General features: G+C 45.8%; 4 protein-coding genes and 1 long non-coding RNA gene across 16 annotated transcripts; 2 read left to right on the top strand and 3 right to left on the bottom strand.

Annotated features, from left to right (window-relative positions):
* Window positions 1-29,917: 29,917 nt before the first annotated feature.
* On the bottom strand, window positions 29,918-40,197 carry LOC117017299 (uncharacterized). Of its 3 annotated transcripts, none has more exons than XR_004422063.1 (3): window positions 37,721-40,197; window positions 35,827-36,575; window positions 29,918-34,165 (listed from the first exon to the last, which is right to left on the bottom strand). It is a non-coding gene; the product is annotated as an uncharacterized LOC117017299 (long non-coding RNA). The 3 variants fall into 3 exon arrangements; XR_004422061.1 differs by having other exon boundaries at window positions 29,919-34,165; window positions 35,841-36,575; window positions 37,721-40,196; XR_004422062.1 differs by having other exon boundaries at window positions 29,919-34,165; window positions 35,930-36,575; window positions 37,721-40,195.
* Window positions 40,198-40,386: 189 nt separating this feature from the next.
* On the top strand, window positions 40,387-81,027 carry MORC2 (MORC family CW-type zinc finger 2). 4 transcript variants are annotated; one of them, XM_033098107.1, is made up of 27 exons: window positions 40,387-41,612; window positions 47,709-47,762; window positions 49,785-49,819; window positions 55,041-55,109; window positions 55,633-55,723; window positions 60,076-60,184; window positions 63,809-63,968; window positions 64,078-64,189; window positions 64,716-64,841; window positions 65,459-65,538; window positions 66,277-66,359; window positions 66,912-66,997; window positions 68,614-68,754; window positions 68,850-69,004; window positions 69,118-69,246; window positions 69,768-69,873; window positions 70,192-70,324; window positions 71,556-71,630; window positions 71,716-72,096; window positions 72,647-72,778; window positions 73,252-73,306; window positions 73,695-73,836; window positions 73,941-74,171; window positions 74,262-74,355; window positions 77,801-77,989; window positions 78,083-78,175; window positions 79,252-81,027. In XM_033098107.1, exons 1-27 carry the CDS (start codon window positions 41,545-41,547, stop codon window positions 79,318-79,320), a joined length of 3,198 nt encoding a protein of 1,065 aa, XP_032953998.1. In that variant the 5' UTR covers window positions 40,387-41,544; the 3' UTR covers window positions 79,321-81,027. The 4 variants fall into 4 exon arrangements, with proteins under 4 accessions (XP_032953998.1, XP_032954000.1, XP_032953999.1 ...); XM_033098109.1 differs by lacking the exon at window positions 78,083-78,175 and having other exon boundaries at window positions 77,801-77,980; XM_033098108.1 differs by lacking the exon at window positions 78,083-78,175 and having other exon boundaries at window positions 40,388-41,612.
* A 20,285-nt stretch (window positions 81,028-101,312) lies between these two features.
* OSBP2 (oxysterol binding protein 2) lies at window positions 101,313-260,504 on the bottom strand. Of its 6 annotated transcripts, none has more exons than XM_033098269.1 (15): window positions 259,793-260,504; window positions 235,825-236,082; window positions 230,251-230,459; window positions 132,766-133,022; window positions 118,790-118,985; window positions 118,060-118,177; window positions 115,783-115,834; window positions 115,322-115,468; window positions 114,002-114,247; window positions 111,403-111,523; window positions 111,025-111,128; window positions 110,856-110,951; window positions 110,590-110,774; window positions 102,963-103,189; window positions 101,313-102,852 (listed from the first exon to the last, which is right to left on the bottom strand). In XM_033098269.1, exons 1-15 carry the CDS (start codon window positions 260,449-260,451, stop codon window positions 102,707-102,709), a joined length of 3,021 nt encoding a protein of 1,006 aa, XP_032954160.1. In that variant the 5' UTR covers window positions 260,452-260,504; the 3' UTR covers window positions 101,313-102,706. The 6 variants fall into 6 exon arrangements, with proteins under 6 accessions (XP_032954160.1, XP_032954161.1, XP_032954162.1 ...); XM_033098270.1 differs by having other exon boundaries at window positions 101,313-102,849; window positions 259,793-260,503; XM_033098271.1 differs by lacking the exon at window positions 235,825-236,082 and having other exon boundaries at window positions 259,793-260,502.
* Window positions 260,505-272,644: 12,140 nt separating this feature from the next.
* Window positions 272,645-278,448, bottom strand: C25H5orf52 (chromosome 25 C5orf52 homolog). Its single transcript, XM_033098422.1, has 3 exons — window positions 278,158-278,448; window positions 275,951-276,059; window positions 272,645-272,854 (listed from the first exon to the last, which is right to left on the bottom strand). Exons 1-3 carry the CDS (start codon window positions 278,421-278,423, stop codon window positions 272,645-272,647), a joined length of 585 nt encoding a protein of 194 aa, XP_032954313.1. The 5' UTR covers window positions 278,424-278,448.
* A 115-nt stretch (window positions 278,449-278,563) lies between these two features.
* DUSP18 (dual specificity phosphatase 18) lies at window positions 278,564-282,502 on the top strand. 2 transcript variants are annotated; one of them, XM_033098560.1, is made up of 3 exons: window positions 278,564-278,711; window positions 278,881-278,948; window positions 281,819-282,502. In XM_033098560.1, the coding sequence occupies exon 3, from the start codon at window positions 281,889-281,891 to the stop codon at window positions 282,453-282,455; it is 567 nt and encodes a 188-aa protein (XP_032954451.1). In that variant the 5' UTR covers window positions 278,564-278,711; window positions 278,881-278,948; window positions 281,819-281,888; the 3' UTR covers window positions 282,456-282,502. The 2 variants fall into 2 exon arrangements, with proteins under 2 accessions (XP_032954451.1, XP_032954453.1); XM_033098562.1 differs by lacking the exon at window positions 278,881-278,948 and having other exon boundaries at window positions 278,571-278,711.
* The last annotated feature ends 5,856 nt before the right edge of the window (window positions 282,503-288,358 follow it).

Here is a 288,358-nt window from a genome sequence, read left to right as displayed (position 1 = left end):
TGCAACTAACAACAGCAACTGGACCTGGAGCTGAGCTGCGCCCTCCACAACTACATTTGAAAGTTCAACAACTTGACTTGGAAAACCTGGAAGCACACACTGTTCCCCAATAAAGTCCTGTTCCCTTTCCCCGATAAAATCTTTAAAACAAACAAACAAACAAAACAACAAAAAAATACTCTGAAAACTACAAAACATGTGAAAGAAATGAAGGAAGACCTAAATATATGGGAAAAGATGTTCCCATATATTTCCAGTTCATGGACTGGAAGACTTAATATTATTAAATAACGATACTCTCCAAATTGATCTACAGATTCAACATAATCTCTATCAGAATCCCAGCTGGCTTCTTTGTAGAAATTGACAAGCTGATTCTAGATTTCACATGGAATTGGAAAGAACTGAGAATAACCAAAGAATCTTGAAAAAGAACAAAATTAGAGGACTCACACTTGCCAATTTCAAAACTTACTACAAAGCAACAATAATCAAGACTATGTTATTAATGGCATAAGGAAGAACATATAGCTCAATGAAATAGAATTTAGAGTCCAGAAGTAAACATACGTGTCTATGGTCAACTGAGTTTTGACAAGGGTGCCAGGTTATTCCATGGGAAAATAACAGTCTTCAATAAATAGTTCTGGGAGAACTGGATAGCCACAGGCAAGATAACAAATTTGGACCCTTACCTCATACCATATATAAAAATTAGTGAAAAATATATCAAAGGCCTAAATGTAAGAGTTAAAAGTATAACACTTTAGAAGAAAAATGTAGGGTTAAATCTTCATGATCTCAGATTTGGCAATGGTTCCTTAGATATGACATCAAAAGAATGAGGAACAAAAAGAATTAGATAAATAAGACTTCATTAAAATGAAAAACTTTTGTGTTTCAAAGGACACTGTCAAGAAAATAAAATGACAACCCAGAAAATGGGAGAAAATATCAGCAAATCTCATATCTGATAAGGGACTGGTATCTAGAATTATATAGAACTTTTATAACTCAGTAATAAAAACCAAAAACCCAATTAAAAATTGAGCAAAGGACTTGAATAGGCATTTCTTCAAAGAAGATATACAAATAGTCAATAAATTGCTCTAATGTATTAGTCATTAGGAAAATGCAAATCAAAACAATGAGCTACAACATTACACCCACTAGAGTGGCTATAATCAAAAAGTCAAATAATAACAAGTGATGGTGAATATGTGAAGAAATCAGAACCTTCATACACTGCTGACAGGAGTGTAAAAGAAAGAGTCCGTTTGGAAAACAGTAAGCACAAAATATAAAATGACCACATGACTCAGCAATTACCCTCCTAGTTATAGACCCAACATACGAGGTCTGACAATTAGGTTCGTGAACTCATCCTAGAAAAAGGGCTACATACCTCATTGCTGAATATCATTGCAGTCACCTTTGAAGTACTCCCCTTGGGAAGCTATGCACCGATGCCAGCGCCTAGTTCACCCTTCAAAGCAATTTTGGAACTCTTTTTCTGGAATGGCCATCAGAGCTGTCATTGTATTACCCTTGATGTCCTGAATGTCATCAAAATGTCTTTCTTTCAATATTTCCTTTACCTTTAGGTAAAGAAAGAAGTCATTGGGGGCCAGATCAGGTGAGTATGGAGGGTGTTCCAATACAGTTATTTGTTTACTGGCTAAAAACTCCCTCACAGACAGTGCCGTGTGAGCTGGTGCATTGTTGTGATGCAAGAGCCATGAATGGTTGGCAAAAAGTTCAGGTCGTCTAACTTTCTCACGCAGCCTTTTCAACACTTCCAAATAGTAAACTTGGTTAACTGCTTGTCCAGTTGATACAAATTCACAATGAATAATCCCTCTGGTATCAGAAAAGGTTAGCATCGTGGTTGCAACAAATTTGCGAACTTAATTGTCAGACCCTGTAAATGAAAACATGTTCACACAAAAATTTGTATGTAAATGTTCATAGCAGCATTATACATAATAGCTCCAAACTGGAAACAATCCAAATGGATAAACAAATATGGGAACAATGGAATATTATTCATCATGAAATATTATTTATCGATAAAAAATAATGAAGTCCTGATATAAGCTACAACATGGATGAACCTTGAAAATGTTATAAGTGAAAGTAGCCAGATAAAAATGGTTACACACGAAATGTCCAGAAAAGACATTTTTATAGAGATAGAAAACAGGTCAGTGTTTTCCTGGGGCTGAGGTTGGGAGTGGTGATGACTGCAAATGGTCACAGGGAAACTTGTTAGGATATGGAAATATTCTAAAATAATTGTGGTGACGGTTGTATAACTCTATAAAGTGACTAAAGATCACTGAATTGTATGCTTATCATTGGTGAATTTTATGGTATAAATATCTCAATAAAGCTGAGAAAAAAAACAATAACTGGCAAATGGTAGTGGGTGTAAGGCACAGATGAAATAAGTTTGGCAATATATAAATAATTATTGAAGCTAAGTGATGGATACTGGGGATTTGTAGTGTGTTGAATTGTGTCCCCTAAAAAGGTATGTTAAAGTCCTAACCTCTAATACCAATCATTGTGACCTTATTTGGAAATACGGTCTTTGCAGATGTAACCAAGTTAAAGTGAAGTCATAAAAGGAGAGGGAGATTTGGAGACACAGAGACACAAAAGAAGAAAACATCTGGTGAAGACAGAGGCAGAGATTGGAGTTAAACTGACACAAGCCAAGAACACCAAGGATTGCTGGGATTCACCCGATCCTAGGAAGGAGCAAGGAAAGATACTTCCCTAGAATCTTCGGAGGGAGCATGGCCTTGCTGACATCTTGACTTTGGACTTCTAGCCTCCAGAACTGTGAAGAATAAATTTTTGTTGTTTTAAGCAATCCAATCTGTGGTAATTTGTCATGGCAACCCTAAGAAATGAATACAGGGTTTATTATACTTTTCTGTATGTTTAAAATTTTTCATAGTAAAATGTTTTTGTTTTTGTTTTTTTAAAAAACCATTACAAGCCAACTCTGTGGCCTTTTTGTTAGAGAACACTGGGGAGTGGTGGAGACTGTGGCAGGTGCCTACAGAGGGACACATGCTCTGTATAAAGGGGCTCTCTCAGCTCCAGTGATTGTGGCACTGTGGAATATGCACCCATTGGCCAGTGACGCCAAGGTTTCCAATTTGTCAAAAGAAACTGGGAGAACGTATTTTTCTGTGCAACCTCCTGAATTTGAAATGTTTGAAAGTGTTAAAAGCTTGTGAGGGTCTCTCTCTCTCTCTCTCTCTCTCTCTCTCTCTCTGTGTGTGTGTGTGTGTGTGTATTTTAATTCTTTAAATCCCTTCATAAAAATAAAATAGAGTAGGATAACAAAATAACACCCGCCCCCCGCCCCTCCCCCACAGTCCGTGTTTGAGCCAACTATTTCTGTTGGTTGGATCTGATCCTCACTTAACACTGCGAATACAGGTTTCTTAAGTGCCTATTATGTATCAAACGCTAAGAAGGCATTTTATAGGCTGTATTTCACATAGTCATCATGAGGTAGGTATTATTCATGAGGAATTTTTTTTTACATGTAAGAAAAATGAGGCAAAAGAGTTTGCATGTGCTCTCTCTATTCCACCATAAGCCATGAATTGTTTTGAAAGGTCTGTATCAACTGGTCAGAAGAATGAACCCTGGAATCACATAGACCTGGACTCAAGACTCAGCTCTTAAGTTAAACACTGTATGACTGTGGGCAAGATATTTAAACTCTTCGAGTCTTAGTCTCCTCATGTGTAAAACGGGGATGATATCAATGCTTAATTTGGGGCTATTGAAGGATTAAATGAGACAGTGTATGTAAAGTGTTTATCCTGGGTCCTGAAAATACAACTAGAAACTAGTAGATGCAAGCTATCATTAGTATTTTTAAATACTATTGCTAGGTGCAATGATTTGTTTCCTTAATATAACTTCCCCCTAGCACATTCAAAATTACTGATTATAAAAATCCAACCAAAAAATGCTCAACCTCACTAATCATTAGAGAAATGCAAATAAAAACCACTATGAGATACCACATCACTCCAGTCAGAACGGCTATCATCGATAAATCAACAAACAACAAGTGCTGGTGAGGATGTGGAGAAAAGGGAACCCTCGTGTACTGCTGATGGAATTGCAGATTGGTGCAGCCACTATGGAAGTCAGTATGGAAGCATCTCAAAAAACTGGAAATGGAACTACCTTATGACCCAGCAATTCCACTCTTAGGTATCTATCCAGAGAAATCCAAAACACTAATTCGAAAAAATTTATGAACCCCTATGTTTATTGCAGTGCTATTCATAATAGCCAAGACATGGAAACAACCGAAATGCCCATCGGTAGATGACTGGATTCAGAAACTGGTACATTTATGCAACGGAGTATTACTCAGCTACAAAGAAAAATGAAATCTTACCATTTGCGACAATATGGATGGACATAGAGAACATTATGCTATGTGAAATAAGTCAGATGGAGAAAAACAAATACCATATGATCTCACTTATATGTGGAATCTAAAGAACAGAATAAATGAACAAACTAATCAGAAACAGTCTCAGATATAGAGAAAAAACTGAGGGTTGCTAGATGGGAGAGGGGGTGGGGATAAGAGGGGAAGGTGAGGGGATTAGAAAGCACAAATTGGTAACTGCAATATTGCCATAGGGATATGAAAGACAGTTTGGGGAATATAATCAATAATGTTGTAAAAATTTTGTAGGGTGTCAGATGGGCACATGTCTTAGTAGGGAGACCACTTCACGGACGATGTAGATGCCTGACTGCTGCACTGTACACCTGAAGCTGAAGCTGAATAATAATGACTGTCAACTATAATTATATGTATGGAAGTATCTATGGTCACAGGATGTGGAGCACAGCATAGGGAATAGAATCAGTGGAATTTTAACAGCTATATATGAGTCAGAAGGGTAGTAGATGGGGGAGAAGGTTTATCACTTTGTGAGGGGTATAAATATGTAACTATTACATTGTTTTGTACAGCTGGAACTAAAAATATTTTAAAAATGCAACCAATACCTAACTTTGTAGAAAATCCCTGTGAAGGAATCATTTGGTTTTCTTTAAAAGCAAATGGGTTCTAAACGTTGTTTGGCATGTATACAAATGGCACATGTATTTTATACAATGCCATGTTGTCTTTACTAGGGAGCATTTGTTGCCAGTCTCAGTGTTCCCTCCCTTCCACCCTATGCTGGAGCAGGCACCGTCTGTCCAAAGACTCCTATTCTTGTGATTTTCTTCCTGCCTGCCCAGCACGTGGCAGCAGATGCCCACTGGGGTTTTAGTTTTCCTTGCAGTTCAACGAAGCAGGGCTGACTGTTGAAGGAATAAACAAACCCTAGGACAGACTCTGATTGGCTCAGCTGGAACTTGATGTCCACCCCTGGGCCAATCAACTGTTGTCTGGGAGGGTCATCTCAGGAGGGGGCTCTTGAGCACTGACTGAGAACCAGGGGACATGGGTCCCAAGTGGCTGACAGGGCCATCCTGTTCGTTAAGCCAGACAAGAGTTGCTGGGATGTACCTGGCATTTCAGGTTGATGCCTGAGATAACAACCATGGCCCCCTGGGGGCACATCACTGGGAGATGTTGTTAATGATTTTCTTTAATTTTATTAATGGTTACCTCTGGGGAGTAGGACTTTAGGACAGAAGAGAAGGAGCTTTACTTTCTCTATTCTTGTTTACATTTTTTCTTTTATTTTGTTAGAAACTTTTAGATTTATAGAAAAATTGAGATGTAGTATAAAGAGTTCCTCTATATCTGACATCCAATTTCCCTATTCACATATTAGTATGTGTTAAAATAAAAAGCAAATGGAAGACCAGCCTTGAAGGTTCCCTGAGAGGACAAACTAGTTTAGTCATTAACTTAATTACCAATCGCTGTGAAAACACTGCTTTCTCACTACCTAAGCTGCTTTGTAATAGTACACTCCTGAGCCTCATTCCATGTTTTGGTTCCAGTGGCTCCAGGTTTACAAAACTGTCCTTTTGGTATGTGCACAATAAATTTTTATTAATTACTACTTTAGTCATTCATTGGTTTTACTTTGGCTATTTCTGAACTTTGGACATTTTATGGTGCCCAACATGGAGCCCAAAGAAGACAACCCCCTGCAACCCCTGGGCTGGTGAGCAAACCAGGTGCCAGCATCCACAGAACCTTTTGTACTCACTGCTTTTGTGCTGACCTTGGAATTCTGGGCAGTCTCTCTTGATTCTGAGTTCTACTCTCTTTGCATTCTGAGCTCTCCAGCTTTATTGTGCACACTTGCTTTCTGGTTCTGTTTTGTGTTTCTGGTATGAATTTCTGTTTGTTGCAGCTTCTTGGTGAGTTACCCATTCTATTCAAAAGAGGGGAAAAACACATGATTCCCAGTGTTTTGAACAGCTGTTAGAAAACAGGGCCCCTAATAGTTAAGACATTCTGGAAATCCAAAGGCAAGATAAGATACACCTGGTCTTTGGACCAGGAACTTTTGGATAATTTAGAATTGCAATGGCCATTCTGGGGAAACTTTCTTTTAGATAAGTCCTCCTTAAGGGGCATCCTTGAAAAGAGGATCTCAAACCTCTTGGAGACAGTGGAAAGCATTCTTTGATTGGTACGCAAAAGCTTCTTAAAGAAAAAAAAAAAAAGACTGCTAAACAGTCTGGTTTTTTATTTTTTTAACTATGTAACTTTCTGTATTTGCCTGTGAAGTCTTTTCATCATAAGCCGTGCTGGGCAGGCACGCCTGTGAAGTCTTTGATTGTCACTTTGGTTAAATAGATAACTGAGTATTGTTTCACAGTGACCTATGATCCTATTTGACCAAGTGTCCAAATCTTTTGCTCTTTTTGACAAACTTTCCCAAATCGAATTCAAATGACATGGAAAGCATTGTCAAATAAGAAGCAGTGCTAAAATAAGCTTTATTTGTGTTATGTCTGTAATAGATATATGTTATATGTGTTCCAGAAATTATGTACAATTCCTGGAAATCTGATATGTCCTAATACAATGTTAATTTTGACAAGTAGAGTTTTCTGATAACTTTAAGATCATGAAACTGAACTGGGTCAGAACTAATGGAAAAACTGGATTCCAACAGAATAAGAATAACATGGGACTGAATGAACTGATGAAGATGATTATAATTTTTATGAATTTTGTTTAAAACATTGTTGGTTCTTTAATCGTTTGTGTTCCAGATGTAAGGAAACCTTTCCTCCTAAGCTAACTATGATTTAGCAATCTGGTAATTTATACCTTTGTAAGTAGACTTCAAAGAATTACTTTTTCTCCCTACCTGATCCCTCCAGAATTTGGAAACTTGGTGAATATTCTTTGTGGCAATATAGTTATTTGCATATATAGTTAATGCATATATAGTTAATGCAATATAGTTATGGCAATATTGAACTTATTTGCAGTTCAATAAGAATCTGTTCTTGTAATAGGACACAATTGGAAACATCGGTTATATTACCAGGACTGACTGGAATATCACATACCTGCAGGGCCTGGCTGAAACCTCTCCCCATTCTAACTCTGTCTCTGAGAACAGGGAGACCCATGGTCAGTAGATAAGAACTTGTCAAGGCTAGCTGAAACCAGTTGAATCCAAGATGAATCCAAGATGACTGTCCAAATGACCTCCAAAAGATTTTGAAGCTCATGATAATTTAACCTCCATGCTAAATAACACACCTACCAGCGCCATGACAGTTGACAATCACCATGACAACAGCCTGAAGAGAATGTAAATGAGCACAAAGGGTGACCCCTGATCCTGAGGAAGCCCACCACCCTTTTTGCCAGAAAACTGATGACTATTCCTCCTACATATTTACCTAAACCTCCCCTTCATTCCTACTATCCTATTTAGGCCCCCTCTCAACTGCTAAGGGACAAAAAATTGATTTGAGAGCTGCGCTCCTGCTTCTCCATTTCTCTGGCCATAGAATAAAAGCTTGCACTGTTAATGCTCATTTTCTGTCTCATAATTGACTTCGTGACACTGAGCAGGAAAAGAACTCCACTTGGGGTCCTCAAAAAGAGGACTTTTGCCCCTTGGTAGCAATATTTGAGAGATATGTACATAGACTCAGATATGAACAGACAATTTTAAGAAACAAAGGTTGAATTTATGAAGCCAATAAAGCCCCTTGGAAATACTGGCCTGGTGTCTTGCTTACAGGGTTACCGGGTGAGTAAAGAAGGTGACTTCTTGGTAGGCTCAGGTATGTCTGGACCTATTTTGGGGACCTTGAGAAGAATTCACCCAAGTGTATATATATTGCAGGCAAAGTCTGATGGCAAGTCCTTGGCTTGGCTTTCTTGCCTCCAGAGGCTTTTGAAAGTTCAAGCTGAGGTCAAGGTGTCAGCATGGCCACGTACCCTATGAAAGGTTTGAGGAGAATCCTTTCTTGCCTCTTCTAGCTTCTGGTGCCCCAGGCATTACTTGGCTTATGACAGCATTATTCCAATCTCTGCCTCAATCTTCACATGACCTTCTTTTCTGTGTATATGTATATTTTACTAACCATGTATATATTTAAACATATCTATAAATTTTCTATATGTAATCATCTATATCTATGTTAAGCTGAACATGAGCTCAAACTGATGTATCCAACTCTAACTCATGACCACTTGGATCATTCCAGCCTCCTCCCCTTGCTTATCTGTAAACTCTCATTCTAACAGTGAAAAACCTGGCTCCCACTATCTGGCCTCCATTTACTCAATTGTTCCATTACAATATACATATATAGCTGTATCAGAATTGTTTACCCACATAGGAAACAACGTTATCAACTACAGTACAGTGCTTCTGCGCAGTTCCTTTTGCCTTTAGTCTTATAGACCCCACTTATTCCAAAGATTTACTTAGATTAGCACCTCCATCTCCTTCAGTGAAGTTGTTTCATACATTCACACATTCATATAACTAAATTCTCTTGTCACAGTCTGCATTCCTTTCTAGGATCTCCCAATCTCCTAAATGGTTTTTAAAATTTTGCATACCTTAAGGTTCACTCTTTGTGCTGTACAGTTCTATGAGTTTTGAGAAATGCTGACATCACATATCCATCTCCAGGTGGGAGAGAAATTTTTGCCTTTGTGGACACCCTCTCCAAAAGTGCATGGCGTGAAGCTGCTGGTTTTCTGCAGCTCATCTTACTCAGCAAACCAGGAATGAGCGAGTGCTAGGGAAGCATTTTCTACTTACTTTTCACGTCCTGTCATTTGCTATCACCTCAGCGGTAGAGTACACAGCATTTGTCAAAGCAGCAGAGACAACCTGTCTGGGGAACTTTTATTCAGGTTGTTTTCTAATTTGGGATGGCAACAAGCTGTAGGAATAGCTCTGTCAAGGGTGGAGGAAAAGAAAACCAGGTACTGCTCTACTTTTATAGCCATATTATTTCTGATAATGCTGAATAATATTAAGAGAATTATTACTTTGAAGTCAAACTATACCTATACCACTATTACAATATCATATAGAACTTTATTGCCTGAAAATCCTTTGTGCTTCACTATTCATCCCTCTCCCTGAACCCCTAGTCTAATGTGCTTTTTCCAACACCACTGAGCAATGAACTAAATTCTGACACTATTTACATGGAGATAGCATCAGATCCCACAAGGTAAGAGATCTTAATCAGTCCTACAAGACTGCCCCCTGAAGATGCCAGTCACAAGTTTAGGTTGTCATCTGTGCTAAACAAGCGGCTACAGATCAGAGGTTCCCATGACCCCATTCTTAGGTTCATTTGATTTGCTAGAACATCTCACAGAACTCAGAGAAATATTTTACCTACTAGTTCACTGGTTTATTATAAAAGGATATAACTAAGGAACAGTCAAATGGGAGAGATGCGTAGGGCAAGATATATGGGAAAGTGCCCAGAGCTTCTATGTCCCCTGGGTGCTCCAATCTTCCTCCATTTCTACGTGTTCACCAACCTGGAAAGCTATCCAAACCCTGTCCTTTTGGGGTTTTCTGGAAAATTCATTGCATAGGTATGACTGATTAAATCATTGGCCATTGGTGATTGAACTCATTTTCCAGCCCCTCTCACTGCCCCAGAGGTAGGGGTGGGATGGGCTGAAAGTTTCAACGCTCTAATCACATCGTTGGTTCCCTTGACAACCAGTCCTCCATTCTTAGGTTACTGAAGGGCTTTCCAAAAATCACTTATTAACGTAAGACACGGTTTATCCTCTCCTCACTTGGGAAATTCCAAGGGTTTTAGTTCTGAGCCAGAACAGAGATGAAGACCAAATATATAATTCTTATTATAAATCACAATATCACACCTGGCATCCACTGATTATTTTACTGTCTGTATGGTTTTGTGTTTTCCAGTTGGAATTGTGGGGAAGGAAGGAACGTTCCTCTATCATTCTAGTTTCTTTCGGCTGAACTAATACTTAAATATACATGAGACAGATTAGATTAATAAGAGAAAATAACCAAATTTAATTACATACATACATATGGGAACCCCACATACCTGGGAGGTTCAGAGATAGAACGTTAAAATGAGTTATACTCGTATAATGCATTCTGAGCTAAGGATGAGCTAAGCCATCTTGGGGCTTCAGTGGGGAGGTCATTCACAGGATGATAAAAAGAACAGAGGCTCAGTAATTATTATAGATATTTTCCCTGCCCTGTAGGACATAAAAAGTTATCTCTGGTAATAATTCTTATTATGGACAAGGCCCCAAGTTTAAATTCCTTAAGGGAGAGAGAACAATTTCTCATGAGCCCGAAGGGTTTCCATTGTCTTCAGTTCAAAATAATTCACACGCCAGTGTGATATATCTTGGCACGGCCTGTTCTGAACCCCTTCAGAATTATATGACATATAACCTTTTCAAACTGGCTTCTTTCACTTTGCAATATGCATTTAAGAGTCTTCATGTCCTTTCATGGCTTGATAGCTCATTTCTTTATATTGCTGAACAATAGTCCATTGTATGAATGTATCATATTTTATTTCTTCATTTATCTACTGAAAGACATTTGGTTGCTTTCAGTTTGGGGAAATAGTGAATAAAGTTGCTATAAACATTTCCATGCAGGTTTTTGTGTGAGATGTTGTTGATAATTTGGGGAGCCTTGGAATACTGCTTTTGGTTCCTGACGATCCACCTTCTCGAGTGTAGTATGAAAAACATCATTCACCAGTTTGTGGCTTTATAGTGGTGGTTCTGAGGTTTGAAGAGAGACTATCCCTCTGGCTTGGCTGTGACCGCCCAACACTAATGCCTTACTGCTCCCTACTCCACCTCCAATGTGAATCTCAAACTGAACGCATTACCTTCTCCTCAAACCTGCACTAGGTTCTTTATTCACTCATTTGGTGGGGACATCCCTCCAGTTCCACTTCCCCCCACATCCAGTCAGTTATTCAGCCTGTGGATTCACCCTGAGGTCTCTTCCTCTTCTGCTCCATCACCATCATTCCTCCTGAGGGGAGATCTTTCTAGTCTTCCCCCAACCTCCGAACTTGGTGCTTCAGACAAACCAGGCCATTTCATGACTCTGCACCTTTCATGAGCTGTTCCCTCTGCTGTGTATCTTGCTCCTTATGAACTGTCAGGAGAATTCATATTCATCTTTCAAAACTCTGCTCAGGCATCTGGAAAGCTTTGTTTATCTTCTATTTATACTCTTGCTACTTAAAGTGTGGTTTACAAATGACCACGCTTTTGGCATCCCCTGGGAACTGGTAGAAATGCAGAATTCCAGGTTCTATCCCAGATCTATTGAATCAAGATCTGCATTTCAAAAGATCCCTAGATGATTTGTGTGCACATTATAGTTTAACAAGTGTTCCATTCCACTTCTGACACTGCACTTCCATTGTGACATGAGTTGCACTGCTTTATAATTATTCATGTCTGTTTGCCCTCAAAAGCGTGAGTTCCATGAGATCAGGGTCAGGGTCCACGCCCCATTTTTGGTCCACGCCCCAGCCAGCATCGGCTGTGACAACTGAAATGGAGCCCAGATGTTTGTTTAATCATCAGGGTTCTTCAGACTCAGGTCTGAGCCCAGTGCCAAGAAGAGACATTATAGAAGTGAGTTTCTTTTCAAACATAATTTTACTTTACCCTTACAAAGATATTGTTAAATGATGCATAACCCCCTTTTTTCCCCTTAGGGTAAATTCATAGAATAATCAAATGGAAAAATGAACAAGGGTTTATGTACAAGAATATTTATAATTATAAAAATTTAGAAAAGACTTAACTGTCCAACTTCATACAGTCGTTAAAAATACTGTTATATGAATAGATAAATACAGAAAGATAATAGGCATCATATAAAGACTTCTGAATTTTAATAATTTTTTAAAATTATAAATTATGTATAAATTTAACAAATACAAACAATATAGGACTGTATGTGGGTAAGCTTTAAAAGTAACAGTCTGCCCCCCAAGCATCTGTTAACTGATGGACTTTCATCCTCCTAGAATTTCTGGACCATGTATAAAGAGTGAAGTAATGTCTTATGTGGTGTGAGGTGATGGCTTCTAAAGTCAGCTCATAATGTAAAATTTTATTATTGTCGAAATTACCCTTAAAATATTTCACGTTTCATACAGTTCAATATATATGGTCTTAATATATACTATACTTTTTTAAAAAATTTAATTTAATTTAATTTTAATATATACTATGCTTTCTTTAATAAGTTCACCCAGTTTTCCTACATCAGGAAACAGACCACCTTTGTTCAGTAAAGTATCAATTTGTATTTAGGGGTCAAGTTGAAATATATATACACATATATATACACACAAACCTCTCTCTCTTTCTCTGTTTCTCTCTTTTTCTATCTCTTATCCTCAATCCCTGTGAGTTATATTTGGGTAATTTAAAAAAAAATTATTTATTTTTAAGGAGGGCGCAGCTCATAGTGGCCCAGGCGGGGATCGAACAGGCAACACTGGTGGCATCAGCACCATGCTCTAACCAACTAAGCTAACCAACCACCCCTATGTTTGGGCAATTTAAATTGAACTCTACTCATCCCTCCCCGCAAATGAGAACATATTTTTCTGCAATTTTCTTTCCTTCATATTTTTCCACGTCCCTTCATATAAGACTACCTTAATCTTTTCCAAAGTTCGTTGTTTTGGGGGTACTATAACTAAACTACTTAATTTCCTTGTTGGCAGACATTTCAATTTTTGCCATTTTTTGTTATTATAAACAGTGTTGTCATAAGTATCCTTTTACATACATTTTTGGCTTTTTCATAAAACAACTTTTTATGGTTTAAAAATAATGCATATTTGTGGTTAAATTTTTAAAGAAAATTACAGAAAAGCATAATGCATAATGATGAAAGTTAAAAATCATTCTTAATTATATCACTATGACCTACTACTGAGTCTCAGTTTTTCAAAGTATTTAATTTATTTTATTGTAATTTAAAAGAAAAAGAACTGACGTGAAACAAAAGTCTTCCTTTACCTCAAAAAAGTCTTCTGTATTTAAAAAGAGATTTTGAAATAGTAAGAGAGTGGAAATATTGTGTTTTTGGTTAAACTTTGTTTTTCTTAATAGTATTCCTATTTTAAATTTCCATGTAATAAAACCTGCCAAATGAACATCAGAAGACAACAATGATAGCTAAATAGACAATAAATACACACACACAGATTTTTAAAATTCATTGAAAGGAACAAGGTTTAAAACCTGAATCCACTAGAAAAAAGTAATTGAGAGAGGCTGATCTCCAAGAAAATATCCAATGAAAGTGACAAATTGCTGGTAGGGGAGGAGAAAAAGACATCCAGGGAAAACACACCTGCTATTCATTACAAACCCTAAAAAATTAATTACTCCTCCCTCAATTTTTTTTGTCCAATAGGGGTTGGGCATTGTTTCATACTTATTTAAACAAAAATGCCTTGCTGAGCTTTGAACATGTATATTCAAGCACCTCTGCTGAATGACCTGGCCTAATGGAATCTTTCATAATGTCTTGGACTTGTTTGAAATCAGGTTTGTGTCAGTGACGTAGAACTTAAAGGTGACCACTGGCAAAGATGACTTAGCAATCTGCTTTGTGAGCCAACTAAAGACATTCAGAATTTTGTCTTTTTTGGTACACTGCCCGCTCTCCCCCACCCCACATTTATCTATTTACTTTAAGTTTTGCTCTGAGTGACATGGCTCTCCCTTGTCACTAAATAGGCAATAAATTCAACTTTGTTTCAGACTGCTATTTGGTGGTGTTTCTTACTGTTTAAATCACTATCAGTTGTCCCAAATGATGTGAATTTTAGCTTGACCATGATTTTCCAGCACAGCTTATCTGCCCCTAGAGTTTCTAACCGCACTCTTTCCATTTGGTAGTCAAAGAGTCTTTTGTCTTCACTTTATTTTTAAGAACTTCCAGATTTTCATTTAGTCAATTTGTGCAATGACATCTATTTTATTCTTGACGTTTTTGTCCCAGAGACCTCTAACTTCCAATTCTAGTTTTAACAGATTGTATTTTAGGTCTGTTGCATAGCTATGAGGTTAGGAGTTTTTGAAATCTTCTCTTTAGTTCCAGTTTCTTGTTTCTCAAGTGTTTTCCCTAGACTCCTTCATCAGTTTGTTGGAGTACATCCTCAGGTAATTTTTTTTCAGAGAAGGTACACAAGAGAAAGTTTCAGGGTCCCTGTGTGTCATCAGTATTTTCTTTTGCTCTCATATTTGCTTGACAGTTTGGCTGGATATGGATCCAGTTTGGCTGGATATGGATATGGACAGAATAATTTTCTCTATACAAATCTGTATGTAAAAAATAGAGAAATTTCATTATTTAACAACTGGCACCAGAATTCATTTAAGGGATGGGACTATAAGGGATGTGAAAAATATATTGGTAAGCTCTTACGGGTAGAAGATAAGGGTAGGAGTGTTTGGGAGAGACCAGGAGAAAAGGGAACCAGCTATATTGCTCACTGAAATAAGGGCATAGAACTTATACTGGTTCCGAGAGCAGAGAACTGGAGAGGTGTCTAATGCCCTATGTGAGGTCAAATATGTTGCTGTTATGGTGCTTTGGAAAAAATATGTCCACAAATTCTTTGATACTCCTCTCTTCAAGAGGTAGAGCTTAATTCCCCGTCTCCTGAGTGTTGGCTAGACATAGTGAGCTGCTTCTAATGACTAGTATAAAGCAGAAGTAACGGTGTATGACTTCGGAGACTAGCTCATAAAAAGGCACTGTGGCTTCTGTCTTGTCTTTAAGAGAATTGGCAGTTTTCACTTCCTCTTTTTTGGAATGCTTGCTCTGGGGGAAGCCAGCTGATGTGTAGAAGCCTGACTTTCCTGAGACTGCCATACTGAGAGGAAGCCCAAGCTGGCCATGTGAAAAAACAGCATCACAGAAAGATGCCCAGCCTACCTCCTGCTCTCCAACTCTTCCCATCCTAGGTACCAAACATGGAAGTGAAGGAGCCGTCTTGGACATAACATAATGAAGATCTTCTCAGAAGACACATCATGGAGGAAAACAAGTCCTGGACACTATGGCCCGGGTTGAGCCGTCTGAGACATCTTCAGCCATCCTAGGCACTCCAGCTGGGGTCCCAGACACCTGAGCACGGGGATGAGCCGTCCATACTGAGCACTGCCCAATTCCAACCCACAGAATCATGAGTATATAAAATGATTGTTGTTTTATGCTACAAAGTTTTGGGGTAGTTTGTTATGTAACAATAAACAACTGGAATAATCACACAGTCTATAAACGTTAAACTAATTCAGGCATTCTTTTAAAATATCTTTACTAAACATTATTTTTTCATTGTAAAAGTAACACCCGATCGTTGTATCACATTCGAATATGTAAGTGTTGTTTACCAATGTGACCTTGTTGTACTTATCTCCATAGCTCCAGTACCTAGCATAGGGCCTGGACTTCTAGAAGCTTGATAACGCTTACTGAATGAATGATTTCTGTCTTAGTTTTCCCATCTCCTTCTTTTCTACCGTGTTTCCCCGAAAATAAGACCTAACCGGAAAATAAGCCCTGGCATGATTTTTCAGGATGATATCCCCTGAACATAAGCCCCAATGCGTCTTTTGGAGCAAAAATTAATATAAGACTTGGTCTTATTTTCGGGGAAACACGGTACCTTCCCACCCACATTAAAAGGAGGTCAAACCCTACAAGTTCTGGAATGGTGCTCAGGAGTTGAATTTCAGCTGCTCTAGGGGCCAGGGGAGAATCAGGCCTCATGGTTGGTGGTGGGTTGGTCAGGTCTCAGGCAGACGGGTACTGGCTTCCTCCTATTTCAAGACCCTCTGAACACCCCTCTTCATTAGCAGGGAGGCTGTAGTTTTCAGGAACTGAACTCTGACAATAATTCCAAGGGTAACAGCTTTGGGGATATAGCAGCTCAACTATAATGTTTTGAGGAGTTTGGAGGGGGAGAAATTTCTGGGTGACGACAAACTATCTGGCTTTGGGTATGTCTTCCCCTCTCTGGCCTTAGTTTCCTCGTTATGAGTCTCCTTTGCCATAGACCATCCTGGGAAAAATCTGAAGTCATTAAAAATGGGGTCTGGCAACATCCCCAAATGCCAGGAACAAATTCACCACTCTGATGCTTCAAATACTTTAGAAAATATGGGCTGACATGTGGAGAGGGCAAGTTACAAAACAGTCCGTACAGAGCGTTCTCTGTTTGTAATTTTATCTAGCCTCTCTGCACAGAACCAAGTTGGGGAAGGCTGTTTGCCAATGTGTTATCTGTGGTTATTTGAGGGGGTGGGAGGAGAGTATTCCTGGTAACTTTAATTTTCTTTTTGGTGTGCCTCCAAATTTTCTACAATGACCATCTATTACTTTTCATAATTAAGAAATTAAAAAAAATTTAAAGCAGGCAGTTTGGCACAGGCCCTTTATCATGCTTGGTTTAGTACACAACTTGCTTCCAGATAGAAATAAAAAAGAGGGGAATCATCCTTGCAGCCTTGTAAGTGGAGCTTGTGGGGTTTTCTAATGTATTAGTTTTCCATTGTTGTGTAACAAACGACCACTGACTTGTTGGCTTAGAGCAGCACGTATTTATTATCTCAGCTTCTGTGGGTTGAGAGTCCAGGTATGGCTTAGCTGAGTCCTCTTTGCAGAGACTCACAAGACTACAATCAAGGTGCTGGCCAGGCTACATTCTCACCTGGAGTCACGAATGGGGAGAAACCTGTTTTTAAGGTCATTTGGGTTGTTGGCAGAATTCAGTTCCCTGTGGCTATAGGACTGGAGACCCCAGCTTCTTGCTGACCTTTGGTTGGGAGCCACTCTCAGCTCCTAGAGGCTGCACACCATTTCTTGCCATGTGGACTTTCCCAACATGGCCACTTATTTCAGCAAACCAGCAAGGAGAACCTCTAGAGCAAGTTTTGAGAGGAAGATGGAGTTTTAAGTAATGTGACAGAGTGACATCCCATCACCTTTGCTGGATGCTATTGGTTAAAAGCAAATCACATGTACCACTCAGGAGGAAGTCCAACTCAAGGAGAAAGGATTATGGATCAATGTTTTTGTCTACCCCACCCTGCCCCCCCGAATTCATGTTGAAGCCCTGACCTCTAATGTGGCTGTAGTTGAAGATGGGACCTCTAAGGAAGTAATTACCGTTAAACGAGGTCATGAAGGTGGGGCCCTGATCTGATAGGATTTTGTGTCCTTATAAGAAGAGACACCGGAGAGCTCTCTCTCCCCTCATACATGCACTGAGGAATGGCCATGTGAGGACAGAGTAAGAAAGTAGCCATCTGCAAGCCAGGAAAAGAGCCATTATTAGAAACCAATCAACTGGTCACCCTGATCTTGGATTTCCAGTTCTAGAACTGTGAGAGAATAAATTGCTGTTGTTTGAGCCATCCAGTCTGTGGTATTCTGTTATGGCAGGCCGAGCTAAGACAGGTGTGAATGCCAGGAGGCACTGACCATGGTGGGGGCCCCTGAGAGTCTATCTGCCACTCTTAATATTGTGAGGTTGGCTGGAATTCCAAATAGAAATTCCACATAGAAATTCCAGAAGCTTCTAGGTAACGTAGAATATTAACAAATACAGATTCTCTCTAGCGATTTTCATTCTATCAGACAGGGTGGGACCTGGGAAGTTTCAATGAGCTCTCCCGAGGCGATTCTGTTACCAAGGAGAAAATATCCTCTTTTCGAGGACCCCAAGTGGGGTTCTTTTCCTGTTTGGTGTCACGAAGCCAATTATGAGACAGAAAATGAGCACTAACAGTGCAAACTTTTATTCTATGGTCAGATAATGGAGAAGCAGGAGAGCAGCTCTCAAATCAACTTCTCGTCCCTTAGCAGTTGAGAGGGGGCCTAAATAGGATAGTAGGAATGAAGGGGAGGTTTAGGTAAATAGGTAGGAGGAATACTCATGAGTTTTCTGGCAACAGGGGTGGTGGACTTTCTCGGGATCAGGATTCTGCCCTCTGTTTGCTCATTTATGTTCTCTTCAGGCCATTGTTATAGCGATTGTCAACTGTCATGGCGCTAGTAGGTGTGTTACTTAGCATGGAGGTTATAATAAGCTTTAAAATCTTTTGGAGGTCATTTAGAAAGTCATCTTAGTTTTGAGTGGCTTAGTTTTGAGGTTTTAAAGTCTGACAACTTCAAATTCCAGCCACTTCCTGGCTACAGGATCTTAGATCAGTGACTCCTCCTTCCAGCCAAAGTTTCTTCATCTGATGTAGCCTGGCAAGTTATTAAAAAATTAAAATAAAAAAATAAAAAAACACCCTCTGGTGTCAGTAGCTCCTCTCTCCAGCCAAGTTGCAGCAAAAGGAGGCTGGAACACCTGCCTCATATTCCTACCTCCATGCCCTTACCGTTTGGTGTTTCAAGGTCATGGAAAAGCTTGAAATCAGAAAGGTGTTTGGGGGATGTTTAAACATGGAGGTGACCTGGGTTTTGCTGAAATATACCACTGAGGGCTGGAGAAAGTGAGGGTCCAGGTGTAGATCTGAGATCAGGTCAGATTTGAAGAAAGAGCCAGTGTCCCTGGACACCAGAAGGTCCTGAACACCAGAAGTCCTCGGCCATAGTGTCCACGGCTGGGTCAGCCTCTCCATGTGGTGATGGCCGTGGAGGAGCCTCAGTTTTCTGGCATCACAAAGAGCGCATGGCTGGGTAGGCGGGAGGCTGTGTTTGAGCAAGTTGACTCAAGGCAGTGTTAAATAACCTATAAAGTATGGGATACTTCTTGCGTTAAGGCTATGGAATAAAATTCACACCTGAAACGTGTCAAATGATGCATATAAATCGCAGAGCACAGTGTTTGGCACATAGTGTTTGCTATACCAAAGTTATTTTTCTATTATATCAAAATCTCCTAGTTTGAGTGCCTGTAATGCCTTTGTTCTTATTTACCCACCATCATGAATCCCATTGTTTTTCAGGCTGAAAGAGATCCATGGTTTGGATATGGGGTTTTGGTGAGAAACCTGGGTAGACCACCACCTACAAGCTGAGGCACCCTGGTTTTCCTCCTCTATAATAACTGGAGTGTTAACTGACTTAATAAAGGCAGAGAGCTTAGCTCCATTCCTAGCCCTAGTAAGTGATAGTTATTACGTGTTATAGTGATGCTGAATGCTGGCCAGGACTGGGAGACTGGGTGGCATGGACGTTTTAGATCGTTAATTAAAGGGCATTTGAGTGAAATACACCAGCAGGGCCAGATTCTTGGGTATGAGACCTGTTCAGTCACAAAGAGCCCCATACTTAGAAGGGCCATGTGATCAGAAGATGTGTTGTCGCCATCTTGAAATTCTCAATTTTTGAACAAGGTCCCCTGAATTTTCATTTTGCAATGGACTCCACAAATTATGTAGCTGGCCCTGTACGATATTTCCTCGAAAATAAGACCGGGTCTTATATTAATTTTTGCTCCAAAAGACGCATTAGGGCGTATTTTCAGGGAATCTTATTTTTTCATGTACAACAATCTACATTTATTCAAATACAGTCATGTCATCTTCTTCTGGAACATCATCATAACGTACTAAACGTGTCCATCTGGCTGATGATCTTAACTGGGGCTTATTTTAGGGGTATGTCTTATTTTCGGGGAAACACGGTAATACCACATCTTGACTGTTCTCAGTAGCAATCTACATTCAAGTATCCAAATTTCTTTTAGCCCTTTATCTTGTATGAGTCTTGATATATCTTGAGTGCCTTCCTCCATGTGAAATGTCACAAGGCAGGGGTAGGAGGTGAATACTATAGGATTAGAAAAAGGAAGACCCATAGTTGGAGAGACTATATGAGGATCCCCTCCATATAGACCTAGTACCCACAGGTGTGTAAAAGGAAGTGGATTCCGTTAAGGCCTATGTGTGAGGCACATGAAAGCTTGACTCAAGATTTCCTAGTAGAGAAAGGCCAGGGAATGAGAAATAAGGAAGGAGGAGAACAAGCAGGTTCTGCCTCTTGGGCTGTTAGGTCCAAGGACAAGTACAGAAAGTGAAGCCAAGAATATCCAATTATCATAAAACAGGTCCACAAAGGCAAGGTCAGGCTCTGGGAGACAGAAAGCTATTAAAGCAGGGCTCATTGCCTTAAAAAAGGAAAGCTGCGAGAGGTATCCAGGCAAAGAGCCATAAACACAGCCTGAGCCCTTGTTCCCTTTTTGGGTGCCCCAGGCATGGGGAAACAGCAATCCAATTGGCGAGGTGCTAAGAACAACTTTGTATCAATTTGCTTTTCCACCAATGCCAAGAAAGCCTGCTATTATAGGTTTGAAGTTTCTTGAAACTTCCACATTCACTTTTGATTGCTGCAAGTTTTCCATCCTTTAAGATTGAAACATCTCAAAGTGATGGTGGTCGTGGGCAGGGGGTGGAGGGAGCGCTTGCTTTGGGCCAGGAAGTGATGGCAAGAACTCAGTTCCTCTGTAGGACCCTGGAGGAGGTCTGATTCTTCTCCTGCCACAGGCTGCCTTTCATGGAGATCTCAGCTAGGCCCTGCCTCATGGAGATCTCAGCTAGGGCCAGCTTCCTGGACTGTCCCAGCTCAGCGGTGGTGGCAACAGGTGTGTGTGTGTGTGTGTGTGTGTGTGTGTGTGTGTGTGTGGCCCTGGACTCTTGATTTCATGCTCGCTTTATCATATACTCTCCAAAATTCGTGGTGTAACTTCAATTACACTGGGAAACGAATATTGTAAATTATACACAGAATATACTACAGTATAATTGTGCTGGCCTCAAGAGAACCAAAGGATTTATTTAAAAATGTTATAGTAATTCATAGTGCACTACAAGCCGTATGTTCTGAAGATGGGACGTAAGTTGAATGCCATTTTGAGGACTGTTGCTATTGTCTTTTAAGCATGTCAGCCAATCTCCAGATTGAAGCCTAGGCTCACTGGTCCTCCTTGTTCTCCCCACTCCCTGCCCCACATCCTATTCCCATCTCAACTCTGAAGGCTTTGAAACCTTGATCTGTGTATGTCTTCTTGAGTCCTGAACCACCTAAAACAGCGTCTGTACTTGAATGCTTTCTCTGGGCAAACTATCTTCTTCTCAACCCCAAATAGTCCCAGGCATCTTCTGAACTTGAGAAATCAGAGGTCCTATCCACAGAGACCAGTTATTGAGTCTTTCAAGTGTGACTGGTATGTTTGTGTTCCATTGCTTTTGCCTCTGGAGAATGACAAGGATGAGCCCAGGGGTCCACAAGGCCCTCGGTGCTTGCCATCTGATGAAATCTTATCTTCAGCCAATTTCCCTGACCTAAGGACTGGGTCTGATTTCACTACTTTCCATATGTCTCGAAGGCTAGACAGTTCCAGGATGGCAACCTGGTATAAAGTCATAAGGTCTTCTGGGATGTTCAAAATTATATGAACAAAAAATATATATATTTTGTTCTTGTTGATATGAAGGACCAGGATTCTTAGCTCTGACTTGAACCTGTGGTTTTTAAAACAAGAAGCATTTGGGCATGCTGGGCCTCGATCCGAAGCAGTGATGAGGTGAGCCGTACACCTGTCTAGAGCGTGCCCACTCCTAGACTGGCTGCCTGCTCTGATCCAGATGAGGAAGGACATATCTCTATCAACAGGAATTGGATCTCCTTAACCCAGGCCTCTGACCACATTTGCTAATAGGCCAACTGGCACAGGTGGTGCCTAAGGACCTCAGCCCACAAGAGAAATAGAATGTGACATTTTGCTGCCACCAGCACTTCTGATGGTGATGGGGCAAATAAAGAATTAGTATTCCTTATAAAAGAGATAGTGTGTGTCATTGACACTGGCAAGTTGAGGTTAAAAAGATGGCTGGCTGGTTGGCTGAGCTGAGCAGCTTCCAGGGTATTGTCACTGCAATAACATTATTACTAACAACTGCCATTTACTGATGGCTTTACTAGGTGCCATGCGGTGTTCAGCACTGCGTGTTCATCATCTCTTCTAATTCTCACAATCTTTGAGGCAGGGACTTGCTACTTCTCTTTTTAGGAATAAAGAAACAGGCTCAGATGGGTTAAGTGCTTGCCAGCGTCCCACGGTTGCCAGCGCAGAAACTTCTGTGGCTCAGTCTATTGGAGTTAACAGGATCTAAGTTTTTATCTCTTACAAAATAACCTCATAGTATTTCCTAAACACTAATGATGTATCAGGTGCTGGTAACAAATTGAAATGGGATGGTTTACTCGGGACACTGTCCATTTCATGGAAAGAGAAGACAACTTGAGATGAATAGGTAAAAATTGGATATACTGGCTTGCAAAAAATGTACAGGTTTAGTTTAACTTCAGGCACGCCTGGATCCAGGGGACATCTTTAGGATTCTCTTTCTAAGTCCCCTGTGTAGGTTCCATTCTCAGAGAGGCAATTTTGTGGTGGTGAGATGGTTGCCAGCAGTGCCAGACTTGCTACCTTACAGTTTTAAATTAAGTAGATTAAAAGGAAATGTCTTTCTCAGTTGTTAAAACACTCCCAGCCCTCCAAACCTCCCAGAATTAGCTGGCCGTGTAAGGTTGGTTTGGTTTTATCATATATTCATCATTCCTTATCCAACTACCCTGACCAAGGGGCCGCAAGGCTCTGGTAGGTCAGTCTGGGCTATCTGTTCACCCTGGAGACAGGGGTAGCTATCATATGGACAAAAAGTGGAACCCCAAAGGGCAACTGATGTGCAGTTATCAAAAGAAGTGGGGATGGATATTGGGAGGACAAAAGCAACAGATGTCTATAGCAGTGGGGGTTCTAGGAGCAGCTAGCTAATAAAGCAAAATGCCAATTTATTAATTTATGATAGGAGATATACGCCTGGCTCATGACCCAACCAGTCATCCACCTAGGGCACTGCCCTCTTGTCAGTGAGTCCAGCTAGGAGCAGGCTGCTTCAGTAGTATAAAATTAGAACAAGAGGAATTAGATGTTTCTCAGAAATATTTCCATCAAACTATTTGCGGACAATTTAGGTTCATTTGTGAGGGAGAGAAAACTTCATATGCCAATTATTTAAAGAGGATAGACATTTATCTTGTAAATGAAGTCCAGAGGTAAATGCTTCAGGCACGGTGTGGTGATTCCACATGCATCATCACCCTCGGCTGCTTCTCATTGTTGCTCCATCACCATTCACACACAGCTCCTTTTCCTTCATGGTCCAAGTGATATGCTCAAGTTCCAGCTATCAAGCCCACGTTCTAGCCAGCAGAATGGAAGGAGATGGGGACACATTTTTTTTAAGGACAAGTCCCAGAAGTTGCTCATGCCCCACTGGCTAAAATTTAGTCACTGGGTTATACCTAACCTGTAAGGGAGGCTGGGAAATGTGGCATTTATTCTGGGAAAAACATACAGAGAGACCACCAGTCCTGTCAGAATGTGGCACCCTAATAGACAGCCCTTGCTCTGCTGTAGAGTGGCCTTTCTAAAGTTTGAGGACCAGTCATCGGGAAACCAAGCACCTTCAAATGGCAACCCTAAATATATAACTAACTGTTAGTCTTTGTTAACTTCTTTTTTGATCATCGCTCTTCTATTAGCACATTCTAATTTGAAAATGTCCAGTTACAATTTATTTTAAGATTGTATTGGGGAAGGGGAACAGGACTTTATTGGGGAACAGTGTGTACTTCCAGGACTTTTTCCAAGTCAAGTTGTTGTCGTTTCAATCTTAGTTGTGAAGGGTGCAGCTCAGCTCCAGGTCCAGTTGCCATTGTTAGTTGCAAGGGGCGCAGCCCACCATTCCTTGCAGCTCCCGGCAACCTTGTGGTTGAGAGGACGCACTCCAACCAACTGAGCCATCCAGGAGCTCAGCGGCAGCTCAGCTCAAGGTTCAATCTTAGTTGCAGGGGGTGGAGCCCACCATCCCTTGCTGGAGTCGAGGAGTTGAACTGGCAACCTTGTGGTTGAGAGCCCACTGGCCCGTGTAGGAATCGAACCGGCAGCCTTTGGAGTTAGGAGCATGGAGCTCTAACCGCCTGAGCCACCGGGCCGGCCCCCTGTCCAGTTACAATTTAATAGCTTCTTTAAAAAATATTTTTCTTAGAAATGAGTAAGCTTTCTCTTTAAAAAAAGAAATATGCTTCCCATAAGTAGTCAGACAATGCCCATATGCATAAAGCACTAAGTTTCTCCAAACTCCTCAATTGAAACTGTAATAGCCTGCTGTGAATCCTACATTTCAACACATTTGTAGGTTTTGTTTGTTTTTACACAAATGTGTTCTCAAGAAGAACATTACTTTGTACTTTCTCTTTTTGCTTAAATACATCATGGATGTGCTATAAGTTAAAAGCTAGAGCTCTGACTCATTCTTTTAAACAGTTGTATAAGACTCCAGCTGTTCTGTAACTGATTCAACCATTCTCCTTTGATGGACTCAAGTCATTTCCATTTTTCTGCTACCACAGGCCATGCTGCAGTAAATTTCTCGTACTGAGGTCCTTATATCTCAGTATTTTTAGTTCTTTGAGAGAGTCTTTGATGTAGGACTACTGGGTTAAAAGGTGCATTTAAAATTTTTAACTGATAGTGCCAGATTACTTTAGAAAAAGACTGGAACAATCCACATTCCTACCAACAATATACAAAAGTTTTCATTTACCCTAAAACTTGCCAGCACTGGAGGTCACTGCTTTTAAATTTAGTCATCTGATTGATAGATGACCAATGGTACTTTGTTGCTTTGATTTACATATTACTTGACCCTCTTTCATATGCTTATTGAAATGCAGAACATAACGGGTCTTTGGACTCTAGAGTCAGACGACCTGAGTTTGATTCATAGCACAAAGTGTGTGACCACCTATTGTATGACTTGGGCAAGTTACTTTATTTCTCTGAGCCTGTTTTCTTGGATGTAATAGGGATATTACTTTTCTCATAGGGTAAATTGTGAGGATTAAATGAAATAAAGTTCCTGAGACAACAATAAATAAATGGTTAGTTATGTTTTAGATTTAGTTACTGTTATCTTTTAGATTTCTTCTGAGTTACCTACTGGGTTTTCTCTACTGAGGTGATTGTTTTGTAGTGATCAATTTGTAGGAACTCGATGTATATTAGGGATATTAATCCTCAATCTGTCATTTATGTTAGAAATAATTTCTCTAGTCTATCACATATCATCTCTGTTTTTCCCCAAATTTCTGTTTATATAGTCAAATATGTTTATAATTTCCTTTAGGGCTTGTAGGTTGCCTGTTTTGCTTATGATCTCCAATCATACAATTATAAAAAGTCTCCTAAAAATTCTTCCAATATTTAATTTTAACATTTAAATTTGCTGCAGTCCTTCTGGTTATTTTTTTGTGTATGTTGTGAGGTAGGGATTTGGTGGCTCTCTAGGCACCTTACTGTAGCTTTATTTATGTAACAGTTACACATATCAGACTTAATTTAGAAACTTAATGGAAAGAGAAATTTGTAATACAATAAGTTATAGTGTTAACTGGGTAGTTCTGAACATCAATAGGTTTTGATTTTTTTTTAGTGGAAACTTTCCCTTCTTTTAAAAAATGGGGAATCTTTTCTCCAAATGAAATGTTATAGTAAACTTCAATATGCAAAACTGAGCTGTTATGTTTGAAGTGGTGAAAGATGAAGCTTGAGGAGTAAGAAATGAAGAACCTTGCAAACAAGGATAAAGTTCCAGAATAAAAGTTTAGATTTCATTCTGAAACAACGGGGGAACTATTAAAGGGTTTTAGGCATGAGAGTGACACAATTAGATCTGTGTATTAAAGATTACTTTAGCTGCTCTGCAAATAACAGTTGTAGTAGGAGTAGAGGCAGTGGCACCACTAGATGGAATTACAATAGTCCTAGCAGGGTAACAGAAGTGAAGATGGTTTTGAGGTATATTTACCAAGAGAATTTAATGATTAATAGGGATGTCTGGGGTAAGAGAGAAGGTAGGGAAGCATCCAGAATAATGACTTATGGGAATAAAGAATTATGGGGATGGTAAGTACAGCATAGGGAATATAGTCAATAATATTGTAATAACTATGTATAGTGCCAGGTGGGTACTAGACTAATTGGGAGGATCGCTTCATAAGTTATATGTTTAACCATTATGGTGTACACCTGAAACTAATAATAACAATGTCAACTGTAATTGAAGTGCAAAATTTTACCTGTGATTAAATAATTATTCCCTTTTTTGTCTTCTACAGGCTTACCCTTTAATTTCTCAAATTGCATAGAAAATTTCTTATAATTACTAGTAGACCAAACAAAAACTGCCATGCTACATGTCAATGGTCTATTTAGGAATATAAAGATAGGATAAAAGTAGCAGCAAAGGAGAAAATATTTTGTACGTATTTTAAGAATCAGCCTTGTATTTCCCTCTTATGGATAGCATCCCAAAGACGTACAAAAAAACAAAAGAAACCACCATGTTCTGGTTTGAGAAACAGGATGAAGGTTGGCACCATGTATCAAGGGAACACTGAAGAACAGATTTTGAGGGAAAAGTCATGGGGTCAGTGTGAGATATCTACCGTGTTTCCCCCAAAATAAGACCTAACCAGAAAATAAGCCCTAGTATGATTTTTCAGGATGAAAACATAAAGCCCTAATCCCCTGAACATAAGCTCTAATGCGTCTTTTGGAGCAAAATTTAATATAAGACCCGGTCTTATTTTCAGGGAAACATGGTGTCCACTAATCAAGCAGGGGGATATCTAGATGACAGGTGGACATTAAGATCTGGAACTCAGGAAATATATCTGGGCTGAAGATAGGAATCTAGAAGTTATTAATATATAGTTGGATACCAAAGCCATGGGAATGGATGAGATTTTTCAGAGTCCCTGGGACAAGACCTATGACATTGGAGGGACACTGATTCTGACTGTTAAGCAACAAAAATCAACCCCGGCTACAGGGCCTCTGCATATAGTTGTACAGGGGATAACTTGTGCAGCCATATGTAGCAGCCTGCCCAGCCAATGTTATTTATTGGAAGGATATGAGGCAGGTCACAAAAATTAGAGAAGCTTAACATTCAAGAAAATCAGGAATCTGGGCAACGAAGGTAATCTCAGCAATAGGAACTCATAAGCCTCTTACATATTATTTTCTGGTAGCATGGGAGAGGGGTAGCTTCCCAAAGGAAAGATGAGTTGTGACTCTCAGAGGAGGGGGGAAAAAGACCTGGGTAGGCAAATGCAGTTGTCCACTACATTCTATCCCTTGGCTCTCCAGTACATGCGTTCTTCGACATGAACAATTTTATAAATGCCATTCAACGTACTGTAGAAAATGGATTCATCTTCTTCCCAAGGGAGATAACCTAATTTCCAGTTATCACATCCAGTGTCAAGTCTAAGATTTCTGGGTGATATTCATTCTCCTCTGGTTCTTAATGTCATTTGGGTAATCTACAATTTATGGATTTATTAATATATTTAACCATCATCAACACACCACATACATTAAGGAAGGGACATTGCCAGCAGAATGGCTCAGTTCGAGTGGAGGGGAAATCTGAATGGATTAAGCTGGGTCATATTCAAACTTCAGCCGGGAGGTGTGAGGGGCAAAGTACTGAAACGGAGAAAGAGGGGATAAAAAGACAAGGCGAGCTGGGAGATATGGGTAAAAGCTATAGATCTTATTTCTGCAATAAGTCACAGGACGGTAGTTGGTACTTATCTCTTCCCCCTTCACTATACACCATTTTTTCTTCAGCCAAGGGTTTTTGACTAATAGGAAGACCCAAACTTTTATTCCTGAGATACATGGTGGTTGGGATTTTCCAAGTGTTTTGAATCCTCCCAGATAAGTCCATCTCTTTTCCAATTAATGCCTTAACTCTCAAAAGAGATCTCAGTAAAGCTGCAAATTCAATCAGCGTTGTAATTTCACAATTTGTGGAATCAATCTCCAAGTTGTGGTTTTGGAATTATTCACAAAGAGATTCATTCATCCTGGACACAGAAAGACTCTGGATTTTATTCTATGCCTGCAGACATGTTTCTGGGTTTGAGCTTGTTCTCTCACTTTAAATTATCCAATGTAATCCGAGTAACCTTAACTCAATGGTCTTGGCCTTTCTTATCCACCTCCAATTGTCCTATTATCAGTAGCTAGCTGGTTATCCAAATTTTGCCTGCAATAGAACAATTCCAAATGACAAGGGAAGTATCTTTGCTTGCTGTTTGCCACTATAAATTGCTCATCCCCCTGGGGGACATAGAACCTTCCTGCCTTTCAGTCTCAGTGCAATAATCAATTCGTTTTCCACGTTCCTTGGTGTCTACTACGATTTAACTGTTACCAATTTCTGTAACCAGTCATTTGGTTGCAACAAAAACCCACTTTAGCTTACAAATAAAAAGGGAACATATCATAAGGATGATAAATGATAGTCTAGATAATAAAAGAAAACCTGGATAACCAGGCCTTGAAAACAGAACTAGGATACTTTTGGGAATGCCCTTGCACCAACTTTTATATGCTTTCCTTGGGACACTACCATCAGAAAAACTCAGCTCCTATAATTTTGCTTGTGTCCCCTCTCGTAAGACTCAAAGTCCTGGTAGGAGGGGAATTTTGATTGGACAAGCTTGAAGCACACTATCAAATTTCAGCCAGGGGGTAACAAGGCCAGAATACTGTAATTTACAGTTTCACTAACATCACAGAATGGGAGGAAATAACATCCCAAAGGAAAAGTAGGGATCTATCACTAAAGGAAAGGGGAAATAATTCAGGGGAGGCGAAATCAAGGGATGTCCACTATACCAGTATTTAAATGACAGGGGAGAACAGAAGAACCTACAATGGAGCAATAGCCAGGAAGGTAGGAAGAAAATGTGAAGTGTCTCTGCAACAAAGGGAAGTATGTCAAGATGCTAGGTGAGGGTTATCCACGCTGCTGCAAGTTCAGATAATATGTATATGTAACGGACTTAACAATAAAAAGGTCACTATTGACCTTGATTGCAGTGAGATCAGACTACTCAGATTTGAAAGAAAATAGGACTTTTTCCTCCTCTCCATCTAGTGCGAAACTGTAATTAATAGAGGTGTGATTAACATCAGTTGAGAACTGAAACAATCATTTGATGAATGAAACTATGAAGTTCTGACATTCCAAATACACTCAGATATTTAAAGAGATATGCTTGAAAAATTAAGGAACAATTACTGAGCTCAGAATTTCTCAAACAAGGTGCAGCAATATGTCAGTTGGAGTAATGGATGATGAATATGTTTATAGGAAATATTCACTAAGATAAAGGTGGGTACATTTGATGAAACAGGCTCAAGTGTTAAGTAACTTGCCAAGGTCAAACACTAAACACTAAACTTAATTTTAAAAATTCTTTATTTTTAAATAAAGTTTAAAAGTAATGTGAGTAGTGTAAAATATTCAAATACAGAAATGTATCAAGTTGAAAGCCTCATGAAATCTACACTGTTCAAAGAAAGCCATTAATAGACTTTTCTATGCATTATAAACATAAACACACACAAATATTAAAATGCATTCATACTATACATTTTTCTATCAATAGTTTCACTTAATATATCATGTCCATTTTTCCACGTCCATACACAATAAATGTACCTTATTCATTTTAACAGACATGTAGATTTTCTTACATGGCTAAACCATGTGTTATTTAACCAATCTTTTACTGATAAACATTTAGGTTTTCTTCTGTATTTTTCTATCATGTAATTAATTTTTAAGCTTCTGTCTTAAACATTGTCAGTTCCTGTTTCACTTTGTCTTCCAGTTTCTAAAGTTTAATTTCAGTGTGGTCATGACCGCTAGTTTAATAAATACTTGGATCTGTCAAGTTTCAAAGTTGGTAGATAGTATATTAGAGCTCAATTTCAAGCAATAGAAACCCAACTCAAAGTAACTTAAACAAAAAAGGGTATTTATTGGTTCACATAACTGAAAAGTCCAGAGGGTATGCTAGCTTCAGGCACAGGTGGATCCAGGGGCACAAACATTTTCATCAGAACTAAAGTCTCTCCATCATTTGGCTCCGTTTTCCTCTGCACTAACTTCATTCTCTGACCGGCTCATTTGATATAATGGACTCTGCTGGTTTGAGCTTTTTCATCCTACAAACCTAATCAACCTCAGTAAATAGTTTCTCAGCTTCTCCTCTTCCACAGCTCAGTAAAACTCCCAGAGTTGAATATCACTGGACCAACTTGAATCACATGACCATTCCTGAACAAATCATTATGGTCAAGATGAACTGTGCTAACACATCCACACATGAAACCCAAGGTTAGGTCAGACTGAACCATGTGGACTGAAAACAGGGAGATGTGGCTCGAAGAAATATCACGGAGTTGTTACAAAGAGATGGAATGAATGCTGGTCAGTCAAAAACACCTGATGTCAACAATAAGGTCAGACATTGAAAAAGTTTAGTCTCTGCTCATAAAGTTGAATGGTAACAGCTGGCGTTTTTGTTAACTTTCTTGATAATAAAAGTATTCTGAAAAAACATCATTAGGAGTATGTCCTGTACTCAGAAAGCTCACAATCCATTTGAATGGAATAATCATGTCCAACAGCATACTTTGGATGATACAATAGTTTCAATATAAGTAAACTCAGTGGTCACGAATCTGAGAGCCCAATCGTCCAGCTGACATGAAGCAAGACAACTAGCCTCCACTGGCAAAAAGTTCTGTGAGGTGATTCAAGTCAGTGGTGAATTTTAAGTTCAGTATGGAAAACTTTTCTTGTGTTTAAGTCTTTTGCTAAGTTGGACTGGTAGATTTTTCATTTCTATACTGGTGAATCAGACTCACCTCTGTATTAGTGTAGAAGAGTAGACAGTGCTTTTGTTCTGCTGTACTCCTTCAGACCTGGCATATGGGGTCCCAGGTGCTGAAAATGATCAAATATACATAGGCATAGAGGCTTACCCTGCACTTAAAAAAATAAAAGGCTGCCGCTGGTCAGAGAATACAGCATGGTCCTTCCTCCCTGTTGAGAACATAAGTCTTGGTGGGGTGATGGGTAGGTTGCTTCTGTTTGAAACTCCTTGGTGGAATTAAGTATTAGATAGGCTGAGATCAGCTGTAGTCTTCTTAAGGGTAGCAAGTCTGGTTGCAGCAACACATCAAAAAGGGCAGGCAAGGGCTGAGTCAGATAAATAGGCAAGTAGGTGTACCTTCAGCAGGGCCAGCCATATCAATAGCCAGGACATGATATGGAAGAACAAGTAGTTTAATATCGAAGATCTGTAAATTAGTTTTTACTCCGAGTACTCCAGGGTTAATCCACAGTGTTTACTCTGGATACACTTTTCTGATCTTAAATAGCCAGTTATGTACAGCAGCTTTCATTTTCCTGCTCATCTGCCAAATAACTTTCAGCTCAGGAGAAGGCTATATCCTCAATCCAGACTTGAGGTTGTGTTTAGGAGTCTATGCTACATCTGGAAGTGATAGGGTTGGGAGAGCCAGGTTCATCAAAGTTGGCCCTACTTTCTTTGGTAATCAAGTCTCCATCTTCTAACTCAGCCCATCTCTGAGAATCATAAACAAGGCCTCAAATTGGTGGAATGGTACTGTTGGAAAGATTTAGATGAGATCTGAGGCATGGAGGTAAGTAGGTAAGACCCTACGTTTGAATTTTAGGCTTTCTGCTTTTTCAACCATCAATTCTTATACAAAGTGTTCATTAGACTCTTGAAAAGATGATCATCCTCACCTTAAGCCCCTCATTTTGACTGAGTTTGACAGGATTAAAGGGAATGACTGGCAGTGTAAATCAGTATCTTTTTCTGTATGGAAAGAAAATTGAGCTGATATTCTGAAGGTAGTATAAAAATTGAGTTTGTAGATAATTTCTCCTTTACAAATAATAGTTGTATATACAAGCAGAGTAGTAAGCAGATTTTATTTTTATTTTTTGAGGGTAAGCAATTGAGAGTAACCAGGCATAGGCCTTGTTTGATGATTTGCAGACCAAGTCATGTAATCACATTTAGTATAGAGGATAAGAGACAAAGATATAAAGAAACCATTCTCAAAATTTAACCAGTGCATTCATTAAAGTAGTTGAGGTCAGCTGCACCTTAAGTCAACTGTGAAGTAAATGAGATTTTCTTGTGACATAAATTAAAGTTTACTTATTCAACATGATCTGGTCTGGAAGTTTACGAATCGAATCCTTCCTGCAGAAACAGTAAGTTGTCTTAATGCCTGAGAGTATCTCATGGCAAGGAATGAAGTCAGCCGCTCTGAATCAGTGTAAAACAACAGTATTGAGACAGATGAAATTCCATTAACATTCACAAGGATAAGGGACTGTGGTCTTGTGACATTAGGAAGAAGCAGTAGGAAGCTCTTCAGTCTGATACAATCCATAGTTGCAGGCTTTGTAGATTTTTTTTTCAAGTCAGTTTACATTTCTAGCAAAAAGGTAGATGATATACAATTTGAGATTCCCACTAAGTAAGCTCTCATGGCTTCGTCAGAGGGCCTACCTCCAAATATCCCTAACACCTACAGTTGATGGTACCAGACGTCAAAAGACCATTAAAAAAATCCTCATTGGCTAGAAGAAAAATTTTCAAATAGCCACATTTTAAATCACATAAATGAGAAAAGATATCCAAAGATTGTCTCTTGTGGATCAGGTGTCACATGTAGTTAGAGCTGAGTATTCATAATTTTAGAGCAGAATATGCCAGGCAGATATGCCAGTGATGGAGGTATTGTTCTAGCTTTTTAAAGGATATTAGCTCCTTTATCCTGGAAATATCAGTTAGTGAATAAAAACCAAGCAGCAGTATAACTTTACTGGTTGAGTCATAGTGACTTGTAGTTTGAGAATAAGATGAGTGATAACCAGGTATCCTTTTTAGGTAATGTTGCATTTGAATTCTGCTTTCATAGTTCATGGTTATCCCTTGCACATCAAGTAGAGTACCATGGCTGATGATGGGAGGTCCAATATTCCAGTCGGTCTACTATGGCCTCAATGAGGCAACAGCTTCAATACCTGGCGATTCCAAGGAGGATCAAGATTTCAAAATCATGTATTTCAAGTACCACTAGAGCATCTGGTGTCTGTAAAAGAACTTGGGTAATGGGGTTTGTCAGTGTAGAGTATATATTAATTACTGTCTATATCCAATTCCAGGAATCACTGGAAGTTCACCTGGGGGCTGTGGGCTGTTAATTGTTAATCTAGGTCCATTTGATACCACTTTGGGCCCATATGACTACTCTGGGGGGCAAAGATGTGCCCGTCTTCTTGCACTTTTCTGAGTTTGCCCACAGTAAGTATTCATAAGAATATTCAGCACCAACTGAACATAGACTGTTGGGTAGAGGTACAGATCAGAATGCTATTCAAGTTCAACATACTGTTGTCTATGGCAGTGGTTTCAAACTGTTCTGAAGAACTCTAGGTGTTGTAAAGAAGTCTTCTTAGGTGTCACGACGGTGGTAAAGATGCTTGTGGCAGATGTCACGACCCCCAGTCCTGCTTCATCCAGAGCAGCTTCATTTTTATTTTGGGCTTCCATAGTTTTCATTCAAGGGGCTTCATGGCCACAAAGCCTTTCGAAAACCAATGATCTAAGAATAAGTTGTTCACAAAATGCTGAAATACAAAAAATAGGTCACAGAAACCAGAAACTGTGTGAGCAACGCCTTTGGTAAACCAAGGTGTTTTCCTATTCATTCTTCCCCTTATGGTGGGCCACATTATAAAATTATGAAAATAACATTCCGGTCTGCTATAAATTCTGATTGCCTGAAATTTGGCTTGTAAATGACTATCAGAGAACAAAGCTATTTGTTTTAAGTGACAATAGCACGGGAGTTTTTGCAGTCAGCATACAGCTGCAAACTGTATTAATTTCTTAATACTTTCTAAATATTATTCAAAGAAGTCCATGGCTGGATGACTTCTCAAGCATTAGTAAGATCTCAATGGGCAATAACTCAAATTTTAAATTATCTATGTCTCACCCCTCCTCCCCACTTTCTCCATCCTCTTCCTTTCTTCCTTTCCCAATCTTCTCACCCACCTAAGGAATAGGTTTATAGCACAATTCTAGGGACAGAGAAGCGTGTTGCTAAATGTCATGGAATTCATCCAATGATCGGGGCAGAATTAACTTTTCCCCATTCCCCTCCCATGTATCCCCACAAATCTTACAGAGGTTCCTTTGACAGAAAACAAAGGTAATGATCAAGATAAATGACTCTCATGATACATACTAATTCAAAGCAGTTATTGACAAGAAAAAGGGGGTTTTAAAGATGCAGTTTATTCCTGGGTCTCTAGGGCAATCTGTTGGCATTCAGGAAGCACTGGCTATACTGTTCTAAAGCAGTTTCCCCATTCCATTAAAAGGAATGCTGCAAAAATAACATTCTGTGCTTTATGAAACTTAGAACATACTGGGCTAAACAGCTAAACAATAGTTTTTTTTGCTGCAAGCCTTCTGAGGTGCTATTTATTACATTGCATTATGAATCAGGGAGGGGACGTTTTTTACAGTATTTTTACCTTACTGTGCTAAGGAAACTCTCTATATGATATATATGCATACATCATGTATATAAACACACACATATATGAACAGTACTACTCTAAAAAAATGGATGGCTCATTTTGTATAAATATTACTTTGGGGATAAAGGATCATAGATAAGACCTTGGGTGCTCTAGAGTATTAATAAGACTTTAAAAACAACAACAAAAAAATCCCCCAAGGACATGACATGAACAGGGATTCCCCAATCAATTAGGGCCACCTTTGGGAAGACCACGAAGATGGACAGAGGATCTAAAAGGAGCTTTGTGTTTCATGTTGGGTAGTCTTGTTGTCAGATGAACATGTGCCTTGTTGACTGGATAATCTACCACCATGACAGTCTGCTCCTAAATGTCAGGGGTGTTACCAAGGAATTCTGGTCTAGGTGCAGCTATCAAAATACTACATTTATGACGTCTGACTGCCTGAGGGCACCAGATTAGGAAGTTGGAAACCGTTTCTGGGGTTCTCAATCTCTAGTCATTTTAACACTGTGGGTAAAGTAGAGGCTAAATTAATTCCAAGGAGAGGACTGGACTGGGAGTCAGAAGGCCTGGCTTCTTCTACTTTGTAGCTGTGTCACCTTGCATAACCTTTCCAATTTCATTTTCTCGTTTGCAAAAAAGGGACTATATCTTATTGTTATTTTGATAATTGAGATTAATGCATGTAAAAGTGCTTTGAAACTGTAAAGTGCAATATAAACATAAGGGATTACCATATAGGTTCTACCTGGATGTCTCAAGAGGCCTTTTCTGGAATCTGATTGGAGCTTTGTATGATGCTGTAAGGTAAAGGGATTCCTTGGTAAAATTTCTTACATTTGTGTGAAAAGTTCTGGTTCCTGAGTAATCCCAAAGAAGATGCTATGAGGACTTCACTGTGCCTTTGTTTTAATCCCAATGGGTCAGAATATCGGCTTTCTCATTCAGTAGGCTACTACACACAGATTTGAAGTGGAAAAATAGGGTCCAGTGACCTGGATGGGATCCTAGACATTCCATGAACTTCAAACATTTGAGATCGTGAGGTGTGGTCCAACGTCGTTCTCAAAAGGATGCTGCCATTCTTCAGACAACGTTGATTATTAAAAATCCCCTGGTCCAAATTTATTATCTCTCTTTGAAGGCTTTAACTGAAGAAATAAAATGCACACTCATGGAACAAACTGGTCTTTTGTTGTGATAAAACAGCTTCAGCTATTTGGCTTGAGGAGTTTGACTTTACTACAAGGATGGTGCTCAATCTGGGTAGAGCAGGACAGGAGTGGAGGTGAAGGCCACATCATGATGGCTGAAGGCCTCTTAGGTCACAGTGGTCCACTGGAATAGTGTCTTCTTCAGTAGTAAGGTGATAGGAATCACCATGAGCAAAAATCCAGGTACCAGATCTGTAGGCTGGTGGTACAGTACAAGGAAGGTGGTCGGAAGGTCCAGGCAAACATTCAGCCATCAGGAGGCAACGGGACTGGAAGGGACAGGGACAAAACAGGTAAGATAACAAATACATGGAATTACAAACACAGGACTCTTAACATTGAGGTGGGTCTGCTGTCAGCACATCAGCTGCCTGATGGGCACTAATTCTTGACAAGCCTGGCTGCAAAGGTGACAAATAAAGAAAAAAACAAAAACAAAACAAAACAAAAAAACACCTTGTGATTCACAGTCAGTGATGAGAAGAACAGAAAACGTTCTCTGGCAAAGACTGTTTCCAGACTCTTGAGAACAAACTGTCTCAGAGAATCAGCATACAGGAACCGCCCTAAGTCTCATACTTTGGGGGAGCAATGTGATTGCTTTCAGGCTGCTGGGCAAGAAAGAAGTGGCTCTGCAGGAGGCACAAGAACTGAATTTAAGTTTACATACCAACACCAAGCAAAGGAGATATTGCCCTTCTTCCTTTTCTAATGCCTTCCTCAAATAGTCTTACACTTTGTACATTTATAAGCTGTCCTTAACTTTCATTTTAACAAGATTCCATCTTGAATGGGAGAGAATAAGGTACCTAGGGAATAAGGCCCTGGTCCTTGCATCCTTGAGTAATACCCGATGCAACATATCAGTTTCTCTTTATGCTTGAGGGCTCCCTAAATCTTTTTGAATTTACAATTAAAAAAATAATAAAAACATAAAGAATCATTGCCCATAACTAATGATTTTTTTCCCTAACCAAGAGTAGCTAGTAATCATACAGTGATTAAACAAACACTTACTGAATGCTTATTCTGAGATAACCTACTCTCTAAATTCCTCCTTTCTACTAAATGAATCATATGTGGTAGAATGTGTGGGCAAAAATTCCTAAGACAAGGCCCTTGCTTTCAAGAGGCTTGTTATCTGCAAGAGAGCAAATTAAAAAAGCATGCAAATAACTACTTTATAAGGTATCATATGCAAAAAGAGACAAAAAATATATAACAAAGTTTTTAAAAGATTATTTCTGGTTAAAGTTAAGAGACTCATGGAGAAGAGAGCATCTGAGTTGGATATGAGGAAATGGCACTTTTAACAGGTGAAGAACCAGAAGAAGGCATTCTAGAGTAGAGAAGTGAACATGAACAGAAATGCAGAGATGGTAAAGAATAAGGCATTTCGGAAAATGGCAAGTACCGTAGTTCACTTTGGATGGAGTGTTGCCAGAGTTTGCACTGAGGGTCTGGAAGAAACTCAGGTCTTAGAATTCCCAGTAACAGTGCTGGTGGCAGTGCTTGATTAGTTGTCGAGTTTGCTTTGAGAAAAGACACAACAGTCCCAAAATTCAAAAATAAAAATATCCAGCTCCAGAGTTCCTGTCACACCCTGATAAGCTCTTCCATGTCCCAGGTCCAGGTCTTGGAAATCTGGAGTCCACACTGTGGCTACACTGAACGGCATCTGCTCCAGCTGGTGCAGAAGATTGTAGTGAAACCCTTTCAACCTCCTATCCTGGACATCTCATGTTCTGTCACAGAATTTCAAGCTTTGAGTTCCAGTTGTTTTTTTCCCCCTCCTCTCTGCCGAGGAAAGCATCTTATCACCAGTCTTAAGAGTCTTTTGAGGTACATCCAGATTTAACTATAAAAGACCTAAAAGACCAACACATTTTTCTCTGAAACAGTCATGTCTACGGAAATGAGATCATTTGTCGCTGCCCTTTAGGTTAAGGGAACAGGTAACTGATTTTTCCAGATAACTGTATGAAATAGCAGAACCCGGTAACACCTAACCAGACAAAATACACTTAAATGTGTGTGTTCGCTTGCTTAGAGCTGTACCACTGGTAAGCAATACTCCACAAAACGAAAATGTTTGAAATCCAAATGTTCAAACATTTCTATAGTGTTTGCTGGACAATGGCCTGGAATTTGATAACAGCAGCTGACAACAAAGAAGCAAAAACTGGCATTTTGGCCATCTTAGTAACACATTTGCAAGCAAATAGAAAACAAAGCAGTCCAGGAAAAAGTTAAGCTTTGAAACACTTCCAAATCTAGTGATTCTGAGATACAGGAGAAGTTCTAAAAAACTTTTCAGAGAATGTTAACCTTTAATTAATAAAGACAAACCCTCAACATCTTCAGGAATTCCATGGCTAGTTTAGTCTGTGCCAGTGAGCCAGCTTGCTAAAAATCCACCTGCAACACTAATTAGCTAGACTTGGCAGCACCATTTAAAAATAAGCCCGCTCACTACCAACCACACAGACTAGGGATATAAAATAGGACCAAGTAAAGAGTGGCAAACATGGTTGTGGAAAATGGTCAATTAAGAGTCAGAAAGGCAGTCAGGCACCAGTATACGCAGCAGAAAACAAAGTTATTGGGCCAATGATTACAAAGGCTTCTCGATGCTAGCGAACACACATACTCCTAGTTTTAGCTGCTTTATATTGGGTGCCATTGTACCATATGCATCAGCCACCCTTCAGACACCCCATAGGGAAACGAAAGAACTAAGAATAGAAGCCAAGCAGTGGAGCGTTGTTATGCCAAATATCCATTATGCACAGGAACAGCTCACATATCCCAGGGATTCAATCAGGAGCTTCAAACTGGTCGTGAAGAGTCCCAAATGACATCTAGGCCTCAGTTTCCTCCCTGTGGCATAAAGAAATTGTGGTTCTTAACTCTTGGGGGAGGGGTGACATCTCCCTTTGAAATCTTGCTGGTGATGGATTCTCATCCCCCTAAAATGTACATTTCTGCGTACTGTTTCAGGGAGTCTGTGTGGATCGCCAACTCCAATCCAAGGTTGAAAATCCAAGGATTGGGCAATTGCTAAGTTTTCTTACAACTCAAGAAAAAATTACAAACAAAAATCATCCCTTACGTACACTGACGCTTTACAGTTTACAAAGCGCTTCTAATCCCACAAACACCAATAGGCAGAGGAGGAAACTGAGGCGCAAATTACAGAGTGACTTGCCTAAGGTCACTCGGCCAGCTGGTGGCTAGGCCCGGAAGCAAACCCAGCTCTTCCGACTCCGGGGCTTGTCTTCCCACCCCGGAGCTGCCTTCAGAGCCCCAACCCCTAAGGCGGCATAAGGAGGAAAAGGCAAAGCAGAAAGCCCACGACCAACCATCCCCCAGCCTCCTCCTGTCCCTCCAACTGGGTCCTTGCAGGCCCCGAAGGGTGGCGCCAGGCCTCCAGGCCGGCCCCGGCCACCCCCGCCTCCCCGGCCGCGCCAAATCCCGCCGCCGCCTCCCCGGGAGCGGGACGGAGCAGCTGTCCGCCTCCACCGACCACCCGAACGACTCCTCGTCGAATCGCAAACGCATAGGCCGCGGCCCGAGTTCTGCGTACGAGAAGAAAGACGCGGCGCGAGCGCCAACGGCCACCGGGCGCGCGCCGCGGCGGCCGGGCCTGCGCCCCAAGAGCTGGATGCCAGAGCAGGAGAAAGAGCCGCCAACCGATTGCTCGATCGACCGCGCGCCCGCTCCTTCGCCCTACCAGACCGGGGAGGGGGGGAGGGCGCGCCAGGGCTTCTTCGAATTAGGGGCCTGACTCCCCGGCGACGAGACAAGATGGCTCCTCCGGTCCGCACCGCAGCTACCGTCCCGGCTGCGTCTCTCGGCCCGCCCCCGGTACTGTTTCTTTAAATGGCGGAAAGGGTCAGGAAAGCAGGAAGAGAGGCGCGCTCTCTCACGTGACAGGGGCGGGCCCGGCTAACAAGATCCGGTCACGTGGGGACACGCTGTCCACCTATCAGGAGGCGTCGCACTAGGGTGGGGGCAGGGGGAACTGCGGCTCTGTGATTGGCTGAAGGCGCTGCCGAGGCCTCGGGGGCTTGGGGCGTCGGGGAGTGAGCGAGGCGAGCGGGGTCGTGTGCACTAGCAGAGACAAAGCAGTGGCTGAGGTGGCTGTAGCGGCTGCGGGAGTGGCAGCGAAGTAGCCCTAAACGCTGAATTTTGTGGTGCTGAGTTCTGTCATCTAATTCAGTGCGACGCACGGGCGGCTGGTGTCGCGGGGGCGGCGGCGGCGGCGGTAGCGGCGGCGGCGGAGGCGGCGGCAGCACATGGTTCCAAGAGCGCGCTGCGGTTGTTTGGTTCCAATTCCGTGGGGAGGGACAAAGGCAGCTGCGCTCGCTGGGCAACGCCCGGTTGGGTGGTGCGTTCGCTACTGCCCTCGATCCCGGGACTTGAAAGCTGGGACTAACCCCTCACCGTGAGGAGGAGGCCACAGGACTGAGTCCCGGAAAGGGCCTGAGGCTGCTGAGGGAAGTGGGGGGAGGGGCGCGGCCCGTCTGAGGTGATTTGGACGGGTTAAATCTGACGCATTTTTGTGGGTCAGTGAGAGGTAATTTGACCCACTACCCTGGGGAAATTGGGGCAGGGCAGCAAGCTAGGTTTGGTCTGGATTCTGAAAACAGAAATCCGCCATCGCCGTCGGCATCGGCACTTAAAAGATCTTTAAGTTGGGAGGTGGTGAGGCCGGAACTAACGCCATATACACTCCATCGACATCATGGTCGCCAGTCGGGGGTGTATTTGAGGATCCTGGGATCATTGGTGGTGAAGACATGGGTGATTGTCCATTTTTATGACAGAAGTTGATAAATTTTCGGGTTGGTAAGTTTCTGGATTGGTAAATTTCCTGGAAGAACAGAAAAGGGCTCGAAGAAAATGAAGACAGAGCAATAATAAAACCGCCAACTCCGGTACCATCTACTTCAAAATCATCCTCATTCGACTCATTGAACTATCGCAACTTACACTGACGCTCCTTAAGACTACAGATTCATGACGTAGTTCTTTTCAAAATATTACATCATAGTCTCTGAGAAGATAAATACTTAAAGGAGAAATCAATTATAGTTTTAGGTATTTCTGAATATATTTTGGATAATACGCAGTAACTTTAAGGAGCACACTTACCAAACTTTTGCTGGAAAGAATCCTGGAAAAATCTGTTCCTTTTCCCAGTTACTGGTTAAAGGGCTGAAGCTTACTGCACTCATGGCTTTCACAAATTACAGCAGTCTGAATCGAGCTCAGCTAACCTTTGAATATCTACACACAAATTCGTAAGTATCCTATAGGTGCCGCTGTGGTCACTGATAACTCGTTCCTTGATGTTAGTTTGGAAACCCTTTTCCCAGCAAATCCTGCTTTTTCACTTTCTGGGATGTATCACTGGATGAGTCTTGAGCTCTGTATGGAAGAACTGAGATCAGTGAAATATTTGTTGCTAATACAGAAGAATACGACCTTCATTTATTACATCAAAATTTATTTGACCAAATGCAAACTAGTTATTTGAGGTCAATGTGTGAGTTGTTTCAATCCAACAAGTACTGTTCTTTGGATCGCCAAAAGTTGGACTATTCTAGTAAATTCTTCTCTTTGGTGACAGCAGACAAAACAGTTGTGTTATAACAAGAGTTTTTAACAAGGAAAAAGAAGGACGACATTTAAATGACAACTTGTGAGAAGAATTTTTTTTCTTTTTTTTAAGCAAACAGTTGGCTTTATCTCCTCGGGGAATTCATCCCCCATCAATATAGTTTTCATATACTAAGCAGGAAATGGCAACTTGTTTAAACCCATGATTTAGATGGCCTTTTCCCAAAGTGTGTGCAAATCTCAGAACACAGACGGTATTCATGGTTCTTGAGTCCATGAAGAGATTACCATCACTCCACGTTGGTCTGGAATGTTTTAGGGTTGTTCCGTACGCTCACTCTTTTGGAAGTAATCCATTGGGTTCATAACTGCTTAGTGTTTTAACATTCATTTGTCAGTTTTGAGATGATGGTAAGTATTCTAACATTTTAATATATGGAGAGGTGATGAGCAGCTAAATGAATGGCCCAGAGACCTGAAGAACCACCTTCAGGGCTGAGAATATCGATTTCTTTATCCAATAATAGTATAATTTTTAGCCTTTTATGGGAAAGGACTTAGAAATCAAGCCAGAACCCAAACCCTAAATTGCCCGAGATTCTTCTTTGTGATAATGTCTGTAATTTTTTGTGTGTGTTATATTTCCTATCAAGTAAATACATTTTTTTCTACGTGAAATGAAGTGCGAAACTATGAGAGCCTGGTTTTGTTTTTAGGAAGCCTATTACTGAACTAGTGTGTTTTAGATAGGTACTTTAGTGGTTACCTAGGTGAATTCTTATGCTATGGATTATGAACCTGAAATCCAGTTAGGTAAGGTCGCTGACGAAAGGCTAGTCAGCTAGTTTATAACATAGCCTTGGGCAAAACCTTCAGTATCCCTCTTTATATTTGAACTGCCACATTTAGAACAAGCAGTTGAAAGGCCACTTAGGTGTTCACAGATGGTTGTGCTTTCTTGTCTCAGTTCTGCATTTTGGAATGGGGCTAAATTTTTAGTGGTAGGACTATTTGATAATACTGGAAGACCGTGAATGGGACTTCAGAAACTGGGTCCTTGTTCCAGCTTCCCCAAAGACTTTGATTATAAAATAATAACAATCGTTAATTGCTTTATGCCAATTAAAGTTGTAAACATGGTTGAAAGTATCTTTATAACAATACTACTGGAGCAAGGATTATTCCTATTTTGCACTCGAGGAAACTGAGGCTCAGCGAGATGTTCTATGCCAAAGGTTACACAGCTGCTAGAAGATTTATCTGGCCACAGTGGTTAGTGCTTTTAACCATTAGGCAGTACTGACTCTAGTCAGTTTTACCTTTAAAGGCTTCTTGTCTATACAGCAAAGGTTTACTTCTCAGTTTAAAATCTTCAGTTTTATTTCAATGAGCATCTAATTTGAAGATCCTGGGTTATTTCTCTACTTGTTTGCTTTGCTATTTTATAGCTTATTAACAGGTGGACAGAGCCACGGCAAAGAATTGAACCTTAGTTAAATCACTTGTTTATAATAATATTGGAGTATTTTATGTGAATTGGATGTACCAATGTTGAACCGGAACCACCTGCTTGCATGGACATTGAAAGGCTGCATGTATCATTTTGGAAGCTCTGGAATTTCTTATCTGGATCACACTTTTGAATTTGTCTACTTTTGAATTTGTCCAGTTGTGCCAGATGAAAATATGAATCCTATAACACCAAGATAAGTTTCTGGTTTGTAACCAATTTCAAGAGGTTTCTTTAATGTGATGATGACCTGGCTGGAAATTCTAGAGGAAACAAAATTTTCAATTTTCTTAAGATGTGGTTTGTTACCCTTAATGAAAGTAGATGTCTCCTCTGTGTTAAGTGGTGCAGTGTCACCTTCAGAGAAGTGAAAATTTTTCTTACAGCGCCTTCTCCTTTGATTTAATTTTTAAAACAAGATCATTTTATGGTGTCTGACATCTACAATATGGCCTTATTCTGAACTTATGAAAGAAGGGTCCCTTTCCTTACTTTCTGTTATATGTAGATTTGAAAACAGAGCCCAGGCTAGAAAGGTGGAAATCAGTGTGATGCAGTGGAAAGAGCATGGGCTTGGGAACCTGCCAAACTTGGAGTTGATTGCTTCCTGTCTGTGTCTTTGTGCACGTTGATGTCTTTGAGTCTCAGTTTCTTCATCTATAAAATGGGGCTGATTTGTTTCTAAGTATTCTTTAAAATAAATACATGGTACAAACGAATAGATGGTGATTAAAATAAATACATGGTACAGACGTTGAATAGATGGTGAATAAATATAGTATTCTATTTATAATACTAGCTTATATAAACCAAAAGTTGGTCAGTTTGGTAGCAATTTGCTGTTTGGTGCTGGTCATTAGGCAGATAAATTCTTAGTAAATTCTAGATCATCTGTTAGAGATAGTAAACATCTGTCTTGAATTAAAAAACTTTTTTTTGGTTGTATTAGGTCAGTGGTAACTACTGATGGAGCTTTAAGATTTAAAGCAGGCCTAGGAAATTCCCACGATAACATGAAAGTCTGGATGTTGCTAATATAAGATGGTGAAAGTTGGGGTTTTTAAATAAAAAGAGTTTTATGCTGTTACTGCTCTTCTGTGCCAGGTTTTGTGACTGATAGTAAAAAGTTCATGAGCAATCTAGGTGTGGTGGTAGTGATATTCCTTTGACATAAGATCATATCTTAAGTCACTGTTTGCAGTACTGCTAAGTGGTCTGATAGAGCAGGGTGCTTAAATGTATGATGCCTGCTTTCTATGTCTGTTCCTGTTGGTACATTTAATAACTTCTTATCTTGGCCATATGATATTTTTGGGTTGTTTTATCATTTGAAATGAATAGAGAAGAACCTGTCAACTCTAGCGACAATATTTCTTAGGACATAATTCTGTTGAAATGTAGGTTCACACTCTAAATATATTAAAGCCATTCGAATGTAAAATGGTTGCTCTAGAATTTCTCAGCTTTATATTTTCTGGCAATTAGGGAAATTAATTATTGTCAGTATATCCAAGAACTCAGCCGGTTTAAATTCAGGCTGAATATGAATAGGGAGACCATTTTCCTTACTTAGTGAGTAGATTTACACGTGAATTTGTTACTAGAAATGCTGAGCTGCAAAACTATTTTGATTGTGGAACAAATGGTATAAAAGTCTCAATCAGTAGAAAGGGAGAGTTTGTTAAAAAATCTTTGTCTTTTTCCAGATGGTTGGTCTTTCTTGGATCACATGCAAGGAATCTTTAGGTCTGTGAAGAGAAGAATTTCCTTTGATAGTTATCAAATATCTCTGTCTTCAAATACTAGTAGCTAGAAATGAGTACCTCTTTGAATATTATATTTGAAAAAAAGACAGGACTTACGCAGTTGGTATGTTTTTGGTTCTTATCATTTTAAGGGATACTTGGAACTCTGGTTTTAACATTTGTTAGTAGGATCCATCATTAATCAGTTGGAGGTCTGGAGAAGATTCCAAATGTCTCTGAACTCATCAACAGTTGTAACAAAAGGCTCCTTTTATGATGTGTCAGTACAATTCTTCCTCCATTTACTAAGGAAATACCTTAGTTACATTTTAAAATACCTGTTAACTTATCTGAAATACGTATGTGTGGAACAGCATTGATACTGTGTGGAACAAGGAAGACCATTCGGAATGTTTTCTTCAAAATGTGCAAAGCACATTTCTAAACCTTGTTTAGAAAGTAGTGAAAACTTAGCCAGAGGTGCTTTGTGCTTGCCCTTTTGTGCTCTTCCTATTGAATTCTAAATGTCTCATATTTTTATACGAAGTGATCAGAAATATGTATTGCTGAGAAGGAATTGCTATTTCTATTTTTTCATTTCTTTGCCCTGATGGCAAAGGGTATCAGAATTAGTTGTCCAGATTATTCATATTCACCATTCTCACCACCAAAGGCCAGATACTTCATTGTTTAATTTATTCCAAAGATTTCTGCTTACAAGTTGTAATCTCATTCTTATTATGGTTGTGTTCTTGTTTTTTCCTAGGAGCTATATTTCTGAGATTCTTTGACTTCTGAGATTCCTTGACTTAAAGTACAAATTCTTGCAACAGAATTTATTTTATATTTTTATATAACAATTTTAGAGTAGAAAACTGATTCACTGCAAGTTTCTAAGTCACTTGTAAGTCTGGAAAATGACTGGTTGAAAGCTTGAGAACAAATGCTAAATTTATTTTTAATATATTAGCTTCAGCAAATCACCTTAATTTTCTAGCTTATTTCTGCCCCCCCCCCCCTTTTTTACTGGAGTAATCTACAGAATACTTTTGTGTTTCAGTTGATAATTTGAAGAATTTAATATGATACTATAGGCAAATATTTTTTAATAATTAAACTTATGGATGTTTTATGCAGATTTTTCTCTTTGAAATTATTTTTTCCCCATGTAAAATAATTAAGAGTTGGATTTTGGTCAGAAGAATTTGAGCTCTGTTTTCTCATTGAATTGAAGATAAATTTTGTTAACTTTTTTTAACTTTTTGTTAAAACTTATTTATTGATGCCACCTTTGGATTAGCAACATATATTCACTGATCTCATGGAAAAAAGTTCTTCTTAAATTTCCAAGAACTGATAGTTTTCATTCAAAATTTGCATATTTATTTGAGGAAAACCCATGTTCCTGGACAGTTCAGTTTTGGGTATTTATTTCACAAACATTTTACAGTTTGTTTTAAACAATATAGTAAGTGATCAGAGATCCTAGACACTGGTTATTTAATATTGGTACATTTCATTCTAAATTTTTAGGAATTTTCAGTTTACTGGCTGAATCAGCTGGAATAATTTGATTATTTTTGAAAACTTGATGGTAATGCATTATGTGGGTTAATGATTTTATGTTCTCCTTAATCAAAAGTCAAGGTTTCTAGGTGGTTCTAGGTGGACACCTCTTATTTCTATATCTATTGAGGACAGTTATGGGATATAGCAAAAATTAAAGAGCGTGTGAATGGAAAAAGAATTGTAAGGATAAATCTTATGCATAAATATCACCTTATTGAGTTCTACATAACATGGTAATTGTGTGCTTACCCAACCCAAATTTTGAGCATCCTCTCAGAGGAGGAGATTACCATTGGGTTAACTTTCACAGGGGCTTAGGAGACCACACATGGCTCTTGTCCTCCTAGAAGGAATTGTTCAAGAGGGTCTTGGATTCCTTTCTTCCATGTAGAGGAAGTTCTGTTTTTAGCCAGAATCAGAGAAAGTCAAGAAATGAATTATTCTCTCCTCCCCACTTTCAAGTGGAATATTTTTGCTTATAAATTGACAAAATGAATGGGTTTTCTTCTTTCACCAATAGATGATACACAGATATTGGAAAGCAAAATGCTAACAAGCTGTCCATTGAACATGCTTAGAGATATGCAGAAACTGACAGCTAGTTAAGACAATGAAAAATAAAATACAGGCATTTAGGCGCAATATGAGGAGTGAAAAACACTGCTTTAGCAATAGTACACATAGGAATCTTAATGCTTTGGAGTGGATTTCTCTACTCAACGTAGTAAAGATAAACATTTCTGCATAGATAGCAGGACTTGATAGATTAATACTTGAGGGGGATTAGTGAGCTAATGGTGAAGTTTCAATTTCAATAGTGTAAATCGACAATGCAAGTGGCAATTTTTAAATTTTTTTCTAAAAACTTAATATTTTATAACCTTGACTTTTTATTAGGAGTCATAGTTTAATTCTATAATTCTTTTGCTGACTCTTAGTATTTATCATTTCAGAACTACACATGAATTTTTGTTTGGTGCTCTTGCAGAACTGGTTGATAATGCAAGGTAGGTAGTCTTTAGGTATACAGTCTGTGTTTGAAAACTTTTTGGGTTGTTGCAACCTTTGCTCTCTGAAGACTTGGGAGGAAGGCAATTCTGCAACAGCTACAACTCACTCCTAAAAGACCTCTTACCAAAAAAGTATTTTTAATAGCACATTAGTTGGTATTTCCGCTTGGTTAACTTTAATTCATTCATTGCTCTGTGTTCCAGCCTTAAAATAATGAACTTATAACCTCCAAAGCTACCTTCACTTGTGTATTAGAGCAAGATAATTGTAGTGAAATGCAGGGAATTAAGATAGAAACTTAGGAATCAAATTAATGGGACAATCTCTGATTTAATTTGTGTTACCAGGAGAGTACACCATCTAATGTCTTTAAAATTATGCCAGAGTTCTGTGTCAGATGACTGTAGTTGATCAAAGCATCTTCCATTGTTAGCAGCTGTGCTTGTAAGAAATCATTCTTTAGCACTATTATTATACTGAGTTCTTAGTGATGGAAACCTATAAATGTTACTGTGCAAGACTGAAAAGAAGATTAGGTTGATTCAGATATAAACAAATAGCAAAGTCCAAATCAAGATTCTGTTTATAATTATACTATGAAAATATTGTCTTAGTCTTTTTTCTGAATGCAAACATAAAATCCTGACATTGTTTATTGACCAGGTATTGATGACTAATGAAGAGGCTAAGAGTTGACAGTAGAAATACTTTCTAAACAGATCACCAGCTAATGAGCTTGCTGATAATTTTCTATGTCTACCTATGTCTATACTATAAACCTATACTGTTATTATTTTTATTATTATTCACAGGACTATTCATGGAAGTATGCTAGTTTACAAGTTATTTAACCAGAAAACTCCCAGTTTTGTTTCAATCCTGGTTGACTCATAATTTTTATATTTTAAGATGTTGTAGCTTAATGGAACTATGCTTGGATTTGCCACTTAATAGCTTAGTAAGACCATGGTGTGCTGTGGCAGACTGCTTTTTCTGTATCATATGGTGAGCTGGAGGTTCCTGGGAGTGTGTGTTCCTCCTTCCATGCACATTTTGCCAACCTCTCATATTTGAAATTTTTAAAAAATATTTTTGGGAATAGGTACATGTACAGCTATATGGATTTGCGTGGATTTTTTGCATTTAAAACCAATGAAATATTCTGTGCCTCATTTTCCTTGCCTTCAGTTGGCAAAATTGGACTAGATTACTTCCAGGCCTTTACGGAAGCCTTTATTGATAACTGAACTTGTATTTTAGCTGGTGGCTAGAGTCTAATGGGGTGCTTCAACTTCCTTTCAAGGTCAGGGAGGATAAGGTTAGGGGCTTGTGAATTGGTCTGCTAATTATAGTATGTATACCATACCATAGGACCTGATTTTTTCATTGGCTCTGTGGCAGGTTATTGTTTTCCTTTTTTCTCAATATCTTGGTGAGATGGAAAAATGGACAAGTTATTGGAACATTTTTTGTGATTGTGATCAATTGAGAAAAACACAGATTTGAGTCATTTCTTAGTATCTAAAGGGGAACATTTTTACTTATCTTTTAGATGTTTTTACTATGAAATTTGTATTTAAGAATATATATTTGGGGTGGCCGGTTAGCTCAGGTGGTTAGAGCATGGTGCTGGTAGCTTGGGGTGGCCGGTTAGCTCAGGTGGTTAGAGCATGGTGCTGGTAGCACCAAGGTTGCCGGTTCGATCCCCCCATGGGCCACTATGAGCTGTGCTCTCCTTAAAAAAACAAACTATATATATATACACATATATATGTTCAGTTCCTATGTCTTATGTGATTATTTTGAATAATTTGGAGCTCCAGAGGAGCTTCACAGACATACAAGGGAAATTGTGTTGCCAAGTGTAAAATACAGCTTTAATGTATACAGAATTTCTGTATGACTTCCTGAAAATAGACTCAAAATAGTATCCATTCCATTCAAAATACTATGCATTTTCATAGTTGACATTTCATGTTCTCAATTGGTTCTTGATTTTGTTTCTTTTACTTTTGCAGAGATGCTGATGCCACCAGAATAGATATCTATGCAGGTAAGATAGACATCAGTTCTTTCTTCTATGCCCAGTTCCTTTTCATGTATTTTATTGCTATGCCTAAGAAGAAATGAGTGGGAAATAACTGGTTCCTGGAGCCTGGGGAGATGGCATAATTACTCTCAGTCTTAGGTAGAAACAGGGCAGACCTGGGTAGGCATTAATAGAAACCGAGAATATTGGTGTAAAGAAACTAACGTGGGGTGCCCAGATTTATAGATCTATTAAAATAGCCACCAGGAGATTTATGGAGATATGAAATAGAGTAGTAGGGAGTGTGATGATTAGCTATTGGTGATTTTACTGGTTAGAGTTAGCAGGTGACCAGGTTTGTGGTACCTGCAGCCGAAGAGAGATCTGGTTGGAGGCCAGTTTCTCCTTCTGCAGCCTTGGTGAGGACCAGTCCCAACTTGGAGAGATGGTGGTGTCAGTTGCATAAAACAGCTGAGTTAACTGGGTTGCCCCTGAGGCATGCAGAGAAGATATTCTCAGACAGAGGTGTCAGGTAGGAAGAAGGGCTGCTTTGCTTATTTAATTGGCTCTGTTGTTTAGGAGTAAGAGCCTTTTTTTGTTTGTTTGTTCCCCCTATAGTGGGTGCAACAGTGGAAGAATTCTTAGTCGTTATCATTGGTCTTTTTTTTTTTAAAATAGTTTGCTTTCTGCCTATTCAATATTTGTACCAGCTCTTTTTTTCTTTTTTGGTCATTTGAATGCTAAAAATCTGGAAGCAGAATAGAAGAAGATAGCTTTTAAATTTAATTTGGATGCGTGATCTGTTTTTTTGAGAAACTTTTCTGAAGTATTCTGAAAGGCTTGAGGTAATATTTTGAATAACATTGACTAGCTTCTGAGAAGACTTGAATATTTTTGTGGGAATATACAGTTATCAAATAACCCCTCTTCTTCATAGACCTATTTGATAAATGGAAACAAGCACACAACCCAGAAGTAATTCTCAGAACCTCCAATATCATATAATTATGAAGAATCTCCCCAGGTATGATAGAATTTCTCCAGAGTTTCTGATATACTTTGGAACAAAGTATATACTGAGAACAGCTAAAAGTCAACTGTATTGCTTAAATTCTGAAAGTCTTCTGTCCAAACGGCTCTGTCAAAGTGGTGAAAATGACTCCTTTTAATTTTAGAAGAAACAGGAAAAAGAGGCATAGCAGAAGATGGTTACTAAACCCTCATACCAGATGGAGGTGCCAATGTGTATCTTACATCTCATTGTGCTCTAGTGAGGAGTAATTATAGCTACCTCTGAAAAAAATGGCGGCTATTTTAATCATTGCATGATGGCAAAGCAGAGAATGAGCCTCTCTATTTCAAGTGACATCAAAAGGACAAATCATCATAGCCAAGTCTATTTGGAAGAAACTTTTAAAAAAAGATCATCTCTGACCCCTCCTTCCACCTTTAGTGGGTGAATTTCAGCAAGGAAATGTAGTCCTTCACACTCAAAATGCGGCAGAACACTTGGATTTCAGTTTAAATGAAAAAAGACCCAGTGTGCATTTATTCAGTGCTCAGTGCTACTCCTGTTGTGCTTTAGGAGTAAGAGTCCCGAGAGGATGAAATTGGGGCTTTGCTAAATTCTCATTAGCAAACTTAGTGGCTAATTGGAGAGACAATTAGAACTCTACAGATGATTAGAGAACAATAACTCAATCTTGAGGGAACTGTCAAAGCAGTTAAGGATTAAATGGTGTGATAGAATCACTAAGCCCTATAGCATTTTGGGAAAAGACTTAATTTACTCTAAGACTAGGAATCTTGCCTGAGGTGTAACACTTTGTTACCTCAGTGCCTCATTTAACACATTCAACAGGAGGAATAAAAGCAACCTCATTTTACAAGTAAATTAATAGAATTAGTAATATCGAATACCGGAATATATCTTGATTTATTGCGCTTCACTTGTTGCACTTCACAGATGTTGCGTTTTTTACAAATTGAAGGCAAGATCCTTCAAAAAGATTATGACTTGCTTTATTGCGCCGGTATGGAAGTGAACTTGCAGTATTTCTGAGATACACCTGTAATATAAGTTCTTGTTAACACATGGGGGAAAGTATTTTTCTATCTCCCATTCTGAAACGAGGTTGATACTGAATTGAGAAATCTTCCCAAGCATCAGATGTAGTTCAAATTCACCACAAAGTCACATTTTAGAAGATTGTATTTAAACCTAAGAAGGGCGAGGAAAAAACCAGACTGTCAAATTGTAGAAGTAGGTGTTCACTTACCCAAAGTATTGCTATTAGATGGGGCCGGACCAAAATGTGCCTGTCAGCAGTAGACTGGAAAATTAGTTGGAGCAAATGTAACTGAAACAAATACTGTTCAGACAGATTGTAAAGTATGATGATGAACTTGGATGTCATTTTATTACAACCTCTGCATTAAGACAATAGTATTTTATCATCTTTGACTTTTTGACTTATAGCTCTATTTTACATCTCTTCTGCTTCTTTCTTTTTTATGTGTTCTCCCCAGTGAAGAGACAACTAGAACTCTAATGGAGGGATGTCAGGCTGATTTGGAGAGGCCAGACTTACTGGGGGAAGCTTAGGTACACAGCCTTCCAAACTGGCTCTGATAATCTTACATAGCTGCTGCCAGGAGCTGAAGCACAACTCAGAGAAGGCAGTTTGGCTTTGCACTCCCTGTCTTGTTTCCACCATGTATGATGGGAGGGGGAGCATACAACCCCCAGCTGCTTAGACTCTCTTCTATTCAGAGCCCCCCTTCCTTCACAAAAATCCTTTCCTGAGACACTTCAGATATCACTCTGTTGGCTGATTAAAGTAAATATCAGGTATTAGGAATGCATTTCTAACTGATGGATTGTCTGGGGAGATAGTTTTGAGCAGGAGAGTCTTGTACTTGTTCTAGCTCAATGCTTGTCAAAGACTGGCCGACTGATGGGACAGTATTGGGATCACCTGGGAGTATGTTAGAAATGCAAATTCTCTGGTACCATCTCAGACCCATACAATCACTCTCCAGGGTGGGGCTTATTGAGATAAGCATTGTAGTAGGTAAGGGTGTCACACTGCCTGTTTATAAAGATGAAGTTATTGCTCTGGCTAGTGTCCGTTGGCCCTGAGGCAGTGTTGCACATGACATGATCTGGATACTACTACTGTGTTTCCCCGAAAATAAGACCAGGTCTTATACCGTATTTCCCTGAAAATAAGACTGGGTCTTATATTAATTTTTGCTCCAAAAGATGCATTAGGGCGTATTTTCAGGGGATGTCTTATTTTTTAACATACAACAATGTACATTTATTCAAATAAAGTCATGTCATCTTCTTCTGGAACATCATCATAATGTACTAAATGCGTCTGTCTGGCTGACGATCTATAGGGGCGCTTATTTTCGGGGTAGGGCTCATTTTGGGGGAAACACGGTAGCTGCTTACAGTCTGTTGGTCACTGTGTGGCCCGGAGGATCTTCTACAGGTGAAATCTTTGAAATGAAGTTGTTGAGCGAGAACGGGATCTCAGATCCACTGTTAAGTGATGATTTTGTGCTAAAACAGCCTGCAAATCCTGTTCTAAGAGACACAATGGCCTACCAGTAACTTCCTAGGTAGTGTTCAAGAAATGCCAGTGACTGTTGGGGACTTTTCAGCTGCACTTGGCTCAAACCAGTTTCTAGGTCCCAAAGCAGAGTCTTCATGTACAATTTTATGGCTGAAGTAGATAGCAAATGGCTCTTAGCTAGATATAGAACACTTTTCCATGATCTGTACTGACCCAATTTGAGTCTCCATATGATACTTTGCTTCCTGCAGAGAAACTGGGAAGCCTTTTTGTACTTTTCTTGCACTTACTCCGGCTTGCTAGATCTCACTTGGGTTCTCCAGACTCTGTTAAGAGCCTCTGCCAAAAGGAGAAATTTTCTTATGTACCAATAGTACTTCCAGGAAGGTCCTTGCCCTTGAACTTTCAAGAAGCACTTGTTATTATTTCACCAAGTTCAGCTTCCTGAACACTGAGTGATACTCAAAAATCTCTGTGGTTTATAGTACTTCTGAAATAGCATTTTAAATTATATTAACTAGTGCATTTAACAGAACATTGTCATGACTCACTTGAATCTTTAGCCTGAGGGGAGGACAAAGCATTTTAAATAGATTCCTTAGCTTAGATAGATGTATAAAGTTGGTAAACCGCAGCTTGGGGAAGACAAAAAAAGTCTTTAATAAGGAAGTAAGATCCCAGGCAGCCTTGGGTTTGTTACTGTAGTACCTTACAAAGACCTTCCTTTTAGTAGAAGTGCTCTCCTGATTACAAGGCCTATGCTGTTCCTCCTTTGCCCACCTAGTCCTCATCATTGGGTCAAAAGACACCTCGGAAACTGTGACCCAGACTACTTTGAGTAACCACTTGTCACTGCAGAAGACAGCTGCAGAAAGAAGAGTCTCCCACCCCCTGGAATGGCACTCACAGTTTGTTGTGTTCCTTCCCTGTTGGCCAAGAAGCCCTGCCGTAGCTGCTCTGTAACTTAGTGCCAAAGGACTGTTTCTCCTTGCAGTCAAGCCTGTCCAGCTGGGAACCAGGCAGCTTTCACTGCACCGTCTCACTCCTGGGCTGGGGAGCCATTTCAGGGACCCACAGCATGCAGGGGATGTGATGAAGAAGACAGATAGCTCAGAAACGCAGTTAGCCTGAGGATAGTGACACAGAGACTCAGTAATTCATCTTCTAGATCTCAACTGCTGCCACTGTGCCCATAGCATGCCTGGCTTGATCACTTTGTACTTAACCCACAAAAGGACAAACCTTGTTAGATTTGAGCAGTGTTGATAAGATATAGCATGTAGTAGTTGAAGAATTTTAGTGGCTTGGGTTTCACAGCAGAGGGCAGAGGTATAAGTAATCCAGGTGGAGGGATGATTGAGGTATGTATGAAATACATGTCTACTCAGTGGTCCTGGGTGTGGTTAGATGCTAGGCCAAGTATTAGCTGCCCTCCTTATAGTCTCAAGCTTTGTCATGAACTAGAAAGCATTGGAGAAGTTTTGGGAATTCCTCCCCTCGAGGGACCTGCCATTTAACTAGCTAGGTCTGTTACACAGAGAGGTCAGATTTGACCTGACCTTTTTGGACTGACCTTCGCGTTGATCTACCTTCTGATCATACTCTTGTTGGGTGTGATCTGGTGGTTAATCACCCAGTAATGGAAGCTGCTTTGTTTACAGAAAGGCGAGAGGATCTTCGAGGAGGATTTATGCTTTGCTTTTTGGATGATGGAGCAGGAATGGATCCAAGTAAGTGATGAGATGATTGCTTCTTTTGGGGAGGTCATAACCATTTGTATAAAACACTTACCGTGTTAACTTATTTCTCTGTTGCTGCACTATTATAACTAGAAGATCCACCTGGGGGGAGAGGAGTCTGTTGCAACATCTCAGGCTTAATTCCACTAATGTATTTGCCGGGTCTTGTCCCAGCGTGGGAGATAGGATCTAAATGGCAAACTGAAGTCAGTGAGATTACCCATCTCTTGACATTACATTTATCAGCTTGCACAACATTCTGGAGTCGAATCTACTGCCCCCGCCCCAAGCCTTATTACTATCTTTGGGTAACAGAACAAGATCATAGTGATGACATCACTGACAGCCAGTCAGGGATTACCTCCATTTGCTTCATAGTTGTGAATTTCCTTGGACAGAAATTTTCAGGAGACACACAGCCCTGCTTGGGGTTAACAAGGCTCAAACCTTTGATTTTGAGGAGCTGGGGAAAGAAATGCAAACTTTTCACTTTCTCTTCTGTCTGCCACTTCAGGCGATGCTGCCAGTGTAATCCAGTTTGGGAAGTCAGCCAAGCGAACACCTGAGTCTACCCAGATCGGGCAGTATGGGAATGGGTTAAAATCGTAAGTATACTAGAAGCCTGTCACAGGACTGAAAACAGTCAAGCGCGGCTCTCCTGCTTCTAGCCCGTGAAAACTTTCCTCCTCCTCGTCCCTCCATCGCTGTAATTACGGAACAGAAGGAAAATCAGAAAGGAGTGGTTTGGGGACTTACCAGCTGTTGTCCAGCCTAGTTTATTTCAGAGATGGAAAAGTCTGAACATCCAAAACTGGTTGGGGTGGGAGAAGCTATAGGTTTCCCTTGGTACTGTTCTCTGGACTGCACCTCTCCTGTTGAAAATTCTTATTTTACCCTGTGGTTGAGGTCTTGGGTGGTAGTTCTGTGGGGTTGGGGTATGCGAGGTCAGATAATTAAATTCATGAACTCATCCTAGAAAAAGTGCTGCATATCTCATTGCTGAATATCACTATGGTCACCTGTGAAGTGCTCCCTTTGGGAAGTTATGCACCAACACCAGTATGCTGTCCTTCCTTCAAAGCAGTTTTGGAACTCTTTTTCTGGAATGGCCATCAGAGCTGTTATCGTATTTACCCTTGATGTCCTGAATGTCATCAAAATGTTTTCTTTTCCATATTTCCTTTATCTGAGTAAAGAAAGAAGTCATTGGGGGCCAGATCACGTGAGTAGGGAGGGTGTTCCAATACAGTTATTTGTTTACTGGCTAAGAACTCCCTCACAGACAGTGCCGTGTGAGCTGGTGCATTGTCGTGATGCAAGAGCCCTGAATCGTTGGTGAAAAGTTCAGGTCATCTAACTTTTCTATGCAGCCCTTTCAGCACTTCCAAATAGTAAACTTGGTTAACTGTTTGTCTAGTTGGTACAAATTCATAATGAGTAATTCCTCTGATATCAAAAAACGGTAGCGGGCCGGCCCGGTGGCTCAGGCGGTTGGAGCTCCGTGCTCCTAACGCCGAAGGCTGCCGGTTCGATTCCCACATGGGCCAGCGGGCTCTCAACCACAAGGTTTCCGGTTCAACTCCTCGAGTCCCGCAAGGGATGGTGGGCAGCGCCCCCTGCAACTAAGCTTGAACACGGCACCTTGAGCTGAGCTGCCACCTTGAGCTGAGCAGCCGCTGAGCTCCCAGATGGCTCAGTTGTTTGGAGCACATCCTCTCAACCACATGGTTGCTGGTTCGACTCCTGCAAAGGATGGTGGGCTGCGCCCCCTGCAACTAGCAATGGCAACTGGACCTGGAGCTGAGCTGCGCCCTCCACAACTAAGATTGAAACGACAACAACTTGACTTGGGAAAAAGTCCTGGAAGTACACACTGTTCCCCAATAAAGTCCTGTTCCCCTTCCCCAATAAAATCTTTAAAAAAAAACAAAAACAAACAAACAAACAAAAAAACGGTAGCAACATTGTTGCAACAAGTCCGTGAACTTAATTATCAGACCTCCTATCTGAGTGAGGGGGTCGCTTTATGGCGTGGCAGTATTTTCTGAGCACCTGCCACATGTCGCACTTCGTGCTAGACACTGGGGATACAGGGTAAGTAAGAGAGACCCAAACCCTCCCTCTCAGTGGACGAGGTCTCCACTCGCATGTCCTGCTAGGTCCTGTAGTAGGAACCTACCTAATGTCTTCAAATCCCCTGGGACTTCTTTCTCAGCCCTTGGTTCCCACTTGTTTGGTATTTGGAATGTGTTGTTCTGGTTTTGAGTGAAGCCCCAGGAGAAAGATTTCTATTTCTGAAATGCTCACTTCCAGCTGCACATACCTTTGGATGGAATAAGATTTAGTGGAATGGAGTTTGTACAAATGGAATTCTGAGTCATGTTTCCAGTCTTGCTGTGGAAACGTGTTTTGTTTGAGAGAGAGGGTGATGGTTTGGTCCGTCAACAGCATTGGTTGTCCTCATAAGCAGTGTGCTTTGGGTGTGTAAAGAAGAGAGTGTTCCCAAAGACATCAGGGACCCAGTCCCCGGACTTTTTGATTTGTCTCTCAGGACAGGAACCAAATGGTAATAACAGGCACTTGCTCATTTTCCAGACACTGCGCTAAAAACTTTACGTAAATGATCCTCACTATAGTCCTCTGAGGTGTAGGTACTATTCTTATTTTCAGATTAGGAAATTGAGGTTTATAGGGGTGAAGACATTTTCCCAAAGGTATAAAAGAGCCCAAGTGTGGAGCAGAGATATGAAAAAAGAGATTCATAAAAGAGATTTCCTTTCTGACTGGAAAGCTGGAGCTGTGTCCATCTCACTTAAGTCATATCTCACCTCATCCACTTAATTATTCTCTGAGCCTCAGCTTTTCTCCTTTGTAAATTGGGATTATAATACCTACTGAGTTGGTTAAGGATTAAAAGTTAACATTGCTACGAGAGCCCTAGCCTGGTTTCTAGCTTTTAAAAAATTTCTCCTCTTTTTGATCTTTCCATGTCAGATTCCTGACCTGATTGAGTGAGTCTGGGGTAGGCCCTAAAAATCTGCATTTTTCATAGGTTCCCTAGGTGATTCTGGTGTGGCGATCTAACTCCCTTAGAGGCAATGTGATGTGGGAAACCCTGACTTTACCATCTGGACTGTACGTCAGCCGCCTCCTACCTGTCTTATTAGTTCTGTGGCCTCAGGCAAATCATTTCATCTCTCTGAATGTGTTTCCTAATCTAGAAAATAGGATTCTAATCGCTGACATTCTCCCTTCCAGAGCAAGTTTTAGGAGCAACTGAAATGTGACTCTGAAAGTGCTTAGAAGACTGGGAAGGAAAGTGTACAGAAGCTGAGAGTGTTGTTATTAGCATATTTTAGTAGAACAATTTTTGTAGAGGATCCATTGAGATGGAGCCATCTGGTGTTCAGAATGAATTCATTTTGAAATCAATTTAGAAGTAATCCACAGGTGAAAAAGAGTTTCAGGAGGAAGTGATTTTGTGGTGAGAGTAGGGCTGAGAAACGGAAATCGGCAGAAAGGTGGCATTTTTGGGTTGTTGCTGTTCAGCCTCCAAGGTCACGTTCAAAGACAGGGAAGAAAGAGGCACAAAGCAAAGTTTTTACCAAATTAGGGCAAGAATAAGCTTTGACGGAAGGCAAGATAATGGGCCTCATTTTGCCACCCAAAAGCTTTAGGGAAGAAGGCGGAGGATTGTGAAATTGTCAGGTGAAGGAGGATTGCCAGAACCTCGGGAACTGGAGGAAGAGAAACAGAACTTGGCAGTCACCAGGGTGCCAAGTATCCTGGGCGTTCTCCTGTGCATTTGGGGAAATTGGACATGGCACTCATTTGTGTGCTTGGCATGCCAACCTGGTTTCTATTTGTACATAGATGAGTGTAATAAGGCATTTTACTGCCATTACCTCCCTAGTGTATTATGAAGACTGATGAGATAATAGCCATAAGGCCGCAGAAGCTGCTCAGAAGACAGGAGCTGCACAGCCCCATTGTTCAGCGGGTAGTCCTCCCACTGGTACAGTGCTTCTGCCGGGTAACTGTTCCATGCTGTCTGGAAAGGCTTGTCCTGGCCTGCTGCTCGCATGGCTTAATCTGGCCAAGCAGCAGCAGAAGAAGCTGTTGATTGAATTCAGACTTTTGCCTTGTGGAAGTCAGTGTGAAGGCACATTTCCCAGAAACCCAAATCAGGGACCTGCCTGTGTCATAATGAGCTCGACGTGGCAAAACAGTTTTGAGACAGAAGATCGCTGTAGTTAATAGGACCTGAGCCAGTCATAGACCTTCTCGAAAACTGTGATCAAGAATTAGATTTTACGTGGTTAGCTCCTACGTTTGGCTGAGCCTTGGGACAGTACCGTTCTTTGGAGGATTTGTGAGCAGAGGCAGTGGGCCGTTCCCTGGATGGTGCTGTCGTTTGATGAGTGGACAGGAGGGGAGTTTGTATCAGTGAAGAAAGGACAGAATGGGAACTGGAGGTAATTAGCATGGAGATGATGTGTTGAAGATGTTAGTCACTGGAGTGAAATCTGGTGGTGGCGCAGTCAGAGGGTATAGCAGCCCTAGTGTGGCTGAGATAAACCCAGAGCATGGGAGGCAGGGTTGTTACCATGGTGGCAACAGCCACAGTGGTGACATGGGGATGCCACTAACCTGGGGCTGATGATTGGTGGTGAATGGACCCTAGAAGGGTGGTGAGAGAGCTCTGCACGGTGGCAAAATGTGGTTGAGAAGGTTATAAGGAAGGACTCAAGTCAATGGAAGAGCAGAGGGGAGGCGTGTCAGATGGGAGGAGAAGGGACGAGGGCTGTGGACCTCAACTCAGGTCCTGAGACCTTAGCGAGGCCTTTAGGGGACCCCCCGAAGGCAGTTCAGTCATGTCCAGAGGGTAGATTTGCTCTTTTCATCAGATGAGCTTTTGAATCCCTGGGAGAATAACCCATTTCTGCTTCCCTTTCAGGGGCTCAATGCGCATTGGGAAGGATTTTATCCTCTTCACCAAGAAGGAAGACACTATGACCTGCCTCTTCCTGTCTCGTACCTTTCATGAGGAGGAAGGCATTGATGAAGTAGGTCCCATACTCGTGGTACGAGTCACCAGTCCACATTTCCTGGGTCTGCGCAGGCTGTTTTCATAGATCATTTGCAATGCTGGACTCTTTGGGGTTGCAAGGTTGCAGCCATGCCCCCTGTTAATGGGATTAGCTGGGTGGATGAATTGGTTGAGGGGTTAAGGCAGATACCTTAATGTGAGAGGAAGTAGAAATTCAAAGCTTCACGCCATCAAGTGGCAGGAACCAAGAATTGTATTTGCAGCTCCCTTAGATCTGCAGCTTGAATTCAGTCTGGCAGGTTGTCACTATGGAGAGTTGTTTTATGGGGGGGAGTATTTTGGGTTTCCGTGAGTATAGGTAGAAACCACAGCTGGAGCAGCACTGTCTTTCCCATATGATGGTGATTTTGTGGAATGTGCTGTGAGCGCATTTTCCTTTTGAGGAAACATGTTGCTCTAAGCACCTGTGTCAGCTACAAGTCTGATACTTACAGGGCTTGGGCAGGTAGTGAAGCTGGTGAGCATTTGGAAAATATCAGTGTAAGTTCTCCCCAGCTAATTATTACTATGCTGAAAGTAAGGCCTAATGGATCTCTTCTGATTTTAAAACATTTGGTAATTAATTCACTATATGAGCTAAACATGTACTCAGTTGATTTTCTTTGTTGCTTGGTGGCTCTGATATCTGCAGAGCTGGTCTCGTGAGGTGTTTGCCCCCTCATGGGGATGAATCGGGGAAGGCCTTGGTCTGCCCAGCTTCAGACTGGACTCTTATTCTCTTTCATGTGTGAGAAATGGAGGCCTACAGAGAGAAATCCATAGCTGTTATATCAGCAAATAGGTGAATTCAGTCCAAGTTTTAATCTAAATTCATTTCTGTTTAATTAGCTATGATTAAATTTGTACTGGCCCTGTTTAGATGTGAGCCTAAATAATAGCAAATTAGTTCATGTTGGGAATAGAAGGCTATCTTTTTTCCTACCATCTTTGCTTGGCAGGCCAGTGGATTTGTTTGCCTTTTTGGTAAATGTGTCAGTTCATTCAGCATAGAGTGAGGGAGATGCTGCAGCCGGGAAGAGCAGACTTCAGGGAGAAAGTAGGGCAGGGAGAACTTAGCCCATGCTGGGGTTTTCAGGAATGTTTCCTTACTGACTGAAGGTGGTGGGAGGAGGGTGTTTAAATCAATACAAATAGTCTGTTCACGGCCCTGAGGGCTGGTGAGGCTGTGGGAAGGGACTTTGCAGAGGGGCCACCTAAAGAAAGGTGGTAGCCCATGAAGAGCAGGGAGGTTCCGGTCAGGCTTGACCTCAGGGCGTTTGTGAGAGTGTAGGACTTTGTTAAAAGAAATCATTAAGGGAAGTTAAGCAAGGGTGTGGCAGTATCAGGTTGTCTTTAAAAGATCAGTTTAGTTATTGTGTGGTGATTGGATTGGGAGGATTTGGCTGTCGGAGTGGACCAGTTGAAAGGCCCTGGCTGTGTGTAGCCGGGTGGGACTCAAAGCAGGGAGGTGTGAGAAATAGGAGTCTTCATCTCTTCAGTACTTTGGACCCATAGATTTGGTGTTTGATCATTAGAGGAAAGGGGAAAAAGGAGTCATGGATGACTCAGGTTCTGGTATGGCAGCGGGGCATAGAGGGCTGTCTCGAGCTGCAGAAGAATGGAAGAGGCAGCTGGGTGGGGAAGAGAGTTTTGTCCTGGGCACGCAAAGTTAAGTCTGGGTCTGGAGCTTGGGGGAGGCCTGGGCTTCAGGATTCTTGGTAGCAGATGAGGTCAACTGAAGGAGTGTGTCGAGTGAGAAGAGGACCTGGGATCTCCGGCGTGCTGATGTTGAAAGGCTGGGGAGAAGAGAAAGTGGCAGAGGAGACATGAGTGGCCAGAAGGGTAGGAGGAAAACCAGGAGAGTGGTGACATTGAAACTAAAGAAATGTTCCAATGGCAGGGATGGGTGCCAGTGGAAGTGAATGCCCACGGTTTAAATAATGCCATTGTCACCTGGGGCTGCTGTGAAGAATGGGAGGTGCAGAGCGAGGTACAAATTCACAGAACACAAATGGAACTCAGTTCCCTGGTGAAAAACCTAGGTTGACATTTTTTCCTTACTTGGTGCTAGGTCACTGTTCTGGATTTGTACTCTCATGTGAACTCAGCCAAGATTTCAAAATGTCATTTTTGGCTGGATGGGAATGTGTCCATAGCACCTCTAGGGTTGGATTGTATAAACATGAAGCTTCTTAGAAACCAGCAATGTCTCACCTCTTAACAGTTTATTACCCTGGCACTTGCTGAAAAACAGAATTCTTTTTTCCTCACGGTGGGCTATCTCCTTTGAACCTCTGAGGTGCCTGGATTAGTTTGCTTCACAGAGGGAATCCCAGCAGTCAGCCATCCACAGGGCTCCCTGGGCAGCTGGCTGGTTGAAGGGAACAAGCACTATGAGGCAGGCCTCTGGGGAAGTGGCATTTGAAGTCTGGTTTTTGAAGAAGGAGTAGGATTTTTTTCCAGTGTCACTGAGGTATAATTGACGAGGGTAGGAGTTTTTAAAACATTACTTGGGGGCCGGCCCGGTGGTTGGAGCGCCGTGCTCCTAATGCCGAGGTCCTGGTTTGATTCCCATGACCGACTGCCTCAGCCAGGGGCAGCACAAGGCTCATAATACCAGCTTGGGCCAGGGAGCTGTGTCCTACACAACCAGACTGAGACACAATGGCTTGAACAGGAGTGGGGTTGGGGGGAGGCATAAGAAGGGGAAAAAAAAATAAAACATTACTCACACATAAGGTTAAATTCCATACGTATGGAAGAGTGTATTAAAATGTCTATACAGTTGAGAGAATATTTATGAAATGAACACCCGTGTAGCTACCATCATAGACTGAAGATAGAAGTCACCAGTGTGTGCCCCTCGCTAATCAGATTCCCTGTTGCACCTCTGCAGGAACTGCCTTCAGGTGACTTTTGTGATGATCAGTTCCTTGTTTTTCTTTACAGTTTTGTCACCTGTGTATGCATTCTTGAGTGGTTTAGTTTTACCTTTTTATGAATATATAAATGGACTCATGGTAGGTTTGTTTGTTTTTTTGGTATTTTGCTGCTTTCATGTAACGTGAGATTCATCCATGTTGATACTAGTAGCTATTAGTTTGTTCATGTTCCTCACTGCACAGTATTCCATTGTATAAATATGCTGCAGTTTAATTTATCCACTCTGCAGTGGATATTTTACTGTTCTTACATATTTGCTGATACATATGTACAAGTTTCTTCTAGGATATATACCTGGGAGTGGAATTGCTGAGTTGTAGGTTATGTTTATGTGTATCTTCAGCTTCACTAGGTAATTGCAAATACATTTTCCTAGTGGAAAGAGTAGAATTATTACCAAACTTGGAAAGTAGCCAGGAACAGCCCAAGCAAGGAGCTGCCTATGCAGAGACCCCCAGGACATAAGCCAGCATGCCCCAGGGGACTGAAGATGTGAGGCTGAATCTTGGGAGGGGCCACAGCCACAACATGCACCAGGCTGCGGAGCTTGGGCCTCTTGCCCCAGACGTTGTGGGGGAGGGGACAAGATGGATGCACTTTTTTGGGTAAGGCTGTTCTGGGGTCTCCCTCAAAATGTCTGCTTGTGCTTCCTCCAAAGGTCATAGTCCCATTGCCCACCTGGAATGCTCGGTCCCGGGAACCTGTCATAGACAACGTGGAGAAGTTTTCGATCGAGACAGAGCTCATCTACAAGTACTCTCCCTTCCGCAGTGAGGAGGAAGTGATGAGTCAGTTCATGAAGATTCCTGGGGACAGTGGTAAGTAGGGGATTCTGCATCCCCTAGAATCCAAAGCTCCAGAGCCACAATGATTTGGGAAGGGGCCGGGGGTGCCTAGCAGAACAAAAGGAGGACTTCTGTTCCCCAGGAACACTGGTGATCATCTTCAATCTCAAACTCATGGATAATGGAGAGCCAGAGCTAGACATCATCTCAAATCCAAGAGATATCCAGATGGCAGAGACTTCCCCAGAGGGCACGTGAGTGCGGCTGGGAAGGGCGGGAAGCCCGGAACCGATGTTCATTCTCTCAGCAGGGCAAAGCTCGGGAGGTGACCTTAGGGAGAGAGGGGAGAGCTTAATCTCTGCATGTCCCATTTTGAGAGTTAATGAAGCTGAAAGCTCCTCGTCTTCTTGCCACAAGGCAGAGGGGTAACGTAGAAGGACCGCAGGTCCTCAGCTAAGCCAAGAGGAAACATGAGTGATCCCTTACTCCAGCTCCTTGATTTGACAGAAAGATTGAGCCTAGAGAGGGGAAAGGAATTGCTGGGTCCATGGTGGGGCAGTGGCAGGATGGGTCCAGGTATCTGTGGGGCACCTGTGCTGGGGACGTGAGAGGGGGCAGGGTGTGGTGCCAACACTGAGGGAGCACCCCTTCGGGGTGGCAAGAGAAGCCAAGATGCGAGGTGGAAAGATGGAGGGCCTGCAAAGAGGCTGTCCTGCTGTACCCTTGGTCAGGCTGGTTGTGGGGCGGGTGACAGCACTCTTCTGTTCCTGCCACTTCCAGGAAGCCAGAGCGGCGCTCATTCCGCGCCTATGCCGCGGTGCTCTATATTGATCCCCGGATGAGGATCTTCATCCACGGGCACAAGGTACAGACCAAGAGGCTCTCCTGCTGCCTGTATAAACCCAGGTAGGGGCCTGCCCACCCTGGCCTGCTGTTGCCCTTGGGCTGAGGGTGGGGCCTGGCCTTGTTTCTCTGGGGCATTGCAGTGATACCGGATGAGAGACTTGGACAGTGTTCAGTGCATTAGGGCCTTTAAACTGCCTGTGATTTACTGCAGAGAAACTTCTGGGTCCTGAGGGAGGGACAGAGTGGCCAATGGGCTATGGAGGTTGGCTGGCAAAGCTTGTTGAGTGTGAGTACCTTCTGTGACATGGAGGGTGCCCTGCCTGGTACAGTGAGCTGGCAGAGCCTCTTGGCTTCAGGGCTGAGGGGCCTTTAGACACTACACAGGAAAACAAAGGCCCTGGCCGATTACTGAGGTTTGTTTTTGCTGTGGGATTAAAGACACACCTGGTGAATAGTGAGGTTGCTTATCAAAGCTGGAGCAGGAGGCAAGGAGCAATAAGAAATAAGGAATAAGGAATTGAGTCTTTTTGCTGACGTAAGCTTGGCTTTGACTCATCACAAGGGGCCAGGACAGCGCAGCTTGGGAGGAGACAGGAAGGCAGGATGCTCCCTGAGCTGCTCGGGTGGCTGCCCTGCCCCCTGCTGCTCAGGCCCTCAGGTTGCTTTTCCCCGTTCAGGATGTACAAGTACACGTCAAGCCGTTTCAAGACCCGTGCGGAGCAGGAGGTGAAGAAAGCTGAGCACGTAGCACGGATTGGTAATGCGCACCCCCACACACACACACACAGGAGGGGTGGGGTGAAGGTCGCCTGGGGGACACTGCTTGTGGCCAAAGCAGGATCCAGGAAAAAGCTCTGTCCAACACCCTGGGATAAGCTGTCCTCTTGAACCACTCAGCCAGTTCCTCCTGCACCCCTCGCAGTGCATGCCAGTCCCCTGTGCAGTTTTTCTCCCCAGACTTTACTTTCTCTTCATCAGCTATTTGTCAACTCCTGAGCTTTCCCAGAGTGAAGAATCCCACATTGTCCTATGGCCCAAATATTTGTGAAATTGGTTTTCATGACTCCAGGGCAAAAATCTCAAGGTCTGTCTTGGTAACAGGGCTTCTTGGAAGCTTAATGGAGAGTGATGGGCTGAGGACTTTGATAACCCTCAGCTCCTGCTGAGGGCTTCACTCTGGTTGCCTTGGGCAGTTTTTGACCTCTTCTGATTATAAAGTTTGAAAAGCAGACTCCGGTATAAATAGTGCCTGACACACTGTCTGTCTCTCTCTCTATCTCTCTATCTCTCTCCCTCTCTCCTTCTCTCCCTCTCTGTTCCTCTCACCCTCTCTCTCCCTCCCTCTTCCTCCCTATTTCTCTGTTTCACTTGCTCTCACTTCCCCCCACCCGACCCCCCCCCCCCTTTTGCAGCAGACACTGCACTGTGGGATCCAGGAAGGCTGACTAAGAGTTTTAAACTTAAGTTCCTTATCATGGTTTCTTCTGGGTTTCAGCTGAAGAGAAGGCACGGGAGGCGGAGAGCAAAGCTCGGACATTAGAACTACGCTTAGGTGGAGACCTCACACGGGACTCCAGGGTAAGGCCCCAGACCTCTGCAGCTGTTCTCCAGCATTTCTGGCAGTGGAATCCAAGAGCTGGCCTGGCTCATCCCCAGAAAAGTCATGAACCCCTTGTCCTAAAGCTGAAAAATGGGATGTTACGATGTTTCTATAATCGTGATTGAACGCACTGTATGGCAAAAGCTTGGCTAATCAAAAACATCCCAACAACCATATGAGGTGTGGACACTGTTAGTATTCTCAGTTTATACCACAGTGAAGTGAAGAGTGTCAGCTGCCCCGGTCACGCACAGTGGTAAGGGTAAGAGCAGTTCTCTGCGCCTCCCTGTCTGACACACCTTCGTAGATTATTGATTCAATTGGGGTGTTTATTTCACATCAGCAAGCCTGGTCAAGTGAAATTCAGCTTTTGAGTTTGTCCCCATTTTCTGTAGAAAAGAAAAGAAGTAAATCTCTAGGTGTGGTTTTGCACCCATGTGATTTAAAATAAGAAGTTTTAGATGTGTTAAAATATTCTCTGCTGTGACCCAGAGCACTTCTCCTCACTTGGTGCCGATGTCCATTTCCAGGTAATGTTGCGGCAGGTCCAGAACACAGCCATTACCCTGCGTAGAGAAGCTGATGTCAAGAAGCGGATCAAGGAGGCCAAGCAGCGGTGAGTGCCAGGGCTCGCCGTTGGTCTCTAAAGTATGGAGCTTTTGCACTGATTATTGACAGCGAGCTTGAGTACCTCCCTACCCCACAAGGTTGCCGTTCCATCACAAAGATTGCTTTGAGAAAGCCATTTATGTTGTGATCCCAAATGCTTGTCAAACGTCCACTGTAGGAGAATGTTATTTTCCCAGCCCAGATCTTTCCCGACCTAGGCAGGGCAGGGCCAACACCTTGAGTTGGACACCAAACCCTTCTTACTGGCACCTGTCTATTTGTCTATCCTCCCTTTTCTTTCTCTCTCCCCCTCTCTCCTTTCTTCCCCTTCCCTCTTCCCTTCCTGCCTTTTTCTTTTCATTTAAAGGATGTATGAAGTGCTCATTGTATAAAACTTATAAAATACAGAACATTAAAAAAGTTTTTAGGACTGGCCCGGTGGCTCAGGCTGTTAGAGCTCCATGCTCCTAACCCCGAAGGCTGCCGGTTCGATTCCCACATGGGCCAGTGGGCTCTCAACTACAAGGTTGCCAGTTCAACTCCTTGAGTCCGGCAAGGGATGGTGGGCAGCGCCCCCTGCAACTAAGATTGAACACAGCACCTTGAGCTGAGCTGCCTCCAGGATGGCTCAGTTGGTTGGAGCGTGTCCTCTCAACCACAAGGTTGCCAGTTCGTCTCCCGCAAGGGATGGTGGGCAGCGCCCCCTGCAACTAGCAACGGCAACTGGACCTGGAGCTGAGCTGCGCCCTCTACAACTAAGACTGAAAGGACAACACCTTGAAGCTGAACAGCATCCTCCACAACTAAGATTGAAAGGACAACAACTTGACTTGGGGGAAAAAAAAAAGTCCTGGAAGTACACACTGTTCCCCAATAAAGTCCTGTTCCCCTTCCCCAATAAAATCTTAAAAAAAAAAAAGTTCTTAAACTCCGTTATGCTTCTACCACCTGGATATCTACTCTTAATTTCTTATTTCTGGTTACAATTGTGGAATAATGGGGTAGATTGAGTTTGGACCTTTCTTATCTAGAATGGGCATTTTCCTGGCTTGTTATGTCCCTGTCCCACCTCCATGTTTGGAGCCTCTCTGGGCTCTGGGCCTTGAATTCCTGGCCGGCTTCTTCTTGGCCTCCTTATCACAGGTATAGGTTTCAGGTTTCTTCTGTCTGAGTCAGTCCACAGCTTATCCATCTGCTTTTCGGCTTCCCCGATTTCAGTGGCATTTATCACATAAAGGTCTCTTCTCTCACATACATCTTCATTGTTCTTGTGAATTTTTGTCTTTTCAAAACTAACTACTATCCATTAATGGAGGAGGTATGCAGAAGACCTTGTGTTTATTCCACTGTAACTCAGATTTGCAGCAGCTTCCCGGCATCCCATTCACACCTAAATCCATCTGTTTTGTTACCAAAAGCCAAAGTCACATGCTTTCAGTTAGGGCTGCTTAGAGTCACTGCATGGTGCACTTCCCTGTCACGTCTTCACAGGTTCCACGTTGAATGAAAATGCAAAGCTTTTTGTTTTTATTTAACATGTCTCCAGTTTAAGTGTAACACCTCTTCAACTCTGTGGTATTTGTATCCTAGGGGGTTGATCTGCTTACATTTTTGTCTTCCCAGAGCACTTAAAGAACCTAAGGAACTGAATTTTGTTTTTGGGGTCAATATTGAACACCGGGACCTGGACGGCATGTTCATCTATAACTGTAGCCGCCTGATCAAGATGTATGAGAAAGTGGGCCCACAGCTGGAAGGGGGCATGTGAGTGCTGCCCCGGGGGAGCTTCCCAGCCCACGGTGGACAGTGGGAGGGTTATGGCTAGTGGGATGACAGCTGTGTCTTCTTTCTCCCGGCAGGGCATGTGGTGGGGTCGTTGGGGTCGTTGACGTGCCCTACCTGGTCCTGGAGCCTACACACAACAAGCAGGACTTCGCTGATGCCAAGGAGTACCGACACCTGCTGCGGGCAATGGGAGAGCACCTGGCACAATACTGGAAGGACATCGCCATTGGTAATGCCCTCTGTCTTCACCTCCGGCCTTAGGGTCCTCACTGCCTGAGGGGGGGAAATTAGGAAGAGTGAGAGGCTGGCTCCTAACAAGGTGTGTGGGTATTTGCCTTCTAGCCCAGCGGGGAATCATCAAGTTCTGGGATGAGTTTGGCTACCTCTCTGCCAACTGGAACCAGCCCCCATCCAGTGACCTGCGATACAAACGCCGGAGAGCTATGGAAATCCCAACCACCATCCAGTGTGGTGAGTTGGGGGTCGGGACCTCCTCCTAACTCCTTCACATCATAGTCCATGACCCTCTTTTCTCTCCATCCTTTTACTGGCCTCCTGATTAGACTGACATTCGTGGGCTTGCAGTCCCACTAGGGATATGAGTCAGTTCGGGGGTGGCCCTGGGAGCTCAGTCTTAGGACTGAGTTCTTCCTGTTCCTGCTTTTGGAGGCAGGTCATCTAACCTGCTAGGCCTTGTTTGCTTTGGTACCACGTTGGTAATAGTGTGAGTGATGACTGAGCCAGGATCCTACTGGAGGAGGGAGAGGGACTGGGGGGCACTGAGAGTCCACAGTATAAAGTTTCCATCCTTGTTGGAGTCATTGTCCCTCAGAAGTACTGCTCTGGAAGGAAGGCAGAGTTGGCGTCAGAGTGAAGACTTTTGCATGGAAAGTTGGGGGCATCTTTGTCTTGGGCCTGGCTGGGAGGAGCCTGATCATAGATATTGTTGGTAGCAGTTGCTAACTTTGGGCCATGTGTTTTCTGTGTCACAGATTTGTGTCTGAAGTGGCGCACCCTCCCATTTCAGCTGAGTTCTGTGGAAAAAGATTACCCTGACACCTGGGTTTGCACCATGAACCCTGATCCTGAGCAGGACCGGTGAGCACTTTCTCTAACAGGGAGATTGTAGGTGTCTCCATCCTCCCACCATGTTTGTTCTCTTCACTCTTTGGATAAATAACTCAGTACGCTCCTCGAGTTCAGTGTTCACATCTTTATATCTGTCTTTGCTGCACATAATAAGTGCCCCGGAATAAGCATAGATGAGTGTCCTGCAATGAGTATTCATTCTGTGTGCCTGGGAACTCGGAGATGGTTGCTCTGGTGAGAGACAGTATGTGTTGGCTGAGGAGGAAGGACCCGGCCTTACCTGCAGCCCTCTTTTGCCACAGTCTCCTTAGTACCTTTTTTCTACAGATGTGAGGCTTCTGAACAGAAGCAGAAGGTTCCCCTGGGGACATTCAGAAAGGATCTGAAGACACAGGAAGAGAAGCAGAAGCAGCTGACAGAGAAAATTCGTCAACAGCAGGAGAAGCTGGAGGCCCTGCAGGTGCGTGGTCATGGGAGTGGGCAGAGCCAGCCTGTGTCATGGGTCTGTCCAGGATAGGACAGGAACCCTCAGTGGCTCCACCGATCCCTCAGGCTCAGTTTCACACTCCAGTTCTCATGTACGCGCTGAGTATTCTTTTAAAAAGACAAACTATTTTGTTTATATATTATAAAGTGGTCTAATTCATTAAGAATGTTTTAAAACTCTAGAAAATGAATATCTTACCTTAGAGGTAACCACCAATAACTATATATCCTTCCAACTTTTTATGACTGCGTACGTACACATAAATACATACATATTTTTAATAGAAATATGGAGATGACATCTGTGTGTCATATGATACAGACACAAACATATATTTAGATACATATCTTTAGTGTATAATTATTTTCTTTGGGATAATTTTCTAGAAGTGAATTTGAAAGGGTAAAAGGGTTTGTAAAATTCTATGGCTTTTAAAAATTATTTCCAAATTACCCTTCAGAAGATGTATTAATTTCTGCTTTTTTTTTTTTTTTTTACCAGCAGTACATTTATTTTTAAATGTTTTTGCAAATTTGATAGGCAGGGGTATACATCTTATATTAGGTTGGTACAAAAGTAATTATGGTTTAAAATGTTAAAAAAATTGCAAAAACCGAAATTACTTTTGCATCAACCTAGTAATTTGAGTTTCTTTCATATTTTTAAAATTGGACAATTTTTACATTTGTCTGTTTCTCTTAGAATTGCTTATTCTTATATTGTTTTTTTCCCCTCTCTAATTGATTTGTCAGGTTTTATAGATACATTTGTGGGATCAACTCTTTATTACATATATTACTAACGCTTTTTTCACTTTTGACTTCTGTGTCTGTGCAGAAGCTTTCGCTAACTCAGATGTTTTATGCATGCCTCCCTGTTTTCTGAATGCCACCTATTCTTTCTGACCATTTTAATCAGGCCTTTCTCACCTTTTTTGACTTCTTTTATGGGAATTGAGTCTATTAACATTTTTTCAGTCTCAACAATTGCTGGATTAGTCATATAGAATCCTGCAATTTGCTGATGTTTAGTGTCTGTGTGTTTTTTTGTCTCTCCAGTGAGAATGAGAAACTTGTAATAGTAGGACTGTGGCCTGGGTTTTTTTTTTTATTTGCCCAGTCCTAGACACATAATGGGGATCCAAAAAGAGTTTGCTTGACTGTACCAAGATATGCAAACAATCTCATCATCATTTTCCCTGCAGAAAACCACACCTATCCGCTCCCAAGCCGATCTGAAGAAATTGCCGTTGGAAGTGACCACCAGACCATCTGCTGAGGTAAAGGCCAAGGGCAGGGGAGGGATTTTTCCTCAGATGTCTCGTGCTAGGATCAATGTTTTCACACCATTTGGGCCTTTTTTAGGAACCTGCACGTAGACCTCAGCGTCCTCGGTCACCTCCTTTACCTGCCGTGATCAAAAATGCTCCGAGCAGACCCCCTTCCCTGCAAACTCCCAGGCCATCCCACCAGCCCCGAAAGGCTCCTGTCATCAGCAGCACCCCAAAGCCTCCTCCCCTGGCAGCCCGGGAGGAGGCCTGTACATCCAGGCTGCTCCAGCCACCCGAGGCACCCCGAAAACTTGCTAATGCTCCTGTCAGGACTGCGCCCCGGCCTGCCCCTCTGGTGCAGCCACTGTCACCATCTCTGCTGCCCAACTCCAAGAGCCCTCGGGAGGTCCCTGCCCCCAGAACCATCAAGACTCCAGTGGTCAAGAAGCCAGAGCCACCCAGTAAATTTTCTCCGGTGAGATGCTTTTCCTCCTCCAGCCCACCCTCTGTGGTGTAGGAATGGCATCAGGCACTGTCAGAGCCTCGGTGGAGATCACCTGCTTGCTACCCCTGAGGAGGAGGGGTCTAGATAGCTGCAGGGAGGGACTCGGCCAGGGGCCCAGAGCAATGTGGTTCCCTGTTCAGGGAGCTTTTCACTGCTCCCTCTGAGTTTTGGTCTGCTATATACCTCCATTGGCTTCTCTCACTGTGGGCATAAGCGGGTGGTCTGATGACAACCTTGGTAGGCTGCAGCAGTGGGGGGGTGTCTCAGGGAGGTCACAGCGGGCTGGCCAGGCAGGCCAAGGGTGGGGTGAACTGAGAGGCTTCCCCTGTGACAGCTTTGAGCAAAGGTCTTGTGGGTGCAGGGGCCAGAAGTTGCTGTGTACTGAGTAATGTCAGGAGGTGCTCAGCTCTGGTGGGGACTGAGGCACACAAGCTCCTCTCCGAAGCTCCTGTAGGCCCGCTGGAGTCTTCCTGCACTTCAACGGCTGACATGGCCCCTCGTATTCCCTCTCTTGCTGTAGGCCACTCCTGGTCGGAAGCGGACTCTTGAGGTCTCTGATGAGGAAGAAACTGAGGAAGAGGCTGAGAGGAGGAAGGAGAGGTCCAAGCGGGGCAAAATTGCTGTGAAGGAGGAAAAGAAGGACTCGAATGAGGTAGGTGGTCAAGGTGAGGTTCTCAGAGCCTCCCTCCCCAGGGTCTCTACCCCCTACCTGCAGTCTGCACCAGCTCCGTTTGTGCTCTGTGACATGAGCCTTCCAGAAGCCCAGTTCATCTTTGAAAGACTCTCAGTCACACAGATGATGAAACATGGTGCCAGGTAGGGCCCTGAGTGAGACTGCCTTCTGGCCCCAGTCATAGGCCTGAGGTCACATTGACACAGATCAGGGAGTCTTGGAACCCTTGCTTCCTGTGTGTGATGTTCTGACCCTTGCCTGCTATCTTGCTAATAAAGGCGGCAGAAGGTAGATACCTACGGTGGGGATTTAAGGAGCGGCTCTCAACAAGGCATGGTGATTTAACTGATAACGTGAAGGTGACGGCTGATGCCCCTGGGCAGCCAGTCATGCAAAAGTCTGTTCTTTGGGGACATTGGGGATTTCGCTAACAGACCCTGTTCTCCTTGTAGCTCTCAGACAGTGCTGGGGAAGAAGACTCAGCTGACCTCAAGAAGGCTCAGAAAGGTAAGTTCAGGAAGGTATACCTGGCAGCCTGTGGGGGAATTGGGAAGTGGGGTACCTCAGCCAGCAACAGCTTATCCCAGAGGCTTATGCAGCTTTCCTGGCTCTGCGCTCTCGTGCTACAGTGGTTCCAAGTTTAATTCCAAGAAGAATTCTGAAGAAAGCACACCTTTATGTATTTTTAGCACTAATTCCTTGGCGTTCACCTCTCGCAGTCACTCCTCCTGCTGCTCTTTGGCACCCTTGGGAAGGAGACCAGAGTGGCTGGGCTCCCTATCCCTGGCATAGTGGGGCGAGCACCTAGGGCTTCTTATCCCCGCAGACTCTGGGATGGCCCTGGCTAAATGGGGGACTTCCAATTTTCTGACTCCCGTCCCATCCCCATTCTCAGATAAAGGGCTGCACGTGGAGGTGCGTGTGAACAGGGAGTGGTACACAGGCCGTGTCACAGCTGTGGAGGTGGGCAAGCATGTGGTGCGGTGGAAAGTGAAGTTTGACTACGTGCCCACAGACACAACACCGAGGGACCGCTGGTAACGCCCCTTCTGAGAGGCTGGATGACAGTTTGCCAGAGCAGGGGAGGTTCCCATCCTGGGAGGTTGGGATACATGTGACACGAGCTCTGTGTCCTCTCTAGGGTGGAAAAAGACAGTGAGGACGTGCGGCTGATGAAGCCCCCTTCCCCGGAGTATCAGAGCCCCGACACGCAGCAGGACGGTGGGGAGGAGGAGGCCGTGCAGGCCCAGCAGGCCCAGCAGGCCGTGGCTGTGGCAGAGCCTTCCACTTCTGACTGCGTCCGCATCGAGCCTGATACCACCGCCCCCAGCACCAGCCACGAGACCATCGACCTGCTCGTGCAAATCCTCCGGTGCGTTTGTCGTCCCGCTCCAGGGCCCCAGGACCTCTCTACCCCTCCTTGCCATTCTGACTTCCGGTCCCCACCTCCTTTCTTGTTTAGGAATTGTTTACGGTACTTCCTGCCTCCAAGTTTCCCTATCTCCAAGAAGGAACTCAGTGCTATGAATTCAGATGAGCTGATATCGTTTCCTCTGGTGAGTCTGGCCTGACCTTTGATTTTGTACTCTGTTTGCCCCCCCTTGGGACTTAGGATTGGCAGCTGTCAGCTGTATGCCTCCCATCCAGCTTCCCTCTCTTATGCTGAGAGAGGGAAGGAAGAGACTTTACCTTGTGGAAAAAGAAGTGGCTTAGCTGGTGAATATGACTGGTGTCGTCAGACCCTGGACCTGAGGCCTCCCTTAGGGATAGTAGGCCTGGTTTGATATTCTATGATGAGTACATTTCTTTTCTTCTACCCTGGCAGAGGGAGTAAACCTGTTCCATGCAGCAGTGAAGAACTTAGGCTCAAAGTGCCTAAAACTTGACTCTCGGAGGTACAGAGAAGCTTGTGATGAGTGGAAATAGGCAGTGAGTCTTATCTAACCCAGCAAATGTTGATGTGACACCTCCCCTGAGCAGGCCCTCTGCTGGACCCCTTAGTGAGCAGAAAGAGTCCTGTCTCCAAGCGGCTTAAGGTTCAGTAGATACCAGGTAGCTGGACGTGAGCTACTAGGTAGAGATCAGGAAGTGTTATGTATGTGGGCAGCGTGGGGGAGGGGAGAACGTGACTCGGTTTGAGGAAAACATGGGTTTTGGCAAGTGTCTGTGTAAGTGATGGAGAGTGTTTGAGGCAGGGGAACTTCTGTGAGCAAAGGCTCAGAGGGATGAAATGGCAGATGGGGAGGACGGGGAGGTCAAGGCAGCAGGTGGGGGCTGAGCATTTAGGAAAAAAGGCCTGAGAGTCAGGCTACAGTGTGTCTTGATGTCCAATCTTAAGCACCGTGGCTTGAACTCTGTATGAAATGGGCAGGCCAGAAAAAAGTTGCGAGCTAACAGAATTGTCAGTCTGAACCGTGTCTAGGGCAGGGGTCAACAAGCTTTTCTGTAGAGAGCCAGTTAGTAAATATTTTCTTTCACCTTTGTGGGCTACAGTCTCTGGCAACTACTCAACTCCACTGTAACAGCCTGAAAGCTGCCATAGTCGATACATAAAGGATGTGGCTGTGTTTCAATGAAGTTTTATTTACAAAAACAGCAGGCTGATTTGGCCTATAGTCTCCTGCCCCTAAGAGGGTAGCTCTGGCAGCAGCATGTTTGGGTAGGATGGGTGCATGGGAGATGCAAATGCAAGGAGGCTGGTCCAGTTGTAAAAGGTTAGAGCTGAGGGAATGGGAATAGGAGCCGGAGTGGTGGGAGTGGCCCCGCAGGTGAGAGGGCTGTGTCAGAGGTCATTGACAGACTGGTTACTGACTGGAGGCAAGTGATGGCGGGGAGGAGGCAGAGGCCACATACTTCCTTGTGTCTCAGGCCTGTGGGAATTGGAGGAGGGTGATAAAGCTGTTAACTGGGAGAAAACTGGCTTTTATCCGGGGAAGATGATTGGTTGCGATTTAATTGTGTTGGGCTGGAAGTACTGGCACTACATTTCTGGGGGTGTCCAGTAGGGTGGGCAAGCCAGGACTGGAGATGAGGATCTGGGAGTCATCCACATCAAGTGGGGTGTTGTTATGGTAGGAAGAGCTAAGTTTTCTAGGGAGGTTTTTCTAGAGAAGAAAACTGGAATCAAAATAGCAGGATTAGTGTTTTTAAGATGTCAGGCCCTTGTGTGGCAACTATGTTCTTGGTAAGTTTTTCCAGAGAGAAAAATACGGGGTTTTATCTCCATTCCACTTTAAAAGAAATGAGGCTAGGAGTTGAAGACACTAAGTCTCCAAGGAGTGAAGAGTCTGTTGTGGTAGAGCCCAGATTTGAACCCAGGCACTCCTTAGGACGAGGGTCTTGCCCTTGTCATGGAGCCATCTCACTTCCCTGCGAGATGACAGAGCATAGTCCACACTGAGGAAGCTAGAAGCTGGTAGAACTCAAGACGGCTTCACGGAAAGCTCCACTCGTCAGCTCTTGCCCTGCAGATCCCAGGAACAAATACCTGATAGGCTGGCTAGGTTGACCTAGCAGCCTCTTGTTAGTCAGATTTCTTGCTTTTAGCATAAAGTTGTTGTCAAACTCAGAGCAACGCCTGGATTCAGTGGGATCTCTGCAGTGGGCTCCACTGCTCAGACCAAAACATAGCAGGAGCGTCTGAGCCTAAAATAGTCTGTTAGCTTATTCTTGTAAAAGGAGGTATATCTCCAGTGCATCAACTTTGTCCTCCTGATTGTAATACCTAAAATAACTCAAACTTTAATTTTTTTAACGTTAGCGACACAAGAGTCTAATGTTCGTTATGTCCTTGTCAGTCTAAGTGATTGTCCTTTTTCCCATCATGCTGGACAAGGTGTTCCATGAAGCCCACAGGGGTCTTGCAAATATCATAGATTCAAATACATATAACTGCATGCAAGTCTATACTACTTTAAAACAAAAGTTAAAAAAACTTACACAAATCACAGACAGGTGCAAGACATTGTATACTGAATTGTAATACTTTGAAGCAGGTTTGAACATTTATTTTGTGCTACTGAGGTTATTATTTTTTGTGCAGAACTTGAAGTTTCTTTTTCCATCTTGATTTAATAGGATAATATTCTAGATTGCAAGGTGAATGACACAGTTAAATACTTGGCAGTAACACTTTTTACAAACAGCAGTCAGGAGCCACCCAATGCGAGGTAGCTCACACATCTTCATAGAAGTAAATAAATGCTAGAGTTGGAAAGACTGCAGTGGTCACCTAGGACCTGCTGATTGTGAGTTCGTGTTCATCCAAATGGCCTTGTCATTCTCATTGGTGACTTATGAGTAGATCATGATGTTGTAAGTTTGAACTTAGAAAAGAAAACCTAAAGAGATACTACCTAAATTGTTTTTCACACTGAGATTCCATGGAAAATTTTATTTGAAACAAATATTCTGCTACCTTTTAAAAGTTTGGAAAGTCTCTCATATGTGTATAGAAACTGCTAGTTAACATTACTACCCCATCCCTTAGAGGTTTCAGGGACTCAGGGAAGACAGTGAAAACTGATGCTGCATAAATATACTACACAAATGTGGAGCTATCTGAAGTTGGTAGTTGCTTGATAAATATTGGTAGAGGAGAACTTTTGGTTCTGACACTGTGGGGTGTGACTTGAAAGTGCATTGCTGAAATGGCTGTTGTAAAGTTAGAAAGGTCTGATGGAGCTGGGAGAGTGACATCCTTTTGTGCCACTGGAATGGTAAGAACCATCCCTCACATTTACTCCTGGCTTGCTGACTGCCAAAGCACTTTGCTAAGTGCATCACATGTGTGATCCCATCTTTGTCCTCATGACAGCCCCACGAGATGGGCACCAGGGGTTTCCACTCTGGAGCTAGAGAGACTGCTTGCCCTTAGTGTTTGACGTTCATCCAGATCCACCATCCTTATGCTGAGCCAGTTGGGGAAACCATTGCTCATCTAGAGGGACTTGGGGGCCCCGGTGAGCTCATGCACCCACCTTCTGGCTTCCTTCTTGACAGAAAGAGTACTTCAAGCAGTATGAAGTGGGGCTCCAGAATCTATGTCATTCCTACCAGAGTCGTGCTGACTCACGGGCCAAGGCCTCCGAGGAGAGCCTGCGCACCTCAGAGAGAAAGCTCCGTGAAACAGAGGAGAAGCTGCAGAAGCTGAGGACCAACATTGTGGCACTCCTACAAAAGGTGCAGGAGGTGAGCCAGGCAGCCCTCTCATTGCAGCTGGACCACCTGGTGTCTAAGGTGGGGAGACCTGGGCACCTCTTGCTCCCTTCTCCCCACTCACAGGAATCTGTGGTTTCAACCCTGGCTGCACAGCATCCTGACCAGGAGGGCTGGAGGTGGTGCGGCTGCCTGGGCCTCATCCCAGCCAGACCCACGGTATCAGACTTTTGCCCTTGTTTAGACATTCTGATGTACCACCTGGTTTGAGAATCCTCCAAGCCATAAAATAGAAGTTCTCACTTTTCTAGATGACGCCCAGATGGGATTGGGCGGCCCAGAAGTGGGAAGTGCCCTGTAGGGTTTCAGTGCTTCTTCCAGGCAGTAAACACTAAGGACCTACTTTGTGCCTGTCTTGTGGATATCAGGTGAACCAGACAGGCGAGATAAGGTCCCTGCTCTCACAGGCTGACAGTCCAGTGGAGGAGATAGAATTATTGACGGCGGGAAGTGCCAAGAAGTAAATAGAATGAGAGACAGAAAAAGGGAAGGCCTCTTTACTAGAAGAGGACTAGGGTGTTTAGGGGTGGCCTCTGATGTGAGAGTGGAACCAATCACGTAAGAGTGGGTGTGCGTACTCTGGTAGAGAGAACAGCAGGATCCTAGGCCCAAGACAGGGAGTCGAGGGCGGTAGGAGTAGCAGAGGCGCCTGTATGAGGTGGGAAGTCACCGGAGGAGTGTGGTATCATTTGGTTTGCCATCTAAGACTCTGGTTATAGGAGAGCCTGGAGGGGGACGGAGGTTAGAACTCGGGACTCCAGTGAGGAGGTTCCCCAGTTGTCTGGGGTGAGAGATTCTGATGGCCTGAACTTTGGATGGTGACAGTGAGCAGGGAGGGAAGTGGGCATACCTGTAATATCTGAGGGAAAGGGAAGAAACGAGGGTGATTTTTGTGGTTTGTCTTGAGCCCCTGGGTGGAGGAAAGGTGGTGGCCTGTGAGTGACGTGGGAACAACTTGGGATGGATGGTACATTTGAGCTGCTTTGGATATATTGAATCTGAGAAGCCTGCAACGCACCTAAGGCAACCTGGAACTTGGGGTAGTCAGGACAGAGGCAGAAAATCTGTGCACAGAGGATTGGGGTGGGGGACAGGGCTGACAGCCAGGGTGCAGGCGGGAATGGAGGGAGGAGAGGAGGGGACTTTGGGCTCAGGCTCTATAGGCTGCAAGAAGGGTGGGGAGGCGGCACCCCCACCTTATGGCCCCCAGCTGACCCTGCCCTGCTCTATTCCAGGACATAGACATCAATACAGATGACGAGCTGGATGCCTACATCGAGGACCTGATCACCAAGGGGGACTAAGGGGCTGGAGCCAGAGACCAGCTCCCCTGTCCCTCAAGGCAGAACTGGGGGGAGGCAGTTTGCATTCACGGGTTGGTGGACTTACCTTGGTTTGACTCACATGGAACATTTGTGCTGTTGGAGGGAAAGAGACTCTTGATTCTTTGAATCTTCCTCCCTAAGTTTATAAATATTTATTTTTTAAAAGAAACAAGATGCTGTGCCTGCTGTGAGACTACATTTTTGTGTGTGTGTGTGTGAGACTCTGGGGCAAAAAGGACAGAGAATCAGGATGTCAAGCTTAAGCTGATTGTCTTGGTTCCTGGCTCCTCAAGATGTGGAAGTTCAGCGCCATCTAGAAGTTGGAGAAGCTCTAGGGGCAGGCCTGGTTTCTCTCCTAGAAGATGAACAATGTTGGGATATGAGAGATAAGGGAGGGAAAGAGACCCCAGAATTGTGCTTCCCCTAGGGGCTCTGATCAAGGGGATCATGGGTCAGGAAGAGGCTTGGCACTGAGGGACTGCTTTCTCAGGTCAGGGATGTGTCAGCCTTAGCAGCTGTCTTCTTGGCTGTGGCTTTGTCCAACCAGCTTGAGGAAGAAAGGTCCGTCAGTCAGCCTTACTCTCCATCCCCCAAATTCTCACGGCTGGAGTGATTTCCTCAGTTAGCCGTGGACAGGGAGGGTTCCTGCCACAGTAGCTTGACTCCAGGTTGAGGAGTAGACAGATCGCACACTGGTCAGACCACTGAACTGGATAGCACACCAAATGTTTGAATTCCAAAGGACCTTTTAGGATCCTGGTGCTTATGTGGGGGTGGCTTCCGTCTGTGGTGTGGCAGGGTCTGAGGGAGCTCGGCTGCCTTGGATGGTGCCCGCTGATCTGGAGGGCCAGCTGCTGCTTTTCCTTTTGCTGCTGCTTCCTCTCTGCTTAGCCCCACCTTGTAGTCAAGGACCCTGCTGTGGAACAGACAGAAGGGGGTCACTGAGCCTCCCGGCCCACAGGCGTGGGAGGTGGGCTGCAGGGACTCCAGAGGCAGCTCTGCAGGAAGCACACCATGCCTTCCATCCTGTCCAGTCACAACCTCGTAACAGCTGTGTCCCTCAACTTCTCAGGGTCAAAGACAAAGGCAAGAGTTGCTCAGTTTTCTTTTTAATGGCCATTGGAAAAATTCTGATTGGATTTCCCTAACTCTTCTCTTTATTTGGGGACTTTGTATTTTCCGAAGGTGTAATAACTATGGCCTTGTACCACTGGTCTGTGATTCAAACCCGCATCTGCCCCCATCCCCCAGGTCAGCAGTGGCCCACATGCTGCCTCGTGAAGTCTGCAAAACACTGGGAAGCACTGGTGAGGGAAGCAGGCCACACTGGATTTGGGAGTCTATCCTCTTGTGCACATGGCCAGAAGCACCTACGGCTTTGTGGGTTTTGGGCTTCCCTAAACCACATCTCTGGGAAAGAGTTGTTTGGGGAAATAACACTCGAGTCTTCTTTCTCTGGAAGATTCTCTAAATAGAATTGGGGTTCTTCTTGAGCTGGTAATTCCTCTCCCGTCCAGCTCTCTCCATCCCAGGCAGCATGTGGTCCACTTTTGTCCCTAAACCTACTGTTTTAATCAAAAAGGAAGCTGTTCTGCATTTTTACCAGAGGGTAATACTCAAGTATTTAATTTACACACCTGTAATCAAGATGCAATACTATAAACTTTTACTGGTGAGACTTCTGAACTCCAGTCTGTTTTCTTCTCTTAGAAAAATCCAGCACCTTCCTCTTCATTCTTTCCACTATGGGAGCTTTAAACTGTCTTCAAATTCTTCATCTCCACCAGCTTTATTGTTTTCTGTCTTCATCCTCAACACCCACCGAAACAAATACTGAATTTCTTTAATGGTTTAGCTTTCACTTCTGGATGTGCCCACTGTGCTGCCTGTAGCCTGTTTCCCAAGAGAGCTCCTGCCATTCTTGGTGGGAAGATAAAATGGAGGGGTCCCTCCCTTTTCCGTCAGGGAATAGCTGGGCTGCTTCGGAGGAGGGAGATGGTCTGGCTGGTCTGTGGCAGGAAGGTCCTTGGTTCAAGGCAGCAAATAGATGAGAGTGCAGCAACCCTTTTTTTTAAGGAGTAAGGAGGGGTGGGGACTTCCCTTAATCTTTTAAGTGACACATACACGTGGTAAAAATTCAAACAGTACAAGAAGCTGCAACCATGAAAAGCAAGGTTCCCCTCGGTCCCCGACCCCCATTATCTCCCTGGAGAGAGTATCCATTCTGAGCACACAAATACATATCCATTCTGTTCTGTTTCTGCCTGTTTCCCACTTAGTGTATCTTAGAACCTGTTTCCGAATAGCGCATATAGGTCTACATTCTTCTGAACACATAGCACTTCAGTGTCTCGGATGTACTGTCATTTAACAGTCTTATTTATAAACATTTCGGTTTTTAACATTTATGAAAAATGCCATGATGAGTGTATATATTTATTCAAGAACTCAACTGTCTGTATATATGGAAAATTCCAAAGAGAACTGGCTGTCAGATGGTGGATGTATTAAAAATTCTAAGTGAAATTCCAGAAAAGACAATTTCAACTGCTACCAACTGTATTCTATCCCTGACCCCCAACACACACACTTGCCAGCGTGCAGTCTCTTCCATCTTTACTGTTTACTAATCTGAAAAGTTAAAAAAGTAACGGATTCTTGAGTTGGTTTGAACTAATTTAAGTGAGATGGAGCGTCTTCATTGGCCATTTGTGTTTCTATTCTAGAACAGGGCTGTGGTTCTGCATCTTGGGTTAGGGACTCTGTAAGAGTTTACAAAAAAATCAGATGGAAAACAGCAAAGTCCTCCAGAAAATGTTCACTTTATATGACCCTCCCCCCTGCCCTTAAATGTCCCATGGATTTAGGAATAAAAACCCCACTTTGGGATTAATTCTGTGTTTATCACCAGATTGGGAGGAGGGTTTGACATTTTTGTTTACCAAAGGCAGGCATGGGTTAACAGGCTGAGAAAAACTCTGGTTCCTCCTCTATATCCTAGTGACAATGCTTTTTGGCTCCTCTTGTTGGGTCCAGTTCCCTCCATCGTATAGTACTCTTTCACACCTGTGGTTCAAGCAGTGTTGGCCAAGAGTTCACAGCTCTAGGACCCATAAATGTTAAGACTGATGAAGCTCAAGCTTATTTGCATTTACATAGAACACAAGGCTTGGCCTAAGTGGGTGGTGCCTCCACTGGCTACTTGTCCCTGTTGGAAAGTCGTTCTGCAGCTGCGCCAGGCTGTTGGCACCTGTTGGTGGTCACCAAGGTGCCTGAAACATCCTCAGAATTCCACTGGAGGGTTCAGCCTTTCCTGGAGATGGAAACCCTGAGGCTTTCTTTGGAACCAAGAGGCCACACTGCTCTTGGTTCCACATTGCTCTTGGTTCCCTTGAGCAGGTGAACAGCCAGCTTGGCCATGGAAGACAGAGCGCCAAAGGAATATGCTTTTCTTTACTGCCATGTTTGCCGCCTCAGACTATCCTCTGCCCATTTTCAGCACCGCTGGGGTCACCATCTCCACAGTAAGCAAGACAGACTGGACAAAGGGCCTGACAAGGCACATCCCATTCAACAATGAGCCAAAATGTTGCCAGGCCTGTTTTTCAAGTCTGGCTATTTTCATCTGGTAACTTGGAATGTGCCAGGTCCAACTAGGGCTCCTGGTGGGTCCCGCAGAACCTTCCTTTGAGCTCTCAAGACTTCAGACAAATTGCGGCCTATTTCCTCTTTTAAGATAAAGGAGTCAGATGATAGTGCAGGTTTCCTAGCTTATTTAGGCACAGGGCCAGTTCACCACCAGAAATTTGTCCAGAGGCCCATACAGACTGCCAGTCATCTGGAGGTGCTGTGACTGAAGTTGGAAAGGTGGCCCAAAGCCCCTTGCTGCCCTGACCCCCAATCTTTGCATCCAAGATTCACTGTTCTCCATCTGCTACCCACAGGTCTTTGGCTGCTTCCTCAATACCAAAGCCATCTCATGGCCTCTTAACCTTTAGGACAGTTTCAGTATCCCCTAAGGGTGAGGAGAGTGTGGCTTCCATCCAGCCTACTTAGGCCTGCACTGCAGGTTGCCTGTACTACTACTTGGGGCTCTTAGCAGCTGCCAGCCAGGGCTAACTGGATCAGTAAGAGGGGAAGGATCCAGTGGACACATCCTCCTTTCTTGTCCACTATGGACTCTGCAGAGATACTTCCATGGGATTTTCTGGGGCCACTTCCTGCCCAAACAACTGCAGGTTTCTTGGGAAGTTGTGGCCAGCTCTAACCCTTTACTCTCAATTTGTCTCTCCTTCCCCACTACTCTTCCTCTATTGAAGCTTTGGGCTCATTCCCCTCACCAATGCTCCACCATTTAAACCTGTCACTAGCCGGGTTTGGGATGCTGCGGTGGGAGGAGAGCCTCTATTTGTCAGAAGAGAGTTTTTGAAGTCCTCACGCTAACTCATCAACTATCACTGTACGCGTCTCAGGGCCGGCTGTAAAATCTCACCTGGCCAGAGGGAACGGCCAGGCCCCGGCACTCGGCCATCTCTCTCCAGAGGCTTTGGGAATATCCAGCGCTTAGTCTTCTCAGGGTGCCGGTGTTCTCCCAGCCCGCCAACGCTTGTGGTCTGCGGAGAGCACAAGCACTCTAGGTCCACGAGGCAACTGCACAATGGCGCCGGCCCTGCACTATCGATTGTGCGCTGAGCATGCGCCTTGGAAGTATCGTGAGCCCACCGTCGTGGCCTGTGATTGGTGGGCCGACGTCCACGCCCCAACCCGGGGCAGGGATTGCACCACAAGCAAGCCAGGGTGCGCGAGGCCGGGCTTCGGATCCCAGCGACACTACTGCACAGGGCCAGACCCAGGGCCAGTCTGGTGGCGGCGGCCGCGGGGCGATCTCCTCACATCCTCGGGCGAGCGCAAGGCCTTGCCGACCTAATGGCCAGCGTGCACTCCAAACAGAAAAAGGGGGATTTTCCCCCCACTAGTGTCTGCGTATTCATCTCGAACGCAGATGAAACCTTTTTCCTGGGTTGTTTTCCAACTTTTTTGGTCACCACAGAAAACTTTTTGTATAGATGTCCTTATGGTGTTGTGCTTTCATATCTGCAAGATAGAGAACCTGGAAAGGAAGCTGCATGCTTTAAGTTTTAAAATAGCCGTCTCCAGGTAATATTCCTTGAAGGCCCAGAATGCTTGCCAGTTTGTCGGCCTCTCTCAGCACCTGAGGCCTCTTTGCGTTTCACAATTTTGGCTCATTTTCTACTGGTTAGTTCTTGGCTTGGTGTATGGTATTTCTTGAAAGGCAAACATTTTTAGGCTTGGGGGTTTCTTAGCTTAAGAAAATCCTCTCTCCCCCCACCCCAAAACATTCTATTACATTTTGTTGCAATGTTTTAAATTTTTTTTCGTCAATCTCCACTCCCTGTGGAATGTATTTTAGTTTAAGCCGTAAGTTTTGTTTTTTATTTTTCTCTCAGATGGAAATTTACTTATGCCCGATCCATTTATTAAATGAACTACCGTAGTCATTATTTATATTCCACTCTATTTGGTTTTGGACCCGTTGGGTTGGAGATGCCCCGTAGACACGCCAAGAGAGACATCCAGTTAGCAGTTGGATAGGTGGTTCTGATGTGAAGGGTGAGGTCCTAGCTGAAACTAGAATTTTGGGCATCATCAGCATCTAGATGGGTCAATCTCCCTTACTATTTTTCTTTATAAAATACTTTTCTAGGCTATTCTTAGAATTTCTTCTCTCACATGAAATTTAAAATCACTTTATCCAATTCTCTCCTATCCCTGTCCAAACCAAAAGTTCTATTGGGATTTAAATAACTGAACTAAATTTAGATGTAAGTTTTATGATCCTAAATCTCCCCAGATGATACAAAATGGTTTCCATTTGTTAAACTTCTTTTAGGTCTTCCAATAAGATTTTATGATTTCTTCATACAGGTCCTATAACATTCTTAGTAAATTTATTCCTAAGTATTTTATGGTTTCTGTTATTGGGAATGGGATTATTTTTTTTTCCATTTCTATTCCTGATTGTTAATATAGAGAAAAGCTAATGACTTAATATAATTTCTTTCTATCTTGTGAACCCTGGTAGTTTTAAAAATAAACCTGTTTTATAGATACAATCTACAGATTTGCTAGTATACCGATATAATTTAATTGCCAGTTTGCTTTAGCTAGAACTCTGAAACATTGTTGAATAATTATCCCCGTTTTGTTTCTGATGTGGATGGAAATGCACATGTGATGTGGATGGAAATCACATGTTACCGTTGAGCAGGATGTTGGCTGTTGGTTTTGGCAAATGGCCTTTAAAATGTTGAAGGGGTTTCTTTCTGGGTTTTTTTGTCTTTTCTTCTCTCTCTCTCTCTTTCTTTCTTTCTTTATTTATTTTTTAACGTGGAGCCTCTGGGTTGGAGCTGTGGCTGCCAGTCCTGCCAGTTATACCATGAAGATGGTATAACTCTCTTTAGTGCCTTTCAAGAAAGTATTATAATTTTCCCTTTAGAGCTCTTATATGTCCTTTGTCTGGATGTAGCCTAGGTACCAGATGATTTTTGATACTATTATAAAAATTAAAAAAATTTTTCAATTATAGTTGGCACTCAGTATTATTTTATGTTAGTTTCAGGTGTACAGCATAGGGGTTAGACATTTATATAGTTTATGAGGTGATCCCCATAAGTCTAGTACCCACAGGTGGCACTATACGTAGTTCTTACAATATTATTGACTACATTTCCTTATACTGTACTTTACATCCCTGTGACTGTTTTGTAACTGCCAATTTGTACTTCTTAATCCCTTCACTTTTTTCACCCTGCCCCCCAAATCCCTTCTCATCTGCTAATCAATCATCAGTTTGTTCTCTGTATCTATGATCTGTTTGTGTTTTATTTATTTTTTATTTTGTCCTTTAGATTCCATATATAAGTGAGATCATATGAGTTTCATAAGTGAGTCTCTCTTTGTATGACTTATTTCACTTAGCATAATGTCCTCTAGGTCCATCCATGTTGTCAAAAGTGGTAAGATTTCATTTTTTTATGGCTAATACTTTATTGTATATATGTACCATGTATATATGTATATATGTTCTCTATCCAGTCGTCTATTGATGGGTATTTTAGTAGCTTCTGTATCTTGGTTATTGTAAACAGCACTGCAGTGAACATAGAGGTCCATATATCTTTTCAAATTAGTGTTTTGGATTCCTTTGGATTAATACCCAGAAGTGGAATTGCTGGGTCATAAAGTAGTTCTATTTTTAATTTTTTGAAGAACTTGCAAAGTGGCTACACCATAGTAGCTCCATAGTGGCTACACCAATTTTCAGTCCCACCAATAGTGGATGAGTGTTCCCTTTTCTCCACATCGTCACCAACACTTGTTTTTTGATTTATCGATGATAGCCATTCTGACAGGTGTAAGGTGATATCTCGTTGTGGTTTTAATTTGCATTTCTCTGATAATTAGTGATGTTGAACAACTTTTCATATGTCTATTGGCCATCTGCATGTCCTCTTTGGAAAAATGTCTATTCAGGTCCTCTGCCCATTTTTTAATTTGTTTGTTTGGTGTCGAGTTGTATGTGTTCTTTATAAATTTTGGATATCATCTCCTTATCAGATGTATCATTGACAAATATCTTCTCCCATTCAGGAGGATGTCTTTTCATTTTATTAATGGTTTCCTTAGCTGTGCAAAAAGTTTTTTGTTTGATGTAGTCCCGTTTGTTTATTTTTTCTTTTGCTTCCTTTGCACAAGGAGATATATCAGAAAAAATATTACTAAGGGCAGTGTCACAGAGTTTACTGCCTATGTTTTTTTCTAGGAGTTTTATGGTTTGGGGTCTCACATTTAAGTCTTTAATACATTTTGAGTTTATTCTTGTATATGGTGTAAGAAGGTGGTCCAATTTCATGTTTTTGTATGTATCTATCCAGTTTTCTCCACACCATTTATTGAATAGACTGTCTTTACCCTATTTTATTTTCTTGCCTCCTTTGTCATAGATTAAATGACCATGTATGCATTGGTTTATTTCTGGACATTTTATTCTGTTCCATTGATCTATGTGTCTGTTTTTATGCCGATAACATGTCGTTTTGATTATTGTGGCCTTGTAGCATAGTTTGAGATCAGGTAGCATGATGCTTCCAGCTTTGTTCTTCTTTCTCATGATTGCCATGACTATTCAGGATCTTTTATGGTTTCATATACATTTTAGGATTATTTGTTCTTCTGTGAAAAATGCCATTGGTATTTTGATAGGGCTTGCATTGAATCTATAGATTGCTGTGGGTAGTATGGGCATTTTAATTGTATTAATTCTTCCTATCCATGAGCATGGTATATGCTTCCATTTATTTGTATCTTCTTCAGTTTCTTTCTTCAGTGTTTTATAATTTTCTGAGTACAGGTATTTTAGGTCCTTGGTTAAATTTATTCTGAGGTATTTTATATTTTTGATGCAATTGTAAATGGGATTGTTTTCTTAACTTCTCTTTCTGATAGTTTGTTGTTGATGTATAAAAATGAGACTGATTTCTGAATATTAATTTTGTATCCTACTTTACTGAATTCATTTACCAGTTCTAATAGTTTTTTTGTGGAATCTTTGGGGTTCTCTATATATAGTATCATGCCATCTGCAACTAATGACTCTTACTTTTTACCTACCCATTTGGATGCCTTTTATTTCTTTTTCTCGTTTGATTGTTGTGGCTGGGACTTCCAGTACTATGTTGAATAAAAATGGTGAAAGTGAGCAACCTTGTCTTGTTCCTGATCTTAAGGAAAATGCTTTTAGCTTTTCCCCATTGAGTATATTAGCTGGAGGTTTGTCATATATGGCCTTTATTATCTTGAGATATGTTCCCTCTATTCCCACTTTGCTGAGTTTTTATCATAAATGGATGCTGGATTTTTTTTAATGCTTTTTCTGTATCTATTGATATCATATGATTTTTATTTTTCAGTTTGTTTATGTGTGTATCACATTAATTGATTTCTGGATATTGAACCAACCTTGCATACCAGGAATAAATCCCACTTGATTGTGGTGTATGATCTTTTTAATATATTGCTGACTTCAGTTTGCTAATATTTTTAGTAGTTTTACATCTATGTTCATCACGGATATTGGCCTATAATTTTCCTTTTTTGTAATGTTTTTATCTGGTTTTGGAATCAGGGTAATGGTGGCCTCATAGAATGATCTTGGGAGCCTTCCCTCCTCTTGAATTTTTTGGAATAGTTTGAGAAGAGTAGGTGTTAATCTTTGAATGTTTGTGGACTAATCGGGTGGTGCTCTGTTGTGGTCTGAAGCCTGCCTCTGGGTATGTTGTTTTTATTGCCTCTTGGGAGGGGTTCCCATGCAGACCAAGTTCAGACATTCATCTCCTGCCCGGGGCTACATGGTAGGAGCTACAAATCTATATGCACCAAAAGTTGGTCACTGCCTGTGCTGGACCTGGAGGTGCGTGGGGGTGACCACGCTGAGAACTGAGGCAAGCTGCTACAAGTATTGGACCTGGGACAGCTTAGCAAAAGTCCCAGGGCACCCCTATTCCTATTGCCATCTGCTGGCTGCCTGTAAGTCTCAGCTGCTGAAAGAGCTTCCTTAGGTGCTTGTGGCCAGGCTGGTTGCCCAGGTGTCAAAATTGCCTCCTGTGGTGCTGGGTGAGTTGGGTGGGGCATGGTCCCAGAGAATCACTGGGTGGGGGTGGGTGGTGTTCACAAGGTTAATGAAAATTCAATTCTTCGGCCAGTGTCAAGCCTGTGTCCACTCTGCAAAATGCACAGAGAACACTGAGGCAAGCCAACACTCATCTCAGCCCTTAGGTCCTGGAGAGTTGTCTAAGAAAGGCTGCAGTGTGAGTTGGGTCTGATTGCTCACCACCAAAAGTGTCTCTGACAGCCTCATAAGCCACTGTGTGTTGTTTGCTGCTGGAAAAGTCTCCTGCAGTGTGTGGGGCAGAGCTTGTTGCCCAGATACTGATAGTGCCTCTGGTGATGTTGTGCGATTTGGGCAGAGTGGGGTCTCAGGGAGTCACTGGGATGGGGTGTGCGGAATTCACCAAGCCAATGCAGTTTCAGATTTGGCCATGTGGGGGGAGGGCTCAACACAGGAAAGTTGGTGCTTGCCTATAGGCTACAGATGAGGTGAGCTACACACAGGGATAAAGGTGTCTGTTCCTCTAGCTCTCATCCTGAAGCCACACAACTCAGTCTTACCCTGTATGTCTCTGGTGCCTCTCAATATGCTGTCCCTCCACCGGAGCCCAGGATGAGTGTCTGCAAGTGAGTGAGTCTGTGCACAGGCCATTTAAGAGGATGTCTGGGTTTCCAGCCACCTTTTGTGTCACCTGTACAGGCAGAATCCTCACTGATTTTCACAGCTAGATGTTTTGGAGACTCCTCTTTCTGGCACTAGATCTTCAGGCTGGGGAGCCAGTGTGGGCCTGGCTCAGGGTGACTTCTGCTGCATGATATCCCTCCCAATGCTCAGCCTTTACCTGTGGGTATGGGGCCAACCTGTTTCACATCTCTGCCATTCTACCAGTCTTAATGTGGCCTGTTCTTTATATCCTTAGTTTTAGGGGTTCTGTTCAGCTAATCTTTAGATGGTTCTAATTTAGTTGTAATTTTGTGTGGTCATAGAAAGCACCAGGCACAGTGTTTACCTATTCTACCATCTTCTGTAAATATTTCTAATACTTTATTTTCTGATGGTTTGTTGCTGGTATATAAAAATGTAATTGATTTTATATATCAATTCTATTTTTTTAAACGGAAATTTTCGTTTGTTTTTTAAAATGTTTTTTATTGGGGAATATTGGGGAACAGTGTGTTTCTCCAGGGCCCATCAGATCCAAGTAGTTCTCCTTCAATCTAGCTGTGAAAGGCGCCGCTCAACTCTAAGTCCAGTTGCCGTTTTCAATCTTTAATTGCAGCGGGCACAGCCCACCATCCTATGTGGGAATTGAACCAGCAACCCTGTTGTTCAGAGCTCATTCTCTAACCAACTGAGCCATCCGGCTGCCCTTTATTATTCTAATTTAATAACGTTAGATTCTTTTGGATTTGCTATGATATATCATCTGTGAGCAATGCTAATTTTGCCAGTTTTCATGCCTCATGTATTTTCTTGCCTTATTGCATTGGCTGGGACTGCCAGTATAATGTTGAATGTAAAGGGTAAAAGTAGGTATCTTTTTTGTTCCCTGTCTCACAGAGAAAGTTGTTGTTGTTTTGTAGATATTCATCCGATTAAGGAAGTTTCCTTCTGTTCCTATTTTTAAGCATTTTTTTCCATTTCAATACCATGGATGTTTTATGCATTCATTGAGATATTTTATGCATCTATTGAGACGACCATATAATGTTCTTTAATACGTGGTGAATTTCATTGGTTAGTTTTTTTTTTTTTTTTTTTTTTAGTGTAAACTAACCTTGCATTTCTGGAATAATAACTATAATTTTTCTAAATTGCTAAATTTATTTGTTAAGATTTTGTTTTGAATTGTACCATCAGTTGAGTGACACTGGTTTGTAATTTTCCTTCCTCATTTATTAGGTCTTGGTGACCAGGTTATACTGCCCTCAAGAAATGAACTGGGGAGTAGTCCCTCTTTTTCTTTACTCTTGTGATAGTTTCTGTAAGATTGGTTATTCCTTGGTGATCAGTGTGTGGAGTTTTGTGTGTATATGTGTGAGGGGAGATTTTTAATTTAATTTTTAAAAAATCGTTATAATTTAGGTTTTTCTGTTTCTATTTAGGTTTTTCTGTTTTTGAGTCAGTTATAATTTTCTAGGATTTTATGTCAGTTTTCAAACTTATTGTCACAAAGTTGTTCACAATATCATTATTTTAAAAATGTCTGTAGCATCTATATTTATGTCCTATTTTCATTTCAAATATTGTATTTTTGGTTCGTTCATTTCTTCCCTCTTTCTTTCCTTTCCTTGCTTTCTGTCTTCCTAATTATTAAGGTCTGTCAATATTAGTTTTTGTTAAGAATGAACCTCAGCTTTCTTTTTTTTTTTTAATTTATTTTTTTTTTTAAAGATTTTATTGGGGAAGGAGAACAGTTCTTTATTGGGGAACAGAGTGTACTTTCAGGAGTCAAGGAATCGAACTGGCAACCTTGTGGTTGAGAGCCCACTGGCCCATGTGGGAATCGAACCGGCAGCCTTCGGAGTTAGGAGCACAGAGCTTTAACCTCCTGAGCCACCGGGCTGGCCCCAACCTCAGCTTTCTTGATCCTCTCTATTATGTTTATTTTCTCTTTCATTAATTTCTGATCTTTATTTCCTTTTTTGTCCTTTCTTTGAGTTTATCCTGATGTTCATTTTTTTACTCAAATTGAAAGTTTAGCTCATTTTTTAACCTTTCTTCTTTTACAGTGTAAACTTTTAATGCTATAAATTTTCCTCTAAGTACTCCTTTGCCTGTATCCTTTATGTTTGCTATACAGTATCTTAATTAAATGTGTTTTCTTCTTTTAGTTATTTAAAAGTACATTTCTTTATATTTAAGCTTTGTTTTTATAATTATCTTTTTGTTCTTGATTTTGAAATGTCTTCATTGTGATCTGAGAATATGGTTGCTATACTAGAACTTTGAAATTTGCTGAGGCTTTATGACTGGCCCAAATATGTAGTTAATATTCATAAATGTTCCATATACATTTCAAAACCATATTCTGCAGTTATGTTTAATGCCCTGAATGTGTCCATTACATCACATTTGTTAATTGTGTTATTTGAAACTTTGCTGATATATTTTTTTCTGTTTGAACTCTCATTACTAGGAGAGATATATTAAAATCTTCCATTATGATTGTGGATTTACCTATTTCTCATCGGGATTGCCCATTTTACTTTATTTTGAGATGTTATTGGGTGATAACAATTTTAGAACTTTATGAATTTTACCTTTTTTATTTCTAGGACTTAGCATCTAGTAATTTTTTTTTTGCCTTAAAGTCTATCTTGTCTATGTACAAGCATACCTCATTTTATTGTCCTTCGCTTTATTGCACTTCACAGATATTGCATTTTCATCAACATTGAGGCAAGACCCTCCACCAGCAAAAAGATTACGACTAGCTGAAGGCCAGATGATGATTAGAATTTTTTAGCAACAAAGTATTTTTTAATTAAGGTATGTACACTTATTTTAGACATAATGCCATCACATAGTTAATAGACTGCAGTATAGTGTAAACATAATTTTATAGACACCGAGAAACCGAAAAATTTGTGATTCACTTTATTGCTATATTTGCTTTATTGCAGTGGTCTGGAACTGAACCTGCAATATCTCCGAGGTATGCCTGTATTTATGTTTTAGGTGTATTATTGTAAATAGCACATAGTGGGATTATGTTTTTGTTTCAGATATTTTTTGTTTTTACCTGAAGCATTTAACTTACTTAAATTTCGTGTAATTGTTGATGCAATGATTGATCTACTTCTATCCTCTTATTTTGTAATTTTTATTCCACATTATCTGCATTCCTTTTTCCTCTCCTTTCCTGCCTTCTTTTAGATTGAAATCTCTCCCCCATATACGGTGTTTTTCCTGTTTTTGAAATTTACTATTCCTATTCCTTTAGTGATTACTCTAAGATATTTTACAAAATACTTAATTCATCAAAGTGTTACTACCTAAGACACTATTAATATTGTTATTTAAAAAGTTTTTGGTACTTTCTTTATTTTCCTTTGGCTCCTGAAAGATATTTTCACTGGGAATGCTAACATTTTCTTCTCTACTTTGGAAATATCACTTCATTGTCTTCTTTCTTTGGAGGTCTAATGGATGCTCTTTAAATGTAATCTTTCTTTTTTCTCTCTAATCTGACTTCTTTTAAGGTTTTGTTAAGGGTCTTGCATTTTCACTCTATTATAGTTAGCTGTGGATGTCTTTTTATTTACCTGATTAGGATTTTTTTTGGATTTGATCTGTAAATCGGTGTTTCTCATGAGTTCTCAGAATTTTTTTAGCCATTAACTTTTCAAAGATTGCTTCTGCTCCATTTTGATTAGACACGTGGGAACTCACTTTATCCTCCATGTCTCTTCTCTTTTATATTTTTCACCTTTTTGGGTCTGTGTTGCATTCTGGATACTTTCTTTAGATCTCACTTCCACGTCACTAATACTCTTCTCAGTTGTGTATTCTGTTGTAAAATTATTATTAGTGATTTTTTTCCAATTTCTGGAAGTTCTTTAGTATTTTTTGAATATTCTACTCATTTTCAAGCCACCTCCTGTTTCTAGAAATACATTAACCATGCTTATTTTATATTCTGTCTGATAATTTAACTATATGGAGGAGTTTTATATTTGATTCTGCTGTTATTTCGGCTAGCCCGTTCCTGGGCCAACTTGTGTGTGGTGTTTTCTTGTGTGTTTAGAGATAGTACACTGTGACCTGCTCATTTTCTTGTAACTTCTCTTCTGGGATTCCCTAACGCCTGAGATGAAGGGAAGATTCTTCACAGGATTTGTTTGCTTCTCTCATGTGACTGGCGACAATATTCTGTGCTAGAAATTTTATTGGCTCAACCAAGTGAGAGTCATAATTCTTAGAGGATTATTTTCTGCTCTGCTTGCAACTAACATTTATTAAGACAAGCAATTCATTTTCTTTGTATTTTATATTATTTTTTTAAAAAATTTTATTGGGGAATATTGGGGAACAGTGTGTTTTTTCCAGGACCCATCAGCTCCAACTCAAGCCATTGTTTTCAATCTAGTTGTGGAGGGTGCAGCTCACTGGACCATGTGGGAATCGAACCAGCAACCTTGGTGTTAGGAGCACTGCACTCTAACCAACTGAGCCAACCGGCCGCCCCTGAATTTTATTTTTGATTCATCATTATGTTGAAGGTATAGCCCTCTAGGGGCCCAGCTTTCTGTGGGACATCTCCTATTGGATACTCTACATTAGGATCGTCATTTGAGGCAATGAAACTTACCGTTAGGCTCACTGGGCTCAGTATATTGCTGTGAGGGTAGAAGCAGACTTCAGAGCTCTTCTTATCTCTCCAGGTTTCCACACCTACTTAATTTCTGGCTTGAGTAGTCATTATATTCTTTCCAGCTCATGGATGCATTAAAGGTACTTTTATCCAGCATGTCTAGTTTTCCACAAAGGAGGATTATCCAGGCACCTAGTCTACCATATTGCCAGAAAGAAAAGTCTTCCTTGAGCTGGTTGATATGATTTACAACGAAAAGCTTCCTGACATTGATACATTCTTGCATTTCTGTGGTAAACCCAATCTTTGTGGGCATAGGTTTACCAATTTGGGGTATCAATCTTATGTATGTGGCTGGATTCTATTTGCTGTTGTCATATTTGGATATATGAAAATTCTATTCTTCAGTGAGATTGAACTATATATTTAGTGCTGTCTTTATTGGGCTTTGTTGTCGAAGTTACGCTGGCTAGCTTCATAAAAAGAATACATTATCATCTATGGTCCTGTTGTTTCCTGTATTGCACTTTGACATTTTTCTCTGGTGTCCTCTTCCCTCCACCCGCATCATGCTGAGCCCCACCCAGCCCTGGAGATGAGACTTAGGTCTCCTCCCTGACAGTCTATCAGGAGCAATGATTTGGACTCCAGAATTTGGGGGAAGCAGGAGTTTCCTGGATCCCTAGGTTCAGCTCTTCCCAGGCTGTCTCTGAGGCCCCCCCACACATACAATGTGAGGCTGCAGCCACACTCCCCAGGGGGTGTCCCCTTGAACCTCTACTCTAGCTGGGTTTCCTGGCCTGAAATTAATTCATTCAGTATCTATTTACTGAGCACCTACTATGTGCCAGTCACTGGGAATGGTACATTGTATCAGAAAAGATTCCTGCTCTCATGAAGCTCACAGTTCATTGCAAGTCAGGGAAACAGTCAATGAATAAGTAAAATACATGGTATGCCAGAAGGTGTCAGAGTACAATGGAGTAAAAGGAAGGTATTTATTGGTAGTTTTCTAGTGTGTTTTGGTATCTGCAGGTCATGTTGTCCACCCCCCCAACTCTCCACCCTGTTCTTCTTTTTAAGAATGACCTCAGCTGTTTCTTGTGCAGTTACTCTCCCATATAAATTTCACAATCAACTTGTCAGATTTTTGAAAAATATTAGTAGAATTTTGATTTGGATCATGTTGAATATGTAGATTTGGGAAGAACTGCCATAATTGAGTTCGCCCATCCATGAAGATGGCATTTTTCCTGTTAACTCAGGTCTTCTCTATCATTCAGTAAAGTTTTAAAGTTTATCTATCAAGGTCTTTTATATTTTGTCAGATGTATTCTGAGGCTTCTTATGTTCTATGAGGTCGGACAATTAAGTTTGCAAACTTGTTGCAACGATGTTGCGAAACTTTTTGTTTTTAATGCCAAAGTAAGTTTAATGTAAAATGAATTTTTACATGTCTCACTGGAACAATTTAGAAAGCAAGTGCAGCCAAAATATGTATCCAAAAGGAGAATCATTATCCAAAAGGAGAATCATTACCCAAAATGTAAATCCCCCCTCCTGCCCTCCAAAAAATTAGAATTGCAAGTTCAGATGATTTTTGTCAAGTCAGTCCTGGTGTGCTGAAATTGGAAGTTCTACCCCAGTGATCTAGGATTGGCTCATCATTTTATAATCTGAGAGAGGCACCGATGGAATGAAGTGTCCAGAAGGTAGAATCATCAATGGAAACTTAGCTGAGAGTTCTCAGTCACATGCAAGTTTCCTCAGTAGTGGCCAGAGGACCAATATCTCCCATAGCAACATGGATGATAGCAGCTGTATCTGTAACTGCCATAGCGCGCACGGTAGCCACAGCCCAGACCGCCAAGTCTACAGCCCAGACCTCCGTGGTAGTTGTCCTAGTATCTCATGGTGTCAAGACTTGAGGATTCAGGAGAGAACAACGTGTTTGCTTGCAGAATATCAACTTCTCTGCTTCCATGGGGTCTTTTATACACCCTCTGTAGTGGGTGTGACAAGCAACAAGCTATCTTGCCTTGTGTTTTATCGACTAATTTGTATGAAAACTATGTCATTAACATCATGTTCATTTAGAGGAGAGGCCCTCACACCCATTAATTTTGGAATACCTTTGTGGCTGCCTCTAAATTCTTTAAGGTATCTCATATACCTTTAATAATAAAACAAAATTTATTGCCATACTTGAACTCTGTAATCAAGCTTCATGAGTTTGCATAACTTGAAAGTCACGCATATTATTGCTTTGAAATAATAACATCATCCCTCTGCAGACTTAAAGCACAGATGCAGAGACCCCAGGTTTCAGTGAGCAGAACTTACAGGTCCTTTAGTGTTAGCCCAACATCATCTTGATTGTAGTTTTGGGAGAGACTCCAAATGTTCAGATAAATATTGCTTTTTGTTTGGTTTATTTATTTATTTTTTAAAAATTAGTTTCAAGTGTTAGTTCCTAAGTAACTCTTAGGAACACGTTAGTTCCTAAGACAAAACAATGAAATAGTTAGGCATTTCACCCCTCATAAAGTGATAACCCCCCACCCCCAATCTGTAACCCCTCTGACATCGTATATAGCTGTTACAATTCCATTGACACTATTCCCTATGCTGTACTCCATATCCCGTGACCATATATATATATATATATATATACACACACACACATACATACATATATGTATATATATGTATGTATATGTGTGTGTATATATATATATGTGTATACACACACACACACACACACACATACACACTGTGTTTCCTGAAAAATAAGACCTAGCCGAACAATCAACTCTAATGTGTCTTTTGGAGCAAAAATTAATATAAGACCCCATATTATATTAATTATTATATTATATTATATTATATATTATATTCCCAGTCTTATAGTAAAATAAGAGTGGGTCTTATATTAATTTTTGCTCCAAAAGACGCATTAGAGCTGACTGTCTGGCTAGGTCTTATTTTCAGGGAAACATGGTGGATGTGTGCGTGCGTGTGTGTATATATATATAAAATTATAGTTGACATCAGTATTATTCAGCTTCAGCTTCAGGTGTACAGCACAGTGGTCAGGCATCTACACCGTCCATGAAGTGGTCTCCCTAATAAGACAAGTGCCCATCTAACACCCTACAAAATCTTTACAACATTTTTGATTATATTCCCCAGTCTTTCATATCCCCATGGCAATATTACGAATACCAATTTGTACTTTTTAATCCCCTCAACTTCGCCCGCATCCCCACCTCCCTCCCAACTAGCAACCAACCATCAATTTTTCCTCTATATCTCTGAGACTATTTCTGTTTAGTTTGCTCATTTATTCAGTTCTTTAGATTCCACATATAAGTGAGATCATATGGTATTTGTCTTTCTCTGTGTGACTTATTTCGCTTAGCATAATGTTCTCTAGGTCCATTCGTACATTGCAAATGGTAAGATTTCATTCTTTATAGCCGAGTAATACTCCATTGTATAAATGTACCACAGTTTCTTAATCTAGTCATCTACTGATGGGCATTTTGGTTGTTTCCATGTCATGGCTATTGTGAATAGCACTGCAATAAAGAGGGGTGCCAATATTTTTTTAAATTAGCATTTTGGATAGATATTTAAAAGTGGAATTGCTGGGTCATAGGGTAGTTCCATTTCCAGTTTTTTGAGATACCTCCATACTGATTTCCATAGGGGCTGCACCAATCTGCAATCCCACCAATAGTGCACGAGGGTTCCTTTTTCTCCACATCCTCACCAGCACTTGTTGTTTGTTGATTTATTGATGATAGCCATTCTGACTGGAGTGAGGTGGTATCTCATTGTGGTTTTCATTTGCATTTCTCTAATGATTAGTGAGGATGAGCATTTTTTCATGTCTGTTGGCCATCTGTATGTCCTCTTTAGAAAAATGTCTCTTCATATCCTCTGCCAATTTTTTAATTGGGTTGTTTTTTTCATATTGAGTTGAATGAGTTTTTTAATAAATTTTTTATATTAACCCCTTATCAGGTATATCATTGACAAATATCTTCTCCCATTCAGTAGGACACTTTTTAATTTTATTGATGGTTTCTTTTGCTGTGAAAAAGCTTTTTAGTTTGATGTAACCCTGTATGTTTATTTTTTCTTTCAGTTCCTTTGCCCAAGGGGATATATCAGTAAAAATATTACTCAGGGTAATGTTTGCAAATTTACTTCCTGTATTTTCTTCTAGGAGTTTTAGGTTTTGGGTCACACATTTAAGTCTTTAATCCATTTTAATTTGTCCTCGTATATGGCATAAGGAGATGGTCCAGCTTCATTTTTTTGCATGTGTCAATCCAGTTTTCCCAGCACCATTTATTGAATAGACTGTCTTTACCCCAATGTAAATTCTTGCTTCCATTGTCATAGATTAAATGACCAAATGGGAATGGATTTGTTTCTGGGCTCTCTATTCTATTCCATTGATCTATGTGTCTGTTTATATGCCAGTACCATGCTGTTTTGATTACTATAGCCTTGTAGTATGATTTGATGTCAGGTAGCTTCCCACTTTGTTCTTACTTCTGAAGATTGCTATAGCTATTCGGGGTCTTTCATGGTTCCATGTAAGTTTTAGGATTATATGTTCTATTTCTGTGAAAAATGTCATTGGTAGTTTGATAGGAATTGCATTGAATCTGTATATTGCCTTAGGTGGTATTGACATTTTAACAGTATTAATTCTTCCTATCCATGAGCATAGTATGTGTTTCCATTTATTTGTATCTTCTTTGATTTCTCTCTTCAGTGTCTTATAATTTTCTGAGTACTACTTTTTTTTGGTCTTACTTCTTTGGTTAAATTTATTCCAAAGTATTTTATTGGTTTTGAAGCAATTTTAAATGGGATTGTTTTCTTGATTTCTCCTTCTGATAGTTTATTATTGGTATATACAAATGCAACTGATTTCTGGATATTAATTTTGTGTCCTGCTACTTTACTAAATTCATTTATCAGTTCTAATAGTCTAAAGATGGGTGGAGTCTTTGGGGTTCTCCACATATAGTATCATGTCAACTGCAAATAATGACAGTTTTATATGATTTTTCCCATTTGGATACCTTTTATTTCTGTTTCTTGTCTGATTGCTATGGCTAGAATTTCCAGTACTATGTTGAATTGTTGAAAGTTGGCAACCTTGTCTTGTTCCTGATCTTAAGGGGAAAGGTTTTAGCTTTTCCCTATTGAGTATGATGTTAGCTGTGGGTTTATCATATATGGCCTTTATTATGTTGAGAACTAACCTTTTTTGATATCAGAGGGATTATTCATTATGAATTTGTACCAACCGAACAGTTAACCAAGTTTACTACTGTGTTTCCCCGAAAATAATACCTAGCCGGACCATCAGCTCTAATACGTCTTTTGGAGCAAAAATTAAGAAAAGACCAGGTATAATATAATAATATAATACCATATAATATAATTTAATACCGGGTCTTATCTTAATTTTTGCTCCAAAAGACGCATTAGAGCAAATGATCGGCTAGGACTTATTTTCGGGGAAACATGGTATTTGAAAGTGTTGAAAAGGCTGCGTCAAAAAGTTAGATCTGAACTTTTCACCAACAATTCATGGCTCTTGCATCACGACAGTGCACCAGCTCACAAGGCACTGTCTGTGAGGGAGTTTTTAGCCAGTAAACAAATCACTGTATTGGAACACCGTCCCTACTCACCTGATCTGGCCCCCAATGACTTCTTTCTTTACTTGAAAATAAAGGAAATATTAAAAGGAAGATATTTTGATGACATTCAGGGCATCAAGGGTAATACAACAACAGCTCTGATAGCCATTCCAGAAAAAGAGTTCCAAAATTGCTTTGAAGGGTGGATTAGGCGCTGGTGTCGGTGCACAGCTTCCCAAGGGGAGTCCTTCGAAGGTGACTGTAGTGATATTCAGCAATGAGGTATGTAGCACTTTTTCTAGGAATTGTTCACGAACTTAATTGTCCAACGTCATATGTTACAGAATCTTTCCATTACATTTTCTATTCGGTGATGGCTGGTGGCTAGACCACTGAGTGTAGGTCGATCTTGTGTCATGCAGGTCAGTGATTTCCAGAAGGTCAACCTGATGTCACTCTCTGTTCAGAGCTCTGCCTGGCTCCACTTCGGGCTGGCTGATTCCTCACTTTGCCTCAGTGGACTGGCCTTTGTCACCGCTGGGCTTTCTGCATGCAGCCCATCTCCTCCCCTGGCACACCCCCTCCACTGCCCCTGGGTCAGGTCCATCCAGGGATTGCCTACATCACCCCTGCCCTTCTATCCAGTGAGAGCTGGCCGTCCAGCCCCTGTGCCAGGACTCACCACTATCTGCCTCCACCCAGATGGGAAAGCAAGGCCCTGGGAAGTTGTGTGGGGGTAGCCTTGGATCCCACAACACTGGGGTGTCAGGACATCTGGTTAGAGCCCCTATGGTGCCCAGTCCCACTCCATCCTCTCATTTGGAAGCAGGGCAGTGAGAAGAGGACCCACTGGGCCAGACCAGCCATTCTTGGCCATGTCCTGGTAGCTAGTGATCCAGGTTACTTGGCAACCCAGGCAACAGAAGTGACTAGGTCATGGTTGTCAAGCAACCGTGTAACTCACCAGGGCGGGCCTTCCCTTGAAGAGGGTGGTGGGTGCCTTAACTTGGACCCAGACAGCCACAGGTAAAGCTGTGACCCCTACCCCTAGGTGCTGACTTAGCCCTTACACATTTTTCTAAAACACCCCTTCTTGGCCCAGACCCCATCTCATCAGGAGTGAGGTCTTCTAAAACCTTACTCCTCCTCATCTAGACCAACCTTCCACTGCCTGCTTCTGGCACTCAGGAGAATAAAGCTCCACGCTCCTCCCCCATGCCACCTCGTGGGCTGTCACCTGTTCTCCTGTATCAGCCCTGCTCCACCTAGTCACAGATTCAGGAGCAGAACCATGGAAAACTCCAAATCCAAGGTTTTTATTACCGGTCAGAAGGTGCTCACCACAGACAGTGTTGAGAAGAAGTACATTGCACAGCTCTGCTGCAGGCCCAGTGGGGCCGCCTGCCCACCCTGACTCTCTTGAGTGGGCACCCTAAGGCATTTCATACGTTGGTGTTTTCACTTTTTTTCTTATAAAAACAAACCCAGTCCTGGAGTAGAAAGAAAAACCCTGTGATGAATATTCAGGACCAAACCGAAGTGGGAGGGGTTGGAATAAGGGTTGTAAGGGTCTGGGACAGCGGCCACAGTAGCCCAGTCCCCCACTGTTGGCAGAAGCCGTTGGAAGGGTGTCCGAGGAGAGGGTAGGGCATAGCTGACAGGAGGGCGAAACTCAGACAGGAGCGCCCTGTCTTCATCATTTGTTCACTTCCACATACCATAGAAATTTAAGCAAAATAGCTATTTTATATATATTTATATAGTATACATATAAATCAGGCAAATAAAGAGTTCAGGGGGTGCTGAGATGGGGTACACCGGAGGTGCCTGAAGCAACCTTGCCACACTGGGTCTCTGGTGCCCATGGCACGAGCCCAGGCTGAGCTGAGGGTTAGTTCTTATTGCTGATTTGGGGCCTGGTTCTGGGGCGGGAAGCACCTGAGGCCCTGCCCCCAGCTCTTCCTGGCCTCTTTGGAGCTGGGGGGCAGCCCTCCAATCTACGTGGGGGCTCCTCAGTGCCCCTTCCCACGGTGGCTGTAACTCCAGAGACTTGAGTTCTCCTGGGCCCAGTGGCCCCTCCCAGTCCTTTCTCTGTGGGGTCCAGCCAGGCTCCTGAGGGGCGGCCTAGCTATGTTCAGCTACAAAATGCTCTGGACTCAAAGGGTCTGTCTGGCTTCCTGATGTCTTAAAAAGAAGGGGCTCTTGCCAGGGCATTTCTCTGGCAAGAAAGCACACTTAGAAAGTTGTCTGCTAAGTGCTATACTAAAAATATTTACTAAACATCTTGGCTGGAAAGAAATGGAGATCATTTTTCTATAAAAGTCAAAAGTGGCTTCCTAGGAGGGGCCAGTTCCTCCCTAGGTGGGGCTGGTGACCAGGGCAGTCCAAGGTGGGGGGCCAGCCTGCCTGAGTTGTGGTAATTAACTGGAAATTGGGATCTGGATGGGGCCCAAGTCCGGTTACTAAGGGGCGTGAGTGACCCGGGGCACCTGGGGGCTGGGGAGAACCCGGGTCAGCACTTCCTCCTTTCAAGGTGGAAGCCCCCAAAAAAGTGTTATTAAAAAAAAAAAAAAAGGAAAGGAAAGGCAAAAGGTGGGGTGGGATAGCCGTTAAGTACTAAATTGAGTGCATTCAGTACAAGGTGGCCCGGGCTGTGCAGGCGCCTGTATTTGCACGAGTGAATGACGCTCAGAAGATGTTGGGGCACATGTGCCACTCCTGCTTCTCCTTGGCCTCCCAGTAACCGCCCTTGTACACGCAGGCCATCTCCCCCGTCAGCGGGTCCAGCCTCTTCTCGAACCACAGCGGCATGTACGTGTCGGCCTCCTTCTCTGCTGGGTGGGCACAACGGGCAGGTGGGCGGGCTGCTTCCTTCCCCGCCCATGGGAACCCACTCCCAGGCCCCCCACCAGCCCGGGGACCCCTCCTCCCTGCCCTGCCTCACCGTCCTCAGAGCCGCAGCCCCGTGAGCAGGCCTCCAGCCGCCGGCGCCGCGACACACGCTGCTTCTCCTCCAGCCGCTGCTTCTCCGTGTTGGCCTCGTCCCAGTGCCCCTTCTCCATCAGCCGCTGGTCGGGCCGCAGGCGGCTGTCGGTGGGCGCCACGCCCTCCTCGTGCTCGTTGAGGGTCAGGGCGAGCTCCGAGAAATAGTACATGTTCTCCGCGTTCTCCCTGCAGGGGTCCTGGGGTGAGCCATCCCCCATGCCTGCCCGCCCTGAGCCCCCAGGACGCCCTCTGCCCCGGCCCGAACTCCCCTCGCCTAGTGTCCACCCCACCACGAGCCCGCAAAACCCAGCTGCTTCATCGAACTGCTCTTTCTTCCCCGCTCCTAGCACCTGCTGTGCTCGTTCCACTCATCTGCGTCTGTTTTGCTACTTCTCTGGGAATTGGCCCATTTAAGTCCACTTTTTCAAATTTATCAGTGTAAAGTTGTTTCATAATATCCTCATTATTATTGCTGTAATGTTGGTGACATAGCAACCTCACTGTTTGCATCCGGGATGTTGGTTATATGTGTCTTCTCTGTTGTCAATTGTCAGGTCAGAGGTTTGTCCATTTTCTTCATTGCTGGAAGGTGAAGTTTTGTTGATCCTGTTTTAGGTTTTTCTGCTTTATTGATTTTGCTTTTATATTATAGTTTTCCTCTGACTTTGTTAGAGTTTATTTTGCTGTTCTTTTTCTAACTTCTTGAAATGGTGTTTACCTTCTTTTTCAGCTTTTCTTCTTGGCTAATATGTACATTTTAAGGCTACCTTTCACTCCCAAGTTCTGCAATAGATGAATCCCACTGTTTTTGATATGTATTACTTTCATTTTCATACAGTTATATTTTCTTTCATTATGCCTTCTTTGACCTATGGATTAGTTGGAAGTAAATTTCTTAAATTTATAAACATATAGGGATTTATCTAATCATCTTTGTTTCTAGCATAATTGCTTTGGAGTCAGATATGATATCACTTCAGTTCTTTGAAATTTGCTTTTGACCCAATACATGGTCAATTTTTGCAAATGCTCCATGTAATTGAAGAAAATGGGTTTTCTACGGTTCTTCAGTGCAGTGTTATACAACTGTGGTGGGTTCTACCGTTCAAACTTATCCTCCTGACTAAAAAAATTTTTCTTCTTCTTCTATCCATTGCTAAGAGAGATATGTTAAAATTTCCCACTTTGGTTGTAAATTAGTCCGTTTTTCCTTATTATATTGTACCAACTTTTGCTGTATATATTTTGAGGCTATGTTATTAGGTAACAGGGTACAAATTTAAAACTCATCTCCCTGGTGAATTGAACCTTTATCATTATCTTAATTTTTGTTTTAAAATCTGTTTTTGTGATATAAATATGGCTACAGCAGCTTTTATTTGATATTTCTATGGAAATATCTTTTCCTATCCTTTTATTCCAATCTGTCTTTGTTTTCTTAAGACGTATCTCTTGTAAACCACATAAAGTTGGATTTTTAAAACTTGTCTGAAATCTTATGCCTATAATGGGAGCACTTAATGTAATTATTGAGATGTTGGATTTAAATCTTTTTTTTTTTCTTTTGGTTCTTTTTTGGACCTCAGATGCACAGTTGTGGATTAATCCTAGTCCTTGGTACATGACACCCTTTCTTTATTGGTCCTTGCATGGCCTGCCTGTATTAATGCAACCTTGCCACCCTAAGCAAAAGGTATAATCCTGATGAAACCTACATCTAACAATATGGAAAATTCACCAAGCCTTCCCCTTCTCAGGTAGCCATCAGCAAGACTCCTGGGTTCATCAGTCTCTTGCTTTCCTTTTAATATAATTTTATTGCATCTTTAAACAGTTCTTAAGTGTGCGTATGTGTGTATTAGTATACATGTATTTTACATACTCAATTTTAATTGTATTAAAAGAATATCATGGTGTATTTAACCTTATATGGGACTTGCTTTTTTTTAACTTAATTTTATATTGTGTAAATTTATATTGTTGTATGTTACTGTGGTTCATTTGTTTCACCTACTGTATAATATTCTCTCCTGTGAATATACCAGTTACTCATCCAGCAAGTCTGGGTTGTTTCTAAGATTTTGCTGTGTAGTAATCTTATGCATGTTTCCTGTGGTACATTTGCAGAAATTTCTCTTGAATACACAGCTAGAAGTAGAGTTGCTGGGTTGTAGAGTCTGTGATGTTCTTCTTTAGGAGGTAAGGCTGACCTGCTTTTCCACATGGCTGAGCCAGTTCACACCCTCACCAGTGATGCATAAGAAATATTGTGGCTCCACATCATCTTCAATACTTGACTTTTTCTTTTTTTTTTTAATATCTTTTTTTTTTTTTTAGATTTTATTGGGGAAGGGGAACAGGACTTTATTGGGGAACAGTGTGTACTTCCAGGCCTTTTTTCCAAGTCAAGTTGTTGTCCTTTCAATCTTAGTTGTGGAGGGTGCTGTTCAGCTTCAAGTTGTTGTCCTTTCAGTCTTAGTTGTGGAGGGCGCAGCTCAGCTCCAGGTCCAGTTGCCGTTGCTAGTTGCAGGGGGCACAGCCCACCATCACCTGTGGGAGTCGAACCGGCAACCTTGTGGTTGAGAGGATGCACTCCAACCAACTGAGCTATCCGAGAGCTCAGCGGCAGCTCAGCTCAAGGTGCTGTGTTCAATCTTAGTTGCAGGGGGCGGAGCCCACCATCCCTTGCGGGAGTCGAGGAATTGAACTGGCAACCTTGTGGTTGAGAGCCCACTGGCCCATATGGGAATCGAACCGGCAGCCTTCGGAGTTAGGAGCATGGAGCTCTAACCGCCTGAGCCACTGGGCCGGCCCGACTTTTTCATTTTTTTTGAATCAATGAGGGTAAAATGGTTTTTCATTGTGATTTTGATTTGCATTTTCCTGGTTACCAATATGTTGATTATTTTCATATGACGACTGGTCATAGATGTTTCTTCTGTGAAATTCTTATTAATTAATGACTGTTGCACTTTTGCCCTGGCTAGTTTTTGCTTTATTTATTGATTAAATTTCTTTATGTATTTTTTTAATTAATTTTTTTAAATTGTGGTAAAATACTTTTTATGTATTTTGATTCTAATCATTTGTCAGGTGTAAGTATTGTGATTACCTTCTCCAAATTTATATATTTTCTTTTCACTTTTTAAAATCGTCTTTTAATGAGAAAAATTTCTTTTAATGAACAAAAGTATTTTTTTTTAATATAGTTGAATGCATCAATGCTTTTTTGTGTCTTATTTAAGATGTATTATTTCCTTAAGGTCTAAAAGATATTCATCTATATTTTCTACTTAAGAGTTTAACTTACTGTTTAACAGCAAGTGAAACAATACTTATTGTAAGACCTTTACTTGGACTCAATTTTTGTTATAATGTAAAGGAGAGATTCAGTTAATCTTTTTCCATATGGATGAACATCTATTCTAGATCCTTGTAGTGAACAGTGCTACCTTTCCACATGATCTGATATGTCACATTTGTTACATACCGAAGATACATACATTCATCCATGGGTCTATTTCTCACTATTCTGTTTCACTATAGCTTCAAAATAAGTCCCGATATCTAGTAGAGCAAGTCCTCTTTTCTCTGTTGTTCTTTAGAAATATCTTCGCCCTTTATTCTTAAGTATAAATTTTAAAATCATAATATCAAGTCCCATACAAATCACTATTGGGATTTTTATTTGATCTACTTACTGACTCTTTAGATCATGACATTTTTATAATACTAAGTCTTCATATCCATGAACATGGTATCTTTCTCCATTTATTTAGCTCTTTGACAGCTCATTAAAGTTTTATAATTTTCTCTATATAGGTCTTGAAAAAAATGTATTATACAATTTATTACAAGGTCCTTGATGTTCTCTGATAGGATTATTGGTGTTTTCTCTTGAATTATATTTTCTAGTTGTTTTCTTTTAGTGTGTAGAAATGCAACTGACTTGCATATGAATCTTATATTGAGGCACCTAAGATGCTTTTTCTGAGTCTCTGGAGATCTGTTATTGTGATGAATTAATTTATGGATTTCTAATATAAAATCATCTTTGCATACTCAGGATAAATTCAACATGATTGAAGAATGTTATCTTTTTTATACACTAGTGGATTTTTTCATGTTTTGTTTTGGAAATTTGCCTATATATTTCTGAGTGAAATTGGGTAGAACTTTTATTTTCCTACTACTCTTTTAGTCTGGTTTGGTATCAGGGTTATCCTGGCCTCACAGTATAAGACAGAATATTTCTTCTTTTTTTAGGTAAGATTTTATATAAAATTGGGATAATATGTTTCTTGAAAATTTGGCAGAATTCATCTATAACATTATTTGGATTTTGTGTTTTCCTTGTGGGAATTTTTAAACTACTGCTTCAGTGTTTTAAATTACAGGACTATTTATGCTTTTGATTTCTTCTAGACTCAGTTCTTATAAGTTATATTTTAACAATTTGTCCTTCCCATTTAGATTTTAATTGTCTCTTTATACTTTACATGTCATATGAAATTCTTTTCATTAATATTTATTTCTATATTTTTCTTGATCAGTCTTGCCAGTAGTTTCTCAGTTTTTTTCCCTCTGAATCAACTTTCATCTTTTGAAACTTCTTCATTTTACTTTTTTCTATTTTATTAATCTCTGCTCTTATTTTTAAAATATATTTTCTTCTTTCACTGGGTTTATATGTGAACTTTCTGTAATTTCTTAGAATGGAAACTCAGAAAAAAGCCCTCAAAATTAATGAGCTTATATAGCTATTTAAGGCAATGCATTTCTTTTCAAGCATTGCCTTTGTTGTATCCAGCCAGTTTTGTTATCGTTTCATTCTCATTCAGTTCTACGTATTTTTAAATTTCCATTCTAATTTATTATTTTACCCATGATTTATTTAGCAACTCAATTTCCCCCCCCCCCAAATATATGGGGACTTTTTGTCATCTTTTTCATAACTTCTAACTGGTATTATCATAGATTGTGGTCTGTATGCTACCGTTTGTAAATTTGTTAAGGTTTTCTTTAGGGTTTAGTGTAACAACTGATTGATTTTTGCATGCATTCCATGTGTGCTTGAGTAAAAGGTATGTTCTCTGTTGCAGCCATAATTTTGTACATATCCTCTGTTATTTCAATATTCTTCATATCCTTGCTGTTTGTTTTTCCCCATTTGACCAATCAACATGTGAGAGGGGTGTATTGAAATCTGTCAGTCTCCCACTGTGGCAAGGGATTTATTAATCTCTCCCTTTAGTAACAATATGTGCTTTGTATATTTTTGAGGCTGTTTCATTATGTGTATAATGTTTAAAACTATTATATCTTCTTGAAGAACTCAACCTTTTATCATATAGCAACTCTTCCATCCCTAATAATACTTTTGTCTTAAAGTCTATTTTACTTGATATTAATACAGCTATTATAGCTTTTTTGGTTAGTATTTTCATGATATGTTTATCTTTTACTTTCAATCTTTGCACATTTTAATGTTCTGGATATCTCTTAGAAGGTGAATGTATCTGGATTTTTTAAAATCCTATCAGTCAGTATTTTGCATTTTAACTGGTGAGTTTCATCTATTTATAGTTATTCTTGGACATATTTCTATTGTGTTAGTTTACTGTTTTTATTTGTACTACTCTTTCTTTTTCATCTCTTATTACTATTAAAAAACATCTGTGTCTTCTAATATGAATTTAGTATTCCTTCATATCCCTTGGTGTCCTTCTTTATTTCCCCAAGTCCCGTCATGTTAACATTATCTATACTTAATTCTGGATTATTATGGGAATATTTCCTTTTTTTTTTTTTTGGTATCTATTGCAGCACCTTCTGGATTTTTCCCCCCCTTTTAAAGGACTGTGTCCAATACCGTTTTCACTGTGGGTTTTTGTGTGGCAAACCCTCTGAGGCTGTTCCCTAAGGACATATTTTTATCATGCCCTCATATTTGAATGATAGCTTGGCTGGATAGAAAGTTTTACCTTCTAATTTAATTTTCTTTATTACTTTGGAAATATTACTCTAACATTGGCTGTTGAAAAATCTGATGTCAATTTTGACTGAAATCTTGCACTCCTCTCTGGGAGCTATTAGAATTTTCTCCTTGGTATTCTTAATTTTCACTATAGTGTAGTCTAGGAAAAAGTTTTTCTTTATCTCTTGTCTCCGGAACTCTACTGGCCCTTTCAACCAGAGTTCTTTCATATTTTTTTATTTTGGGAAATTCCTCTCTATTATTTCTTTTAACTATTTCCCCTCTCCATTTTTACTTCTTTCCTTTCCTACAGGGACTCCTATTAAACATATTATTCCAGTGGTTACTCTAGGAATTACAATATGCATACTTCATACACTCAAAAGTTAATGTGCATCTTGACACCTCCTCTGGGGTAACATGAAAGCCTTCAAGAAATTTCCTCCCGTTTATCCCTCTTCTGACTTATGTGATCGCAGAGTTGCATTTTATGCTTAGATTTTAAACCCTGCATTATGATTTGTGTTTATTCACTGTTCACTTAGCGTCACATAAGTTTCTGTTCTTCATTCATTCACACATTTTAGATCTTCCATCTGGGATCAGTTTCCTTCTATCAGTGGTATATCCTTTAGTGCAGGTCTGCTTGTGGCAAAATGAGTTTGTGTCTGAAAATGTCTGTTACCTTCACTCTGTAAAGACGTTCTCGATGAGTATGTAATTCTAGGCTGGCAGTTAAGTCTCTCTGCACAAGGAAGAGCTCATCTGACTGTCTTCAAGCCCTCATTATTGCCGATGAGGTAACAGCTATCAGTCTGCTGTTCCTTGGGAAGTAATGTCTTTTTAAAATCTGGCTGCTTAATATTTTCTTTTTGGTTTAGTTTCAACAGTTTCACTGTATAGATTTAGGTGTGGAAAATTCTCTGGTTTCCTCTTCAGATATGGTCTCTCTCCTTCCAGAGTAGATCCCGCTCTCAAACTGGACGTGTGTAGGGATGCTCAGGGGAGCTGACCGAGGTTCTGGACTCTCCGGCTCCCACGGCTCCGTCACACTCTTCAGGGACTCCTCTGGACCCCTAGGGGGTAGGCCTTCCCACTCTAGCTTCTTCTTTTTTCCAGGTTTTGGCTCTTTACCTGAACCTTTTGAATATTTCTTCTGACCTGTATTCGGTTAATGGATTCCATTAAACCTTCCCACGGAGTTCTTGATTTCAGTTATTTTATTTTTCCTTTGTAGAATTTCTGTTTTGCTGTCTTTAGAGTCTGCTATGCCACTTTTTGTAGTTTTCTGTTTCTTGGTTTTCATTTCTATGGGGACTCTGTCCCATTAGGCTGTTTAAAGTCTCTGTATAGGACTTGCTACCACCAGATAATATCACTTATTTACAGTTGTGTGTCTGGCTCCCACACTGGGATATCAGCTACACAACTCTGCTTTCTGCCCATGTGTGGACCTAACCCTCTGACCCCCGTGCCTACTGCTCGCTTCCTGTCTGGTCAGGCAGGGTCCCCTGCCAGTCCACTGCCCACTTGCCTCCTTCTCTTCCTCTCCTTGCCTGTTCTTTTCCCTGCCCTGCTGCTCTCAGAGGCCCCTTGCAGCCCCACTCACGGCAGCGGGTACTTCTTCCAGAGCAGCTTGGCTGGCAGCGTCTGGTACACTGTCTTCTGCTTCCCATCCAAGCTGGGGCTGCTGGGGCCGCTTTGCACAATCTTGGAGCACTCCATCTGTTCATCCCACGAGCCTGACAGCACGTACTGGGCTTTGCCCTGGCTATCACTCACCACGCCTGTCACCTGTGGACATTGGCAGAACCAGCATAGGTACAGGCCCCTCTTTCTGGGGCCCCCAAGACTCTGCGAGGTGACTTTGCTTACCTTCCGGGCCACCTCTTTGGAGAAGTAGCTGTAGGGCAAGAACTTCAGCTGGCACCGGTCCTTGGTCTTATGATTCACAATCTCAATGTCCCCTGTCTGGTGAAGGAGGGTCCTGATCAGCAGCCTATCCCCGGGCCACACGCCTCCCTCCATGAGGGCTCCCCCTGACCTGGTCAATCCAGAGCTTGCCCACGATGATGTTATGCACAGTCGAGGTGCTTTTCCTCCACACATAGTGATTCCCACTGGCCTGGAATTCTAAGTGGATGGCACCTGGAGGCCAGATACAGGGTCAGAGGTCATGGCCCGCCATGTTGGCCCCCAGCCAGCCTGCCAGCCCACAGTCCCAGGGTCCTGAGAACCAAAAGCAGCATTCATGCAGACTGGGGAGGGACACAAGGCCAGGGTAGCATCCAGGAAGTCTGGTGGGGGGCAGGGAACATACCTGCAGGGAGATTAATGTCACCCCGGAGGCCCCAAGCTGGCTTCTGGGTTGGCCAAACCCTCCCCCTTATCCAGGTCTTTCTGCCCTAGGATCCCAGCTCACCTAGTGGCATGATGGAGAGGTATTTTCCCCGGAACTTGCTGGAGATGGTGATCTCCTGCCAGAGGCTCCAGCCATTTTTAGAGAACACGTAGTGCGCAGCTGCTGGAGGGTGGTGGCTCACCTGAGACCAAACCCACAGGACATGAGCATCTGCTGGACACGGGTCCAGTCCTGCTCCCCAACCATCAGGGGGACAGCCTGCCCTATGCCCAGTATGAATGGCTCTGTGGCCCTGACAGCAGGCCTGGCTGCTCCTCTGGGGGCTACAGACCCATGGCAGGCCCCAGGAAGGACAGTGCTGCAGGTGTAAAACCAAAAGTGTGAGTGGGTGCAGCCTGCGCAGCTGTGCTGGGCCCGCCCCAACCCAGTATGCTTATGAGACGAGGGCTGGGGCATCGCTCTGCCTGACTTGTGGGCTGTGAAAGGGGGCTGATGACAGAGCCTATGCCTCCAGGATGTCACGGTACCTGCGACAGGCTGCGCTGAGGGCTGAGAAAGTGAGGGTGTTACTCTCTACAAGGGCTTCCATGCCCGTTTTCTAGTTCACCTCCTGCTCGCTAGCAAAGGGCCATGTCTACTGTGCCCGGTTACACTGAAGAGGCCCAGAGTGAGGAAGCCCTTTTAACCAAGGGGCAGAGTTGGGCCCTGCTTCCTGGCCAGGTCGGCTCTAGTGTGGGAGTCCAGGTCGGTGACCTGCTCCAGGCCCTGCTGCAGTGCAGTGAGTTCTGCCCACCCATGTGGGGGCCCCCAGCGCCTCCACCCATCCTCTCGCAGCAGTGGGCACCCCTGATTGCTGTCTCTTTGCTAGGACACCCCACCATCAACTTTCCCATATCTACTCTTCCTCATTTCTGTGGTTCCTTTGGTCACAGGGCCCTAGGGCTCAGCCTCCTCACTGCACCTCATTTCCATCTCATGGCATCAGTCAGGCTCCTGCCCAGCCTTGCCCCAGAACCACAGCCATGCCCTCCAGCTGCCCACTAGACACCTCTACTCAGATGGCTTCTCACACTGACCAGAGCTCCGGATGCCCCCACCTGCATCTCGAATCTCCCACCTCCATAAGCGGCAGCCCCACTTCCTTCCCACATCTCAGAAGCACAGGCCAAACCTGCCACCCATTCCTGGGTAATGGGTGAATGTTCCTAAGCCTGCCCATTGCCGACAGCCAGGGCCCCCACACACCCACTGGCAAACTCAGGGTTGTGACCCCCCAGGGGCTGGCCCTGGGGCTCTGCGTCATAGCTTCCTTCTCAGGCAGTTGATCTGGTCTTTCCAGCTGCTCACAACAAATGCTCTGGAGTTAGCCTTGGCCCCTCTTTCTCATGTTCCTAATCGAATCATAAGCAAATCCTGGCTGTTCCTTCTTTAAAATGCATCCAGAATCCACCCCTTCCCTACCTGCCACCTCCCCAGGTCACAGTGGATGGTGCAAAGGCCTCCCTGCTCCACCCTTATGCTCCTCATTCCACTTTCACCATGGCAGCCAGGGGCACCCCCATAAAATAAGTCAGGGTGTCATGCCTCCTCCACCTGCCGGAGCCCCCGCTGCCCACCCAGCTTCCTCTCTGCCTTTCCCCACTCTCTCTGCGCCAGCCAAAGCACTCCTTAACCAGTCCCTTTCTAAAAGAGCCAGAACCACTGACATACACAGTGCCTGACCTCTGCCCCCCACCCCGTGAGGACAGCCTGAACAGCACCTGGCACACCATGGGCCTTGATCAACGCTGTTGAATGAAGAAATGCATTCACTCAGTAGTTCAGGCCAAGACCCTGGGGTCATCCGTGCTGCCTGCCCCTGTCCCCACAGCCAGAGGATCAGCCGATCCCTGGGCTCCACCTTCTAAACATGCCCAGGCTCTGACCTCCCCTGGTCCGGCCCCCTCCTCCAGGTCCACACAGCAGCAGAACACACCTTTGAAACTCACCACCAGATTGTGAACCATCTGCTTTAAGTTCACCGCCAGGCACACGGGACATGCTCAGCGGTAGCCTGAACTAGAAATTCTATCCTGGGCGCCTTCCTGCATACCTGCCTGAGTCCTCCCAGCACCCATGGAGGCACCCAATCACCCTCTTCATACAAGGATGCGTCTGCTCAGGTTGAGGTGTCATTGCTGAGGCTCGCAGCCTGTGGGGCCCGGTTTGGGCTCTGCCCTGTGGGGAGACTGTCTTGCGGGAAAGCATGGAGAGGATAGAGGTGAACTGACCTCATGCCCCAGGGCAGGACCCCCGGAGCGCCTCACAATCCAGGCTTCCACTGTTACTGACCAGAGTCCCACGGGGCACAGCTCAGTGGGGACCCCATGCTCCGGCCCACCCAGAGTCCCCGACAGCACCCTGCCAGTGTCCCCCGACCACTGCTCCATGGTTCCTGGCCGGGAGCAGAGCCCTCGCCTTCCCCACACTGTCCTCACCAGGCTCTCTTCTCAGGGTGCCCTCACCATGTTCAGGAGGCCCAGCCACCTGACTGGGCCTCAGCTTGACCGCCCCTTGGGTGTGTGTGGGCACATCAGGGGCAGAGGCCACGTCCCATTTGTCTCATTCCGACCTCCAGGCCTGGCAGGAGCAGCTTGGCTGGAGCGTGAGCGGGCCTCACCTGCTCGCAGAGGGAACGCAGGCCCATCTCGTCGAGGCGGTCCAGCTCGAAGGTCTCCCCCAGCATGGGGTTGAAGGGCTTGGCGATGCGGTGCACAGTAGTGGAGTAGGAGGACACAGAGAAGGCGGCCACCAGGCACATCTGCTCCACCGAGCTGGTGCAGTGCACGGCCTTGTCCAGCAGGTGGTGGTACTCCAGGTCCTCCGTCAGCCGCTGGAGCATGGACAGGGGCTCGTTGAAGTTGACCTGCGGGCAGGCGGGTGGTCAGGTCGGGGTATCCAGCTGAGACAGCCGCTCCCAGCACGGACCGGGCAGCACAGCACCTGCTTTCCTCAGATGTTCAGGGACATTGCTGCTCAGAGGACACCTTCAGGGAGGTTCCTCTGACAACTGTCTAACGCCGCAGCCCCACCTGCTGGCCTCCGCGGCCCCTCGCCTCCTTTCTCCACAGCCCTCGCCACTTCCTCACCTGCGGTGTCTCACACACTTGCATTGCATTTGCTGTCAGTCTGCCTCCTAGGATGTAAATGCCAGGGAGACCAGGGCTTCTGACTTGAATCATAGGAATTAGTGTGTGAATGAGTGAATAATGGGCAGAGTGGGTCTGTCTCATATTCGGAGCCATTATGCAAGTTTTCTGTGGACAGCTTCTCCGGAGGGGCCCCCGTCTTGACCTCAGACAGGGCAGAGTCACCCGTCCCCTGTGGTGCTGGGTTGGGACCCCGGGCCAGCCATCAGGCAGGGTCTTCTCTGTGTGCTCTCTCATTTCATCCTCACAGACACTTTGATGTGGGTGCCGTTATTGTCCCCACTTTGCAGCTATGGACACAGAGGTCAGACATGTGAAGGGACTTGTCCTGGGTCACACAGTAAGACCAAGTCTGGCCTGAAGCCCCCGAGCTCTTCCTTCATGCCGATGCCATTGTGTGGCCTGGCAGCGTGAGGATGCCAGCCTGCCGTTAGTCTGCTGTGCGACCTCACTGGGGAGGGCACAGAGGAGGGCCTCCCTGTTCACACACAGGCCGATCCTGCCACACCCCATCGAGGTCAGACTTCCGGGATCTGGTGTGGCCCCATCAGGTGCAGTGGCACCAGTGCAGAGACCCTTCCCAGCACCTTCCCTCAGCGCCTGAGGCCTCTGCCCCGGGGGATTGCCGCCGAGCTGATGAACACTTTTCAGTGTTCATTCCACGCTCCTCAGGTTTCATTGCGAAAATGACACCCAGGGCTGCTTATGCCTCACACAGGCCGTTACTTCTTATCCACACATAAGAAAACAGCCCCAGGGAACCCAGTGAGGCCGCCCCGCCCAGCACCCACCGGCATGGGAATCTTGGAGAGCTCCCGGCCGATGCAGTTCTTCATGATGCTCCACAGATTAAGGCTGTAGTTGGGCTTGTCGGGGATGCGGACGCGCCTCTTGACTTTGGGGGGTTCCTTGGGCACAAGTGAGGCGCCATCCAGCACCTGCCAGAGAAGCAGAGTGTGCGCATCAGCAGAGGCCAGAGCACCCTGCGGTCCTACACCCCTTGCCCCTCCACCCCTCGCCCCTCCACCCCTCGCCCCTCCACCCTTCGCCCCTCCACCCCTCGGCCTCACCTCTGAGCCAGTGAAGCCTGAGGACCAGCCAGCCGCTGCATGCTGCTAGCGGGAGGACAGGCTGGCTCTGCCTGAGTGGTCAGATGAAGGCAGACCAGGGCACTGGGCCTGCCCCAGGGACCCCCGAGCTCAAAGTGCCGGCTTCCCCCCTCAGCCACCCTCAGGGTCTCCCCCTCACTCACATTGTCTGATGAGGTCCAGTCCCCAGGGCCTGTGGTCCCACCTTCAGGTTTTCTGGAGGAAACAAAAGGGGAGGCAAGTGATTTACAAATCCCGAAGTCTCCAGAACCTGGCCACCTTCTATCCAGACCGCTCAGTGAGGTCAGAGGGGCAGCCTGCTCCAAAGCTGCCTTTCCAATAGGGTATCTGTCTCCCTATGGGGACTTTCAGGTGGGGCTGTGGGACCTGGGCCGTGATTGGGAGGCGCTCCCACCCACTGAAGCCTTGTGCCAGCAGCTGCTCAGCAAAACCCTCGCCCGAGGTCCCTGCACACAGCCCCGCTGGGGACTGGCTGACCTAGGACCAGATGAGGCCGGGGGTGAGCACCTCCTCTGGGAGGGCCTCCTGGAGCCCCGTAGACACCCTCTGTCACAGAAGAGCCCACTGTGTCCTCACTGTCTGCTGGTCTGAGTCCCGCACTAGATGGTTCCAGAGGGGCAGGACGTGAGTCGTATTCATCTCTGTGCCCATGGGGAGCTGGTCGGCCAGAGTAGCAGTGGCACTATGGCTGATGGGCCCAGGTGCTGAGGGAGCCCCAAAGGGGTGACCTAGGCCAGCCGGGGCAGGGGACGGGGACTTGTCAGTCAGGACCTCAGGGGATGGGAAGGATTCAGCCAGATCACTGGGGTAAGTGGGAGGGCACTGTAGGTGAGGGGACACACAGGCCGAGAACCTGCTGCTGCCCAGTGTAGCTGCAGCACAAGGGTGGGTCGGCTGTGTGGGCCTCGGAGCTGTGCCAGGAGCCATGGGGGCCAAAGAAGTTTTGAGCAGGCGTCATCTGCCTTCTGGTTGGGGTGGGGTCGAGGGGCTTAGGGCCCTCGGCCGAGGTGTGGAAGGCTGCTGGGGAGGGGACATGAAGGAAGCTGAGCCCGGGCCCCTGCGGACTCCAGGGCCGGGAGAGGTGGGAGGGGAGCCGGAGGGAGCCTGAGCAGGGGCCTCCTGGCTGCAGGGCCCAGAGGGTGCTGCTGCCGCCGGGTGACAGAGTGGAAGGAAGTTCAGAACAACCAAGCCATGCTCACTTTCAGAGCAATATAAACAGTTTAAAAATATTACTGGGAAATGGAAGATGATTTTCTGAGCTGGAAATACACTACTGATGGGACCAGAAGCCCCTCATTTCGTCACCCCTGAGAGGTAGGAGGGAGCCAAACAGCCCTTTCCCTGGAAGAAACCAGGACAGGGAGGTGGTAAAGCACATGGGTCCAAGGAGGCAAAAAAGGAGAAGCCAGGGGTTTTCACTGGCTTCCTCCCTGCAGACTGGGCTTCAGGGGCCCATGGAAGGCCGGTGGGGTGTGGTGGGCAGCGGAACAGACGTTGGGAGCAAGGCCGCTGGGAAGCTTGCAGTTTCTCATCCATCTGTGGGCAAGTGTGGGACGCTCTGTGGCTGACACACCCATGGGTGAAGGTGGCAGTGGGTGGCACAGGCTACGGTCAGTTATGTCACTGTCCCAGGACTCCTCCCAGGCCACAGCAGGGGCCTCAGACACCTGTGGAGCTCACTGCCATCTCTGTGTCCCCCAACCCTGCCATACTCGCCAACCCTTCTATCAGGACCTTGAGCAATTTGACGAGGGTAAAGATCCTCACGAAACTCCCAATTACATTAAATCGATATTCCACCCTGGCGTGCTCCCTTCTGACCACAGCCCTGCCACCGGGTTAATGCCTTCCCTTCGCACATGTCGGGCAGCAGCAGGGTCACCCCCATGGGCACCTCCTGAGGCTCCCAGGGAGTCCGACTACATGGCTTTCAGTGCTAGTCAATGTCCCACTTACTGCTATGTATTCTAATGTGTATTTAGAAACATCCGGAAAGAGCAGGCTTTTATGACAAATAAAACAAAGGCTTGGAACTAGAAAATAAAAGATACTTCCTGCATCTCTCGTCTGTTCTGGAATGCTGACATAGTGGAGGGAACGGTTGAGACCCTGTGCAGCTCTCAGGCACAACTGAGCAAGCTCCAGCCTTCCTGGCCCCAGTCCTACCCCCCCCTCAATCCCCCCATTCCATCCAGCCAGGGCCCTGTTCTCCAACTCCATTTAAAATGAAATCCTGATACAAACTTGGAGCATTTTTTGATTTAGGGAAGAACACAACCCATCTAAGCAAAAGTGCCATCTGGAGTGAGACTTAAAACTCCATGAACAAAGAGGAACAGATGGAGCACGAGAAGAATGCGGTGTGATCAGCTACCCCAGGAGGGTCCTTCTGGGGCAGCCGCCCTGCCCGGAGAGACTACCTGTCTTCCTTCGCCTCGGTGATCACGGTGATGAATGATGTGGAGTCTTCCATGGCGTCGAAGTACTCAGTATCCTCATCTTCCTCACTGTCCTCTCCTTTGGAAGTCAAGAAGCTTCCTAGGGACACATGCAGAGCCGCTGCCTCGGTTTACAACGTCATAAAGGCTTGTCTCCCCTCCTGAGGAAGTCCAGCGCCCAGAGGGCCCTCCCACCCTGCCCTCTGACACTGACCCCCTTCACCCCCAAGCCCTACCCCACTTCATCACCTGGTCCTCATTAACCTGGCTGTGGCTGCTGTCACTTGCTTTTCTGGAATGTGCTTTCCTGTCAGTGCCCTGGCTCAGAGGCCTCTTTCCTTTCGGATGCCTCCCTGATCTCTCAACATGCCGGTCAGTCTGCCTGTGGCCCAGCTGCCCTTTCTGAGAGACCCTTTCTCAGGGTCCCCATGACCCCTAGCCTGAGGTGACCGCCGGGCAGCCCTGCCACAGAGGGGTCAGCTGGGCTCACTGAACTTGTCTTGAGAATTGGAACCTAGATATAGGGAGACTTGCCAGTCGGTGGCAGGCATGGAAAATAGAAAGCCGTGAGGAGCCACCGTAAGCCCCGACGTGAAGGAATGTGTGTACCGGCGGCCATGTAAGCAGAGCCAGCTGGCCGAGGGGAGGCCGAGGGCGCAGTGGACAGAGTGGCGGCTGCATGGACAGAGGCCGGCGGCCCTGGCCCACTCACCCTCGCTGAAGCTCTTGGTGGGGTTGGTAGCCCGGCCAGAGGCGCCGCTGCGGAAGGCCCGCTCGAGGCTGTTGTGCTGCTTGGCCAGCTGCTCGATGGTCTCCTCCAGGTGGATGCGCTGCTCTTGCTCATAGTGCAGTGCACGCTGCCATTTCCGGCTGTGTGTCTCCGCTAGTTCCAGGAAGTCCCTGCAGGCCTGGGGAGGGAGTGGTGGCCTGTGAGCACAGGGCCTGGGGCGGGGGCCTGTCCGCCCCCACCCCCCACATCCCAAAGGGCAGGGAGGAAGACCCTGGGGTGCCGTCTCCTCTCTCTCCCTTCCACGTGTGGTCAGAAACACCTCTGCTTGTCCCCTTTGGTTTCCGTGGGGACATGGACACCCTGGCTTTGTCAGAGCCAGCCTAGAGACTGCTCTGGTCAGTGTTCCACAGTCACGAGAAAGCACCATGTGCAGGGTTTCTCTGGCCAAAGCTGCCTCGCCAGCAGCAGCTGGGGATGCTGGCTTTTCATCACAGCTGGGGCCCGAGCTCTCCGTGCCCCATGCTTACCATGTGCCGGACCTGAGGTGGGTCACGACCCCAGCCCTGCTGGGACCCAAGGTACCCCTGGCAGCTTCGGCCAATCCCTGGCTTTGGCACAGAAGAAAGGAGAACCACACTCTGCTAGACTGCCTGGCTCACAGAGGTAATAGGTCTTGTCTGGCAGAGAACTGAGACTGGAACTTTCTACTAAGTTACCTCAAAGTCTGTATCACATAACTCTGCTTTTAAGGTTCTCTCTTCAAATTTGTGGCCTACTATGACATCCAGATTCTTTTCAGCTTCCCAGGTCAATAGGTGGTTCCACCACACTCTTAGAAGCAGGGGTTGGTTGTTCTACCCCTGTCATCACAGTGGAGAGGAGGGCTGAGACCTCGGCTGTCCCTGGAAGGCAGCGACGTCCAAGCCAGCAGCCTCTGGATGTGCCCTTTCTGGCCTCCTTAACTGGGTAGGAAGGGATACGTTTCCTTGGTCCAGCCTGCATCCGTGGTCCTGGCTGCCACGCCCCAGCAGGCCCTTCCCACTCCTTGTTCCACACACGTCACATGCTGTCTGACCCCGAGGGTTAGAGACATGCTTTCCTGGAGAGAGAGAGGCACACGGCCCCTCACCCGTGACACAGGGACAATGCAGCACTATCTTGAAGGGCTGTTGGGAGAGCCATGGAGGTGCTGTGGAGATTCCACAGACTCTCCTTTGGGGGCCACCACTGGCATTACCTGTGCTCGTGCCTTCGCCTGCCCTCTACCTCCCGCTGCTCCTCAGACCTCTCAGACCTCTCGCTGGGGAAGGCTCTCGACCTCACTCAGCCAGGCCCCCTCAAACACTTGCCTCCCCTGAAATTTCATGTCTGCAAGTTAGCTTCTCTAGCAACTGTGCCTGTTTTACTTGGTCCCACGGAATCTCCCAAACTCATAGCTGCTCCAGAATGTTTGCTGGATGAGTGAGCACCCTACCAAGGGGTGGTGTCCTTGCCTCCTCAGGAGAGCGGCTCTGCATTGGGCACCTGCCTGGGCTCGGCTGGCTCTCTCACCCACATGGAGAGCAGAGCCCCGATGGCCAACCCGCCTGACTTAGTGGAAAGGGTCCCCAGTCTGCGGCTTGAGAGGGCTGGCTACCTGGCTGGCTACCTAGCCACATCACTCCTTTCACAAGCCCTCCTCTGGTGACCTTCCCTCCATCATCTCCTCTCAGCCCCCAGCACCCACGTAGAGTGGGCAGGGCCAGGGCTCCTTGCAAAGTGCAGTGGAAAAGGGCACGTTATTGGGGGTGGGAAGGCCTGGGTTCCTGCACGAGCCACTCCACCCCTCCGAGCCGTGTCCTGTCTGGGACACACAAGAGTAATGTCTGACAGGCCCTGTGGTCACAGCTCCGGTCTCAACTCACCCAGCAAAAACTTTGAGGTAGAAAGAGTGGGATCATCCCTATCTGACAGGTGAGGAAATAGGTTCAGTTATTGGCAGCTTCCCCGTGCTCACTCCACCTCAGGTTCAGGAGCCTTCCCACCCTCCCTGAAAGGTCACGGTGATGGTCCCTGCCTGGCCACACCTAAGCCACTGTAACCTGCTTCTCCAGAAGGGGCAGAGATTTATACTGACAGGTGCCCTGATACAGGTTGTGGGGGAGAGACCTTCTCAGGGAAGGAAAGAAATCTCCTTATGCACTTAACAGGCTCTGGGGACGGGAGAGCCGGTGTCCAGGGCAGTCATAAGTCTGGGGCTATTTTGAGTTTGCCAATCATGGATCTGCAAGGCTCACCTGCTGGTGGGGAGCCTTACTGTCTACCATGCAATTTGGGGACACCGAGGTGGGCCTGGGTGGGCCCAAGGAGACCCGGCTCTGGTGCAGACTATACCACTCCCTGGCTTGTGCCCTGGGCCTCCCTGCAGTGGCCTCTGCCTCGCCCCCAGTCCCCACCCCTCCCTCACCACTGCAGGCCTCAGGGAGGGGTCCCTGACAGCAGGCACAGTGACCATCTACCCCAGTTGCCTGACTAGAAGGCACCTCTACTGGGTCTGCACCAGTGGGTGTAAGAGGTGGTAGCAGGACGGTTGAGGAGGGGCAGAAAATTACTCTGGGCACCTCAGAAATGTTCCAGAACTTATAGAAGTCTTGGAAGATGGCTGGGCAGGGGCCCCAACCCCATTCCATAGATGATGAAACTGAGGCTCTGAGGTCACACAGCAGGAGGCAGCAGACCCAGACCCAGACCCGGGCCCTGAACCCATAGCTCGGTCCACCCTGAGCAGCTACTCCCATGAGACCCATGTCCCCTGTCATCCTTGCTTTCCTATGGCTCTAACCTCAGCCCCAGAGCCCAGTCAAATTCATCTCAGGTCCTGCCACCTGCTTACTGACCAAGGAAGGTGTCCTAACGCCGTGGGGGCTCCGGCTGGCTCTGCCGCTGGCCCAGGCAGCCTGCCAGGCCCTGCCAAGCCAATGTGCAGTGCATGGCAGAAACTTGCCACGAGGCATGGTGCTGGTGGAGAAGGAGCATCGTCATGTCCCTGGGCAGGCGCTGGGCACCGGGCACACTGCTTCAGGGAAGCCCCTTGCCGGGTCCTCCTGTGCCCCCTGAGACTGAGGCCCAGGGAGAAGGGGCTGCCCAGGTCAACAAGGGGCAAGCAGACAGGATCCTGGGCCTGTCTGCCCCAGAGCCATGCTCCTCCCACAGAGCCACATCACGTCTGCACAAGGCATGGCCCCCTTGCCTGCCTGCCTTGGGGTGAGGGTGCAGACGCCCAGACTGTCACACACGGAGACTTATCACAGGCGAGACGCATGATGGGTGCCTCCTGGTTTTCCGGGCTCTTACCGGTCTGTGGGTGCCCTGCCCAGCGACACGTCACCTGCCCACCCCAGACTGGCCTGGCAGTTGCACAAGGCCTGTCACCTGTGCCCTTGTTCTCCCTGAGCACCGCTCCATCGTATCTGCCGCCATCATTCCCTGCCAACCCTCAACAGCTCCTGCAATCATCCCAGTGAGTTTTAACACACATGGGTGCTTTGCTTTCACATAACTTTTGACATTTAAAACAAGACTTGTAGAAGAGCCACCAACAACAGTATAAAATAGTAGCCAAAGGTCACGGTAAATAATTCCCACGAACTCAGGTCAGAGAGGGCTGGCTGGATGGCCCCTGGGCTTCCCAGCAGCAAAAGTGAAGTGGGAAAGATGATCGTAGCGTGAAGATGAATTAGGCTTCCTACCTCCTACGCCTGATGGTCATGAGCTCTAAATACTGTAGAAATGACCGTTTTCTATTCCCAGGGTAAGTGCAGGTTTGCTGTATTTCCCAGGACAGCTGACAGCTGGCCCCAAATCCTCTCCAGCCTCATTTCCTAGGGTCCCATCCCTCCCCACACCCTCACGCGTGACCTACCAGGCGCCATGTCTTCCTCCCTTTCCCAGATATCGTGTTTCCCTGAAAATAAGACCTAACCGGAAACTAAGCCATAGCATGATTTTTCAGGATGCTCGTAATATAAAATAAGCCTTACCGAATTTCCCCCAAAATAAGACTGGGTCCTATATTAATTTTTGCTCCAAAAGATGCATTAGGGCTTATTTTATATTACGAGCATCCTGAAAAATCATGCTAGGGCTTATTTTCTGGTTAGGTCTTATTTTCGGGGAAACACGGTACCCCTGCTTATTCTAACGCTGGCCCCACCTCCCTCATGCCACGCACCTACTCTGGGTCAGGGCTGTCTGGGACACTCTCATAAGCACTAAGGTAGCCGTTCTAATAGCGTGCCAGAGGAGGGAATGGAGGCTCTGGGAGGCCAACGGGCTTGCCGAGGGCCACAAAGCAGTATGTGGGAGACCCAGGTTCAAGTCCCCATGGCTCCACCTGCAAGTCTCCTAGGGCCTGGGACCAGCACTGTCACTATTTATTCTGCAAAGCTGGATCTTTAGCGCTGTCTGGATGCCCTCTGGGGCACAGGTGGTGTGGATCCCATGGCCTTTCTGGACTGGAGCTGGGCTCCCAGAGATGCTCACTAGCAAGGATGTCAGGGAATAACCCCATTCAAGCTATGGGACCCAGCCTTGCCTCAGCCACACCTGCCTCCCAGCACCCGTCCCTGCCGTAGAGGACGTCGCCCACGTGGCCAGGGCTGCTGGCTGATAACCTGGCCATGTGTGACCCTCACCCTGCTGCCACTGTGGGGCAGGATGGTGTGGAACAGCAGGGGGACAGAAAGTCAAATCCCTGGGACAGCTGTGGCCTCATCTGGCCACAGGTGGCTGGGCTGGGTACTCAAAGATCGGAAAGGGTCACAGCTGCCTGAAGACGGGGGCAGGGTGGAGGCTGCTGTGCTACAACATCTAGGGGATCATGTGGCTGGACAAAGGCCTTTGCCACTGCCGGGGGGTGGGGGGTCACCTGCAGCAGATGAGCTACCTGGTCACCCTGTGGGCTGTGCAGAGCCCATCTGCCCCTCCACCCCAATTGCACCTACCTGGTGTCCATGCCCAACTCCCAGGTTTCCTCTGGCACTGCTGGTCTCCAGGCCCCATAAGGACCATGCATGGAGAGAGGCAGGCGCTGGCCTGGCCCTGCTGCCAGGAATCCTGAGCTGGGGGGTGCATGTGCGCTTGCTAAGCTGGATTAGGTCTGGGGCCCAGCACGGGGGCTGGCTGAGGGGCAGCTCCCAGGGAGTCCAGGGAAGACCTGGCTGGCCCAGGCTCTGAACCCACAGTCACATTTCCCCTGAGGCTCTGCCACAGCTCTCCGAGAGTATACCCAGCCCTGAGCAGGAACAGCGCCTCAGGTGCCAGGAAGCTCCCTACTTACGCTGCACTGCTCTTAAATCACGCAATGGATGGGGAGCAGGCAGAACAAGGAGCCCAGCACCCGGGCCCCACACAGGCTCTGCCTCGCTGCCCATCCCGGGCAGGTTTGTAACCTCCTGGGCCATGGCATCCTCATGGGATGAACAGAGGGCTGAACCCCAGAACTGCTACAGAGTTCCTGATTCTGTGACCCGTTGGGGTGATTGTCCTCAGAATGGGAACAGGCTTCCAGGCTCCCAGCCCTGCCCCCTCCTCCCATCTCCAGGGCTATCGAGAGGGTTCCCGAGATGAAGAGGTGTGGGGGTCTGCAGGCAGTGCGGTTCTACCTCTGAGCCTCACAAAGCAGAGTGAGAACCAAGAAGCCCAGGATGGAAAGGCGGCCACACAGGGAGGGCTCTGCTCAGCAATAGGATGGGGAGCGGGCGGTCTGCCTGCCCACGGGCCTCTCCCTTCCCAGAAGCCTGGCCCAGTGAAAGGGGCCGTGAGGGCTGCCCAGCTGGGGGAAACCCCATTGGGGCTAAGCCGTGTGAGCTCCTAGGGGAGCTCCCTAATGGTGGCCCCATGGGACAGGCCCAGAGTGTCTCTGAGCTGGGAACCTTTGCCCAGCTATGCCCAGAAGGAAGGAGGACAAACTTGAATGGCTTTTGCGGTTCCTAATCCTAATCCTGACAAAGACCTCATTGCTCCCCAAATGTGGGCGAGCGAGCAGGGTATGGGTCAGCAGGCCTGGGTCCCCTGCCTATCCTGTGTGTGGCCTGGGGAAGCCTTTCAAGCTCTCAGGAGGGTCTGCAGAGCTAGGACCCTGCTCAGGTCTGGCCTCTGTGGCTGCTTGGAAACCATCAGGCAGTGTCCTGCGCTGTCACTGCCCTCCTAGATAGGGGCATGAGGAAGGTGCCAGAGAGCAGCTGGACATTGGGGTGGATGGCCCTGGGACTCACAGAGGAAGTGGGAAACGAGCCAAATGCTCGGAGGTACCAGGCTGGGCCAATAGGGTACCCTGAGCTTGTGACTGGCTCCATCTCTAGCCACCAGCACACAGCAAGTTCGGTAACCCCGGACACAGGGAGGATGGGAGAAAGGGCATGTTTCCACCTGCAGCCAGCCAGGACCTGCCAGGTATCTGACTGCCATGTGTCTGGCCTGCAGCGATTCTCAGGATTTAGGGCTCCCAGGTGGGTGGGTGGCCGGACCCTTTGCTCTCTGTTTTGCTGGGGCTAAACCTGCCTACCTGCCACCCCCGCCCCAGCACATTGATCCTCACGTGGCCAGCATTACCTGCCCCTCACCCGCCTGTGGTCCTACAGGTGGAGAATAGGAGGAAACTGCAGAATCCTGGTCTCCCTGAGCCCCTCTGCGTGGCCAGAAGCTCCCACCAGGGGATACACGGTGGTCAGCAGGGTCTGTCCTCCCCCTCCCACCGAGGAGCAGCAGGCCAGCCTCCGTGCACACCTCCCGAAGGAAGGCAGGGGCCCTGCTGAGCTTCAGGCCAGGGCTGCCTGGCTTGGAGGCTGCCACACCAGAAGGAGCACAGCCATTGCAGGCCTCTGAGACCGAGGTGAGAGCCCTGGAGCTGTGATGGGATTGCTGGACCCCGATGGCGGGTTCCCTCTGGGTCAGGGCCAGCCAAGCTGCCCTGCTGTGTATCCCCCACCTTCCTGGCCCCTTGAGGCGAGCAGCTCCGGGGCTGGGCTGGGCCCATCCCTCTCACAGCCGTAGCACAGGCGGCCCTTCCCCAGCGCCAAGAGGACGAGCACAGCTTCTCCCTGATGTGACTCACTCACAGCATCGTGGGGAGGGGGCAGCTTTTCACTTTGATTCAAACTTTAAAATAGCCCTTACCACATTCAAAATAGTGCACCACTTGCACACAGGAACCAGCACCATCTGGCCGAGAGTTTGCCAGCTGATTTTAGACAGTTCTGGGATCTATTTTTATTCATCTCCCCAGGCCCCAAAAGAACAAGCTGTCAGCAGCAGAGCAGTGGTCAGCTGGCCAGGAACCTGCCCACGGCCCCGGAAGAACGAGGTGGGGCAGCCCCGGGGCCCTCACCACTGCTTCACGTGGGTGGGCACAGGATGCCCCACGTGATCTCCAAACAGGGCCCAGGGAAGCCTCAGACCATTTGGAGCAGTAAATAGCTCCTGATCTGGGTTTTCGTTTCTATGATGCCCCACATCTGAGGCCTTGGCTCTGAGCTGCTGCTGCTGCGTCTACATAGCGGCTGCACCTGCCCCTAACCTGTCCCCACCAGTCCCCATCTGTCCCTGCCTGCCCCCCGCCCTGTTTCCCACTTTGGCTGTCCGCACCTTCCCCCGCCCCTCAATCCCTCTGACTCTCCCCTGTACTTTGGTCTGCAACTCCCTTCACCTGCAGTGGGAGCCAACTCCCTCCCAGTCTGGCTCTACTGGGAGCCCCTCCTTCCCGGGCTTTCCCAAGGCCCCGCGATCAGGACCCACACCCCATCCTGCCAACCAGTTCTACTGAAGCAACCAAAATGTGTGCCTCGTGGGCCTTCCTTGGTAAACTGAGGGACCCACCGTGCAGTGTCTATGCCATCAGGCCCTTTGAGGTGGGCACCCTCCCTCTGTTGGCCAGCACCCCGGCTGTTTTCTGCCCTCATTGGGTGGCTCCATTGTCTTTCATTTCCTGTGGGGTTCGCTCACCAGTTGGCTATACAAAACCTGATCCCGGGAAAGGCCCCCTGCATCCTGCCAGAACCCGTGGGACCAACCAGTGCACCCATGTCCAGCATGTAAGGGCCAGGGGTCGGGGGGTCAGACAGCAAGGGCACCCCTATCCTTCTAGCGGCTCAGGCCCACACCTTGCAGTCCTTCCTGGTGGGCCTGTTTTCTCACCCCCACAGCAACTCCGCTGGCCCTTCCCTCAACACAGCAGCTACGGCTCTCCCCCTGGGGAAAGCCACCACCCCTCCTTAGATGACAACAGGGGCCACCTAAAGGAGCTCCAAGCACCTGTCCCTTCCTCACAACAGCCCATTCTCCACGCAGCAGAGGGCTCTTGCTAAAATGTGGGTCGGGCCATCATCCTCGGCTGTGCAAGCCTCAGTCAGAGTAGAAGGCAAAGTGCTCTCAGCGACTCTGGAGAAGGTGTCCCGTGACCAGGCTCTGGTCTCCCCAGGCACCCCCACCTCCTGGGCTCCCCTCCTCCCCTGCAGCCGGTCTGTGCCCTGACCTCTCTTCCCACCCACCAGCCTGCTGTTTCCTCCCAAGGTCTTTTTGCCTCTGGCATGCTCTATCATCTCCATGGTTACAGCTCCTCGGGCATTGCTCCCTGTGTGCCCAGGGCCTAGACCATGACCTGGCTGGACCATGGAGGGATCACGGAAGGCCTCCCGAGCCACCAGCGCTACATGCTGCCCTGTCGCAGTGCTCGGTGGGGGTGAGCAGGGCTGACCTGAACTCACAGCTCCTAAGGGCCACTGGGGTCACTTGGTTGGAGGGGCCAAGTAATGGGCCCTGCACATGTCACCAGCTCTGAGGAGCCTCTCCCTGCTCAGGTGTGGGGCCATATCAGGAGCAGGCTCCACCTGCGGGGCCTGGAGAAGTAGCTGGCAGGAAACAAGCCCACAGGCTGCCAGCCCATCAGGGGGCCCAGCGCTGCAGGGGGAGATGACTGCACCTGCCACACAGCCCCCACCGCCTTCTCATGGACTGTAGCTGCCTCTTCCCCCCAGCCAGGGCGGAGAGGAGGAGGAGAAAGAGTGTGACCTAAGGGGATCCTAAGGGCTCAGGGGGCAGGAAAGTGGAAGTGAAAGTCACAGAAGCAGCACTTACTTCCCTGGCCAGGCTTGGCTGCCTGGGCCTGCAGACAGAGCCTGTTTCCACAGGTCAGGAAGCAGAGCCTAGCCCGGGGTGGAGAGGAGGGGGGCATCCCCACACTAGAATGACCATGCAGGGACCATGAGGCCAAAACACAGGGCTCAAGGGCAACCCATGGGGAGCCCAGCTCCCCCAAAAGAGCCCTGGTGTGCTGGGTGGACCTGGTAACAGGTGACACAGTCCCAGCCTTTCTGCACATGCCCAGTGGCCAGCAGTGGGGACAGCCCAGGAACTGACAGCTGTGACTCCAAGAGCTTATGCAGCAGCTGAGCCTGTGACTCTTGGGCTAAATGACCACTCTGGGCCTCAGGGTGGCACCTGAATAATACAAATGATGATGCCGAGGAAGCTGTAATGACACCAGCCTCACGTGGCTGTTGTGAGGAGCAAAGATATGGGAAGAAAGGGGGGGTGGGCAGCTGTTGTCACGCCACCACCATCCTGGAGGTCTGTCCTTCAAACCAGGGCACCCTGCTTTACCACAAAGATAAATTTATAGGAAAAAGAATAAAACTGGAATTAATTTTTTTTCACTTTATGGAAACGAATACTCAAAGCATGAGAGGGTACTATGCATTAATTCAGTCATTCTCCACCTTAAACCATGGGACTGATCCAATGCTACAACCCCAGGGGCGTCCTGGTGTCCAGGCTTGGGGTCCCCACACCCAGGCCAGGGGAGCGCCTGTGCACGGGCGTGCTGTGATTCAGGCTCAGCCTAAGAACCAAAGTCGTTTCTAGTGCTGTGAGGCTCCACCTAAATGACAAGCGAATTCACAGTTGCCTAAACAGTAATCCAAGCAGGGAACTGCTGGGCTGCCTTTGATCAGATTCACAAAATCACCCACTAGGGAATTCTGCCACATACTAAGCGATTCATTCATTTGCTCCTATGTCCTTATACAACCCGTGACGTTCCCGTGAAAAACGCAATTATGATTTAATTTCATAAAATGCTGTTCCTATTTCTTGGTGGCTCAGCTGGGTCATTTCTCTGTAAGGCGGGTGACCAGGGTGGCATGGGGTGGTGACAAGCAGCTCTGAAGCAGAGGACTGAGAGCAGAGCCTTCCCTTTCTCACTAACCTTGTTCAGGTGAGGAAGCAGGACCGGAATGTCTGGGTAAATGGTAACACAGGCAACTATGGGATGCCGCCTACTTAGAACACTTTTCTTGAGATAGGAGACCAGCTATGAAACATCACATACTGGGCACACCCACTGGGCTACTGTTGGGGACACAGGTAAGACCTGAGCGTGAGCTCAGGGAGCACAAAGCCTGGTGAGGGGGCAGATGTCAAAATAACAGGCTATACACTGCATGGCAGGTTCGGCACAGTGGTTCCCCCGGGTTCCAGGGTCCTAGCCAGGAGGAACGGCTTCCTGACAGGGAGCTCGGAAAGCCTCCGGCCGTGGTGACATCTCTATGGGGTTCTGAGAGATGAAAAGGGATCTGTCAGGTATCTGAAGGGTTGGGAAAGGATGTTCTAGAAGGTACTGCACAGGCAAAGGCCTGGAGGGGTAAAACACTGTGGCACTATTCAATATGCCCGATCCAGAAACCTCCTGGGTACATCTTGTTCCATCAAACACCTACGAAGGGGCCATCTTCCACTCAAGGTGAGATCACTGCACCGGCCACTGAAGAATGGTGGCACAGGAATGGGCCTCGTCACTAACCATGGTGCCTGGGATCTTGGGAATTGTCCAGAGAGAGCCCTCGCCCTGCCCTGCTGGCAGTGAGGGATCTAAAGGCTTATGATATCTATGCCCTCTCCCAAATTTGAAGGGGGTTTAAAATTGTTCCTTTACTTTTCTCCTGAAGGCTGAATAGCCTCAGATTCTTGGTCATCTTGGGGAAAAGAGATGAATCAGCCTGTCCCCCACCCATGGGGGAAGGGTGCTGCTTGCCCAGGGCTCTCTGAAGTCCCTGTGGGCTCTAGCTGGCCAGCCGTCCCTCATTTTCCACATTTCCATGACCCAGGCTCAGTCAGAGCCCACGAGGTGGAAAACCCACAGACGTTCAGCCTTCTGCCCTGGCCCAGATTGGCTGGTGGGAACAGAGATTCCCCAAACTCAGGCATGGGGGCTGTTGGGAGCTTCCCCACGGAGGGCTCCCATGGGTCAGGCAGGAGCAGGGAGGGGTGCTGGTGCTGGGACCCCAACAATGGGGAGAAACAGCTCCCTCCTCTTACAATGAGACCTGGAGGGACCCACGGGATGATTGGTACCTTCTGGGGACAGTTGGGGGTGGCTTCCTCCCTTCCCAAGTCCCTAGCTTCCCGGGAAGGGCACGGTGGGGCTGCAGCCCAAAAGTAAAAGGCACACCGGGGACTTGTGTCCCTGAGATTGGGGGTTCACCCTGGGCAGATGTGAGGCCAACCCACTCTGTGTGCTGACCTCGATGGGAGGGGCCTCTGCAGCCCTAGGGAGTCTCACTCTCACTGACTTTGAGAGCGAGGGGGCAGCGGGCCCCCAGCGGGCCACACAGATTGGGCTTGCATCCTGGCTCGGCCACTTGCTGACAGGGTGACTTCTCTGAGCCTCAGTTTTCACTTTGGCACTAACAATACCTAATTATAGTAATAAAGTCTTAGGGGGGGTAAGTGGTCCTGGGTGTGAATGGGCTCCCACTGGGACTTGGGGGTGGGAGCCATATGGTTGCCTTAGTTACAGATCCCTGGTCCAATCCCCTCCTCATAACAGGGGTAGAGGTCAAGGCCTGGCTAGGAGTGGGGATGCTTTGCCTAGGTGTCCCATCTGCACACAATGCGGTTTGGACATTTGGTGTCTGACAGCTGTGCAAACAGCCCTCTCAGAACTGACCAGGGTCCTGCCAGGTGAGGAACAGCTGTCAGGAAGTGTCCCTGGGAGAAACGCGGGCCCTGCACTTGCCTGGGCTACCAGCACGGCCTGTCAGGGCCAGCACCTTACTTCTTTGTGTCCCCTTCCCCCGTGGAGGTAGATGGTTTGGACATTTGGTTCACCTGTCAATCCGGTCTGACTCTCCTGGTGTCAGAATTGCAAACAGACCTTATCATCCATCTCAGGGGCTGTGCTTCCCATCAAACAATTACGCTCTTAGATGGTGAGCTGTTTTTATGGCTTCTCAAACACAGATGAGCCTCTGATGTCTGATAAAAGACTTTGCTAGAGACGCCAGCTCATTATTTGGGAAAAGCCAAACAAAACTTCTTACTCAAGATAAAGCAGCTTCAGTCTCAGCAGGCAGGGAGGCAGTGCCAGAGAAGCCACGGGCAGCCGGGCAGCCGTGGCTTCAGGGACGGATAGGGAAACATGAATGCATCATTACGTCATTAAATGCTGAATATCTGTGCCTGTCACTGGAAGAAGTGTAGGGACCTGGGCCCCTAGAGTCTGGGGGCGGAAGGAGGCCAGTGGGCTGAGAAGGTGAGCACAGGAAAGCAAGAGTTCCTCACCAGACAGAGCGGCCCCAGCGCTGCAGCCAGAAGCCTCTAGGCATGCGGGCACCAACCACACCCCTGAGCACTGTGGACAGAGGTCCACACACTTGCTGAGCTTAAGGCGCAATGTATCCCCTAGTTCTGGAAGAGGGTGCACCTCCTCAGTCTCAGGCCCCAGGATGGAGCTTCCTCCTGCATCCTGGCCACGCCCCGTCTGCGGTGGGGGCAGGGCAGGTGGGGTGGTGGGGGTGGTCCACCCACCTTACATCATGCTGCCCACCGGCCCCGTGAAGCAGGCTTGGGCCAAGTCTCAGATGCCCAGAGTTTTGCCTCGGGATCTTGGCCTGAGGTGGGCTCCAGCCTCCATCTTTCCCTGGCCCTTGGGTTTCCCAGTATTGGCCGGAGAGTCTGGTCCCAACTCCCGATCCTGCTATGGTGTCACCCTCTTGCTTTGGAGGACACGCGGGCCTGATGGCCTGCCTGAGCCATGTTCTATGGGCCTGGCCAGCTGCCTCTATAGTGGCCCGCATGTCCCCACACCTCCCCTTTCTGACCCTCTTGCTTCCAGCACGCCACCCCTGGGCAGACCGGCCCCTCCCAGGGGCTGTCCTTGGGAGGAGACTTTGCATTCAGACCTGTGTCTGAGTGTGGGGGCCTGGAGGACCACACACATCTCTGGGGAACACCCACCGGGCAGAAAGAGGAAGGTCCTGGAAGCATAGTTAAGCATTCCATTTTGTCATTATGGAGAGACCATCCGGGCTCTGGGTCACAGCCCAGTGGCTTCCAGAACCCCGTGGAGAGTGGTGACTCCTGTGGCTGTGCCTCTCCATTTACACACTGTGGTTACTCATTTGGCTCCTGTCAGGCTGTCCTGACTCAGGACAGCCTCCGCTCTCAAGCTCTTGGCTACTGGGACCCCGGATGCCACTCCCTACCACACACATGTGCACACCCCCCGTGGTCTGAATCCGCAGCATCTGCCTTATATCTGGGGAAAAGCAGTAGCAGCTGTGTGGGCCAACCAGCCAACACTCTACTGTGTGGGCACAGCCAGCTGCTCACCTGGGGGCCCTGGCCTTCCTCGGCCAGGTCCAAACCACCTGCAGCCTCAACCAGATTCCACACCCGACTCCGGTTTCCACCAGACAATTAGAAAGAATGTTCTCGTCCACCAATGGCTGCGTGGATGAGATGTCGTAAAGGATGGACAGTGCAGGAGGGAGCTGGCTTTGCGAAAGGACCTGAAGCCACTGGAAACAGAGCCCTGGTTTCTCAAGCACACAAGCCACTAATCAGGGACCGTGGTGCTGGTGACGGGGAGCCACTTCCCTTTTGGGGGAGCCCGGTGCCAGGACAGGGTGCTGGCGGCCACTTACATTGATCATAGCATTGGACGTGATGCGGAAGAGAGTGGCCCGCTCGTTCACAGCCTTCAGCTTCTCGCTGCTCTCGTACGGGATCCTGAGCCCGTCTAGCTCATTCAGGGAGCGCTGCAGCGCGGCGCCGTGCTTGGCGATGAGGTCATTACACGTGCTGAGGTCATCTAACTTCAAGGAGAGGTTCTTGATGGTGTTGTGGAGTTCGCTCTTGTCAGCTGGGGAGGCAGTCTCGTCGTCGTCGTCCCCAGAGTCATCTGTGGAGACAAACGGAGGTGCTGTGATTATGACTGACCAGAATGGCATAAAAGGCTTGCCCGGCCTGGGCCCGGGAGGGAGGAGCAGGCAGTGCCACTAGCCGGTGCCAGTTCTTGCTCCTGGCTAGAGTGAGGAGTCTGCCAGCCTTCCCTGAGTGGGCACAGGCCCTCCTGAGCCAGCTTGAGTGACAGGGCCTGACCTGTGCTCTGGAGGGGGCAGGCCTACCCGCATGCAGGGCACCAGCCCCCTAAAGTGTGACGTGCAGGCAAGGCTGGGCTGTGCGGGGTGAAGAGGTGGAGCCTGCGGTGTGGCAGCTCACGTTCCAGGCCACAGACCCCGAGTCAAGTCTGGCTCCTTTCCCCGTATCGCTGGCGCGGCCCGAACGGACCCACGCTTTCCCACCAGCCTCACATTCCTCGCCACTCTATGCCCACCCACCCGGCAGCCACAACAGACTGGATGCTTGGGGCCTTTCCCATTCTGTCCCCGCTGCCTGGAAGCGCCTTACCTCACCTCTATTTAACTTGTTTTTAAGCAGTACACTTTAGTCAGCAGCTCTTAGGGTCCAAGTTCAGGTCCAGCTGCTGGGGACACCTCCTCCATCTCCTCAGACGTCTCACCCCTCCCCACCCCAACGCGCGCACGTCTTCACAGCCTGCCTGAAGACGCCGGGGCCCAAGTCAGGGCTCCCCATCCTGCTTCCACCTCACCCCATCCTGCTTCGGGTCATCACCCATCTCCCCTCATTTATCAAATGCCTTCTGTGTGCAGACACTGGCTGTGGCCTCTCAGTGGTCTTGTCAATTTAGGGACTGTCCCATCCCCAGGGGACAGATGAAGTAACTGAGGCTCAGAGAAGGAAAGTCATGCCCTGGCCACCCAGCGAGTCTGCTGCCTCCAGAGCTACTCTCTTCATGCCAGGCTGCTGGGGCCTCTGTGAGCCGGCCAGGTGGGTGCTTCCTCTTCTCCTTCTCCTACCCCCTCTCGCCTCTTGCACAGCTACCCAGGTGCCCTCAGGGTGTGCCTTTCTGCGAGTCTGGGGTACCCTAGATCCCAGCCCACTACCAGCCCAGTCTGTCCAAGAGTCACTGAACTGTGAGGGCCTATGGGGGGTGCAGCGGGCAGCTGGCCCGGGCCCTGCTGCAGCTTTAATGCTGAGCATGGGACCACCAAGGCGCCAACCTTGTCCTGTGAGCCAGAGCCTATAAATGAGGGTTTTCTGAAACGTCTTGTTTCAAAAATAATCAGCAAGAAACTTGTTTTTTTTTTTTTAGATGAAGAAAATCTGTAACCCAAGACACATTCTTTTTTTTTTTTTTTTTTTTTTTTTTTGGTGTGTAAAAGGTGCCTATTGTGAGAGAACAGCTTTCTTCTCACAGTGGGCAGGGTGAGTGGGGGTGGCCATGGCTAGTCATTGCTCTGAGTATGCCCTGAGCCGGTGGCAGTACCAGGCCAGAGAGTGGAGTGGGGCCCATGTATCCACTGCACACCCTGTCCCCGCCAGTCACAGGAGCCTCGGGCAGCGTCGTTCACCGACAACCAGGCCAACTCCATTCTTGAAATGACCCAGTGTCTGGAGATCACACGTGCTGGGCCAGGCTCTAGTGCCACTGGCTTTATTACTGTGAATGCTGACGCTCACAGCGGTTGACAGACCTTGGCTGTTCTTCCCACTCTGTAGGCAAGAAAGTACAGGTTCCGAGAAGATAAGCCACCGGTGTACGGCCCTGTTCTTAAGGGGGCAGAGCTGGATCTGAACCCAGGTTGGTCTGCATAGAAGGCCTTTCCTCTCTCTGTAACATCTTAGAAAGGTTCCAATGGCTGATGTATCTTGCCTTTCTGGGTGCCAGGCCGTGGGTGAGGGGTTGCCTCCATTAATGCATGTTGATGACCCAGTGAGGTAGGTTTGGGGGCAGAAAGGTAATTGAAATTGCTCAGGGCCACAAGGCGAGGGAATTCTGGAGCTTCCAGGTCTGTCTGGTTTCAGAGCCCAGGAGCTGAGTTACAAAACAAACCCCTGTCACCTTTCCATGTTCAATACGTCTTACAACTAGAATGGAGAGCCACCAACCAACCAGAATGGCTGCTGCTGAGAAGGCCAGGTCGGGGCATGCTGGCTGTGACCCCTGTGCTCTAAGCAAGAACTGATGAGAGGCACAACCAGCCTAACGCTGAGTGTCCTCCCACATGGAGGGCAGAGTGGTTAACCATGTTTCTATTTAACTTATCATTAAGCAGTACACTTAGTAAGCAGCTCTTAGGGGCCAAGTTCAGGTCCAGCGGCCGGGGGTGTGGGGATGTGCTTGTTTTGCTCCCAAGTTGCTGACTATGTCGTTATGGGGTGGGAAGGAAGGACACCCAGGTCAGTGATTACTGACCAGCAGTCTGTACTCTGCGGAGGGCAGCAAGAGTCCCTCCCAGATGGACAGTGAGATCGAAAGAATGGAAGGGGCCGGCCCGATGGCTCAGGTGGTTGGAGCTCCGTGCTCCTAACTCCGAAGGCTGCCGGTTCAATTCCCACATGGGCCAGTGGGCTCTCAACCACAAGGCTGCCGGTTCAATTCCCACATGGGCCAGTGGGCTCTCAACCACAAGGTTGCCGGTTCAATTCCTCGAGTCCCACAAGGGATGGTGGGCTCTGCCACCTGCAACTAAGATTGAACACGGCACCTTGAGCTGAGCTGCCTCCCGGATGGCTCAGTTGGTTGGAACGCGGGCTCTCAACCACAAGGTTGCCAGTTCAATTCCTCGACTCCTGCAAGGGATGGTGGGCAGCGCCCGCTGCAACTAAGATTGAACACGGCACCCTGAGCTGAGCTGCTGCTGAGCTCCCGGATGGCTCAGTTGGTTGGAGCATGTCCTCTCAACCACAAGGTTGCTGGTTCGACTGCCGCAAACGGATGGTGGGCTGCGCCCCCTACAACTAGCAACAGCAACTGGACCTGGAGCTGAGCTGTGTCCTCCACAACTAAGACTGAAAGGACAACAACTTGAAGCTGAATGGCACCCTCCACAACTAAGATTGAAAGGACAACAACTTGACTTGGAAAAAAGTCCTGGAAGTACACACTGTTCCCCAATAAAGTCCTGTTCCCCTTCCCCAATAAAATCTTTTTTTTTTTAAAAAAAGGAGAGGAATGGAGGAGGGAGAGAGAGGTGGGGCAAGAGACGGAAAGAGTAGGTGAGTGAATGAATGAATGAATGAATGACCTTACACAGCACAGGAGGCCTCTCCAGGCCCATCAGTTCTCAGTGGCATACACGGGGGTGGTGGGTCAGCACAGGATGGTGGGGTCTGGAGAAGGATGAGCAGCAGGGGTGGGGCACAGAGGAGCTAGCTGGACAGTGGAGACAGTGAAGCGCCTCTGGCACAGCCAAGGAGCCTGGGCCTTCGTCCCTTGGTAAAAGGGAATGTGTGGGCATTTGAGCAGAGCCCATGGGACAGACAAGACTGGTGGCAAGTGGCATGACAGGCAGATTGGAGGGACAGAGAGACCAGAAACCTGGCAGGGCTGGGGCCAGGGTGGCCATGGGAAGCCAGGGGCTGGACCCATGAACATCGCTCAAACATGTGGACAGCAGCACCTACCCAGCTCCAAGGTCATGAACAAGCAGTGACGGCCACACTCCCACAGCCCCCACCCCCCCCAGTCCTCAAGGACGGGGTGCGTGTCACTCAGAAGCTGACATGTGGCCCCGCCCCCATATTCTCCCAAAGTCTTGGGCTGTTCAGACATGTGCTAAGCACAGCAGTGCGAGCACCCACTCACGCCTGGGAGGAGGCAGAGCTGAACAATGAAGGGGACTCGGCTTCTAAAATGGTGAACTCTGGCCACACTGAGGCTCCAAGGAGCAAAATCACATTGGAAAGATAAATGAAACTCAATGTTAGAGATGTAAATAAAGCTACTGAATGTGACATTCCCTAAACTGGAAAAAAGAACGGGTGCTATTAAATTAGCTTATGCTTTCTGAAGGAGAAACAGGTGGATTCCCATTAAGAACCACAAACATGACTTCAGTTTCTATCGCCTATTTCTCCCTCCAACAGGGACTCTACTGGTAGGAGATTGAGTCCAAAGGAAGGAAAACACTTGTATGTACGAAGCTATTTGGGCCTGCAGTTCTCAAGCTCATGGCCTTGGGGGTTCTCATGGCGTTGGGGGTTCTCATGGTCCTGGGAGTCCTCTCTGTTCCCACTTCCCACTGGGAATAAAACTCAGGGACAGTGAGCATCTGAGAGAAACAATGGAACAGTCCATATCAGCAACAACAGAGCAGACACTGAACTATCCAAAGTGATAAAATCCTACAGAAAGTTTGCAGCTATGTTAATACAAGAATAGCAACAACTGAAATCTAGGGCCAAGACAAAGCCACAGGACCCGTCACGAAGGAGTCCCTCGCTGGCCTCAAAGCCCACACAAAGGCCAGGACTTAGCACACAGGGTTGGTATAAAAACTGAGGTGGTCGGAGAGAACAGTCTTGAATGCCTGGGTTCCTGGTTCACATCAAACTCTGCTGCTTTGTGTGGCCCAGAAGGGGGAGAGGAGCTTGGCCAAGGTCAGACATGAGACCTTGGACAGGCCTCTTCCCACATGGCTACGACACATCTTCTGAGAGCTTGGAGCCTGGGTTCCTCGTGGATGACCCCAGGGTCCGGTCCACTTTCCTGGAAGGCAAGTAAGCGGGGTCACCACTCCATGTTTCTGCTGTCAGAGTCCCTCCCCAGGCAGGAGGCTGCTGGCCTCTGCTCACAAGCCGGGCACCTGCTGCTGACATTGGGAGCCTGCTGCTTGGGTGTGTGGGACACTCAGGTCTGCAGGAACAGACAGTGCGCTCCCTCCCAGCAGGGGGCTGGGGTGGGGGAAGGCAGGAGCCAAGGGAAGACCACCCACCTTTGCTGGCAGTGTGTGTGAGCCAGGGGCCAGTTAGAGGAGCTCAAAGTGCATATGGCACCTGACCTCTGCCTGGTGAGGATCCGTCTGCCCATCCTTCCTGTCAAATCTCCACCCCTGCACCCTCGGCTCATCCCCTTTCCTTTTCGCTCCAGGACACACACTGTCCTGCTGGCCCCGCGGCGACCCTCACCACCCACCTCCACTGAGCTCCCTGCTGTCAGTTGCTCCCTCACTCATTTTGGCCCCTGGCTGGCTCTGCACTCAGCTGGTACACCCAGGAGATGCTGTGTGAATCACACCCAGACCCACCCTGGGTCTCAGCAGCTTAGGAAGCAAGTTCTGGAAGAGGCTGCTTCCCACTGGTCAGCCACGAAGCAGCCAGGAGGGATGGCAGCATTGTGCAGCACATGACATTGACCGTGGCAGCAGTAGCCGAGGCTCACACAAGGGCCGGAACTGCTGACAGCGCTGGGCAAACAACTCATTTCATTCTTGCACCCTTCGCATCCTCCCTTTACAAGTGAGCAAACTGAGGTTCAGAGCGGGATGGGCCCTACGGTGAGCGAGTGGCAGAGCTGGGGCCCCTCTCTCCCCGCCGCTATGCCAGCCCCTTCCTGTCTCTCACTGCAGGCCACACTGAGGGGCTCTCTGTGCCTCTGGCCTGGGAAACCAGCTGTAACGCTTTCGTTTTCCTGAGACTGCAGTAACCTCCTGTCAGGGAGTGAGCCCCAACTCTTACCACGCACAGTGATTTCTCTATTTTACGGGATTTACGTGAGCATCTCCTCTTGCCCTCTCCCTGCTGGCCTACGTTGTCTCCTCCCCACCCCCAGCACTGTTAGTCTCGCCAGGAAGAGAGAAGAACCAAAACATTTGCACTGGAGGGGCCTGCAGACCCCACCAGCCGTGCCCTCATTTTAGCAGGAGGGCTGCACCTCAGAGCCGAGGGTATCTGGGCTAAGACCACTGGTCAGCCAGAGAGGAAGAAAGTCAGGGTGGGAGCCCACATCCCCACACTGCCAGCCTCCAGGGACACAGCCCACAGAGGACAGTGACCCCGAACTGGAGGGATTGTGATGGAGAAAGGACTGGAGAGCTGGAGGGGCAGAGCTCGGGGCAGGAGGCAGGGGACCGCTGCCTTCTCATTCTCCTGCATTGCCGGCCCCTGCTGGGCAGAGGACCCGCCATTTCCCCACTGTGCCTCCCAGCAAGGCTGCCAGGCCCATCTTTCTGAACTCCCACACGCTTCTCCATGCCTTGTTCTGTCTGTCTGCGTGCCCGTGGTCCCAGTGTGCTTCTAACGTTCGGATCCAATCTCCACAGAAAGACCAAGCAGGAGCCCAGTGAGTTGCTCTCCCATCTGCAAGGTTGCGGCTTCGGAAACAAGAACCCCGGGCATGGAGGATGGAGAAGCTTACCCTGCTCTTCACCTTCCTCAGAGACAACTCAGGGCCGCAGGGGCCTGCACCTTCTACTGAAAATGACTTCTCAGTAACAGCCGGGGAACTCAGGCGTGACATTCCTCCACATTGGTGCTCCCAAACCTCCCTAGAGAAAGTGGCAAAAGCAAACAGCAGCTCCAGACTATGGAGCATGGAAAGACTTGCAGGCGCCAAGCTCGAGATAAGGTGAAGGTAGCCCCGGGGACAGTGGGATCACCTGGAGCAAACGACCGTGGAATGAATGCTCAAGCCTATTCTCAGACTTGACCATTTTTAGAAAAGCAGCAATTCCTAAAACACACATCAATTTTCACCGGCTACATGCAAGAATGAACTCTCCTTTTTTGTTAGAAGACAATAAATCTATAAAACTCAGGTCACTAATGTGCTACAAGGCATCCGTCACAAGTTCTCTGTCCACCCTGGCCAGGCCAGCAGCGTGTGGCAGTGGCCTGTCATCTGCAGAAAGCTTCCCAAGGGTATTGAGTTTCCAACCCTTAGTCGCTGTGCTGGGTTGGTTACTGTTCCCCCAAGTGGTTGTCCTTCCTGGGACTTTGAACGTGACCTTATTTGTAAGGGTTGATGAAGACGTAATCAGCTAAGATGAGGTCATGTTGGAATCGGGCGTGTCCTTAATCCACTATGACTGATGTCCTTACAAGAAGAGGAGAAAAGACATAGAAACACACGTGATAATAGAGAGAGAGACTGGAATGATACCTATACAAGCCAAGGAAGGCCAAGGATGGCCCGCAACACCAGAAGCTGACAAAGGCTGGGAACAGACTGTCCCTGGGCTGTCAGACAGCATGGCCCTGTTGGCACCCTGATTCCCGACTTCTGGCCTCCAGAACTGTGAGGGAGTAAACTGTGGGGGGTTTAAGCCACTGCGGCGTGGTAATGTGTTACGGCAGCCCGTGGAAAACTCATACTGTGGCTTAAAACAACACACACATATTATCTGACAACTGCGGAGGTCACAAATCCTAAAATCAAGGTATCAGCAGGGCTGCGTTCCTTGTGGAGGCCCCAGGAGAGAATGTCTTTGCTTTTTCGAGCTTGTGGAGACAGCCGCATTCCTTGGCTTGTGGCCCCTTCCTCCATCCTCCAAGCCGGCAGGGTAGCTAGCATCTTCCAATCTTCCTCTCTGACTGTGACCCAGCTGCTTCCCTCTTATAAGGATTCTTATGATTATATTGGGCCCTCGCGGATAATCCAGGATCGTCTCCCCATCTCAAGATCCTTAACTTAATCACACCTACAAGGTCCCTTTACCATATGAACTAACATAGTCACAGGTTCTGGGATTTAGGACACGGGTATCGTGGGGCCATTATTCAGCGACCACACTGAGTATCTGTGGCTGAGCTGAACAGTGGGCTGTGTTCTCACCAGATCGTTGATCACTACATTTGATTTACTGTCCTGAGCCATGGTCCCCGGGTGCCCTCGAGTTAATCACTGAGACTCCCACCTGGGCACAACTCTTCTCTGTTCTCCCCTCAAAGTCTGGCACATACGCCTCCTGACTGGTCAGGGCAGAGGTGGTTCTGGGCCAGGCAGGCCTGCTTCGACCCCATGCGGCCTTCGTTAACACACTGGGGATATTTATACCTCCTCTGGACAAGGACATTTAGCACCCGGCCCATAGCCAGTGCAGAGCTGGGACTTACTGGCCCCAGCCCACCCATGTTCCCGTCACCTTCATCAGCACAGCTCCTTCTGCATATAACTGGTCTTGAATTTACTTCAAACCATAGAAGTTTGGAAGCAGAGGGAGCCCCTGTGTGTTTACTGTGCCCCCACCCCTGCTCCCCACTTGAGGTTCTCCCTGAACCCTGAACAGCCGGCTCTGGCTGAGGAGCCCACGGGCACCCGCGCTAGGACCCTCTTTCACCCTCTTTCATGGGGGGACTCTTGGGAACAGTGGGTTGCCATGGAAACAGCCAGCTCAGCGAGCCAGGTGAGCTATTTTTAGAAGTGGAGCTTTTTTTTTTACCTTGAGGAAAATGGATCAAGTTTCTGGATGGGAAGTCCTGTCAGGAGGGCAGCTTTTTGAAACTGAAAAACCAAAAGGCTGCAAAGACTGGTTTTGGATGGGGGCAGGGCAGTGACATGTTGGTGGGAGTCAGAGCCCTGTGAACACCCCGTTTTGCACTGCCTCATGCTTGGTTCTCTGGGGAACCTGGCTTCACCCTCACCTGCCCATGAGCCCCTCAGGGTCAAGACACGGATGACCAGCGGGTCCCCTCCCCTCACACGCCATGGCTGGAGGTGAGTGAGAACAGCCTTGGCTGGTAGGGGGTTCGCGGGGCAGATGAGGTTAAGGCCAGCGTTCACCTCTCCCTCTACACCCACACCCAGTGCTGGGCTGGGCAAGTTTTGGGGGGCGGTGGCACTGAGATGGGTCCTAACAGAGGGACAGGACTACAACAGAAGGGGACAGGCCTATTGGGGAGGAGGGACAAGTGCAAGGGCCCCAGCAGACTCCTGAGCAAGGAGGGACATTCAGATGGCTCATCCACATCTGGGTGCCAAGAAGGCAGGGACCCCCTGCCCTGTGCCCAGCAAAGCCTGCCAGCATCCCGTCTCCGGTCTCCTCCTTGGCTCTTAGGTCATCCAGTGCTTTCCCACTTCTACGTCATCCTGGATTTCTTTCCTCCTGTCCTCTGTCTGGCAGATGGCTGCTCCCTCGAGGCCCAGAACTGGTCCCTTCAACTGAGCAGCTGCCCTGAGCCCTCAGGCTCCCTCCTTTGGGCTCCCCAGCCTCCACCCAACTGGAGTCACAACGAAACATGTAAAAAGAACATGGTGGCTTGGAGGACAAGGGTCACAGCCTGCTCATCGCTGTAGGCCCAGCAGCAAGCCGGGCACAAGCCCACAGGGCCCTGGGAGGAGACAAAGAGAGAAGCCCTGACCCACTCTCTGGGAGGAGGGTGAGGAGGCAGCCATAAGAGGGGACCCAAACAACCATCCACAGGGCAGGTGGCACCAGGCGGGTGGAGGCCCGTAGGTAGCCAAGGAGTGCCACTGGCTGGTGGGGGAGAAGGGGCTAAGGGACACACAGTGTCTGAATGCCTGTGTGTCCTTGCTCACACTGGCTGTCCTGGCCTTCCTGCCACTCCACAGAAGAGAGGACACACAGAAGGTGGTGAAAGACAACCTTCAAGGCAGGGGAGCCTGCGGGCTCCGCTGCACTGGGGCTGAGACCCAACTGACCCCATGGCGGCTGATGGGCACGTAAGTGACCAGCAGGTCTGACCTTGACCCACCCAGGGGCGCTCCCTCGAGCCAGCAGCATTGGTAGTGGGGACAGTACCTTCCCTCTCTGCTGAGTCTCCCTTCCCTCTCTGCTTCCTTCCCTCTCTGCTGAGTCTGAGTATGCAGGACAGGGAGGGGACAAGGCCTAATCCCTGAGCCCTCCCAACTTTCCAGCTGGTGGTCTCAGTCTCTGCATGACCACTCCTCCCTGAGGTTCCCAGATGCCCCACGGGGGCTTTCATCCCATCCTGAGCCCTGAGGACACTGAGCAGGGAGGGCATCCTATTTTTCTTGCAGTCTGGCTATGCAGAGAGACACCCCACTGCAGGGCCTGAGTAGACACAAGTGCAGCCGGTGTCAGTTTCAAGTGAGAACCATGGGGGCGCTGCACTCTTGGCAAGAAACAGGCATTTCCAATTTGCAAGGTTAGCACCTTCAACATTCATTTACAGCAGGTTTGGTGATTTCTATTTAGATTTCAGGAGATTTGTTAAGCTGCCTGAATTTGATCGCAGAATGCAATCAGCCGGATGCTGAGAACAGACAGAATTAGGCCTCAAGGCAGTTCCACGGGATGTCAAATGACTTCAGTGAGTCTGAGAGCGAACAGCTGAGTTGCGTACTCTGCTCAGTGACTGCCTACTTTGCGCTTCCACATGTTGTGCCATTCCCAGGTATGACGCGGTATGCTGTAAGAACCACACACAGAAGAGGGAAGAGCAGCATGGAGGGTTAAAGATGGTGCCCAAGACCTAAGGCTCCTAAATGGCAGAGCTGGGATTGGCAGCGAGGGCTTTACAGAGAGCCTGGTGGCACCTGTCACCTCTATGTCCCTGGACGCCAGTGCCCACAGCAGCTCACCCATACCCAGCCCTGAGATGAAGCCCATGCCAGCCGGCGCCCTCCAACCTGACCTGGTTTGGATAGGTGGGAAGGGAAGACCTGCCTGGGGGGTGGTGTTGGGCCTCTGGTCCTCTGACCCAGAAGAGGACCCGCCAGTGCTCTGCCCCACTCAGGCAACGGGGAGAGGGAGGCTGAGCAGTGTTCTGGGAGCTTCGAGAGAACAGGAGCCCCAGGGTAGGGATACTGGAGAGATGACTTCAGGCTGTGGTGGGGCCCTGAGAAGCCTTTGGAAGGAGGCGGCGGCCTCACAGATGTACTGTGGGAAGGTGATGCGACGTCGGGGGCGCAGGAAGAGGGTGCCACTCCAGGGCGAGGAGGAGCAGAGCACCAGGCCAGAGCACTGAGTGTGAGCGGCCCTCAGGCAGGTGGGAGGCTTCGTGCTGGAGCAGAGCACAGGGACAGGTCAGACTTGACAGGGAGCCACCGAGGGCCCCTGGGAACAGGAGGGGCTCCCCTGAGCCACAGCCAACCCTTCCTGACTGGGGAACCCAGAAGAAAGCAGGCCTGCCTTCCCCAGACTAGGTCCTGGGGGACATTAGTTCTGCAGGAGGTGCTGCAAAATAGGAATCAGTGATGAGAACAAAATAAAAAACTTTGGAAAACAGGATGACGTCCCTTCCCCCCAAGGAGGTAGGTGACTGCAGACCGAAAAGCTTGGCCTTGGGGACCCTGGAAGGCACGTCAGGATCTAATCTGATGGAAAATCAGATAATAATAAATAATAAATTGTGAAACCCTGGCAGGCAGACGGAAAACACAAACCAGAGCACGAGCGTCCTCTTCACCTTCGTGGCCCCTGGGGACCATCTCCCCTCCTCTCTCACTGGGGATCAGCACAGGTGTGTTGAGAGCATCGGGGACCCCATGCCACCACATGGGGCTCTCCTGGCAACTTCCCCAGGAGAGGGGTACAGGAGTTGCACCCTCACCAGGACAGCTATAGGGATGGGCGACCCAGGCTGACGTAGAACCTGGGTTTGGCTTCCATTCTACCAGAGTCGCAGGGGCAGAAACCTCACCCCACAAACACCACGAATCTGGAGGCCAGTATGTGTGGTGGCTGAATCTCTGGTCTTCCCAGGGAAAAACAGTCCCCAGGATTCTGGCTGACAAGAGAGGCCAGCAAGCAATGGAAGGCTGGGCAACAGTGTTGGAGGGCAAAGGAATGCACCTCCTCCTTTCCTCTCACCAGAGGGGGCTGGGGCGCAGGGTCAAAGCCATGAAAATCAAATGCATGCAGATGACCCTCAGGATGCCCGCAGAACCTGGTGCCTCTCTCCTCAGCAGAAGGCTATGACCCCGCAGCCTCAGGGCGACCTCAGGATGACGAAAAAGCACTCTGGGAGCAGGGCCTACCCCCCTCCAGGGAGACAAACCTTGGCACAGAGATGGAGCATAAAAATAGAGGCCCGTGCTCCGATTATGGCATCTGCTGCGATGCTGAAGATAACCTACCACCCACAGCCTCCTCCAGCTGGCAGAGCGCCCAGCCCAATAGCTTCCACCCTAACTGGGGCTTTCATAGCGGCTTTTTGCACGAGTGGGGGTGGCGGGCGGTGTCTGTCTCAGGGCCAGCACTGCACCTGCCCAGTCTAGGCTTGAGTTTCGACCCCCAGCTCCCAAGGTGCAGGAATGGGCTGCTCCCCAGCCAATCCGAAGCAGGTACAGGAGGGCCAAACCTCATGCCAGCTGGGTGTGGGTGGAGATACAGCAGCCCACTCCCCTGGTGTGACCTGATTGGGTGGGGCAGGTGCTGCTGCTCTCACCTGAGCCCTCATTTGGTGGGCATGGGAGGGGCTGGGAGCTGGAGCACACACGTTCCCGTTCCTCTGACCTGCTGACATCAAGACGAGCTGTTCTCGCTCTCCCTTGCCCCGGGCTGCCTTCTGGGTAACCAAAGAGAAGGGGGGAAAATTCTCTCCGTATCCTGACAGTTCAGGAAATTAAATGATTTCCTTGTTTCTACGTTGAAGTCTAGCTTTCATCCATATAATGCAAATTCAGTTTTGTGTGTTACTTTCTCACCTAGCAGTCCACAAACCTTTTCCCCCAGTCTCTATGACTTGGTTACTTGCATGTAACAGTCCCATGGCCCATCGGGTTATGAGCTGTGGCCTCCCCATGGCACTGGCTATTGGGGACACTGTGTGACTGCAGCAGGAAGGCTTCTTTCTGCCCTTGTCGGCACTCGGGAGGCACCGCCTTTGGCCCAACTCTGAGCACAGCTCCTCAGAAAGCACTGACCCCACCTCACTCGTCTTCCATCAAGTCACCAGGCACCACTGCGACCTGATCACTTGGCTGACCGTGTAGGGCCAGCGGTCCCTGATCAGTGACAGGACCCTTTAATGCATAAGGAGCCCCACCTGTGTGTTTCATTTTGCTCAGCACAAACATCTGTCTCAAGGCCAGAGCAAGTGGAACTATACAGCAAGGTCTGGCAACCCACAAGTGAGAAGCCACTGATCTGTCCCAGACGGCGCCAGCACTGGTGAGCAGGTCACTGGAAACTGCTAGCTTACATTTTCCTGGCCTGAGAACAGCCACAGCTGCTTATCCTTGGAAATCATCTGATGCCCACATAATCACACTAACGAGCTTTCCACGTGCAGCTGCCTGTAGGTGTCAATGACAGAGTGAGCTGAGGCAGGGTGCCTGGGGTAGGAGAGGGCCCCCACCACCTAGAAACCATGGGGCTCTGAAGGGGCAGGGGCTGTGTCTGCCTGGTTGATCCTCGCATCCCGGAGCCGGGCATGCAGCAGGTGCTAACTAAAAACCTGCTGAATGAATGGATGACAGGAAAGAAAGGGATAGAAAAGTGTTCTGTGAACTGCAAGGCAGCGTGCAGGTGTGAACGGTAAGGAAGATTATGGTGCTTTGTGATATAAGAAGAGTCTGGGTTCAGGGTTTCCTCTGTGCCACCCCTGGCTCTTGAGCTAATACAGGAATCCAAAGTGAAGTGGATCACAACCTGATCGCCTTGTGACCCCCACCTGTCCCCCCGCCCCTTCCCGGAACAGTCCCTGTAAGGATCCTCTTTTCGCCCTCTAGACCTTCTCTAGGTGCCCTCCCACCTCTTCTGGCTGCAGCACGGTGGGTGGGGGTCCCGGCCCTGGGCTGAGCTCGGTGGGGAGGGCGAGGAAGACACCCACAGTCCATACCGAGGTGGACTCTAGGGGATAAAGCAGCCTCTTTCGTTTAACTGACCAACTTAGAGACATTCTCCCCTTTTATGAGTCAAGAAGTCCCACTTTGCTATTTATCACGACCTTGCACAGTCACTTCACATCAACCTTCAGTTCTTCATCTGTACAATGGGTTAATATGTCTGTAAAGTGCATAACACAGTGCCTGGCCGACAGCGAGGCCACAAACATCAGCCATTATTACCTGGCTATGAAAATGATCCCATGCTAAAGGTAGAAAAATCGAAAAGCTCTGTGGAGAAAAGCCAAAAGTAGCAAAGAAACAATCAGCAGCGGCCCTCCTCAAGATAACCTCATCTATCTGTCTGATGCCAGTGGCAAATCTTCCTTCCTCTTCCCTGCCCACTCGAACCTGCTGCCCAGAGTGGGGACTGCCTGGGGACCAAGAACACCCGAATGAGAGACCTTTCCGGGGCCAGGAGGGCAGCCGGGAACTCTGGTCACTTGAAAGGCAAGTGCCCCACCATCCAGGTATACCCGGAGCCAGGTGAACGCGTCTACCTGCTCCCTGCCAGTCTGGGTCCCGGGAGTCGGTTCCTGAGCCCTCACCAGCCAGGCCTGCAGAGCTGAGGACCAGGCTGGCAGAGGCGGCCATCAGAAGCCACCACCTAGGGAAAGCCTGCCTCTAACGGCAACACCAGAAAAATAAACTTGGCAGACCGTGTTTAAAGTGAACAGGCTCAGAGTGAGGCTCTGAGAAAGGGAGAGGGGAGAGGATTCTTTGTGGAGGCTGTGGTGGCTCCTCCAAAGCCCCTTTATTCTTCTCCTAGTTCTGGGTCACTGTATGCAGCTGGGAGCCTGGCACATGCTGGTATTTGCAGGCATCTGAACACTCTCCCTGGAGGACACCGAGGGCAGGGGACAGTCTTCCCTCATGACCCACCATCCTCGGGAAGGCAAAGTGCCCTGAAGCTGCTGGGGGCTGTGAGCCCCGATTCAGAGAGGGGTGGGAGACGCCGATGATGAGGGTCAGTGAGGCGAGGAGGGCATTCCTGCTGCTGGAAGCCTGTAAGGCCTTTCCAATTCCCAGTCTAGTCCTTTGGTTTCTATGTTCCCAGGCCTTTAGGGGGATGGCCAGGGGGGCAGGTCCTCAGCTTAAATGTTGGTTCAGCCACCGACAGGCAGATCCCCTCCTTCTCTGGGCCTTGGTGTTTGCTCCTGTAAAAGAAAGGGCCTCTACCAAGCAGACCCACACTCCACTGCAGACAAGGTCCACCAGCTACAGTTAACGTGGGCACACAATCAACCTTGGAGCTCCTTAGCTAGTCGCACTCTGAGAAGGGGAGGAAGAGGAAATGACCCTGCAATCATGTAAGGACCCCCCTTTCACCCCCCGATTTGACAATTTAGCAGAACTGGTCATTTATGCAGAAGCCTTGGCAGCCAGGCCAGAGGCCAGGGTCCATGGGACACTGTGAGACAGAGCAGAAAGCTAACGGTGAGAGTAACTGTCATCAGCCAGGCAGGCAGAGCCCAGATCTGACACCTGAGAATCAGGACCCGGCACTCAGACCCAGAGGAGGGAGAAGGAAAAGGGGCCGAGGAAAGTCTGCAGTGCAAAAGCCTTGAGGGAGTCATTCTCCAGCACATCTCCCTGGCCCTGTCTCCTCCATACCTGTAACTGCCAACCTGCAGTCACTGCCCACAGCTTAGGGGGACCCTACCAGCAGTACCAGTGCAAACACCACTGTGCGCAGATGGCTCCCGAGGCTTGGGGAAAAGCTACCTAAGCCGTTGCTGCTAAGGAAGGAAATCAATCCGAAAAGAATGAGGCCCCAGAAAAGTCCACATTTGGGAAGAAAGCTGCTTAAGACGAGGTTGGCCAAAGACAAACGAGGTGGGGTTGAGCCGGCCCTTTCCTCGAGAGGGTGAGAGTGAAGGCCGTTGCCCTGCCTCCCTACAGTCCCTGGCTCTAACCACTTGCGAGCCCAGCCTCCTTCAGAGAACTGCTTTCTACGGGGCCAGCAAGCTTCATTCTCAGGTGCTTGGCAGTTACGTTTCTTACTGTAAATTACTGAATTGCTTTTTTTATTCTCTAAAAGAAATGGAAAGGAGAAATTCCAAAGTGTGATCGTATTTGTCAAGACACTGAAGGTGATTGTTTCTAAAAACGGAAGGGAGTTATTTCCAACCGCCAAGTCTTGGAGACTAGGATCCTGTGCCTGGTCAGGAAATACTGCCTCAGGGAACCTTGGTGTGAGGCTGGGGAGAACAGTGGGCCTAGATCAAGGGAGGAGGAAGTGGGAGGGTAAGAATGAGAAAGGAAGAGGCTTACCTCAGAGCAAAGCCTGAGAGGAGGGCCACTTGCCCCCTGGGGCTGTGCCAGTCGGCTCTCTGCCCCAGTTCTGGGGATGCCATGCTCAGCACCTGTTCCCTGAGCCCACAGAGTGAGCTGCTCATAGCCTGAGGAGCAACACCAGGTCCCCAGAGCCTGGCTGGGACCCTCCCCTCACCTGCGGAGCCACTTCAGGCCCAGGGAGTTCTCACACGGGCCACAGGGCTGAAGAAGAAACCTGAACGCACCCAAAGACACACATGCCACGCAGCCTGTGAGAATGTTGGAACATGATCCGGCAAAATCCGAAACCCCCCAGTCAGGCGGGCTTGAATTACAACCAGACAGTCTGCAGAGATCCAACATCTTTGGGCCAAGTTTCCACCCAAGGCCCATTTCAGGTTGGTTCCAAAACAGCTTGGTGGAGCTCCCCTTAAATAGGTCATCCTGTGGCTGAGAACTTTCTAGTGTCTTTGTACCAGGTTCATCCATGCTGGAAGGGGGTGGGACTAACTGGAGCATGTAGTGTGTGTGTGTGGGGAGAGGCTGTGAGGCCACTGGGGGGCTGTGCTGAGGAATAGCAAAGGCCATTTAGTATTAGAGGGCCTTAAGGACCTTGGAATGGCTGTTTCCCACAAAAGTCCGCTTTTCCGGAGCAGGTGAGCCTGAGGCAAAGACCTAGGCAACAACAGCAGCCACTGCCTGCTGACAGCACAAAGTCACTTTATCGTTCATTAAGCATCCCTTAGGGTCATCACACCCCTGTGCTGTGGACTCCACTTCTGGCCCCCTTAAATGTGCGGGGAGCCCGGGTTCCATGAGGTAAGGTGCTTGACCACAGTCATCTGGTGGGCAGCTTTGGCTACTGGGGCCCTGAGAAGGGATGTGGGAGTGGTAGGCATGTAAGCCAGAAGACAAAAGAATAGCTTCTTTACAGTGCTGAAACAAAACAAAACAAAACAAAACAAAACTAGAATTATATAGTTCATAAAAATGCCCTTCAAAAATAAAGGTGAAATAAAGAAATGTTTGGGCAAATAAAATCGGAGGGAATCGTGGCTAGCTGATCTACACTACAAGAGGTGTTAAAGGAAGTTCTTCAAGCTGAAAGAAAATGATACCAGATGGAAACTCAGATCCAGATAAAGGAGTGCTAGAAAAGACAACTATGTGAGTAAATATAAAAGGTGCTGGTTTTCTCATTTTTATATTTCACTTAAACACAACTGACTATATAGAGCAAGAAGAAAAGTATATTGTAGGGTTTATATTATCCTCAAAAGTAAAACAGGACACAACAGAAAAAGTGGGGCCAATGAAAGTACATCATTGTAAGGTTCTTACATTATAGCTGAAACAGTATGATTTGAACGAAGACTGTGATAAGTTAAAGATGTGTAATGTAAACCCCAGAGCAACCACTAAGAAAAGAGAGATGTATGGTTATGAGCTAGTACAGGAAAGAACATTAACTACTAAAAATAATATTACAGATGGCAGGAAAAAAGAAAAACACACACACAAAAACACATTAGACCAAACTAATAGAAAAATGGTAGATTTAAACCCAATCATATCACCAATTACATTAACTTAAAATGGTCTCAGCACTCTAATTAAAAGTCAGAGACTATTGAACTAGATAAAAAGTAACATTCATTATATGCTAACTATAATAATACCCCTTTAAATATAAAAGCATAGATAAAATAACCAACCATGTACTTTGTACAAGAAATACACTTTAAATATAAAGATACCAATGGGTTAAAAGTAAAAGATTGGAAAAAGAAACATGGAGGCAATTACAAGAAAGCTGTACTGGACTCATTAACATCCAAAAAGAGGCCTGAGGACAAAGATAAAGAGGGAAATTCATAATGACAAAAGAAGTCCATTCATCAAGATGACACAAACTCCTGAATGTGCATGCTTGTCATGGCAGAACTTGAAAGTACATGAAGCAAAAACAGAAATGGAGAAAGAGAAATCTACAATTATAGTTAGAGATTTTAATACTCTTTTAGCAATTGATAGAAGAAGTAGACAAAACAAATAAGTATTTAGAAGGTGTGAATCTTCAAGTAGCCTTTATCAATTAATTGACATTTATAGAACACTATACTTTACAATAGCAGAATACACACTCTTTTCAACAATACATGAAGCATTCACCAAGACAGAGCATTTGCTGGGCCATAAACCAAGTCTCAAATTTAAATGATAAAATGTACATTCTCTGGCTACTACAGAATTAAATGAGAAAGCAATGACAAAAAGATGTCTGGAAAATACCCAAATATATGGAAATTAAACCACATATTTCTAATTAGCTAATGGGTCAAATAATAAATCACATGGGAAATTAGAAAATATTTTGAAATAAATGATAAAGAAAATGCAACATATCAAAATTTGTGGGATGCAGCTAAAGCAGTGTATGGAGGAAAATACATAGCTTTAAATGCTTATTTTAGATAAGAAGAAGGGTTTAATTAATGATCTAAGCTTCCATCTTAAGATGCCAGAAAAAGAGAGCAAATTATACTTGAAATGAGTGGAAGGAATAAAATGATAAAGAACAGAAATCAATGAAATAGAAAATAATAACAATGGAAAAAAATTGAACTGAAAGTTTTTCTTTAAAAAGATTGATAAAATTGATAAGTTTCTGACTACTACAATCAAGAAATAAAGAAAATACAAATTACCGATAACGGGAATGAAAGAAGGACTACTACTACTGAGCCTATTGACATTAAAGGGATATTAGAAGAACATTATGAAAAACTATGCCAATAAGTTTGACAGCTTGATGAAATGGATGATTCCTTGAAAGAAGAAATTACCAAAAATTGCACAAGAAGAAAAAGAAAATCAGATAAGTCCTTTATAAAGAAACTGAATTTAAAATTAAAAACCTAAGAAAACTTACGTCCAAATGGCTGCACTGGTGAATTCTACCAAATATTTAGAGAAGAAATAACACAATTCACATATAAACTGTCAGAAAATAGAAGAGGAGGAAAATAATTTGCAATCATCTTATGAGGCAGTATTACTGCATCTTATAAGGAACCAGGATTACACTGACCAAAAGCTGACAAAGACTTTATAAGAAAACTACAGCCCAAGATCCCTCATAAATATAGATGTAAAATTCCTTGACAAAATATTAGCAAATAAAATTCAGCTAAAAAGGATATTTCATCAATAACTGGGGTTTATCTCAGGAATGCAATGTTTACTATTTGAAATTAATACAAATACATATTGACAGTATAAAAATATAATCAACTCAATAAATATTGAAAAAACATTTGATAAAACTCAACACTAATTCAGAATAAAAACTCAGAAAACTTGGAAGACAAAGAAACTTTTTCATCATTATAAAAGGCATCTATAAAAATCCTACAGCTATCATTATACTTGATGATAAAAAGTTGAAACTTTCTCCCTAAGATCAGGAATGAGGCATGTCTGCTCTCACCACTTCTATTCAATATTACACTGGAGGGCCTAGGCAGTGCAATATGGCAAGAAAAAGAAATCAAAAGCATATGAGTTAAAAAGGAAGAAGTAAAAATGCCTTTAGTTATAGATAACATGATTACATATACAGAAAATTCTAAGGAATCTAAAGAAAAACTAGAACTAACAAGTGAATTTATCAAGGTAGTAGAATAAAAGGTCACATACAATAATCAATTGTATTTCTATAATACTAGCAATGAATGACTGGAAAATAAAAATTTAAAACTAATACCATTTATAATAGTATCAAAACCAGTAAATACTGACAGGTAAATTTAACAAAATATGTGCAAGAAGGCACATAGCTTAGATAGATAGATAGATAGATAGATAGATAGATAGATAGATAGATAGATAGATAGACAGACAGATAGACAGACAGACAGACAGACAGACAGATAGATAGATAGATAGATACCATGTTCATGGATTAGAAACTTCAATATTGTTAAGATATCAATTCTCCTCAAATTGATCTATAGATTCAATGCAATCCTGATCAATATCCCAGCAGCCTTTTCTAGGAATTGACAAATCAATTCTAAAATTTTTATAGAAAAGCAAGGACCAAGAATAGCCAAAATAGTTTTGGAAAAGAAGAACAAAACTGGAGGACTTATACTACTTGATTATCATGCTTTACTGCACAGCTATAACAATCAAGACAGTATAGTGTTGGCTTAAGTACAGACTTGTAATGGAACACAATAGAGAGTTCAGAAACAGACCTGTACATGTGTGATCAAGAGATTCTCAACAAAGGTGTCAAGGGAAGTCAATGAGGGAAACACTTTACTTTAAAAAACAAAAGTGCCTGAACAACTGAACATCCACACGGAGACATCCACATTGACAATTACCTCCACACTGACAACTACCTCACACCATACATAAAATTATTAAGAATGGATCTTAAACTGAAATGTAAAAGCTAAAACTATAAAACATCTAGAAGAAAACAGCACTATCTGGAGTTAGGCAAAAATATCTTAGAACACAAAAGCACTAAACATAAAAGAACTGATAAATAGATATAAGCAAAATTTAAATCTTATGCCTTTAGAAAGATACCATTAAAAATGAAAAGGTAAATCACAGATTAAGAGAACTTTTTTCAATAAATATTCCTGAAAAATAACTTGTATTTGGAATATATAAAGAATTCTTGAAACTCAATAAGGCAAAAAACACCCCCCAGCCCCAGGCGAGCACATAGCCAAAAGATTTGAAAGGCACTTTAAAAAAGAATATATACAAATGGCTAATAAGTATGAGTACATGAAAAGATGCTCAACATCTAGTAATTAGATAAATATTAATTAAATATAAATGTAATCAATTAATATAAATTAAAACTACAATGAGATACCACTAAATGCCCACCAGAACAGCTGAATTTTAAAAGACTAACAATAGCGAGTGTTGGCAGGATGTGGGGCAACTGAACTCTCATACATTGTTGGTGGAGATTTTATATGGTATAAAACTTTGGAAAACATTTTGGCAGTTTTTTATAAAAATAAACATACACTTACAATAAGACCCACAGTTGCACTTGTAGCTATATCTAAGAGAAATAAAAACTTATGTCCACAAAATACATGCATATTAAATGTTCATAGCATTATGAACATTTATGACTCATAGCAACCCCCAAATGGAAACAACCTGAACGTCCATTAACAGGTAAATAAATAATAGTGGTATATACACACTATGGAAAATTAGTCAGCAATAAAAAGGAACAAATTATGTATTCACACAAGGATGAACCTCAAAAACAGGCTGAATGAAAGAAGCCACACATACTATTATTTGATTCCATTATATGAAATTCTAGAAAAAATAAAACTATACTGCAAAAAGAAGTCAGTGGTTGTCTGGGGCTAGGTATGGTGGGCATTAGACTGCAAAGAGACATAAGGAAACTTCTTGGGATGATAAAAATGTTCTATATCTTATTTGGAGTGGTGGCTACACAGGTTTATACATTTGTTAAAACTCACAAAACAGTTAAAATCAGTTAATTTTATCATTTTAAAATTATACAGGGCCTGCCCAGTGGCTCAGGTGGTTGGAGCTCCATGCTCCTAATGCCGGAGGCTGCCGGTTCAATTCCCACATGGGCCAGTGGGCTCTCAACTACAAGGTTGCTGGTTCAATTCCTCGACTCCCGCAAGGGGTGGTGCAACTAAGACTGAACCTTGAGCTGAGCTGCCGCTGAGCTCCCGGATGGCTCAGTTGGTTAGAGTGCATCCTCTCAACCACAAGGTTGCTGGTTTGACTCCCTCAAGGGATGGTGGGCTGCGCCCCCTGCAACTAACAACAGCAACTGGACCTGGAGCTGAGCTGTGCCCTCCACAACTACGACTGAAAGGACAACAACTTGACTTGGAAAAAATCCTGGAAGTACACACTGTTCCCCAATAAAGTCCTGTTCCCCTTTCCCAATAAAACCTTTAAAAAAAATTATACAGCAATAAAGTTGATTTTAAAAGAAAAAAAGGAGGATAACCACCTACTGATCTAGTTCTAGTAATGTATCCTACAGACATGCAGATACACAAGCAGATATGTGACCAAAGCTGATGTATAATAAATGCACATTTTAACATTGTTTGCAATAGCAAGAAGTCTAGAAACATCCTAAATGCCCTTTGAAAGGGACTGGTTATTAAACTACGATACATGCATATAACAGAATATTATATAGCTGTTAAAGAGAATCTATGGACTTCTACGTGATGAAAAAATTTTAAGACATAGTCAATGAAAAAGATCAAGGTGCAGAACAGTATGTACAGTATGATTCAATTTGCCTTTTAAAGGGTATCTATAGTATATATGTTTTAAAGAGCGTATAAGAAAAACAGTAGATAAAATGAATAAAGCCAAAATCTGATTCTTTGAAAATATATATAAAAAAATCTATATACCTCTAGTTAGATTGAGGGGAAAAAAAGATATAACCAATTACCAATATTAGCAATGAAAGAAGGGACATCATTACAGATCTTATAGACATTAAAGGATAATAAGGAAATATCATGAACAATTTTGTGCCCACAAATTTGAAAAATTAGATGAAATAAACAAATCCTTGAAGTACAAAAATACTAAAACTCACTCAGTAAAATAATAATCTGAGAAGTCTATTAAAGAAATTGATTTTATAGTTAAAAATCTTACAACAAAGAAAATTCAGGGCTCAGAAGTCTCTGCTGACAAATTCTACCAAATATTTAGGGAAGAAACAATACCAATTCTACACAGACTCTGCAAGAAAATTAAAGAGGAGAGAATACTTCCCAATTCTTTTTATGATGCTAGTATTACCTGATACCAGAACCAGACAAGGACATTACAAAACAAACAAAACTATAAACCAATGTCTCTCATGAACAAAGACATAAAAATCCTCAGAAAAGTTCTAACAAATATAATCTAGCAATACATAAAAAGTAATACATCTTGATTAAGTGAAGATTTCCAGAAATACAAAGTTGGCTCAACATTCAAATATCAGTGAAAGACAACCCAATTTAAAAATTGGATTTGAGAAATTCACAGACACAGACAACAGTATGGTGGTAATCGGAGAGGATGCGGAGTCGGGGGAGGATGAAGAGGATAAAGGGAATCAAATGCATGGTGATGGGAGGAAACTAGACTTTGCAATACACAGATGATGTGTTATAGAATTGTACACCTGAAACTTATATAATGTTCTTAACCAATGTTACCCCAATAAATTTAATTTAAAAATGGGGTTTGAATAGATATTTCTTCAGAGAAGATATATAGATGGCTAATAAGCACATAAAAATTGTCATTAGTCATTAAAAAACAGAAAATAAGCATTAGTAAGAATGTAGAAAAATTGGAACACTCATATTGATTGGAACATAAAATGGTGCCGCTGCTTTAGAAAAGAGTTTGGCAGTGATTATATATTCCAGAAATCCCATCCTATGTATACACCCAAGAAAAACAAAAACATACATCCATACAAAAACTTTCATTCAAATGTTCATAGTATGGCAGCATTATTCATAATGGCCAAAAAGTGAAAACAACCCAAATGTCCATCAACTGATGAATGAATAAAAGTGGTATATCCGTGCAATGGAATATTATTCAACAATAGAAAGGAATAAAGTACTGATACATGCTACAACATGGATGAACTTTGAAACCATTACACTAATTGAAAGAAGTCAGTCACAAAAGCCAATACATTGTATGGTTTCATTTGTATGAATGTCCAAGACAGGAAAATCTATAGAGACAGAAAGTAGGACAGTGGCTGCTTAGGGTTGGGTGTATATAGGGGAAGAAATAGAGAGTGACTTGCTAGTGGGTGCAGGGTTTCTTTGGGGGGGACAAAAATATTCCAAAATTGAGTGTGGTTATGGTTGTACAACCCTGTAAATATAATAAAAGACACTGAATTGTACACTTTAAAAAGGTGAACTGCATGGGATGTGAATTCTATCTTGATAAAACTAGTTTTAAAAACCTAGCTTTATGGAGCACTTTACATTCATTATCTCATTAAATCCTCCCAACCATCATATGGAGAGGAACGAATAGCTAACATTTATTAAGCATTTACTTTGTGTCAGACACTACTCTGAATATTTCTCCGAATAGTGTCTGACACAAAGTAAATGCTTGATAAATGTTTATTAAAATCATATTTACCCATATCAACTCTTACTCCTCACCTTGCTATCCCATTTTATAGATGAGAAGTAGGTTTGGAGGAGCTATGTAATGTGCACACATCTGGTTAGGGGCTGAGCTCAGTCTGACCCCAAACTGCTGGTTGAGCTTTTTGCTATTCCCCACATCACCTCCCTCGAATCTCTTTAATGAAGTGGTTCTCAGCTTATAATTCCTAGGCTTTCATCATCTGACAACTTGTTAGAAATGCAAATCTTCAAGCCCTACCCAGGACTTACTGAATCAGAAGAAACTCTAGGGGTGGGGCCAAAATATAAAAACTGATAAAATCCATCATATTAACAGACTAAAGAAAAAAAACCCACAATAATTTCAGTAGATGCTGAGAAAAAGCATTTGACAAAATTCAACATCTTCATAAATCTCTTAGCAAACTAGCAATAAAAGGGAATTTCTGCAACATAAAAGACTTGTGAAAAACTTATAGCCAACATCATATTTGGTGAAAGACTGAATGTTTTCCCACTAAGACTGGGAACAAGGCAAGAATTTCTGTTCTCACCACTTCTATTTAACATTGTACTGAAGTTCTAGTCAGTGGACTAAGGTAAGAACAAGAAATACAAGAAAGTACATCAAAATGTATGTTTGTGGGTTTATGCATTTTTATTTTCTTCTGTTTTCCTGTATTCTGAATGATTCCTTCCAATCATTCTATAGATGCAAGTCAGACCTGGTTCTTATCCTCAGGGAATTTACAGTGTTATATGATCACACCTTGGGGGACCCCTAACCCTGAACATAAGTTGGAAGTGGCACATTTAACCTTTCAGCCTCCTCACGCCACAGTTGAGTATCACATTGAGTGCTTGGCTCTGCATGAGGTTGTTACTGTGACCACCTGGACAGCCTGGTGCCACATAAGGGACGGTGCATAGTTCTAGATGCAAAGAGGTGAGCTCTACCTCACCTCTCAGTTCACCTGTCATCAAGTGACAATCTCAGTGTGTCTAGTTTCCTCATCCCTAAAATAAGAATAGTAATAGCTACCTCAAGGGTTGAAAAGAAATGAAAGGAGACCATGTCCCTAAAGAGCACTGCACGGTGTTTGGCACAAAGGAAGTGCTCACTTGCTAAAGATGATGAGGTTATGCCCTTTCACAAGTCACATATAAGTTTTGAAAAGTTAAGACCCTCGTTATTCTAAAGAGGGTTCCCATGTCCAATCAATGTGTGAGAGGTAAGACTTGAGAGCCATAGAGGAAGGAACCAGGACAACATTGGCACCAAGGTTTAGCTCCAGTGACTACGGATCCTGTTGCTTCTGTCACACCCTGGGCGTCATTCCCATGCTGAACCTGCCAAGAACCACATCACAACCTCAGCCTCTCTGGTTGAGTGCAACGTGAGCGAACAGCTGGCAAACAAGGACAGAGCCCAGAGCCATACATACCCAGGGAGTTATAGGGTGACCCAGGACATACCATCTGGAATGGCAAGGTACCCCATTCCTTCTGAGACAGGCACTAGGGAAAAGTAGAGACATCTTTCCCTGAAAGTTTCTGCTTCACACAGTGCAAGATCTCGGAGGCTATGAGCTCCACCTACCAACCAGCACGCAGCACTACTGGGTGGTACCTCCTTCTCACAGGGATGTGAAAGTCCCCTGCAACAGAGGTCTTAGTGGTTTTCCATGCTTTGGCATCACTGAATGGGCACAATAAACCACATCTGCATCCCCAAATGGAACAGATAAGGATGCCAAGGTCCGTCAGGGTGAAGGTAGAACTATATACCCCAGGACTGCAGTGGGAACTCTGTCCCCTGGAGCAAGTGTGATTTGTATGCGATTCTTATTCAGTGTTCAGAGACTAAGAGTGTGGGCTGCCATTCTAACTGCCCAAGTTGAAATAAGCCTGGCTCTGCCAGTCACTAGCAGTATGGCCTGGGATATAACCTCTCTCGTCTTAGTTTCCTTATATGTAAAATGGGCATAAATATAACAGCACCCTCATAAGCTGGGGGACTTGACCTACAAGATATCAAACTATATTATAAAGTACTTAAGGCAACATGGCAACAGGGGGAAAAATGACCTATGAAACAAGAGAGAGAGCCCCAAACAGACCGAAGCATATGTGGAAATCTGATAGTTCCCAGAGGTGGTAGAGCAGATCAGCGGGGAAAAGAGAAATTGCTCAATAAACAGTGCTGGACAAAACAGTTGACCACATAGGGAAAAATGAAATTAACTGTACATTCCACATCCTACACAGAAATCAATTCTGGATGTATCAAGGACCTCATTATGAAATTTTAAAACTTTTAAGGAGAAACTATAGGAAAATATAGTGATATCAAGGCAGAAACGTAAGACTGAATTTATCATAAGACTGATAAATTCAACTACATTAAAATTAAGAATGTCTATTGACAATGTGGTAATAGCACAGGAATATATGTATATAAAGAATATATCAATGGAACAGAATTGAGAATCCAGAAATAAACCCTTACATTTACAGTCAATTGACGTTCAATAAGGATACTAAGACAATTAAACGGAGAACAAATGGTTTTTCAACAAATGATGCTGGAACAATATGCAAAAGAATCAAGTCGGACCCCTATATCACAACATATACAAAAATTAACTGAAATGGACCATACATCTAAGTGTAACAGCTAAACCTATAAAATTCTTGGAAGAAAACATAGACGTTAACCTTCATGAGTATGGATTAGCTGATGAATTCTTGGATATTACACCAAAAGTACAAGTGACAAAAGAAAAAATAGGTAAATTGGGCACCATTGAAATGGAAAACTTTTGTGCATCAAGACAACACAAGAGTGTGGAAAGACAACACAGAATGGAAGGAAACATTGGCAAATCATATATCTGATAAAAGACTTATATCCTGGATATATAAAGAGCTCATACAATAATAAAAAGACAAATCACTCAAATAAAAAATGGACACAGGATTTGAATAGACATTTCTCCAAAGAAGATATACAAATGGTCAATAACCACATGAAAAAAATGCTCAACATTATTAATCATTAGGGACATGCAAATCAAAACCACAATGAGAGACCACTTCACATCCACTAGTATGGCAATAATAATAATAATAACCACAGAAAATAACAAGCGTAGGCAAGGATGCAGAGAAATTGGAACCCTAATATACTGCTGCCTGTGGTAATGTAAAATGGTGCAGTTGCTGTGAAAAAATAGTTTAGCAGTTCCTTTAAAAGTTTAACCACATGACCCAGCAATATGACCATATGACCCAGCAATCCCACTCCTAGGTATCCACACAACAGAAATGAAAACGTATGTCCACACAAAAACTTATACACAAGTGTTTATAGCAGCATTATTCATAATAGCCAAAAAGGAGAAATGACTCCAATGTCCATCAACTGATGAACAGATAAATAAAATGTGGTATAACCATACAATGGAATATTATACAGCAATAAAAGGAATGTGGTATTAATACATGCTGCAACATGGATAAATCTTGAAAATATTATGCTAAGTGAAAGAAGCCAGACATAAAGGCCACATATTGTACAGTTTCATTTATATGAAATATCCAGAATATGCAAATGTATAGAGAAAAAAGGAGATCAGTGGTTGTTTAAAGCTGGGGGGTGGTTGGCAGAGAGAGAAGGGATAGGGACTGACTGATAATGGGTATATGGTTTCTTTTCGGAGGGACAAAAATGTTCTATAATTAGATTGTGATGAAGGTTGCACACCCTGTGAATATACTGAAAAACATTGAATTGTACCCTTTATATGAGGAACTTTTATAGCATATAAACTATATTTCAATAAAACTATTTTTAAATAGCTTTATTATGTTCATCATAACATGTTCATCATAAGACATCATAAATAAAATGATATGAAAATTCAAACTAAAGGCTTATAACTGACAAATGGTAGGTATCTAGATCATATTAAAAGCTCCTACAAATATAGAAGAAAAAGACAAAGCATCCAACCGAAAAGTGCATTTCACGTAAGAAATATACCAGTGAAATGCTCTTCTATTTTGATATCAGGGAAATGCCCCAGATTATTTCATAGTAAAAAAAATAATAATAAAGGCTTAAAAAAATACCAGGTAAGAATAGCTTTAATATTTAATAGAGTGACAAATCATAATGAGATACCACTACACATCCCTCAGAAAAATCAAAAAAGACTGACAACAGCAAACGTTGATGAGGATGTGAAGCAGCTGGAACTCTCCTGCTGTGTTGGTGGGAGTGTAAAACTATAAAATCACTTTGGGGAACGTTTCTTATATAAGAAAACATAACACCTCTGCTTTAACCCAGCATTTCTACTCTTAGGTATTTAACCAAGAGAAATGAAAGCAAATGTCAGCAAAAAGACTTGCACAAGAATGGCCACAGCAGCTTTATTTGTAATAGCTCCCAAACTGGAAATAGCCTAGGTGACCATCAACAGAATGGATAAACTATGGTATATTCATTCATACAGTGAAATAATGTATGTATGAAATACTGTATGAAAAAAAGAACAAATTTATGATACATGCAAAAACATGGATGACCCAACATAACATTATGCTACATGAAGAAGGTCTTGCATAAGAGAGCATATATTGCATGATTCCATTTATATGAAGTACTGTAACAGGCAAAATGAATCCATGGTGAAATAAATCAGAACAACAGAAATGTCTGGGGCTGGGGTATGGATTGCCTGGGAAGGGGCCTGAAGAAACCCTGGGGTCACAGACATGCTTTGATGGGGTCTGGGTTATACAGGTGTACACACTTACCAATATTCAAATGATGGTACACATAAGATTAGTGTAATCCATGATATAAAAATTTTACTAAATTTTTAACTTAAACAGTTTAATTTTGAATTTAATTTCATTTTAAATTAAACAGTTCTCCAAATTTGTTTACAAAAAAGTAAACAAATATTGAACTCTGGTGAATGATATACAATGCTGAAGTGTTTGGGAAGGTACTGATGTCTGATGATGAAGTGTTTGAAAGGTACTGATGTGTGCAATTTGCTGTGAAAAACATTTAAAAAACCAAGATGGACTGATGAATGGGTAGAGGGATGGATAGAAGGATAAATAGGTGATAGATAAAGTAAATATAATAAAATGTTAATGGTAGAACTAGGTGGGGGGATTACAGGTGTTAATTGTACAATTCTTTCAAATTTCTCTCTGTTGCAATTTTTCATGATAAAGTGTTGGAGAAAAAACACCACTGATAAGCAGATTTGTCCTACCACAGAAAACATACTTTCCAACTACAATAATCATATCATTGTAGTTTAGATGCAACATTAGATAAAACCAGCAAATAGCAAAGAAGTTACAGGCCTGCAAGAGGCTAATAAATAGATGAAAAAAATTCAACTCCATTAGGGATCAAAGATAGGTCCATTAAATCATGAGATACTATTTTCAACTCTCGCCACATTTCAAAATGCTACTAAATGCTGTTGCAGGTGAATGGGGATTAGTGGCTGGGTTTTGGCCTATTTACTAAGGCTATGCCCACCAAATTCTGTCTGTCTCTGAGTCTCAGCTCCCACGCTTGCAACATGAGGTAGGGGACTTCAAACCACTTGGGGCTCAGGGTGAAAGAGATCAAAGGGATTGACAGATCCATCATACACACAGGCTGATGGCACAGGTTTCAAAGCACAGTAGCTATTATTTGTGGTTATAATAGAATTATAGGTACTTTTAATTCTATCTACAATAAAATTATAGGTACTTTTAATTTTCTTCTAAATGCTTTTTCTTTACTAAATTTTCTACAGTGAGCATGAATTATCTTTGTAATCTAGAAAAACAATGTCAAATTATTTTACTAGCCAAATGCCAATGGTTGGCAATTGTGTCCTTGGATTTCTGTCTCAGCAGTAGACAGCTGGCCTGTGGCTTCCCACTGTACCACTGTGTGTTTCCAGGCCTCAGTTTCCTTGTCTGTATCGTAGGGGTTGGGTAAATCATCTCCAAGATCCCATGTGACTGTGACATGTGACTATGGCCACATGATAGTCCTTCCTGGGCATGACTAAACCCATCTCAGCTCAACGGAGAACTCTCACGTCAACACTTTCTTAATTCAAACTTTGAAAAATGTGGGGAAAAAACCACGAGTGTAAGGCCACATTCCCCATAAGAATAAGAGCTAAGTCAAGCCAAGGGCCATTTAAGAAAGCTCCAAACTCTATGCAATTCACGGGAGAAGATGCTGGAACGCAGCTCCCACTGCTGTAGCCGACGGGCAGTCAGCCCCAGGTCCCCCGCAGAAAGACACCACCCAGAACCCATACCAGGGGTCTATGGGTTCTATGGAAACCCATCTAGTTCATTCAGAATGCCATCGTGTTTCAGAGCCCTCTAAGAAGTTAACAGCACCCCCACGAGGAACCTCTGCTGTTTGGGAGGAAGAGGTGGGACAGTGACCAGAGAGACAGCCTGGCATTTCCAATTAACAGCAAGTGCAACCAGCCCTTACTGATTATCAGCAGCGATCTGTAGCCACTTGGGTCACCCAGCTGCTCACAAGCAACAGCTCCCCCTGGCCCCCCGGCTGGCAAGGAGAAGGCTTGGGAGGGGGTAGGCGAGAGAGAGGTGGGCGAAGGTGAAAGCTCGCATGGGACCAAACAGTGCAGAATGTGAAATACTGGGGGCAGTGAGATACTCCCTGTTCTGCCCGGCCCAAGCAGGCAAAGAGTTGCAGAAGGGCCAGCTCTCCCCCAGAAAGAGTCACCAGGGATCATGGTGGGAGGCAAGTGGGTAAGACACGACCACGGAGAAAACGGCAACTAACTCCAGGGCTGAGAAAACCAGGCAGGCTACACATCCAACATCGGTCATGAGCAGGAGCTCGGGCGACTGGTGGGCACCAGCGGCTCCACATCAGAAGCCAGCCCAGGCCTGGATCCAGAGGCGCCCTTGGGAAAGCTAAAAGGTGGATTCAGCACAGTCAAGCAAACACTTCTAAACTCTGTCTACTTCCAAGTAGATGACTCCAGGGGATGGGGGCACGGTGGCCGTCACAGGCATGTGACCCATGCAGTCACACAGGGCCAAAGGACCCCATGCTTAGTTTAATACTCGGCTGTCTCTGTCTTGAAACCCTTAATAATTTTTGAACCAGGGGCCCCACTAGTTATGCAGTGGATCCTGCTAGGGAACGATAGTTCCAGGGACCACTTCTCTGAACCCCCCCGCCCCCACCACCACCACCAAGCAAAGTGGAGTGGTGCCAGCATCCCAAGAAGTCCTGTCTGGCTTGAGCTCCAGCCATGTCTGACATAAGCCAATTCCATTCAGAATGCTTCCCTTTGGGTTTCCACACAAGGGTAGGAGAACATGCAGCTGATGGGCCATGGAAGGGTAACCACAAATAATGACCAAAGTGGCGGAAAAAATTCGTCCTTTTGGGTGAGTCAAATGCAATGTAAACACTAACGAGGCACAGTTTTACGCCTGCTCCAAAAACCGTCTCAGGATGACGGAAGCCTGATGCACAGGAGGTGGCCACACCCAGCCCCGAGAGCATCGTGGACAGAATACTTCTCGATGGGTGCCACAGGGAAGCAGTCACACCCTTTGCCTCAGCAATCACACTCTTGGGAATTTGTCCTAGAAAGAAACGCCAGAGAAAAATTTTACATGCCAAAGATGCTCAGGCAGCAGTTTGGCTCTGACGATCTGGGAAGAACCAAAATGTCTAACAGAAGGAAAAGGCATTCCACAGCCATTTAACGGCTATATATTAAGCCTGTGATAATGTGGGAAAGTGCTTATGATATACAGTCATGTGACAATGGTGAAAAAAAAGTTGGTTTTTTTTTGTAGTTCAATGATATAAAAAGGATGCTCACATAAAGGAAAAATAGTAACTGAAAATACAGACCTAAAAACAGTGCCATGAGGGGTAATGGAGCTATGGAAACACCAGGGTCTGGAACATCTGGAATTGTAGCCTTCACAGTAAGTAACCCTTAAAAGTAATGAATGTACAGGGGGCAGAAGATTGGCCTGGATAAACCTGTGTGTGTGTGTGTGTGTGTGTGTGTGTGTGTGTGTGTTGGCAGAGGTGAGGAGTAGGTTTGGGGAGGGATGAGCAGCTGCCAAATGATGAATGAGCTCAGAGTCATGGTCCAGGGGCCGCACCCCCTACAAACTGCTCTGCTTCTGATGTAAAAATATCCTGGGAGGAGGGATGTACCCAGGGGGCTGGGCCGGCTGTCAGTTCTGGACTCTCAGGAAAAACATCTGTCCTCTCACCAGCTCCCACCTACTGTCACAAGGACACTGGATATGCCAGGTCTCAGAGGACGCCCAAGGGCACGGCCCAGGTGGGGTTCAGTTCCCCGAGTCTGTGGCCTCCTTCTGCCTCACCGCAGTGCCCAGCTTACTATTTTTGAGCAGCTCCTATTTTTGAAGATGTGCGTCAGGCGTCATTATTCAACACATACGTCAGAGGGAAGCAAAACATAAAAGGAAATTTGTCTTTGGCAGCCTGAAGCCCATCATTTCATCTTTATTCATATTGTTCGTCTATTTGATCGGATGCTGCTGCTGGTCTGAGCTGACTGGCGCTCTGCAGGAAAACCAGGTGTCAGGGGAATGACTCGTGTCCACAGAGGGTGGTGCTACGTGCTGTATGACATTCCCTGAGGAAGTCAGAGGAAGAAGTATCTAGAACAAGCCTCTTAGTCCTGGGCAGGAGGGGCCTTGGGGCTCCAGCCTGACTTTATACCGCCAGACTGAGGCTGCCCCTTTCTTCACAGTAGCTCAGAAGGCCCTCTCTCCATTTTGCTGGCTGCCCTGAGGCCTCCCCACCCAGCTTCCAAGGGCCCCTCTGGGTCCTGCTCAGACTTTGGCCTGTGCCAGGCCCCTTGCAGGGTCACTTCTCTTGGCCTGGCCCCTGGGCAGCCCTTTCTTTCTTTGCCTGGAGATAATGGAGGTCATTGTGTCATCCTCAGGACACACCAAACATTGTTCCTGATAAATGTTTGTATTAACAGGGCTGTTGCATACGGTTAAGCAGGTTGCACACTGCCCAACCCTAGGGGGCACCTTTTGCAACAGACTCTGTAGATTTGTGTTTATTATAACACATGTCCAGCAAATGGAAGAAAAGAATATTGCTCTGACAAAGTCAGTCTGTTACAACAGTTTCAGGATAAGTGGAAGTAAAGGGTCTTGAGGAAGGAGTGCCCTTTTCTAAAGACAGACACTATGTGGGCCCACTGCAGCCCTGCACACCAACCTGTGACAAGTGAACCAGCTCCCTACAGAGCGCACTACATTCTCCAGGTTCCTCGGGGCCACCAGTGGCAACAGAACCTTGGCTGAAGCAGCTCAGGGCCCGTCACAGCCTCGTTACCCCCACCCTGCCAATACCCTCCTCACTGGCACGCTGCTGCTTGAGAGAACAGCCCTAAGTGCGTGACTTGTTCCTATTCTCTGCTGCCCGTGAGGCAGCGGGCATTCCTGGTCATGACCCCCTTTCCTCTCCGAGCACTCACTCGCCATCCAGGGGCTCAGTGGGTGCAGACACAAGCCTGTTTGCCTAGGCGAGCTTCCACACAGTTAATCCAAAGCACTGGGGAGGCCTTCTCTGGCGACTTTTCCCTCGCCTCCTCCCCTCTTCCTGCCTTTAGCTCTCCACTCTTCCTACCATCGGCCTGCCCCCAACACACAGTGACACCCACATACATGCATGTGTGCGTTCCTCCTTGGCGCCTCCGGCATGCTGCTCCCTCAACCTGGGACACCCTTGCACGTAGCCCACCCAACCCACCCCTTTAGGTACCTGCTCACAGAAGGCCCTCTGAGCTGGACTCCCTGCCTATCCCTCTGCCCCCTGGCAGCACTTTTCCTCACGAGCTCATGGACTCCTGCGCACCTCAGACTGTTTGTACATGGTCAGATCTTCTCTCCAAGGCGTGACCAGCGCCTCCTGGGCTCTGAGTTTGGCCAGCCAGGGCCATGCCCCATCACCTGTTGCTTCCCAGGTGAAGCACTGGCGTGGGGGATTAAAAGGATGCTGGCCAGGCTCTAGCCCTTCTGGGTTCCTGTCACCTGGCTGTGGACACTGTGTGCGCCACACGGCTGCTGGACAATTCTTAGCACAGAGTGAATGTCTGCCCAGATTTTCTACTAAACAGGAAACACAAATTCTTCTGTCTTCTCTTACCATTTACTGCTCTTCATTCTGACTCAAAAGCATCGAAACATTTGAAACTTCCTCCTGGCATTTAGCCTCTTTCAACAAGAAATCCTCCCTCCACCACCACCCCCCGCCCCAAATCACCATACTTGCTATTTCCCCAGGTTCTGCACAGAAATCGAGCCCTCAGCCCCACTCCCTGTGGCCTCCACTCAGGCCAGGCCCCTTGAGAGTCCAGCAGGGTCTCGGTCTATGGCGTTCCCTGCCCCTTGACCCTCCATTCCACCATCATGTGATGGGTGACGGCAGAGTGAACAGGCTCTGGTCCCACTTCTGCCTGTGTGAGCTTGGGAAAGTCACCTTTCCTCCCTTACCCTCAGTTTCCCCATCTGTAGAATGACATGGCTAATAATCGTTTTACTTGCTACCACTGATAAAGCTCCCTCACGTGTGCCAAGGGCTTCCCACGTCCCCTCTTATTTCATGCTCCATGGCAGCCTCGCTCCATCAGATGAGGAGGATGGAGTGGTCTCTCCTGCATCACCCTTGGGTTTCATCTGGCTCCAAAGTCTGGACGTGATCCAGGTGCAAGATCCCACAGTTGCCTTGGAAGGCTGGCTTACTGAAAATGCCTTTCTCAGCCTCTGTGAAAACTACAGCAGTAAACATTGCTCCCCCAGTGGGTATCTATTTGTAAAATAATGTGCATGCATACAAGTAGCCATACTTACAGTGGGAAAGATCCAAGAAGTAATAATAAAAATGAGCAGCTACCATGTATCAGGAAGGGGTTGCGGGGTGGCTCTCCATATATATTACTGCCATCTGGTGCTAGTACCACCCCCATTCTACAGGTGAGCAGACAGAGGCTCCACCGGTGACATGTCTATAAGAGAATAACCTGCTTCCATGCCTCACAGCAAGTAACAGTGACCTCTCATGATGCCAGATATCCTTCCCCTCCCTGGGTGCAGGAAGGACATAAATGAGGTAGGCGCTACCCTAAAGCCGTAAGACACATACCACCACCAGAGCCGGCAGAGCTCATGCCCCTTCCTGCCCACCTGTCCTTTCTGATCCATCCTACCAGTGGGGCCCACTCCCACCTCTCACCTGTTATGAGGCCCTGATGCCTCTCTCAAACCTAACTGAGCACCCACCTGTCCCCATCCTCTACCTGCCCACTCCTCCTCATTCTCCAACCCAACTGGGTGTCACCTCCTCCAGGAAGCTCTTCATGATGCCCCCGTTTCACCTAAAAGCCTCCCCTCCCCCACACCTCTGAGCTTCCCCAGTTGTTCCAGGGGAGCCATACAATAGTGGTACCAGAAGGTGGGAGGCAGGACAGGCTCCGCCCACTGCTCCAGTCCTGAGTCCGGAGAGTCTCGGTGAACCAGGAGAAACCCCAGAGGAAAAACAGGAGGCTAAAGAGCCCAGCTGGAAGGGAAAACACCAGCCAAGCGCGCACCTTGCCACTTGGCCTCAGATGGCCCGTCCCTCCATTTACGTTGGTTATCGAATAGCAATTATACAAAAGTGCTGAGTGCTGGGGATGGCGGGAGGGGCACAGCACAGACACAGGTGCGGCCCAGCCTCCTCCTTTAGGAGCTTACAGCCTCAGAGGAGGGAGAACTTGCATTCAAACAACTCGGATCTACTGCAAAAGGGAGCCTCAGGGGAGGTCTGAGGGGAGGGGTCACGTCCGCCCTTGGGAGGTAGAGTGGGAAGCTTCAGGAGGAGCTAGAATGGGCACTGGGCCAGCGAGGATGAATATGATTAAAATGTGAGGGATGGGCAAAGGCCATTCGGCTCAGTGGGCAGAGCACAGTGAGGCTGTCCCAGGCGGGCTGTGACGCCAGGCCCAGTGAGGTGGCACATGCTAATAGTCCCCAGGCACACACATGGAAAGTGATTAGAACAGAGAGCCAGGCCCCCCCTGTAGGACTTCGTCCTTCCTCCCAAGGAGCCCAGCAGATGCCAAAGGAGGGAACGCAATAGCACTCACCTTGGCAAGCCATCCCCCAAAGGACCCTAGCTGTGACTTTTTGAAGGACGCTACACCCTATGGCAAGTCTCAGCTGATGTTCTGTTCTGTGAGGCTTCTTCTCTGAGAATGGTACCTGTCCGAGGCCTCAAAGATGCGAAAACCTTATCAAAACAACAGGCCCTGAGAACATTCAAGCACCTGGCACTCACATCCCTGAGCCCCCTCCTGTTTCCCTGAGACCTCACCCAGTCTTTGCCGAGCACAGTTCAGCAGTCTACACGGCAAAAAGTGTGGCCACTCAGAAGTGGAGGCTGGCTGGTGGGCTCGCGGGGGCTCTATGAGGTCCCAAATGAGAAAGGGGGGACCTTAGCAGTGTCTGCTAAGTCTATCTATTTTCTGCAACTTCAGAGCTTTATATTCTGACCAGAAAAGATGCAGAAGTCCTACAGAAATCTGTGCACGCACACGCACGCACACACACAAAGGCCACTGAGGGAACTGCCAAGGGCTGAATTCCGAGCTTACAAGAGACCCTAAAGGGGCACTTCTCCATTTGTGGTGCCTGGCTCTGTGGGAAGCACAATGAGAGACAGAAATAAATAGATAGATTGATTAATTAGTAGGCATACGCGTGGATAGACATATTATCTCATTTCCACCTCCCAGCCAGGTACATAGGCTTCATGCCAACTTTTAGATGAGGAAATTGAGGCTCAAAAAGGCTAAGAAGCTAGCTGACGGTTAGACAAGTGGTGGAGGAGCCATATGAACATGCCATTGCCCGCTGAGCAGCTGCCTCCTGTCACTAGACTCCTTTCCATGTGCCCGGGTCCAAGAGCAGGGTGGAGCCCTTCTCAACCCACCCCTCCCCTCATTTACAGAGGAGGGGGCAACTGAGGCCCACAGAGAGGTCGGGACTTGCCCCTGGTCACACAGCTGGGCAGCAGAGTCAGGACAAGAACCCAGGTCCCCCGACATCCCAGCTACACTGGGAGACCTCCAGAGTAACAGCCCATGGGATGAACCTCCATAAGCCCCGATTGTCCTGCCACTGAAATGGTCACTGGCTGGACCCCAGTCCCTCGTCCCCCATGGCAGGCTGTAAGCCCAGCTCCCCTTCCACCTGCACAAAGAAGGGCTCAGGGATACGAGGCGCTTTCACTGGGACCCTGTTCTAAGGGGAAATTTGTCTGGAGTGACCTCTCATTTCAGTACCCTTCTGAAAAGAGGAGGCCAGGCTCACCCTGTGTGATGCTGGGGATGAGGGCCTCGCCCCCAATATCGGGGAGGCTCCCACTCCTCAGAGCTGATAGCTAGTTAGGCCTCCCGCAGCCCCCATCTCTGCCTCTCTCACTCCCCTCTCTTTAGCCAGCGAGGTTCAAAGGCGTTGCCCTGCCTCAGTGTTTAAAAAAGGTTTTGGGCCAATATTTAAAAACTGAGCGATTTCCAGTTACTCCTGGAAATTCCTCCATTTTGGCCTTTCAAGGCCCACCTTTGCACAAGGCACCCAAGAGAGACACTCTAGTTTGCTGCTGGGGCTTCTGACACTGAGGCTGAATCCTTGCTACTACTGACCTTTGCGCTGGCTCTGGGGCCTCATCCTGCCAGCACAGCAAGCTCTGCTCCAAGCCCTATTCGAAGCACCATGCCAGACACACCACTTCCTGAAGCCCTCATCTCCAGACCCACTGCACAGAGCGGGACAGTGACACGTGGGGTAAGAAAGAAGTCTGGCAATCAATTGGTTACTCTGTCCCCACTCTTGAGGTGCAGCTGCTTTGATCACACCATGAGCTTCCAGACAAAGGTGAGCATCCCTCCCCCAACCGGAAAGCAAGTGGATACCAGGCGCAATGCTTCCTGTTAGCAGAAAATCTTTCTAGAGAATGGCAACCAAGAAAATCATCAGGCAGGCCAATAGAAGAAAAACAATTTAACGTCTTACTGATGCATACTTGCTCTTCTTTTCCTTTTTTTTTTCTAACTCCAAAATTCACCCTCAGAATAAATCCATCCAAACTGGTAAGAGGAACGTCATTTACACCTTGCGTAAAGAACATAACTGCATTAGAAATGATACTATATCCAATATGAAAACTGAAAATTAAGACCAATCGTCTAAAACCAGAAGACATACTTTGAACAAAATTCACTTGCAAGTTTCTTTAAAGGATTCTTAAGACAGAGCCATATCATCAGTTCCCCATGACAGACATTTCAAATGTTTATAATTACAAACACCCTAAGACTTCAGATGTTTTCTGGAGAATTTGCATGGTTAAACCTGACTCCAGGGCTGAGGCTTGGAGTCTGCAATTTCAAAGATGCCTGCCCTGGGCCAGGGCCTTACGAAACCATTGGTGTGACCAGTCAGTAGGCAAAGTTAATTACAAGGTTTATTACAGATCAGAGGGCATTAATTTCTAAAAGGAGCTGTTTCAAATAAATTAATTAGTGGTAAGTGAAATTAACTGCCTCTATGTCTTCTAGGTCTACAGGGTCAAAGAATCCTAAGATTTTCCCCAGTTTCAAATTATAATAGAAACACCGATTAAGGTAAACACAGCAAGTTTCACTCATGCAAAGTCTCCAGTAATGAAGGTTTCAAGCCATCAGGAATTGCAAGCGGGAGCTTAATGAGTTTGCTTTAACCATAAAACAGCTAAGGGTTTCCACTCAGTGCTGACAAAGGGCCCTTAGGCAATCGTGCCTGCACACCCCGGGGCGCGGGGACACCATTCAGGACCACCATCCCTGGGGGCAGCATCCTCAGGACTGGCCATTGCTCAAACCCTGGTGGCCACTTACAGTGACCCTCCTGATCTGTCGCAGCTTGCTCAAAGGGCAAAGGGGCGGGGTTAGGTCATGCACTGGGCACACCGGACACCTCAGTGGCCCCCAGCACGAAGCCCTTGTGGGAAAAGCAACAATTCTGCCCAGGCTCCAGGGCCTGCGGGCCCCAAGCAGACGCTGGGGAAGGAGGGGTAGGTGGGTGGATTAAACACGGACCGCCGCTTCCCCCTTCTTGCCAGAAAGCTCTGGATTATATTTCGGCTCCTTTTTTGCAGAGGTTAATCAGATGAACACGTCTCTAGCCGCAGCCCCCTCTCCAAAATGCCCCGCGAATCCGGAGCGCACACCGGAGATGTACCGGGACAGGGGGTTCCCTGAGGTTCCCCGCGCCGCGAGGGAGTGACATCAGAGGCTCTCGTGGATTGATCATGCAGCAAGCCCGGCGCCGGGCGTGCGTGCATGGGGACCCGGGCCTCCGGGCAGAAGGCTGGCAGCACTAACCCTTCTTAAATTTATTCAGGCAGCGGGAGCTGCAGAAGGAGCGCACGGAGGCCGTCTCCCAGCAGCCGCGTCCCTTCATCCCCGCGGCTGGGCGGCCTCCGAGCAGCCGGGCGCTACATGGCGCCGGGCCCGGGGACTCGCACAGACGCACGCACAGCTAGCTCGGCGGGCCGCCCGGCGGAGGCGGCGGGCGCTCGCGGGTCCTGGCGCCGCGTTACCACAATGCACCACTGCCGCCCTCCCGCCCGCCACCCAGTGCACGAGCCCGTTAACCCCGTCGGCGCCGCGGGAGCTGAGAGGAGCACGAGCCGCCGCGCGGCAGCCCCCTTTTCCTCCCCCGAGGGCGCAGCCTACGCCCGCGTGTAGCCTGCTCTCCGGTGCGACCCCCGGGGCACTCGGGACCCCGGTGCCAGGCGGGCTCCCTATTTGAATGTCACATTCGAACGCGAAAATCCGAGCGAAAGTGCTGCCCCTCTGCAGCAGCAGGTTTGGAGTTGCTGTATTTCAAAGGGAAAGTTGCCTTTGAGTGCCGAGGGGCAGGCGGTAAATAGAGATGGCTGGGTCCCTGACGGTGACTTTAGGAAATCCGGGTCACCTCTGATTCTGCTGCGGTGGCTGGTACACCTGTGTCCAGCCACCTGCAGCTACCTGTCCACTGTCCCTCAGGAAGGCAACAGGCGGGGCCCCGGGGAAGCGGGCTCCCTTGGCGCTGCTGCCACAGAGCTGCAGGCATCTGGGGACAAATGTCAGTCTCTGCCCAGACCTCTCTGAACACAACTCGCCTGCCCAGTTGCTCCTTGGGATGTCTGATGGACATCACAAACCCAACTGTCCAAATCTGAGCTCCTGGTGTGCCCTCCCCCTTCCCCTAGTCCTCTCCACCTCAGCTAGCAGAAGTGCCATCCTCCTACTTGCTCCTGACAGAAACCTTGCTGTCATCCTTGACCCTTTGGTCCCTAAGCCCCACCTCCAGTTGGTCAGCACATCCTGACAGCTCTACCCTTAGAATACATCCAGGATCCCTTCCCTTCTCTCTCCCCCCATCCCATCACTGCTACCTAGGCCTAATACAGTGTCACCTCGCTGGACTGGTCCAGAGCCTCCTGCTTCCACCCTGCCCCCACCCTCCCCACACACAGTCTATACTCAATACAACAGCTCCAGAGACTCTGTTCCATTGCATGTCAGACTCTGTCACTCTTCTCCTTTGTGGTCTCCAAGGCCCCATAAGCACGCCTACCCTGTTCCCCTCCCTCCCTCTGCTCCAGCCACACTGACATCTTAGCTTCAACACAGTTGCTGCAATGTAGTCCAAGCTGGGGCCGGTCCCACTTACTGGTCTCAGCCCCCTCCTTACTCTGCGCTGTTTATGTCTTTCCCACTGGACTACAGACTCTGAACTCTGAGACTGGGTTTTAGCCATTGCTCCATCCCCAACAAAGCAACCCCCCACCCCCACCCCACCCCCTGCAACACCACAGCCTCACAGGAGGCCCAGTCAACAGAATTTATCAAATGTCATTTACTGAAACCAAATCAATCAATTTGCACCAATTTGAAGGTTTTCATATATACAACATAGTGCCTGTGATAACATGTAATAGACTCAGAGAAGGTGGTGCTGGGTCAACACTTCCCTTCGGGGCCTTTGAAGCAACCGAGTAGCCCTTCCACCTAGAGAATTAATCCTTGTGTTCGACTCATTGCCCCAGGGCATATAAGGCATTTTAGCGACCCTAGGCCTTGTTTTTTGTTTTGTTTTTGTTTGTTTGTTTATTTTTGGCTATAAGATGAAAAACATAATAATGATGGGAATGGCTACCAGCAATGGAGTGCTGACTGAGTGCCAAGCGCTGGGCTGTGAGGTTAAATGAGGAAATACCCGTATTTCCTCATTTAATCACCGCAGAACAGCTTTGTTTAGTAGGTTCCAACAACACCCTCTTATTTGGATGAAGAAATTAAGGCTTGGAGGTAAGGTGACTTGCCCAGGATCAACCTGCTTGGAACCGGCCTATTCTCACTGACCTTGGAGGCCACACTTTGAACCATGTTCTGTGCGGGTCCCTTAACAGCAAACTGCTCCCTGGGCTCCCATGAAGAAAAATGAGTTGAGACTGGAGCAATATACTCAATGCTTTGGGAAATGCTCAGAAACATAGAGACAAGTTTTACTGGACTTGCATGTGCAAAAATAAATCCAACCCAGCATATTAACAAGATACTCTGAGTATCATGGAAATCTGGAAGCTGGAAGAATCTTTCGAATGCACAGCCTTGCCGAGGAAAGGGAGGGCAGAGGAGCTGAGTGGCTCCTGCTGTCCTCACAGCAAGGGAACACTGGAATCACTGATCCTGCGTCCTTTGTCTACCCACCCTCACCTAGAGCCAGGCCTGCCTGACAGCCGTGTAATAGAGAAGCTGGGAACAACACACAGCTGGGAGGAAACTAAACTAGTAAAGAAAAATATGAAAGATCATGCAGTCCTACTAAGGCAAACATACATGCTATTTCTCCTTTCTGTGTTATTATGTTAAGCTATAAGTCACATCAAACAACGATCAGATTCTGCTCATGTGAAATACTAAAAAATCTACAACCTAGTTTAATAGGCACCCAGAACGTTGCCATTTTGTTCTTAGAGAAGAAAATATATTAGCTGGAAAGTCATAGTTGACCCAGCAGCGAGAAAGCCAAGAGACCGAGCGTATGATGACCAGTGGGTAATTCCAACCGTTCAGCTGGCTGCCCTGACGCCTGTACAGCTTTCCCTCCCTTCAACATGCAGGTCAGTCTGAACCCCAGCCCCTCTCCTGCCGCCATTCATGCAGCAAGGGGGATTTCCGAACAGCTCCCCAACATTCTAACTGTGACCTTTTAAAACCAAATGCACTAACTCTGTGACCTTCCTGAGGTCCACGTACCCCAAATACCATCTTCTGGCAACCCCGGAGGCAGCTGCAACCTTCTTTCTAAGCTATCTCTGACCCCACATCAAGACCAGCTAATTTAGGTACTTCAAAATCTTTGGTTTCCTCTCATGTCTGTGGTGACCACTTCCCTTGTCAGGTCCCACCTGGGAGCTGCTGCTGCAACAGCCTCCCTAGAAACTGGCCTCCCCACTTCCACTTGCTGCCAGAACACTGTTACTCAGACTCTGTTTCCAATATCTCCCCTCCTTTGCTCAATAATATGGCACACATACTCAACTAAGAGTCATACATATCATACATATCTGTGTGTGTGGTGGGGGGTGGGGGGTGGGTGTATCTGTTGTCCATCCCAGTTCTGGAGGCAACAGAGAAACAAGCTCTGGAAACTTGTGCAAGGCCTGGGGGCGGGGGTGGGGTGGGGGCACGTGGCAGTGTACCAGAAGAACCACAAGCATGTCCATACACTGCAGCCCACTGTGAACAGTGGGAAAGCACACAAGGTTCTGTGTCCAATGTCATTTGTTGCAAAAACCTAGAAGCAACCTAAGAGCCTAACAGTAGGCGAATCTTTATTTCATCCACTTCACGGAATATCACAGAGCCATTCAGACTTATGTAGATGACGGCTCTCTAGAAATAAGAAACTGTGCTTAAAAACAAAATGCGGAGAGGAAAAAGGCAAATCATGCAATATAGTTATAATTGTGTGAAAACTATGCATCTTTGAAAATGTTAAAATAATGGGATCAGAGGCAAATTTCCTTGAGTCTGGCTCCCGGAACGCCCTGGGCTTCTTGCTTTGCCAGGACCTAGTGTGCCCTGCTGTGGGTTCCTATTTACATGTGTATCTCTCACGCCGGACTGTGAACTCAACGCGGGCAGAGACTGTGGTCTTTTCTCACTATTCTCAGCCTCCAGTGTGGCCCAGCCCCTGGTAGGCACTCATTGAATGAATAAGTGTGGGAATAAACAGATCAATCAATTGATCAATGAATCGACTGATGAAAGCAACTTAACCACTCATCAGAAGCCCTGTTTGGCCCAGCCTCCGCACGCACAGCACTTCCTTGCCTTCCTAAGCTTTCCATCACTGGCCCCCTCCTGACCCTTTTTGTGCACAACACCACGCAGCCCCTTCCCCTCTGAACCAGTGCCCTTGACTAGACCACACAGAGGTGCGCACTGGCTGGGGAGTCCCGCAGGGCCAAGCTCTGATGGTGGTTTCCTGACCTGAGTTGGCCACAGCTCTCCATCACTGTGGGAATTAGTGACCTTTGGTTCTCCCTCTGAGTCTCAGGCTCATCACTAATGAGGGGGTTTGGGTCCACAGAAGAGAGGCGCCGACCTTTTCCACGTTGTCTAATGAATCAAGTTCTCCAAGTGTCTGTCTAGCATACGAGTTTCTTGTGAGGATTTCTTGAGAATGAAGCCCTTTGAAACAGCATTGTTCTAAAAATAGCCGTGCATAGATGCAGAAAGCTATCATCATTAATAAATGATTCTGCACCGAAGCCAAAGAATTAATCTGAGAGCAATTTATGATGATGTGCTGCTAGGCAATTAAAATAAACTTCTGAGGGGGTTTGGAATGGAGGAGGAAGCACCATTCAGTCAGTCTGAAAAAAAAGGCAAAAATGAGACAGATTTCATTAGGGCTGGTGCCTTAGGCCTGACTCTGCCCATGTGTGCCCTCAGCTGTTAGGGGGAGTTGGAGAGGTAGAAGCCATGTCTCTGAGAGCTGAGCCTGTGGGCTTTGCCCTGGAGGGGGCCAGGAGCTGCACTGCATCCCTGTACATGCTTTGGGAAGGGGTGGCTTGCCTGAGGACCGGGTTGCCTAGAATACCCTGCAAAGAATTGGGGTCAGGTCCCATCAGGCAGCTCTGAGGACACTGGTGTCTTCTCAGTCCTTCTGCCTCCAGAAGTGGCTGGCCCAGCTGGCCCCATTCAATGGCTTAGATCTGTTGTTGACCAAAAGGCCTTTTCTTGTTGAAGTCTAAATATTACTTTCACCAACAAATTCCTCAAGAACAAAGAGCTGGGATTCCCAAGGGATTACCATCCATTTGTCCAGTTTTCAAGTATTCCCGCCTTTTTTTTTTTTTTTAAAGAAAGTGACAACAAAAAGAATTGGAAATACAAATGTATTGCAGAATATTCCTCCATGTTTTTTTTGGTTATTAAAGAAGCACAAATGAAAGCTGCCTTGAGGTAGGTCCCCTTTTAAGTATGTTAAAATGGTCAACAATGTATTCACACCTAATGCCAGTGAGAGAACAGTGAAGCACACATGTTCACTCCTTGTTGGTGGCATGGAGTATCGGTATGCTCACTCCATAAAGAGATATTATGGCCCATCAAGGTACCCCGGTGCCGTTGCTGCCCTTAACTCAGAAACCCGACTCCTGGGAATTTTCCCTCAGAAAATAATTCAAGAGAAGCAAAAACCTTTCAGTACGAAGACATTCATTGCACCATTATCTATAAGAATAGCACAAATGGGAAACTCAAATGCTCAACAGTTGGAGGATGAGTCAAAACAATAGAGTACATTGAGCCAGCGGACTATTATGCAGCCATTAAAACTATCATTATAAAGACAGGGAAACTGTTAGCTAGACTGTGGGGTGAAAAAGGCAGAGCATGAAGTGCCATGTTTAATATGATGCCAAAGATGTGCAATGCAAGTGTATCTGCAGAGGGGGGAAGGGAAGGTAACGTGCAAAAGTCAAAAACAGTTTTGTCAAGGTGTGGGATTATTGGGGAAGTTTCCTGTATTCCAAAACTTTTTATGTTAGTGTGCAGTCTTGCCCACAATGCCAACAACTGAATAAGGTACATTCAATCCACCGAATTATTGTTTGAAACCCTTTCCCAAGGGGACAAAGGAGGTGCAGAAGAGTCAGCCAGGAGTAGGTATCTTGCTCAAGGGATGTGACTTACAAGGCGGGGACACAGGCTGGCGACCAGTGAGCAGGAAGTCAGGGCAGTGGAACCAAAACAGCCTTAACATTAGTCAGGCTGCCTGCGGAGGCCTGGGCTTAGGGGGTCACATCTCCGACGGGCCTGAGTTTGGATCTGCAACCTAATCCCGGGGTGACTTGAAGCAAGTGCAGGATCCTCTGTGAGCCTCCCTTCCCTGATTTGCATCCAGACACGGTGCTGTCTCCCTCTTACGGGCTGAACTACGGCCCCCAAATTCATATGTTGAAGTCCAAACCTGCAGTACCTCAGAATGTGAATGTATTTGGAGATGCGGCCTTTTCAGAGGTGATTAAGGTAAAATGAGCTCCTATAGGTGGGCCCTAATCCAATATGACTGGCGTCCTTATAAGAGGAGGAGATTAGGGCACAGATTGAGAGGAGACAGTGAGAAGGCGGCCGTCAACACACCACAGAGAGAGGCCTCAGAAGAATCCAAAGCTGCTGACACCTTGATCTTGGACTTCTAGCCTCCAGAAGTGTGAGAAAATGTATTTCGGTGGTTAAGACCACCCAGTCTGTGCTATTTTGTATAGCAGCTTAAGCAAACTAATACACTTCCCTTTGCAGAGCTATGATATAACATCCCCCGCACAGGCATGCACTGAAAAAACACCTGGGAAAAGTGAACCATGTCAGAGACAGGGCACTGAAGACCCGAAAAGCACTGTCCCGGACAAGATCTGTGCTGGAACAACGGATCTCAATGTCCATCAATGAATCCATGTAACTGTGAAGTTCAGAATGGCTATGAGGCTTTGTCAAAGCTTCTCCCGTGATTCCCGTGGCAGTTGGGGTGAGGTTGAGTAGGATGAACTGATATATCTGGCAAAATTGAAGTTCAGTGAAGTTAGGGGGTTTTGTTCAAAGTCAAAGAGCAAGCACAGGACAGAGAAAGGTGAAGAATGCAGTCTTTTACGCCTCCGAACTCCATTTTCCCCCACTACTCAAAAACAAACCTCTGACTGATAGATTTTACAACATAAATGTGTAGAAATTCCATACCACCACAGCCACCATAAGTAGAATCAAAAGATAAGCAACAAAGGGAAAATACTTGCAAAATATATCACTGACAAAGGAGCAATAACCATAACGTAGAATGAGCTCCTACAAATCAAAATAAAAAATACAAATATCTAAACAGTAAAATGGCAATGGGTATAAATATATGTCACAAAATGCATATGATTGATCGATAAACAGAGAGAAGTATACTCAGTCTCATTGGCAACAAGAGAAATGCGAAAACAGAGCAAGGACATGCCTTTCCATTCACCCATCAGAGTTAACAAAGAGTAAAAAGAATGATGGGAGAGTCTCTGTTGACAATCCACACTGTTGGGAAGTATAAATCTATGCATTCTTTTTAGCTGAAAATTTGGTAGTGCCTGTTGATATTTATCATGGGAATGGCCTTGTAACCTAGCAATTCCACACCTAGGAATCTACGCTGTGGGAAAACTACACACATGCTCAAAGATGCACATTGAAGAAGCTTCACTAGAGCACTGTCTGAAATAATAAAAAAATACAAAGAACCTAACTGTCCATCAGTAGGGAAATGATTAAATGAATGATGATACACTACAAAAGTCTATGTAGTGGTTATTTTTAAAATGAGAGGGGTCTATTTGTACTGACATGTAAAGATCTCCAAACTACATTGACAAGGGGAAAAGCAAGCTGCCTATCAATATGTACGATTTGACCTCATTTATATATATGTAAGTGTGTGTGCATGGGGGTGTGTGTACTTACATGGCTTTGTAAATGCGTGGGGAGAGATCTGGGAAAGTACTGCTGTTGACAAACGGGTGTGTGTATCTCTTGGGAGGGGAGTGAATGGAGGGAGGTGATGAAAGATGACTACATTTTATGTTATATATTTTAGAGTCATTTAAATGTTTTACAATCTGTTTCCTAACTAAAGTAATCTCTCAACAAATCACAATTGGAAAGAAAGTGCCAGAATCAACTCCTGCTTACATTGAAACCTCTCAGACCCTACAAAAGACTCTCTAATGGTAGAAGGTCAGGCATGAAGGGAGGTGCATACTGGGTGAGTTTGGGGGCAGGAGGGCCCAGAAGTCACATCAGAGAAGCCACCACATCAGTGCACACAGACCAACCTGGCAGGCAGCAATCAGAGAGGGGCTGGATCATTTGGCGCACCCGTGGTACAATCCCCATGAGGCAGAGGAGCAGAGCCGTCCATGGTGACGGGCCCTGTAAAGAATGGATACAGCTGCAACCACGTGTGGGGGGCAGGAGGCTCAGGCCCCTGTCATCCGGCCAAGCTGCAGCCTCACCCCACCCTCAGCCACCAGGCTGCTGGCAGATGCTCACGGCCACGGACACCAGTGATCTTGAGAGTAAAGCCGTGGCTCAGGGATGAGGCCCAGGAGAGGCCACTATGCGGGTGTCCAGTCATCCACCTGCGTTCACCTCACCAGGCCGGCTCTGGGCTGCATGGTCCACAGAGGCATCCGGAGAGGTGCCAGAAAAGGAGAGGGGATGTCGTAGGCAAGTGTAGACAGAAGACAGGGAAGGCAAGAAGTTACAGATGTGCTGCTGCTCAGAAGAGCCATCGCTGAATGCACAAGCCCTGTCTGATGCCCTCCTTCAGGCCTTTACTACGTAGGCCTGAGTCACACCAACTGCCCCTCTTTGAAGGCCCCTACTTCCCGGTCCTGTTGCCATGCAGCCATTGTCTTCCAACATCCTCTGTCCTCCCTCCCAGGCAAGAGTCAGTGCTCACGGCCATGCCATGCTGGGCTCATGGGGATGGCATCCACGCCCACGGCTCATTGTCCTGTCTCCCTCCTGGTGTTTCCCCATCTGTGCCACCAATATAGTCCTCTTCTCCAAGCTCCAGATCTCCACGGCCACCTGGATGTCCCCCACACTGAGCCCAACTGAGCCCAGCATCGCCCCTCTGCTCCCTCATGGCAACCTTTCCCTCTCAAGACAATTCTGCCTTCAGGCACCAGGCTGGAGACCTGAGGGTCAGCTCCTGTGGTTTCTCCCTCTCCTTGGGCCCCTGTGTGCAATGAGTCCCTAAGTCCTGATGACATTAAGTTCAAAATAGTTTGCAAATCCACAGCCTCTTTTCCACCTGGGGACGAACCATCCCCTGGCTCATTTCAAAGGTCTTAGCTTCTACTTTTATCCCTTCTGATCCATCCTTCATGCCACCATAGAACAATTTACTGAAACTACCATCTGCTCCCTATTATATCCTTTCCATGGTCCCCTGATACCCGCAGCAGCAAGTTCAAGTGCAAGCTCCTTGGCAAACCACAGGCCACCAAGAGCTGAGCCTGTGGGCCTCAGTAACTGCCCTCTCCCTGTTCTTCATCTCCACTCGCTGCTCCTCCCTCCCACGCCCTTTCTCACCTGGCCTTAGATCCCGCCTTTCTTTCCCTTGGCTGGCTCCTGTCCTGTCACGACACTGGGGTATGGACCTTCCCTCCCCAGGGGAGCATCACTTGACAGCTGCCACCTCACAGAGGGGATGGAAGGCTACTCGGAGGAGGGACCTTCCTCAGAGGTCTCATCAAAGCCTTGCAAATCCCTTGTTACCCTCATTACACTGATTCGTAAGGATCTAGTCCATCTCCCTGCAGTGGTCAGCACGTCGAGGGCCAGCACTGGGTCGTAGCCATCGTATTAGTTTCCTAGGGCTGCCACAAACTGGGTGGCTTCAAACAACAGAAGTTTATTCTCTCACAATTCCGGAGGCTAGAAGTTCACAACCGAGGTGTTGGTAGGGGCGTGCTCCCCGCAAAGGCTGTAGGAAAGGGTCCTTTCTTGATTCTTCCAGCTTCTGGGGGCCCCAGGTGCTCTCTGGCTTGTGGCAGCGTAACTCTAATCCCTGCTTCCATCTTCCCACGGCCTTCCCCGGTGTATCTACGTCTTCACATGACCTTCTCCTCTGTGTGTGTGTCTGAGCATCCGCTTCTTATAAGGACACCAGTTGTGCTGTATTAGGGACCACCCTCTCGACCTCATCTTCACTTGATTACATCTGCAAAGACCCTATTTCCAAATAAAGGTACATTCACAGGTCTGGGCGTTAGGACGACAATATACCTTTTGGGGAGACACAGTAGGACCCACGACACTCACTGGCATTACTGATACCCAGCCCTGGACCTGACCTGCAGCAAGGCTCAGCTGATCCCTGTGAATGAATGACTGAGCCAGTGTGCTCTGGGTCCAGGTGGTGTGGGGGGGGGCGGGGGGAGTCCGAGGAGGAAGTCAGTTTGGAGGAGGCAGTTCTGCAGCTGGGTCTGGAGGATGTGGGAGGGGGAAGGGTCATGTCCGGACAGAAGGAGGACCGCTGCATGGGAGAGGAGGAAGAGCCGGTCTGCATGAGGCCTTGCCTCTGTGTTTCGCAGTGCAGGGAGCTGGGCCAGCCTGCAGAAAGGCTTTCCAGGCCGGGCTGAGGCATCTGCCCTCAGGCTGGAGGGCAGAGGGCCAGGGAAGGTTGTCAGGAGAGCAATGACAAACGCAGAACCAGTGCTCCTGAAAGATGATTCTGCCTGAGACATACAGGGGCAAGTCTAAAAGGGGCCCACCAGAGGTCAAAGGATATTGCAAAAAGTCAGCTGATCATGAGGAACTGAACCAGGGCTATGGCAGCACGGCCTGAGGGAAAGGACCGAATCCAGAGAAAATGAAGTAGGAAAATAGACAGGGCATGGCCTCACGGGGCAAGGAAAGTAAGGAGCTGAGGCCCACAGGGACTGGGGTTCAAGGCGAGAAACAGAGGATGGGGGCCAGGGAGGCAGCCTGGGGAGAGCAGCACGCCTACGGGAGTGACGACAGGGTTAGTTAGCCTCCTGAAGTGCCGTTTAATTTAAAACGCAAGCTCCTGGGGACACTCATTAAGTAACCACCGAGGTGGAGCATGTGTACCAAGCAGCTATACGAGATCCACACGGTTCATAAATAATTCAAGTTTATGGGCAAGAAGCATGTCTTTTTATATCAATGTCTTGTTCCCAAGCTGTTAGCAAAGGCATTTTTGGAGAAAGGTCTCAAACCGAGGGAACTAAACACTCAACTAAATAACCTTTAAATGACCTCATCACCGCAGGAAATGGAAATCAATGCAGTCTGCAAATGCAACCATGTGCTAGCAGAGGCTAAATGGAGCTGCTTCCCCAGCAGGGGAGCCAGGGGCAGAGGGCGCTGCACACCTCGGAGGCATCTGGGATTGGACTTAGGGGAAGCCCTTTATGACAGCGCCTCAAGCAACACCTCAGGCTCCTCAGAGAGGCACTTCTGGAGCAGTCCAATAGGAGGGGCTCTTGCCGGGGGGCACAGAATAAAGACCCCCCACACACCACCACCATGGATGAATCATTCCCTCTCTGGGCCTCAGGCTGTTCTTATCCTGAGAGGTAAGCCTCATTCATTTGCAAGGGCCCTTCCACCTTCCAGCTCTGCTTATAGCTATAGCTGCTGTCCCTGTGGCCAGATCCCTGGGTAAGGATGGGATGATCTGACAGGCCTGGAAGGGAGGGTGCTGTCACCTCAGTGTGAGGATGGAGCATGGGATTGGAAGCTTGCTGCTTTCTATGCCATCGGCTCATCTGTGAGGCTCTCTCTCCTCGTGCTGGAGAGGCAGCTGCCACAGTCCGACCTTGGGCACCTGTGATCTAAACCCCTCTGAGCCTCAGTTTCCTCATTTGTGCCACAGAGATGGTAATGGTTCTTCTCTCACAGGGTTGTAGTGAGGACTGAGTTACTAGAGGAAAGCCTGGCCTGAAGTAAGCTCCCACCCAGTGTTAGCTGCTATGACCACGAGCATGTGGGCCATAAACAGAAATCACACATTGTTGGAGGAAAACCCAGTATCAGAAAGAGACTCTCAGGAGGGACAGTGGCAGCCTCTCCCTGCAGCGGAACCTCTGCTGCCACAAATCCTTTCCTGGAAGGGGTTTCTCTGAACAGAGGCCCCTCATGGTCTTTGGCATTTAGGCTCCATTCCTTCTAGAGGAAACAGTCACCTTGTCCTTTTGCCCAAGCGCCACTGCTGGTCAGCCAAGGTCCCTGGATGACAGCAGACTCAAGAACAGTCCCCACCTTGGGAATAACACTTCCAGCAGGACCAGGCTACCCCAAGGCAATTACTGAGTCCTTTCACAGCCCTGATGGCTTGAGTATAAACATGATTGTGCAAGGATTTTTGTCTTAACACGCTTATATTCCTCTAAACACCAGTACAGATAAGACTACATAGAGCAAGAGGTATTAAGGAAAACACTGGGCAACTGCAATTCTGTGCTTAATTTGTATAGCAGGCAAATGTTACTTTCTCTATGTTACGAATGACAAAACTGAGGCCCCGAGAGACTAAGACAGTTACTAAGAGGAAAATGGGAATTTGAACCCAGGTCTTTCAATCTACAAATCTGAGCCTCTTTTCACTCCTTTACACAACACAGCTGTTGCCACCTTCCGTAACACTATTCTACCAACAACCGAAGATCAATTGTTTTCATCAAAATAAAATTTGTTCTCTTGCTAAATATTTATACCGTATCTTTATTTTCTGCCTTGGCCTTGGGAAATCCAATCAGAAAGGTTCTGTTCATATTTTTCATGCACATTTTATAATTGTGCATAGATGAAGGCTTGCAAGTGAGGCAACCAAGCGCAGGACTTCTTCACAGAGACCGTGAGCTGGATGTAGGACTGAGCTGGATCACTAAGTCAACCCTCAAATGTTATCTTCCTCAGTTACACAGGAAAACTTGATCCCATCTTAATTATTGAGGAGGCTTTAAGTTGCTCAGACAATAATAAAAGTAGGTAGCCTGATTGCATCACAGATGTGGAGCATGCTAAACACACACACACACACACACACACACACTGCCAAAAAAATGTATATACATTTTAAGAAAAAAACTGTGTTAAAATTGTAATGCTCAATATATACTGGTAACAAAAGATGAATACAAGTCATGTGCATACTTTTTTTGGCACCCCCGGTATGTGCCAAAAAAATCACCGTGTGTGTGTGTGTGTGTGTGTGTATCCCTCCTAACTTGATCTAGTTATAAACTTTGGAGCTGTAAATGTATTTTCACAAACAACATGCAAAGCTCAAATACACTGTTTCCCAAAACCAAAGTCATGGCCTGCTGCTTAGCTGGCCTGCCATTATATATTTTGGACTTCACATTTTAATGAAACAAGTCAGTAAGGATGCCAAAGTACAGTTATGAGTCAGGCATCCTTCCAGACAACTACCCTCTAAAGAGATTTATTCATCTGGCCAAAACACAAAATGTTTACATGGTAGGTAAAAACTTACCTACCCAAAACAAAATGCTTTTCTTGACCACAATAAAACTGGTCAAGAATCATATAAATCGAGTACATCAGATGTAGAGTTATTATACTTTCCCCCTTATGACCTTTCATCTCTACAGAACCGTGGCCAGAGACAAATGGTACCTAGGTACCGAGTGGTCTGCTTCAGGCAAGTAGTGCTAGCACATTCCTGGCATGCATTTCCATCAGCACTGCAGCACCGTTGCAGCTCACACTGACCCTAAACCCAGCACATTAGCTCACACATCTTTTCCATCTCTCTTTCATTTCATCGGCACTGTCAGGCCGATGAGCTAAGGAAGCTGCCCATCAGAGTCATTCCTGACGCACACAGCTTAGGCTAGACAGGCAGAAAACACAGACCCCAATCATCCAGCATGAGCCTGTCAAGATTCAGCAGCTTCATTTACATCCATCAGGTTAGAAGAGGCACCTCACATAGCCTGGAATCTAGCCCAACTATACCTCTCCAGGGCTCTGGAGGGTGGTCTCTCCACCTCCACCCGCCTTCCTTGCAACCCCTCACCTCCCAACACACCAGAAGTCCTTTGTCGAGGAAGGAAAGCCCCCCAACAGCCTGCCCGTCAGGTCCTAGGAGTCAAGAGGTCTAGCTGTCTGACCTTGCCAGGTGATGGAGATGGGAATCGAATGCTGGTGGGATCGAAGGCAGAGGTGATCCATCAAATTTAAACACATCTCCCCCTTTAGCAGATGGCTCAAGGCAGGGGGGAGGCTTTAAGGACCTAGGAAGCCCAAGGTTCCTCGGGCTGGGTAGTTGCCCAGCGTGACCCCAAACTGCTTCCTCAGACGCACAAGCTGGCTGGAGAAGGGCTTTTCCTGTGACAGGCACTACCGGAGTTTAAAATCCCCTTTGCGTGCTAGGAAAACACACACACACACACACACACACACACACACACACACACTTGCAGAGAATGCCTTCCCATTATCCACTCAAGAGCTCCTCTACCTGAGTCCAGCTCACAACAGCCAAGTGCACTAAAGTGACCCTGGCTCCTGAAGCTATGGTCATGGCAGCTCAGGTGCCTAAGGAGACTGGAGAAAGGCAGGGAAAATGCTCTACCACTGGCTTGCAGCCCCGGTGAAGGCTCAAGCCTGCCTTCCCTGCTAAAATATGGCTGGTCTCTGTCTGGGCTGAATTCCAATGGCTGGGCTGCCTGGGGCCAGCCCCCTGTACAGAGAAGGGAAAGTAGTGCCCCTGTGACACCAGTCCAGGCAAAGAGCTATTCCCAGGGCCATGCAGTGGGCTGCAACTCGGGGTGGGGAGGAGGCTATGCTGTGTGACTGTCCTTAGACTTCTGGCTAAGACCTGCCCTCTGTCCCAGGATTGGGGAAGTACCACGGCAAAGATCTGAGCCCTCAGCCCTGTAGGATGCTCAAAATGAGGACTGGAAGAAATTTACAATAGGGAAGGAAAATTCAAAAGCCCAAGAGATCCCATTCCCAGGACCGGTCAACCCCAACCCGGCTCCTCCTGCCCCCACTCACCCCAGGGACAGGCTCCCGGGTATGGAAGTGGGTCCGGCCGGGAGGCTGTGGGGACGCTTGCAGCTGCCGCCGCCGCCGCCTTCCCGCCGTTGCGCTCTCAGTCCATCTCGGTGCAGTGCCGGCTGCCACTGCCGCGCCAAGCCCGGGAGACGAGGGGCGGTCCCCGGATTGGGTGTACGCTGCCCCGCGGCCCGGGGCCCGCCTCCCCGCCGCGGCCGCCCCTTCAGCACCGCGGACAGCGGCCAGCCCGCGCGCTCGGAGCGCAGCCAAGCCGAGAGGAGCCGCGCGCCCCGCTCCGCCCGCTGGTCCGTCAGCCTGAGCGTGGCAGGTGTGCCGCGCGCCGCGTCCTCATTCCTGCAGCCTCCTCCCCACCCACCCAAAGAGGCCTCCTCCGCCCCCCAGGACCCCGCTCCAAGAGCAAAGCGTGTGGCGAGCGGCCACTTGCCAGTCCCCGGAAGGCAAGACGCGCCTCCTTCAGCCCGGTCCCGAGCAGGGATCAGAGCACTCTTCCCGCCCAGAGGGCTAGACAAAGACGACCTATCCGTGGCGGGACGCCGGCGGGCAGCGGAAAACACAGCTCAGCCTCTTAAAATGCGTGATCATGGCCCGGAACCCGACCCGGCACTAAGAGCGCTATCGCGGCCCAATCGAGGCCAAAGAGGGTTGGCCCTTCGCCTGGGCCCTGGGCGGGAGGGGCCCTTGGGTGGCCCTTGGCCCAAGACCTCATTTCTCCACTGTCCTATGCCCTGGGGTTGCAAGCAGTTAACCAGTTAGAGTCTGTCTCAGGAGCTAGGAGGAGGAGGGCCGTTGGGGTCCCATCCCCACCTAAAATTCAATTCCTTCCCCCACATCCTTAGTGACAGAGTGCCAATCAACTAACAGATGGGACTACTGGAGCCTGGTGACATCATGCAGAACCACTTCCATGTTTTCCCTTTCTGTTCAAATCCCTCCCCCTTCTCCTCGCTTCCAGTCAGGAAAGTCCAGGCTGAGATGGGGTCTGGCTCTGACTTTGCTTCTGCCACAGACCAGAAACGTGACATGGGCCACTCTTACCTCTGCCCTCAGTGAGCTTCAGTTTCTCCTCTGGGAGGAGGGTTGGGGTGGGCTGGGGCCCCCTCTGGTTCCAAGTCTGAGATAAGTCAGCCTATCCATCAGGTGAGAGGGGAGACCACAGGCTGGGGGGCCACCCCAGGCCCTGGCCACTTCATGGCCTCCCTTAGACCTTTCTGAAGTGCAAGATGAGGAGACCCTCCCCTTCACTGGACCGAACTGGCAACTCCTGCCTAATTCTTTTTAAAGCAACCACAACTTGAATGCCTCATTCATTCAAATCCAAAGAAATCTTCACTTTTACCATTTGGTTGAGTCTTCAGTTGCAAGGAGGAAGGCCAAATGGAATGAGTTCAAGTTGAGTCTGGTTACTAAATGCTGCCCAAGCAGGCGTGAGGGACTCTGCTCAAACACTCATGGATCATGGCTGCTACACAGAGCGCAGAGCTGAAATATCCAGGAAGGGCCCAGTGGGAACAGGAGTGGGCATTAGCCATTCAGGAAACGTGGCAGGCAGGGCACAGAGGCTCCTTCAGTTTTTACATCAAGGAAAAAGAATCACAATCCACATGTGGTGCCTTAAAAAATAAACAAACCACTACCTCTACAGTCTTTTAACTTAACATTGTTTCCTCCTTTGAAAATCACTTCCAAGAGGGTTGTTGCTTTTTGGTTGTTTGTTTCTTTGTTTGTTTTTTGTAGCATACCATCAAACTCCAAAGACAAGAAACAAGTCAGGAGCCAGGAGCAACAGGTATGTGGGCTTCCTGCTGCAATGGTCCAAGGCAGCAGGTGGAAGAATGGGGTTCCCAACCACCTTCCAAACACCGAACATTTGCCAAGTGGACCCTTATAAGTAGGGTCTCAAGTCTTTCTTTGTGCATTTCCTCATTTGGAATAGAATTTCTTGAGGATTTTGTGACAAAGGATTCCTTCCATTTAATTCCTTTAATTGTCTACCTTACGGGACATTCAGCAATCACCATGTCTGCATCCTCACCTTCCAGGAGACCAGTGAGGGACCCAGTGAAGCCCATTTCTACACACACACACACACACACACACACACACACACACACACGCTACTAGCACAAAGCCCAGAATTTCTACTGATGTGATACGTCCACATTTAAGATCACTAAAGACCCCAAGAGATTCAGGATTTGGAATTAACAGAAATAATCCAAGCCATATAGCAAGATATAACTATTCAGTTATTTTCTAGGTTCTGGAAAAGCCTAAACACTGGAACACATTCCATTGTTTCTCATCCCCAAAGGCAGGAAGACACTTCTGTCCCAGGCCCTCTTCCTGTCTGCCCCTGGGCTCAGGCCTGGCTCAGTACACACTGTAATCCTGGTGGGCAGACTATGAATGCCGACCTGCTGATGACGAGTAAATCAGCCCCGACCTGCCTGGAATGTCACCTTTACTACCAATATTGCTGTTAAATCCCTATCAAACCCACCTTCTGCCCTCCAAGCCCAGATGCCACTTCTCTCCCTCTATTATGCCCTGAAAACATGAGCATGTCCCCTCCTCCTCCCTCACAACCAGGTGGCCCCAGGTTCCCCAGAGCTTCCTTAGCCCATTCTGTCCTTCTGACCTGCCTGGGGACCTGGCCCTGGCCCTGGCCCTCTTCCTCACTCCCTGGTCCACCATGGCAGCCTCCTCTCTGGGCCCCTGCCTCCCCTCTGGCCACACGATTCTTCCTAAGAAACCTGGTGTAGCCTGTAACTTCCCCTGTTATGAACCTAAAATGCCATCACCCTGCTTGACCAAGTAAGGTTCAACTCCCAAGCCTAGCCCTGTGGGTCCCAGGTAGGTATCCCCTCTCGAGCCATCTCCCAGGCTCCCCTAGTGACAGCTTTGACCTCTTGCCATGATGTCTCAAGTCTGCCTTGACTGTCCCTTGTCAACTCTGAGCCTCTGCTCTACTATCTGTCACCTGGAATCCAGGTTCCTTGCCCATCCCCCAGGAGTGCTATGAAGTGCTACAGTGGCCACTGCTGGGCCTGGGGCCGTGGAGTGCTTGTAAAGAAGTTACCATCCTCGGACAGGGCTCCTCACCTTGTCCTTTGCCTCCACCTCCACTTCCTTGAGCTCCCAGAACACTGCCTGCCAGTATCATGCACCACACAATCATTCCAACCATCTACACTGCTACCTACTTGCTCCATGCCCAGGCAACCTTCCTCTCCACAAAGCCCACAAGAATGCTTGTCTTCTGATTTTGTGGGGGCCTGTCAATTCCCAGCAGAGTGTTCAAAATACTATTGCGAGGTACGCAATAGTTTCAGGTGTACAGCACAATACACTAAGGCATTTATACGATTAACTGATTTCCCCTGATAAGTGTAGTACCCATCTGACATCACACATAGTTTTTACATTATTGACTATATTCCCCATGCTGTATTTCACATCCCTGTGACTATTTTGTGACTACCAATTTGTACTTCTGAATCTCTTCTCCTTTCTCACCCATCCCTCCATCCCCCCTCCCATCTAGCAACCATTAGTTTGTTCTCTGTATCTATGAGTCTATGTATTTCTGTTTTGTTTGTTCATTTATTCTGTTCTGCAGATTCCACATATAAGTGAGATCATGTGGTATTTGTCTTTCTCAGTCTGACTTATTTCACTTATTACAATATCCTCTAGGTCCATCCATGTTGTTGCCAGTGATAAGGTTTCATTCATTTTTATGGCAGAGTAATACTTCACTGTATAAATGTACCACAATTTCTTTATCCAATTGCCTATTGATGTGCATTTTGGTTGTTTCCATGTCTTGACTATTGTGAATAGCACTGCAGCAAACATAGGGGTGCATATATTTTTTCAAATTAGTGTTTTGGATTTCTTTGGATAAATACCCAGGAGTGAAATTGTTGGATCATATTGTAGTTCTATTATTAACTTTTTGAGGAACCTCCCTATTGTTTTCCACAGTGGCTGAAACAATTTACAATCTCACCAACAGTGCATGAGGGTTCCCTTTTCTCCACATCCTTGTCAACACTTGTTTGTTGATTTATTGATGATAGCCATTCTGACAGGAGTGAGGTGGTATCTCATTGTGGTTTTTATTTGCATTTCTCTGGTGATTAGTGATGTTGAGCATCTTTTCATATGTCTATTGGCCATCTGTATGTCCTCTTTGGAGAAATGTCTATTCAGGTCCTTTGTTTATTTTTAATTCATTGTTTGTTTTGTGTGTGTGTGTTGATTTGTATGGGTTCTTTATAAATTTTGGATATTAACCACTTATCAGATGTATCATTAGAAAACATCTTCTCCCTCCCATTCAGCAGAATGTTTTTTGGTTTTGTTGATGGTTTCCTTTGCTGTGCAAAAACTTTTTAGTTTGATGCAGTCCCATTTGTTTATTTTTTCTTTTGTTTCCCTTGCCCGAGGAGATATATCAGTAAAAATATTACTAAAGGTAATGTCCAAGAGTTTACTTCCTATATTTTCTTCTAAGAGTTTTATGGTTTCAGGTCTTACATTTAAGTCTTTAATCCATTTTGAGTTTATTCTTGTATATGGCATAAAATGATCCAGTTTCATTTTTTTGCATGTATCTGTCCAGTTTTCCTAGCACCATTTATTGACTAGACTGTTGTCACCCCAATGTAAATTCTTCCTTCCTTTCTTGTAGATTAAATGGCCATATAGGCATGGATTTATTTCTGGGCTCTCTATTCTATTCCATTGATCTGTGTTATGCCAATACCATGTTGTTTGGATTACTATGGCCTTATAGTATAATTTGATATCAGGTAGCATAATACCTCCAGCTTTGTTCTTCTTTCTCAGGATTGCCATGAGTATTCGGGGTCCTTTATGGTTCCATATACACTTTAGGATTATTTGTTCTAGTTCTGTGAAAAATGCCATTGGTATTTTGATAGGGATTGCCTTGAATCTATAGATTGCTTTGGGTAGTATGGATATTTTAACTATATTAATTCTTCCTATCCATGAGCATGGTATGTGTTTCCATTTATTTGTATCTTCTTTAATTTCCCTCTTCAAATTTCTCTCTTCAATGTCTTATAATTTTCTGAGTTCAGGTCTTTTACTTCTTTGGTTAAATTTATTCCTAAGTATTTTATTTGATGCAATTGTAAATGAGATTGTTTTCTTAATTTCTCTTTCTGATAGTTTGTTGTTGTATAAAAATGCAACCTATTTCTGAATATTAATTTTGTATCCTGCTACTTTACTGAATTCATTTATCAGTTCTAAAAGGCTTTTGTGGAATCTTTGGGGTTCTCTCTATATAGTATCATATCATCTGCAAATAATGACAGTTTATTTCTTCTTTCCCATTTGGATGCCTTTTATTTCTTTTTCTTGTCTGATTGCTATGGCTAGGACTTCCACTACTATGTTGAATAAAAATGGTGAAAGTGGGCATCCTTATCTTGTTCCTCATCTTAAGGACAATGCTTTTAGCTTTTCCTCATTGAATATGATATTAGCTGAGGGTTTGTCATATATGGCCTTTATTCTGTTGAGATATGTTCCCTCTATTCCCACTTCGCTGAGAGTTTTTATCATAAATGGATGCTGGATTTTTTCAAATTCTTTTTCTGCATCTATTGATATGACCATATGATTTTTATTTTTCATTTTGTTTATGTGGTGTACCACGTTAATTGATTTGCAAATATTAAACCAACCTTGCATACCAGGAGTGAATCCCACTTGATCATAGTGTATGATCTTTTAAATGTATTGCTAAATTTGGTTTGCTGATATTTTGTTGAGCATTTTTGCATCTATGTTCATTAAGTATCGGCTTATACTTTTCTTTTTTTGTAATGTCTTTGTCTGGTTTTGGAATCATGGTAATGGTGGCCTCATAAAAGAAGTTTGGGAGCCTTCCCTTCTCTTAAATTTTGTGGACTAGTTTGAGAACAATAGGTGTTAATTCTTTTTTTGAATGTTTGGTAAAACTCACCTGTGAAGCCATTTGGTCCAAGACTTGTTTGTTGGGAGCTTGCTGATTACTGATTTGATTTCATTGGTAGTAATTAGTCTGTTCAGATTTTCCGTTTCCTCTTGATTCATCCTTGGAAGAGTATATGCTTCTAGGAATTTATCCATTTCTTCCACATTGTCTAATTTGTTGGTGTATAGTTGCTCATAGTATTTTCTTAATTTTTTTTTTTCATTTCTGTGGTCAGTTGTCATTTCTTCTCTTTCATTTCTGATTTTATTTATTTGGGTCCTCTCTCTTTTTTTCTTGACAAGGCTGATTAAAAGTTTGTACACCTGAAATCTATGTAATTTTACTAACAAATTAAAATAAATAATAAAAATCACCCCAATAAATTAAAAAAAAAGTTTGTCATTTTATATTTTCACAAAACCAGTTCTTGGTTTCATTGACCTTTTGTGTTGCTATTTTAGTCTCTATTTTGTTTATTTCTGCTCTGATCTTTATTATTTCCTTCCTTGTATTCATTTTGGGCTTAATTTGCTGTTCTTTTTCCAGTTCCCTTAGGTGTAAAGTTAGACTGTTTATTTGAGATTTTTCTGTTTCTTTAGATAGGTCCGCACTGCTATGAATTTCCCTCTTAGGACTGTGTCTCATAGATTTTGGGTCATTGTGTTTTCATTTTTGTTTGTCTCAAATTATCTTGATTTCTTCCTTGATCTCATTGTTGATCCATTCATTATTTAGTAGCATGTTATTTAGCCTCCATGTATTTGTGTGTTTTTCAGTTTTTTTTCTTGTAATTGATTTCTAGTTTCATACCATTGTGGTCAGTGATGATGCTTGATATGATTTCAATCTCCTTAAATTTACCGGGACTTGTTTTGTGGCCTAACATGTGGTCTACCTTGGAAAATGTTCCAGGTGTACTTGAAAAGAATGTATATTCTGCTGCTTTGGGGTGAAATACTCTAAAAATATCAATTAAAACCAACTGGTCTAGTGTGTCATTTAAGGCCGCTGTTTCTGTTGAGACCACATTTTGGTGTGCTGCTTCTGGGGTTAAACAGGTAGTGTTGTGTAGCTGATTTTCTGTCTGGAAGATCTGTCCATTGGTGTCAGTGGGGTGTTAAAGTCCCCTAGTATGATTGTGTTACTGTTTATCTCTGCCTTTATGTCAATAAATATTTTATATATTTAGGTTCTCCTATGTTTGGTGCATACATGTTTACTAGGATTACTTTCTCTTGTTGGATTAATCCTTTCATTATTATGTAATGTTCTTTGTCTCTTATTATAGTGTTCATTTTGAAGTCTATTTTGTCCAATATAAGTATTGTTACCCCAGCTTTCTTCTTATTTCCAAATGTGTGAAATATTGTTTTTCATCCCTTTACTTTCAGTCTATCTGTCTTTTGATCTGAGGTAGGTTTCTTGTAGGCAGCATATGCATGGATCTTGTTTTCTTACCTATTCAGCTACTCTATGGTTTTTGATTGGCACATTTAATCCATTCACATTTAAAGTGATTATTGATAGGTACATAGTTATTGCCATTTTATTATTCATATTTTTAATCTTCATTTGTCTGTTTGTTTTCTCCTTTCTTCTGTGTGAAGAAGTCCTTTTAACATTTCTTATAATACTGGCTTGGTGGTAATGAATTCCTTTAGCTTTTTTTTTTTTTTTTGTCTGAGAAGCACTTTATCTCCCTTTCAATTTTAAATGATTGCCTTGCTGGGTAGAGCAGTCTTGGTTGTAGGCCCTTGTTTTTAATCACGTTGAATATTTCCTGCCACTACCTTCTAGCCTGCAAAGTTTCTGTTGAGAAATCAGCTGACAATCTTATGGGAGCTCCCTTGTAAGTAACCAGTCTTTCTCTCCTTATTTTAGGATTCTCTCTTTGTTTTTAACCTTTGTCATTTTAATTACAAAGTTTTGGTGTGGGCCTGTTTGGGTTCATCTTGTTTGGGATTCTCTCTGTCTCCTGGGCTTGTATGTCTATTTCCTTCACCAGGTTAGGGAAGTTTTCAGTCATTATTTCTTCAAACAGGTTCTCGATCCCTTCCTCCCTCTCTTCTTCTGGTACGCCTATGATGCGAATGTTGTTATGCTTGGTGTTGTCCCACAGGTCCCTTAAACTATATTCATTTTCTTTTTCTTTACGTTGTTCTGATTGGGTGTATCTTGCTACCTTGTCTTCTAAATCACTGATTCAATCCTCTGCTTCATCTAATCTGCTGTTGATTCCTTCTAGTGTATTCTTCACTTCAGTTATTCTATTCTTTATTTCTGACCGGTTCTTTTTTATGGTTTCTATGTCTTTCTTTATGCTTACTATTTCTTTGTTGAAATTCTCACTAAATTCCTTAAGCATTCTTATAACCAGTGTTTTAAACTCTGTCTCTGGTAGGTTGGTTGCCTCCATTTCATTTAGTTTGTTTTCTGGAGGTTTCTCCTGTTCTTTTATTTGGCACATGTTTCTTTATTTCTTCATTCTGGCTGTCTGTGTTTGCTTCTATGTATTAGGCAGACCTCCTATGACCTCGGTCTTTGCTGGGAGGCCTTATGTAGTATGTGTTCTATGTGGTCCAGTGGCACAATCTCCCCGATCTCCTGTGCGTGTTCCAGGAGTGTCCCTTGAGTGTGTTCTCCTGTTGCTGTTGAGCCTTAATTGCTTTTGGTGTGTCAGTAGGTGGGATTGACTCCCAGGCTGACTGACTGTGAGGATTGGCTATGCCCACAGTGTATGAGCTGCTGTGTGGGAGGTGGCCTCTCAGAGGGGGATTCGCTTCTCCAGGTTCTTGTGCCTGTTGAGACGACCCTTTGGGTGTGCCGCTTGTGGGGTTACCCAGATAGTACTGTGTGGTCTGAAGCTGGCCTCTGGGTATGGTGTTTCTTGGGACAGGCACCCATGCAGGCCAATTTCAGCCTTGCCTGTGACTGGCTTGTGGCTACCTGGTAGGAACTACAAAGCCATATGTGGTTGGCTGCTGCCACTGTGCTGGACCTGGAGGCATGTCGGCGAGGCCAGCTGCCATCAGTACTGGGCCTGGAGCAGCTTAACAAAAGGCCCAGGGCCCCTAGGCCTACTGCCACCTTCTACGTGCCTATAAGGCTCAGCTGTTGAAAGAGACTCCTTAGCCGGCAGGCTGGGCTGGTTGACTCAGTGTTGAGAGTGCCTTTGGTGATGCAGCACTAGCTGGACAGAGCAGGGTGCCAGGGAGTCACGAGGCATGGCTGGTGGTTTTTACAAAGTTAATACAAATTCAGTTCTTTTGCCAGTGCCTGGTCTGTGACCACTTCACAAAATGCCCTGAGAATATTGCAGCCGGCCACTGCTCACCTCAGCCTCACAGATCCCCAAGAGTTGCCTAAGAAAAACTGTGGCACAAGTTGTGGCTCACTGCCCACCATCAAAAGTTCTACGGGCAGCTGTGGGCTGTCTGCTGCTGTAAAAGCCTCCCTAGGCTTGTGGGGTGGGGCCTGCCATCTAGGTGCCAAGAGTGCCCCTGGCAATGCAGTTCCATTGGGCAGGGCAGGGTTCCAGGGAGGTACAGAGTGTGGGCTTGGTTTTTACAAAAGTAACGCAGTTTCTATTCTTGCATGGGTGTGGGGCCTGTGACCATTTCACAAAAAAGCCCTGAGAACACTGTGGCCAGCCACTGCTCACCTTAGGCCTGCAGGTCGCCAAAAGCCACCCAAGATAGGCTACAGCACAGATTGTGGCTCACTACCCACTACCAAAAGTTTTCCAGGCCTCTGTGGGCCATCTGCTGCTGTAAAAGGCTTCCACAGCTTGTGGGGCAGGGCTGGCCACTCAATCGCAGAGAGTGTCCTGGGCAATGCAGTACTAGTTGTGCAGGGCAGGGACCCAGGACATCACCAAGGGGTGCACATGCATGGAATTTACCAGACCAATGCGGTCTCAGATTTGGCCCTTTGGGGTAGGGTTCAACATAGAAAAGATTGCACCCTCCTAAAGGCTACATGAGAGGCAGGCTTCATACTGGAGCAATAGCTGCTGTCCCTCCAGCCCTTGGCCCGCAGCCACACAACTCAGTTTTTCCTCATATGTCTCTGGCACCTCTCAAGTTGCTGCCCCTTCACTGGAGACCAGGTGTTTGCAAGTGAGTAAATCTGTGTGTGGGGACTTTAAGAGGGTGTCTGGGTTTCCAGCCACCTTCAGTCTCACTGGGATGGGCAGACAGAGTCCTCGCTGATTTTTACTGCCAGATGTTTGGGAACTCCTCTTCCTGGCAGAGGACTTCTGGTGGTGGGGCTGGGAACTATGCCTCTTCCAGGGGGCCTTCACCCTGGAGATGTCCCTCCAGCTGTTTAACCAATATCTGTGCATTTGGGGTCATCCCGTTTCACATCTCCAACCCTCCTACCAGTCTTGATGTGGCCTCTTCTTTATAGCCTTAGTTTTACGGGTTCTGTTCAGCTAGTTTTCCGATTATTCTTGAGGTTGATTGTTCTATAATTTATTTTATTTATTTATTTTTTAATAATTATTGCTTATTTTAATTTATATTATATTTACATATTAAGGGCCCATGCCCTTTAAAAAATGTGTAGTAAAACATACATAACATAAAAGTTACCATTCTAGCCATTTTAAAATGTATCATTCAGAGACATTAAGTTCATTCACATTGTTGTGCAACCATCGCCACGACCATCTCAGCCCTTCTTCGTCTTTCCCATTGAACACTAACTCCCAATTCCCTCCTTCCCCCTGCTCCCAGAAACCACTATTCCACTTTCTGTCACTAAGCATTTGACGACTCCAGGAACCTCATATAAGTCCAACCATACAGTATTGATCCTTTTGTGTCAGGCTTATTTCACTTAGCATGACCTCTTCAATGTTCATCCATGTGGTAGCATGGGTCAGAATTTCCTTCCTTTTTAAGGGGCTCATGCTGTTTATAGCAGCTAAAACAACTAAGCTTAGCAAAAATGTTTAGTTAAAATTGAAGTGGTTTCCTCAAGTGAATACTGAGGTCAGCTGAATACTGGCTGGACAATCTGCTGCTGTGAAGGACAATGCTGAGCCTGCCAGGGCAGGGCAGCCCCCATGCCCGCTCCACTCTTACAGAGGTGCTCTCTCTGCTCGGGTCCTCCCCTGCAGGGCTCCACTGAGCTCCAGCCAAGCAATGCCCCCTCCTTTGTTACTCTCCACCCCCCCACACACACACAGGTTGTCCATCTGAAATGTTCAGTCTGGTCCTGCTACTCTGTTCTTCTTTCGTTTCTAATCTGTTTTTTTTTTTTTTTCATTTCCTCAATTATTATTTAATCATTTCTTTTCTTTTTTTTTTTTTTTTTACATTTTTTAAAATTAGTTTCGGGTGCACAAGACAAAGTAATACTTAGATGTTTATCATTTATATCCCTCACACTGTGTGAACCGCCTCCCCCCATCCACTATCCCTCTGACATCGCACTGAGCCATAAATTTCTATATAATTTATATAAATTCTATATAAATTTCTATATAATTTATTTTGAATTTTGGTGTGATCCTGGGATGCAGGTGTCATAGTGTTTACCTAATCTGCCATCTTGGACCAAATTCAGAATTTCCTTTCTTTTTAAGGCTGAATAATATTCCATTGTATGCATCCACCACATTTTGTTTATCCATTCATCTGTCGTAGACACTTGGGTTGCTTCCACCTTCTGGCTATCATGAATAAATACTTCTATGAACAGTGGTGTACAACCGAAACCACATTTTAAATCAATCTTTTAGCTGAATATAACCTTAGTCACTCTTACCTTCAGTTTTCAGGCAATGTGGTAGACAGAATGGAGCAGAGAACCTGAACTCAAATAGATCTGGGTTCAAAGCCAGGCTCCGTCACTTACTAGCCCAGTGACTGAGGGTGAGTTACTTGGGGGATTACAATAAACCATGTAAAATTGCCAAGCACGCAGCAGTGATTATTACTATTACTCTCATGAGCTCAGAGCAAGGGCTGGGGAGTGACAGAGACTCTAAGCCCTCAAAGTGCCAGTATAGAAGATACCTGAGGCTTGTGCTTTTCTTATCGTTCACCTTCCTCCCAACAGAAAACAAGACAACCCAAAACTTACGAGAGTTGCCAATCAACTTTTATCTATATAAAACATGTTGTCAACCAATGATAATTGGCCAAAGAGTATTTTACATTTTGCTTGAAAATATTGTTTCTATTCATCTGACTTTAACTGCCAAGTGCTGGTGGCAAACCCAGATTATGAATGATTCATGCATAGATACAATGACTAATTAAACTCAAAAAAGACTATTCATTAAGAAATATAAATGCAAACTTTTTACCCATGGGCTTGCAAAGAGATGTCTGCAGGAAGCATTTGCAGGAAGATTTATAACCTCATTTTCTTCAGTAAACAATACTGCAGATGGTTGATGAAAAAAATATTTGCATTCATAAACTATTTCTTATCATGCAAACCACGGTGGTTAAAGCTTCTGTACGTGGTTTCTGAATACTTCGTTTTTTGCTGTTTTGATAAATGCTTATGGATTTTTAAATTATGAGCCCTCTGATTCTATTGCTGCATTTTAGTGATATTTAACTATTTACCTATTGATTTGGGGACAAGATTGGTGGCTAGCTGGGTTCTTAATCAAACTATTTACTGCAAAGGCTTCTGAAACAGCCACTGGCTTGGACCCAGCCCTGGAAAGGTAACTGTGACCGTCTCGGTCTTGATAGTCTATACTAGCTAAGGTACTCTGCCATTCTATAATTCGTTTTTCTTTATCCACAAAGTGGAATTAATCAAGATTGACAAAGTATTTCACAAGACTGTGGCACAGATATGGTAGAGACAGGACGATCATATCTAGAATCCCCCAATAGATGTAAGCTCTTACCACCTGAAAAAGGGCAGTGTTTGAAACAGGGATCCCATTGACCTTGACTGTCAAAGTCCTTCCAAGCAATGGAACTTAAAAACCAATTAAAAAGATCCGATTCCCCTTGGTTTGAGGGCAGCCATGTGATACAATGAGGCAAGCATAGAGATAATGGAAGAAACATCCCTTAACTGATTTGAAATTGTTGATCCAAGCGCTTATCATCTTGAAATGGCCCTTAAGCACATTTGCCAGTGGACTCTCAGCAAATTACCACATCTCAAACAACAAAAAAATTTAACTTATAAAGTATTCCCCATACCCACACCCCACCTCTATAAATATAATTGCTACATCCCTTTGGGGTTGCTTTTTACATTTTTCTTAGGGTCTTAGAGTCTTTCTGAAATATTTCCTGAAAGCTGTGGGCATCCAAGTTATGAGAGCAAGCAGCAGTAGAAAATCTCAATATCTCTCTCTCTCTCTCTCTCTTTTTCTCTCTCTCTCTGTCTTCAAATCCAGTCCCCAAACTAAGATCACCTTGAATTCTCAAGAGTAACACTGAGCCTCTTGCTTTGTCCCTTTTCCATCATGGATCACATGTGTGGAAACTAGATAAGCAGCCAAAACCACTACAAAATGGGTGATGCAGTTTTAAGTTGTCAGATCTTTTCTATCCCTGCCCCCAAAAAAGGGATCAACAGCCATGCCGTATATTTTCATGAGCTGCATATCCAAAGTCTCGAGGGAGAAACTTGAGAAGACACTGAGACAAAGCCCCGCGTGTCATCCAGCCAACCACTATCTCCAAGGAACCCATCCCAATGGGCCACTGCAACAAAACTACATGTCTGCCAACCCCAGGAGCCCATGTCCTCCTCCTGCAGACTGGAGAGAGAGTCACTACCGCCCTCTCCACCTTTCTGATGACAGCCATTGTCACATGTATAAAAACATGCACAAGAAACAACACGTGTTCTCACTGAGATTCACATTGCTCCTATCCCCAAATAACATGGCACAAAATAAAATTAAGCTGCACTCTAAAATGGGAATAGAGTTTCCACTGGAGGAGGAGGCAAAGCTGTTACAGAGAAAGAGATCTCAAAAGCAGAAACTGTGCTTAATTTCACTCTGCCTGTGCTCTTGGGGCGAGAACTAAAGTCTGTCCACCTCTGGTCATTGGTGCTGCCTTCTGGAAAGGTTGCACCCCAACCATCTCCAATCAAACCATTTCCTTAGGGTCTTCAAGCAGACTTGGGAGCCTAAGCAAATGCTTACTGTATGTGGTGAACCCCACAGAGGGGCACTGGGTTGTCCTGGGGCCCTCCCAGGTTATTTTCTGATTTTCATGTGCTCTGTAAGTTATTTTTTCTCTCTGCAAGTATCTGAGCTGCATTTGTAGGGTAAATGGAGAGGAAACCTCACTGACTTGTGTTAGCTACTGGCTCTGGGAAACAGTGGAAGATATGCAATCTGGAAAGAAGGACCAGACCTGCTCTCTGAGGAGGCCGATTTTACTGCCCTGAAATCCTGGCTTCTGAATGAGCAGAGGATGTGCCCTTGGTGAGACAGCTTACCAGACTTGGGCTCTCTCTCTCTGGTCAGGATTGGACTTCCTTCCAGAGCCACTCTCCGCAACCTCTAGGATGCGTCTCAGAGACAGCACAGTAAACCCTCTAAGAAACTTCTTTTAAGCTTAAAAATAGTGCAGTATTTTCTAAGAGGATGCAACAATTAAAAGCTGACACTTCCACCATTCAACACCAGAAGCAAACATTTCATGTTCATCTTTTCCTCTGTGGCGCAATCCCTGAGATGGCCAACCGATAATTCAGGCATACCCATAAATGGGCTAATGCCCAGCCATTTTCTTGCCCTTTCACGGTATCGCATGTAGATTTGTCCAAAGCTATTAAAAATTAATTATTCACCGCCAAAGAAGGCCTGAAATAAAGTCAACACTTACAACTTATTAATTAAGACAGTCCCTGGCATTAGAAGCTCATTATACTAGGGCTACAGTACTAATCTAATTTTACATGAAAAGAGACATGTAATTGTGAGTACTCTGCAAGTCTGAGCTGTAGCAAAATCATTTTGAATCTGTCAGATTAAATGTTACAAAGGCCTTGGCTGGTTTGTCAGCTACCCACCCCATAGCACATGTGGCCCTTTGAGTGAGGGCTCTGGGGGCCAGGGGAGCAAGACTGCGAAGACGCCTGGGCCTGGCTTTGTGCACAGCCTCCATCACCGGCTCTCCATGCTACAAAGGGCTGGGGTCTCTTTACCTCCAAGGGCTATCCTTGGAGGAAAATCTTCCATGGGAACTGGTGGGATTCTGTGCCCAGAGCCTCGGCAGCCATTTCAGAGTGATTGCCATTTCAGCAATGAGGGAACAGTAGATAAAAGGAGATGGTATCACCCCCTTCCCCCACTCAGACAAAGAGGACATTTTGCAACTGATCACACTGTCCTCACCCACCATCATTATCACTTCCACTTTTATCGATGCCAAAGGGGCCAGGCGCAAGGCTGACCCCTTACACGTCCTCACAATAGCCCAGTTCTTCACATAAAGGAACTGAGACTGGGGAAGTGAGGGGTTAGGGTAGATCATTTGTCCAAGTCATGCGGCTGGAAAGTCACACAGCTGAGATCCCAGTTTGGTTGGGCTACATTATTGCAGACACGACAAGGAGCAAACTAGATCGAAGCTTGACTTTGCCCCCGGAAGCTTTCTCAAATCCCAGTGCTTCGCTCCTTTCCCGCTTCCACGACCCCCTGCCAACACCATCTGTCATCAGGATCCACTGGCCCCTCAGCCACCTCCTTGCCTCTCTCCAACATGTTTTCTACCCCACAACCAGAGCAGTAAAGCTGAGAGTACCAGGCTCCAACTGGCAGCCCTTGGGATCCAGTAGGGAATCTGGCTGGGAAGGCCTTTCCTGGTTTATGAGCTGTCCCCTGCTGGTCTCTCCAGCCTCATCGTGGGATATCCCCATCCCACTCTATCCCTCCCTGCTACTGCTACCCTTGAACTGCCTTTAGCTCTCTAGACAGCCAGGCTCTCTGCCCTACCTCCGGGCCTCACGTTCACTATACTCCACTCACCTTTACCAGACTAATTCCTCCTTGCCCTTCAGGTCTCAGCTCGTGCTGCACCTCCTCCAGGCAGCCTCCCATGATTCCTCCAAACTGGACTAGGTGCCTCTCCTTGTGTTTCCTTTGCCAGAGAGAAGCATCAGACACACTCCACTATGATTTTTCTGTTGATTTGTCTGCCTCCCCACAGCAAGCAGTGAGGTCCCTGGCAGCAGGGACTGGTTTGCTTTTCCATTGAATCCTTACCTCCTAGCACTGTCAGGCACAGAGAGACAATAAGTACTGTGCACTACATATTTATTGTATACTGACTTAAAATATACTAACCTCTACAAAATGTAGCAAGAAAGTATGTTTTCTAACTCAGAAACATCAGCACTAGTGTGTGCAAGAAACTGGCTGCTCCAGATCTGTGATTAAAATTATTCAAAGAACAAAACATGGTTCCACATGTTATACGGTTAGAGAGGAAAAACTCATCCACAATTAAATGCAACCCCAAACAAAATCCTAATGGGATATAGTAAATGAAACGTAAGCTGACTTTAAAATTTACATAGAGGGGGAGAATCCCAAGGAATTTTTTGAAATTACAAAACAATGAGGGAGGATTTATTCTACCAGCTGTCAAACCATATCATAATGCTACAGTGATCAAACTGTGGGATATACGTGCAGGAATTGATAGAGATCAATGGAGAGTAGAGTGTTCAAAACATAATAAATTCTGTTGGGAAAATTAGATATACTTTGCGGAAACATAAAATTAGATGCCTACCTCATACCTTGCTCAAAAACAAACTCCACAAGGATATAATTTAAAACACATTTGTTAATAGTCCCTTCTTTCCTAAGTGATTTGAATGGCACCTTTTTCACTCAGTGAATTCCTATAAATGCAAAAATCTATTTCTAGAGATGCTGTTCTGATTTTTAAAAATGAACACCAAGGATTTTTCACCCATAGCATTTTAACAGGCACCTACACATGGCTCTGTGAGACTACCCACTCTGGACTGGACCACAGATGCCTTATGTCAACTCTGAAAATGCTGTCACTGCTTCTGAAGCTCCCCCATGGGACCAAACAGTCATTCTGCAGATCCACACTGAAAACAGCTTTCAGTTAGCGTGGCGCCGAGTGATGATGGTGGACCTTTCTGAGACTCAAGCTCTCCTCTCGGCCACCGGCCTGGCTGACCCAGCCAGGCACGGCTCTGGGAAGATTACAGGCCCTAGGGACAATGTTAGTGACGAACACTAGGTTGAAAAAAGGCCCATTTTATGCCAAGGTGCCATAGTTTTTCTATTTCCAAAATTAGGGCTTGCTATAAGTTGCATTCTTATGCAAACATTCCCCAAGGCCAATATTTCACATGACCGGTCAGATTTGGGGAACAATAGTATCAGCAGTACTACAGAGTTCTTTGTTTACCTTTAGACAGAAATATGTTCTTGGAACAGGCCTCCCTGCCTCTGAGATGTGGTATTTCATGTCCTGGGGGAATGAAAACAGGCAGAACCTGTGTCTGCAGTGAGCTGCCTTTACCAGGGTTCCGATGAATAGGTCCATATGTACACAGGGTCCCTACTCTTTGTAACAAAGAGAGCATGTGACACACTGTAAATTGTATGAGAAAACATACAATCATTTTTTAAACAGCATAATGAGTACTTGTTTATCAGGAAAACTTTTGTTGAACACTTCCTCAGGTTGTTCTGGGGACCTCAGTGATCCCCAGCCTGGTACAACCACTTTGGAAGACAGTGTGGCAGTTTATTTAAAAGTTTATTTAAAAGTTCGACATATATCTATCCTATGACCCAGCCATTCCACTCCTAAAAATTTATCCAAGGGATCAGAAAGCGTATGTCCACACGAAGTCTTGGACACAGACTTTCATAGCAGCTCTATCTGGAAACAACCCAAACGCCCATCAACAGGCAATGGATAAAGCGGGGTGCATCCAACAATGGAATACCACTTGGCAATGGAAAGGGACTGGTGATACGTGTAACAACATGAATGAATTTAAAAATAGTTGGGTAAAACATGCAGGGTAAAAGAAGCCAAATACAAAGAGTATATATTATACGATTCTAGACAATGCAAACTAATCTATTATGCCAGAAAGCAGTTTAGTGGTTGCCTGCGGAGGTGGGAGGGGCTACAGAGGAATTACGAAGGGGCATGGGGAGACTTTGGGGGTGATGGTTTACGTCCATTTTCTTGATTGTGGTGATGGTTTCACAGGTGCACACATGTGTCAAACTGTACACTTTAAATATAGGTAGTTTATTGCGTGTCAATTATACTTCAATAAAGATTTTTCTTTCAAAAAGATGCATCGAAGACAAAAAAAAGAGTGGCTGCCTATCAAGAAACTCTGCTCTACACATCCTCTATCTGGGACAGCTGTGTGAGTCACTGAGATCACGAGTCACGCACCGTCCTGTGGTCAGACCTGCCACCTCCTTCTGAAAGCCCCACCGTCTCCCAGCTCTGTCAGACTGCTGGTCCCCACCTTCCCTCACCGGGCAGAGCCTGCTCCCGTTAGCCTATAGGCCAGTGCATAGTCCATGGTCCAAGCAGGGCCACCATTCATGTTCCCTGGGGAATCCCCACCCCACCTGGCGAGGACCTTTGCAGGGGGGCAGAAGTGTTCTTCTGACAGAATTCAATTTGTTACTTCAGATCACCTTCTCCAGCTGCTTTTAGGCAGAAGGACACTAGTGCCAAAGCTAAAAAAATCCAGCTCACATGCTTTCTTTCCATCTCTCTGAGGTTCAGTGTAATAAAACAGCTGCCATGCTAAGAAAGCAGGAGAGCACCTGGACTCTTGGGAAGCTGCATTAACTCTTTCAAGCGACGGCCTAGAGAGCTCCGGGGGCTGCCTTCTAAGCAATCCCCCTGTTCCTGGGTGTCCTCTATAAATAACAAACACAACAACCCCTACCTGTTCCTGCCCTTCACTGTGTTCTCATCCAGGGGCTGCAGCAAGGCACAGTTTGAACCAGGCATTTCCTGGACATTTCCTGAGCATGTCACATGTGGCAGACCCTACACTCGGCACGCTTCTCAGCGCCGACAGTCCAGCTGAGCAGACACACGTGATGAAAGAAAGCATCACTACTTCCTAACTGGGATCTTGGACGAGGCACTGAGGTCCTCCTCTGTGAATAGGGGTACTGCTCCCACCCGCTCAGTGGGATTACTCAACTCACCGAGAAGGTTCCCCAGACGTGCCCTGCATAGAACCCAGCACCGCCCTGGGTGCAGGGAAAGGACATGGGTCACGGCCCTTAATGGGTCTCCTTCCCTCCAAACAGCCCAAGGTCAGAATGCTTCCACCCACCACGTCAGAGGCATTTTACACAAACACACACAAAAAATCAGCATGTCTCAGGGAAGTGCAGCCACCAATGGAGAGGTGGAGAGGTGGACAGTGGGCGCTCTGGCCAAGAGAAGGCTAGGCCCTTGCAGTGACCTCTCCACTCCCACAACTCAAGTTGGGGCCTGAGCCAAGGGACAAATGACTCGGTGTGTGGTGGCAACCACGGAGTTAACCAAATGCAGGAATATCTGTCTCTCAGAGCAGGACGGAAGGTGGGGAAAGTGGGGGGAGTGAGACCGCTGCTTTTAACTATTAATACTGCTTTCACTCCTGTGTTGTATGTATTAGTGGGATAAAAGAAACAGGTTTAATATGACAATAAAATTAGTATGTGGCATTTATTTGGGGGTTGCTTGAGACGACGTGACTTGACAGAAGTTAGATCCACAAAGGCCAAAGGGATTAAATTAACACAGTTTAAGGGTATCTTGGTGGCCAGGGGGGCATCACAGAGGAATGTGGAAAACGCCAGTCACGACCCTGTGGCATTTGTCTCCATCTCACAAGCGTCAGGTGGTTGCACATAGCAGAGGCAGAGGAAAATTCACGGGTGAGATTTTTCAGCAGCTATGCCACTCACTGGTCGCTGAATGTGTCCGCAGGAGCTGCTAATAGATAATCACTTTGCCATATTTTGAGAGACGAGGGATCATTGTGGCATATTTACTGCAAAAGCATTGACACTGGGATCCAGAAAACGATCCTGGAGGACGCGCAGTTTTTAAATAACACTAAGTAACGGTGCCTTTCCGCTCACCTGGGGCGGTGAGCCCCCTAGGGCGGAATGCTCAGCCTGGATGATCATTCCATTCAGGCATTTTCATTGGGTTTTAAATAGACGACAAAGAGATTAGGTGTTTTTGCTTCATACTGAATGAGAATCTGACTGGCATACATGAAACACATGTCTAAAAAAATAAGAGCAAAGGAATACTGATGAGCATGAAGTAAGCCTGAGGAATGGGGACACGCTGGATTTCTGTGTAACAGAGGAGCAGCAGAGGGTAGAGATGCACAGGTGAGCCTGGGCAAGCAGCACAGGCCAGCCATGTGAGGGAAAAGCAAGCGCACCCAACCACCAAAGGGGCCATCATTTTTCCGTCTCACTCCCCACCACTCAAGCACAAGACTGAATTGCTCCTTTGTCCCCTCGGCTTTATCTCTATTTCATTCTGGAAAGGAACCGGGAATACTTTCAAGGAAAAAAAAAGTGCTTCCTTTCTTTCTGGAGCTCTCCCAGGGAAGGCAGGATGTTGATTTCTGTTACTTGGAGGCACTTCTGTCCAGTTCCCGAAGCAACAAGTGAACCCCAGGAAGCACAGGGAGGCCAAGGCAGGAAGGCACTGGTTTCCTGAGTAAGCTGACGTCCATCCATTCAGCAGCCTGCCAGGTGGCAGTGTTGCCCAGGACTGCCTTTTGGAAGCATTTGCCAAACGCCTGTGGGATGCCACTCTGTGCTGGGTGCTGGGCACAGAGGGTAAGTAGAAGGTGGTGCTGCTCCTCAAAGAACCCACAAGTCAGATGTCCAAGCTGTTAGGATTATGTACGCGATCCAAAAAAAAAGCTTGATCATGCGCCACAATATGTGACTAATTATTCCTAGATTATACACGTTTTGTACTACTTGCCTTATGCTTTATGACACTCATCCCCTTCTCGAAAACACTAAGCTGGGGGACAGTGGAATGAAGAGCTATAATACCATTCATACCCCCTACCCCACACAACACTTCCTAGGAATGTGTCAGAGGAGAGAGAGGAGAGCTACAAACCTGGACATGTTCAGTGGGACGTCATATTTATAATAGGCCATAAATGGAAGCTGCTCAGATATCCAACTAGAGAACAGCAGGGTAAGAAAACGGGGACTCAACTCTCGATAGGACAGAAGCATAAAACGTGACATAAAAACTGACAACCAAGGCTGCAGAACAGCTTGGAACAGTGATGCTGTAAAGCCGAGTGAAAAGAGAACGCAATGATGGTCACAGGATTTCAGATGTGTGTGGGTGTCTGCGCGGCAGGAGTGGGGCCCCAAAGAAATGGCAATGGCTGGGATCATGGCAGTGTTTTCATTTCTTTTAAATCTCCTTTAATGTCACTAAACTGTTTTTAATGGCATAGGAAATCAAGTTTAAGTGAATAGCAGAGGATGATTTTTCTCACCAGTTCCTTCTCCTCCCTCTCTTCCAAAAGATAGAGTATCGATTTCCTCCCACCAGCTTCCCTGGCTTCCAGACTGATGAGTGTGTCTGCGAACCAGCCTGGTTCCACTAATAGGGCCTTCTGTCTTCTGCTTTCCGAGGCTGCCGCCATCACTCTCCCCGACAGCTCCGTGCCCTCCCTCGGCTGAAGGGCCCCGCGGGCTGTCACTGTGGGCGCTACGGCATTTTTCTCCCACATTCGGTTATCAATTTTGATGGCCTTGATCTGCAATCACATCCAGGAGACCCTGAACCCAGTGCGACAAGCATTTCTGTACAAATGGAACAGTGGTTGTACGTTTACATGAGCTATGGGAAAGGATTAACATGCAGATATTTCCAGGGAGTACCTTCCTTTAACCAGGCCACACGTTTTCCACTAAGGGGAGTATAAACTGGAAGAAACTTTATGGAGGACAACTTGGAAACCATATCAAAAGGGGAAGCAGTACTTGACCCAGTAATTCCTTTTCTAAGAATTCACCCTTAGGAAATAATCACACCAGTGGGGGTGGGGGGGAAGCAAGCACAGACATGCTTGTCCCATTGCTTTTTTTTTTTTTTTTAATAGCAGGGAAATGCTGCAAACAACCTGATGGTTTTAAAATTTTTAATCAAATTATGCTATAAACATTCAATGGAATATCATGCACCATTAAAAATGACATTATAATTAGATATTTGAATAGGTGATGACATGAAAGAATTGTTATTTCAGGTGTGACAGTGGTTTTGAAGTTATGTTTTCAGAATCCTTGTTTTTTTTGGGCGGGTTATCATTTTGTAAGTGGTGTAAATGTCTAACTATTACATTGTTTTGTACACCTGAAGCTAATAAAAAAAGAATAATAATCATTTTTTTAAAAAGAATCCTTGTTTTTTAGAGATACACACTAAAATGTTTGCAGATGGCGTTGCTTTAAAATAACAGAGGGCAAAGCAGATGAACGGGTGTGGGGCTTCCTTTGGGGGTGATGAAAAGGTTCTAGAACTAGACACAGGTGATGGTTGTACAACATTGTGAATGTACTAAATGTCGCGTAGAGTGAATTTTATATCGTGTGCATTTACCACCACAAAAATAACAACAATGGGGAAGAACAGAATATGGGGCTGAGATGAAATAAGACTGAACATAAATTGTTAATTGTTGAAAGGTGCGTGATAAGAACAAGGGACTCTACATCTGTATGTGTATATATACATGTATGCCATTTATTAGGAAGTTTCCACGATAAAAAGTTACAAAAAGTGATGTCACAAATGTGTATTTATTGGCATGGAATGTCCACAACATATTTCTGAGTTTAATGAGTCAGTTACAAAACTGAATATTGGGAATTTTCCCACCGATGTGAGATTACATACCTAATGTGACTCTGTATAGCTGCGTAAAGAAATGGTTGGGCTGCTATTCAGTGAATATTTTACAGTGATCATTTCAGGGTTAGCAGGTTTGAGAATTTTCTCCCTTTTCTGTATTTTTCAGTACGGTTTGCACTTTTCTTTTTCCGTTCAAGTTGCTTTTACAAAACACTAAAGCTTTTCTCTTAAAAGGAAGACATGCTCGGGAACAGCCTTTTCACCTCTAGCATTCTGACTGAATGGACTTGGACAATGGCGCGTTCCTAACAAAAGCCACCTGGCTAGCCTGACACCTGGCACTTACTCCAATGACAGTGCTCTCCACGACGGCCATCACACCCCAGAGGGCCTGACGAGGGCCCAACTCTTTTGTTGGACACCCTTGCCAATGACAACAACCTCAAAGCGACCCTGGCAACTCTTTCTCCAGCACATGCGCTTCCAGCCTCACAGCTTGTGATGTCAGCTGGGCCAGGACTGGGACAGTCCCTATCGCAGAGATGACGGAGCTGATCACAGCTGAATAGCCCAGGCAGGACCCAGCCCCACAGGGACTCTTTCTTATCCCAGGAGCCACCTCTCATTGGGGGTCAGGTCCCTGCTGGTGGGAGCTGGGGCTGGCCTTCCGTTGAGGAGATGAGGACCACTACATGGTGACATCGTGCACAGGTGCAAAACTCAGACACCTATACACAGCCAAGCGTCTCCAGCCCCCACTGCATTTCACGTGAACAGCAGCAGCTGGAGGGCTAAATACAGCAACTGCCGCTGGACCTCCCATTACTAAGGACACCACTGCTCCCACCGCGATCTCTCCAGCTGAGCTACTTGGAGTCACCTTGGAGTCTCTCCTGGCCTCCCACACTCCCTGTGATGCCCTTCGGAAGAACTTGCTCTCCAAACTTGGCTCTGTGAGGACCCCCACGCAACTTATCTACATGGCCTGAAGGCTCTGCACCCAGAGGGCATGGACCAAAGGAACCACTGTGACTGGCCAAATGTCATGCAGTGTGTCATGTAGGGTCTCAGCTCCTGCTTCCCACGTAAGAATGCAGGACATGGTGAGGCCAAAAAGGAACCCCCACGGAGCCATAGATAGGGGAGTCAGACCCCACTATATTCTCGCTGGCAGCTGGGTTGGAGACACAGGAAGCAGGAGCCACACGATCTGCAACCTGTTGTCCACTTCTCTCTGCCAACCAACCTCACTTGCTAGCTGCAACCCGCTCTTGCTAACTCAGCCACCATCCACTGCTAGCATAGCCACGGCAGTTATATTAGTGGCCAATGGCTCACTGGTTACAGCTGACGGCCAACTAGCCACAGCTGACGGCCATCCAATCACAGCTGAGGGCCATTTACTACCTGAGCCAGCAACTTTCCACGTGAGGCCGAGAGCCTGGAAACTGCTCTCCTGGCTCTGTCCCCACAGTAATCATCACAGTTGTGGTGAGGGCTATGAAGAGGGGCACCATTGGTCTGGAGAGCACCCACTGGGAATAGGAAGTAGACCTGGCCTGGGGAGACGGGCGGGAGAACACTCGTGATATAAGAACAGCCATGGTGTATGTGTGCGTGTGTGAGTGTGTGTGTGTGTGTGTGTGTGTGAGAGAGAGAGAGAGAGAGAGAGAGAGAGCGAGAGAGAGCGAGAGAGAGAGAGAGAGTGAGAGAGAGCGAGAGAGCCGAGAGGAGAGCGAGAGAGAGAGAGAGAGTGAGAGAGAGCGAGAGCGAGAGAGAGAGAGAGAGAGAGAGAGAGAGAGAGAGAGAGAGAGGACAGACTCCGCAGCACACAGGGCTCATGCCAGCTGTCTAACTGCCTGATGGTGCTCACTGTTTCCCTTCTGCAGACAGGAGCCTGAAGCCCGGAGATGCAAGGGCAACAGAACATGGTGCTCAGCTGAGGAGAGGGGAAGTCAGACCTCCCGACGGCCTCAAAGCCAGGCCTAAGCAGTCACAGGCTTGCCTGGAGCCGGTAGAGGTGCCGCCAGGGTGGCCGGGACCAAGGGCTTCTGTGGTCAGGCCCTGAAGGTGACACTTCTGGCTGAGCTCACAAAATATCTATCAATAGGAGCTCTCTACAAACGCAGAGCCGCCTCATCAGTGACAAAATGTCCCATGGGCCCGTCTGGCCTCCCCACTTCTGATGCTTAACGAAGAGGAGGAAAGATGGACTTGCTGTAGCAGCATTTCTTCTAAGGCAGGCATGGGGCCGTGACTCAAGAGCCTCATTGAAATGGAAATCCCATTCCTCAAGAGAAGCTACCCTATCGCTGAGCAGCGGAGTGTATCCGACTGTCTTTCAATGAGAAATGTAAGGTGGATGCCGGTGGGGAGAGGAAAACCATCCCTCAGTCATCTAAAACCAGAACCTGCCCACTGGAACCACAACTTGCGGTCTCCATCCTGGTCCCACATAAACCCACTACAACGATTTCCTCTCACTCTGCAGAGGGCAGTGCCCAAGGCTGTAGGAGCTGTCAGTTCCTGCCTACGTAGCCAGGGCGCAATCTGCCCAAGGAGCTGCTTTCAGCCTAGCTCTGTGGGCTTGTGGCTGCCTGCTGGCCCAGCTACGCTCTCCCCTGCTCTCACCTGGGCAAAGGTGGCCTACAAGTGTGTGGCACTGAGCACACCAAACATCTGGGGGCTAGACAGAATGTTCCTTCTGTGTCCAGGCATTGAGGACCCATGTGTGGGGACAGCCGCTGTCCTTTCCATGGGAGGAGAAAGGACCCCAGATGTGTGGCGCCTGGAGAGCACTGCCAATTAAACCTGGGCAAGGACAAACCCAGGCCAGGGTCTGTGAAGCCCCTCCCCCAGGAAGTTGCCCCACAGGCTTCCTTTTGTGTGTAGAGGGTGGGGCAGTTTGAGGAGCAGGGAGATCATAAAAATGGCCATGCCCTATCCCTTGCCCTAGCGCAAGCCCATGCTGCCCTCAGGCTCAACCTCAGTTCTGAGAACCAATGTTGATCTCAGGTGAAAGCTCTGGACCGATGGTTTTCAAACCTTTGCAGCAGAACCCATTTTGCAAACAGATCCATCATTAGAGGCCACCAGACACAATACAAGGGAAGCTACTTAGGCTGACAGAGTGGGGGGAGACCAGTCCTGACCCCACCCGTCAGTACCCTCCCCAGAGGAGGACGGCAGCTTGCACAGGCCCAAGGTACAGGAATCACATCGAGACCCTAGGCTGCTGGTACCACTGTACCCAGGAGTGCTTCGTGTGGCACCCACCATACTGCCAAGAACCAATCAATCTTCATTGGGCCCAGCTCTTCCTGTGCTCACAGGCCCTGCCTGGCAACGCAGCCTGCCTGTAAGGGGCCTCTGGAAGCTTCTGTCCCTGCCTCCAGGGAACTTGTCTTGTCCTTTCCACAATACATGGCTGTCGCGCCTGCCTGCTGGCCTGGCCTGCCTACAGAGCTAGATCTGAGTTCATGACAGTTCTCTGGCCTCCGCTGGGCACGGGCAAGGGGCGGTACAGAGCGTGAAAAGCCCATACAGCTGCTGCCTGCCTTCCTATTCTTCCTTGTTCCTGGTGAAGGCAGTGGGGGACCACTAGGCGGAAGCTGAAGGTGATTAGTGAAGGGTCTGTAGAAGAGATAGTATCTCAGAAGGACCCAAAAGGAGAGCAGGATTTCATGCTCCCTCATTTAGACACATTGAGGTCACTCCTGCCCGCTGTTGGCCATGCCTGGTGGGACTAGGGCTGGGTACCTGCTCCAAGCTGCGCCAAAGCCTCTCATCCACGAATATGAAACTGGGGCACAGAGAGAGCAGCCTGAGGCTGGGCACAGCCAGGGCAGGGCAGGCTCACTGGCAGAACAAAGTTATAGAGGAACAAAGAGGCCAGTCTGCAGAAGGAACGGAGGGGACACAGGGAGAGCACCAGAAATGGGAGAGTCAGAGGAAACAGCTGCCAACACATCCTGTCCCCCCAGATGCACCCTGAGCTCCCCCTACTTTTACTTACGACAGCTTGAGTGGGTTTTAATTCCCTGCCACCAACTGACCATGAATAGAAAACCATGACAAAATAATAATAATAATAATAATAATAATAATAATAGAAGTAGTAAACAGCTCCCTGTCTATAAAGGTGCTTGCAGTGCAGTTAGGAGACATCCCCGCATGCATGAGACCATCACACATAGGTCTCTTGCTAACTAGGGATTCAGATTGAAGAGCCAGGGGTGACCGGTGGTGGTAACGACCAACTGGCATCTGTCAGCTGCACCACAGGGTCTCTCTCACCTAGAGTTGTTTTGTATTCTTGTATTTTGTTATTATTGTTGTTGTTATTTCTCCTCACAATCATCTCATGATACAGACTTGATTCTTCCCTGTGATGAGCAGACAAATTGAAGCTTAGAGAGATTGAGGGTTTTGTCCAAAGTCGCAAAGGGACTCAGAGCAAAGCCAGGTTGCCAAATGTTGCACCCTTTTTACTAAGCCACGCCTCCTCGCACCACCAATTGAGACTCATCAACCGCCTGGAGTGGAGAGAGGGGACAACAGAGCCCCGGCTTTCAGTTTCACAGCCCAAAATACCTAGCCCTGACCTCTCAGAGTTTATCTCCGATCAAAACTCTAACTGGCAAAGCGAAATGCAGGGGGGACCCAGGGAGCTGTCCCAGCCCGGCTTGCCTTGGGTTTCGATCACGCCTTCTGACCTGGCCCCTGGGGCCCTCTGCCTCGGGAACAAGTGACTTAATGACCTAAATAGAGCCTGGTACAGTGCCCACAGACCCACAAGCAGGTTAGCATTTCAATGGCAACAAAGCATGAGTCTTTTGCATCTGATAATTACTAAGGAAAGTGCTATTGCGCCCGCCCTTTCGGTACAGAGGAAGCAATCAGTCATCAAGGAAATCGTCCTGGAGGGAAAATGATACTTAAACTATCTTAGTGGTAAGAATGTAGCAAATGTATACTGACCTTTTGGTCTGGTTTCCCTCGTCAAATGACTCCGCTGATGAAGGACAACCCCTCCAATAAAAACAAAATCAAAAACCAAAAACCCATTTCAGAATGCCTATTTCTCTACGGAAATAAGAGGGCCACCTCTGGGCTGGCTCTTGGGCACAGCAGGCAGGCCAAGGGTCCTATGGGAAGAGGCGAGGTCAGAACAAACACTGCTTATCGCCGTCATTGAGAAAATGCCACTCACTTTCTCAGAACGGAACATGAGTCTCCTTGACTTCTGCACATCCATTCAAACTTCCTGGTGACCCATTTACCCCGAGCCTCTTTCAGCTGACTCTGATTTATATGGGTTCCTCAGGGGTAAGCCGCTGCCATCTGTAAGGGTCACAGGATCTCATCTAAATCCAAATTGTCAGCACCTCTTACAGAATAAAACACCGTCACTTTGCTAAGTTCCTTACTGGGACATATAGCTCTTGCCTTTGCTGATGTGGATACTTGAGAATTGGCTCCAACTCATGTCCCAACCTTGACCCTACAGGGCCCCCTTCCAAGGCCAAGCCATCAGAAGTGTCCATCCTTGTATGGCCTCCTGCTCCATGCCAAGCCCGGCTTCTTTGGGAAGAATTCTCTCCTAGCTGAGAGATGCTAACTAACTTCCTCAGGCTCGGGATGCGCTCAGCCTTCTCTGCTGGAAGCAGATGTGTCTCCCCCTTTCTCAGCCCCTCCATTCCCTTTTCTAGTTCCCTCACACCCTCCAACACACCGGGGAAAGTACTGGTTCCTTTAAATAAGCCTCATTCTACTGCATTGTTAATATCTTAGATGGGCTCATAGTACTTTGGTTATGTTCATTAAAAAAAGGAAGACTTGGGGCCGGCCCGGTGGCTCAGGCGGTTAGAGCTCCATGCTCCTAACTCCGAAGGCTGCTGGTTCGATTCCCACATGGGTCAGTGGGCTCTCAACCACAAGGTTGCCAGTTCGATTCCTTGAGTCCCGCAAGGGATGGTGGGCAGCGCCCCCTGCAACTAAAATTGAACATGGCATCTTGAGCTGAGCTGCCGCTGAGCTCCCGGATGGAGCGCATCCTCTCAACCACAAGTTTGCTGGTTCGACTCCCACAGGGGATGGTGGGCTGTGCCCCCTGCAACTAGAAAACGGCAACTGGACCTGGAGCTGAGCTGCGCCCTCCACAACTAAGACTGAAAGGACAACAACTTGAAGCTGAACGGCACCCTCCACCACTAAGATTGAAAGGACAACAACTTGACTTGGAGAAAAGTCCTGGAAGTACACACTGTTCCCCAATAAAGTCCTGTTCCCTTCCCCAATAAAATCTTAAAAAGGAAGACTTATCTTGTAAAAATACATCCTGAAATATTGACAAATGGAACGCCACGATGTCTGCAATTGGCTTCAAAATGATATGGGACGGGGGAAGAAGGTGGAGGCATGGAGACAAGATTGAGGTGACAACTGGGTGGCAGATACCGTGGGTTCCTGAGACGCTTCTGTCCACATCTGTTTATGGCTTAGATTTTGATAACAACCAAGAAAGGTTTTTCGAAACCCCATCCCTGGGGCGTTCTTGAGCCCAACTGTCCTACCTAAAGCTTCTACCTGCACCTCTTTCAACTGACACGTTTATCGAGCAACAACTGTACTGAAGGTTCTGCTCAGACTGCAAGACGAAAGCGACTGGCCCTGTTTGCAACGAGCCCTAGGGCTGCTATCCCGACCTGCAGAGTCCTGTGCTCTATTTTAACAAAATCCCCACAGCATCATTTCTCAAACTGGGCATTGGTTTCTCTCTCCCCCCAAACCAGGGTGGGCAGTCAGGGACTCCTCATCCTTGGCCACGTGGAGCGAGCCAAGTTTCCTGTCCTGGCATCGCTGAGGGGAAATCTTAACTCCCCCTGTTCCTCACTCAGGCTTACTGGATGAAGTGTGAGTCAGGGCAGAGGCGTCTGAGGGGAAGAGAGGCTGACCCATCCACATTTCGGAGGGTTTGGGTGAGGGCAACCCCTCCATCCACGGCCAGGGCACAGGCCGCCTCCCACCTGCACTAGAAGCATGGAAGAAAACATTGAGACCTCAGAGGCTCCAGGCCTGGACTCCTGGACGCTGGGCACTGCCTAACCCAAAGGACTTCAAACCAGAAACCGACTTCCCCTCCAAACTAGGCACTGATGTGTGTGTTTGTTCTGAAGCCTGTGTGGCATTCTCAAGCAAGCCTGAATTCACAGCCAAAGTGGGCAGAGAATACCCACCTGGAACCGCTGACCCATCGATGAGCAGTGGCCCTTCTGGGTACCATTAAATGTCAGTTTTGGGTCCATCACAGAAACAGAAGCCAGTCCCTGGGGTCAGCAATGCCCTTCACCATGGTCCCATTTCATTGACCAACAATTCACACCCATATTCCCACTTTCTCAGTTCAGATGAGGACCATGAAGAGAGAGTCTCTGATGAGTGAAGAGGATAGCACTCCCAATACAGACACAATCCCTCTTTCTAGGTAGAAAAAAGGCTGCACCAACACCTGGAAGACAGGAGCCAAGAATTCATAAATGAACACACCTAGTGAACACCCTACACTGTCTTTTTTGTCTCCCTGGATTCAGCACATCAAAAAAGTAGGTGGTAGTAAAACAGAATTAAATGCCCACTCCAGGGAAAGCACGGTATTTGGAAATGGAGGCAACAACCAGATGTGGCCGGTAATCCAGGGAGTCTGAGCAGACCACGTTTCTCAAAATGAGATGTGGGGGGAGGGGGCGGCATGAGCCCTGCAAGGAAACGCTAGTGAAAAACGGGGGTTCCTCGGCACCATCTGCGCATCAGATCAGAGTCTTGGTGGTCCTTCCCTAAGAATTTTAACGTGCTCACCCCAGGAGACTTCATGCCCACCAAAGTTAGAGGAAAGGTATTCTGCTGTTTAATTGATGCCAGTCAATATTTTACTAACTTAATGAGCTCACAAGAGACCTTATTACACCTTCTGACAAGCTAAGCAGATTGGGGCTTCTCCTCCTGGTGACTGAGAGTTAATCGTTTAAATGTGGCTGTTTTTCCTTTGTCCTGAGAAGAATATACCCCTGTCCCCACCCAGCCTCTAGGGAGTGAGGATGGAGGAGGTGGCCACAGAAGAACTCACCATAGCTCAGTACTTGCAGGTATTCGCCAAGCACTAAGGAACAACTCCCCCCAACAAGGAAGAAACCCCGCATTTCAGGAAGCCATTCCTTCAAAAGGGAAGCCAAGAATGTTGAGCGGACTAAGGAGAGACCACCATTTCTCCAGGCCATTTGCATCCCCTAGGCACAAAGGCAGCAGGTTTTCAAGGAGCTGTTTACAGAGCCAGAACAACGCCACACTTCCCAGGGATTTATTTCCACCTCAGGGGGCGACGACCAATAGTAACTGGAGGGCAAGCCCTTGAAGTTCTACCTTTCAGATTTTCATTTTGGAGCAACAGGATGGCAGGCTGCCCAGCTGTTCTTTAGGGTCAATCCCCAGGGCCACCAGACCCCCAAACCCCCTGCAGAAATGCTGGCCTTGGTTGCTCTAAGGGCAGAATCTGGGCTGCCTGGGATCATTCCAAGCGCTGGGCTGTGGTGTCAGAATAGGGCTATGACATCAATGTGGGGCCAAGCCAGCCTGGGCGAGCAGGGCAGGAAAGAGGGAACTCCTTGAGGGGCTGGATTAGCTGGGAGAGAGAGAGAGAGAGAATGAGAGAGAGAGAGAGAGAGAGAGAGAGGGAGCGCTCTGTATTCTTCTTAAAGCCTCCCAGCACCCCCAGGGAGGCAGACCTGAAGATGTTCTGAAAATGATTTTCAAACACTGCGAGTTACGTTGCAAGCCAGCCAACCTGCTGGTGCTTCCTCAGATACCAATTCAGGAGCAAAGAAAGCGAACAAACCATCCTCTACCGCCCCCCTGTGTCAAGTGAAAGGATACTCTTATTTTCTGACAGGGAGGTTCATCTTTGGACCCCACCCAGGGAGTCAGGAGCAGAGCCCCCAAGTGGGCTGGGCGTCAACATCCCCTAGGATATAGCTAAATGCAGGGAGATATTATAAAATGCTAGATGCCCTTTACATTTGAATTTCAGATACACAATAAATATACTTTAGTATAACGATGTCCCACCTATTGCGTGGGACACACTTATACTAAAACATTATTTGTTGTGTATTTGAAGTTCAAATTAAACTGGATGGCCGGTATTTTTATTTGCTAAATCTGGCAGTTTTACACAGGTAGGGTTTTTTGTTTGTTTGTTTGTTTTGTTTTGTTTTTAGTGCAGGTGCCCCTCAGGGCTGCTCTCCTTCATTCAGATTTATCAGGGCAGGGGACCTGGGAATCTGTATTCTGTTTAAGGTGCCACGGCGACTATTATCGTTATCTACTGCTAACTTTGTTGAGCGTTTGCCAAGCCCTGTGTAAGTTCTTTTTATGCATTATCTAGGTTAATCCTCACATCACCTCTAAGAGGTGGTTCTATTATTAAGCCTGTTTTACAGAGGGATGAGGCAAAAGACGGCAAGCAACTCACCCAAGATCACCCAGTCAGGGAGCCATGGTTTGAACCCAGGCAGGCTGGCTCTCACTGACTAAGAAATCTCTGAATTGGAAGGACACTGGGAGGCACATAATAAAAGCCACTAGGGGACTGACAAATGGAGAATATGAGCCCATGCTCAGGCTCTCTGCTATGCTACCATGTTCAGGGGACTGCACGAGGTGGCAGAAAGCAAGCATCTGGCCCAGGCAGGGGGCTGGCTCAGGGAGGGTTTCCAGAACGGCCTCTCCCTGAAGGATAAGCAGACATGAGGGGAAGCAGGGTGTAGGCAGGGGCTAGGAAGAGGGTTTGCAGGCAAGAGGTTCAGCATGCACACTGGCCTGGTGGCAAGACAGTGTGCCAATGAGGAGAGGGGAAGCGAACAGGTCTGGAGGGCAGGGGAGAGCCAAAGAAGTCAAAACTGCATTTTATTTTCAAATTAATATACAGTACATTTTACCTTTTAATAGTTCTGTGCATTTTACCACATGTATGGATTCATGACATACCTCCTCAATCAGGATATAAAGTCCCATCGTCCCCCAAACACTTCCTCATACCATCACTTTGTACCGCAACCTGCCTCCACCCCTCACCCCTGGCAACCACTGATCTGTTCTTCATCTCTATAGCTTTTGCCTTTTCCAGAATGTCATATAAAGGGACTCATACAACTGTTTTAAGAACGGTTTATTTAGGTGTACAGTGCAGTGGTCAAGCATCTATACCGTTCATGAAATGTTCTCCCTAATAAGACATGTGCCCATCTGACACCCTTCAAAATTTTTACAACTTTATTGATTATATTCCCCAAACTGTCTTTTATATCCCTGTGGCAATACTGTGGTTACCAATTTGTGCTTTCTAATCCCCTCCCTTCCTCCCTCATCCCCAACTCCCTCCCATTTAGCAACCAGCAGTTTTTTCTCTATATCTGAGACTGTTTCTGTTTACTTTGCTCATTTATTGAGTTCTTTAGATTCCACATCATATAAGTGAGAGAGACTGAATAATATTGTATGTCAACTATAATTTTATATATATATATATGTATATGTATATATATATATATATAGGCATGGGATAAGGAGTACAGCATAGGGAATAGAGTCAATGGAATTGTAATAGATATATACGATGTCAGAGGGGCAATAGATTGTGGGAGAGGGGTTATCACTTTGTGAGGGGTGTAAACGTCTAACTATTGCATTGTTTTGTACACCTGAAACGAATATTTTAAAAAAGAATGGCTTCTTTCACTTAGCATAATGCCTTTGAGATTCATCCAATTGTTCATTCATTGCTATTGTTGAATAGTACTCCATTGTATACTCCATTGTATGGTTTACCAGGGTTTGTTCAGGAGACCCAGGAGAGAGCAGACAGAAAGAGTTCCAGGACAAGCTCTTAGCTAAGGCTTGTTCAACATTTCCCACTGAAGGACATTGGGGTAGTTTCCAATACTTTGCTCTTCAAAATAATGCTGTTATGAACATCTGTTTACAGGTTTTTGTGTGAATGTAAATTTCCACTTCTCTGGGATAAATGTGCAGGGGTGTAATTGCTGGGTCATGTGGTAATTGCACATTTAGTTTTGTAAGAAACTGCCAGAGTGGCTGTACCATTTTATATTTCCACCAGCAACATATGACAGATCCTCACCTGCATTAAATACTATCACTATTTTTTATTTTATCTGTTCTAATATATGTGGAGTAATATCTCATACGGTTCTTAATTTGCATTTCTCTAATAACTAATGATAATGAACACTTTTTCATGTACTTATCTATCACCTGTATCTTCTCTTCCATGAAATATCTGTTCATTTTTTTTGCATATCTTTTTTTTAAATATGATTTTTTTAAACTTTCATTTTATTCATTGGTCCTGGTGTGTTTCCAGGACCAATCAGCTCCAAGTCAAGTAGTTGCTTCAACGTAGTTGTGGAGGGCGCAGCTCACAGTGACCCATGCAGGGATCGAACCGGCAACCTTGCTGTTAACAGCACCGTGCTCTAACCAACTGAGCTAACTGGCCACCCCTTTTTTGCATATTTTATAGATTGTTTGTCTTTTGAGAATTCTTTATATATTCTAGATACTAGTCCTTTGTCAAACAAGTGGTTTGCAAATATTTTCTTTTAACATATAGATGTCCAATTGTTCCAACATTACTTGTTGAAAAGACCATCCTTTTTCAGCTTAATTGCTTTTGCACCTTTGTCAAAATCCAAATGACCATATTTGTCATTGCGTCCATTTCTGGACTCTATTCTGTTCTATTAATCTATGTGTCTTGTCTTTTTGCCACTACAATACTGTTTTGTTTTTTTGAAAACTTTCTTTTTTTCTGTTTTTAAAGATTTTTTTTTGGGGGGGGGGTAGGGGACAGGACTTTATTGGGCAACAGTGTGTACTTCCAGTACTTTTCCTAATCAAGTTGTTGTCCTTTCAATCTTAGTTGTGGAGGGTGCAGCTCAGCTCCAGGTCCAGTTGCCTGTTGACCAGAAACCTTGTGGTTGAGCCTGCACTCCAACCAACTGAGCCATCCGGGAGCTCAGAGGCAGCTCAGCTCAAGGTGCTGTGTTCAATCTTAGTTACAGGAGGCGGAGCCCACCATCCCTTGCGGAAGTCGAGGAATCGAAATGGCAACCTTGTGGTTGAAAGCCCACCCTCCAACCAACTGAGCCATCTGGTCACTCAGGAGCTGAGCGGCAGCTCAATTGACTTCATTCTAGTTGCGGAGGGTGCAGCTCGCTGGCCCATGTGGGAATCAGAGCGCGTGCTTTAACCAACTGAGCCACCCATCCGCCCACACCATACTGTTTTCATGATAGTTTCTTTATAGTCTTAAAACTGAGTAATTACTCCAACTTTATTCCTTTTTCAAAATTGCTTCAGCCATTCTAGTTCATTTGTCTTTCAGTATAAATTTATAACAAGTTTTCTATATTAAAAAATGTCTTGATGGGATTTTTATTGGAATTGCATTAACTATTGATCAATTTGAGGAGAACTGATATCTTTACTCTGTTGAATCTTATGATCCATGAGCATCGTACGCGTCTCCAGCTATTCAGGTCTTTTCTTTCATTGGCATTTTATAGTTTTCAGTATAAAAATATTATATATGTTTTGTGATATTTATACCTAAGTATTTCAAGGGGGGCATTGTATATATATATAATATATAATATATATATATTATATATTATGTATTATATATTATATATTATATATATATTTGTTATTTTTTGGTTTTCAATTACTCACTACTAATACATAGAAATATCATTGACTTTTGTGTACTGATCTTATATCCTGTGACCTTGCTAAACTCACTTATTCTAAGAGTATTTTTGTAGATTTCTTAGGCTCTTCTACACAGCCATCATCACTTGCAAATAGGGGTAGTTTTGTTTATTCCTTGTCATATGAATGCCTTTGATTGCTTTTTCTTGCTTTATTAGTTTATACTGGCTAGGACTTCCAGTATGAGGATGAATATGAGTTGTGAGAATGAACATCCTTGACTTGTTACTGATCTTAGGGAGAATACATTCAGTCTTTCACCAGTAAGCATGATGTCGGTTTTTTGAAGATGCTCTTAACCAGGTGGAAGAATTCCTTCGGGTAGAGGAGTTCCCAGTTTGCTAAGAGTTTTCACCATAAATGATATTAAATTTTTTCAAATGCCTTTTTCTGCATCAATTGATATTATCATGTAGTTTTTCTTATTTAGACCATTAATATGGTGATTCCATTGATTGATTTCCAAATATTGAACCAACTTTAAACTCCTAGCATGAACCCCACTTGATAATGGTACATTATTCTATTTATAAGCTGTATTCAAATTGCTAATTTTTTGTTGAGGATTTCTTCACCTGTGTTCATGAGAGATATTGGTCTGAAGTTTTATTTTCTTGGGCTACCTTTGTCTGGTTTGGTAACAGGGCAATGTTGTCCTCATAAAATGAGCTGGGAAGTGTTCCCTCCCTTTCTATTTTCTGGAAGAGATTATGTGGAAAGGATTTTGTTCCTTTTTCAAATGTTTGGTGGAATTCACCAATGTAATCACGTGGGCCTGAGATTTCTTTTTTGGAAGGTTTTAAACTATGAAGGCAACTTCTTTAATAATTCTCGGATTATTCAGGTTATATATTTGATATTGGGTGCATTTTAGAGTTTATGACTTTTGAGCAATTAATTTACTTTATCTAAGTTGTCAAATTTGTGGGTAGAATTGGTTGTAGTATTCCTTTATCCTTTTCTGACTATGGATCTGTATTGTTAATTGCTTCTTTCATTCCTGATGTTGGTAATTTGATATTTTCATTTTAGCAGACAACTGACCTAGTTGGATTCAAGCCATAAGTTCTGACCAGCATTCTTTGGGTGATGGTTTCACTGTCAGTTCTGTGCTCAAAGGTTTTGCAGTGCTATTCTCTCCCTTATGTGTGCCAGCCAGTGGCCACTGAGACCTGGGTGTCCATGTAGCTTTTAGTTCAGCTCTCAAAGTCTTTAATATGCTGTTTGGGATCTGATTCACGCACATGCAGCTTGCGTGCAAATCCAGGAGTTCATAAACAACTTTATAGGTCACTTTCCCAAGGTCTTCTCTCTCTGTGATACCGTGGTATTTTCCAGTTCCCTAAGGGCTTCCTTTTTCAGTCCTCTGGCCTGAGATTTGTGCTTTATTTATCCATCTCTGCTATCTACTTCCCATCACGGCATCCATATCTGGGACCAAGTGGTGGGAAGAAAGAGAAACATGCAACAGGAATTAGCTTACCCTCTTGGGACCACAGATTTTCCTATTGGAGAGGAGGGGTCCTCAGGATTTTAGGTATTTGCAGGGCCCCTGCTGCCACTGTCACTGCCAGGAGACCCTCCTGCTCCTTGAGCCTTAACTAGAGGGCTTGTCCTGGAACTCTTTCTGTCTGCTCACTTCTGGGTCTCCGGAGTCCAGGCTGAAAAATAATGGAAGGGAAAAAAATTGTTCTGAGGAGTGAGGGGGAGGCAAGGTCCTTTGCTGCAGTGGTGGGAGGCTGTGGTGAGGATATGTAGAGGAGAAAGGACTTCGAGAACCACCGGGAGATGGAAGAGGAAGCTGGCAGGGACCCACACCAGGGCGCAGGCCCTGACAGAGGCCCAGCAGAAGTCCTGGGTTTCAGTGGCTGCTGCTCTGAACAGCTGAAAAGGGGGGGGGCCTCAGAACTTGGCTGTGTGGCATGTGTACCTTGGCCCTTACCTGAAGGCAGAAAGTGCAGAACTGAAGGGTCATCACCAGAAGGTCAACAGCCTCACTGCCGCCAACCGAGCAGCCACCGTGCTCCATCACCATGCTGAGCAGTTTGTCACAGAATTTAATTTATTCCTGTTGACAACTCTAAGAGGTCTTTCTCACTAGCCATACTTTAGAGTGAAGAAACTGAGGCACAGAGTGGTCAAGTGACTTTGCCAAAGCGACCCAGCTAATAAGTGACTCAACCAGGATACAAGCCCAGGACTGTCTGGTTCCGGTGCTGCCCCACGGTTAGGTAGAGGACATGTGGGTGTGATGGAAGCTAGACAACCAGGCGAGGGAGGAAGACCCTCCCCAGGAGGGACTGAGCGACAAACATGGGGCCAGGCAAAGCGAGGAAGGATAAGAAAGAAGGCAGCTACTGAAAAGCCAGAGAGGTCTAGAAAGGAACTGGGAGGGCAGCTGCTGGGGTGGCCAGAAAAGTCAGCGTCTGACTTTCAGATTACCAAGCCAGAGCCCCAGGGTGTAGAGGTTGGCTGTGTGGGGGAAGCTGACAGGGCCTGGTGAGGTCAGGCTGTCCCCGGGGGCCAGTGTTTCATGTCAAGGCACAACTGAAGATGCACGGGAGTGCCGACCAGGGGACAAGGCCTAGGGTTTAAGGACAAGCTCCATGGCCAAGGGCCCCGGTGGACCTGGAAGGCAAGACAGGTGGGGAGCAATCCCAGCAGGGGCACCAAGATTCCAAGATTTGGATGAATGAGTGGCATGGGGAGGCAAATGGTGGAGGTGGGCACAGCCCTGGGCCTTGGTCCCTGGGCCTTGGTCCCTTGTCCCTCGGGGGGGTAGGGCTGCCTAGATGAAAGCTCATTCTCCCGATTACATTCTTTCCCCCCCGAATGTGCCACATTCAGATGAGCCCACATGGATCTTCAAAAGACAGGTGAGTGAGCAAAACGCCTACGGAAGCCAGCCCTACCAGGCCCAGCATGCCCTCAGAAGGGCCTCAGTCCAGCCACCAGATGGCAGCTGCAGACACCAGACAAAGCTTTCCAAAGGCAAAGCCCACACACACTTCAGAAGCCACTTCAATAGTAAATCATCCAGTCCTGACCCTTCAGAACAACAGAAAAGTCCACACCCTTCCTTACATGGATTTCTCTAATAACACAACGAAAGGGCTTGAAAATCCACAAATAAGAAAGAATTGTCTTAAAAGGCTGCTTGGTCCTGTTGTGAGCCCAGCAGGAGTCCTTGAGTAGAAGCAGGTCATTTTTCTGTGTGGGGGCTGCTGCCACTGACCCACGGTGGTCCGGCCTCCTGAGACAGGCAGGAGGCTTCCGTGCTCTGGACACCGAGCCTGTCCAGCCCTTCCATCCACCAGGAGCTCTGTGCCCCTGGCCAGATGGAGGCCCAGGTGGTACCCAGGCCGCCCCCTCAGCCTTGAGGGAGGAAGCAAGGAGGCTGCCCGCACCAGGCTGGTCTTGAACCTCCTCTGGTGACTGCCAGGCTGAGGGACACTGCAGCTCGAATGCAAGTGATGCCCTGGGCCATAGAAAACCCCGACAGGCCCTGAACACAACTGGCCCTTGGTCTCAGCCGTTCCCACTGCCTGGACAATCTTACTTCTTCCTTCCTCACTTCCTCGCCATATTTCAGACTCCTCTGTCCCTCCAAGCCCAGCTCAGGTCTCACCTCCTACAGCAGCCTTCCGACATCCTTCTCCTCCCCGCACCCACCCCAGTGGTGACAGCTTCCTACCTTACACTATGCTAATTCACCTGTGAGCCACTCTCACCTCTGTGGGAGCTGCCACGCCTCATTCATGAAGTTTGAGTTGAATGAATAGCATTCACTCCCTCTGAAAGGCTAATGTACAAGAACACATATAGCGCAGAGGTCTCTTGGGGTCACTTTTTTATGTAACAAAAATTCTTGGGGCTTGGAAATAGGTGTTCCTCCCTTCTGCCCATTTAGGCAACTGGCAAGTTGAGGTGACAAATACAAAAACTGGAAAAATCTCAAAAGGCCAAATTTCAGGTGCCTGAGGGGACAGTCACTACAGAAGGCAGCAGAGGAGGATGCGTGCAGCTGAGAGGTGGGCGCCAGGAGTGCTACCGGGTCCTGGGCTCCGGGAGGGCCCAGAGGTGGGCAGGGCTGGCAGAGGGAGGGCCAATGTCCCAGCACACAGACTCCTGACTGATACAGACACTCCTTTGGGAGTTGCTCACATGCCCCATCCCCAGGATGACCATGGCCCATCTCTCTGCACCCACTAGTGGTGTGTCCCCGACAGGAGAGGAGGGGGTCGCCTTCCCAGAGGCACAGCCCCCTGGGGCTGCTGCACCACATTTCGGGGAAATACGTGCTGCTGCAGGTAGTTCATCCCAAGACAGTGAAAGCATTTTTTTCCCTTCGCCTTTCAAACACCCTGAGTGCTTTAGCTCCTGAGCCACCAGCTGCGGTGATTTATGAGCGCCGGGGCACACTCCCCGACAGCCATGCCGGGATGAATGAAATGGGTTGCACCCACAGCGCTACACTCTATCCACGTATTGTCACGCAATCCTCATAGCGGCCGAGCCAGAAATGGGAAAGCTGGAGCTCAGAAATGTTCACTGGTTTGACCAAGACCCAGAGTAGGACTGAAGCTTAGGGAGAAGCCTGACCAACCATTCCTTGTACAGATGAAGAGACTGGGGACCCGAGAGAGATATGGCAACTTGCCAAGGGTCAGATATGACCCTTGGGCCAGCAACCACAGAACATTCTATCAAATTTGGAAAGCAAACAGCTAAAGAAATTTCACCCAGCGGCAAGAAACCCCTCCCACTGGCCATCCCAGGAAAACGGTTCCAGAATGATGAATCCAATTAATGCTACCTGCTACATTCTTTTCAGGAAGTTCCTAGAAAACGAAGCGATTTGTTATTTATTGTACTCAGGAGAAGCTAGAAAGAGGAAGCCAGTTCTTCCACGAGCATCAGGGCTCCCACGCTTAGCCAATGAGGTTGCCGGGGGCCCAGCCCTGCACAGTGGCTTTCCATAGGCACCCAAACTGAGACCACAGGTCCTGCTGGGGGATCTCAGCACCGTCCACAGCTGATATGGCCCCAAACCCCTCCTTCACCAGGAAATGGAGTGGTACCCTGGGGACCCCTTGACAAGTTCAGCATCGCTGCTGACACACCAGAGCCACATGAGCACAGACCCCAAGAAAAGAAGTCACCGCCAGGGGGAGAGGAGGACCCATGCTTGGGTGAGACTAAAAGAGAAGGTCCAATTGATACTCACAGACCTTCAATGTGCATTGAGAAACCATGCGAGGGGAGACTCCAAGGCAGGGAGACTGGGCACGGAGCATGGTAACCCACATCACTAGCCCCTCTCGTCCTGCTTTTTGCTAGACCTCCTTCCACCGGGCTCGCTGTCTCCCCAGCTAGCCTGTGAGATAATCCTGGAGAGCAGGGGCTGTGACTCGTTCTCACTTGGAGTCCTGCCTTCCTAAAAAAACACACAGGTCTATGGAAACACACACCGTTTCGCCTGTAACTCCAGAAGGATCGCAGTTTCCTAATCCTCACTCTGTGTGTGTGTGCGGACTCAGTTTTCACCCATCAGAAACATCTGCTATGGCTCTGGGTGGGCAAGCCTGGGGAAGGCGGCATCTGACAGACTGCTACCGGCATCTAATGGTATAACCCTGTGGAAGGCAGGTGACAATCTCTCATAATTACAAATGCACACCCCCACTGACCCAGCAACCCCACTTCCTGGAAGATACACTTCATTCATACTTGTACACACATGAAGGTTATTCATTGCAGAACAGCAAAATAAACAACCTAAGTGAGCATCAGCAGAGTATAGGTTAAATAAACTGTGGTACATCCATACAACGAAATACTGCAGTGTTGTAAAAACAACGAGGAAGCTTTTTATGCACTGATAGAGAAGGAAAGATTCTAAGACATATGGCTAGTGGAAAAAAATCAAGGTGAGGACTAGATTTATTTTAAAATAAGTATCTATTTAAATACATATGTAAAGACACAAAACACTGGTAGTTCTGGTTGCCTCTGTGGGGGAGAGCAGGGTGGGCAGCTGGGGACAGAGTCAAGGACAGAATTCACTCCATCTGTTTTTGAAACTATTGGTTTATAAATCGTATAAAGATATTATATATTACAACAACATGGATGGAACTTGAGATTATTATGCTAAGCGAAATAAGTCAGACAAAGTCGAGAACCCTATGATTTCACTGATATGTGGGATATAAAACTGAAAGCAACAAAGGAACAAGACAAACAAATGATGAAACAAAAACTTATAGGCACAGACAATAGTTTAGTGGTTATCAGAGGGTAAGTGAGGAGGGAGGTGATAGATGAGGGGGAAAAGGGACCAAGTAAATGGTGATGGAAGGGGAATAGACTCTGGGTGGTGACCACACAATGTGAGACACAGATGATGTAATACAGAATTGTACACCTAAAACCCATGTAACTTTACTAACCATTATCACTGCAATAAACTTTAATTAAAAAAAATAAAAATGTACCAAAGTAAAACCGAAAACGTCTTGCTCAGGATATCGGAGCTTGCCTCCCACCTTGGCAAAGGCAGCAGCAGCTCTAGCTAAATGGTTTTCAATCTCCATAACGGGCGCAGGAAAAAGTCTGGCCTGAGGCGTAGGTTCACAATCCTTGGACTCCCATCCCCAGCTGCTGCTTGTGGAACGGACCCACTGCAGCATCTGGAGGGTCTGCTCAAGTCCAGGAACCAGACTCTTCCAAAGAAAGGGGCACACAGGCCCGCCAACCACAAACATTTCCATCTCAAGAACTGGCCACCATCTTGACCACGTAAGCATCTCACTGCTGAGGACACACGGAGCTGAGTGGGAAGGGCAAACACAAACCTCAACCTTCCAGGACTGGTCTGGACTAGCCTGGGTCTCCTGGTCACCACCGCCCCCAAATGCGTTCAACTCCCACTCTTTCCGGACCCACGACACTGCACGTACACCCACGGTGCCAAGCACTCGCTACCTGAATGGCTGTTCATCATGCGGACAGCCTTGGCCTTGGCCAGCTCCAGGGCGGTGATCCACTGCTGCCGCTCCACCTCCGAGCTGGCCTTGAGGTGGTAGGTCCTTGCCCCACTGGTCAGTATGATACCGCAAGAATCCTCCGTGTCAAAGTGCGTGGTGGACAGGTTGATGGTGCCACGGCAGGTGTGGGCCATTTCACCCTGAGTTCTGTAGGATGCAAGAGAAGGTATGGGTTGAGGCTCCCAAACTCAATAGCTCCAGACTGAAGAAAGCCTCAGGGAAACTCCTCCGAATCTCAGACCCGTGCAGCTGGGAGAGGCCCTGGAGTCAGAGCTGGAGATGATGCCTCTAGGGATTGACTGGTAGGGGCTTGGTGGAGAAGCACTCAGTGGGGAGAGTGGCAGAAGGAGGAGGGCCTGCATCAGTGCCACATGTAGGGCATGCCTGCTGGTGTCAGAGCCCTTGCCGACACCAAGAAATGGAAAATGGTGACTGCCCGGGGTTCTGCTAGGCAGCTCAGACCTCTAACTCCATCCCAGACCCTTTCCACTAAGTCTCAGGACCACAGAGATGGAGCAGGGTGGGAACCTGCCACTAACACTGGTATTAGACACACAGAACCCCAAGGGGTGGACGTGGAGGCACCCCCTGCCAGGAGTGACCTGGGAACCAAGATCCACAGAGCAACAATGCCACCATTCTCCTCTGGTCCTACAACGAATGAGATGAAGGCAATGGTTGGGCTATCACATGCCACCTCATGACAAGGGACACCCTTTGCTGGTTCCAAGATTATGGAGCCAATGGTACCCAAGTAAAGGAAAGCAGAGGTGACTAAAGTGTGGGCCACTTCCAACTGTGACCAGTGTCTGCAAACTGAGATCCAATTATCATGACTGCTTAAGTCACTCTCCCATAGACACTCGAAAGAAATTCAGAACGCCAGGACACACCGAATCTCTTTCCACAGAGGGTGTGGGAAAAGGAAGAGCAAGGGGGCCCCCGGGTACCACTCCATTTCCCGGTAAAGGAGGGTTTGGGGGCCATATCAGCATGTAACACTGCCAGTGGCTGGGGCCCATTTGGCAATTCTGCTGCCCGTTAATGCTCATTTATTTTCCCTAGCTGTCATCATCTGTCATTTTCTTCATTCTCCTACCAGTTCTAAAGTCAAATGACTTGACACTCAATAAGGCATTCATCTTTCATTAGAGCAGCTGCTGCCTTCCGATTCCCGACTGCTTTGGTTACATTCCTTAGAGAAGATGATGTGGTATATACCTGAAGAAAGGTCCAACTCTTAGGCGCCGACATCTTCCACTGGAAGGAAACGCAGTCTAATTTACAAAACTAGCAAAGCTGGGCGTACCCGTTGGAAGCCTGCTGTTTTACATTTAAGGACATTTCAGGCTAGATTGTTCAGGTGTTAAATAGCATCAAAACTAAAAATGACACTATGGCTTAGCTCAAAAAGAAGAGGGGGGTGACATTCTAGGCAGAGGGAAAAGCCGAGGCAAAGACTCGGAGGCAAGGAGGAGTTTATAGCTTTCAAAGAATAGAAAAAAGGGGCTGGCGCACTGAGAACAAGAAAGTGGACGAGAAAAAAATGAAGCCAGAAAATCAAGCAGGGATCAAATGTAGTACCTTGCAAGCCACATAAGGATGTAGACTTTTATCCCAAAACTGAAACACTGGTCCTCCTGGGCCTCAAGTCAGGAAAGAAGCAGAGGAGATCAAGAGTTCCACAAGTTCCTATGGAAAATGGAGAATAAAAGTGCCTCGTGCAAGGTGGGAGATGGAAGCCAGGCCAGTGCGTGAAATCGGAGCTGGGCTGGAAGTTATTCAGTGGCTACTGTATTGGCTTACAACCCGTTATTTTCATCAAAATAAATACCTATGAGTCCATACTGATATAAGAAAATAACTGAAGGAATACATAAATGGGGAAAAGGGACAGATCTTCCTTAATAAGATTAGATGGAATTGTGGAACTAGAAAATCACTAAATGCAATGTGAGATCTTGGATTGGATTATAAAGTAGAAAAAAAGACATTGGTGGAAAAACTTGTAAAATACAAATAAAGTTTGAAGTTTAGTTTCTAGTATTAGAATAATGTTAATTTCCTGGTGTCGATAATTATACTTTGATAAGATGCCAACCTTAGGGGAAATTAGGTGAAGAGTATATGTATCTCTGTACTGTATTTGCAACTTTTCTGTAGGTCTAAGTTATTTCAAAGTAAAAATAAAATTTAATGCTGCCATCACCCTCTGCCCAGGGTCATAGCTGATATGAAGTCTGTGGCCAGAACCTGAATCACTTGCCCCGAGGCTCAGTGACTGGGCTGGAGATATTCCCAATGTCGGTGAAGGACAGAAGCCCCCAGCCCGCGTCATAAAGCCTGGTTCTGGACGTGGCTCTCCAGGGGGCAAGGTGGACGCACCTTTGAAGATGACTAGGCCAAGAAGAGTAGAGGTGGGTGAGGCTCAGGGAGGGAGGGAGAATCTCCCAGTCAAGACGAGCCTGAAAACCAAAATTCAAAACCCTGGAATAAAACCAGTGCTAATAAATAAGTTAATAGAGTCAACGCTCAGAGGATGAATCATTCCGGTTAGAATAGAACTATCAGAACAATATGAAAAAATAATAATATAAATAGGCTTAGGATTCTCAAAGAAGAAGGAATAACATCCAATAAAAGGAACAATAATTTATAAAATAAAAGTAGTAAAAATGAAACAAGAACAGGTAGATATGAAAAAATAACAAAAGAATTTCCAAAAACGAAAATATATCAGATAAGCTTTATCATCTACCCAGCACTCAAATCTAAATTGAACTTTAACTCATTGTAGTTACTTTTCATTTAAGGACTTGAGGAGATTAACTTTTCAGTTTCACCTTTCTGTGTTATTTGGAAGAACTTCTATAGAGGCATACATGAATTTGGGTATGAAAGACACCTTAACATGACCATGGTCCAATGCATCTGCTTGTCTTGGAATTTAGCTCTGCTCTTTTTTCTTTCAGTTAGATGTTCTGTGGTCAATCCATTTTCTACCAGTAGCCAAAGTGATGTTTTTTGTCCTGTTAACTTAATGGTTAAAAATTTCAATGGCTTCCAATTCAGTCCTGAAATGGCCTAAAATCCAGGGACATATCTTAAAATTCAGGTTGTGTTTGGGAGTGGCACACTTGTCCATGTTGAATATAAAAGGTTCTGTTTCTCCCATTGTGAGTCCTGGCTGAAGTAATACTCTCTCTGAGGGTTGACCTTCCAGAGCCCCTCAACAGCCCAGATAGTGGAAAAGTTCAAGCCCCACTCATGTCACACTGTGGACCTGAGCCCTGCAAGCTGCAGTGGCAACGCCTCTCCCTAGGGGCCTTTGGAGGTACACAACCACCCAGAACCACCTATTTTCACTGAGCCCTGTGCTGCTTTGCGGGCCTCACTATCGTAGGACAAATAAGGCCTCCCGGTTTGTCTTATGGGCCTCCCCGTTGTATCAGAGCTCATGGTCAGCATACGTGATCACATGTTAATATCTTCTGCCATTTTTAAAGGAGACAAGTTTTGAGGCATTACTTTACATTTGGTGGATATGTTGCATATTTAGAACAAGTAGAAACCAAAGATGGAACACGTGAAGTAAAACTTAACTGCAAGAGAGGCTGCCATAACTAATATCCTTCTACATGAGTCACACCAACTCTCAACCAAATGATACCGAGCAGTTCTGATGGCCAATGTCCTTACCGGAGACAAGAGTGTGACATCAACCGTCAGAACTTGGAAGCCTGTGATACTTAATGTAGAACTTCCTGAGCACCAATTAAGCTGTAATAGTGAATGTAGCACTATGGCTAGTGACTAACCCACCTGTACTGGGCACAAGCTCAGAGTTCCCTCACCATCTCCTCCATCCCCTCTTTTGGTCCCCCATTTGTCCTGACACCCCTCCATTTCTTGACTTGGGCGAAGTGCTGAAACTCAGAGTATAGGATCTGGTTTCCTGAATGCCCACCACGAGGCTGGGTTTTTGCAGCCTCACAGATTGAACAATGACCACTGAGAAGGAAGAAATGGATGAGAAGCAGGCAGGTAGGTATGCCTCATTTATCCCTTCTGTGAACCTCTCCAACGTATGGTTTATCCTCACAAACCTTCTGGAGAAATCCATGAGCCCAAAGAACATGAGTGGCCTCTGTAACCCTTGCAGTTTGCTGTGAAGAGGTGGTGGCCTGTTAAAGTACCACATCACTTTGCATCCTTCACTGGCTTTTTTTTCCCTTTTTGTCTCTCTATCCCCATGGCTCATTCTACTGCCCCACTGAGTGCCCAACCGGCCGGCAGGAGCGACCAACACTGAACCTCCATGGGATGGCCCATTCTTGGCAAGAACAAGACAGCCACTAACTATTATAGATCAGATCCCTTCCAGCTCGGTGGGGTAAGCAACTTGTCCTTACTGGAATCCACGAGTTTCCTGCTAATGGGGTTGCCTCCAGCAGCTCCACAGTCCACAGTTACTGAATCCTCATCTGCTGGCCTGGATTCCCATACAACACAGTCTCGGACCAAATCTCCCATTTCAGCCAAGAGGGTGCACCAATGTCTCCTGACTGTGGAATTCACTGGTGTCCCCATGAACCCTGCCATCACTCAGGAGCAGCCAGTCTAACAGAACAATGGACTGGCCTATGGAAGGCTCAGCTGAGGCATCGAATGGAGAAATGTCTTAGGGGCTTGAGCTTCTGCCCTCCGGTATGCAGTATGCCGAGAACTCACCACTGATTCTGTTGCCACGTCCCATATAACCGCAGCAGATGGGGCCAGGAGCGGCCCGGCTCACGGCCACACACAGTAATCCCTTGCAGAGTTTGTGCTTCCCAGTCCCATACACTTGGGCTCAGCTGGCTTAGAGGTTTTAGTTCCAGGGCGAGGGGAGAATGTGACACCATGAGGCTCCACTGAGCTGGAAATGGACTGTACCACTGGCCACCTTTGGCTCCTCGCACCAGTGACGAACAGATCAAGAAGGGAGGGACGATACTGCTGGGGTCACTGAGGCTAACTGCCAGGAGGAGGTAGGTTAGTGCCACATCTGGGGATGGGAGAACATCTGGCTAGAGCCCAGGGGATTTCCTCGGTCATCTCTTAATACTTCCACGTCTGGTAATGGCTGTTAATGGGCAAGGAAAGAAGGAACTCACACCCCTCGGGGCAAACGTCCCAGACCAGCCAACGTGCTAAGGCAGAGTGAAGATGATCTCAAACGGGTCACCTTCAAGGAAGAAGGAAGACAGTGAATATCCATTACAGTGTCAGGACCGGCCACAGCAGCAGAGAAGGAGCTTGTTGCGCAACCTTCTTGCTTCAGTCCCCCCGGCGACCCCAGCTGGCCACCAGGAAGGGGGCTCTGTCACTGACGGGGACTTGCACCTCTCGTTCCAGGGACGGGGTAGAGACACCTTTGTTTTCTCAGGAGAATGGAGGGCCCCACATTGCAGTGTGGGAGGGCACGAGCAGACCTGAGTAGCGCAAGGTGTGGAGAGTATTGGACACAAACCTTGTGCACCTTCTCAGATTCACTCGACAGCCTCCTTCTCTGTCTCTCGGTGGGTGTCTCAGCCTCGCCCAGTCATCCCTCCACTTCTGGACTTGCATCAAAGGCCACAGTGGGAAGCGGGAGATGGAAGCCAATGGCGCAGATGAAGTCCCTCTCCGTTCTTCCCTCTGCGGACTGCTCAGAGGTGCGTTTTCTCCTCGCATATCTTCTGGATAAGTCCATGCGTCCGACCTGCAGGCTGTGTCTCTCTGCAGCTCACTGAGAAGCAACACCCGACAAGTAATGCACTGAACTGCTTAGTTACTTTTATCTTCCCTCTGCTTCACTTCCTGTGTCTGCCTCACCGCCCTGGAACTGCAGCTGCCAAGCAAAGTGTCGGCTCTTTCATCCTTGCCTTGGGCTATGTTTTCTAGCGAACCTTCCCCAAAATGTTCACGGGCAAGAATAAAATTGACAGGGCAGCAAATTTGAACCCAGACACACGGAAAGACACGAGCCATTCATCTGGAGCACAGCACTCAGCCTGCGTGTGACTTTCATTCAATGCCAGCTCAAGCTGACTCTGATTCACTTGGTAAGTTCCCCTCCAATCTCCAAATTCTAATGCAGCAAGTACTTCCCACGATCTACTCTACAAAGGAATTGTGTTAGAAACTGGAGAGGGGGTAGATGTAAAGATAAATAAGACACATTTTCTGGCCTCAAAGAACGATTCACCTTGTAAAAGAGGCCTATAAATTGCCAGCTGCTATTGAATAAACAGAGGGAAATAAATTCAAAATAAAGGGGGTGTTTGCTTTATGAAAACTCATTGAGCTATACTCATAGTTCACTTACTTTTCTGTATGTATGTTACACACATATAGTATGTTCTATGTTACATACATATCAATTGTCATTGAAAAACTGGCTTCAAAAACCAACACCAAATGGAAGAAGAAGCTGCCGGTGGTGGGAGCTCAGGAGACAGAATGACCCTTTCTGCCCCAGAGCGATCAAGGTGGTACACTGGCGCAGAGTCTCAAACCATGAGGGGATTCTGCCCTGGCAGACGCTAGGAGGAGGGCCCAGCCAACCTAGAGCAGCCGAAGAAGAGGGTTCCAGCCATGGCCTGGATTGATGATGAGTGTTGTGAATTAAACAGTGTCCTCAGGAAGATATGCTGAAGTCCTAAGCCCCAGTATCTGTGAACGTGACCTGATTTAGAAATAGAGTCTTTGAAGAAATAATCAAGTTAAGATGAGGCCATTAGGGTGAGCCCTAACTCAATATGACAGCTGTCCTGATAAGAAGAGGAAGAGAGACACAGAGACACACAGGGAGAAGACGGCCATGTGACAACAGAGGCCGAGATTGGAGTGATGCATCTCCAAACCAAGCAACACCACAGATTACCGGCCAACCCCAGAAGCTAGGAAGGCCTAGGAGAGATTCTCCTCCAGCACCTTTAGAGACAGCACAGGCCTACTCACACCTTGATTTTGGGTGTCTAGCCTCCCGAACTGCAAGACAATAAATTTCTGTTGTTTTCACACAACCAGTTTATGGTGCTTTATTACAACAGCCCTTAGGACACTAATATGATGGCTCAACAGACGAGTGGAGGAATGACCTTCTAGAACCTCGCACGCCGCTGAGCTGGTTTGTTCCGGCATGCCACTCATGGGGCTCCACTTCACCCCTCCACACAGTCCCCACCCAGAACTCAGCCCCTGCGGCCCCCACACGGCTCCTCTCGTTACTGGAGCAGCCCTGCCCCAGAGCTGCCCGTCCTGCTCGGACTTTTCCCTCTTCTTATACCACAGAGCTCGGAGAGCTGAGAGTGACCCACAGCAAAGATTCCAAGGATTCAGGTTCTGCCAGTGACACACATTCACACAAGACCTAAATGCGGAAGCGAGTTAAGAGGGGAGCGAGCAGGACAAGAGGTATCCATTGCACTGGCAGGAACTGTGACAGAGGAGAATGCTTTTGCAGCCAGCAGCTTACCTACCAATTCCATGGCTCCCTGGGGTAGCGTCAGCAGTCTGCCCATCACAACAGCGGTCGTCGGAGTCTGGGGACCCAGAAACTCCTGCCTCTCAGACTCCAGATGCTCCTCAGCCTCCCAGGGGGTCGGAAGCTGCCTCACCCTGGGAGCACAGCCTTTCTGCTAACCTCAGCCAGAGTCGTTTCTGCTGTGCGTGGCTGAGCCCTGGCCGAGGCACCTCCCCAGAGGCAACACCACCTCGGAATGGACACCTGTGGCTGCAAATAAGGTTTGATGTTTGCTGTTCAGGACCCCTGGCAATCAGGGCATGCGCAGGCCAACCCCACGCATTTGCAGAGGTTTTAAAATCTAGATCGAGACATGTAAAAAAAAAAGTGTGCTCAGAAAATGCAAGCCACTGACAGAGAGACAGTCACAATAAGTAAACCCAACAAAGAACTTGTACCAAGAAAATATAAAGAACTCCTAAAATTGGTAAGAAAGAGGCCAACCACCCAATTTAAAAATCAGTAAAAGACGTTAACAAGCACTTCACAAAAGACGATATCCAGAGGGCTAATGAACTCATGAAAAACGTGCCCAACCTCATCAGTCATCAGTAAACAGTAATATGCCCCGTGACCCAGTAATTCCACTCCTACAGACTTCCCATCTCTGTACATGGGATGTGTAGCTGTAGCTACCAAAAGATATATGCTGGAATGTCTGCAGCCCCCTCCCTAATAGCCCAAAACTGAAATCAACCCACATGTCCATCCACACTACAATGGATCAACAAATGGTGGTTTATCCAGTTGGTGGTTTATCCATATGAGGGAATATTATACAACAATGAGAATAAATGCATTAGAATCACACCTAATAACCTGGAAGAACCTCACAAATACTGGAAGTGCCAAAAAAAATGTATACACATGACTTGTATTCATCTTTTGTTATCAGTATATACAGAGGGTGCCAAAAAAATGTATACACATTTTAAGAAAGGAAAAAAACTGTATTAAAATTGTAATACTCAATATGTATTACCGATAACAAAAGATGAATACAAGTCATGTACATAATATACATTTTTTTGGCACCCCCAGCATTGTGTATTACAATTTTAATAGTTTTTTCCTTTCTTAAAATGTGTATACATTTTTTTGGCACCCTCTGTTTAATGGTGAGCGGAAGCCAGACACAAAAAGAACTTACTGTGAGATTCCACTTGCAGAAAGTAGAATAACAGGCAAAACTAAGCTCTGGGATGAGAAGTCAAGACAGCAGTTACCCTTGGAGGAACAGTAATCTGAGGGGCCTCCTGAGGGGCTGATCACCTTTTATTTCTTCACTGGGGATGGTGGTTATTCAGTGTCTTCATTTTGTGAACATTCCCTGAGCTATACACTTATTTGCCTACTTTTCCTTATGCATATTGTACTTCATTAAGAGTTTATACTTAAAAGAAGAGGGATGGGGATAATTCTTTCCGGGCAATGGTGGCAGCAGCCAACAGCCGGTTCTCAGGGGCAGCAGAGGTACTGGTGCCTGGGTGGCATCAACATCCAGTGTCTGGGTGGCAGTGTCTTTTCCAGAACGGTTCTGTGACATGACTTTCATCATGGATCTGGCTGCTCAGCCTACCTTGTTTTCACCTTTCTTCTGAGTGCTCCATGCTCCTGTCTTTCCAGGGATCCTGTGAGCCCCTGAAGAGCCTTCCAGCAATATCTTTTTTTGCTTAACAGATCCAGAGCTGGTTTTCCGTTGTTCTCGACTAAGAACTTGCTGGTACACATAAGAACAGGTGCAGGAGGGATGGCAGAGAGGGCCGTGAGGAAGGTCGTACCAGAGACACAGGCAGGAGAAGAGTTTGGTCCTTTTACCTCTCGGGCCACGGGGATGCTGTTAGGACCCTTCTGGGTCTAAGTAACGAAGCTCAGTTTATTCATTCTGACCACCACATCCCGAGGGCTTGCCTTAGAAGTGTCTCACGTGGATTAGCCCTTTAAGATGTGATTAGAAAGGTAGAAAGGTTATGTCCCTGTTCCAGATACAGAGGCTGAGGCTTGGAGATGCGGACAACTGGCTGGGGATCCCACGGGGACCGAGCCAGCAGGGCCAGGCCCACGCACTCACGCCCAGCCCTGCCGTTGACCCACCAAACTGCACGGACTTGTCACCCCAGGTTGCACGTGTACTCTCAAAAGTCATCAAAGCTGGTCAGGTGCCACCATTCAGAAAATGCTCAACATCAGCAGTGGCCCGTCAAACAGAAGCATCTACTGTGCAGCATTCACTTCTGGAGATGAGGCTGTCACTAGGAGACCTGACACTGTTTCATTTTGCTTCTGGCCTCATTCTTTGCCACTTAAAAGTTTCCCTTGAGACCTGTTAAATAAACGCTGCTATAAATTCTACAGGAAGGACATTTCTAATGTAATTTTTTAAATTAAAATTAAAACAGAGACTCGGGAGCCATTCTCCAGTTACTGAAATTCACATCACTACATTTCTACACAAACAGAGGACAACAGACAGTAATTTATAATGCACGGAATACTTATCAATACAACTTTCATCTAGAAATACTTTGTATAAGAGGCCGTCACAAACATGACTCTTTTGGTCCTCATAAGGGCTCGTAAAGTGGGCAAAGCAGATATTGATTTGTTTAGCAAATATTTATCAAGCATTTTCTATATGGCAGGCACCTGTAGGAGGGAATTAGTGCCTTATTTTATAGCCACGAAAGGGGAGACCAGGAAAAGGTAAATCATGTGTCCCAGTCCATAGAACTGGTAAGACACACGGCCAGAACTGGATCTGGGTTTCTATGCTACCAGCACAGGGGCTCTTTCCATGGAGAATACTGGGATATCCATCCAGAAAATACGTGTTGCTTTACCTTGTAAATTGCTCACTGTGTTTGCCACTTGTGAGCTAGAACACATGTTCCATGAGACACAGATCTGGCCTGTCTTGTCCCTGCCCAGCTCAGAGCTAACACATACATGGTGAGAGATGATGCGCTGGCTGAGTGAATTCATGCATGAGTGTCACACAAGCAGTGTAACAAACCCAGGGAGATGACCCAGCCCCCCCCACCCCCCACCCCACCAAAGTTCTGCTGACTTCACATGTTGCACGTGGACTAACAGGGTCACAACACCCCACCCCACCAACATCCCTCACTGAAAATTTGTTAGATCCTTTTAGTGGTTCCATCAAAATATCAGAATACCACGCACCACCCGGGGACATCTAAGGTGGTTCCTACGATTATTAAGTGGAAAGCTTGTCACGGAATGCTAGGCAAATGCTTTAAATCTCAAGTTTAGACTAAAGGTCATGTCAAGTAGAAAATAAAGGAATGTGACACTTTTTCTACCAATGCAATACATTTCCAGGTTACTACAGTTTTGAATTGTGAGGTTGGTCTGGCTAAAGTCTCACCCTTGGACTTCACCAAGTAAAATTCCGAGTGCTCTCCAGCATGCCTCAATCTCTCAAGTCCATCCCCTTCCTTCACTGTAGCTGCTCTGCTCAGCCCTGCTCTGGGTCATGGTCATCTCTCACCTGGACAACACTCACAGCCTCTTCATCAGTTTCTGCATCTTGCCCTGCCCCTGCTAACCCACTCCCATGCTACATTTTTCTAAAACTTCACTCTGAGTCTGTCAACATGTTGCTTTAAACCCTTCAACTACTCTCCATTTTTTTTTTTTTAGGATGAAGTCCTCATTCCTGAGTAAGACTTACCAATTCTTCCTGAGCTAGTTCCTGCCTGCCCACTGCTTCCATCCCAGCCTGCGAGTCCTCTGGACTGAGATGCCACTTCTTCCAAGAAACTTTCCTTACATGCCCTGCTGTGCTCCCACAGCCCCGCCAGCTTCCTCCCTCATTGCTCTTACTATCTCATATTCTGATCGATGCTTTATCCATCTGTAACTGTCTAATTCTCTGCTGTATCTCCAGAATCTAGCAAGTGTTGGCCATGCAGTTTGTGCTCAGTAAACATTTGTTAAATGAATCAACTCAACTTGCAACACCTTTCATTTGATCCCAAAGATCACTGTTCTCCAAAGTAAACAATGTTTCAGTGAAACAATGTTTTCTTGACAATCAAGATTGCCTTAAACATCCATTTAGGTAAAGCAAGTTTAATATACCTAGGAAATGAGTGTTCTTAAAAATCCATCCATTTGAAAAATAAGCAACAGCTAAACAATGAACATCATCAAGCTTTCTGTTGCCATTAAGCTGTGGAATTTTTTTAAATGCTCATCTTACATTTTCCAGCTGTTTCCATAACAGGTTTAATAGTCTCATCAAAGAAATAGAAAAGTCTCAGAAAAGAAATAGAAGATATAAAGAACCAAACGGAAATTTTAGAACTGAAAAATACAATAACCTAAATAAAAATTCAGTGATGGGCTCAACAGCAGAAGGAAGAGACAGAGGAAAAAAAGTCAGTTAACTTGAAGATAGAAACAATAGAAATTACCCAATCTGAACAATGGAAAGGAGATAAACTGAAAAAAAAATGAACAGAGGCTCATGGATCTGTAGGACTAAAATAAAAGCACTAACATTTGTATCACCGGTGTCCCAGAAGGAGAAAGAGAAGAAAGAAGGCGGGGGCAGGCAAAGTATTTGAAGAAACAATGGCTGAAAGTCCCCAAATTTGACAAAAGACATAATTTACAGATTCAAGAAGTGGAGCAAAACCCAACAGGATAAAAAAAAAAATCACATCAAGATATCATAGTCAACTACTGGAAATAAAAAGACAAAGAAAAATATCTTGAAAGCAGTGAGACAGAAGAAACACTTGAGAGAAAAAACAATGTGCATGATGGAAGATTTCATCAGAAACCATGGAGGCCAGAAGAAAGTGGCACAACATTTTTCAAGGACTCAAAGAAAAGAACTGTCAACCCAGAATCCAGTGACAATATCCTCCAAGAATGAAGAAAAAGTAAAGGCATTCTCAGATGAAGGAAAACAAAGAGAATTTATCAGCAGCCAGCCCTACCTGAAAAAAAAAGCTAAAGCAAGTTCTCTAAAAAGAAAGGAAGTAATAAAAGGAATCTCAGAACACTGAAAATGAAATATCATAATAAGCAAAAATATGGGTTAAGCCAATAGACTCCTCTTGAGTTTTCTAAACTGCGTTTGCAAAAATTAAAACACTGCCTAATGTTCACATGTCTGTAGAAGAAATATTTAAGACAATTATATTATAAATGGGGGGAGAGGAAAGGAACTTACAAGGAGATTAGGTTTCTATATTTCACTAAAACTGTTTTAAAAAGTCATGAGTAGATTTTGTAAGTTATGAATATTATATTAATAATATATAGATGAATCACTTTAAAAAGTTATTCAAAGAGATATACTCAAAAACACTACAGAATGATTAAACATAGAGTTACCATATGACCCAGCAACGCTAATCCTAGGTATACACCCACGAGAAATAAAAATATGTATCCATACAAAAACTCGTACAAAAACATTTATAACAGCAGTATTCGTAATAGCCAAAAGGTGGAAACAATCCAAATATCCATTTATGGATGAATGGACAAAAAAAAATTCAGTATGTTCATACAGTGGAATTATATTCATATAATAGAATATTATTCAGCCATAAAAAGGAATGAAGTACTGATACATGCTACAATGTGGATGAACCTTGAAAACATTATACTAAGTTAAAGAAGACGGTCACAAAAGCCCACATATTGTTTGCTGAACCATTTTTAAATTAATTTCACGTGTACAAAACAATGTAATAGTTAGACATTTATACCCCTCACAAAGTGATAACCCCCTCCCCCAATCTACTACCCCTCTGACATCGTATATAGCTGTTACAGTTCCACTGACTATTTCTTATGCCATATTCCACATCCTGTGAATATACATATATATATATATATATATATATATACACATATATATGTTTTATATATATATGTGTATATATATACACACATATATATATATATATATTAAATTATAGTTGACATTTTGTTTGATTCCATCCATATAAAAGTCCAGAACAGGAAAAAACATAGAGACAGGAAATAGATGAGTGGTTGCTTAGGTTGGGGGAGCAGATTTGAGGAGGGCAGGGCAGTGATAACTAAAGAATATGGGGTTTCTTTTGGAGGTGATAAAAACTTTAGAAAATTGACTACAGTGATAGTTATACATATCTGTTAATATATTTAAAATTTAAAACCATTAATTTATATATTTTAAATGGTGGATTGTATGGTATATGAATTTTATCTCAAAGATTAGAATAAGAATAACAACTGCAATATAGTGAAAGACACCAAGTCAAGGAGATCATAATGATACTGAAAAAAAATAAGTCGTCAGTAAACTTGGAGGGATGGTAGGACTCCAACTCATTTGTTTGATAACTAGTGAATAAAGGAAAGCATAGAGAATTTTCCTGCCATTTCCATATTAACTAAACCATTGGGTAACCAAATGATTGATGAGGGGAAGTTCTCTATAAAATTATTCCCACTAATAAGTTCAAAAGGAATGATGGAGTATCACTTTGCAACTTGTAATGAACTAACGGGTCTAGAAAATTATCAACAATGGCTGCTGGTGTGTGTGTGTGTGTGTGTGTGTGTGTGTGTGTGTGTGTGTGTGTGTGAGAAAGAGAGAGAGAGAGAGAGAGAGAGAGAGAGAGAGCACCAGATAATATGTGTCCCAGTATAATATAATTATACTACTATACTACTATACTATATTATATTATACTGGGTCTTCTAGTGAAATAAGACCGGGTCTTATATTAATTTTTGCTCCAAAAGAGGCATTAGAGCTGATTGTCCGGCTAGGTCTTATTTTCGGGGAAACCCGGTACCCATAGCAGAGCTGAACAACTTTGGTGACGAAGGGGGCTTCTTGTGTCCCAGTGAGCCAGGCACAGAAATGAGGCTGCGAACTGAGTGTCTCAGGAAGAGAAGGATGACAGGTCCCCAGGGCACAGGGCTGGATCTATTTCAAGTGTAGTCGTAGGCCTGTAAATCCAAATTCTCCTACACAGAACAATTCAGAATACTCTTGAACAGATCTGTCTTTTTTAAAAAATCATCACACAACCTCTATAGCTGCAGCCACAATCGACAGGATGTTCCAGCCACCTAGATTCTTCCTTTTACAAGCGAGCTATTAGCTTAAAAATCCAGGAGCACTAAAAATACCCCCGAAAAATACTACACTAAGCAAAGGAAGTTCTAAAAAGAGAATCAGTGACCACGCCAAGCAAAAGACTGAAATGCTATGAATTCGAGGTCAATTAAGGGAACACGTGAGTCAAGATTTAACACACCGAGGTTAATTACAAATTTAAATGCACAGATTATGATTTTACAGATCTGATGGTGAGACATAATCTATTCAGGAATTCTACTTTTTCCATTCATGGCCTCCAGTATTATAAGCATTGAATTAATATTAGATCAAATAGTGTTACATAAAAGTGACTCCCACCAAGCTTCAATTGAAGCAGAAACGGCAGCTCAACTCCTGTCAGAACACAACAGCAGCCTGCAAAACCAAAGGCCTCACACCTCGAGCAACATGCAGGCTTCCGAAACAGAGGCTGTGTTTAAAACAACCATCATCCCTGCTTGGCATGTTCATTCTTTCGTCAGTCAACATGGCAGATCAGGCACTGGGTTCAGATCGGTGAACAAGATAGATGAGGTCTGGGCCTCCATGGATTGGTAGCTCTCCTGGGCCTCCAGAGCACCCAGCAAGAGTGTGTGACCTTCTGCCTCCCCTCCGCCATTTGGCCTGAAGGAGAGAAGGGCCCTGTCAGCAGACGGAGTTACCCTATGACAAGGTTCCTGAACTCTGGGAGAGGCCACTGCCTGGCTACCCCCAAAAGAGACACGGCTGCCTCACCCTCTGGCAAATCCAGCCCTGCTATCCTTGACGGTACCTGGAGTTAAACAGGAAGTTTTCACCAATTAAGCATTCACTACTAGCAAAATCCTTACATTTAAAACATCCTTTCCCTTGTGAAAGTTTAGCAAGTAGGTTTTCACAGTTTGTTTCAAAGAGCCAAGCAGGGCTGTTTACAGATGAGGAAAGTGAGGGTCACAGAGCTTTAGAACCTTCCTCCCACATTAGGCAGGGCTGACTTGTGGAACTAACAGGATCTGATGGAAATAACAAACAAAGAGCATGACTTTGAGGACAGGTCAAAACAGACACTGTAGTTCCTTACTCTCTTGGATCATTCTCCCTGGGAAAAGCCAGAGGCCATTTTGTGAGGACGTTCACGCAGCCCTTTGGAGAGGTCCACAAAGCGAGGAACTGAGGCCTCTGGCCAACAGCCAGCACCGCTTTGCCAGGCATGCGAGTGCGCCACCTTGGAAGTAGAGCCTCCAGGCCTAGTCAAGCCTTCAGATGGGTGTAGCCCTCATGAGACATCCCGAGCCAGAATCATTCCTACTAACCATTCACTCACAGAATGCTTGATCCACAGAAACTCTGAGGTGTTTATGATAGTTTTAAGCCACTAAATTTTGACACGATTTGTTATGTAGCAATAGATAATACAGAGGGACACTGAGCCAGCCTCTCTGAAGATGAAGAGTATGACCATATGGAAGGGTTAAGTCCAGCTGTGTGGGACAGAGAAACATCATGGTGAGGACAGATGTCGCCTGGAAAGTCATCTCAGCTCAACGGAGGAAGAATTTTCTAATCAGAGTTATCTAGGGCACACCAGCTTATCGTCTGAAAAAAATGTTTGCTCTCTGTCACCTGCTGGGTTTGCTCAGAGGCTTGTGCTTATGGGGCAGAGATGCTGTAAGAAGAAGTCAATGAACAGAGAGATTGTTGGACTAGGTGACCTTTAAGTTCCTCTCCTACCTAGAGATGCTTACACTGCCACACCATGCAACTTAACCAGGGACCTGGAAAAAACCTTGCTTGTCAGTTTCCCAGGCCCAGAAGGTATGTCTGTGCAATGTGTGGCCAGCTAACAGTTACTGAACACTGATTGAATTTGTGTTGGTCCTTCTAGGAGGAAACAGACAACGCCTGACTTTCTGGTCCTGCCCTCAAGCTGCTGCACATGCACATAAATGACCCAGTGCCACCAAGTACAGACTAGAGCAGGAGGGGAGGAGAAGCAAGGTCCAAAGCCAGGGATAATGTCTAGAAGGCTACAACACCAGGGCAGGTCACGAGGCACTCGGGTGAGAGAGAAGGCACTACGGGAACCTGTTCAGAGGTTAAGAAAGCCCTAATCCCATCACCAGAAGGAAAAGACTCAAGTTGACAGCAAAGTAAGTTCAAACTTAGGAGAACTGCAGGACTCAGAAGAAAATCACTTCTGTGCCTGCATCTGGCAATATAATTTCATTTTCTAAAAATGGGGCATTTGAGGAAGGTACCTTTCTTGGCACAACGTGTGAACAACTCCGCAAAAGGTGGTGCCCCTACTCAGTCTGCTTGCAGGTCTCCCGAGACCGGAAACCGGAATATACCATTTAGCCCTGTGGCCATGCTACCCTGGGGCTCAGGAGCAAGGGCCCCTACTGTCATTGGACCAAATCCTTTAGTGACAGCAGGGAAAAAGGGAGACAAGCACCTGGATACTGCCCCAGCAACTCCAAAGTACTTCCAAAGGCCTGTGGCCCCAGTGGCAAGAAGGCCAGTGGACATCTGGGGCCCAGCAAGAGCATCCCCATTCTTTCTCTACCAGGTCAGCCACCAGCTTCCCGGCCACCTGGACTCTGGTCCCCGAACCATTAAGTCACTAGACATTTCCCGAACACCTCGACGTGCCAAGCTTACACCACGCGCAGATCAACTATGATATCTAATCTCTCCCTCACTTCTTCTATTTAGCTCCCCATCAAATTCTCAGGAAGTTGGGGCTAGAAGAACACCAGGGATCACCTAATCTGGCCCTCTTACTCTATAGATGAAAAGTGTGATCACAGGAAGGAAGATAAGAGGCTGCGATAGACTGAAGCATTTTTTCCAGTTCTTAATGCCCTCCTTGAATTACAATTACATCCCCACATCCTTTGCCGTGGGACTTTGCAGGATCACCCACTAGAATGGGGAGTGCGCATGTTCCCACCCCACGGATATATCGGATGGGGCCATGTGCCTTGATACAGCCAGTGGAATGTGGACCAGAGTGTGGGCGTGCAGGTTCAAGCCAGGGTACTGTGGACAGCAGCCATCTGCCACATGGCCCAAGGAGAAAAAAAGAAAAAAGACTGGACTACAGAGAGGAAAATATGAGAAGCAGACATGAGAAATGAAGAATGTGTACATCATTTAGGGCAATCAGGCAGTGGGCTGAAACAGCAAACATGTTTGTGAGATTACAGTGTCACTTAAGAACATAAAATTGGTCACCATTGGAAGATAAGAACCAACTTATTATTTTAAAAGCTTGTGAATAAAAGGAAAGAAGCATTTATTCTGCCTTTCCTGTGTGAACCATATCCCTGAGTAAGCCAAAAAGTAGTAGTAAATAAGGGTTTTTCTTTATACCGTGTTTCCCCGAAAATAAGACCTAGCTGGACCATCAGCTCTAATGCGTCTTTTGGAGCAAACTTAATATAAGACCCGGTCTTATTTTAATATAAGACCGGGTATAATGTAATATAATATAATATAATATAATATAATATAATATAATATAATATAATATAATATAATATAATATAATATCTGAGTCTTATATTAATCGCTGCTCCAAAAGACACATTAGAGCTGATGGTCCAGCTAGATCTTATTTTCGGGGAAACACAGTAAAAGCATTCCTGCTAATAAATGAGGAAGAAGTGATAGAATCAGACTAATCTGAGACTGACTGTCACCAGCTAGCTGCTCATATCACAACCTGAGAAGGCACCAGACATTATGAGCTACTGATGGAAGACACATCACCACCTGATCAAGTTTCTAGATCCAGCTACCAAATCAAGGAACTACAGAGGACATCAGAACATGTTAGCCTACACCGAGAGAATGCAATCAGCAAAACTCAGACTGTGGGAAATTCTATGGGCAGAACTCCTGATACAAACAACTGTATCAAAAAATAATTTATGACATTTGAGACAACTGAAACTGTGACCCCTGACCGGATATTTGATGATAATGAGTTATTGTTGATTTGTTTTAGTTGTAACAATGGTATTGTGGATGTATGCTTAAGAATCCTTACCTTTTAATATACATACTTTAACATTTACAGGAGAAATGTGATATTTGGGATTCAGTTCAAAATGGTACGGATGGGAGGGAATAAGATGAAATAAGACTGGCCACGAAGTTCAAATTGTTGAAATAGGTAATGGGGGAATGGGGGGGGGGGTTCATTATACGATTGTCTACTCAGATATGTTTAAAATTCTTCATAACAAAGAGTTGTAAATATCAATGAACACAATGAGTTCTCAATACCGTCACACACGATAAGCTCATGATAAGCCTCGGAAAAGTAGCTGAAAATCTGGGCCATATTGCTACTGTAATAATCCAGGCTGCATGTTGGGTCATTATAACATGCAAAAAGATTAAAATTACAAAGTATGTCTTCTTTTTAAAATAACTCCACTGAAATTTGAGAACCTACTAAGTACAAGATACTACGAGGACAGATAATTAAGTTCGCGAACTCATCCTAGAAAAAGTGCTACATACCTCATTGCTGAATATCACTACGGTCACCTTCGAAGTACTCCCATTGGAAAGCCATGCACCGAAGCCAGTGCCTAGTCCACCCTTCAAAGCGATTTTAGAACTCTTTCTCTGGAATGGCCATCAGAGCTGTCGTTGCATTACCGTTGATGACTTGAATGTCATCCAAATGTCTTCCTTTCAATTTTTCCTTTATCTTTGGGTAAAGAAAGAAGTCATTGGGGGACAGATCAGGTGAGTAGGGCGGGTGTTCCAATACAGTTATTTGTTTACTGGCTAAAAACAGACAGTACCGGGGCCGGCCCGGTGGCTTGGGCGGTTAGAGCTCCATGATCCTAACTCCGAAGGCTGCCGGTTCGATTCCCACATGGGCCAGTGAGTTCTCAACCACAAGGTTGCTGGTTCAATTCCTCGAGTCCCGCAAGGGATGGTGGGCAGCGCCCCCTGCAACTAAGATTGAACACGGCAGCTTGAGCTGAGCTGCCGCTGAGCTACCGAATGGCTCAGTTGGTTGGAGCGCATCCTTTCAACCACAAGGTTGCTGGTTCGACTCCCACAAGGGATGGTGGGCTGCACCCCCTGCAACTAGCAATGGCAACTGGACCTGGAGCTGAGCTGCGCCCTCCACAACTAAGACTGAAAGGACAACAACTTGAAGCTGAACGGCACCCTCCACAACTAAGATTGAAAGGACAACTTGACTTGGAAAAAAGTCCTGGAAGTACACCTGGAAGTACACACTGTTCCCCAATAAAGTCCTGAAAAAAAACAAAAAACAGACAGTGCTGTGTGAGCTTGTGCACTGTCATGATGCAAGAATCATGAATTGTTGGTGAAAAGTTCACGTCGTCTAACTTTTTCACGCAGCCTTTTCACTTCCAAATAGTAAACTTTTACTTCCAAATAGTAAACTTGGTTAACTGTTTGTCCTGTTGGTACAAATTCATAATAAGTAATCCCTCTGAAATTAAAAAAAAAAAAAGGTTAGCAACATCATTGCAATAGTTTGCGAATTTAGGAGATGCTACAGTGAGAAGACATGGCTCCAGGCTCTGGTGGGAGAAGGGAGGTGTTAATCTAATATAGGGAGATGGACCAACACCCAGCTAACAGGGGTGCATGGCCAAATGACATAATCCACAAAAGGGCATCAAAGGAAGGATGGTTCTGCCAGCCTAGCTCATTGCAGAGGAATCCAGGCAGGTCCATGCTGAGGTGGAATCAAGACTGCTCTGCTAGGAGTCTGCAGCAATGAGGGTTCCCCTTGGTGAGGGAATGGCAAGTGCAGAGATCTGGAGGGGAGAATGAAAGGCATGTGGTTTGAAGAGGAAGAAGAAGGTAAGTTGGGTGGGAGGGCAAGGGGGAGATAGGGAGAAGGGAGTGGGTGGGGGGACCTAGCTAGGAAGGGTAGAGAGTGGTCAGCCCAGGGCAGTCACACACTGTATTTTAGGAAGACAGCACCTATTGCTGCTTCAAAGAACACAATCTGGCAGTTTCCTATACAAGCTCAGTAGTGCCATCTGCCCTCTTTTTGCTTTAGGCAATGGCCCAGCGATGCAGATCAAATGGTTATGAGTCAAGACTGTTAAATTGATATTAAATGCACAGAGCTGTGGCTGAGCGTGTGATGAGGTGTCAAGAGGCGTGAAGCTAAGGGATCAGAACTCTGAGAACTCTTAAAAACGGAAACAGACGCAGGAAAGAGTCGCACATGAAAGAAAACAGCATACAGCACCCAGCATGACCCCACAACTCATTGACAGTTTGCTTTGTCTGCATGATTAAAGCCATATCTCTGCGTGGCGACACCTGGTATGTGATTCACTGCACACGGAGCTGCCAATTTCAATTTTGTTCAGGGTGTTTCTTACCATTTCCTCCTCTCCGCATGTCTGTATCCAGTGTACATTGTCCAGGAAATAGGCCCATTGTCTTCTTTCTCCCCTCAGGATAAGCAGATGTTAATCTTGGTTTTAGGAACCTCACATCCTCTCTGGGCCTGTCTTTCTTTGACAGAGGAGTTTTGACAATTAAGTTCTTGAACTGTTGCAACAATGTTGCTAACTAACCTTTCTTGGTTTTAGGAACCTCACATCCTCTCTGGGCCTGTCTTTCTTTGACAGAGGAGTTTTGACAATTAAGTTCTTGAACTGTTGCAACAATGTTGCTAACTAACCTTTTTTGATATCAGAGGGATTATTCATTATGAATATGTACCAACTGAACAAACAGTTAACCAAGTTTACTATTTGGACCTGCTGAAAAGGCTGCATGACAAAGTTAGACGACCTGAACTTTTCGCCAACAGTTCATGGCTCTTGCATCACGACAATGCACCAGCTCACACGGCACTGTCTGTGAGGGAGTTTTCAGCCAGTAAACAAATAACTGTATTGGAACACCCTCCCTACTCACCTGATCTGGCTCCCAATGACTTCTTTCTTTACCCAAAGATAAAGGAAATATTGAAAGTAAGACATTTTGATGACATTCAGGACATCAAGAGTAATACGACGACAGCTGTGATGGCCATTCCAGAAAAAGAGTTCCAAAATTGTTTTGAAGGGTGGACTAGGTGCTGGTGTCAGTGCATAGCTTCCCAAGGGGAGGACTTTGGAGGTGACCATAGTGATATTCAGCAATGAGGTATGTAGCACTTTTTCTAGGATGAGTTTGCAAACTTAATTGTCCAATCTTCGTAGTTAGACAACTACAGTCCAGAAGACTACAGGAGGCATGCAAGCCGAATGCTTGAGTACCCAGCTCCCTGGGAGCTTCCCTACAGAACTGAGCCTGAACCTGCCCGCCTCTTACTAAACTCCAGGACGGATGCAGACTTCCTCCTCCTCCCAGTGATTTGAAAAGGAGACAGACACCTGTCTGTCTCCCATACTGCCTTATACATTGTTAGCCCTCAGTAAATGATACAACCAAAGCTGGTGTGCTCACTGTCACATGTTCCCGACTGCTCCTGGGGGGGGGGGGGCAATCTTGGATTAATAGACTCTCCCGAAAGAAGGTACAAAGGGCTGTAGCAGCTGGAGAACTCACACCAGACATTCCACCAACAGCACAAAAGTACCTGCAGAAGAAGGAGGCCCATGTGGCAAGTGTATCCCAGTCACATGCAAAACCTGGGCCATCAAAGGCCTTGGCGAAGGTCTAAACCAGAAAGGGATCTATGAAGCAATAAAGGGCCAATCACAGGGCTGGAGGCTCCAAGAGAAGGCCCCCAGCACAGAGAGCAGTGGACTCTGTGGTGTGTGAGATACCCTAGAAGACTGGCACGTGTTTCCTCTGATAGGAAACAAGAGGCCATTCTGCCACTCAAAGCCAAGTGTAAGCCTTTACTCTCCTTGAACCAGAGTGAGTGTCGGTTCTTACAGCTGACTGACTGCAAGGTCTGCAAGGTCACTGAGGTCTGCAAGGAGGAAGGAGGTCAGACCCATGCAGAAAGAATGAACGCAGCAGGCCTGAGATGGCTCATCCTTTGAAAGGCCTGTGTCCAAGGTTGGCCCTTGGCTGGCATCTAGGAGTCTGGATTTGGGGAGCCCCCGCTCCACCTCCTTACCTGGTAAGGGTGGCTGACTGCACCTGAACTGCCTATACAACCAATGCGGTCAATGTGAACACCTGCTTTCCTTCTGGGAGTCTGAACTTTGGGAATATGCCAGGCAGAGGGTGCCCATGTGACCAGCTTCCCATGAAAATCCTGGGCACTGAGTCTCTCAAGGGCATCCCTGGTGGGCAACATTTCACACGTGTTGTCACCACTTGTTGCTGGAGGAATGAGCGTCTCCTGTGTGACGACACTGGGCAAGGAACCTTGGGAGCCCGCGCCTGGTTTCCCCAGACTCCACCTCAGGCCCCTCTCCGCTGTGCTGATTGTGCTCTGCCGTCATACAGCACAGCTCTCAGCACGACTCTGGCGAGTCCCGGGAGCCCTCCTGGTGGTCATGGAGCCCGGGTTTGGTCTTGGAGACCTGGACACAGGACCCCAGCGAGGCGTCTGCACAGCATGAGGCAGGTGGACACCATGGCCCGGGCTGCGTCAGCTGGCGTTTGGGGTCCTGGTGCGGCACATGCGCTCCCACTTCTTCCTCCGTTCCACAGGAAAGTAAGGAAGAGCCTACACTCCTCACCAAAACTGCAAACTGGAAATCGCTCTGACACCTGCAGAGAACCCCACAGAAGGGAGGGCCTGTTGTTCGACTGGATTTAATGTGGGGCGGAGGCCTGTCCTCTGATCCATGGCCTGCTTCCCACAGGGCCTTGAATACGTGACACGTGCAAGGCAGACCATCAGGTGCACATGAAACTAGTTTAAAGAGCTATGAGATTGTGAAAAGCCCCTTTAAGAGCTTTACCTTTGCTCCCCATTCCTTCAGCCACTGCCACACTTTACAAAGCGACAAATCATCCGAGGTATATACAGACAACATGCACAAAGTCTTGCAAGCCTATGTAAATACAAATGAGGACCACAGATGTAGGTCACTGGTTCACTGAGGAGGCTATTTCAACACATTCAAATCTGTCAACATAAAATATCCAGAGAGTCTGCATTTCATAACTGTCACTTTTCTGGCACTCCTAGCTTAAGCCAGCTATCTCCAATTTATCTTCCCCATCTTACTTCAGCAAACAATTTTTTGAAATTGAAAACAAACTAAGAAGAATCCAAGTGGCACTAACATACTTGGCTTTCTGAAATCCCATAAAATCACAGGCAATTCTCTTTCATTCACTCATTCATCCACTTCAGACTAAACAAGCTACTGAGGGTGTATCAGTGGCAAAGCACCATGTTAGGCACTACGTGGATTACAGAGATGCTGCCAAACTTGGCCATGGTGTCCCCTTGGCACAAAGCTGCCTCCAGAGATGCCCAGTGAACTCCCAGTGGTCCTTGGATCAATCAGGTGTTTCAAATGGGATAAATCCAAGACAAGGAACTGCCAACACAGGGCATGGAACTACTGAAAGAATCCTGGAGAAGACAAGGCATCTCCAGGGCCATCGAGATGGGGAGCTAGCACCGCAGTGAGGATGCACTGTCCAGGGACGCAGCTGGAAGCGGGGACACCAGTTAAGCAGAAGACAGAGGGGAACCATGATGTGGCACTAGGAATGGAGAAGAGGGACTGACTAGAGGAGAGGGACAGGCAGGGCGTGGCAATTCCATCAGATGTGGGATGAGGGAGGGAGGAGGCAGCAAGCATGACTCAGAAGTTCTCAGCTATTCATAGAAAGAGAGAAGTTGGAAGGAGGAGCAGGTTTCGTGGGGAAAATGACAATTCGTGTCACCAGACCTTGCTGAAAACAATGGTGTGCAGTGTGCCCCTCCAAAATATGCTGCCAGTCCCCTCGTGACCTCTTTGCAACACCCTTATGCTAAACGCTAAGAAAATATACTTCAAACAAATGTTTACACATTATCAACCTGGGCGGTCCTTTTCAGCCTCCGAATGGTCTCAGGACACAAAACACTGGATATTTCAAATTAAAGCTGAATCCAATATAATAAGGCCACCTTCTAGGGTGGAGACCCCAACGGCTTAACCCACAGGCGTGCACTCCCAACTTCACATTTTCAGGGACATTTTGCAACCGGATAGTCTTTTCCATCTGTACCCTTCAAGTATTACCTAAACTGACATTGAAAACACGATTTCCTGGCACGCAGTCTCCATGAGAGTTTGCCTTTGAGAGGTGGCCCCACTGGAAGAATGAGTACATGATCCATCCTAGAGGCACGGTCTCGGTGTACCATTTTCAGGTTACCAAAAAGGGCCCAGCTCACCACATGTTCAGTGGTCTCCCTCAGCCAGAGGACTTGCCAAAGTTATTTCCACTTGACTGCAGCCTTCTTTCTTATAGGCCCAGACTAATTTGTCTGAGGCTTTCTTTGCTAGCTGGCTTAGCCATTTCTACCCATAGATCAGTCTGAACAATAAATACATAAAAAAAAAAATGCTTCTGTTTGAAATTGTTTCCTGAGAAACAAATGTCATTTATAATGGCACCAAACAGGCAAGTGGTACACAACAAAACAGAATTTTGTTTAACCAAATCAGTGTTGTTCTCAATATGGATGAAGCTTGTGTTTGGCACACTCTCCCCATCAGGACTTGCTGAAGTCAATACTTTTGAAAATTCCACGTCATTTGTGAACTTTTACCTAATTTCACGTAATTACATGTTCCCTACAGGATGGGAACTAGGGATAAAATTTTTTCAATGGGAACTAACAACCAAAAAAACAAACAAAACTGAGCACAAAACCATATTCTCCTTGTTGGCATCCAAATAGACATGTGACTAAGAGTGCCAATTAATGGAATAAGAACCTCATCTCCTGTATTTATTTATGTTCCTACTATATTGTTGGAAAGAAGTAAAAACCTGCCGATAATTACCCATATTTCCCAGAAATTCTTTCTATATGTAACTATTTTTCCAAAGAGCATTTTTTTTATTCCTGATCACTAAGTCACTAAGCCAAACTGTTGGCACTATGTACTTTCTCCCTTAGAATAAGCTTAAGTGATTAAATGAGCTTCTCAAGCAAAATCGAGGGCAGAAGTACCAGAGGAAGCCACACGTGATGGAGAAATTCTAATCCAAACCCCCACTGATTTTCTCTAAGGTAAAAATAATGGGAACTGAAAATGCAGGTCAAGACTGTGAGATGCCACAGTATACCCAGTTGATTGACAAAATCAATGTTGACAATACCAAGTTTTGCAAAGGATACAGATCCACAAAACCTCTTATTAATAATTGCCAGTAGGATTATAGACTGGTACGACTACTTTGGAAAACACCGTGGCATTATGTAAAGCAAGCATTCACATTCTCTACATCCTAGCGATTTTGCCCAAGAGAAATTCCTGCACGTATCCAAGAATTTTCACAGTCACCCATCAAGAGGAAAATGTGTAAACAAAAAGTGGTGCACTCACATCCTGGACTGTTCTAAAGCAGTCAAAAATCATATAATGTACAGTACCCTTTTTTATAAAGTTATAAAAACTTTATAACTTTGTGATGGGTATGGTGCAGTCGAAATGAATAATACGGATTTTTAAAAATTGTACATAGATGAGATAAAACTAAATAAAAAGGAAAGAAAGGGAATGGTCACAAGGATGAGATGGGGGAGGGAGCACAAGAAATACGTGCCCACATTTTCTCTGGATACATTTCTCCAAACACCAGGCTTCATTTAGTTAAAAAGAAAGAAAGAAAGAAATAGAGAGAGTGGTCTTTCCAAAAGCGAAGCTAGCAAAAGAATTGGCTCTGATTCCTTTTCTACCAGCCATATCACCCCAGCAAGTAAACCAGACTCTACCTGGCCCGTAAGGAAGGAAGATCATGAATAAAAATTCTTTCACACTGTTTTCAGCTACGAGCACCTGAATCTTGCCTGTATCCCAACCACACACACTGGGAGAGCTACTGAGAGCTAGAGGTCTGGGGAGGGTGGGAGGAGATAACACATGCGTGGCGCTGAGCACAGACGGAGCTCTGGATAACCCACTCTCCTGCTGTCAGAATTAGGAGCCGCAGACCTGGAAGGCGCTCAGTCCTTGACACCCCAGGCAGGACAGCCATGCCCGGTCTAGAAGCCAGAATTCAGATCAGAAGCAGGGACAGGAGAGTTGTGTCAAACATCTGAAGTGCTCAGGGGCAGGAGCAGGGGCAGACCACAGTGTTTTCCAGAAGGCAGAACTGAAGTGAACCGAAGAAGTGGCAATTTTGGCTCCACTTCAGAAGGGTCTTTTCTATACATGGAGACTTACTCATCTCCAGGGGCATTTAGGCACAGCCTGCAAGCCGGACGCCTCTGAGTAAGCCATGGAAGCTCACTCATCCGGCTTTGGTTTACTTCTTATAAAACGGAAATGAGGACATCATGGCCGGCCTCACATGGGACTAACTGAGAGTACAGGGCTGTACAAATGTCAGGACTCATTCATTCCACACAGGCAAGTCAGGCAATAATTCTGCCCACCTTAGAATCTAGAAATGTCCAAAAATGAAACGACAGAGCTGAACTGTGCAAGCACACGAGAAACTTGTCCCCACACCCCTCTCCCCCAAACCTGTATTTATCCCCAGAGCCTTATCAGCAAACAGTAAGAATTTTTCTTAGTTACCCAGAGAATCTGCACATTTGAGATTACCTTGAAATGCCAACTGTCTGTACAGGCAGACCTCGGAGATAATGCAGATTTGGTTCCAGACCACCACAATAAAGTGAGTATCACAATAAAATGAGTTGCAATCTTTTTGCTGGCGGAGGGTCTTGCCTTCAACGTGTAAAAAAATGCAACCTCTGAGAAGCGCAATAAAGTGAAGCGCAATAAAACAAGGTATGTGTATACAAGTAAGTTCAAGAAAAGAAATGGGACCTTTTTGCTCTTCCAATTAAAATCAAACAAAAATGCATGATGTCAGGTTTTACTGCCACTAGAACTAGGCCTTCGTGCCACTGTGGGACCCTGTACTCGTGAACATTACTTTGAGTCCTCCAGGTCACTAGTACCTGGTAAAATACAGGTAACTCAGAAATGCTGAACTCAAGGATGAGTGGGCATGAGGACATCCATCTGGGACAGGCACGGGCTTTGGAAGGCAAAGGCCTGGATCAGAATCTCTCTCCGCTACCTGTTGTCCCCCTGTCAAACCTCTGAACCCCTCATTTGTACAACAGGACAATCCTGGAGACCACCTGTCAGTGTGGTTATGAGGATGAAATAAACAAACGAACGTAACATAAAATAGGGCGTGTGGTCCACAGCCAACATGCCCTATGTGTTACCTCCCTTGCCTTTAAGAAAACAGAGTGACATTTATTTATAGCAAATCCCTGGTGATCTCCTATCATTGCATGTCAGTGAAATGTTTACTTACCTGATAGAGTATGGCAAGTGGGATAAAAACACTGTTTGGAAAAGGATCTCTCTTGTCTCAGTCGCCTAACTCTAAGAACACTATGTTCTGTGTGATGGGTATGGTGCAGTCGAATAGGCTGAGGGGCACCAATACACCACACGAGAAGCGCGCATTATAAACGTGTCAGCTTCCTCCCCTGCCAGGGATTAAAGACAGTGGTCCCCATTTTGGAGTGGGAACCAACACTTAAGTTCAGTGGAGCTCCAAAATTCTCAGGTGCACCATAGACTTAATCGTCCTCTACAAGTTGTGTTCCAAAAAGGCTAGGAAAGACCATGTATGTCCTAAGGCGGGTGACCCGAACGGATACTGCCTGGCTGAGTGAAGTGAGTAAACAGCAAGGCAGGTCCCCCTATTTGCAAGGACAACGGAGCAGTGCTTCTCAGACTGTGGCTGGGAGCAGCATCACCTGGAACTTGTTGAAAATGCCAAAACTTAGATGCCTCCTGGATCCACTGCATGAGAAACTCAGCGGGGGGAAGGGGGAACACTAGCACTTTGTGTTTCCACAAGCCCTTCATGTAATTCTGATGCCGGCTCAGATTTGAGAACCAATGGTATATACAGTGATCTGAGAGCTGAAAGTTTAAACGAACCATTGCCAGGAAACACACTGAAGCAATAGCTAGTAAGAAAGGAGAGAAAGCCTTCATATATTTCTCTTTTCAACCATTCCAGTGGGCAGAGAATGTTAGCGATCCCACCACTGGACTTCAATTTTGAATCCCATGTTGCTTCTGGAATAAGAATGGCTACAGTGGGACTCTTCCTGGGTCTCCGCAGAATGCCATCAGGAGCTATGTCTGATACACCTGTGAGTCTGCTGTGCCCAGCCTAAGGCCTGGCAACCAGCAGGCATCAGGAAAGGTGGGATAGAGTGAGCAACCTGAGGGAACAGGCAGTCCTTCCTCAGAGTGGGTCCCAAGGACTGAACAAGGTTACTGTCCCCCCTCAATCCCTAATACAATGATCTTAGCTCCTGAACCAGAAAGCTCCTGAATCAGGGACTTCGGGGGGTTGACTTGGGAGTTCCAGGTCCCACAACTACCAAGACCAAATCACTCCCTCACTCCACCTGCCTGCTCACACCCTAAACCCGTGCCTACCAGAGGTCATGTCCACAGGGGGCTCCCCTGCCAGAAGTCCGGGCCCCCAGCCCTGGGAGGTTGGCTGAAGGCATTACTTCTCTTGCTAGAGTGCATGTTCCCAAACATCCCTAGACTAGTAGCGGTGTCCTTTGTCATCCAGATGCCCTTTGTCACCACCACGGCAGCATCACCACCCTCCAAACTCAGATGCCCCACCCTGGCACTTCCATACCTGTAGTAAGACAGCAGGCCGTTGCTGAGCACGAACCAGCGGCGCTGGTAGCCCTTCAGGTAGTTGGTCCACTTGAGGAGCCAGCCCTTGAAGCTGTCCAGAGGCAGCAAGACCCCTGGGGCAGTGGAGATCGTGCCAGAGCTTGGCATTGGAACCCCAAAAGACATCTTCACCTGTCCTGGTCGCAGAAGAGGCGGGGGCTTTGACACCGGCTGTGACCATGACTCAAGTTTGGTCAAGTGCACGCTCCCCACTAGTGGCCCCAGCGCTGGTGGCTGTTCATAGGAGGCCTTGGTGAAGGGCCCAGCCCCCACACTGGAGCCAAACTCTTGCCGGGATCCTGATCCCGTCCCCAACCCCGGCAGCAGTTCCGATTCCTGTCTGGACCCTGGCCTGGACGCAGATGTCTTCTCCGACTCAGGCGCGGAGCTTGGCACTGGCTCAGAAACGGGCTCCGGCACCTGTTCTGACACCCGCTCCCGCTCGGGCTCGGGCACTGGCTGAGGCTTGGGCTCCGGCCCAGAGCCCGGCGTGGAAGCGCTCATGCTTGGAGCCGCCGTGTGGCACGACAGGCAGGGGACAACCGTGAACAGCGACGAGAGTCCGCGGGAGCGGCCGCCGCAGCCGCCGCCTCGGCACAGAGCGGCCGCTTTCCCCATAGAGCCGGCGGACCGGAGCGCGGCCGAGCCGGGGGGAGGGGGCAGCAGGAGGCGGAGGCCGGGGGCGGGGCCGGGGGCGTCACGACCGCGCAGCGCGAGGCGGGGGCGCGCGCGGGTCCCTCTGCGGCGGCCCGGTGCGCCCCGCGCCGCCGCCGGCGGCTGGCAGTTACCCGGACTTGGACCCCGGTCCTTCTCTGGCGTCGCCAGCGCCGGCCTCAGGGTCTGGAACTTGTAAGGCGTCCTGGAAACACCTGTAGGGCGAGAGCGTGGCGGGCGGGCTGGCGACGCGGAAAGGACGGCGCGGTTCAGGCCACCATCCCTGCCTGCGCCTCAACCCGTGCCAGGCGCTGGGGGAACAATGATGAATGCAGAGCCCGCCGGCTCCCAGCTCAGCCTCTGCCAGCTGGGCCCTGCGCCCGCGCTCCCCTGTCCGGGGTGGATTCGCTCCCCGAAACCCAGGAAAGCAGGAGTGAGGAGTAGGCGTGGAGCCGGTGCCGCGCTCAGAAGCCAATTAAATGCGCCCGAAACACGCGGGCCCACCCAGATGACGCTAAAAACTGTGGAGGACGCCCACCGCCCCCCATGGCAGCCATTACCTATGGGACCTTCCTGCGGTGACCTGGCTCGGTGGCCCAGAACAGCCGCCGCCTCTTATCTCCTGGGCCAGCTGGCCCCTGGTTCATGCCAGGGCACTTCGCTGCTAGTGAGGACATACTAGTAGCTCAAGTTCTCTCTGTAAACGAATATAGAGAGTTTTTTGTCTAAAAGCGGATTCTTAACTGGAATCTCCTCGATATCGCTGGGTAATCTTGGCTAGCGGTCTGTGAAATTTTGCAGTGTTCTGCGGAGTTTTACGTCTCTAGGGAGAAGGTCCATAGTTTTCATGGGATTCCCAAAGGAGTCTGTTATCCCAGAAAGGTTAAACATCACGGATTTTAAAGAATCTATCCTAAAGGGAAAGGTCTATAGTTACCACAAATAGTCGGAAATACTCAGGTTGGATATTTGGTTTCTGCCCAGACCCTTCCAGCTCTAGACTTCGGGGCGGGCGCTCCTCTCCTCATCCCACGTGCCTTACCTTCTGCTTACCCAGGGTTTATTCCTGGGGCACCTGTTCCTGAATGATGATGATCTTACCTGCAGTTTTACTTTGAGCTCTGGAGTGCAGAGACCTGCCCATCTTGGTCTATCCCATAACTATGAAGGTGGTCCTCAAACTTCAGTGTGCTGAGTCACCCCAAGGAAAAGTGACTGCCTCCACGAGCAGTGGGTAGAGGAAAACCAGGCAACTAGAGAATGGAGTGGGGTGCTTGCTTTTCACTTACACCATTTTGAACCTTTGAAATATTAAAAAAAATAATACGTGCTTAAAATCACTGTAGGGAAACTTATTAGAAATTTAGTTTTCCATCCCCATCTTCCTAGGATTCTGAGTCAGCAAGTCTGAGGTGGAAGCCAGGAGAATGCATTTTCATGAGCACTCCAGGAGTTTCTGATGTGGGTGGATTGTGGACCACATTTTGATACAGTGACGTGGGGGGAAAATCTTGGGATATGGGAGTCAGTTCCATTGAAGAAATCCCAACCCAGCCACCATACTGCACTTCCTCTTGCTCATCCATAAAATGAGAATAATAATCCTTACCTCACAGGTTGAAAGTAATCAAAGCGTGTATGTAAAGCACACTTGGCATAGTAGGTGCTCAGTAAATATTCTCTAGTTATTTAAAGGATGCTCCGTGAAATGTTTGGTGAAATGAATTAAACAGAGGCCAGAGCAGAAAGAGATGAGACCAAGGCTGACAGGCTTGGAAAACAGCTACAACCATGGGAAAAGCTCAGTGCCTGCTATGTTTGTGCTAAATGTGTTTAAAACCCCCAAGGAGGGAAGCCAACTAGTAAACAAATGCTTAATGATATGTTTTGACTGGTGCTAAATTGATGACAGTCATCTACCAGAGTGGGTGAAGAAGGTGTCACAGAAAGGGCGTGGTTTACACTGAGTCAGGAGGACGGGGTGGAAGGGCATTCAAAGGAACCAGCATGCACGAAGTCCCAACTCAGGAGAGAACACCTCGTCTGGGAAATGACAGAGCTCAGCATATTTGAAAAAGTAGGGCAGGAGATGAAACCAAGAGCTGGGTGGACACCATGCCACGAGGAATGCCCTTTATCCAGCAGAAAGTGGGCCTCCTGGGCACAAGGGAGATTTTTCACTTTTAAAATGCCAGATTCTTCCCCTTGGAGAAATGGCTGACTCCAAGTCTGGGGCAGGAAATATGCAAGATGAGCCTGCCTGAGACATTTCGTCATGCCAGAAAGTAAACAGGCTATTCAAGACCACTGTGTATCAAGGACTCAGAAGCCAACCTAAAGGCTCCCACTGGGCAAAGATAGGACAATTTGAGCATCAAAAAGAATAATGATTACAATGGGTAATCATATATATAAAGATCCATAAATTAAACCCACAAGTTCCTAAAGTTCCAAAAAGAAAAAAAACCAAAACACTTCATTGGTCAGCTTTGGAGGCTACTCCAGCACCAATTCATTATTCTGAAAAATGATTATAAAGGGAAAGAATTAAGTCTGTATCTTACAGTAATGAAGTGTTTAGAAGGGGAAAATCTTGACAGAAGAATTGGCTAAGAAATGCAGAAGGCATGATAAAATTAGAAGAAAGCACCATCTTTTGGCAACCCCTAATGAAATAATGGACCTACGCAATGATCATCAATAGCTTCTAAAGTGATGGGTTTGATGGGCAACTTCATAAAGGATGGAACAGGCTGACATCAGCTGAATCTACAGATTGATCTTAGCATCATCAGAAGTGCAATGACAGGACATTTTGTGCCTCTGGATGTGACCCAGTAGGAAACAGCACCACCCACGAAGTATTTTTACTTCTCCCCACCACCACCAAAAATAAAAATAAAAAAAAATCTAAATTTGAATCTAATCAAGATTCTAGCTTGATCACTGTAAAATAAACTCAGAAGACAGAGGAACATGTTAAATGACCCAAGGAGTCAACCAGTCAAATAAAATAGGAAGATCTACGAGTATATTCAAAGAACCTGTTTTAGTCAATAAATACATAGCCTGGGGGGAAAAAGATGGGAATAAGAAAATGTTATCAGTTTAACAAAGATGTAAGAGACAGGTCAACCAGATGCAATATGTGAACTATGTTTGGATCCTGATACAGACAAACCAACTGTAAAAAATACATTTCAAGGACAATTGGGCAATTGAACACAGACTGGGTTTTAGGGAATATTAAGAAGTTACTGTTAATTGTGTTATAATGGTATTCTGATATGTTTATGGGTGAAATTATATATTAGATTTGCTTTACAATAATTCAACTTTAAAATGAAAGGGGGTGGGGGTGTGGAATAAATGGAAGAAGGGCCAGGTGATGACAGTGTCGTTCTGGGGTCATGGGTACATGTGCACACATTATATTGTTTTCTCTGCTTTTATGGGTTTGAAAATTACCATAAAATGCTTTTGTTTTACAAACGTTGGCCTTTTTACATACCTCACCTCCTACCTTTACAACAACCCTAGAAGGTCTATTCGTGGCACAGCAGGGAATCGGGGTTCACAGAGTTAAAGGGCCTGCCCACCATGGGCAAATGGGGAGCCAAGATTCAAACAAAGGTTCTCTAGCCCTAAAGCCCGTCCACCTGTGTAACAGGAGAATAGAGACACCAGACTTCTGCCCTAGATGCCTAACCCACCCCCATCCCCAAAAGAAGCCCTGCCAGGCTGCCCCTGACCACCTCAGGAGCAGGAAAAGCTAGAGTGACAAGAAGTGAAGGCCCTGTGGGCTGGATGGTTCTGGGATAGCTGAATCAACCTTGCATTGCAGAGCTGGTCATAGCCATCACTTCTGCCTGAGGTCAGCCCTGTAAGATGGCAAAGACCCTGGACCCATATGCCTGCCCAAGGTCACATTGCTAACTGGATAAGAATCCAGTCCTTCTAGCTCCTATCGGTCTTCATTCAAAATCCAGACAGATTCTCTTATAAGTTTGTGGCCATAGATACAAATGTAGATGCTTGTTTGACTCATTTTACCCAGCAAAGGAGATGCATGAGCTAAGAGGGAGGCAGGGCAGCTTAGAGCTAAGAACACAAGTTTGGGAGGAAGACCTCTATTCAAATCCCAGATTGGCCGCTTTCTGGCTGTATGCCCCTCAGCCAGTACCGTCTAAAATGAGTTGGTGTAGGTTTCCTCTGCTATTACGCAATTAGGTCTGTCTTACCTTTGGTTCCTTGGCTAAATGAGAATATCTGGCAGGAAGCTCTGCATGGGGCAGGATCATAAATAGCAAAGTCAGGAGGGCTCTATTCTGTGGTGCCAACATCCATATTGCAAGCCCTAGGTGACCTCAGATATTTACTCCAATCTCTTTAGAGAAGAGCCAGGCTGTTTTCTGCCTGGGAGAAATGTTACCTGCACTTTGCAAATTTGAGTGTAGAGAGGGGTAGGGCAGTGGGTTGGAGCAGTTATCCCCCCTCTTGGCCCAGGTTATGTGTGAGTCTCTTTCTTACGTACAGGGTAGATATTGTAAAATATGTGTAGGGCACACGAATAATAATACAAGACACCTATGGGCTCATTGACCAGTTTTAGGAATAAAATCCCCCGTTTTAGTTCCCTGTTCTCCCTCCGACCCTCTCCCATAATCTGTTGACTTTGAGCCCAAACTCTCCCTGGGTTTTTTCAAGCCAACTGGCTCCAAGCTCCTCTTTAGTTGGCTAAGAGAGTGTTTTTGGCTGCTACTTCCACCTGTTTCTTTCATCAGGAACTCTCAACCTCATCCCATATTCCAAGCACTCGTTGAAATTGCTCCTTCGTCAGTGATCCATCTTTATTTAAAATTGAAACACCCCAACATGGTCCTCCCAAGCCCTCTTAACTGCTCCCTTTTTCTCCACAGCATTTGACGCCTTCTAAATGATTTCTGTGGTTTATTTCTCTCTCCCCTTATTACAATGAAAGCTCCAGGACGGCAGGAATTTTTGTTAGACTTCTTTCACTGTTCTATCATCGGGGCCTAGAAGTTCACAGAGTATGAACTTCATGAATATTTGTTGCGTAAAGTCTTCTAGTTCTCCTTGCTGTTGAATACTTCTGGAATGGTCTATATGTTTATTTCAGGGGGGTCTCAAGAAAGATGGGAGGCAAACACGGGTGCTGGTCAAACATCCCGAAATGGAAGTCTCAAAGTCAGTGGTTCTTAAAGTGTGGGGATCGTGAAGCCCTTTAAGATTATGACAAAACAGAGAGAATATAAAACTCAACATTTACACCTAAAAGTTTACATACAATTTATGAAGACCATAAATTTCATTTTAAGGACCTGTGCTCTTAGAACTATTAACGCAGTGGCCCCAGAGAGGAGAAAGGGGGGGTTTCTCCTTTCATCATACGAGTATACCCCATATGCTTCAATTTTGACTATAGTGCCTATAACAGACTATAACAGTTTCAAAGTTTTAGAAACAAACATTTTAAAGGAACCTGTGTGCTAACACCTTGGGGCGATCGTAAACTCAGGTGTCTTTAGGGGCCAGGAAGATGAGTGCACTTGGCTTTAGGACAATAGGCAGTGGTGGCAGCTGTGGCATGTAGACCCCACCCAAAGTGCTGAAATTCAACAGCATGAAAAACATGGTGCTGATACAACCCACACCCCTGCATTTGGCCCCAGGAGCACTATTAGTGAGCAACCTCTGCTTTGCCCTTTGTTAATAGGTTTTGTTTGAAAACCTTTCTGGGGAGTCAGTGATTCCTCAGTCATAGAGATGCAGAATTTCTGGAGCAATGGAAATGACTTGGGAGCTCCAGAGAATACGGTTGGTGGTACAGCGTGCAAATTTCACAAAGAAAGGGGTAGCAGGCCTCCCTTTTGCTGACTAGTCCAGTTCCTGCCTGGCAGGAGCTCTTGCTCCAATGAGAGAACTGAGACAGGCTAGTGAATGAAGACGGCACAAGGTATGAGACAAATGAACTGGGTCCAGAATGGGAAGGGAGAGCTCACCTCCAATGAGCTCTGTGAAGAAGGTGCACCAGGAGCCAGGCCCCAAAAGGTCTGAGCTGAATTTCCTCAGGTAGAGATGACGGAGGGCTGTATTCCTAGCAGGGTGAACAGTAGGACCAAAGGTCCAAGGCAGAAAAATCAAGGGGCCTCTTTGGAGAAGAGAGAAAATTCATGAGATTTGGCTCATGGGAAGACGTATAGGGAGTAATGTTGAAAAGTTAGTTTCCACAGGATCAGGCCCTCCCACTGTGCCCTTTAAACAAAAGCTATGGATCAGTTCTTCCCTGTGATCATTTCATCCTTGTGGAGTCTGTGCACTCAGCCTCCTAGAACAACTGGAAGGCTTGGCTGGGGCCCCAGTGACTGACTACTGCACCATGACCAGGTTCCCAACAGACACTCACTGACAGGGAGGCTACAAGGTCCCTAATAGGCTATGGTTGCCTCTCAGTCCCACTTCCTCCTCCTACGGGATTAACTGAAACACGAGGGAAGAGGGAAGTCCACCAAGGCCCAGAGATGGGATGTATGTTGTCTCAGAGCTAGTTAAGGAGTCACACACAGAAGCTGAACCCCTATCTCTAGATCCTTATTCCCGGGCTCCCTCCCCTGCATTAGGCTGTCTGTTGAAGTTTACGTGTCAATTCCAAGTGCAGCACCACATTTACAATCGCTACCACAACCCACCTCACATTTACCCCAGGAGGTGCCAGGCCTCATGCCAGGTTCCTGACAAGCATTAGCTCACCGAGTTCTCAGAACAAGCCTATGAGGTAGGTATTACAGTTATTCCTGGCTTTCAGATGAGGAAGCCGAAGCTCAGAGAAGGTGAAATAACTTCTCTTAAGAGGCAGAGCTGAGATTCACACTCCGAGCCGTCTGACTGCAGGGCCCATGTAGATCGAATAAAACCTCGCTGCAACAGTGAAGGATGAGGATCCAGGCAGCCCTCAAGGCTTGTGGGCAGCATTTCCAGTGGCCAAAAGGTTGAACAATGCAAATGTAGCACTTGAGTCAGGTTTGTTCATGAATGGTTTCCAGCTGCAAGAGTAGCTGGTCCATACAAGGAGCTCCGTAAACACATACTGAATGAGGTGGAAGGTGAGTGTGGTGAGTCACAGGGAGAACTGAGAAAGACCGTCACAAAGTTTCTGGGTGGAGGGAATACCAGTAACTGAGAGACCCAACTCAACCCAAGGGGATTAGGCACTTGAAGGACAGTGGAAGGACCTTTGAAATGCTCCCAGGTGAGCAGATTGGCTAAAGGAATCCCATCAGGAACCATTCTGTCAAGTGATATGTTAGTAAAGCAAAACTCACCCCGAATTATCATTTTGTATAAACCTGGATTTTTCTGGCTTTGCTCCCATCAGGAGTTGCTCGCATTCACTCAGCAGATATTTAGGGAGCATTATTTGTGCAAAGCTCTGTGCCACAGCCACCAGCACCCACCCCAGTTGCAGGTGGGAGAGGTGAAATCCAGGGGGTCTCAGGCCAAGGCCTGTGCCTGGCTCTGCCTCCTCAGCCCTGCAGAGTTCCAAAGTCAGCATCTGGACCAGGATCTGACTTGTAAATACCCAGAATAACACTTCTCGATTCAACAAGGGGCTGGGCTGGGGTGTGTTCCCACCTCTTGTTTGTGTTAGGGGTCCCCAGGAGTTAAATGAGGGCCTCCCTCCCAGACTCCTGCACACAGGCAAGCGCCTTCCCCCAGACCTTGCTGAGCACAGAAGTGTCTGCTGACCCCTTGTGGTCACTGTGGGATCTGTCCCGGCCCAGCCACCAAGGGCCTGGGTTGCACCTCTAGGGTGTTCTGGCCTGGTGACCTCAGCTCTCAAAGCCCTTTTCCACCCCTTACCTCATGGAGTCCTTCCTACAATCCCGGGAGGTGAGGAGAGCCAGGATTCCCATCCCCACTTTACAAATGAGTGGCAGCACCCTGGGATCCAGTTCCAAACCCAGCACTACTCTCTTATCTGACCCTGGAAAGTCAATTCCCCACTCCCTGCCTCGGTTAGGTGTTGGTAAAATAGGAGAGAGGACCTGCACACGGCAGCTCTAAGGTTTTTCCAGCTCTCTAAACGCTCAAGAGTGGGGATGTTACTTGCCCAAGGTCAGAAGCAGGTCTCCCCACTTCCACCCACACTGATCAGGAAACGTGAGAGGTGTCACAACAAACAAGAAAGCCAGTTCCTCCACCTTTATGTTCTGATTATCTGCTGAAGGGCCACATGAACACAAGGAGGTGAGGAGAAGGATGGATGGAAGAGTGGACGGACGGACAGATGGATGGATGAATGAATACATAGAACTCTGGGATCACTCTTAGCTGCAACTGAAGCAGCTACCTGCCTCCCCCTGCTCCCTGACAAGCTGCCCCTATAATTTCAGCTGCCTTGCCCCTTGGCAGGCTGCTCTATATCCACCTGCTGAGGTTCTGAAACCACTGCCCCTGCCAGACAGCTTTGAGCTGGGACCTGCCGCGAGGGGAATGGGTCCTTATCCAAGACTTCCTTCCTGCCGTGTCACTGACCACTGAGGTCAGCAGCAGTGGCTCAGGAGGAAAATCAGGGCCTGGGTCATGAACGGGAGGCCCACACATGGGTATCCCTCACAGAGCAGTTTCTGCAGCCAACAGTGGCTGAAATTGAGCGCGGTGCTCACAGTGAAGCTGAGGATCGCCAGGGCGGCTGGTTCAAACCGAGTGACTCTGAACATGTTCCGTAGCCTCTCGGTGCCTCGGTTTTCTCACCTGAAAGATGGGCTTGATACCTGACAAGTGTTGTGAGAACTGAATGAGGTAAGATATAAAATGCCTTGCCCATAACAGGTGCTCAATAAATAGAAGTGCCCTCCTTTTGTTTCAGGTCATGGAGAAATTCTGGAGAGGGAAGAAACAAGGCCCACTGCACCCAGAAAGTCTTTTCAACTGGGAAATTTTCCCAAGTACTCTAAAGTAGTGACTGACGTCCATTTGGTGATGGGGAGGAGGGGATGAAATGTATTTTCAGCAAGAATGAAAGGCCTGCTCAAAAACAATTGATAGCTTCAAAGAGAGAGTATCATTCATCTGTCTCCTGCCATCAGCACAGTTCTTCAGACACAAAGGCTACTCCACCAAGATCTCCTGAAGGCGAAACTGAGAACATCTTTTCACAGCTAATGGCAGCGGTCAGGACTCCTGTGTCCCGTTCTTCCACTTCCTGGCTGAACATCTTCCTCGTCCACATCTCCCTAACACAGCCTAACTCTCTCTAACAGCCTATTCGTCCTAGAATGGGTGACAAGTTACTCTTAGCCACCTGGCAGAAGAGAGACCTGGGTTTTAGTCTAGCTCTCTGTTAAATAACTGGCTTCAGGTAACTGACGTTACACCTGAGGTCCGCACAACACCGTCTGTGAAATCACCAGAGCTCCAGGTTCCGGGCCCTCTGCTTCCAACTAGAGGGAAAAAGATAGGGAGTTAGTTCATCAACGGTCGTTAGGAGGTGTTTGGAGTGCCACCGGCTTGAGGTGGGCTTTGTCACTTATTAGCTGCCCTACCTTCGGCAGGATTCTTCCTCTCTGGACTTCAATTTCTCATCTATAAAACGGGGCTAATAAAAGTACCTACTTTGTCGTTAGGAGGATTCAATGAATCATGTTTGGAAAGAGCGACGCCTTGTGCCTGGTACACAAGTGCTCAATAAACATTAACATGTCAATGGTTCTGATGACTTGAATGGGCTTCCAGGTTAAGATTTCATTTGAACTGAGTCCTGGGTGTGGGTATGACTATGTATCCACAGGACTAAAGAATCTCTAAACCCCTCCTTAAGCTTCAAGATTCTCTTGCTCAAACAGGATCTTCCTATCCAACACCCTCCATTCTTCCTTCATTGATTTTCCTTCTCTTTAATCTTTTTCCTTCCTAATAATTAAGCAACCTCTCCAGAATGTCATCTTGTTTCCTACTTAAATGCAACATCATCTGGTTTTTTAAATGCAAAAAAGGGAAGACTAAAATTAAGCCCACACAATCAGAGGGGAGTTAGTGGCTTATAAAGTGACTCAGGTTGACATACCAACGTCCCACCCACTCCACTCCCAGGGGTCCCCCAGTCCTTTGAGCCACAGCATGACATGCAATGACCCTCAGCCAAGGCCAGCCATCCAAGGGAGAAGGGTGCATGAGGCTGGTGGCTAGGGTGAGGCTCAGAGAGGTTGTGTTAGGTAAAATTTAGGAGGTGGAGACTTCCTGGGGACAGTTTGGAGAAAAGAGGGGCCAGGGCTACTCTGTGGAACCTCTGAAGACTCCAGGATCCCCAAAGCCTTTCCCCTTTCTAGAAACAGTGGTAGGGAAAAAGACTTGTTGAAATGAAACAAATACACCAAAATGCTGGCCGTGGTTGATCTAATAGAAAAGTGTGGGGTGTTTTATTTTTTTTTTTTTTTGGTGTTTTGTGTTTTTTTTGGCAAACATGGTCATATTGCTTGTATAATAAAATTTAAACACTTAAAATCAATTATTCTAATCAGTTGTGCTCAGCCAAGAAAATGTACAAGAATCTAGAAAAAGACTGTTTTGGCTCCCACTGAAAAGTAGCACACTCCAGTTCTCACAGAAAAAATCATAAAGGGAGGAAATAGAAACATCACAAATATCTGGCTCCTGACCCCTGCCCAGTCCCCTGGCTCAGATTCGGCTTAGAGGAAAGCCTGACGAATAGCCAGGCAGCAGTGCTAGAGGGGCATGATGAGGACAGGACGAGTGTGGACGACTTCCAAAAGCCACCAAGAGGACTGAGGTCCTTCCCGAGCAGCTGTGGTGATGCAGAGTGACCACGCCATGGCAGTCAGGAAACCTGCTTCTAGTTCTCGGCCCCAACTGTCTGCGTGACCTTGGGCAAGTCAGGTCATCTCTCTGGGCCTCAGTTTCCCCATCTATAAAATGAGGGGACTTGATTAACTTGAAAAATATGTACTGGGCTCTTACTCTGCGCAGTGCTGAAGCTGTAATACAAAAAGGAATAAGACGGTCATTTACTACCCTGTTTACTAGGCATTGTGGTTACAGAGATGAACAAGCCAGTGTCCTGGCTGTTAAGACATTTACAATGTGGTCAGGGTGACAAGGAGCAAACAAGAACTGGCCAGTCACTTGCTCGGTGCAGACAGAGGTGTGGGCACAGGAAGGAGTAGGCTTTTCTCCGAGGCCAGGAGGGGAAGTGTCACAGAAGAGGCCTGACCTTGATCCTGCAGGATCCTTGCTTCCTGCACTCAGACTGGACAATCTCATAAGGGGTTGGGACAAATACCCAAACAGCGATCACACAAGGGCACATAAAGCCACCATGGGTACTCCAAGTTCAGAGGGGAGGGGAAAACCGAGTGACTTAGGCAGGGTGGGGTGAGGGGCAGGCAGGAGGCAGAAGCTTTGCAGGGGAAATGGTGCGATAAGCCTTGAATGATGCAGTTTCCTGAGAGCCCTGAGGGAACTAAAGAGGCCTTCTAGAAAAGGGGCCTGCTCAGGCAAAGGCACAATGTGGGGACTGTTGGGGTGTAGTTGGAACAGCAGGCAGACCAAGGAGTGGGGACTGGCAAGGCTGGAGCCATCGTGATGACAGACATTGGCAATGACCGGACCCGGGCCAAGCACGCCACATCCTCTTGTCAGTTCTTGGAGGTAGTAGTTTCCCTCATCACTCTCCCCTTCTTTCAGATAAGGAGACAGAGGCTCAGAGAGGTTTTACAGAGTCACACAGCTGATGGATGGCAGAAACGGCATGTGACCCAGGTCTGTCTGCTGCCCCACCCTGATCTCTTTACCAGGCAGTGGCATTACCGAGCCCTTCCCGGTTAAGGTACCACTGTCCCAGCGCACCTGGCCTGGCATTTCACGTCAGACGCATGGGTCCCAAAGGTTGGTCTTTGCCTTAACCATGGAAGCTGCCGTGATTCAGCCTCCTCCTCTCAGGCCGCGGTGGGACTATCAGGATCTTCCTTCACCAGAACAGAGGGGATGGGAGGGCAAGAAATATTTGAATTGCTAGGGTTTTTATGCTCCAATGTCTGCTGTTGTCGGTTTATTGTTCTCCTACATCGGTGTGGGCTGGCTAGCTCCTATGTGTTCTCCTCTTGTCAGTCCAGTGTTGTCATGGTCTAGGGGCAGGCACTTGTCCATGGCTTTTCTTTTTAGCCTGGAATGAGCCTTTGTGAACTCGGATGCTATCCAGGTACCGCTGGATGTTCATGGATTCCCGTTTCCAGCGCCCCAGCTTCCTGAGCTGATCCATCATGAACTTTTTTTTCAGGTGGTCATACAAGTGGGCCATCTTTTTCTTGGTCTTGTCTGAAGCTTTTATCTTACAAAAACACAGAGGTGAGGTTAGGATGAAGAAACTACCTCATAGCAAGAGAGGCTTCTGTACTGCTGATAGAGGGTGGATAATGTGCCAGCTGGATCCAATATTCCATAAATAATTTGATTCGCAGGGAGCCTTAGTTTCCCTAATGTAAAATGTGGGCATTGAGCTAGGTAACCCTATGGTACCTTCTGACAGTCTGCAGTCTAGGAGCCTGGTTTTGACCTCAACACCTCTGTTTAAAGACTGGTCAGAAAGAGGGAGGGGAAGGTGTGGAGAAAGGGTGCATCCTCTTCCTCAGCCCTTCCTTAACTCCCATCACCGTCCCCATTATTCATTTAGTGCTGCCCACATATCATCTGTGACAACCCCTCTGTCACACTGAACTCTACTTATTTCTTCTATCATTTTTGTCCTGTCCCCAACAAGACTGTACACTCCGGGAAGGCACGTCCTCTATCTTACTCACTCATCTATTCCAATGAGCTAGCTGTGGAGTGGATATTATGAAAAATCAGCTGCAGGTCTTCATAACCAGGAAGATGGGACACATGCCCAAATACTTCCAAGCAAGGTAGAGTGATACATCCCTAAAAAAAACCCCCGAGAGTTCCAAGAAGGGGGATAGCAAGAAAAGCCTCAGAAAGGGTAGGCATACAAATGGGGGGTTAGTTTTGAAGGATGGCAAAGTGTTGGGCATGTTGAAATAGAACCAAGTGGGAGGTGATCCTGAGAACCGACATTTTAACAAACTCTCCTGGGGATTCTAAGCACTGACATTGTCTCAAAAGACCCGGCATAATGTACGCAAAGGTGAGCTCCATCAGGGCCAGTCAATGTTGCCATAATTTGACATCAGGAGTCAGTGCCTGAGTGGATCTTGGGAACAAGAGGTGAAGAGGGAGGGTGTGTGCCAGAAAATATGGACACTAAAAGACATCGTTCAAATCCGTGGTCTCTGAACGTGGCTGAGCATCGTAAACATTTCAGTTGCTTGATAAAAATATAGATCCCAGAGATGCTAGTTTAGTAGGGTTTGGATAGGAGCCAGAAATCTGTATTTTTATCATGTACCAGAGATGATGCTGATATAGCCATTGAAAAGTTAGGGCTGCTTTATAGCACCATTTTCTAGCTTATTCTCACGACAGCAAGCTTTTTGGTCGCTCTAAGCTAGTGATTTCACCTTGAAGTTGACTTGAGATCCGTGGCCATAGATGGAGAGATATCAGCCATCATCCACTATTCTTATAGTGTGTTCAGAGGATTCCCAAGACACTAGATCTTAGCTGTCTTCACTGAGGTCCTGAGGACCAGTGGCTTGCCAAAGCTGCCTCTTCCGCTAATGTGAGCACTTTTTCGGGAGAGACAGAAACACTGCCACGCTGCCACTCAGGCTTCAAATCTACCAAGCTCCTCAGCAAGCTACTAGGTCTACACACAAGAAGACAGGCCCTGTCCTTAAGGGAGAACACCCTGCACCACGGTCAGTCAGACCCAGGTTTGCAACTCTGAAACAATGCACTCTGTGACCTCCGTGAAGTTACTCCATCTCCCTGAGCCTGTTTCCTGAACTGTGAAATAGGGTAATAATACATAATGAACATTGAGTATCTACAATACGTAAGGGCTCAATACAGCTTTAAAAGGAGAACTCCTGGATGGCTGGAGGCTGGCCCATCCCTCTGGTATGTATAAAACCAACTTCGGACACTTTCCGCTTACAGGATCTCAGAGATACTCACCTCACTTGCCAGAGGTACAATATTCCCCACCCACTGGTCTATAGGGGTGGCCCTCAACCCCTCCTGGGGCAGTCAGAATAGCCCACACCACGTAGCCCCAGTGATTAGGGCAGGGATGGGCCCATGACCCAACCGGCCAACTGGAGTCCTTCTCCAGGATTTGTCTAAGGCAAGCAACAGTGGAAGCACTCCATTTCCTTTCTGGGCTACAGGCCAGGGTTTCCTGTGGCCATGCTCCCCAGGGACAGCTAGCCTGATGATGCCAAGAATACAAAAAGAAGCAGAAAAGTCGATGAAGAGGGTGAGTAGAAGACACACCCAATGGTGTCAGAGCCCCTGGCTTCTCTCATTCTAAACACTGGTGACCCTCTCTTATCGATCCTTGATTATGTAAACTCATCGTTCTCTATTTTGCTTGAACTAGTTCAAGTTCAGATTATGTCACCTGCAACTTAAAGGATCCTAATAGATCCTATTTTATAAAGGAGAAATGAGAGTCCTGAAGGTAATGTGGGTTCCCCCAAGGTCACACAAAGCTGGCCTGCCCATCTCTGAGTCCACTCTGTTTCCACTACACCAGGCTACTGGAAGTTTAGCAGAGGGAGAAAAACGCAGGCCTCTACACTTCTCTTGGTCTCTGTGGCCCTTAAAAGGATCTGGCACCATCTCTTAAGCCTCCCTCACTCTTTTCAATGTCAGAATCCCATGGGTCCATCCAGATTTGGCCCTGGAACATGGAGGGAAGCTCAGCAGAGTCAAGAAGGGGACAGCACCTCAACTCTGCATTGCCTGCTGTGCTTGAAGAAATGAGCATGTTCTCGGAGTCCATAGTGTTCACGAGTCTCTCCCAGTGCCTAAACCAGTGCCTGTCCCAAGCAGGCCCTAAGGATAGATGTAATGAATTAATGAATCAGGGTCTGAGGGGTGACGGCACTGTGGTTTTCCTCCCCTTCTTCTGAGGACTTTCAGCTAAGCATGGCAAGCCCTACTTGTCCATAACCAAAGAAGTATTAGCCAATACAAATTGGCCAAACTGTGTTGATGCCACTTCAAGCTTTAGAACCCAAACTTCTTTTTATGAGGGCTAGTAGGAATCCATTCACGGATTCCCCAAACAGAAAGGTAATGTGCTTTGAGGACAAAAACGCCACAAGAGCCAAGAGACATGAAATCCTTCTCCCTGGCTCCCTTGGCCCAGAAACAGCTGTGATACCCTGGGCATTAGGGCACCTTGATAGCTCCCGATCTCCTCGAAGATCTGTGATCTTCCCCCCAGGGTATAGGGAAGAGTGAAATGAACATGGGGCAAGCCACTAACACCCCCCAAGACAAAAGCTTGTGAGGGCCTTACCTCCATCTCATAGAGTCGTTGTGCACCAAGGTTGTCACGAATTATCACCCGAGATAAATGGCTCTTGGGTAAAAATTTTGTCACTGCTGCTTCACTGGAATTCATCAAGCTGGACGGGGCAAAGGAAGGTGGTACAGGTTGAGATGGCTGGGGCCATGGCTAGGACAGGGCCTGACTTGATGGGCTCCTAGAGTAGTGGCTGAAGCTTCTTCCTCGGGTTTCTTGGGCGAAGCACAGCTCTGTCATAATTGTCAGAGGAGCAAGGGAGTAAGCCTAGGTTTCTCCTTGTGGAAAATGTGTGCTAAACAGGTGTTTCTTGGATGAGGAGAGGAAAATCCATCCAGAGAAGGATGTGGAAAGTCCCAGCAAAGTATCAACAGGGACTCAGAACTGTTCACTGGAGCAGTCATCTTACGCAGAAAATGCAGGGTAAAATGGGTCTTAGAAGAGAGGAGCAAAAGTTATAGGGTAGGGATCGGAGGGATAAATTTGAGGGGGGTTGAGGTGGGGGCACCTGCTCCAGGGTCTAGGTCTGAGAGGCCTGTAGGAGGGAGGTCAGAGGAAGCAGAGGAAAAGAGAATAAAGAGTTTGGACAGGAGTTAGGTTGGTTAAGAGGGGAATTCTAAGGGGGAAAAAGAGTTTGGAAAAAGTCAAAGTGAGGAAAGTGTGGGATGGACAAATGTTTGAGGAGACTCTGGAGGATAAGAGGTAGAAGATGGGATGGGGTGGGGTGGAGTAAAATGGAGCCAAGTGAGACTAGAGATAATGATTTGGTCAAAATGAGGAATTGGTCAAACATGGATAATACCAGGCACTGAGTTTTCACTTTTGGATAATTTGGTATACCATGAACTAGTTTTACAACTACGTACCGTTAAACGCTTTTTGCCCACTTCAAAATAATTGCTCACATTTTCTTTCTAAAGTTTGGAAACTAAATGTGCAATAGGGAGGCAATTGAATAAATTGTCGTTAGGTGATACAATAAAATACTATGCAGTTATGAATAAAACAGACATTTATAGTGTGTTAGGTGGAGGAAAAAGCAGCTTACAAAACAGTGAACTTGTTGGTGACATTCTTGACCATCACCAACCAAAAAAGAAATATGTGTAGGCATGTTGTAGTACATATATATGAATAGGTCTGGAAAAATATACACCAAAATGTTAACATTGTTTCTGGCCATTCACTTTGCTTGTCTGTTTTGTCTGATTTTTCTATAATAAGTCTATACAGCTTTCATAGGACAAAGAAGACAATTAATAAAACATTTTGACGGATTAAAATTTTTTTCCTAATTCCTTTTCAGCCAATTTGGAACTATGGTTTTATGAATGGTTTTACATTCACAAACTAATAATAGAAATAAACAAATAGTAGAAATAAACAAATGCTCCCAATCTCTCCTCACATTTTTCTGCCAGCAAAGGCATGAGGTGATGAAAAAGGCTGGTTTAGAGACCAAGATGGTCACATACGAGTACAAAAGTCCCCCAAATTTTGTTTAAAAAAAAGAGACTTAAAAATTTTAAAGACATAAAACACCCTTCACCCATTCAGTGGTGCGCCAAATTTACCAATACTTCATGGGAAGGCACACAAAAAAGGCAGTGAGTGACGCGGGACATAACTCCCTTTCAAGTAATAAATAATGATCATTGTGAATCAAATGCTTTCCAAAGCTAGGCCTCTGTGGGAGCCTGGAGGATGCTGTGACGGGCTTGGGGGGGAGGGGGAGGTTGGGGTCTGTGGGGACTGGGGGCGGGCTGGGGGAACTGGGGGCTTTCCCAGGGCAAAGGCTGAGGAGAGGGGTGTCAAGCCTGAGGGGATCTGGGGCTCATCAGACTCTAAGATCAAGTTCAAGACTTGGCCCAAAGGGCGCTGGGGACCACCGGGCTACACGAAGTCAAGCCTGGGAGAGTACAGGGCCGGTGCAATTCGGAGGAACGGGAGTTGCAGGTGGGAATTCCGGCTTCTCCTGGGCGTCTGGGCTGAGGGCATCCTGGTTCCCGGGCTGCTGGCGGTGCAAAAAGCTGGACTGCAAAGGAACTGGGGCCCGGGTCTGTGTGAAATTCAGACTCTCCTGGGCGTCTAAGAAAGGGCTGGGCTCTGGGAGAGCCACGCCGGTGTTCCAGGGCCGAGCTGAGGGAGCAGGCGTCTGTGGGAGTTCGGGCTGATCAACGCTCTGGGCACCTGCGCCGCACCTGAATAGCACTAGCGGCTGCGCGGTCCGCGGCTGCAGGAAGCAGATCTGCGGATGGGCCTTTACGTTGATTTCGGGGCGGTTGCCGCGCCCATAGCGCCGGGAGGCCGAGCCCCGATAAGCGCCAGAACTGGTGGTCGCCTGGGCGGCGGCTGCTCGAGCAGAGGGCGAACTTAGGTCCCATGTGACCGAGGGCTTGGGCTGCTGGGTGGTAGCGTTTTCCACGCTAGGGAACGACTCAGTAATAGGAGCCAGACCCGGAACCATGCTCCGTGGGCCCGCGCGGACGTGGAGTGAGCCACTGCGCAGAAGCCGCGCGCCGAGCACCGCTCGTTGCCCCGGAGACGAGCCGGGGAGGAGGGACGGGGTCGGAGTGGGCGGAGACCGGAGGTAGCGGACGCGCAGGATTGTCCCTTGGCGGGTGCCGTGGTGCAGCGCAGCGCGTTGCTGTGGAGACGAGCTGGGCCTTTGGTGTGGGCTGTCGTGCGCGCTGAGTGGACGCTGCTTTTCGGCTAACTGCTGTGGCCCCCGCGTGATCGCGGGGTGGGTAACCGGGTAAGTTCGGGCCGGGCAGCTTCAGGGTTGGGAGACGAGGCCGGGTTTTCTCCAAAGACTCGGCACGCGGATTCCTACCCGCTTCGAGGGACCATTTCTATGGAAACCAGAGCGCCGGGACGCGGGGGATTGTGGCTCCCTGGTTGTGATGGGTCTTCTCTGTCCCCAGACCCTCGTCCGAGGCTCCGGGCGCGGTGGCTTCCTGAACGAACTTGCACTCCTGCCCGCGGGAGAGAGGTAAGACCATCTGGGTCTTGACACTCAGTAGCTGAGGAAGCCCATCCCAACGCCAACTTCCCAGGAAACCTATCTGGCTCTCCCCTGGAAACGTGCGTGGACTGTCAACCCGTGGACTTTGTTCCTCGTTTATAACCCAGTATTAACGAACGCCCCACGGTGTTTGCCGACTTTTCCCACATATAATGAGACCAGAAAGATCGGCTTTCGGACCTTGCTTTGTGACCCTAGACAGGTCCCCTCTTTGCCTCACTTTCCCCATGTGTAAAATGGAGCTATTAACTCCAGACACCGGCCTGTTATACTGCTTTGAAGATGAACCAGATGAGGAAAGCCAAAGGCTTTTCGGGCTATAAAATAGTGAAATTGATCTGCGGCCAAGTTGCTGTTTCTCTTTCTTCCTCCTGGTCTCTAACCGTTCTTCAGATCTTTGTGTCATTTCTTTTGTGTGTGTGTGTGTGTGTGTGTGTGTGTGTGTGTGTGTGTGTGTGTGTGTCATTTCTTAAGGCGATCTTTGCAGCTTCCTAGCTGGGCCTGAAGTAAATCCCTTTAGTCTTCACTCCCATAATGCCCTGCGTTTTAACTTCCTTAATAACAGCAAGAATAGTTATCATTTCTAGAGCATCAGGCCCTGTGTTAAACACTTTACCTGGGCGGCCTCATTTAATCCTCAGAAGATCCTTATAAGATAGGCACTGTCATCCTTATTTTCCAAGTCTGTTGTAATTGCCTATTTAATGTCTCTCTCCCACTAGACTTAGAGCTCTGTGAGAAGAGGGCGTGGGGCCACGGCTGTCTTGTATATTTCAGTATCCCCAGCACCTAATGAAAATGACTCTCTTCCCTTCACTACCCTCACGAAAAGCAGTGTCTCCTCTGCAAACCTTTTGTCACCGTGATGAACAGCAGTGTCCCCTAGTCCTGTTGTCCCCTGAGTACCTAATTTGAGGTGGGGGAAGCTCAGTCTACTTCTCTGGTTTTTTGGATGAGGATCCAAAACATGCCTTAGCATTTAGGTTTCCAGCTGGGTTGGGAGAGGAGAGCTTTTTCCCTGCCCTCACATGACCTTTAGAACAAACCAGCCCCATCTACCCTTCTTGGGGTGAGCCTGACATCAGGCTCTGAGGCCTGATGACTCTGAGGCCTTGGCAGGTAGGATTTGCCTATGCAACCTTTGGACTTTCTCCCTAGCAGCCTAGGAACCACACTCACCTACACCCAGCCCTTCCCCCAAATTCTAGAGAAACATGGCAGAGAACTCATCCTTCCCAGAAAACCTCTCAGAAGGCAGAATAGTAGTAGTTGGAAACATTTCCTCATTCAACAAGTATTTATCAAGCACCTACTTGTGGGGACACGGAGCTTGGCACTGGTAACACAGTAGGAGTGAAAACAGACACAGTGATATCCCAAATAGAATCACAGACAGATCAAGGCAAAACCACACCTTCAGGAAGTGTTAGGAAGCACAGACCTTAGAAAGCCTGGAACAGAGACTTGATCAAATGTGGGGGAGGGGTGTGATCCCAGATTTCCCTCAGGAAGTGATCCTTGGCTAAGACCCCAAGGTTCTGCTGAATGTAACAGATCAGGATCTGAGAAGCTTGTAAGGAACAGACTGAGAACAGCAAAGGCAAAGGGCTCGGATCAGAGAGGACCAGATGTCCGTACAGAACTGCAAGTAGCTCAGCCGAGCTGAGGCCCTTCAGTACGTAGGGAAGGCTAATAGCAAGCTGGAGAGATGGGCAGAAGCCAGGCTGTAAATGGCCTTGACAACCAAGCTAAGGGACTCCATCTCATCCTGACAGTGGGCAGCCACTAAAATATTAAGCAGGGGAACAGACTTTCGGCTTCTTATTTGTCTGTACCAGATGAAGACTGCCAGTTGGTTTGAGAGGTGTGCTCTAAGTCCGGATGTTCCTATTTCAGTGAAACTCGTGAAGATGTGCTATTTTTACAGCTTTGTTCAAGACTGGGAGAATAAGGGGCCTGGAATTTCTTAGCAGAGGTCTGCCCCTCCTGGGGTGCATGCCCCAGTCCTGCTGCACACAGCATCATGCTGGTATGCCTTTCTAGTACCTGCCGCCTCTCTGCCTCTCTGCACTTGACCTTGGGGGCTGCTGTGGTGCCCCTTATGCTGGCCTCCAGGAAGCGTTCAGTGACCCTCTTCCTCAGGCCGTCCTGAGAGGCACGGTACAGGAGTGTGGTTAACGATATAGGACTACAATTTGAGATCAGTTTCACGTGGGCACATTTTTGTCTCTTCACAGAGATGGTTCTTGGAAAGGGGAAGCTAAGACCCTCCTCTCTCTTATCCCACCAGTGACTCCCAGCACAGTGGACTCTGGTTTCTTGTCACTGATTCAGAGTCTCATGATTTGAGCATAAAGTCAGAAGACTGAGGAGGGAGACTATCTGAGGGGTTCCCACTTAGGGGGGCTGGAAGGAAGGAGAGGATTTTGAAGAGAAGGGAGAACCTCTGTGTGAGCCTAGGTGGGGAGTTAGGCCAGGGCTCAGCTGCAGGACACAAGTCGGCCTGCCCAGCTGAAAATGTGGAGCCCCTCAAGGGGAGGCCTTTAGTGCCAGTCTTGGGGTTGTCCTTTGTCCTGCAGGGCAATGAACATTACGTCTCCTGAGAAGCATGCTGAAAGTGCAGAGTCATGCTCCTCACCCCAAGAGCTTACTCGGTGGATTTGAGCAGGAACCTGAGTATCTGACAAGTTCCCTGGGTCATTCCACTGGGATGGTCAGAGGATCACCGTGGGGAATCCTGCCATAGGCCCATCCATCCATTTCTCAGAAATCCTCTGGGATTAGCCTGCTGGCCCAGTTGGGCTCCTGCTCTCTAAATGTTCTCTCCCTCTTTGCAGTGTTCCATGGACACAGCCTAAGAGAAAAATGCAGCTTTTATGCCTCACTGGCCGCTGACCTAACGGCCTGATGACAGCACCCCCAGGCACCTTCCCGGTTCAGTTCCGGCAGCCCTCGGTCAGCGGCCTCTCGCAGATCACCAGCAGCCTGTATATCAGTAGTGGGGTGGCCGCCAACAACAAGCTCGTGCTCTCCAGCAACCAGATCACCACAGTCATCAACGTCTCGGTGGAGGTGGTGAACACACTCTACGAGGACATCCAGTATGTGCAGGTGCCTGTGGCAGACACACCCGTCTCGCGTCTCTGTGACTTCTTTGACTCCATTGCCGACCACATTCACAGTGTGGAGAAGAAGCAGGGCCGCACACTGCTTCACTGCGCGGCCGGCGTGAGCCGTTCGGCCGCCCTCTGCCTCGCCTACCTCATGAAGTACCACGCCATGTCCCTGCTGGACGCCCACAAGTGGACCAAGTCATGCCGGCCCATCATCCGGCCCAACAACGGCTTTTGGGAGCAGCTCATCCACTATGAGTTCCAGCTGTTTGGCAAGAACACCGTGCGCATGGTCAGCTCCCCTCTGGGAATGATCCCTGACATCTACGAGAAGGAGGTCCGTTTGATGATTCCACTGTGAGCCACGCCGCCAGCCTCTGCACCGGGGTCAGAGGTGCAGATCTGCCGTTGATCCGACACCAAGATCTGAATGTAAACATTCTGCTTTTGTGAGGCAGAAAAAAACCAGATGATGCCTTTTATAAGAGCAAGAAAAAAGGAAAGATGCTGTGGCTTTTAACCTTGTAATCCGTATCTTTAAAGATTAAATTCACTAAATATAAGATGGTGAAGATAAGTTTTCTTACCCTGTGAGTGACAGGTCATAGCTGGTGGCTAGAGGGGAGAGTGAGTGAGGCAGGTGGTGCCCGGGTCAGATGGACCAGCGGCCAAAGCATATGGCAAGCCTGGAATCTTGTAGCCCTCCCCCAGACCAACTAACCTACAAATGGGTCTGCCACAATCCCGCCTCATTCTTTCAAACCCAAAACCAGAGCCTTAAGCATCGTGGCACCTCCTTGCTTCTCACAGTAAGTGCCAACCTACTGGATAAGTGACCTTCAGTGGTGCTCTGGGAACCTGAGGGGCCCCAGGCCACCCCCCACGCCCACCTTCAACCACAGGGGCCCAACTCTGGTTTTTCTAGATTGGATTTATGCTCAAAGAGAGCATTCCATTGTTAAGTGCTGTTGTACATCGCAAGGTCTCAAAGTGCCCTTGACATGACAATCCCCCATGAGCCTTTGGTGAAAGGTGGCATTAGTTTCCTCTAGGGCACATGTGGGAACAAGGCCTAACATGAGAGGAACAGGGGTCCCTCTCACAGGCCTGGGCTCGGAAAGCTGGAGCTGCAGACCCAAAACTTAGCTTTGTCCCCTCCTGCCAATGTGATCTGGGCCTCAGTTTCCTCATCTGTCAAAGCAATGGCAGTAAGGCTCACAGGCTGTCATGAAGATTCAGCAATGCCTTAGCATGGTGCCTGGCTAAGGAATGGTAGGTGCTTCGCGTGACCAGCGGCTTCCGTGAATGTGTCCTGGCCCTGTGGTCCACGTCAGCACAGTCGAGTCGTCCTGATAGTGGAACTTCCCCCATCTGTGCACCGCCCTTTACAGTTTACAAAGTGTTATTCCAAAAAGTCATCCCATGTGAACACAAAATGGTTTGACTCCTTTCAAACCCTACCTTAGAGGAGGCCTAGACTTTGAAGCCTTTTCAGAGTTCTCATTATGTTCAATCCATGTGCGACTTAGGGGTCCTAAAGCAAGGAGCACACTTCCAGCTCCCCCTAAATGGGCTTGTTTAGATCACTGACCACTAGAGCCAGCACCCTGGTCTGGCTCACCCACCAGGGACCACGGAGACACATGCCAAAGGGGTAAATGAGTATGCCCCCAGTAGGCCCTGAAATCCAGGATTGCTCAAACCCCCAGGGGCCTGAGCAGCTGGCTCAAGGCCAGCTATTCTAATACAGAGGTTTGCAGACAATATATGAGACAGACAAAAGCACAACTGCTCTGTGGTTCCAGAGCTCAGTGCCAGCCAAGTTCCCTTCGTCTCCAAACCTACCCACCCCCCACTTCCACAACAGACATGCCCAGGGCTACAATTTCAGAGTGGGGGGAGAAGGAAAATCATGGTTCTAGCCTGATCTCGTTTTACAGATGAATACAGACCCGCAAACACCAGGGCTGGCGGAGCAGAGCCCTCACAAAGCTGCCTTTCTGAAAGAAACCCAGATGATAGAAAATTTCTTTTAAAGCATTTTTAAAGAGAAATTTATTTGGATATATTTTGTTTCCATTTAAACATTTTTTTGAAAATTAACATACCATAAAATCAACTTTGTCCTATGTACAGTTCTATGTATTTTAACACAATTGTCTACTTACCTACAGTCAGGACACAGCAGTTCTATCACCCAAAAAAATCTTATGCTACCCCTTTGTAGTCAAACCTTCTCCCCACCCCAGCCCCTGGCAAACACTGATCTGTTACCTGACCCTATAGATTTGCCTTTTCCAGAATGTCATACACATAGAATCATAGAGGATATAACATCTGGAGACTGGCTTCTTTCAGTGTAAAGTCTTTGAGATTCGGACGTGTTGCTTTTTATGGCTAAGTGTGGTATTCCATTGTATGGATGTCCCAGAGTTTGTTTTACTCTCACCCACTGAAGGATATTTGGGTTTCCAGTTTGGGGCACTTTTGAATAGAACTGCTATAAACATTTGTGTATAGGTTTTTATGTGAACTTGAGTTTTCATTTTGGGCATCCACCCAGGAGTGGGCTTGCTCAGTCACAGGGTAAAAGTTATGTTTAACTTTATAAAAAGCTGCCAGACTTCCAGAGTGTCTACGGTATTTGCATTCCACTCTGAGAGATGCAGTTTCTCTGTATCCTTGCCAGTATTTGGTACTGCCAGTATTTTTTGTTTTAGCCATTCTAGAGATGTGTGGTTTTAATTTGCATTTCCTTAATGGTTAATTGTGCTGAGCATTGTTTTGTGTGCTTCATTGCCTTCCACACACCCTGTGGTTTAAAAATATCTATTCAACTCTTTTGCCCATTTTAAATTTGATGGTTTTCTCACTGTTGAGTGTTGAGAATGTGTTATATATTCTGGATACAAGTCCTTTGTCAAATATGAATGTGTAAATATTTTCCCCAGTCTAGCTTATTTTTTCATTCTCTTAAAAGTGTCTTTTGTAGAGCCAAAGTTTTTCATGTTGATGGAGTGCTACTTACCAATTTTTCCTTTTATGTATTATTGTTTTGGTGTCACGTCTAAGAACTCTTTGCCTAACTCCAGATCACAAAGATTTTCTCTAATGTTTTAAAGTTTAAGAGTTTACATTTTTCACTTATTCCTATGATCTTTTTTTTAAATTTATAAGGTGTGAGGTTTACATTGAGGTTCATATTCTTTTCATATGGTTTCTAATAGTTTCAACTCCATTTGTTGAAGACTGTCGTTTCTCCATTGAGCTGCCTTTGCACCTTAGCGTAGGTCGATTTTTGGACTCTTTGTTGTTTGATATATGTGTCTTTCTCTTCACCAATACCACACTACTTTGAGTACTGTAGCTTTATAAGAAGTCTTAAAATCAGATCATGTGAATCCTCCAATTTTCTTCTTTTTTAAAAAATTGTTTTGGTTATTCTAGTTTCTTTGCCTTTCCATATAAATTTTACAAGAACAACAGCAATAAATCTTGCTGGGATTTCAGTTCAAAGTTAAATCTATTGACCAATTTGGAGAGGATTGATCCATGAACACAGTGTGTCTGACCATTGATTAGGTCTTCGATGTCTTTCATCAGAGTTAGGTAGTTTTCAGCATACAGGTCTTATATATTTTATTATATTTATATGTAACTATTTCATTTGAGGGCAGGCATTGTAAAAATAATTTTTTGTTGTTGTTTTCAATTGGTCATTGTTAGTATATAGAAATACAGTTGATTTTTGTGTGTTGACCATGTATCCTGTGACCTTGCTTAATTCATTATTCTAAGATTGTAGATTCCTTGGCAGTCTACCTGTAGACAATCGTGTCCTCTGCAAATAGAAATAGTTTTCTCTTTTTCCTTTCCAATCTGAATGCCTTTGATTTCTTTTTTTATTGCACTGGCTAGGACTTCCAGTATGATGATGAATATGAGTGGTGAGAATAAACAATCTTGCCATGTTCCTGATCTTAGAGAGAAAATGTTCAGTCTTTTACCATTAACTATGATGTTAGTTATAGGTGTTTTGTAGTTGCCATTTATCAGATTAAGGAAGAGTTGGAAAGTATTCTCTCTTCTACTTTCCAGAAGAGAGATGTAAATCGGTTTTATTTCTTCTTTAAATGTTTGGTAGAATTCACCAGTGAAACTATCTGGGCCTGGAGATTTCTTTTTCAGAAGGATTTAACAATGAATTCAATTCCTTTAATAATTCAAGGACTATTCAAGTTATCTTCTTGATCTTGGGTGAATTTTGGTGGTTTGTGATTTTAGAGGAATAGATTTATTTCATCTAAGTGTCAAATTTATGTATGTAGAGTTATTAGGGTTTACAGTGATAATCACCTTTTTGTTCTTCATACTGATAATTTGTCTTCTCTATTTGTTAGTCTGGCTAGAGGTTTATCAATTTTTAAAGAACTTCCTATGGTCTCTCTTTTATTTTCTCTGTTGTTCTTCCCTTTTCTATTGCATTGATTTCTGCTCTTTATTATGTCCATACTTCTGCTTGTTTTGGGTTTATTTTGTTCTTTTTTCTAATTTCATAAGGCAGAAACCTAGATTATTGATTTGAGATCTGCATCCCACAAATTTTGATTTGCTGCATTTTCATTTTTCTTCATTTCAAAATGTTTTCTAATTTCCCTGAAAATGTCCTCCTTTACCCATGGATTATTTAAAAGTGTGTAGTTTAATTTCTAAATATTTAGAAATATTATTACCATTTTTCTGTTGTTGGTTTCCAGTTTAATTACATTATGGAGAACATACATTGTATGATTTCATTTCTTTTAAATTTGTTAATGTTTATGATGTAGGATATGGTGTATCTTGGTGAATGCCTCATGTGCACTTGGGGAAAAAGAAGGTTATTTTGGATGGAGTGCCCGATAAATGTCAATTAGGACCAGTTGATTGATAGTAGTTTCAATTCTTTTACATTCTTTTTGATTTTCTATTTACTTGTTCTATCAATTACTGAGTGAGGAGTGTTGAAGTATCCAACTAAAATTGTGGATTTGTCTATGTCTCTTTTCATTTCTATTTTTGTTTCATGTATTGTGAAGCTTTGTCTTTAGGTGCAGATATATTTAGGATTGTTATGACTTCATGGTGAATGACCCTTTTGTGAATATGCAGTGACTCTTTATCCTTCTTAATTTTTTCCAGTCTACTTTGTCTGATATTAATATAGCCACGCATCTTTGTTTTAAGTAGTGTTTGCATGGTATGTCTTTTTACATACTTTTACTTTTAATCTACCTTTATTGTTATATTGAAAGTGAGTTTCTTGTAGACAGCACATAGTTGGGTCTTTTTTTCTATATCCAATCTGTCTTATTTGGTGTGTTTAGACCAAAATTATTGATATTTGGATTTAGGTCTACCATTTTATTGTTTTCTGTTTGTCCTGTTTATCATTGCTGTTTCCCTTAGAATTCCCTTCTTTTGAATTATTGAATATTTTTAAGTATTCCATTTTAATTTTATGTAGCTTTTAGAAGTTGCACTAGAGATTATAATATATATACTTAACTTTAATTCTACTTAGAATTAATACCTTACCACTTCAAGTTGAATGTAAAAACCTTACCACATATATAGTTCTCTTTACCCTTCCCTGCTTTATGTAGTAGTTGTGATATATAGCACATCTACATCTAGCAAAAATCCTGCCTGTGTTATAATGTTTATTTTCAACCATCATACACCTATTAAAGAATTTAAGAGAATAATTATGATTACTATTGCTCTTCCTTTATTCCTGAAATTCTAAGTTTCCCTTTGGTATCATTTCCTTTCCATCTGAAGAACTTCCTTTAACATTTCTTTTAGAGGAGGTCTGCTAACAATGAATAATCTTAGCTTTCCTTAATATGACAATTTCTTTATTTTATCTTCATTCCTGAAGATTCTTTTAGCTGGATATAAATGTGTCGATTGATAATTTTCTTTTCTTCAGCACTTTAAAAACGTACCATTCTTTCTGGCCTCCATAGTTTCTCATAAGAAATCTGTAGTCATTCTAGTTCCAATTATTTCCCAATAGGTAATGCTCTATTTTTCTCTGGCTGCTTTCAAGATTTTTCACCTTTTCTTTAGTTTTCAACAGTTTATGATGTATGTGGGCATGAATTTGTTTATGTTTATCCTCTTGGTGTTCACTGATCCTCTCTCAACAACTTTGGAAAGTTTCCAGCTATTATTTAAATGTTGTTTTCTGTGCCATATTCTCCTCTAATTTTGTGTCTT

This window comes from Rhinolophus ferrumequinum, chromosome 25, assembly GCF_004115265.2.
Source record: "Rhinolophus ferrumequinum isolate MPI-CBG mRhiFer1 chromosome 25, mRhiFer1_v1.p, whole genome shotgun sequence".
Lineage (NCBI taxonomy): Eukaryota > Metazoa > Chordata > Mammalia > Chiroptera > Rhinolophidae > Rhinolophus > Rhinolophus ferrumequinum.
This window is presented reverse-complemented; position numbering and strand designations above follow the sequence as displayed.

Coding starts and splice junctions, on each gene's coding strand:
- MORC2 (XM_033098107.1), top strand. CDS start 41,545: ATGGCTTTCACAAATTACAGCAGTCTGAATCGAGCTCAGCTAACCTTT. Junction 69,247..69,767: donor CCCAACCACCATCCAGTGTG/GTGAGTTGGGGG, acceptor TCTGTGTCACAG/ATTTGTGTCTGAAGTGGCGC. Junction 69,874..70,191: donor CCTGATCCTGAGCAGGACCG/GTGAGCACTTTC, acceptor TTTTTTCTACAG/ATGTGAGGCTTCTGAACAGA.
- OSBP2 (XM_033098269.1), bottom strand. CDS start 260,451: ATGGGGAAAGCGGCCGCTCTGTGCCGAGGCGGCGGCTGCGGCGGCCGC. Junction 118,178..118,789: donor CACCAAGAGCTTCAGCGAGG/GTGAGTGGGCCA, acceptor ATGTGTCCCTAG/GAAGCTTCTTGACTTCCAAA. Junction 110,952..111,024: donor GCAAGCTCTGGATTGACCAG/GTCAGGGGGAGC, acceptor CTCCTTCACCAG/ACAGGGGACATTGAGATTGT.
- C25H5orf52 (XM_033098422.1), bottom strand. CDS start 278,423: ATGGTTCCGGGTCTGGCTCCTATTACTGAGTCGTTCCCTAGCGTGGAA. Junction 276,060..278,157: donor CAGCCGCTAGTGCTATTCAG/GTGCGGCGCAGG, acceptor TGCCCCGTCCAG/CTTGATGAATTCCAGTGAAG. Junction 272,855..275,950: donor AACGACTCTATGAGATGGAG/GTAAGGCCCTCA, acceptor TGTTTTTGTAAG/ATAAAAGCTTCAGACAAGAC.
- DUSP18 (XM_033098560.1), top strand. CDS start 281,889: ATGACAGCACCCCCAGGCACCTTCCCGGTTCAGTTCCGGCAGCCCTCG.